The sequence below is a fragment of the Zophobas morio genome, unplaced genomic scaffold (assembly GCF_036711695.1).
Source record: "Zophobas morio isolate AGI-343-1 ecotype UQ-CSIRO unplaced genomic scaffold, CSIRO_AGI_Zmor_V1 ptg000004l, whole genome shotgun sequence".
Taxonomy (NCBI): Eukaryota; Metazoa; Arthropoda; class Insecta; order Coleoptera; family Tenebrionidae; genus Zophobas; species Zophobas morio.
Genome location: NW_026972109.1, coordinates 14,413,114 through 14,696,022, shown reverse-complemented (window position 1 = coordinate 14,696,022; position 282,909 = coordinate 14,413,114). Strand labels below are relative to the sequence as shown.

The 282,909-nt window shown below is 33.6% G+C and overlaps 20 protein-coding genes across 43 annotated transcripts; 6 read left to right on the top strand and 14 right to left on the bottom strand.

Moving 5' to 3' along the window:
* The first annotated feature begins 1,026 nt into the window (after positions 1 to 1,026).
* On the top strand, positions 1,027 to 13,208 carry LOC135136107 (uncharacterized). Its single transcript, XM_064065239.1, has 24 exons — positions 1,027 to 1,122; positions 1,328 to 1,410; positions 1,826 to 1,906; positions 1,955 to 2,079; positions 2,129 to 2,672; positions 2,719 to 2,891; positions 2,976 to 3,152; positions 3,200 to 3,576; positions 3,624 to 3,829; positions 3,883 to 4,051; positions 8,379 to 8,609; positions 8,660 to 8,983; positions 9,031 to 9,273; positions 9,326 to 9,541; positions 9,593 to 9,733; positions 9,781 to 9,926; positions 9,968 to 10,396; positions 10,445 to 10,516; positions 10,573 to 10,753; positions 10,802 to 10,945; positions 10,996 to 11,204; positions 11,252 to 11,595; positions 11,643 to 11,869; positions 11,916 to 13,208. The coding sequence occupies exons 1-24, from the start codon at positions 1,027 to 1,029 to the stop codon at positions 13,206 to 13,208; spliced, it is 6,231 nt and encodes a 2,076-aa protein (XP_063921309.1).
* LOC135136097 (uncharacterized) lies at positions 13,208 to 20,470 on the top strand. The gene is made up of 21 exons (XM_064065227.1): positions 13,208 to 13,234; positions 13,290 to 13,468; positions 13,518 to 13,791; positions 13,840 to 14,677; positions 14,723 to 15,126; positions 15,170 to 15,375; positions 15,424 to 15,592; positions 15,638 to 15,868; positions 15,914 to 16,240; positions 16,289 to 16,540; positions 16,585 to 16,797; positions 16,858 to 16,998; positions 17,046 to 17,191; positions 17,243 to 17,659; positions 17,705 to 17,776; positions 17,823 to 18,003; positions 18,056 to 18,199; positions 18,248 to 18,456; positions 18,506 to 18,849; positions 18,903 to 19,129; positions 19,175 to 20,470. The coding sequence occupies exons 1-21, from the start codon at positions 13,208 to 13,210 to the stop codon at positions 20,468 to 20,470; spliced, it is 6,297 nt and encodes a 2,098-aa protein (XP_063921297.1).
* Positions 20,471 to 26,691: 6,221 nt separating this feature from the next.
* LOC135136076 (uncharacterized) lies at positions 26,692 to 34,087 on the top strand. Its single transcript, XM_064065206.1, has 23 exons — positions 26,692 to 26,788; positions 26,840 to 26,881; positions 26,930 to 26,966; positions 27,016 to 27,137; positions 27,188 to 27,746; positions 27,795 to 28,228; positions 28,276 to 28,682; positions 28,731 to 28,936; positions 28,989 to 29,157; positions 29,206 to 29,436; positions 29,482 to 29,808; positions 29,859 to 30,104; positions 30,162 to 30,377; positions 30,427 to 30,567; positions 30,619 to 30,764; positions 30,813 to 31,280; positions 31,330 to 31,401; positions 31,451 to 31,631; positions 31,677 to 31,820; positions 31,868 to 32,076; positions 32,128 to 32,471; positions 32,520 to 32,746; positions 32,792 to 34,087. Exons 1-23 carry the CDS (start codon positions 26,692 to 26,694, stop codon positions 34,085 to 34,087), a joined length of 6,321 nt encoding a protein of 2,106 aa, XP_063921276.1.
* Positions 34,088 to 45,606: 11,519 nt separating this feature from the next.
* Positions 45,607 to 71,582, bottom strand: LOC135142477 (ras-related protein Rab-37-like). 4 transcript variants are annotated; one of them, XM_064074199.1, is made up of 8 exons: positions 71,350 to 71,582; positions 71,117 to 71,306; positions 52,177 to 52,287; positions 46,832 to 46,942; positions 46,659 to 46,767; positions 46,503 to 46,613; positions 46,213 to 46,354; positions 45,607 to 46,168 (listed from the first exon to the last, which is right to left on the bottom strand). In XM_064074199.1, exons 2-8 carry the CDS (start codon positions 71,294 to 71,296, stop codon positions 46,057 to 46,059), a joined length of 876 nt encoding a protein of 291 aa, XP_063930269.1. In that variant the 5' UTR covers positions 71,297 to 71,306; positions 71,350 to 71,582; the 3' UTR covers positions 45,607 to 46,056. The 4 variants fall into 4 exon arrangements, with proteins under 4 accessions (XP_063930269.1, XP_063930274.1, XP_063930284.1 ...); XM_064074204.1 differs by having other exon boundaries at positions 71,117 to 71,297; XM_064074214.1 differs by lacking the exon at positions 46,832 to 46,942 and having other exon boundaries at positions 71,350 to 71,578.
* Positions 71,583 to 82,288: 10,706 nt separating this feature from the next.
* LOC135142467 (4-hydroxyphenylpyruvate dioxygenase) lies at positions 82,289 to 83,992 on the top strand. Its single transcript, XM_064074187.1, has 8 exons — positions 82,289 to 82,369; positions 82,423 to 82,449; positions 82,501 to 82,668; positions 82,717 to 82,842; positions 82,910 to 82,999; positions 83,049 to 83,149; positions 83,201 to 83,753; positions 83,841 to 83,992. The coding sequence occupies exons 1-8, from the start codon at positions 82,367 to 82,369 to the stop codon at positions 83,913 to 83,915; spliced, it is 1,143 nt and encodes a 380-aa protein (XP_063930257.1). The 5' UTR covers positions 82,289 to 82,366; the 3' UTR covers positions 83,916 to 83,992.
* Positions 83,907 to 85,482, bottom strand: LOC135142461 (DNA endonuclease RBBP8-like). The gene is made up of 6 exons (XM_064074174.1): positions 85,232 to 85,482; positions 85,089 to 85,182; positions 84,984 to 85,033; positions 84,497 to 84,935; positions 84,297 to 84,449; positions 83,907 to 84,245 (listed from the first exon to the last, which is right to left on the bottom strand). Exons 1-6 carry the CDS (start codon positions 85,359 to 85,361, stop codon positions 83,960 to 83,962), a joined length of 1,152 nt encoding a protein of 383 aa, XP_063930244.1. The 5' UTR covers positions 85,362 to 85,482; the 3' UTR covers positions 83,907 to 83,959.
* An 8,659-nt stretch (positions 85,483 to 94,141) lies between these two features.
* LOC135142444 (protein rogdi) lies at positions 94,142 to 96,650 on the bottom strand. Its single transcript, XM_064074150.1, has 7 exons — positions 95,587 to 96,650; positions 95,460 to 95,531; positions 95,281 to 95,415; positions 95,072 to 95,232; positions 94,900 to 95,020; positions 94,644 to 94,853; positions 94,142 to 94,586 (listed from the first exon to the last, which is right to left on the bottom strand). Exons 1-7 carry the CDS (start codon positions 95,620 to 95,622, stop codon positions 94,518 to 94,520), a joined length of 804 nt encoding a protein of 267 aa, XP_063930220.1. The 5' UTR covers positions 95,623 to 96,650; the 3' UTR covers positions 94,142 to 94,517.
* A 91-nt stretch (positions 96,651 to 96,741) lies between these two features.
* On the top strand, positions 96,742 to 98,524 carry LOC135142456 (troponin C-like). The gene is made up of 5 exons (XM_064074161.1): positions 96,742 to 96,825; positions 96,984 to 97,011; positions 97,859 to 98,002; positions 98,049 to 98,300; positions 98,355 to 98,524. The coding sequence occupies exons 1-5, from the start codon at positions 96,823 to 96,825 to the stop codon at positions 98,384 to 98,386; spliced, it is 459 nt and encodes a 152-aa protein (XP_063930231.1). The 5' UTR covers positions 96,742 to 96,822; the 3' UTR covers positions 98,387 to 98,524.
* A 207-nt stretch (positions 98,525 to 98,731) lies between these two features.
* LOC135142397 (NCK-interacting protein with SH3 domain) lies at positions 98,732 to 106,154 on the bottom strand. Its single transcript, XM_064074114.1, has 7 exons — positions 105,892 to 106,154; positions 104,886 to 105,823; positions 104,630 to 104,832; positions 99,522 to 99,625; positions 99,237 to 99,458; positions 99,016 to 99,188; positions 98,732 to 98,966 (listed from the first exon to the last, which is right to left on the bottom strand). Exons 1-7 carry the CDS (start codon positions 105,914 to 105,916, stop codon positions 98,778 to 98,780), a joined length of 1,854 nt encoding a protein of 617 aa, XP_063930184.1. The 5' UTR covers positions 105,917 to 106,154; the 3' UTR covers positions 98,732 to 98,777.
* An 87-nt stretch (positions 106,155 to 106,241) lies between these two features.
* LOC135142408 (origin recognition complex subunit 5-like) lies at positions 106,242 to 281,159 on the top strand. 2 transcript variants are annotated; one of them, XM_064074128.1, is made up of 3 exons: positions 106,242 to 106,322; positions 181,154 to 181,208; positions 279,839 to 281,159. In XM_064074128.1, exon 3 carries the CDS (start codon positions 279,852 to 279,854, stop codon positions 281,133 to 281,135), a length of 1,284 nt encoding a protein of 427 aa, XP_063930198.1. In that variant the 5' UTR covers positions 106,242 to 106,322; positions 181,154 to 181,208; positions 279,839 to 279,851; the 3' UTR covers positions 281,136 to 281,159. The 2 variants fall into 2 exon arrangements, with proteins under 2 accessions (XP_063930198.1, XP_063930191.1); XM_064074121.1 differs by lacking the exon at positions 106,242 to 106,322 and adding an exon at positions 158,581 to 158,751.
* On the bottom strand, positions 112,968 to 115,156 carry LOC135142386 (annexin B11-like). Its single transcript, XM_064074090.1, has 5 exons — positions 115,062 to 115,156; positions 114,276 to 114,314; positions 113,817 to 114,213; positions 113,267 to 113,766; positions 112,968 to 113,212 (listed from the first exon to the last, which is right to left on the bottom strand). The coding sequence occupies exons 2-5, from the start codon at positions 114,306 to 114,308 to the stop codon at positions 113,150 to 113,152; spliced, it is 993 nt and encodes a 330-aa protein (XP_063930160.1). The 5' UTR covers positions 114,309 to 114,314; positions 115,062 to 115,156; the 3' UTR covers positions 112,968 to 113,149.
* LOC135135204 (annexin B9-like) lies at positions 124,091 to 125,892 on the bottom strand. Its single transcript, XM_064064224.1, has 5 exons — positions 125,806 to 125,892; positions 125,443 to 125,466; positions 124,992 to 125,388; positions 124,441 to 124,940; positions 124,091 to 124,389 (listed from the first exon to the last, which is right to left on the bottom strand). Exons 2-5 carry the CDS (start codon positions 125,458 to 125,460, stop codon positions 124,327 to 124,329), a joined length of 978 nt encoding a protein of 325 aa, XP_063920294.1. The 5' UTR covers positions 125,461 to 125,466; positions 125,806 to 125,892; the 3' UTR covers positions 124,091 to 124,326.
* On the bottom strand, positions 134,688 to 136,215 carry LOC135142377 (annexin B9-like). The gene is made up of 4 exons (XM_064074076.1): positions 135,961 to 136,215; positions 135,510 to 135,909; positions 134,953 to 135,461; positions 134,688 to 134,900 (listed from the first exon to the last, which is right to left on the bottom strand). Exons 1-4 carry the CDS (start codon positions 135,991 to 135,993, stop codon positions 134,847 to 134,849), a joined length of 996 nt encoding a protein of 331 aa, XP_063930146.1. The 5' UTR covers positions 135,994 to 136,215; the 3' UTR covers positions 134,688 to 134,846.
* Positions 136,313 to 138,815, bottom strand: LOC135142352 (annexin B9-like). Of its 4 annotated transcripts, none has more exons than XM_064074049.1 (6): positions 138,637 to 138,815; positions 138,183 to 138,218; positions 137,499 to 137,984; positions 137,066 to 137,447; positions 136,511 to 137,019; positions 136,313 to 136,463 (listed from the first exon to the last, which is right to left on the bottom strand). In XM_064074049.1, the coding sequence occupies exons 2-6, from the start codon at positions 138,210 to 138,212 to the stop codon at positions 136,407 to 136,409; spliced, it is 1,464 nt and encodes a 487-aa protein (XP_063930119.1). In that variant the 5' UTR covers positions 138,213 to 138,218; positions 138,637 to 138,815; the 3' UTR covers positions 136,313 to 136,406. The 4 variants fall into 4 exon arrangements, with proteins under 4 accessions (XP_063930119.1, XP_063930113.1, XP_063930133.1 ...); XM_064074043.1 differs by lacking the exon at positions 138,637 to 138,815 and adding an exon at positions 138,407 to 138,630; XM_064074063.1 differs by lacking the exon at positions 137,499 to 137,984 and having other exon boundaries at positions 138,637 to 138,808.
* LOC135142231 (annexin B9-like) lies at positions 139,471 to 142,057 on the bottom strand. The gene is made up of 7 exons (XM_064073910.1): positions 141,918 to 142,057; positions 141,751 to 141,786; positions 141,295 to 141,696; positions 141,057 to 141,245; positions 140,617 to 140,998; positions 140,052 to 140,560; positions 139,471 to 140,004 (listed from the first exon to the last, which is right to left on the bottom strand). The coding sequence occupies exons 2-7, from the start codon at positions 141,778 to 141,780 to the stop codon at positions 139,951 to 139,953; spliced, it is 1,566 nt and encodes a 521-aa protein (XP_063929980.1). The 5' UTR covers positions 141,781 to 141,786; positions 141,918 to 142,057; the 3' UTR covers positions 139,471 to 139,950.
* Positions 143,870 to 152,733, bottom strand: LOC135142239 (annexin B9-like). 17 transcript variants are annotated; one of them, XM_064073929.1, is made up of 7 exons: positions 146,751 to 146,869; positions 146,295 to 146,557; positions 146,097 to 146,135; positions 145,251 to 145,745; positions 144,821 to 145,202; positions 144,263 to 144,771; positions 143,870 to 144,213 (listed from the first exon to the last, which is right to left on the bottom strand). In XM_064073929.1, exons 3-7 carry the CDS (start codon positions 146,127 to 146,129, stop codon positions 144,157 to 144,159), a joined length of 1,476 nt encoding a protein of 491 aa, XP_063929999.1. In that variant the 5' UTR covers positions 146,130 to 146,135; positions 146,295 to 146,557; positions 146,751 to 146,869; the 3' UTR covers positions 143,870 to 144,156. The 17 variants fall into 17 exon arrangements, with proteins under 17 accessions (XP_063929999.1, XP_063930013.1, XP_063930021.1 ...); XM_064073943.1 differs by having other exon boundaries at positions 146,295 to 146,485; XM_064073972.1 differs by lacking the exons at positions 143,870 to 144,213; positions 144,263 to 144,771; positions 144,821 to 145,202; ... (2 more) ...; positions 146,295 to 146,557; positions 146,751 to 146,869 and adding exons at positions 149,903 to 150,223; positions 150,278 to 150,786; positions 150,837 to 151,218; ... (2 more) ...; positions 152,163 to 152,425; positions 152,648 to 152,733.
* On the bottom strand, positions 153,120 to 157,273 carry LOC135142222 (uncharacterized). The gene is made up of 5 exons (XM_064073900.1): positions 157,044 to 157,273; positions 156,642 to 156,952; positions 156,414 to 156,593; positions 154,144 to 156,363; positions 153,120 to 154,095 (listed from the first exon to the last, which is right to left on the bottom strand). Exons 2-5 carry the CDS (start codon positions 156,852 to 156,854, stop codon positions 153,220 to 153,222), a joined length of 3,489 nt encoding a protein of 1,162 aa, XP_063929970.1. The 5' UTR covers positions 156,855 to 156,952; positions 157,044 to 157,273; the 3' UTR covers positions 153,120 to 153,219.
* On the bottom strand, positions 157,376 to 159,441 carry LOC135142421 (KRAB-A domain-containing protein 2-like). Its single transcript, XM_064074140.1, has 4 exons — positions 159,342 to 159,441; positions 158,749 to 159,288; positions 158,657 to 158,698; positions 157,376 to 158,586 (listed from the first exon to the last, which is right to left on the bottom strand). The coding sequence occupies exons 2-4, from the start codon at positions 158,758 to 158,760 to the stop codon at positions 157,435 to 157,437; spliced, it is 1,206 nt and encodes a 401-aa protein (XP_063930210.1). The 5' UTR covers positions 158,761 to 159,288; positions 159,342 to 159,441; the 3' UTR covers positions 157,376 to 157,434.
* LOC135142432 (annexin B9-like) lies at positions 159,638 to 161,051 on the bottom strand. The gene is made up of 5 exons (XM_064074148.1): positions 160,951 to 161,051; positions 160,729 to 160,899; positions 160,475 to 160,679; positions 160,298 to 160,377; positions 159,638 to 160,246 (listed from the first exon to the last, which is right to left on the bottom strand). Exons 1-5 carry the CDS (start codon positions 160,960 to 160,962, stop codon positions 159,764 to 159,766), a joined length of 951 nt encoding a protein of 316 aa, XP_063930218.1. The 5' UTR covers positions 160,963 to 161,051; the 3' UTR covers positions 159,638 to 159,763.
* On the bottom strand, positions 161,578 to 266,703 carry LOC135142390 (uncharacterized). Its single transcript, XM_064074103.1, has 11 exons — positions 266,523 to 266,703; positions 196,405 to 196,593; positions 180,087 to 180,223; positions 177,853 to 178,132; positions 171,740 to 172,269; positions 171,303 to 171,691; positions 170,960 to 171,202; positions 164,931 to 165,104; positions 164,445 to 164,871; positions 163,789 to 164,192; positions 161,578 to 163,739 (listed from the first exon to the last, which is right to left on the bottom strand). The coding sequence occupies exons 1-11, from the start codon at positions 266,530 to 266,532 to the stop codon at positions 163,394 to 163,396; spliced, it is 3,129 nt and encodes a 1,042-aa protein (XP_063930173.1). The 5' UTR covers positions 266,533 to 266,703; the 3' UTR covers positions 161,578 to 163,393.
* Positions 281,160 to 282,909: the final 1,750 nt, after the last annotated feature.

Below are 282,909 nucleotides of genomic sequence, written 5' to 3'. Positions count from 1 at the left end.
TTTATATCAACCATTGTCAAAAAATTGATCGAACGTTGTTTCGACAGAACTTGCTTCGCACCAAAAGTATAATAAAACCTATTCAGCATTTTCGAGTTGAGTCTGTTCTTCACACAATTTTGTGATGACCTAATCAACATTTACTATCAACACGTATACCACCTTGGATTGGTGCAGTGTAATACTGAAAATAACTGTATTGTATTCCCAAAATTATCTGCGAAAATCGAGTGAGCCATTCCATCAATTTTTTGGGGGGAATAAATAAATGTTCTTAACAATTTACCATGCTTATAATAACTTTAAAACGTCTGCAAGATCTCAAAGTATTTATTTTTGCAACTCTTGAGTTATTCACTAAAATAAATTGACTGATCCATATATTTTTTTGAGTCACTGTAAAAGCAAATCTAAAAAATATGAATGCAATGATAAATTACGAAAATATACTGATGATGTTTTCCACATTTTAGATAGGATTTATTCGGCAAAATCTTGAGATGACGTCTTCAAGTTTTTGGGCTTGATAAACAGATATATTTTGATTGAAAATCTACCATGTCAAACAGTAACTTCAAAACGTCTGCAATATTTCAAAATTCAGTTTTGCAATTCTTGATTCAATCAATAAAATAAATTGACTCAGTGATTAATTTTTTTGAGACACCCCCTATAAGCAAAACTAAAAAATATGAATGGAATGATAAATCACAAGTATAGTCTCATCCTATTTTGGACATTTTAGATAGGATTCATTTGGCAAAATTTTAGGCTGACGTCATCAATTTTTTGGAGGGGATAAGTAAATATATTTTGAATAAAAATTTATTATGCTCATCATACGTTTAAAACATCTGCAAGATTTCAAAGCATTCGATTTTGCAGATTCAAAATTAAATTGTAGGTGAAACGAAGTTCACGGGGTCAGCTAGTCTCAAATAAGAATGTTGTTTATTGCTCCTTTTGAAACTTTAACACTTGTTCAATTGTCGTTTAATATCAAAGTCATAGAAAGTGAACATTCAAATGGAATTGAGGTTAAATAACATAGAAACACGTAGTGGAAGCCGAGAGCACGGTTCCTTGTCGAGCTGGCCGCCGCGCCATCTGCACAAAGATGCAGTCTTGAATAAGAGTTAGGGACGGTCGGGATGACGTGACGCTGTCAGCTTATTTATAGCCGTTTCTTCGTTAGATAGAGGGGTGCCGGGCGGTAGTGTTTGTCGAGAATAGAATCACCGTCGTGGTGGAAGAACAGCCACGACCGGGAGCCCCAAACTCCGCCCGCGCTACAACGCCCCCTATGGGTTTTTTTGTTGCGCTCTAGACTGAAATCGACATAGTTCGATCGCCACACTCTTATAGCGCTCTGGAGCCGCTGCCGCTGCATAATTTCTTTATTAAAATTTTGTGCTCTTGTTGACTGCCATAATTTAAATTTGCCGCCACACGTACGTAATAACTTGTGTATTTGCATGCAATTACTTTAAATCAGGTTTTGCTTTCTTTTTTTTTTGGAATATTTTCAGAGATATTCACATTGAGCATAGTTTTTCGTTTTTTTTTTCTCAGTGCTAGAGGCAAAAGATTGTTGCGTAACAAAAACTTAAATACAAAGTTCTGAGTTTCGAAGATTTTCAATAATTCCTATCACAAAATTCCTTGTTCACCTATTTTCTTTTTGTTTCTATAGTTTTGCTACTGTTTATTTAAAAATGAAGTGCTGTCAATTTAAACAAAAAAGATAAATACAAAAAGGCTCTACTTTGTCATGAAACTAGTTTTTAATGAACTATTTTTATTTCTCATCATTATAAACGGTAAGTATATTAAATCTAAACTACATAAAATATGGCATTTTCGTATTAGGGTTCTTTGGACAAGACCTTGTAGAGTTAACAAACTGGTAAACTTTTCCATTCTTGTTTACCCAAAACTCATTTAAGCTTTTTAGTCCAGGAAACCGTATATTACCTTTTACTCCGTCCGAATCTGTAATCATAAAGCCTATATGGCAGGAACCAAATCGAAGCTTATTAAACAACTATATCTGGACTTACGACCTTAGTTACAAAAATCGTAAGTCCATTCATCGTTCTTAACTAGTATTTACATGTACTTTTTGTAGATAGAAATACGGTTAACCCTCCTAAATATGATACTAAAAGCTGGTATAGCAGTGAAGATCACCAATTCGTGATACCCAAGTACACCCTCATACCCAATATATATAACCTAACCGTCACTAGTACCCGTTCACCATCTGCCACAACAGGACCACCATCCCCTTTTACAAACGGACACAAAACATGCTACTTCTTAACGAAATCTTATAAGCCATATCCGATAATAGCAGGTGGTTACGAGAGAGTAGTACCAGTTGGGACGGATTTCGTTATGGATGGAGAAGAGTCCTTCGATCGAAATTTTGGCTCTTTCAGCCGTGACAATTTAAAATTTCGCTGGTCTTGTACTCAAAAACTTAGCCCAGGATCCGTATGTAAAGGAGATACTGACGTTAAAAAATTTACGGTTAAAGGAGCGTCTTTTCGCGTTGGTGAAATTGTACACTATACTCTAGAAGTTTCATTGAGCTACCTAGACGATAAAATATCGGCATCAGTAACTCAAACGATCTTCATTCGAGCTAATGCGGCCCTTTTAGATATCCAGTAATTACTAACCTGCGTGTTTTACCCTTGAACTTGTTTTCCACAGTTGTAGAAAAAATTGTGTTCCTTGGACTCCGTTTGCGAATTACGAAATGGAAACCATAATTGGGGTGTCGTGTGTAAGTAACTGCACCGGAATAAAAGATGACGATTATGTGTGGAATGTGGAACATCCAAATGAGAAATATTATGTTTTTAATTTCAAAAGTTCGCGTTATGGTAAAACGGGAAAAATATTTTTTCTAGAAAAAAATGCATTTAGCGCTCGTTGGTATATAATAAAAGTGAGCACGAACTCTACAGCTGGTGTTGACGGATATGCATCACTTAAAATTTCGTTTCAACGTGCTCCGGGTATCCGAGACTGTAAGATAAACCCACCCGAAGGAGTATCTCAAACGACTCGTTTCACGTTTTCTTGTACTCAGGAACCACCAAACGAGCCTTACCATTATCAGTTGATCAGAAGGAACGTTAATGGTACTTTAGTTATTTACACAAGTGTGTTTGTATCACTAATTTTGTAGATTTTACACTGAAAAATGTGATAACGGCTGGACCCTACCCCGACGTTTTTAATTTAGCGTTCACGTTACCTCCATCTGAAGGAAATGAATTTATTTTAAAAATCGAACGAGTGGAATCAGAGCCATATCCGGCTAAAGAGATAAAACTTGTAGTAAACGTGAAGTCTTTTCTGGACACAGTTTTAGCAAATGATACTACAGACATTCTCAAAACTTTCTCTGAATTGGTTAGTAGCCCCGATCAGCTTGAGAGAAGTACGGCCCGACAAATTTTCGAAAATTTGATTGAAGAGCTCATAGTTAGTAAAATTGAAAATGAAGAAATTGCTAGTTTCGTTGAAAACCTCAAATTTTCTGCAGCTGAGGACATGTTAAAAGTATTTTACACAATTTTGTTAATTTTTTGTTTAAAACATGAGTTTAGGCACCTCTCGAAAGTCTAGACGAAATAGAACAGCTTAGTAGTACGTTGACCCAGCTGCAGGAAATTAATGCAGCACCAGAGTCAGATCCACTACTGGCAAAGTTTACTACAACAGTTTGTAAGAAAATGGCAGATAGATCTTTAGATTTAGTCAAGGAAGAACAATACCCATTGTATATGGAAGATTCAGTGCACAACTTATCCAAGTGATTATGATTTTTTTATCAATTGTGGATCAATAATGGAAATGTGTTTCTAGAACTTTAATTAGTTGTTTTGAAGTAAATTTAAATCCTAATCTCGACGTGATAAGACCTATTGTTCTAAATGTTACCACAGAAGCAGCTATTTTTGAAGGACCAATGTTAACTGAGAGTTATCCAAACTATGTTGACTTCGATGAAGAGTATTACAAAACTCAGGAAAATGTGAGTATATTTTTGACTCTCCAAAATTAAATAGTCATGTGTTTTCTATTTTGGAAAAAGCAGCAGTAATTAATTAATTTAACAATGTTTAAACAAACTGAATTGTTTTTAATAACGTCATCGTACGTCACGATGAGACTGCAAAAATTATTTTTGATGTTTTCGCCGGGAAATTGCACATTTTCGGAGTTAATTTAACAATGTTTAAACAAATTGAATTGATTATAATAACGTCATGTTTGTAGGAAAACGGATTTCGGTTTAATTATGACATATTGATACTTATCATATTTAAACAGTATGAATAATGTTAATTATGTACTTGAATGCTTTAAACAATGTACTAATATTTAAACAATTATGTTTAAATATTATTTATTCTTCGGAAAAGCTATCTGCTTTGACTGGCCAACTTAAATCGTCTTCCAAAATTTCCCAAAAATTTAGAGATTTGTCAAAATACGAATTACAGACTCCGATAAATTAAAACTCAAATTGTACTCATCCGTTTTCAAGCCTTTTTGGAAAAATATCCACTTTACTTCGTGTTCACAGCACTAACGCAGAAATTTTCACTAATATTTATTAACAAAAAATTAAAAATTCTCAAACACATACTACTTTTAAGTTGAAACGGAGCTGCGGATGCTCGGATGTTGTTGCCACCAGACCCAAATTAAAACTGAACATAAAGGGCCGAAAAATATGACCTTTGCTCAAGTAGTTCTCGTGACAGTGACGTCATCGTACATCATGATGTGATTGCAAAAATTATTTTTCATATTTTGACCGGAAAATTGCAAATTTTTGAGGCTAATTTAACAATATTTAAACAAATAGAATAGTTTATAATAACGTCACGTTGTAGGAAAACGGTTTTCTGTTTAATTATGACATATTAATACTTGTCATTTTTAAACATTATAAATAATGTTAATTATGTTTAAATATTATTTATTCTTCGGAAAAGCTATCTGCTTTGACTGGCCAACTTAAATCGTCTTCCAAAATTTCCCAAAAATTTAGAGATTTATCAAAATACGAATTACAGACTCCGATAAATTAAAACTCAAATTGTACTTACCCGTTTTCGAGCCTCTTTGGCAAAAATATCCACTTTACTTCGTGTTCACAGCACTAATGCAAAACATTTTCACTAATATTTATTAACAATAAATTAAAAATTCTCAGACACATACTACTTTTAAGTTGAAACGGAGCTGTGAATGCTCGGTTGTTGCTCCCACCAGACCGAAATCAAAACTGAATATAAAGGACCGAAAAATATGACCTTTGCTCAAGTAGCTCTCGTGACAGTGACGTAATCGAACGTCATGATGTGATTGCAAAAATTATTTTTCATATTTTGGCCGGAAAATTGCAAATTTTTGGGGCTAATTTAACAATATTTAAACAAATTGAATCGTTTATAATAACGTCACGTCTGTAGGAAAACGGTTTTCTGTTTAATTATGACATATTAATATTTATCATATTTAAACAGTATAAATAATATTAATTATGTTTAAATATTATTTAATCTTGCAAAATTTCACAAAAATTTAGAGATTTGTCAAAATACGAATCACGGACTCCCATAAATTAAAACTAAAATCACTTACCACGTTTTCGGTTCTTTTTGGAAAAATATCCACATTCTGTCTAATTCAGAAGACTAATACAGTACATTTTCAATAATATTTATTAGCAATTCGCGAAAACGCGTTATTTTTACGCCAAAACGACACGCCGAAGTTGTTGCCATCAAATCTAAATTAAAACTGAACACAAAGGACCGAAATAGTGACGTTTGCTCAGGTAGCTCACGTGACAGTGACGTCATCGTACATCACTCTGAGATTGCAGAAATTATTTTTTCGCCTCCTGACATGTAAACAAAACATTCATACACCTTTGACATGCCGCGTAACAATGACTTTACGCACCAAATATCAATTTACCGTTGCTTTACCGCCTTTGGGTGCCAAAGTAATTCAACATGCATTAGCCTCTAGAAGCTCTAATAAAAAAAGTTCTGTATAAATAATAAAAGAAAACATACTAGAATACTACTTTACATCATGTTTTGTTGGATCAAACCTTTTGAATGAGAAAAAATGAATTATTAAAAAAAAAATCACATGGCGCCATCTCGTGGCTGCCGGTATTATAGATTCCTTCAGTAAACGTCAAGTCTATAAGCTGTCACTTCATTATTTCCATTTCGAAAAATATTTTTAAAAACAAATATTTTTTAAAATAAAATCAATGTCGGCGTAAAAATTTAATACAATTTTCGTGCGTTAGGCATTTTGCAGGTTTCGGTTCCATGCCACCCTCCGCTTCGCGTCGGGTGGCAAATTAGGACCTCAACCTGCAAAATGTTACCTACCGCACTCATAATGTAAATAACTATTTCATATTTTGGCCGGGGAATTGCACATCTTCAGGGTTAATTTAACAATGTTTAAACAAATTGAATTGTTTTTAATAACTTCATGTTTGTAGGAGAACAGTTTCCGGCTTAATTATGACATATCAATACTTATTATATTTAAACAGTATAAACAATATTAATTATGTTTAAATATTATTCATTCCTCTGAAAAGCTATTCGCTTTGACTGGCCAACTTAAATCGTCTTCCCAAATTTCCCAAGAATTTAGAAATTTGTCAAAATACGAATTACAGACTTATCCCGGTTTCGAACCTTTTTGGAAAAATATCCACTATTCCTTCGTGTTCACAGCACTAACGCAAAATATTTTTACTAATAACTATTTATTAACAGTAAATTAAAAATTCGCGAACACGTACTATTTTTAAGCCGAAACGGAGCTCCGAATGCTCCGATGTTGCTACCATCAGATCGAAATCAAAACCATTAGGCATCCTGATCGTGATCTAGTGGTTACGAGTCAGGAATGCGGACCAGACGTTTATGATGCCAAAACTAATTTTTTATTGATGATGTTTTCCCACTTTCTCAGGGGCGTCAAATGTCTTTTCTTGTGAAATCTTCTCATCCCCCAACTGTATTTTTTAAAAATGTAAAACCTTCCCGGGGATAGCAACTTTTTTTTTCATGTGAAATATTCTCGCGGGTCCCAACTGTCTTTTTTAAAAATGTAAAACCTTCCCGGGGGCACCAAATGCCCTTTTTTTTAATGTGAAACCTTCTCGGGGTTCCAACTGTCTTTTTTAAAAATGTAAAACCTTCTCGAGGGTCATAACTGTCTTTTTAAAAAATGTAAAACCTTCTCGGGGGCCTCAAATGTAATTTATAAGAACGTTAAACTTTCTCGGGGGTCCCAATTGTCTTTTTTAAGAATGTATAATCTTTTCGGGGGAACCAAATGTTTTTTTTAGAATCTGAAACCTTTTAGGAGGTCCCAATCGCGTTTTTTAAAAATGTAAAACCTTTTCGGGAGCCCCGAGTGTATTTTTTTACGGTGAAACCGTCTCGGGGGTCCCAAATGTATTTTTAAGAACGTTAAACCTTCTCGGGGACCCCAATTATCTTTTTTAAAAATGTAAAACCTTCTCGGAGGTCCCAACCGTGTTTTTTAAGAATGTAAAACCTTCTCGGGAGCCCCAAGTCTCTTTTTTTAATGTGTAACTTTCTCGGGGGTCCCAACTTTTAAAATGTAAAACCTTCTCGGGAGCCTCACGTGTCTTTTAATGGGAAACTTTCTCGGAGTCCCAAATGTCTTTTTAAAAAATGTAAAACCTTCTCGGGGGTCCCAACTGTCCTTTTTAAAAATGTAAAACCTTCTCGGGAGCCCCAAATGTCGTTTTTTTAATGTGAAACCTTCTCGGGGATCCCAACTGTCGTTTTTAAAAATGTAAAAGATTCTCGGGAACCCCAAGGGTATTTTTTAAGAAGGTTAAACCTTCTCGGGGGTGCCAATTGTCTTTTTTAAACATGTAAAACCTTCTCGGGGGTCCCAACTCTCTCTTTCAAAAATCTAAAACCTTCTCGGGGCCCCGAAGTGTCTTAAACCTTCTCGGGGGTGCCAATTGTCTTTTTTTCTATTACACTGTGACTTGTACCTTCTATATTGTTTTTACTCCATAGAGGTTATCACGAAAAAGTAAAATTTCGCAAAATCAAATTTTATAATTTTCCAAAAAAGCAGTATTTGTTGGACTGTACTTCAGAAACAGGGAAGTTCTGTCGAAATAACTTTGGACCAATTTTTTGGGAATAAAATTGTTAAGATGACAATTTTAAAAAATTTTATAGGTGTAAAGTATCCAAAATCTATGTATTGACTTTGAACGTTTTCTTGATTCCATTTTTCTTAACTGCCTTCCTTTCGCTTAGTTGAAAGAAGCCAGCGACAATATCATCCAAGGAAGTTCCACCACAGGAAAAACAATAGCGCTGACTACAGCCATTGGCGAAGGTGTTATCAGAGTTCCAGGAAAATCGAGCGAAACACTGGTTCTAAAAGACCTTGGTTTGGAATTTGCCAAAACTACAATTAACCCAGAAGGAATCCTATTAATTCCTTCAAAGGATTTCGAAAACGACCGTCACTCATATGATTTGCTTGTACTTCCTCCACAACTGAAATGTTTGTAAGTTTAATTTTAACATCGTAGATGACAATTTGGAAAAAAGATATATTTTGGTGGAATCCGGCCGGTGTGAAAGTGGACACAAACATAATTAACGTTAATTTTTGGCATTCGACGTGCAAGAAACGCATAGAAAATTTTTTAAAACCAGTCAATATATTTTTTGACTTGAAAAGACAAAATTTTGTGTTCGAAGCGCTCAGAGATTCAATTAATATTCCACAAGGATACGGTTCAATGTCTGATAGCGATTTGAATTATGAGATTAAAGTTTACCGGATTACGTTAGCAAAGGGACGAACGTTACATGTAAACTTCGTTAACTTAACGTCGAGCGACATCTTCGATGTGAGTGTTTATTTCGTGGTAATATTTTCTTTAAATTTGTATTTAAGGTTGTTTTAACTGAGAACAAATTTCCAACAGTTGAAGACTTTGAACATAAAACGACAATGAAACTTGGAATGAATGGTAGTTTGACATTAATAAATAACCTAGATATACAAATCCATGCTTATGTTGGAATACTAGCGAACAAAGAAGTGGAATCAAAAATTTTGTCTTACGCTATTGCCACGTATGAAAAATTTTGTGTTAAATGGGTAACACTCAGCAATGAATGGGTTCCAGCATGTAGGGTAACTACATTGTAAAACTGAGAGATTAATATTTGACAACGCTTTATAACAGCCGGGTCAAGAAAGCAACGACAGTGTTATTCAGTGTCAATGTACTCAGTTTTCAGTGTTGGCGGGTTATGTACAAAATGTGGAACCTCACCCCCAAGAAGTACTACGAGAAGAATTAGAGTTACGACTCACCAGTTGTCCGATTATTTTTATAACAACAGCCACAACCATCGGAATTATTTCATTACTAATGATTTTCAGCTTAATTAAAAAAAAAGTACCTTATTATCACTTAGTTTCATCGAATTTACCAATCAATAATTTCCAGGATCAGCTATACTATTTGGCTGATAACAACATCTCCCATCGATTTGTTTATTTAATTGTAGTCAAAACTGGTTTACTTTTGAATTCAGGTACTTCCTCTAACATAGTCGTTAAACTCATCGGCGAGAAAAACACCAGCGAGGTTGGCAGAAATTTTGACACGACTTTTGTTAATTAGCTGAGTTATAGCCACACGTTCTGAACTACCCCGATCCGCAGTCCCGCATTCTTCAACAGTTTGGCAAAGATTTGTTCATTTTGACTACAGAACATCATTTAGGAAACATAAGAAAGATGGAGCTTTGGTTTGATTGTACTGGACAGAACCCTTCTTGGTAGTCAACCCCAAAACTAAGTCCACTGACACTTGCTTAAGGTTTTGTAGAGATATAACTGTTCTCGACTTGCAAAAGTACACGGAATGGTACTTCCACGTGAGAAAAAAGGTATCGCTTATCAGGGGTAGTACCCATCTAGAGTTAACACCAACTCATGGTAACAAACAAGAGTCAAAAGTTTTCAATGCTGCAAAGTGTAGGTTTATATTGTCGCCGAAACACCATAATTGGTACCTCTGGGAACACGAGCCGACGTTTTCATACTTAAAAAAACTGACAGTTATTCTATCGAATGTCTTAACCAATTATGCTTTGGTACTAATTTTTATTGGACTGCCCAGATTCGAAATGAGGGATAGTTTGGATGAACGTCGACACCACAGAGTAAACGTATTTGATATTTACGTAGCTCTTTTAAGCTCATTTGTTACTTTTATGGTGCATATTGCGATCGCTTGGATTTTTCGGTATGTAAATTTTACACTTGTGCGATGTATTTCTCACAATAATTACAGATTTTCTCCGATTCAGTTTTCACATTACGAACAAAATGTTAAACTGACATTTCGATACACTCAGGCTTGTTGGTAAAAACTGTTTTTAGTTTTTAATTATGTAATCAATTTTATATTTCTTTCTTCAGGTATATTCTTATCAGTATGATAACCGTTTCAACAGCGTTTCTAACAATGTCTGGTTTTTGGGTACCACAAATCAAGAGCTTGGTTTGGCTAACAATCTGTGCTATAGGTGTGACTTTTGGGGTTATAGTCTACGAAAGTATTTTCGTTTGCATTGCAAAGTATTTCTACCGATTTCATATTGTTGTAGGTAAATTCACCTTTGATTTGTATTAACGGATATAATTTTAGGAATATAACGTGCGACAAAAATTTGCTGATATTCGTACCGTCATCGAGGGTCAACGCAGATACTTATTTTCACGTTTCGGCGAACAACTTCTAAGGCCATACTTCGAAAATTTTTATCGCCCTTTGAGAAAAAGACAAATTAAAGTTTGTAATTTCTTGTAATAAAACAAATTCGGTGACTTGTTTTGTTGTAGAGTAAAACCATGAAGATTCTGCATCGAAATTTTGTCATAGCAGAACTTCACGATTTGGTGATGTTTGCCGTCTACATCATACTTTTATACGTAGTCATTTTAGCAGGAAAGGATAGTTTAATCGTTCGAAGTAAGACTGCAATGACAGAAGTGGCCGAAGGTGTTTTTACAAGAACCACAAACTTTCATCGCATCGAAACCAGTTATGAGTAAAGATTTGTTTATTTTTAAACTTAGGATATCCAGTGTTTTTTAGTATCTATACATACATTAATGAAACTTTAATCCCTTCGATTCATCCACTCAGATGGTACGGAAACTTTGTAGTATCCGAACCTGGATTAATGGTTGATGTTGTGGATAAATGCATTGGTGTGGTCCGATTTCGACAACAAAGAATGAAGAAAAAACTGTGTGAGGTACCCCCACTTATGCAATTCTTGAATATGACATGCTTGCCAGAATTTGCTATCCCTTACACCGAAACTGGCACGTTTGGTTATAAATGGGGGAATTTTTCCTCGTATATGATCTATGACAGACTGGTCAATATTTGGAGGTACTACCACGAAAAAGACACAAAAACGTTTCCCTCTGTGGGTAAGTTAATAGCAAATTAGTGGTACCAAAATTCATATTAATACTAGGTCAGTTTGCGGCTTACTCCGGTGGTGGCTACGTTGCTTATTTGGGTCGTACTTTGTATAATTCGTACGCCAATTTCCGACAAATTCTGTACAAACTTTGGATCGACCATGCAACCAGAGTAATATTCATAGAATTTTTCACCTACAATGTTGACAACAATGTCTTCAATTCAGTACGACTTATCTTCGAACAGAGTGCTACAGGACTGATCAGTGCGGCGGTCATTGTAAGTACTATTTACACATATATTTGTACATATTCCTTTTCTTCAGGTCTACACTGTTAGAATGATCTTCGTGAACAACGAAGTAGAAATGATCAGTGTAGTCTTCTTCAACCTGTTCGTAATCTGGGTACTCCTGCTTTTCCTCAAATACTCTCTAGGAGTAATCAAAAACCTGCGGACGTTTTACAAAGATGTTTGGGTAATGATTGACCTCGTTATTCTTGTTACGAGCGTTATGTGCATAGTACTTTACTCGCTAAGATTGAAGTTCATCGGAGAGTACCTCAAAAAGATGGAAACTGCACGGAATAATGAATTCCTGAGTTACTTTTATCTTTTCTACATTGAGGATTTTATGACCCTTGTGGCAGCTTTTTTGGTGTGCATTGCAACTGCCCGATTGTGGAAGTTTCTACGATTTGCAAAAATGTTTCGCATTATGGAACGTACTCTATCTATAGCAGCTTCTTCCTTTTTCACTTTCTTTTTCGCCTTTCTGATTATGATGACAGGATTTTCACTTACCCTTTTGTTGCTGCTAGGAAATGACTTTCATAGAGTCCATTCCGTGGTGAAAACGTTAAGACTGATGTTGACTATGGCTTTAAAACCCACAGAAATGAATCTTTACGAGTACATTGGATATAAAATCGCAACATTGTACATGTTAACATATATGATAGCTATACTGATAAGTTTGTTTACTTTTATTATGATTATAGTGGGAGCTTATACTCAAGCCCAGTTGGAATTCTCCGCAGAAGTGGATATCTACAATATCACAGACTACATAGTAGAACGTGCGAAGTATCTACTTAAGTTTTGTAAATATAAAACGAAGCGTCTAAAAGGCGGTTTAAGGAAAAACATAAAAGTAGTACCTAAATCATACAAATTTCTACATTTCAACAGTTATTCGGTTTCCTCTCCTAGAATGCACATCATGGAAAATTTAACACAGTGTACTTTAAGACAACAGGATAGGAAGAAATCGGTTCTCTCTGAGCGTGATCTTAAAATGATGACTTCAATTAGTCGCTTGTTTTTTCTAAAAGATACAGGAACCAGTCGGGAGATATTTTTTAGAGGGAAGATACGTGGAAAAAAAATTCAGCTAGTTGATATGAAAAACATTGAAAAAATGGCAAATATTGTCAATTTGTTGTTACAAGAAGAATTAATATTGTCTTCTGTGGAAAAGAAAAAGAATTTGATACTTTTGAAGTACATTCAGGCGATTAAGAAAAAGCAGAATAGTCTACGAAGATGTGAGTGGATTTTAAAAATGACTCTTCATCAAATGACAGCTGCAGAATTAAATCTCTCAAAACTTTCATAATGCCGTTAAGTTTAAAATGGATATATGTAAATAAAACTATAAATATAACGTTTGCGTTAAATTGTATGATTGTCCTTATAGAATAAGAAAATGCAGATCTTCCCACACGGTACTACAAAAAATTTAGTAGGCAGTTTTCACTGTCAAAATATTTTCAAGATGACCCATACATACATTAAACTTGTTTTAATCTCTAGTATAGTACTACTTTCAGTACTAAACATAGAAGCAGCTGACGAACGTATAGAAATCGGAAACTGGTAAGATTTCGCAAAAATAGTTTATAATCGTACTTCACCTCACCTTTAGTGGCGCTGAAGATGACGCTAAAAATTTAAATTTGGCCCCCAAACAAGGCTTTATATTGTTTGCACGATCCACTAAACAGTATTTGCACGCCAAGGATACCTGGGTCCCTGACAATTATGATGTTTCTTATAAAATGTACCAGGTTGACGGTGTAAATCTGACTATCAAAGTTACGCAGTGGTTATCCAGAGGTAACACTTTCCTTTCTATACCCCCATATGGACTCTTACCTGGTCATTACCACATCCATCCAGAAGTCAAGCCTAAAGCACCAGTATGTATCAATTACAAACTAATTCAACTATACGATTTTAAATATTAGGGTTTACCAAAATTTAATGCCGCCTATCATCTCTGCCATCTGTTTTACGAAGCTAAGAAACCTATAGTGATAATTTCAGGCGGAAGTTACAAAATGGTACCGAGTCATACTGAAATTGTTTTAAGCGGTGAAGAGTCCGTTGATGTGAATTTAGCAACTACCAGAAACCAAGGTTTCCAGTACTACTGGATCTGTAAACAAAGTAAATCTAATTTCTGTGACAAAACCCCTGTGTCTACCGAGATGAAATTTTCCATTCCACGAAAGTATGTAGAAGCGGGTGACAAATTTGAAATAACTTTGAAAGTTACAACACACAAACATAACAAGGGTAGTTATGTTAACTCCGCTAGTACTACTCAAACCATTGAGGTTGTAAACAACGCAGCACAGTTAGAAATCGTTTGTAGAAGAAATTGTCCTCCAGTGAGTGAAGCTGCTATTCCTACTTCTCCAACGTATTTAGCGGTATCTTGTTCACAAAGGTGTGAAACCTTGAAAGATGAAGACTACGAATGGACTGTTACGTCAAAAAATGACCCGGATTTTAAATTTGACTACAAAAAGAATACACAGTTTGGACAGAATACCAACAAATTTATAATTTTGAAAGATGTATTGGTACCAGAAGAGTATTTATTTGAAGTTCGGTTGAGAGATACGGTACCACTGAAAGGTCGTGCCGTAATGAACCTCAGATTTCCAGCACCTCCAAAAGTGACCACGTGCAGAGTTACTCCAAATCAAGGTACCGTGGCGACACGGTTTACTCTTCTGTGTGGTCCAGAAAATGCAACTTCTCTAAATATATACGAAATCTATAGCAGAGACAAGAAAGGTGACGGTACATTTTCGTTGACTAACTACTAATCATACATTTCAGACCATTCCAAAACCGATCTTAACGCTTTTGGCGTCGTTCCCTCTATTTTCCAGCAACATTTTTTGTTACCTAACTCAGACCAGAATATTTTTTTTGTAAAAGTGATAACTGAACAAGGTACTTGGACAGAAGTACCAATCTCTGCAACGGTAGAATCAACGATTAGTAATCAGTCCACTCATGGCTTCATAGATTCGGCAAAGAAATTTTACGGTGATCCTTCCAATCCCAATTCGGTTACTCAAGTAATTGGCAGTGATAATGCCGATACAAGATCCAAGGCGCTTCAAAAATTTAAAGCGGTGGTTAACGAAGTTGTGAAAAAGAAATTCAAAGACGAAGACGAAGAACTGAAAGATTTTGTCCAAGATTTGAAATTTAGGGTAGTCGAGGACATGTTGCATGTAAGTAAAAACCGAACGCATTTTTGTTTAATGACGATTCAAGGCACCTGTTGACACAATTAACGAAGTGGTACAAATGAGCGAATCGATTGCCAAACTGCTAAATCACAACGACTTGTCTCCATCTGATCCCTTACTGGGTAAATTCACCACGACCATTTGTAAGAAGATGATGAACAAGCACGTGGAGCTTGTAAGAAAGGAAAAATATCCATTGAATCTAGGAGAAAAGACGAATCGTGTGTCGAGGTACATCATCAACATCTTCAGCAAACTATATGTTAATTAATTCTGTAGTTCTTTGGAAAGTTGTCTAGAAACTAACACCAATCCCAACTACTACGTCGTTAAACCGATAGACCACAACGTCACCACACCGGTACCAATTTTCAATGAGCCAATTGTCACCGAAAATTACCCCGACTACGCCGATTTCAGTGACGAATATTATCAAAATCTGGAGTATGTAAGTGTTAAATGCCACAAATACCTTGTTTTGAACTTTCTCCAGTTAAAAGAGTCAACCTACAACATCATCAATGCCACTAGTCTTTCCGCCAAAGTCATAGCAATGACAACTGCTGTTGGCGAACAGTTTGTCGAAACGTTTGGCAACAAAAGTGGTACGATTGTGGCAAAAGACACCGGGAGGCTTTTAGCCAAAAGTAGAGTACGTTCTCAAGGGGTGGTTCTAATACCATCACGAGATTTCGTCGACGATGAACATCCGTACGACATTTTGGTAAAAGGTACTAATTTTTAAAAACTGTGTAATTAATTGGTGTAGTTGTCGACTTGGAGCAAAGACATCATGTGGTGGAATCCGAAATATACGAAAATTGCTACTGATATTGCTCATATTGAATTTTGGCATTCGACGTGTAAGGAGAAGGTAACGACTTTCAAGAATTCGGTTGGATTGTTCTTCACTGTCAACAAGGATAAAGGATTGAATATAAGTCTCATTCGAGACACGTTTGTCGTACCAGAAGCATACACAAGTCTCTCCAATGACGACTTAAATAAGGTTATTAAAGTCCGACGCATGGATTTTCCAGCTGGAAAGCTTATCAGTATAGACTTTTCTAATATTGAAGACTCAGCTATTTTAGATGTGAGACATTCAACAAAACATGTTTCTCTTTAAACACAACTTTTACAGATCGTGGTCACACAATTCAAGTTTCCAGCTATCGAAGACTTTGACAATAAAACAACATCTAAAAATGTTACCGTAGGATTTACTTTAGTTAACGAAAATGACTACGACATTTGGTGTTACGTTGGAGTTTTGGCAAACCGAGAAATTCAAACAAACAACTCGTTGCAGTCGATAACGTACGATATCAGTTTTGTGGTTTCTCTCTGTGTTCGATGGGTGGAATTGAACCATTCGTGGACACCCACGTGCAAGGTACTTTATTTTGGTAGAATTTTCCCTAAACGAAATTTAGTTAGATAGGTGATAAAGGCAACGTGAGTACCATCCACTGTGAATGTAACACGTTTTCGGTAATCGCTGGTTATGTACAAAACATGCGGTCTCTCCTTCAAGAAGTTGCTACCCTAGAACTAGAATTAGAACTACAATCTAACTACGTAATAATCATAACAGTAGCAGTAATGTTGGCATTGTACTCTATTCTACTTATCGTCATACTGAAAAGAAGAGTAAGTTCGTAGCTGCTTTGGTGGCCCTTTTAATTTTAAACTTGATTTAAATTTGTCCAGAGCGAGGTTTATTTCTTAGGAGACAACGTCAGTACTGATCAATTTGCGTACGTTGTTGTCGTTAAAACCGGATTCGGACGGTACACTTCTACGACTTCAAATGTGATCATCAGACTTATTGGAAGCAACGATTCTAGCACTGTTGGTACTTTTGCAGAGTGCGCTTTTGGTAAAATAATTATTTCTAGCCGCACGTTTTGAACTTCCCTGACCCACAGTTACGCATATTACAAAAATTCGGAAACGACCTTTTTATTTTGACGACGGAAAACCATTTAGGAGAGATAACAGAGATCGAGTTGTGGTTTGACTCAGTGGGTGCCAATCCAGACTGGTACTACCACAATCGAGACAACGTTTGGTTGTTTCATTAAACTCTTTACAGGTACTGTAGAGATATTTTAGTGTACGATATGCAAGAGCACGTCGAGTGGTACTTTGTCGTAAAGAAGCGTTTAACGGTGGTCAGAGGTAAAACTCACATTTCGTTAAAGCCGACAAAAACGGAAGTAAAAGGGAAGAAAACGTTATTCAGGAAGATACGATTTCGGAATTTGTACCACACTTGGTACTTATGGCAGGATGAAGAAAATTTTTCTTACGTTAAGAAACTAACAGTGATTTTGTCCTGTTTACTAACTACATATGCACTAGTACTTCTCTTTTCTGGCGTTCCTACATTCCAGTTACTAGATGGTTTTGATAATAATACATATAAACTGGACGAAGTCACAGTTTTGATCGCTTTTATTAGCTCTCTTTTGGGGTTTATCATTCACACTGCGATAGCTTGGTGTTTCAGGTACCACTTTCTATGTGTAGATGTTGTTTAAAATTTATTTTGTAGATTATCAAAATTGCAGTACTCTAGCTATAATGACGAAGAAAAATGGTCTTTTAACGTGACTCAGACATGTTGGTAAGAAATTCATCCAAAATTAAAACAACTGTAACAACCCTTCCAGGTTGGTTTTGGTACTTTTAATAATCAGTTCAAGTTCACTTTTGATAATTAGTGGATTTTGGGTACCATTTTACCAGAGTTTAATCTGGTTGACAACGTGTCTGATGGGTACGATTTTACAAATTCTTGTCTATGAGAATATCTTCGCCGTAATTGCAACCCTCTTGTGCAAAGTGGAGCTCGTAAGAGACTATCACCCAACTTGATATTTTTTATTAAATACAAGCATCATAGGCGTACAACATTAAGCGACGATTTACGAATTTGTTGGTATCAACAGAAGAACAACGACGGTACCTTTATCAACAATTTGGCGAAGGTCTCTTGCGTCCTTATTTCGAACACTTATACAATCCATTAAAAAAAACTGAAGTTAAAGTGAGTACTGCTTGCAAACGGAACGTATTACTATTTTTATGTTTTAAGGAAAAACAGACTGAGGTAAGACGCCGTCGCGACGTTATCTCTGAATTTGAAGATTTGATCATGTTTGGTATCTACGTCTTTATTTTGTACGCGGTAGTACTCGTAAACAAAGGCGGTCTTTTAATACGCAGCAAACTTGTGATGGAAGAAATGATGCAAGGCAAACTCGTACGAAATTTCGCGTTTGATGAGATGCAGACCATACAAGAGTAGCTATAATTTGATAAATCGAACGAAACGCTTAGTAGTTTTTTTCAGAGTTTATAACTTTATCAACACCACTTTCATCCCTTCAACGCATCCGGTGAGGTGGTACGGGAATTTCGTCGTGTCAGAACCCGCACTGATGATTGACATGACCAACAAATACATTGGAGTGGCCAGAATTCGTCAACAAAGAATAAAAGCTAATGTATGCAAAATGCCAAAACAGATGGAATTTTTGAATACTTCTTGCGAGCCTGAGCTGGCGTTGCATTATGGTGACACCAAACCGTTTGGATATGCCTGGGGGAAATATTCATTCTACTTAGAGTTTGATAGATTGAAAGACATTTGGAAGTACGACCCTGAGTATAAAACTGGTACTTTTGGATACATCGGTATGAATTTCGTAATTTTTACCCAAATATCATAAAAATCGTTTTTTTCAAAGGAGAATTTGCTACGTATTCGGGAGGTGGTTACGTCAGCTACCTTGGTCGCACTCTTTACAACTCGTACGCAAATTTTCGAAAATTTCTCCAAAAAATTTGGATTGATAACAGAACCAGAAGCATTTTTATCGAAATTTTGACATACAATGCTAACTATAACGTTTTTAATTCGATCAGGTTGTTGTTTGAACAAAGTGCAACAGGATCGGTGTTCCAAAGCATTAACGTAGGTAAAGTTTTAGTACTCAAGTTGCTACAAATCGTTTTTCAGGTATTCGCTGTGAGGATGCTTTTCGTGCAAAACGAAGCAGAACACATAACTAAGATCTGCTTTGTTCTTTTCGTAGTATGGGTGACGATGCTCTTTTTCAAGCATTCTCTAGGTGCCATTAAAAGAATTAGAACTTTCTACAAGGATATTTGGTTTATCATTGATTTGATCATCATACTAATGAGTCTGGTTTGTATCGGTTTGTTCATTCTTAGGATCAATTTGATTGGTCAATACCTGTCAACGTTAGAACATGTCAAACATAACGAATTCTTAAACTACTTTTATCTTTTCTACTTGGAAGAATTTCTGAAGATTTTTGCTTCTGTTTTGGTTTGTCTTGCCACAGTCCGTCTTTGGAAGTTTCTCAGGTTTGGGTTGATGTTTCGGGTTTTAGAAAGAACTTTAGCTATTTCTGCGGAACCACTCCTGACATTTACTGTCGCTTATGGTGTTCTCGCGGTAGCATATGCAACCACCATCGTTATTTTATATGGAAATTATTTCAAAGAGATTAATACCGTTGTGAGGTTGCTGAGGCTTTTGGTAACCATGGCTCTAAAGTCTAGTGAACTTGAATTATCAAAATACGTACATTTAGTAAGCGCAACTTTCTATTTCACAACTTACGGAATTTTAGTTAAAGTAGTTTTCTTAATTTATATAATGCTCATCCTAATGGCTTATTCTGAAGCTCAAATGGAATTTTCGACTCACAGAGCAGAGTACAACATCAAACATTACATTCTAGAACGAATCAAATACATCCCTAAGTTTCTCAAGTATAAGTACGCCAGGCTGAAAGCTGGTCAAACGAAAAAACCGAAAATTGAACCGAAAGCTGACAAGTTTGTTTACTCAAACAGCTTTTTAGTCGAGACGCGTAAAATGCTAACAATGAAATGTATGACACAGTGTTGCATAAGAAACATGTTGCAACCAGTTTCAAAGTCGAAGCATCTTAGTGACAATGATGTAAGGTTGATGCTGAGAATTGCGCAGCTGTTATTGGAAAAGACTCACAATGTAGAAGTAGAAGTATTTTTTAAAGGAAAAATCAAAGGGAAGAGGATTGCGTTGGTTGATGAGAGGAGAGTTACAAAAATTGCAGAAGTGACAAATATGCTGCTGGAGACTCAAAAACATGAGACTGTGGCCGAAAAGGGAGTCGTTTTGGACAAATACGTTCAAATGATCAGAAAAAAGCAGAAGACACTCAAAAACTGTAGCTTAACTTTGAAACTGATGATACATAAAATGAACACTTTTGACTTGGAGTTATCAAAATTTAAGTAAAATTTTATCTGTGGTTAAATAAGTTCTTGTCGTATACTAAATACGTATGGTATTTCTGAATCTGTTGATGTTCTTTTGTTGTCATAGTTGTTGTATAAATAAAAATCAAAAAGGGCAGTGAGTTGAGTTTTAATTTTAACGTCAAATGTTTGAAGTTTTTTGAAAATTTAAAATTGTGTGTGTAAGACTCGGAAATCAAGTATATTATAAACATAAGTAAAACTAATATTATCCATTTACGATATTTATATATCTTTTGATATTTTTTCTTAAAGTTAGATAAACTGATTTGATGATTTAGTTTTTTGTCTGTCAGTAGTCTGATTGGCATTTGCTTTGAGCTGGATTGCCACTTTTCTACTTCATTTATTAGATCAGAATTATTACACGCAATTTTTCAATCAAGCAAACATAATTATATAATATACTTAAACAATGATACAAATAAAGATGCTTATACAGCCGTCGTTTTTGTCAGATGTGAAACAGATACAAATATATCTGTTCAAATTGTACAAGCCAAATCGCGAGTGTCACTTACTAAAATGATTTCAGTCCCAAGATTAGTAGATCTTTTAGCTGCTGCAATTCCTGTCAGATTTTGCTGCTGTAAAAAAAGCATTCAACTGTCAATAATAATAATAATAATAATAATAATGTTTATTTCCAACGGGTAAGCACCCAATTACAGGAAACAAAAACAGAAAAACAATGTAGGCATAATGGTACAAACTGTAGCACTAAGAATAAGGAAAAAAAGAAAATACAATGCTGAATTTATAATAAAAGGTCAGAATATAAATCAAGCAATACTCCCTAATTCTCTAAATAAGAAATTAAAGCGTTAGATATGTAATTAAAAGGATCATTATTAATGTCACATAAATCACTAATTAAGTTAAAATTACTACACATTATAACAAGTGGTGATCTAGTCATAACATTTGTTCTGCTAGTACTATAATAGAACGTACGGCAACTTCGAGCATTTAACCGAGGAACTAAGAATACAATTTTATTGAACAGATAAGTACAGTCAGTTATATTACTAATTAAGCTGTGGAGAAGTTTTACACTTGAAATTACCCGTCTAGTACTAAGTAAATTGCAGTTAAATCTGCTTAGTAAAACGCCATGATTATATCCGCGAGGAGGGTAAATCCCATCAACTAAAAATACTACAAATTTGAGAAACTTGCGTTGAACTGACTCCAGTAATTGAATGTAAGTAGAATATATAGGAAACCAGATAACAGCGGCATACTCAAGTCTAGAACGTATAAATGAGTAATACAACGTAAGCAACGATTGAACGTTCGAGAACTCAGAACAGTTTCTATAAATAAACCCAAACATATTATACGCTCTAGTCGTACACTCCACAATATGATTTTTGAAGAAGAATTTACTGTCAAAGACAACGCCTAAGTCCTTATACGTATCCAGTCTAACCAAATTAAATTCTTCAATAGAGTATTCATAAACTATATTGGTTAGTTTTCTGGAATAAGTAATAATAAAACACTTGTCTTTGTTTAAGAATAACCGGTTTTTTATGGTCCACGAAGTTAACTGATCCAAATTGTGCTGCAAGATTTCACAATCTCGAAGGGTACTAATAGATAAGAAAACTTTGAGATCATCGGCGTATAGTAGCTTTTGACAAGTCAAAGAGTTTACGACATCATTGACGAATAGTAAAAAAAGCAAGGGACCAAGATTGGACCCTTGCGGGACACCCGACGTAGGACAAAATGCCTCGGAAACAAAATTACGGTATTTAGCTGAAAGCTTTCTATTAAGTAAGTATGATTCAAGCAACAGGAGTAGAGAATCCGAAAATCCGAAATGATTTAGTTTACGAAGTAGTACATAATGATCAATCTGATCAAAGGCTTTACGAAAATCTGTGTAGATAACATCTACTTGGTTATTTTGATCAATAGCCTCTGAAACATACTGAGTAAAACAAGACAGATTCGTAACCGTAGATCTTTTCTCCACAAAACCATGCTGGAAGGGCGAGATTAAACTTTTAACCGAAAAATACAAACGTTTATAAATAACAGATTCAAAAATTTTTGAAAAGTTGCAGAGAACACATATTGGTCGGTAATTTTCAATCATAGACGGATCGCCTTTTTTAAATACTGGAGTAACTGTCGCTTCTTTCCAGATGTCAGGAAAATACGAAGTCTTAATAATAAGATTAAACAGAGAATGGAGAGGTTTTACAAAGATCGATGCACAGTCTTTTACGATAAAGCTGGGAATGTTATCTACACCTGCGATTAGAGAATCTTTGGATCGTTTTAACACTTCAAGTATTTCATCTTCTGTTATGTTCTCAATTTGTATTATAGAGTTGCTCAAATCACTTTGGTTTAAAACACAAGAGTAAGAAGAGTCAGAAATAACGTATACGCTTTTAAAGAAAGAAGCAAAAGCATTAACAATTTCAGGTGGTGTCTGAAGTTCTTGATCAGAAAATTTCATGATTGCTGGAATTCTGGACTTTCCTTTTTTAGTCTGAACATAGGACCAAAACCTCTTAGGGTTGGACGTGAGTGACGACTGAACTTCGTTTAAGTATCTGAGATAGTTGGATTGAATCAAGGACTTGCATTTAGATCTGTGGTATTTAAAAGCATCATAAAAATACTGGCTTTTGTATTGTCTAAATTTATTATGAAAAAGCGTTTTCAAACGTAGCATTTTGATAACCTCTGAGTCAAACCACGGGGGATATCGATGACCTTCCTTTTTGAAATTAAACTTAGGGACAGATACCTCAAAGATTTTGTTTAAAACTTGATAAAATTCAAAACATGCCGTATTAACGTTAGTTATGTTTTCCAAAAAAGACCAGTCAGTAGAAAGAAGTAAATCGTATAATAATTTGAAGTTAGCTTTACGAAAATTAAAACAGCTTGAATCTGGATTCATAAGAAAATGACCAGAAGATTTTATTATAAAGTGAAATGAAATATTTAATGCAGGATGGTAGTCATCTTCTGGTACAAGGGGAAGATCCGACTGTTTTACAGAGCAATGAAGATTAGAGAATAGCAGATCTAAAAAGCGATTGAATTTGTTATAGATATTATTGTACTGAGAAAAATTATGAAAATTCGCAAAATTTTTGAGCAAAATTGTGGCTCTATTATCTAAATTGGCTGAAAAATCTGGTACGTTAAAGTCACCAAGAACAACAACATTATCCATATGAGATTCTTCAACAGCACTGAATAAATTCAAAAAGAGCTCATAATCATTGAGGTTAATTGAAGGAGGAACATAGACAACGAAGACATATAGAGAGAGTCCACATGAAGATTTAATTTTTAGTCCAAGTATGTCTATTATTGGTAAAGTTGACGTGATATGCGATAAATCAATCTCGGAACAAACAAATGTATTAAGAACTGCAATAAGAACTCCACCTCCTTTTGTGACATTAGTTGCAGCAAAATTTCTATCTTTTCTATACACTAAATAATTATCTGGAAATAATTCGCTATTCAATATATCTTCAGAAAGCCAGGTTTCCGATAGTGCGATAAATTCAAAAGAAGAAGAACAAATATTATTATACAAAGTAGGAACTTTTGAACGCAGGCCACGTACATTCTGGTAAAAAAAATGAGTATTGGAATCATAATCAGGTGCAGTATTTAGTTTAAATGACGAATTATGCGAGGAACACCATTGAAATGCCGAATCTTCAGTCCCGTTTCACCATTGTTGATTCTTTCCAGCATTTGAGATTTTAGTAGTTTCAAGTTTCCGAGTTGTTTAGGTGTTTTATCGAAAGACAACCGAACGTTTTTATAAATATCTCTAGTGCTGAGATTTTTAGCGCCTCTAACTATGTTTAATACCTCCACTTCAGACTGAAGGAAGACCTTAATTGGGCGACAGCGACCAGGAATAAATTTACCTAACCTCTGTAAACGAATATTAGCGATATTTACATCATTACTAGCTACTTGCAAGATGTTAGAGATGTCAGTCGTCTCAGACATTAAACGCTCATCACGAGACATTGTTTCAGGCTGCTCGGGAACATTGTAAATCATGACGTTTTTACTTCGTTTTTGTCTCTCTACAACCTCTTGTACCACGTCTTCAAAATTGGGCTGAGCAGGATTAGGTTGGTGGTGATTATTTATCATCGATTTTAAATCGTTTATTTGTTGCTGGAAGGTGGTTTTCAGATCGTCAAGTGAAGAGGTAAATTCAGCACGGATGTTAGAAATGAGAGATTTTAAATCGCTGAGCGCATTTAAATTTTTTTCGCAAGAATTACATATAAGCTTGATAGATTTTGACTTAGACCTGGTCATTTTCACATCGTTTTCAGATAATCCTATGCATTTAGCGTGTAAATGTTTCTGACAGGCATCACATTGGAAGCTAGTTTCATTAGTTTTAACGGAGTTGTCACAATTCGGGCAGATCATTATGGAAATCTATGTTAGGAACACACTGGGACACTTTGCACCTAGGGACCTTTCAAGGTGGCTTACTTTGACAAACAAGAGGGTCACGGGTAGGTAAAAATGAATAAACAAAGGTTAAACACCGAAAAATATGCTGCTGATAAAAAGAATACCGATTCACAAAAAACGCGATAAGGTGCGTGGCTGGATAAAAGGTTAACGTTGATTGAAGTTTAGTAAAACAATACTTCAACCACGGTGACAGATAAGGGTCAAAAAAAATAGACCAATAATGTAACTCAGAAAAAGCTACAAATCCGTATAACTCACGTCAAAATAAAGCACAGAAGATCAAGCAAAATAACTGAAAATCAGCGGAGCAATTTGCACTGTACACCCACACTAATCGCACGTTTTTTAATGATCAAGATATTCCTACATATTTTTGGACTGATTCTACAACCGTTCTTTCTTGGATTAAGTTGACTGAAAACTGGAAACCATTTGTTTGGAATCGGATAGAAGAAATTCAGAAGCTGACCAACGCTGCCGACTGGTACTTTGTACCTGGTACAATAGATCCAGCCGATTTACCATCCTGAGGTTGCATAGCACCACGCTTGTTAAATTGTTGTTGGTGAGAGGGTCCGAATTGGTTAAAAAAGAGAGACAAGAAGATCAAGCAAAATAACTGAAAATCAGCGGAGCAATTTGCACTGTACACCCACACTAATCGCACGTTTTTTAATGATCAAGATATTCCTACATATTTTTGGACTGATTCTACAACCGTTCTTTCTTGGATTAAGTTGACTGAAAACTGGAAACCATTTGTTTGGAATCGGATAGAAGAAATTCAGAAGCTGACCAACGCTGCCGACTGGTACTTTGTACCTGGTACAATAGATCCAGCCGATTTACCATCCTGAGGTTGCATAGCACCACGCTTGTTAAATTGTTGTTGGTGAGAGGGTCCGAATTGGTTAAAAAAGAGAGACAATTTTGGCCACAACAGAATTACGAAACTGACGAAGACAAAGTTATGGAAAAGAGAAAGAAAACTGTCATAACAATGTTGGCACCAAACAAAATTGACGTTTCTTGGGCTTACAGAAAATTTTCTAAATTCTAGCAGATAGTCAAATTGTTTGGTTAGGTCAGAAGATTTTGTCACAATGCCAAAAATCTCAGCAGTAAAAGAAAAGATCCTACGTTAGAATTTTGGAGAAATGCAAGAAGCACAACTAAATTTGTTAAAGTGTGTACAGAAAGAAAGGTTAAAAATTGATCTCTGGGGAATTTTGTCGTGGTTGGTGATGGGTTGGTCTGACACTAACCACGAAATATTTGAGATTCGAATTTAAATTGGTTAAAATGTCTTGTGAAGAGGTCACTGAAGTCCTTACGCCTCCGGAAATACGGGAAATTTTAATTTTACATTTGCCACTGACATTGACCTGACATTTTTAGTCATGATTACCAATCTTACCGATCTAAATTACACCAGATCTATGAAAAAACGCCTTTCCGCTATTCACGAACTGCTGTGAGGTCATTTGCGTGCTTTAATAGCTCCATTAGAAAACCAAAAAACGTGCGCGGTAGAAAAAAGGTTTTCCTATGATCCGGAGCTTGTCTTCACTATCACAAGGCTCTGCTAGTGGAATACTATAATAATAGGTCGTCATTAAGTATTCATATCACTATTATTTTTCTGTTCACATTTTTCTCGTTTTTTGTAGAAGCCCTTGAAATTTATTTTAAAAGTATTAAAAAAAAATGTATTTATACAATAATAACAAGCAGGCTTGCATCTCAATTTTAATAAAATTTGTGACTGATGTTTACAACTCGATGAGAACAAAAATGTTATCAAGTGAGTAAAAAGAAGATAAGTTTGCAAATTAATGTTTATTCTTGTTTTTAGAACACGATCTAATTATCGTTGTCTCATTACTAACCATAAGTGGTAAGTTTAAAAGCTTTTTTATTCCTACTTTATGTCATGTGATTGTAGGTGTTTATGCTAAAGATTATGTGACAATATCAAACTGGTAAATATACAACAAGTGGAGAATTAAAATAGTAAATTGTTAATTTCAGTGGAGATGATACAATGACTTATACCCCTGCTGAGAGAGTAGAAATAGGTCCAGAATGGGATGGTGACGACAAAGAATTGCTGCGCAACTATGACTTTACGTATGCGATTTCACACCATGCACGTATGTGTTTCTAGGTAGTACCCAATTTTTTATTTATTTGTTTATTTAAGACGGAGCAAAGGGATCTGTGTCAAATATACCAGTTACAAATTTACTGCAACAAACGTTGGATAATATACAGAAACTTGTGATACCTCCAAATACTTTTGTGCCAAACGCATACAATGTGACAGTGCACTCTAAACGTAAAAGTTCTGTAAAAACAGGACCTGCGAATGCTTTAGAAAAAGGATCTAAAACCTGTCGAGTTCTAATATTGACCTTTTTTCCGTTTGCAGTAATATCAGGAGGATTTAGAAGGGTGGTGCCGGCTAACCTTGATATTGTTGTTGATGGAGAAGGTTCCTTCGATTCAAATTTTAACAATGGAACTTCTAGCACTTTAAATTTCACGTGGTCATGTAATCAAACCCAGACACCTCCAACTTTTTGCAAAAAAGATCCCATTTCCACCGCCTCTGGGTTTACTATTCCAGCTCGACACGTCAAGGATGGTGACACTTTTACCATAAAGTTACAAGTCAAGTTAAAGTACTTAGACGAGGATATCAACAAAAATGAAACTCAGACAGTTATTGTAGTAGCTAACGCTCCAGCTTTGGAAATGATGTAACGTTTTTCTTCACTATAACCGTTCTTCTTTAACGTATAATTCAGTTGTAGAAAGAACTGTCTGTCGTGGACTGATTACGCCAACTACGAATTAATAACATTGTTTGGCGCTTCTTGCGTTACGAACTGTGAAGGGTTACAAGATGATGACTACATGTGGTCTGTCAAAGTTCTCAACGACTCGTCTTACAAGTTTGATTATTCAAACTCGCGTTATGGTAAAAGCGGCACCAAATTCTTGATTGAGAAAAACACATTAGAGAAAGCAGCTTGGTACATCGTGGAAGTAGAAGCAAAGACTACTCAAGGGCGTGGTTATGCAGCGCTTAAAATGTCGTACCATCGTCCAGCTAAAGTTAGCAACTGTAAGCTCGACCCACCAGAAGGAAAATCTCTGGAAACTTATTATAAGTTTTCGTGTACACAAACCCCACCAAACCAACCAAATTTTTATGAATTTCTTGTTAGAGACGCTACTGGTATTCATTAATTTTTTAACGAACCTATACTCGAACGACTTTTGTAGATATTTCAATCGAACAGACGATTGTTAGTGGCTTTCATCCAGACGTTTTTAAAAGACAGTTCAAGTTACCCCCTTCTGAGGGAAAAATTTTTATTGCGAAAGCCACGAAAATTTCGAAGGAAAGTTATCCAGCTAAAGAAGTAAGAGTAGAAGGTCGTGTAGAATCTGCTCTTAGCGACAAACCATCTAAAGAAGTGGTCCAAATTTTGGACGACATTTACAACGGCAATGGGACTAATCAATCTATAATTAATCTAGTTAGCAGTAACAATCCGGAAGACAGGAGCAAAGCGATTGAAGTTTTTCAAAGCATAGTAGATGAACTTGTGGTTAGTAAGATAGAAGATCAACAACTGAAAGATTTTCTCGAAACTCTCAAGTACACAGCTTCAGAAGACATGTTGAAGGTTATTTATTCAAACTGATTTAAAATTTAAATAATGGTAAATATGTAGGCACCTCTTAAATCTTTAGAGGAAGTGATTAAAATAAGTCAGTCTTTGACCAAACTCCAACAGCAACACATACCTGCAGAGTCTGATCCACTTCTATCCAAATTTACCTCAACAGTTTGTAAAAAGATGGCAGACAGGGCTTTAGAGACACTGAGGGGTCAGGAATTTCCATACAAACTAGGAGACAGAATGAAAAAGTTTTCCTCGTAATACTATCCTCATTTAATTTTAGTCTGCAGTTAACTGTTCCTTTATTAGAACCGTAGCTAAGTGCTTTGAAACTACCACGAATCCAAATTACAAGATAATCAAGCCCATTGAGCTAAACGTTTCTACAGAAACACCAATTTTTGACGTGCCAGTAATTACAGAAGACTACCCAGATTACGTTGACCACGACGAAAGCTACTACAAAAATTTGGAATACGTATGTTAGTTTCTCACTTTTTTTCACCACTAACACAACTTTACCTAGCTGAAAGAAGCTTCGTTCAACATAGTAAATGGAAGCGCTACATCTGCAAAAGTGATAGCAATGGCCACAGCAACCGGTGAAGGGTTGGTCCGAGCTTTCGGCAACCAAAGCGAAACTGTCGTTTTCAAAGACACCGGCTCGGAACTTACAAGAAGCCCTGTACGAGCAACAGGAGTAATAGTGACTGTTTCGAGCGATTTCGTAAACGACGAACATTCGTACGACTTTCTCGTAAGTTAAATCGTACATTAACACTCGTACATAATAAAATTTAAGATGACGACTTGGAATAATGACATTCTGTGGTGGAATCCTGGCTTTGTAAAAGTGTACACAAATATTATTAATCTAGAATTCTGGCATTCAACGTGCGTGAAGCGCATAGACAGTTTTAAGAATCCAGTGGGCATTTATTTCGCTATGAAGAACAAGAGCGGATTTGTTCCAAGAATGAGAGAATATTTTGTCAATGTTGCAGAAGGTTATGCCACAATGACTGACGATGAACTGAATTATCAAATCAACGTTTATCGAATAGCATTACCAACAAAACGAACGTTGCACGTAAACTTTCGTGGTTCCAATACTAGTAACGTCTTTAACGTAAACGACTTTTTTATGATAAAATACACTGAAGAATAAACTTCTTTCAGGTTGTTCTTTTAGAAAACAAATTCCCTACTGTGGAAGATTTTGTTAACAACGATGTAACATTTGAAACTGACACTTCTCTACGACTGGCAAACGACTATGATTATGACATTCTTGCCTATATTGGAATCTTGGTTAAAAAAGAGGCAGCTGCTGAAAAAACAACCTTGACATATGGAATTAGTACACTTGTTACATGTTGCATTGAATTTATAACACTAGACAGCAAATGGATACCCACGTGTAAGGTAATACAAAAAAAAAACTACACAACAGATAGTAAACGAGGTTGTTTATTTGGACAGCCTGGAAATGAAAGCAATCAAACTGCTCTCTATTGCATCTGCAATCATTTCTCGGTCATTGCTGGTCACATACAAAATATACAATATATTCCCCAGCGCGTTTTTAAGCCAGATTTGGAATTGAAACTCTGGTACTCTTTAGTGATTTTCTCAACTCTGGCACTCACTTTATTGATTTTCTTGTTGCTGCTGACGTTGTCGTTACTTCAGAAAAAGGTATTTTCGCACTATTTGAAAAACCAATAACGGATATTGATGATTTTAGGAGCAAGTTTACTTTGTAGGAGATAACGATGCCAGCCATCGATTTGCCTACTTGGTGATGATTAGAACCGGTGAAGGTTACAATGCGGGTACTTCATCCAATATCATGATCAAACTCGTGGGTGACAAGAGCTTCAGCGAGGTTGATAAATCCTATTAATGAATTAATTGTTTTAATTGTTTGTTTTCATAGCCACATGCCCTCAATTACCCTGATCCTCAGTTAAGAATACTACAACAATTCAATCACGACATGTTCGTTTTGGCGACAGAAAATCATTTGGGAAAACTAACATCTCTGGAAATTTGGTTTGACAGTATTGGCCAAAACCCAGATTGGTACGTCGTATTCTTCCCATTTAACAACAACCAAAAACTCTGATTCAGGTACTGCAAAGATATACTAGTTTACGACTTACAAGAACACACCCAGTGGCACTTTAAAATAGAAGAGTGGATATCGATTGTTAAAGGTACGACGTACCTTGTGGCCAAACCGACTCAACGTAAAACACCTCTTGAAGAACCACCGTTTACGAAAACTCTGTCATTTACTAAAAAATTTCCATTTATTAGATTCAAGATTGATTTAAGTCTGCTTCGAAGGTACCACACTTGGTACTTATGGATAAATGAAGAAAATTTGTCTTATATTAAAAAACTGACAATTATGCTCTCGACCATGCTAACGACGTATAGTTTAGCTCTTGTAATGCTGGGTCAACCAAGTCTAAAACTGATTGATGGTTTCGAGCGATATCACTACTACACAATTCCTCTGTACTCTATTTTGGTAGGTTTTGTGTGCTCGTTTCCCACGTTTCTGCTGCACATTGCCATCGCTTGGTGTTTTCGGTAATGACTTTACTCCACTCTAGTGTTACATTTACTAACGACACTCTAGGTTTTCTAAGATTCAAGTCTCAAAGTACGAACAAGACCGCAAGTTATCTTTCCGTTACACTGTGGCTTGTTGGTAAGTGTTTACCAACTCTTAAATCAGTACTCATGTCATGCATCTCTAGGAGCGCACTTCTAACCCTAATTGCTCTTTCTACTGCATATTTGATAATTATTGGGTTCTGGGTACCAAAGTACGCAAGTCTAATATGGTTAACCACCAGTGCTATTAGTATCATAATCGGAGTACTTCTCTACGAACCCATTTTCTTTCTCGGTGTTAACTTTTTCTACAACCGTGAAATCGTAAGGAGTAACCTTCTTGTATTCCACGTAACTAAAAAATTTTAGGTCTACGAAATCAAAAAAAAATTCGAAGATATTTTTGCGGCTGTCGAAGCACAACGAGATTACTTGTTTGCAACGTTTGGACCACAACTTCTGCGACCGTATTTTGAACACTTGTATATTCCTTTAAAGAGAAGACGAATTAAAGTTTGATTCGAAATAGTACTAACAAATTTATTCAACTACTGTTTCAGGAATTGACAATCTTAATTAAACATCGTCGCTTCGTTATATCCGAACTTCAAGATTTACTCATGTTTGTTGTATATGTCATTATTTTATACATGGTAATTTTAGCTGATAAGGATAGGTTGGTGGTACTCGGCAAAATGTTAATGGAGGACATAATCGAGGGAAAACATACAAGAACCGTGGACTTCAACGACATCGAAACCGCTCACGAGTAAATTTATAACTTACATTATAATAATAAGTTACCGTTTCATGCATTTAGTATCTATGGGTACATCAACGCAACGTTAATAACATCAATCCAACCCTTGAGGTGGTACGGAAACTTCGTGGTGTCGGAACCTGGGTTGATGCTCGATGTTGCCAACAAATATATGGGAGTTACTAGACTGAGACAACAGCGAACAAAAAGCGGTCTCTGCGCAGTACCAGAACCCTTGGAGTTCTTAAACTTGTCGTGCTGGCCAGAATTTGCACGAAAGCACACAGAAACCAGAACTTTCGGCTACAGATGGGGAAATTTTTCTACTTATATCAATTACGACAGACTGAAGACTATTTGGAAATACGCTACTCAAGGCCAAACGGCAACTTTTCCCACTTTTGGTAATGTTTCATTTTTTAGATCGAAATGTGAAAAGTCGTGGTTTTTAGGCGAAATTGCGGCCTACTCTGGTGGTGGCTATGTTGCTTATTTGGGTCGCACCCTATACAACTCCTACGTTAATTTCAGGCAACTTTTAAACAAGTTGTGGATTGACCAAGCAACGAGAGTGGTTTTCATTGAATTTTTAACCTACAATGCCAACTGTAACATTTTTAGCTCAATTAGACTTACATTCGAACAAAGTGCAACAGGTTTCGTTACAAAGCGTGTTATTGTAAGTGTATTAATCAGTGTCGTTTTTTGTTAAGAGGTTTTCTAGGTTTACACGGTTCGAATGCTCTTTGTCAACAACGAAGTGGCTTACATCTCGACGGTGTTTTTCACTCTGTTCATAATTTGGGTTGGGCTGCTAATGTTCAAACAGTCGCTAGGAATCGTCAAATCCTTTCACCATTTCTACAAAGACCCTTGGCTAATGATTGATTTTATAATAATCGTTTTGAGCCTTTTGTGCATATTTTTCTTTGCCTTGAGGATACATTTTGTGGGAGCGTATCTCGAAGAATTGGAAACAGCTAAACACAACGCATTCTTGAGCTACTTCTATTTGTTCTACATAGAAGATTTTCTTACTTTTGCGGCAGCTTTCTTGGTGTGCATAGCAACCATCAGACTGTGGAAGTTTCTCAGGTTTGCAAAAATGTTCCGAATGATGGAAAGAACGTTGGCAGTAGCACTGTTACCCCTTCTGTGTTTCCTAATTATTTTCGGCACTGTTGTTATGGGAGCCGGAATGGCATTTTTGTTATTAGTAGGAAAGGAATTTAAAAGAGTTCGATCGTTGGTAAAAATGATAAGATTAATGTTGACTATGAGTTTAAAAGCTAGCGAAATGAAGTCTACAGAATTCCTTGATTATAAGGTTGCGTTATTCTACATGGTCTTGTACATTATAACTCTAGAACTAAGTTTATTTACTTTTATAACCATAATCGTCTTTGCTTACGCTAAAGCCCAGTGGGAATTTTCTTCGGATTTGGGAAATTACACAGTGAGAGACTACGTACTAGAACGATCTGCTTATTTGAGGACTTTTTTCACATATAAATCTAAACGACTACGAGCTGGACTAATGGAAATAGTCGATAGTAAAGTAGCACCTAAATCCGATAAGTTTTTGTATCGCAACAGCTGCTCCGTTTCCGTTCCTAAAATGAGACTGATGAAATACATAACGCGAGGACTTATTAGAAAACAAACCCGAAAATCATCTGTTCTTACCAGTTACGACGTAAAACTAATGGAGACTATCTGCCGTCAAATTTTTTTAAAAAGTGGAAAGGATGAAGTTGATGTATTTTTCATGGGCCATGTCCGAGGAACAAATGTTAAATTAGTTGATGAAAAACGTGTTGAGAAAATTGCCAATATTACTAATTTGCTATTGCAAGAAAATCGGTTGGATTCATTTATACAAGAAGAAAAGAATCCTACACTGGAAAAGTATGTGAAAGCGATTAAAAGACGAGGTTCTACTCTACGACAGTGCACTCTGAATTTGAAACTAATCCTCAAGAAAATGAAAACAGCTGAACTCAAATTTTCACGTGTTTAGTTAGTTTCTTATACTAAGTGTAATTTTAATACCAGTTCTTTACTTGAATAAAACTTAATACACTTAACTATCAAGTGATAAAGAATTCTGGCTTCTAGATTTCTAATTTTATGGAGCTGACCGTAACCAGCCGGCAGTTAGGCCTCGCCTTTGACCCCATTGTACCTTCCCAAGTCCATATCAGGGTGTTTTTCCGCTCCTCTACTCGTCAAGCTACCCAACTGCTTAAATGTGCTTGAGTAATGCAGAGGGTGGGAACTCCCTGATTTTTGGAATACTAGGCCAGATGTCCCCTAGTATGGATTTCCTGTAGGAGGCTAGCGCTGGACACTCACGAAGAATGTGCTCAGCTGTTTCCTTTTCTTTATTGCATCCACATGAGATTGGGTCTGTTACCAAACCTATCGTATGTAGATGTTTGTCAAACTGATAATGTTCCGTAAAGAATCCTAGCAGTTTGTCCCTTGAAAGTGAGAGATAAAATTTTGTTAACTTACGGTCTGGTGCGACAATGCTGCAGGTTAATCTGAATGAAATTTATCTGCTGCAACGCCATCTTTGCAACCAAACACGTCATACCTGTCTTAGGAGACACGAGGATTATATCTCAGGCGAGCCCGCCCCCACTGGTGGAGGCTTCATCTCCTGGGATTTCTGACTCTTCCATAGGAATCTGCCTTTCCTGAGTCGACGCCTCGTTCCCCTTAAGTTTCAGGTTGAAAAAAGACAACATATACATAGTTGATCCTGCCCTCTCTCTCCCTGATTGTTTTGGCCTCATCCATCCCAAGACCAAACAGAAAGAAGTTGCCTGGAAAGACAGCCTCGGGTTTGGCCTCGTGATGGAAAAGAAGCCATTTTTAACTCGAGCCTATTCGTTCTGACCTTCCAGGCGGCGAAGTACGACCTCTGCATCCACAGGATCGTCCTCATCAACCTTGGTAGCTCAGCCAAGGGGACCACGTTAAGTTGTGTGCCTTCCCACAAGAGTATTAGAGAGCGCACTGTTTGTTTTAGCCATTCCAGAGACATCTCGGCTATATAGCTTATCCTAGGATTTCTCTTTGTACTTGATGCCCCTGAAAGTGGCTGCTTGTCTTCCCGATGCCAGGCACTGTTCAAGTTTTCTGTCCAGTTCTCCCATCAGGACATTTTGTACCATCCCCACCTGGTCAGCAGCCAGCTTACCAAGTGGATGCTGTACATCAATCACAGCTACACGGAGATGACTTGCAGTTACCTCCCTGTAGATATGTTCTTTAGAGGTGATGTGGAGGTTGAAGACCGCACTCTCTTTTTTGACCCTGCGGTCTTTTTCCCTCTGGGTTGTTTAGGGTTGGCTAATAGCTTGCCCTTTGCCCTTGGGATTTATCCCGAAGACCTGGTTTCGGCGGGTCGACATTCGCCGCCTCTGCTTGTAAGCGAGCCTTCCTCCGCCTTTTTACCTCAGCCATTCAGATTCGTTTGTTCCTAGGAGGCTGCAACCCCACAGTGGCTGGGTTTTTAATTTGAGTGCACCCGAAGGCACTTCCTCAGTGAGTTTTGTTATTTTATTATTCATAACTTGGATTTTGATTTCATCCTTCTGCGTCCCCACCTACACGGAGCCCAACAAGGGGACGTCGAACTTCGACGCCAGGGCTAGCAGAAGGATATAGCCCCCAGGGAAACTCATCCTGCAGGTACACAGGCTACACTTCTCCTAGAAGTCACCTTGTCGGTGGTCTAACTTGACGACGCAGCCGATTGATCTGAGATGGGTTAGCCTCGATCTCCCATTTTGGTGGCTGTTTTGACGACCCAACGCCAGGGGTTTATTCCTGGAGAAGGAAAAAAGCCAAATCGGACTTCCACCACCCCCAGGAGTGTTTAGTGCCAGAGGGCCATGTCCACCCTCCCCAGACAATACCGGTACGGTCCCCTTGACGGGACACTCCCTCTATCCGCAACCTGGGGACGCGCCTGATAGGTAGCTCAACCTACAGGGTGATAAAAACTTATAGTGCATTTGTTCTTTGATAGGTCATGAAATTTATTTTTAAAATACTGATGTTCGGACTACACTATGCTTGACACTTATCAGAATTGCCATAACTGTCAAACTGAATAAAAAGCGCGCTGGTGTTGCCAACAGTATTTTTTTAACATTAAATTTCAAAGCGAAAACTAAATTTAAATTTCATTTCCGTGGTTTCAGTCTTTTTTTGTTTCTATAGTTTGCCTACTGTTTATTTAGAAACAAAGTCATACTGGTTATGTCCAATTTTTACTATCACTACATGCAATTAAGCTCCGCCTCCTTGCTCACAACGAATAAAGCAAAATCGTCACAACTGAGACAGGGTGGGTGGGCGGGGCATATAATTTGACTTTTTTTTCTTTTTAATGTACATACTCTTCATAACAAAAGACTGAAAACTTGTTTAAGATGGCAAATTTTATCTCGCACACTTCTCTAGGAATTTACCAATTTAAACAAGTTTTCAGTTTCTTATCGTGAATAGAAAACTGCGCACACATAAGAAAAAAAAAGACAAAATGCTAACCCCGCCCACCCACCCTCATCTCAATTGTGATGAATTTTCTTATTCGTTGTGAACTGAGGGCCGGAGATTAATTTTGGCTTGCTTTCTTTCCAACTTAAATCTTTTCTTTGAACAACACGTTTACTTAAGAACATCTTTCACATGGTAATTTCTCGTCGAAAAATAAGGATTTTACAATTAGGCTCCGCCTCCTCGCTAACACCGAATAAAGAAACGTGGTCACAATTGAGGCAGGGTGGGTGGGCGGGGCCTACGATTTGACTTTTTTTTTCTTCTTAATATACAAACCCTTCACAAGAAAAGACTGAAAACATGTTTAAAATGGTAAATTTTATCTCCCACACATCTCTACAAATTCACCATTAATTTAAACAAGTTTTCAGTTTCTTGTCGTGGATAGAAAACCACACAGATATAAAAAGAAAAAAAAACAAAATACCTGCTACTATAAGACTGAATTTGGCAAATGATATACCTTCTAGGAAGACACAGAGGGCGGGCAGGTGGGTGGAGCTAGCAGTTTTAACTTTGTTTTAAATTTTAGATTCTTCCGCTTGTCAAAATAAAATTCAATTTCCATTTCACAATAAATAAAATAAGTTAGTCAAATGAGGCAGGAGGTGGGCGGAGCTACGTTCCACTTTTTCGATAGACTTATGAGCAAGCACTAGCCCTGCCCACCCACCCACCTTCATTTCAGTGATTCATTTATCTGCTCTGAATGAAAGGTGTATCTAATACTAAACAGAAATAAAATTAATTGTTAGAATGGGAAGAAATCGGGTGGGTGGGGTTAGTGCTTGGTATGATAAAGCTGATTTTGGCACATGACATACCCTCTAAGAAAACGGAGGGTGGGTGGGTGTTGTTAATACCTGTTACTATAAGACTGAATTTGGCAAATGATATACCTTCTAAAAAGACACAGAGCGCGGGCAGGTGGGTGGAGCTAGCACTTTTGATTTTGTTTTGAACCCTAGATTCTTCTGCTTGTCAAAATAAAATTAAATTCCCATTTCACAATAAATAAAACAAGTTAGTCAAATGAGGAACGAATTGGGTGGGACTATGTTCAATTTTTTCGATAAACTTATAAGCCCCGCCCACCCACCCATCTTCATTTCAGTGATTCATTTGACTGCTCTGAATGAAAGGTGGATCTAATACTAAACAGAAATAAAATCAGTAGTTAGTATGAGAAAATCCCGGGTGGGCGGGGTTAATACTTGCTATGATAAAATTGATTTTGGCACATGATATACCCTCTAAAAAAATATGGGCGGTTGGGTGGGGCTAGTATCTGCTACGGTAAGACTGAATTTGGCAAATGATATACTTTCTAGGAAGACAGAGGACGGGCGTGTGGGTTGGGCTAGCATTTTTGACTTTGTTTTAAATCTTAGATTATTCCGCTTGCCAAAATAGAATTCAACTCCCATTTCACAATAAATAAAATAAGTAAGTCAAATGAGGAAGGAAGTGGGCAGGGCTATGTTCAACTTTTTCAATAGACTATGAACAAGCACTAGCTTCGCCCACCCACCCACCCCTTCATTTCAGTGATTCATTTATCTGCTTTGAATGAAAGGTGTATCTAATACTAAACAGAAATAAAATTAGTTGTTAGAATGTGAAGAAATCGGGTGGGTGGGGTTAGTACTTGCTATGATAAAACTGATTTTTGCAAATGACATACCCTCTAAGAAAACAGAGGGCGGGTGGGTGGGGCTAATACTTTGAACGACGACCATGGTGCAGAATTTGACAAAACTAGAATCGACTCGGATGGAATTTTGTTAATTCCGTCGAAGGATTTCGAAAACGACGAGCACGTTAAAGATTTCCTTGTAATAATTAAATGAAGAGTTAAATGTATAGGTATACATATCAAAACGTTTTTAGATGACGGTTTGGAAGAATTACCTATTTTGGTGGAATCTAGCTGGTGTAAAAGCACTTACCAATATAATTGGTGTCCAGTTTTGGCATTCCATGTGCCAGAAATGCATAGAACGTTTTTTAAAGATAGTTAATATATTTTTTGAATTGAAAGAACAAACTGAGTTTACGTTCACAGTGCTGAGAGATTCTATTAATATTTCAAATGCATACGCTGCACTGTCTGCTAGAGACTTAAATTGTGAGTTAGGTTAACAAAGGCAGGGATGTTCCATATAAACTTCCTTAATTTAACTCCGAGTGATATCCTCGATGTAAACGTTTAATTCGTGGTAATTTTTATTTAAATTTGCTTTTAAGGTTCTTTTAACCAAAAACAAATTTCCGATAGTTGAAGACATAAAACGATAATAAGACTTGAAATTAATGACAGTCTGACATTAATAAATGACCTAAAGCAAAAAATTCACGCTTATATAGGAATACTTGCAAACAAACCAAAAATTTTGTGATATGCCATTAAAGTGTATAAAAGTTTGTATTCCTAAATGGATGATACTCAGAAATGACTGGGTTCCAACATGTATGGTAACTATGTCATAAAATTTGAAGATCAGTTATTTGATCGCACTTTCTAGCAGCCGGGACAAGAAACCAACCAAAGTGTTGTTCATTGTCAATGTACTCAGTTTTCCGTTATATCTGGTTACGTACAAAGTGCTAAATATCTTCGTCAAGAAGTTCCACTAGAAGAATTGGAATTAAAACTTACCACTTGTAAGATCATCTTTATGACCACAGCGACTACCATTGGAATAATTTCATTATTAATGTTATTCACCCTAATTAAAAAAAAAAGGTACTGTACTAATCGAGTACGTGAATTTAACTTATGAATAATTTCCAGGAGCAACTATATTTTCTTACGCCTCCTATCGATTTGTTTACCTAGTTATAATTAAAACTGGCTTAGGTTTCAATTCCGGTACTTCTTCCAACATAGTGATGAAACTCATCGGCGAAGACAACATAAGCCAGGTTGGCAAAAGATCTTTGTTAACTAATCAAATTGTAGCCACACGTTTTGAACTATCCCGATCCTCAATCCCGCATTTTGCAACGGTTTGGCAAAGATTTGTTCATTTTAAAAACACAACATCATTTAAGGAACATAACAAACAATGAGCTTTGGTTTGATTGTGTTGGACAGAACCCTTCTTGGTAGTCAACCCCAAAACTAAGTCCACTGACCCTTGCTTAAGGTTTTGTAGAGATATAACTGTTCTCGACTTGCAAAAGCACACCGAATGGTACTTCCACGTGAGAAAAAAGGTATCGCTTATCAGGGGTAGTACCGATCTAGAGTTAAAACCAACTCATGGCAACAAACAAGAGTCAAAAGTTTTCAGTGCTTCGAAGTGTAGATTTATATTGTCGCCGAAACACCATAATTGGTACCTGTGGGAACACGAGCCGACATTTTCATACTTAAAAAAACTGACAGTTATTCTATCGAATCTTTTAACCAATTATGCTTTAGTACTAATTTTTATTGGACTGCCCAGATTCGAAATGAGGGATGGTTTGGATGAACGTCGACACTACAGAGTAAACGTATTTGATATTTACGTAGCTCTTTTAAGCTCATTTGTTACTTTTATGGTGCATATTGCGATCGCTTGGATTTTTCGGTATGTAAATTTTACACTTGTGCGATGTATTTCTCACAATAATTACAGATTTTCTCCGATTCAGTTTTCACATTACGAACAAAATGTTAAACTGACATTTCGATACACTCAGGCTTGTTGGTAAAAACTGTTTTTAGTTTTTAATTATGTAATCAATTTTATATTTCTTTCTTCAGGTATATTCTTATCAGTATGATAACCGTTCCAACAGCGTTTCTAACAATGTCTCGTTTTTGGGTACCACATATCAAGAGCTTGGTTTGGCTAACAATCTGTGCTATAAGTGTGACTTTTGGGGTTATAGTCTACGAAAGTATTTTCGTTTGCATTGCAAAGTTTTTTTACCGATTTCATATTGTTGTAGGTAAATTCACCTTTGATTTGTATTAACGGATATAATTTTAGGAATATAACGTTCGACAAAAATTTGCTGATATTCGTACCGTCATCGAGGGTCAACGCAGATACTTATTTTCACGTTTCGGCGAACAACTTCTAAGACCATATTTCGAAAATTTTTATCGCCCTTTGAGAAAAAGACAAATTAAAGTTTGCAATTTCTTATTATAAAACAAATTCGGTGACTTGTTTCGTTGTAGAGTAAAACCATGACGATTCTGCATTGAAATTTTGTCATAGCAGAATTTCACGATTTGGTGATGTTTGCCGTCTACATCATACTTTCAAACGTAGTCATTTTAGCAGGAAAGGATAGTTTAATCGTTCGAAGTAAGACTACAATGACAGAAGTGGCCGAAAATGTTTTTACAAGAACCACAAACTTTCATCGCATCGATTCCAGTTTTGAGTAAAGATTTGTTTATTTTTAAACTTAGGATAACCAGTGTTTTTTTGTATCTATACATACATTAATGAAACTTTAATCCCTTCGATTCATCCACTCAGATGGTACGGAAACTTTGTAGTATCCGAACCTGGATTAATGGTTGATGTTGTGGATAAATGCATTGGTGTGGTCCGATTTCGACAACAAAGAATGAAGAAGAGACTGTGTGAGGTACCCTCACTTATGCAATTCTTGAATATGACATGTTTGCCAGAATTTGCTATCCCTTACACTGAAACTGGCACGTTTGGTTATAAATGGCGGAATTTTTCTCGTGTATGGCCTATGACAGACTGGTCAATGTCTGGAGGTACTACTACGAAAAAGACACAAAAACGTTTCCCGCTGTGGGTAAGTTACTAGCAAATTAGTACAGAATTCTGATTGGTATTTTTCCAAAACATTAAATTTGTAAGACCTGTCAACACTTATTCCAAGGTACTGTCGAGATATAATTGTGTGAGACTTGCAAAAGCACTGTCAGTGGTACTTCAACGGTAGACGACGGGTGTCATTTCTCAGGGAGATCTCCCATTTAGACTTAACACCAACTTATAAAGAAAAGCAAAAGTCAGAGGTGGACGTAGGACAACCACACAAAGCAAAGTGTAAATTTTTTTGCTCGCCGAGATATAGGTGGTACTTATTGGAACACGAGCCAACGTTTTCATACATCAAAAAATTAACAGTTAATCCTTTCAAATTTTTTAACGAATTATGCTTTAGTATTAATTTTGATTGGACCACCGAGATTAGAAATGAGGGACTGTTTAATCGAACATGACCACTATACGTTACCATGACCACTGAAAATGGTATGGAAACTTTGTAACATCCGAACCTGGGTTAATGCTCGATCTTGTCAACAAGTACATAGGTATTGTACGATTTCGACAACAAAGAATGATTAATCATGTGTGTGAAGTTCCTGAACTTATGCACTTCTTGAACATGACATGCCTGCCAGAATTTTCCATCCCGTACACCGAAACTCGCACTTTTGGTTATAATGGAGGAGTTTTACCCCGTACATGATCTTCGACAGACTTATTAACATCTGGAAGTACTCTTACGAAAAAGAGACAGAAACGTTTTTTGTTGTCGGTACGTTAAAAACAAGTTACAAACACAAAAACTCATTATTACGTAGGTCAATTTGCTACTTATTCTGGTGGTGTTGTTGAAAATAGGTATACTTTAAGACAAAGAAAGCAAAAATTAAGCCCCACCCACCCACCCTTGTCTCAGTTGTGGTCAATTTTTCATTCATTGTCAGATAGAAGGGCGGAGTTTAATTGCAAAGTTTATATTGCTGTACAAGAAACTACCAAGACAAACGTGTGTGGTATTATGGTATTTTTGAAAACGCACTATTTTCCGAAAAAGTAGCGAAAAAATATTCTTATTTCCTCAAAAGTAAAATTTACAAATAAGTTCCGCCCTCTGGTCTCACAACGAATAAAAAACGTACTGCAACTAAATTGGGGCGGGTGGGTGGAGCACATTCTTCAGTTTCTTTTTCTAAATATATATAGTTTTCTTTCAACGACACGATACTTAAAACATGTTTCACGTTGTAATTTCTCATAGAGAAATATAAACTTTTGAATTAAGCTCCGCCTCTCGTCAGACGACGAATAAAAAAATTAATCACAATTGAGATGAGGGTGGGTGGGTGGGGCTTAACCTTTGATTTTCTTACTACATATACATAGTCTTCTTTCGACAATAAGATACTTAAAATATCAAATGCAAATTTGAGGTTAAAATTATGTTTTAAATATGGTGTTGTTGAAAGTAGGTCTACTTTAAGAAAAAGACGCCAAACGTTAAGCCCCACCATCTCAGTTGTGTTTATTTTTTTATTCGTTGTGTAATAGAAGGGCGGAGTTTAATTGCAAAGTTTATATTGATGTACAAGAAATTAAAAAGAGAAACATTTTCGTGGTACTACGGTATTGTACAAAACGGACTACTTTCCGAAAAAGTAGAGAAAGAATATTCTTATTCTCTCTAAAGTAAAATTTGCAATTAAGTTTCGCCCTCTGGCCTCACAACGAATAAAAAAATTAGTCACAATTGAGATGGGGTGGGTGGGTGGGGCTTAACCTTTGATTTTCTTAGTACATATGCATAGTCTTCTTTCAACAATCAGATGCTTAAATTATCAAATGGTAAATTTGAGGTAAGAATTATGTTTTAAATGTCGTGTGGTTGAAAATAGGTACACTTTAAGACAAAGAAGCCAATAAATAAGCCCCACCCACCCACCCTTGTCTCAGTTGTGATCAATTTTTTATTCATTGTCAGATAGAAGGGCGAAGTTTAATTGCAATGTTTATATTGCCGTACAAGGAATTACCAAAAAAAAACATATTTGTGGTATTATGGCACTGGTGAAAACGACCTATTTTCCGAAAAAGTAGAGAAAGAATATTCTTATTCTCTCAAAAGTAAAATTTGCAATTAAGTTTCGCCCTCTGGCCTCACAACGAATAAAAAAATTAGTCACAATTGAGATGGGGTGGGTGGGTGGGGCTTAACCTTTGATTTTCTTAGTACATATGCATAGTCTTCTTTCAACAATCAGATGCTTAAATTATCAAATGGTAAATTTGAGGTAAGAATTATGTTTTAAATGTCGTGTGGTTGAAAATAGGTACACTTTAAGACAAAGAAGCCAATAAATAAGCCCCACCCACCCACCCTTGTCTCAGTTGTGATCAATTTTTTATTCGTTGTCAGATAGAAGGGCGAAGTTTAATTGCAATGTTTATATTGCCGTACAAGGAATTACCAAAAAAAAACATATTTGTGGTATTATGGCACTGGTGAAAACGACCTATTTTCCGAAAAAGTAGAGAAAGAATATTCTTATTCTCTCAAAAGTAAAATTTGCAATTAAGTTTCGCCCTCTGGCCTCACAACGAATAAAAAAATTAGTCACAATTGAGATGGGGTGGGTGGGTGGGGCTTAACCTTTGATTTTCTTAGTACATATGCATAGTCTTCTTTCAACAATCAGATGCTTAAATTATCAAATGGTAAATTTGAGGTAAGAATTATGTTTTAATGTCGTGTGGTTGAAAATAGGTACACTTTAAGACAAAGAAGCCAATAAATAAGCCCCACCCACCCACCCTTGTCTCAGTTGTGATCAATTTTTTATTCGTTGTCAGATAGAAGGGCGAAGTTTAATTGCAATGTTTATATTGCCGTACAAGGAATTACCAAAAAAAAAACATATTTGTGGTATTATGGCACTGGTGAAAACGACCTATTTTCCGAAAAAGTAGCGAAAGAATATTCTCTCAAAAGTAAAATTTGCAATTAAGTTCCGCCCTCCGGTCTCACTACGAATAAAAAATTTATTGCAATTCTAATCGGGGCGGGTGGGTGTGTCATATTCTTCAGCTTCTTTTTCGAGATATATGTAGTTTTCTTTCAATAACACGATACATATTATATAAAACATGTTTCACGTGGTAATTTCTTATAAAGAAATATAAACTTTTGAATTAAGCTCCGCCTCTCGTCAGACAACGAATAAAAAAATGTATTGCAACTGGAATCAGGGTGGGTAGGTGGGGCTTATCCATCGACTTTCTTTTCGTAAGATGCATATTTCTCTATTAACAACAAAATAGTTAAAATGTTGTTGGTAAAGTTATTTTTAACACAATTAATATTTGAGATTACAAATACTTGAAGAAACTTAAAGCTCATTTGGGGATCCAAGCCTTCCGGGAAGCTTTACCGGATTGTCCATTGCCTCCAGAATCTCTTCTGATAAGATGGGGTTCATGATTGAACTGAAATATATTATTGCGATCATTTTGACGATATAAAAAGTTCGTTTATTGCTATTCATAATTTTGTTGTGTAATTTTAAATTAAATGAAATATTTTAGGTTATTATGAAATTTGACTCCACAGTGTCGAAGTGCATCGCCGATGGTCAATACTGTTGCCAACCAAAACATCTCAAACGTAATTTGATTTATATAAAAACCAACTTTACCATCTTAAAAACAAGAATAACTAGATTAGAGACCATTGGGCTGACCTTAAGTCGGTTTCTGGATGTAGTAGATCATCCTCCTCTAGGCATAAAAATGTATGTCCTAACCCACAAAAAAAAAAAAAAAATAGAAAAATATCTAATTTGTTACTTTGGTTTTATTTAGCCTAAAATCCGCTGTTTAATAATAATTCTGAAATTTTCCATTTGATGGTACCTCTGGCAACAGGACAAATTTCGGTGTCTTCTACTAGAATGCAAGTTATGGAAATTGAGAAAATCGAAAATGTTGTTAATCTGTTGTTGCAAGAGGAACTAACGTTTTCTTATGAAGATCATGAGAAAGATCATATTCCTTTAGACTGTATTAAGGCGATTAAGAAAAATCAACGTACATTTTCAAAACTATTATAATTTCTGTACGTCAAAAGTCAATGGAAAAAAAATAGGTAAAATGTGTGGGACTTTATGTTGTTCTTGTAAAAGTTTAATGCTAAAAGAAAACTGTCGTCGAGTACCCATAGAAATAGTTTATTTAAAGTTTCCGATATTTCACACCAAGTAACAGAATATATATACTTTAATCGTCTAACAACTATACAAACTATATAATCATAGAGGTCCATCAGAGTGTATAATCCAAAAATTATTGTTCTAACAATGTCATCAATAATATCAGTTGTCCACTAATAATTCGATTGGTACTCCTCTACCAGCTTAGCAGATTCTCCTAATATAGATCAGTACGAGTGATATGATAATAAGGGCACACCTACCAACGACCAAGAGTGTACAAGAATAGATAGGTACTTAGTAAAAACGCTATGCACACTAAGACATTGCAGATTAAGCACCTGTACAGCCCACTACTCAGTCTGCTTTTATCACAGACTGTCGTAGTCAAAAACGTCCTCATCTTGGTGTTGTTTGTATTGTTCAGTTCGCTAAGTGGGTCCCGATAACCCCTATGTGATACACGGAGGACAAGGCGGTTTTTGCGTTTGCTCCCTGACGTAATCCTGAACTGAAAACCTGTTGTTGTCAGGTCGATTGCCACTTTGCCGATACTTCAACTCCCTGCAAACAATCAAGTAATAAAGTTCCCAAGTTGTAATAATTACCTCGCCACAGCCAAGAAAGCCAGCTCGACGTTTTGCCCGCTTTTTGCTGAAGTTTCCATGAAAGCGACGTTGTATTCTCTTGCTAATCTTTCTCCGTCTTCTCTGCGCACTTCTCGGTCGCCGCCACAATCTGCTTTATTGCCTGAAGCGGAAACCCGTTTTTTGATAGAAGCGAAAGCAGAACCTTTAGGGGCTTTTTTGGATCAGGTAGGCAAGTGATGTTAATTTGTTCGTTTACTACTTTTTCTATAATCACTGCCCCCTGTTCCGTGCCGCCAATGGAAACTTACCCAATAACATTATCACAACGTCGTCTTGAGCGTATTCCCGGATTTCGCTCAGCCAAGCGCGTATATTATCGAAGCTAGTCTTGTTGGTCACATCGTATAAAAGTAAAAGTGCTGAAACATATTCTTAAGGGGCGAATTCACGTTTGGACTTCTTACCGTGTGCGTCTCTATAGTAAGCGTGGGTTACACTTCGGAAGCGCTCTTGGCCGGCGGTGTCCCATATTTGCAGTTTCACTTTGGCGTCATCTACGGTTACTACTTTGTTCTGGAAAATTATGTTTGCATCGTTTGGCTGGAAAATGGGGAAAGAGAGAGCAATGCATTCTCACCCGAAAATCTATACCAACTGTTGAAATAAAGTTGCCGCCGAGGAAAAGACCGTCCCGGAATTGCATCAAAATACACGTTTTGCCAACGCCGGAGTCGCCGAGCAGCATCACCTGGGGGTTTGGGTTAATTGCAGTGGCGTAGGCGGAAGGTAGCGTTTTTAAGTAATTTCAAGTTTTATTTAAATAAAAAATAAAAATGATTGTATTCATCTTATAGCTCGTTTGCTTTCACAATGTAACATTCGCCATTTTTAAATACACAAGACGAAAATTCATTTTTCCATACAGTTTAGAGCACACTGTGATTGAATTTGAGGCAGTTTTAAATTGTATGAAATTTAGTACTTGATACACTAATGATACGTCAACACAATGAATTATTAAAATAAAAGCATATGAGGAAGAACAGTATTTTGCAAAAGTTGTGACATTTCAAGTTATCATAGCATTCGGAGCCTGTAGAGTACAAGGATGTACGTTTCCCGTTTGCGTTTCTCTGTTGGAAATCTATATATAATCTTTGAAAATAGATGTCAAACTCGCTACTGTAAAATTTTAAATATACCTGAAAATCATCGTATAGACAGTAAATAGGTAACCAACATTGATGACGTTATAAAATACATATTTTAAATGGAATCGTTCTTTAATAACATATTCTAAAAAAATTCTGCATAACACATTTTTTGAAATTTTAGAAAGATTATAGCATAAGCTAAAAAATTATAGTAACCATTAATTTCTGAAATGAGGTACTTCGTGATTCGAACAAATATTTTTACCTTTTAGAATTAACTATACAGAGTGTCTACAAAGTAGATTAGATATTACGTCAAAGTTATACTCCTATTCAAACAGCATTTGCTAAAATTATTTTCAACTATACACGGTATTCTGTTTTTAAAGCGTAATATCCAACTTTTTTTAAACAGAACACCCTGTATATATATTTACGTGCCCCGACTCTTCTTAGACTTTAGAAAGAGATGATATATCGATAATTCTGATGCGACGTTACCAAATTATTCCAATTTAGTAAAAGGATTCATCTGACGAATAGCTGCTTTCATATTTTCTCGACGTTTCACGACCTCTAGACTAAGAAAAAAATGCTTTCCCGTTCCCATCTGTCTGTCTGTCATCTGCCTGTGTCGATTTTTATTAGACAGATAATCTCCGAAACTACTAAATCGATTGTTGTCAAATTTTATAAGTAATTTAAAAGTATCGTGTAAACGTCAAAACGCTAAACAAAATTTATCTACTCATCCCCACCAACAATTAAATGATGTAAACTCATTTTTTTTTCATGATTACATTTTATAAATTTATTTATATATATAATATCCTGTACTTGTGGTTTATGAATTCACCTTGACTTTATTACTTTTACAAAAATTTGTGTGCCATATTTCGCCACGAATGTCACATAACTGATATTTGGGTTACGCAGATAACGAACACCCGATCAACTGCAAAAAAGTGGCAGTTGAGTGATACAAAGTGATCCAAAAAAGGCTCTGAAGAACTCGAAAAAAAATTGTTAAAAAAATCCCTGCACCAAACTTTTGAAAATCGTAAACTCTATAATTCTGATTTGTTTTAATAGACCACATTTTTAATAAATAGATAAATAATAATTATTTATTTAATAATAATAATTTGCTAAAACGCGATCCACAATGTCATTTTTTACTGTTGACAGATGCCTTTTTTGACAATTTGGTTCAGGGATTTTTAATCATTTTTTCTTCAGAATCATCGAGTTTTTCCGTCATTTTTGGACCACCTGATATTGTGCAACAATATAAAGGGTGATTACAACATTAAAAAAATCTAATTGTCATGTTATCTGTTTTTTTTTTTAGAGAATTGGAATTTATGAAAACATCTTTATCTGTTTTTAAATGCTCTTCTGCTGATATTTTGATGTGTCCGTAAATAAATTAAAAAATGTTAGAAATTATCAATCTTGGCTATAGAAAAGAAAATAAAAATAAAGTAAGATGCATCAATAAAATACAGGGTGTTTTATATGAAAAATTTGAAATACTGTAAGAAAACACATAGTTATTTGTGTATCGAGGCTATTAAGAAGAACTTTTCCAGTTGATCGGACGTCGAGGCGTAGTCCAGACCTACAAATCAGATGAGGCCGAAAAAGTTCTTTTTAGCCAAGGTACACGCAACGTTTTATAAGTGACCACACATAAAAATAATTGGGTAATAGTTTTGAGAAGCCCTGGATATTTGGTAAAAACTAAGAAGTGCTTCTTTGCTCTTTTACTCAGAAAAAAATTTCCAACGGCGCTTTTGGCTTATTTATTTAAAAAAATGTCGAACAAAAACACAAGGCCAAGGACGCAATAATAAGTTTGAATACAAAAAAAGTGGCATTTCAGTACGAAAAAGTGACACTTCATGGACATCGTGGGAACATAAAAGGACTAGACACATTGTGAACTTTTGCATTTTTAACAAAATTTGTAAAAATTAGAATATATTGACAACATAACACAAAAAAATTGGTCTAAAGAGTTTAGACAGTACTTCCCTCGCTGTCGGGAACGTGACGACTGCAAGCCTATTATGTCTTTTTTGTATTACATTTTTGTAATTCTTGATTTAATCAATAAAACTAATCAACGAATCATTAACTTTTTTCAGACACCCTGTATAAGCAAATCTAAAAATATTAAATAAATCACAAGTGTAGACTCATCATTCTTTACACATTTAAGTATTTTTTTCAGCAAAATTTTGCGGTGGGGTCATCAAATTTTAGGGGGGAGGAGCAAATACATTTAGATCAAAATTTGACTATGCTTATGATAAATTTAAAACATCTCCAAGATTTCAAAGCATTCGGTTTTGTAGTTCCTGATTAAATCAATAAAATAAATTCACACTTTCATTAATTTTTTTGAGTCACCGTGTATATGCAAATCCAAAAAATATGAATGGAATGATAAATCACAAGTACAGATTTATTATATTTTGCACATTTAAGGTGGGATTTATTCGGCAAACTTTTGAGGTGACGTCATCAATTTTTTAGGGGGGATTAGCAAATACATTTTGACTAAAAATTTACCTTGCCTATGATAACTTTAAAACATGTCCAAGATTTCAAAGCATTCGGTTTTGTAGTTGCTGATTAAATCAATAAAATAAATTCACACATTCATTAATTTTTTTGAGTCACCCTGTATACGCAAATCCAAAAAATATGAATGGAATGATAAATCACAACTACAGATTTATTATATTATGCACATTTAAGGTAGGATTTATTCAGCAAAATTTGGAGGTGACGTCATCAATTTTTTAGGGGGGATTAGCAAATACATTTTGACTAAAAATTTGCCTCGTCTATGATAACTTTAAAACATGTCCAAGATTTCAAAGCATTCGGTTTTGTAGTTCGTTTAGTAAATCAATAAAATAAATTCACACATTCATTTTTTTTTTGAGTCACCCTGTATACGCAAATCCAAAAAATATGAATGGAATGATAAATCACAACTACAGACTCATAATAATTTGCACATTTAAGGTAGGATTTATTCAGCAAAATTTTGAGGTGACGTCATCAATTTTTTAGGGGGGATTAGCAAATACATTTTGACTAAAAATTTACCTTGTCTATGATAACTTTAAAACATGTCAAAGATTTCAAAGCAATCGGTTTTGTAGTTCCTGATTAAATCAATAAAATAAATTCTCACTTTCATTAATTTTTTTCAGTCACCCTGTATATGCAAATCCAAAAACTATGAATGGAATGATAAATTACAAGTACAGACTCACCCTGTATATTAAATTTTCGATCGTTTTATTACACTGAAATGAAAAATGAAGCTCACTGTGCACTCTCAAATAATCGTATATGTAGATATCAAATTTAATATATTCCCGCCGGAAAGCTATTGACAGCATGGTAAGAAATATTAAATAAATGTTTATCTATAAATGTTCTGAATAATATATACACATATTGCATATGTAATGAATAACCGCAAACGTCACGTAATTTTACCAGGAATTATGTAGCTGATTTATCTAGTCTATTTATTAGCAAAATTTAACAGATTATTTTTTTATTTTCTTTTAATAACAAAATATGTGCGTTTTAATAAAATTTATTCTATTTTAGAATCATATAATCTTGTTTATAGGCACCCAAATACGGACATAAATTGGTCTTTATGGCACAAATCAGTCAAAAATTGCCAAGCAACGATTGATTATTCATTTACATTAATTGATTATTCAAACAAGCTTCGATATTCAATATAATTTTTTTAAGTTGGGAAAATAATATTTCATCAAATCATTCCCTGGCCGACTTCAAATTCTTCTAAAATTTCTTTTGAATAAACGTTTTCCGCTTCTTCAGTTTGCATTTTGAAAATCGAATTATTTAACAAATGAACAACGTGGTATTCATAACAACATCAAAATAATAGCCATTATATCGGCACAATTCACACAATCTTGCCGCAAATACTCAATATTTCGTTAAAAATATTTTATGCTTTAAACATAATCTCCCTAAGTATGCCCTTAATACATAAATAACTATTACTTAAATAAAGTTAGTACGGTAGTCACACAGACGATGATAATTCTCTTATCAAATACTTATACGAGACTTGTAAAAACACTCTTAAAACACATTTGCGACCAACTATACGAAATGTTTAAAATTTTTCTAAAAAAAGCAAGGCTAAACGTTAAATTCTGATAAGTGCCTGTCCCCTTCCTCCTGCCGCCACTGCTGAAACCGTAAACCGCAGTCCCTTATCAATTACCTTGACAAAAATATCATAAGTCTCGTCATTTTTGATCGATTCCCGGCGGCTGTAAAACCCGTGCTCCTCTTCAGCAGGCACCGATCCCTTGCCCGTCCTCCCGGTCTCTTCGTCGCAGCACAGCTTCTTCGTCGGCCGAACGCGCACCACTCTCCGATAGTAAGTCGCTTCTTCCCCGTTCATCGCGCGCTTTCGAGCCCGACTGATAACCGGATTTCACCAAAGCAATAAACCTCGCATGACATATGGTAAGTCTAATACGTTCCCAGCGATAAAAACACTTCCTTTGTACGTCGATAATAAAAAATCGTCATTTATTGGGGGACACTGCTGAAAGCTCGTTGTTTGCGGAGCTTAATGAAAGCTCTCGATATTGCGCCGGGCGCTTACTAACCCAGTCATTTGATGTTTCTATGGATACTGCTCACCTGCTGGCGCTTTCCTCTATCGCGAATTTGTATCGTCCCCGACGAAAGTGAATAATTGGGGGAAGTGACGTCACCGGTGAATGCATTGCTCGCGAGGACTTACCGTGAAGCCGATGCCTACTGTGGCGGAAAAATTCCCAGACTGGAATTTACCGGTGTCGAATTTGACCAGAAGGGAGGTTTTGCCCACGCCGCTGTCCCCCAGTAGGATTGTCTGGAAGGAATACACAATTATTATTTATATAATAATTCGGAAGCTAAACAGATGAAACAAAAGAGGTGTTTTAGATTTATTATAGGGGAAACTTGCCTATGATGGCATAAGCACTTTTTTTTGGACCATTTAAAAGAAATTAAGACTCGGTCACTTTTGTAGCAAGTTTTGCGTATTAAGAAAGTTGAAACCATGTTAATATGCTAAACCCAGGGGCATCCCTTTAATTCATGTTTTCTATACATATGCTACATTTAATACAGATGCCAGTTTAGGATTATCCTGTAATTGAAAACATACAGAGACAGATTTCAGTAAAACCTCTAATTTCCTTATGACAGTGTACGTAAGTTGTTCCTTTAATGGCATCATATGTATGGGACCATAGGCAATATTAAAAACTATAGAGTCTTGTTTTTACTATAGAGAAATGTCATTTGTAGCCTCAAGTACAATGAGAGGCAAGAATGGTAGTACAAAAACATGAAACATTGTTTTTGAAAAAAAATGCAAAAAATGTCAAGCCTTTCATTTTACTCTTCATCTTTTGACATGTGTTAAAAAAATTGGTCGAAAGTTGTTTCGACAGAACTTCCCTCGCTCCTGAAATACAATGATAATTTTTTTCAATCACCCTGTATACGCAAATCCAAAAAATTTTAATGGAATGATAAATCACAAGTACAGACTCATCAAATTTTGTACATTTTAGGTATGATTTCGTCGGTAAACTTTTGAGTTGACGTCATCAATTTTTTAGGGGGGATGAGCAAATACATTTTGATCAAAAATTTACCATGTTATGATAACTGTAAAACATCTTCAAGATTTCCAAGCATTCGGTTTTGCAGTTCCTGATTAAATCAATAAAAATTTACGCATTCATTAATTTTTTTGAGTCACCCTGTATATGCAAATCCAAAAACTATGAATGAAATGATAAAATACAAGTACGGACTCATCATATTTTGTACATTTTAGATAGGATTTATGCGGTAAACTTTTGAGTTGACGTCATCAATTTTTTAGGGGGGATGAGCAAATACATTTTGATCAAAAATTTACCATGTTATGATAACTGTAAAACATCTCCAAGATTTCCAAGCATTCGGTTTTGCAGTTCCTGATTAAATCAATTAAAAATTTACGCATTCATTAATTTTTTTGAGTCACCCTGTATATGCAAATCCAAAAACTATGAATGAAATGATAAAATACAAGTACAGACTCATCATATTTTGTACATTTTAGATAGGGTTTATTCGGTAAACATTTGAGCTGACGTCATCAATTTTTTGGAGGGGATAAGCAAATATATTTTGAATAAAAATTTATATGCTCTTTATAACCTTAAAATATCTGCAAGATTTCAAAGCATTCAGTTTTGTAGATTCCAAATTAAATGTCAAAATGTTGTTTTATAGTTTTAATTTTGTTTCCAAAAATCTGGACGTTTCGGGTAAAAACTCTATTCGGAGTCATAAACTACATGTTTAAGACTATGTTATTTTATACAATTTAAAACCCATTTGCTATGGACAATTTTGAAGTGACGTTGTCGGATTAGTAGTGGGGATGATTAGAGAAATTTTGGTTAGCGTTTTACCATCTACATGATAATAATAATAATAACTTTATTCAGCCGTTATAAATAAATGCAAAATTTGACAATAATCCGCCCAATATTTTCGGAGATTATCTGTCTAATAAAAATCCGTGACGGTAAACAGACGCACAGACGGACAAACAGATAATCAGACGGAAACGGGAGACCTATTTTTTCGTCCTGTAGGGGTCATGAAAGGTCGAGAAAACGTAAAAGTAGAGAGCCGGCCGACGAACTCGCTTCCAATACTTCCTTCGCTTACGCTCGGGGAGTAAAAATTGTACGTCAGATTTGTAAACGTTATGAGGTTATTAATAAATGTTTTAAATGAGTACTATAATTTTGATCGGATTATTTGATAAAGCTTGTTTTTCTACATATAAAAATGTAGCTTGATGTAGAGGTTGCATAACAAAAAAAAAAAAGGAGAAAATTAATAACAAACGAAATAAACATGATATGAACATGAAACAAAATCAGACCCAAATAACTAAAAATTAAAACAAAAATATGTTAAAGAGAATCGCTTTCGTCAGTTACATAAGTTGGTTTAATAAAATAAAGAATACTTTTGGGTTGTATGTAATCCGGTAGTTCGTGACTTGTAAACAAATACTCTTATATTTTCTGTTTGTCTATACTTCTGTCAAAGTCGCATAATAATGGCTTGTTTAACCGAAAAAAAAAACGTATAGAAACCCTAATGATGGTAGTCTATGGCGATTGGCTTCGAAGCAGCGTCGGCCTGGCACATTTTAGGTCCCCGGCGAAAAATATTTTGGGGCCCCCTTCAGATAATATTCTTTTTAAAAAATCAAATAAATTTTTAGAGAAAACTGGACAAGATGAATGAAAAGCACTGAGAATAACACGTTCACGCCACTGTCATTTGTCCGGTTTTTTTTTTTATAAAATAATACTAGATTTCTCAGAAATTAAAAAAAGAATTTTAAATTTACTCTCTTGTTCACCACTTACTATTTTTTACTTTCTGAGCGTAAGCTAAGGTAGTATAATAATCGAGTCCATCGGACGAATGGCTACGTTTATGTTTTCTCTAGAATATGAAAAAGCAGTTTCCCGTTTCCGCCTGTCTGTCTATCTGGCGTCTGTGTCGATTTCTATTAGACACATAATATCCGAAATTACAAATTACTGGACCGATTGTTGTCACATGTTGTACGTACATTAGGAAATCATGTAGTTGATAAAACGCTAACCAAAATTTTGTTAATCATCCCCATCAACAATTTATGATGTCATTTAAAAAAATTTTATTTTTAATTTTTTTAATGTTATACGGTAATATACTCCTGTATGTGGTGTACGAATCCGCTTTGAGTTTTTTCCCTAAACGTCCAACAATATTAACAGTTTACCATTAGCATAGGATATCCCGACCATGGCTCAGTGTGTTGGCTTATACTATATGTTTATGACGTCATTACTAGAGAGCGGATTTCTAGGTTTAATGCTTTTTGTGAAAAATGTAAGCACTTCAAAATTTTTTTATATCTGTAACTATGATACAATTTGGAGTCATTTGACACATTTTTTTTTATGCTTATTTGTTTTTTTTTTCAATTTTATGCATATTAACACTTATATGCTAATTTAATGCTTTTCTCGACGAATATGAGTTTTAATGCATATTTTGTTCAAATGCCGGCCTTGTCGGGATGACAAATAGGTACTTGTTATTTATCGGCATCGTATCGTATGCATTTTACCTGGACTTGACCATTGAAGTACACTTACTCAAGACCCTTTCTGTGAATAGGTTCCGGTCGTTTGGGTAATAAAATTTTATTTTGGGATTGGAAAAATACTCCATAGATTTTATGACTTTAAATCCTTACTTCCGTTGATAATTAATTAAAGCTTTTAACCAGATGTTCTTTTTCGGCATTTTGCGGCAAGACCGTTGAAGATTTTCTAGAAAAAAGGATTATTGTACCCAACTACCTACCTTAAATTTTTCTAATGGAAACTTTTAAGTAAATGAACCGTTTATTTCACAACCATCAGTCTATCGCATCTGTCGTAGTACAGTGTTACTTATACCTACGTGGTTCTCCCTTGTTACATGTTGAGTACTTTTTGGTAATATTACTAATATTTTAAAAGAATGCCGAAAGTAAAATCGACGCCGGATGGGTGGATAAGGGATTTTCCAGAATTAAAATTAGAAAACAACAAAATATTCTGCAGAGCTTGTGTGAAAACCGTAAGTCCACTAATTTTTTTTTATCTATTTTCCTTTGTTAATCCTGTATATGTACGTTGATTTAGATTCAAAGTGATAAAAAATATAACGTGACGTAACATGTCAGAACGACTCTTCATGTAGAAAGGAAGAAAATGTTTGGAGTTTCTAAAATTAAACAGCAGACCATACATGAATCTGTTGCATCTACTTCCACAAAAGATGAGCAGTTTCAGTTTAATTTCGATTTATGTAAAATGATGATCCAGTGCAATATAACTTTAAAAAAATTGGAGAAAGGCCCTCTTCAAGAATTCCTTGAAAAACACTGCAATCGACATATTCCGGTTGAAAGTACTCTCCGAAAAAATTATGTATGCCCAAGTTTACAACGAAATTAAACATCGCATTGGAGATAATTATTTATGGTTCGCTGTCGATGAAACAACCGATAGTTGTGGAAGGTACGTGGCAAGTTTAATTGTTGGAATCTTAAATGAAAATTTCCCTAGTGGAGGGTATGTAGTAAGTTTGAAAATGTTAGATAAAACAAATAGCAATACGATTACCAGATTTGTAAATGACAGTCTTACGTCATTATTTTTGCCAAATGCCGTACCGGCGAATAAAATTTTATTGATAATCTCGGATGCAGCTCGTTATAGGTTGAAACCAGGGAATAATCTAAAAATATTGTACCCCAATTTAATTCGCTCTACTTGCATTGCCCACGGTTTAGACAGAGTGGCTGAAGGAATACGTTTGCAGTTTCCTACTGTTAATAAATTAGTGGCAAATGCTAAAAAGATTTTTGTTAAAGCCCCACTAAGAGTGCAACATTTTAAGGAAAAATTTCCAAACATACCATTGCCCCCAGAGCCGATTATATCGAGGTGGGGAACATGGTTACAGGCCACATTTTATTATGACAAATATATCAAAGAATTTGAGGAAGTAGTTACGGAGTTTAGCGAAGATTCTTCTCAATCGATTAAAGATTGCATAAATATTTTGGAAAACAAAGATTTGCGACAAGATCTAGCTTTTCTAAGGCTTGCAATTATCAATTCGTATGTGAGGTAATAGAAAAGTTAGAAAAACCCAACATGTTGTTGGTAGATGCCATAAACTTAGTGAAAGAATTTAAACAACAAGCAAACGCAGTAAGGGGTGATATTGGTACTAGAGTATCTCAAAAACTTGACGAAGTGTTAAATAAAAATGCAGGTTTCGGTATTCTTTCCGACGTTGCTCGTGTTTTACAAGGCCAGAACGTGGAAAATTTTGACTTAGATTCAACATTAGTTGCAAAATTCAAATTTGCGCCAACGAGTGTGGATGTTGAACGCACATTCTCCAATTTTAAACACATTTTAAATGATCGGCGAAAAAATTTTACAGTGGACAACTTGGAACATATTACAATCATAAATTGTTTTAAAGAAAACTGAAATACGTGTGTAAAATATAAAGTCTAGGATTATTGTAATAATATTTTATCCAAAGTTCTAAGAAGTGTTCTTTGATTTGTAATATGATTATGTTTTTAATGCTTTTTTGCTTAAAATAAAACTTTTATTGAAAATGTTGTGCCTATAAATCCGCTCTCTAGTCATTACAAATCTTTTATTGGCACGATAGTGAGAATATGCATGTTTTTATTTAATAAGACTTATAATAATAATAATAATATTCAGAACATTCTGTTCGACTGTGGCTTGATTAATAATTTTAGTCTCCTGTTTTGAGGCGATAAAATCACTAAAATGAAACAAATTCCTACGTGACATTCTTCTGATGTATAAACAAGCACTTGAAATTAAAGCTTGTTATTACTGCTGAGAGGCCATTTTTCCCATTGGTTATCTGCTTTAAACATATTTTACATTGTCCGCACTTGTACAATTTGCACAATCCCTTGCAATTTGGGCTTGTTGTTTATCCCGTTGATTTTTATTTTAAGATATTATGAACAAAACAAACATCGCAAAATCTAATGTTATAATTTTTCAAAAAGCGGGAGTTGTTGAACTTGTACTTCAGAAGCCAGAGAAGTTCTGTGGGTCCGTATCCACAATAAACATATCAGAGAGACTCGACAAAGAAATGCCGAACTTACGCATTTCCTTTAATTCTTACACAGCAGCAACTCTATCTAACAGCGTAAACACTTGGAATTCAAATTATTATTATCACAATGCACGTATCTACAACAAATACTCCTATATTCGCAATGGATATTTTTTTAAATAATAAAGTTATTTTTTATAGTGACTGACGCTGCTTTGAAACCATGAAGAAGTGTTTGCTTTGTTCAACGAAGCACATTTGGAACGACCTCCAATCGCTAGAATTAGTTAGAATCTAGTTAGTGGAATTGTTGCAAAATTCAATCAACCAGGAAACTTGAGAGATGTTCCAAGATGTGGTAGACCACAAATAAACGTAACACCAAGTTGAATCTCTTGTTATTATTGGAAGACAACTCCGACGGAAATGGCTTTACCAGGAAATGTTAGCCAGTCGTTTGTGGTAAAGTTTCTTAAAAAAGAGAAACTGCATGCATGATCCTAACGATTGGAATTGTGTGAAAGTTTCATGAGACATTATTATTGTGACGTCAATCCCAATTTTTTAAATAGTGTCGCATTTTCGGATGAAGCAACATTTTGCTTAAATGATACCGTAAATCGACACAATTGTCGTTACACTCAATGGCCCAAAAAATTAATGTTTTTGTGGGAATAATAAACAGAAGATTCATTGGCCCCTACTTCTTTCACGGAAATTTAACAGCAAATCGATGTTTAGATTATCTCAGAACCACAGTGCTTCCGGATCTAATTGCTACGTTTTCTGATCCAGATAATCCACAAAATGTAGATCGCAGGATCTGGTTCCAACAGGATGGGGTACCACCACATTATGGCGTAAATGTGAGGGTTTTTTTGGATAATCAATTTGATGGAAGGTCGATTGGAAGGCGTGGACCAATAGAATGGCCACCTAGGTCTGACACCCCTCATTTTTTTTTATGACATTTAAAAAGTCGTATTTAAATGAACAAATCCGATAATTTAGATGACATGAAATCACAAATTCGTCATGAAATGACTCGTATATGTCCCTAGAGTATTGAAAAACTACATTTTCATATGTGTAAAAAAATAAGCCTTATCAAATAATGCAATCAAAATTAAACATACCTTCTTATTTAAAAAAAAATCATTGATGACGTTAAAACTTTTCCAAATTTGACGCAACATTTTTTTGACGTATATCAAAAGATGGAGATTAAAATAATAAGCTTGAAATATTTTTGCATTTTTTTCATGTCATGTTTTTATGAATTTTGTGCATTACTTTATCATAAGGTTGCATTTAATTACGTTCATATTAACCCGTCAATACTGAATAAAAATAAAAATTACTCCAAAAAAAGTTCAGGGTGTGCCATCATCAGAAGAGTACCGTTTATGACGGCAGACTTCATGGTTTTTGATTACAATTTTTTTTCAAAAAAAAGTATTGAATGTTTTAAAAATTTGGTGAATTACCTAGCAGAATCAGTGCAGGTGATTTCCAAATGTGTGTAATGCAAAAAATGGGGAATAACTTACAACAAGATTTATTCCACTATGTAAAGTTCACGTTCCTGAGTGGTAGCAATGTCTAGAAAACTCTAATTACAAAAAAAAGGAAATTATTAAGTAACTTAACTTATAACTAAAGAAAACTTTTTAAAAATGTATACAAAATTAAAAAATTGGTGAAAGTTATTTCGACAGGACTTCCCTCGCCCCCGGAGTGCAGTCCCACAAATCCCGCTTTTTTGATAAACTAAAAAATGAAATTTTGCGAATTTGTATTCAATAAAACAAATATAAGAGTATGCTATTTTATAAAATTTGGGATTATAAAAATTTTTAGTTGATAGGGAGATTGGGCAAATTTTGGTTAGCGTTTTACCACTACACAATATTTCTAACATACATATCAAATACAATCGTTCCGGTAGTTTTGGAGGTTATCTGTCTAATAAAAATTTGAACAGACGGCACACACACTGAACCAGGAACCTAATTTTTCATACTCTATGGGTCATGAAATGTCGAGAAAACATAAAAGTAGCTAGTCGCTGAGATTTGAAAGAAAATTCAGAGTCAAATATTACCCCTAAATCTTTAATTTATATGGTAAAGTAAGCTTTGATATGTTTTCTTTAAGTTGGATAAATTGATTTGATGATTTAGTTTTTTGTCTGTCAGTAGTCTGATTGACATTTGCTTTGAGCTGGATTGCCACTTTTCTACTTCATTTATTCGATCAGAATTATTAGACGCAATTTTTTAATCAAGCAAAGAAATGTTTTAATTTTCTCAGCATAGATAATTTGTCATTGTGACAGATTCACAGATCATTGCTACATTATTTAAAAAGAAAATGCCTAAAATAGTTTTACTGCAACAAAAAATTGCAATAAAAAGATGTTTTTTCCAGTTTCGAAAAGACAGGCCCGATCTTTCTTTCGAAGCAGTAACTATGAGGGTCTCGAACATATTTTCTGTAATGTAAAAATACGCTGTAAAATGTTTTTTAATTTTTTTTCTCATAGGTGGGAACATCAACTGTGGCGAAAATTTTATCAACAGGGGACCAAAATTTAAAAACATCACTATCTGGCAAGCGAAAACCCACGGATTTATTTACAAATTATATGTCTCGGAAAGACCTCCAACGACAAATTTGGCAACTTAATGAAAAAAACGAATATTTCACTGTAGATACTCTTTTGGCATATTCTAGGGAACAGTTGGAATTTAAAGGGGGGGCGAACCAAATTATACAAAATTCTTAAGTCAATGGGTTATAAACACGGGGAAGTAAATGGTTGCAAAATTCTATGTGAACAAAAACATATCGTTGCAGCCAAAATTACTTTTTTGAGAACATATTTACAGTTTCTAAATTCTTGTGAAAATGTGACTTTCGTGTATTTGGATGAAACATGTATCTATCAAAATGGTTCGTCCATTCGTCGCTGGGTGCACGATACTGATCTAAAAAGCAATCCCAACAAAATTAAAAGTGAAGGATCAGGGTTTACTACTTTCCACGCGGGTTGTTCAACGGGGTTCTTGGATGGTTGTAACAATTTTTTAAATTCAAAAAATAACGATAGAGACTATCATAAAACGATGGACGGGACAATTTTTCAAAATTGGGTGGTTAATCAGCTCATTCCTGCTTTGGCAAAGTTGAACAAAAAATGTGTGGTGGTTTTAGACAATGCACCGTATCATTCGGTTCAGTTGGATAAACCACCCACTTTTTCTAGTAAAAAATGTGAAATGCAGGAATGGCTCTTTAAACATAGTGTTGAATTTGACAAAAAAATTTCGAAGAAACAGTTGTGGGATTTAATTAAACCCTTCAGAAACAATAGAAAAAAAAAAGATATTTGGTAGACGAGAGACTAAAAGAAAGTGGCCATGAAGTTCTTAGATTACCTCCGTACCATTGTCAATATAATCCAATTGAAATGGCGTGGGGATTTTGTAAGAACTATTACAACAAGCATATAAATTCTCAACCTTCATTAAAAAATAGGGTGGAGAATGTATGGCTTGAGGCGCTTTCTAAATGTACTCCAAGCATGTGGCAACATTTTTGTAAACATTGTGAAAAACTTATTTTGGCAGATTGAGAAAAAAATATGGGAAATCTTTCGTACGAATCTATACCTTCTTTCATTATTTCGCTAGGTGAATCTGATTCAGAATCTGAATTTGAAAATGGCGGTGATGATACAGATTTTCATAGCGAAATAATGGAAATGGAGTGAATTGTAGCTTGTCGGGGGGTGATATTTTTACGCATCTTTCGATCTAAATTTACCAAGGTAGTATGTGAAAAACTACCTGACGTACAACAAAATAAGTATAATTTTAGTTAGATCATCCACGTTGTTACTTTGCACCAAATTTTAAGCATTTTCATTTTTTTTTTTGTAACTCTTCATGGACCTGGAGAAGGCGTATAGTAACGTTCTTATTAATAAGCGTTTGGAAGTACTTAGTAAAAGCAAATAAAGAGCAGTTACGTAAGCATTAGTAATAGCTATATAGATAAATCATTCAATTTAAGGCCGGAAAAATGTTTCAGAAGAGCTAAACCCATCAAAGCACTAGAGCAAGGTTGTTGTCTTTTACCAACCCTTTTAGTTATCTTAGAAAAGTGAAAAAAGAAGTTGGAAGATATGGAAATAGGCTGTTCACAAAGGTCGAAATTTCCATCTCTAAGAAGAGTGGGCGAGCAGAACGAACTGATGATTGAGAATTAAAGATGAGATGCTAAATGTGGCATGCGACAATAGTCGTATGTAGAACCCTCCCTCATATAAAAACAATGTTTAAGTGAAATTTTAGTGTTTGTTCCGTACATATGAAATAAACACTTACAAAAAGCCGAATAACTGTTTTAAATAGCGTAAAGTTTTATGCTTTCTAAGAAATGGATACCGTTAACTTGGTCATTGCTACTGAAAACTGAAAGTATCGGCAACAATCTTTATATTTCTGGCATATTTTTTAACCTTTAATTTAATAAAACATAACCTAATGAAAAATGTTCAGGGAATTTTTATACTTCTGTATCGAATACCAACAAACTCACTAGATTTTCATGGCCAACCCTACTATATAAAACCTTAATGTCACAGATGAAATTACAGTAAAGTGTCAAAGTTAAGTATGCCATCATAGGCAGGTTTCCCCCACCGAGACAGTAATAAAAATATAATCAAAGACATCCCGGAAACGGGAGACCTACTTTTTCATACTCTAGGAGTAATAAAACGTCGACAAAACATGAAATATCCTAATTTACATTCAGGAAGTAATGCTGTTTAATTTTTAGTAAAACCGAAATAGGTGTCATAAATCTGATTTGTTTACTTTTTTAACATTTTAGTAACAACACAATTCATTTTATTTATCGTTGCAATAAATTAACACCAAAATATTGTACCCTGCTTTGTATGTATAAATCTGACGCCGACATGTCTGATACGATAAGCTAAAGTTTGTTCATTTCGAGTTTCTCGTTATTTTGAATTCACAATAGTTCTCTAATTAATTACAACTATGCAGCAGCTGTTACCGAAGTCTCTGAATTAATCATGACATTTTCACTCTTATCTTTTCGATGTTCAAAGTGGCTCAAAGCTCTTCTTTAATAATGCAAGTTTCAATTCGACCAAATAATTTCTGCGCCGTACAGGGATTATTTAGCTTGTACCATCTAAGAGTTAATTGATTCCGCCTCAAATTGAAAAATCGTATTTTACTCCAGGAACGTGCCTGAAAAGCGTTTTTTGTTATAAAATAAAACGATTTTAAGCAGTTAATGAGAAAATTTGCAGGCGCTGTGACATGACTCAATGAAATTATTTATTTGAATAGAACTAGATAATTAGATAATTTGGAAACTTGACGTTGGACCTCTGGCAACGATAATAAACACAATATAGATCCTGAATTCTTAAAAGCTTTTACTAACTTAGAGGAGCTTTAGTCTATTTGACTCTGTTATTACGACATGCTCGATTCGAATAACCTTCTTCCTCCGTCACAATTATAAACTCAGTGACATGAATAACTTCATTAATTTCAATTATCAGCCTTTCAATCTAATTTACTCGATCCGAATGGTGTTCTCTCTCACCTGCAGCGCTCGAATTTCATTTGATTTACTTCATTATTATTACAATAAACCTTTCTGACATTTCTCTCTTTTCAGCCTCATGAATATTTTAAATAGAAATATCTGTTACGAAACCTGAAGCCAGCCAATTTAGAAGAGTTCGCATAATAACTGGTTATTACGTGAAACTTCACATTTCATTAAAAGTTAACACAATTTTTAAAAGCGTTGGAAATTAATTTCAAAAAAATGAACCCGTCAAACGCAAAAATGTATTTTTAATTATAACATGTTCCCGGCGCAAGAGTGATTTTATCGTTCATTTTTTTGTTTGAAACGATTAAAACCCTTTCATCATATAAAATGCATTGCGAAAAAGGAAAATCGATAGAAAGTGATTGTTTTTTTGATATTTTTTATCACTGTATTGCTGCCGTAGTTTGACTTAAATTTGGGAGATTTTTATAAAACTAAGCACAACATTGTTGGAAGCATGCTCTCTAAGTAAAAAATTCAGGCAGGGCCGGTTTCATGTTGATGTATGCCCTGCGGCTAAACATAAAACAACATCCCTATCAGAGAAGAAAATCCGAAATACGTTTGAACGATTGTTTGATCATATTTCCCTCACAAATTTACGACCTCTAAGAACTGTTTTTGAGGCTCCCTTATATCTGCTCCCGAGGTAGTGCTTAATTTGCTTTGCCTTTGAAGCTGAATCTCCATACAGGATGTTCCCTCTTGTTTAACTTAAAAAAAAAAACAAAGATAAACTGTTCAGAGCTATCTAAAATTAAAAATACAGAGCCTTTTTTTCATATTATTTAAACAACCTACAAATTTTTTCAGACTTTTCAATTAAACTGCTTTCTTAATTTACATTAATGAAGTAAAAATGTTTTACTTCAATTTGTCGACTTCATAAATAAAACAAACTCTTATAAGTGCTTCAAGATTCCAATTTAAGACTTTTATTGATTCTGTTCTATGTCAGTGACCTGCAGTCTTTGCCAATAACAAGAATCAATTAAGTATCCATGACACAACCGTAGGTCTAAATTTGAAAATCGTAAACACCGGTAATAATAATAATAAAATGAGACCGCTAATAAAAAACAAATTAATAAATATTCTATTATTTATTATTTATTTCAAGGGTTTGATAACCTATGTTTTTTTTTGTGTTTGTCTACGACATCCAACTTTTTTATATCACCATATATTTTTTAGAATTCTCGGAGAGGTGATTTTTTTGAATTCATTAACGTATCATACTTTAATCACCCATACTCCGCCACTGTCTAAGGTTCGAACGCATTATGTTGCGAAACCACAGTTGTTTCTTCATAAAAACGATAATGTTCCACATTTATATTAAAAATGCATTCATAAAGGACGCGTATGTCAATTCCAACATGTGCAGTCCAAAGTCAAGGCGGACTCATAAAGCACAGTTACAAGAGTATATTATTTTATAAAACTGAAATTGTGTTGTTAAGCAAAATTTTAAGGTGACGTCTGTACAGTGTGGCTGGAGATGATCACACAAATTTTGGTTAAAGTTTTACTATTTAGACGACATTTCTGACATATATAAAATAATAAAAAATAAAAAAAGTTCAAAATTTATTTCGACAGAACTTCCTTCATCCTCGAAGTGCAGCCCCACACATCTGGTTTTTTTGAAAATTTAGAACAAATTTTTGCGAAAAACTCAAAAATGGTAATGTCGAGAAATCGGGCTCTCCAGAAATAAAATAATTTTCAAAATTGAAAAATTTAAAAATCGGAAAATTGAAAAACCGAAAAATCGAAATCTGAAAAAACGAAAAGTCGAAAGATCCAGTGATCCAAACATCAAAAAATGAGAAAATCTAGAATTTCAAATATCGAAAAACTGAAAAGTTCCCAAAATTGAAACGTTGAACTAGAAATCGAAAACTTGAAAAATCTAGAAACTGAAAAACCAAAACTCGAAAAATTTTAAAAATCGAAAAACCCAGAAATCGAGAAATCCAAACATTGAAAGTTTGCAAAATCATAAAACAGAAATGTCGAAAAATTGAGAAATCGAAAGATCTGACATTAAATAAATGAAAAAATGAAAATAACGTAAAACTGAAAAATTCAGGAATTGAAAATTTCCCAAAATTGAATGGAATGTTAAAAAAGTGAGAAATCGAACACTTAAAACATCGAGAAATCAAAAAAACGAAAAGTCGGAAAACTTTAAAAGTCGAAAAATCGAAATGTCGAGAAATCGCAAAAACCAAGTCGAAAAATTTTAAAAATCGAAAAACCGAGAAATCAAGAAATTTAAATATTGAAAATTTGAAAAATCCTAAAACAAATGTCGAAAAATTGAAAAATCGAAAAATCGAAAAACCGGAAAATCGAAAATTTGGAAATCAAAAAATGGAAATAAAGAAAAATTTAAAAATCCAGGAATTCAAAATTTCTCAAAATTGAATGAAATGTTGAAAAACTCAGAAATCGAAAAAACGAAAAGTCGGAAGACTAAAAATCAAAAAACCGAAATGTCGAGAAATCGAAAAATTGAAAAATCAAAAAACTGTAAAATAAAAAAAATATAAAGCGGAAGATTGAAAAATCGAAAAATCAAAAATTTTAAAAATCGACAAACCGAGATATCGAGACCCTGAAAAGTTGAAACACCGAAACATCGAAATCTCAACAAAAATCGAAAAATCGAAAATTTAAAAAACCGAAAAATCTAAACGCAAAAGGCGAAAAATCGAAAAATCAAAAATTTAAAAAAATTAAAAATGAAAACTGAAAAATTGAGAAATACTGAAATTGAAAAATTCCCGAAATTGAATGAAATGTTGGAAAATTGACAAATTGGAAAAAGGAAGTCGAAGAATTTTAAAAATCGAAAACCGAGATGTCGAGAAATCGAAATATTGAAAAACAAAAAAATAAAAACCGGAAAATTGAAAAATCAAAAAACAAAAATTTTAGAAATCGAAAAATTGAAAAATCAAAAAACTGTAAAATAAAAAAAATATAAAGCGGAAGATTGAAAAATCGAAAAATCAAAAATTTTAAAAATCGACAAACCGAGATATCGAGACCCTGAAAAGTTGAAACACCGAAACATCGAAATCTCAACAAAAATCGAAAAATCGAAAATTTAAAAAACCGAAAAATCTAAACGCAAAAGGCGAAAAATCGAAAAATCAAAAATTTAAAAAAATTAAAAATGAAAACTGAAAAATTGAGAAATACTGAAATTGAAAAATTCCCGAAATTGAATGAAATGTTGGAAAATTGACAAATTGGAAAAAGGAAGTCGAAGAATTTTAAAAATCGAAAACCGAGATGTCGAGAAATCGAAATATTGAAAAACAAAAAAATAAAAACCGGAAAATTGAAAAATCAAAAAACAAAAATTTTAGAAATCGAAAAATTGAAAAACCGAAAAATCTAAAAGCGAGAAGGTGAAAAATCGAAAGATGGAGAAATCGAGAAATTGAAACATTGAAAAGTAGAGAGATCGAGAAATGTGAAAATCAAAATTCGAAAAACTGAAAACTTGAGAAATTGAAAAATCCCAAGACTGAATTACTAAAAAATGAAACATTGCGAAATCGAAACATCAAAAGAGATTTGCGATGTTTGTTTTGTGATAACCTCTATAAAGTAAAAACCAGCACAAGTACGCACAATGTAAAATATATATATATTTAAATGTTTATGTTTATACATAGGAAGAATGTCACGCAGAAATTTGTTTGATTTGAATGAGTTTGTCGCTTGAAAACAGAGGACGAAAATTATGAATTACCCACTATCGAACAAAATGTTCTGAATATTGTTATTATAATTCTTATTTTATCATTATTCAATAAACAATCCATTGGGTGACTTGAAACTTTTGTTTTCTCGCCGTTTCATGACCACTTGGGTACGAAAAAAGTGGACCCTCATTTACGTCTGTCTATCTATCTGTCGTCTCCGTCAATTTTTATTAAACAGATGATCTCCGAAACTACAGCACCGATTGTTGTCAAATTTTGTACGTATATTAGGAAAATGATGTTCGTTTGGATGCGTTTAATCAATTTAAGGAGGCGACACAAGAAAATATGTAAACAGTTTGAGAAACCGACAAAATTTTATAATTCAAATTATATACACCGTGATTAACAAGTACTGTTTGAGTTGGCAATAGAACCCTCCTCTCTACATTTACTTTAACATTTCATACAGATCTTTATTTTAACCTCTAGGGTTTTCATAAAAAAATTACATTCGCAAAATCAAATTTTATAATTTTTCAAAAAAGATCGATATACTTTATTGTACTTCACGAGAGAGAGAAATTATGTCAAAATAACGTTTCACCAATTTTTTTAATGAACTTTTTTTGAAATCAACTTTTGGCTGAAAGTAAATATTATATTATATTAATTCCAGTATATAACACGAATCATAAAATAACTGTGTCCACAAATTTCGGAAAATTTAAATCAACAGTTTTTGGTAGAATCGATTAAACAAATCGCTTCATGCATAATTTTTTACATATACTGTCTAATCAACCATAAAAATAAACGTATATTACTGAAATTGAACTAAAATTACTGTTCAGCGCGTATTTTCAACAAACATTTAATAACTGGTTAAAATGACGTGAACGACTTTCCGGAAGGTGAACAAACAAACTTTAATCAGTATTTTGTAATCAATATTAGCCTCCTCTGAAACTTTGTAATTCCTGAGAGAACTTGTGTAAGTAAGTTAAAGTAAAGGTGGACTATTAAATCAGAGGTAAAAGCATGTTATACTGTACATTTCAAGCGAGATTTATTTAACACTGCATCAAAGTGACGTCACTAGCTCCTCGACTTTGATTTTTGTAAGTATTCTTTTTGGTATAAATAATTTCATAATTAGCAGTGTTGGGCAGTATCTAGATACTTGTATCTAAATAAAGTATCTAGATACATTTTTGGGTATCTAGTATCTGTATCTAGATAAAATCGAATTTAAGCACAAATTATCTGTATCTAGATACAAAATTAATGGCGCAGATACAGATACATTTTTTATTTCACTTTTTTTTCAGTAGTTTATTAGTTGAGTTATACTAGTAGTAATTTTTGATACTTCATGTTGGTGATTTTGGTCACATAAACAAAAATAGAGGTAAGAGGTAATAGTGTTCTGTCACGGAAATTTTCATATTTTAGATACCATCATTTACTACATTGTAGCCTTCAGTACTTATACATCTTTAAATATAATCCTGAGGGATAATAAATCTAAGCCATGGTAGGATGGTATTTTAAAAACCATAAACCACAATTCACTATTCACTGCGTTTTACGCTTATCGGGGCAATGCATTTTACCTGTGTACCTGAGCAACCCGGGTCCGGTAGGCCCGCTGGTTGTATTTGTGTTATTAAATAAGAGTAATTTTAATAGTAAAAATATTTGTTTAAGGTATGTTATTATTTTTAGAAAATAATAATTGCCGGTTACATAATGATTAATTTTTTCAATTAGCACAAATTAGTTCTGTAATCAACTACTCGAATGTTCAATACATATATTTCTCTCGCTTAAATCGCATATTTGTTACTGTTTTGTACCTTTATTTTTCAGACAAATGTAGCAACTTTTCCTGTTGCCACATGTGTCATTTCTTCACTTTTTCATTGTTGGACTTAACACGAGGCGAGCTTGGCAGGTCTGTTTTGCCCTAGAATGTGTCGATTATGTTTAAGTGTAAATCTTGAACAATAAAATTAATATTTTTACAACTCTCGGTAGAATAATTTATCGTGATATATTCTCAGAAATCGTGAAACGAGATTAAAATAAAATGAGTTTCAACAAAAATCTGAAAATTTAAGTTGTACTCTGGTGATTCCGGCCTGCCAGGCAGCCTTTGATCCTATAAGGGGTTTCAATACCTTTCTAAGAAATTGTACTTATTTTGCCTTAAACGGAACAAGCAATTCTTCCTAAAATGTATATACCTGCCGCACCGGGATAGACGATTACCGGACATGGTCGTAAAAACATCGTAAGCCGATATTGAAGAATAATAATTTATGACAGGTTGCCGACAACAGACCTTCAGCACAGAATAATCATTTCCCGTATTCCTTTGAAATATTAATTTTAATGTTGGAGATACTTATTAGATATACCCAAACACAATTTGGGCCCTGTAGTATGGGAATAAAAAAAAATATTCTTTTTAAGCGTACGTAATAAATATTGCACAATTTGCGATACATTAAACAGCGAAGCGATGGCCTATTTGCAGGAAAAAAGAAAAGATTTTTCAGTCTTGAATAACTATGCTACAGTGAAATGTTTATTTTGTAAATTTAATACCACAATCCCTTCTTCTGCACCTGTGGAACGGGTGTTTAGTAGTGGAAACCAAATTCTGACACCAAGAAGAAATAATTTAGATGACAATACGTTCGAAATGTTGTTAATTTTAAAAAATTCATTAAACAATACATAAAAAAATACATAAACATGTTTTCAGTTATTTTATTCGCCAAAGCTTCAAAAAGTATCTGTTTTCTTCTATCTGTATCTAGATACATACTTTTAAAAGTATCTGTCCCCAATGCTGATAACTAGTAACCAATTAAGAACCTCCCTTTTATAAATTTAACAGTTTTCATGAGTAATCTATTTATTTCTATAAATACATACTTCACAATGATGAAAGAGTAGGTTACTTTCAACAAGACAGGGCGACAGCGCATTCGGTTAGAGCCACAACAACCTGACCTCACCTGACCTGACATTTTTTGTGCTCTGTATCGAACCAAAGTTAAATGCAAGTATTATTTCAAAAAATATACATAAATATAAAACTATGTTTCAGAATTACATAATTTTTGACGTAACCAAACTTCCTGCAATACAGTCATTATTTTTCCGAACGTTTAAAAAATTTAACTAAAAATATTATCTAATATATTTATATCACACAACACTTCTGTTGATATGGAAACATAATTATGTCTTGATAAGACGTTATGAAAAACAATAATTTTCAACATTCAATGCGTCCTGTGGAATTATTAAATAATAATTTCATTAATAATAATATTCATCGAACACACAAGTCTCTAAACAAGTCATAAACATAAAGACCTGTTGAAATCCCCATGTCGAAAATTTAACCTAGTTCGACTAGTTTAAACTAAAGACAAAAGCAAGCCAGCATATGTTGGGGTCAAATTCCCGATTTCCACGAAAAAATCGTTCTCCGTCCCTATAAAAGAACCACATAACCACATTACCCAGCCTTACCTTATGCACAATCTGCTCCTTGTCCTCGATAACATCGCTCTGGCACAGTTTGAGAACTTCAGCTGGGGGCTTGTAATCCCTGTAGCCCGTCGGAGAGGGGGTGTTGCCTTTCTTCCCCGAAACTCTCAAACTATCGATATCCTCGAACACGTCGTCGTCCATGCTATCGTCGGCTGCCATCCTGCCGACACTAGGATCAATCGAATAGAAGAATGACGCTTTGAGCGACATACCGAGCTGGTTCCTGCTGCGCTCCACCATATGGTACGATGGGCCGATGACGTGGACACCCGGTGCACGGAGGCGATCACAAACCGCTTTTCCCGTCGGGAACTGGGCGATTCGGACACTTGAGGAATTCAGGTAGCAGCCATGTTGATCCCCGTCGAGCCGCTGTGATAAGGACTCACAGGATCAATGAACGCCCACGGACACACACACGCCCAAAGCTCATTGAGAATTGCAAGCGAGTACGACGCCTTTTTCAAAAGGAAAGGCGGAAAGCGCTTTCCTGGGTTTTGTTGACGGGCGTGAATAATGAGGGTAGTGTGTTAGTGGGAATGTTTTGATCTGAGGTCTTACAGGAATTGAAGAGGAAATTGAAAAAAATGAAAAGGACGTGTGGAGGAAAGAAAAAAGTTTCGGGAGAAATTCGGTTTTATTTCAGGAACTAACTGAAATATTGTAGAAGGGGCTGGTTTTTATGTGCAATTGGAAATTCGTAGAACAAGAAATTGCAGGTTTTCGCGTCTGTATCGTCTTTTGACAACTTACTGACAGATCGCCGAAATTAAGAAATCGTAATATAGGTAATATCAGACAACAGTGACAAAGCACCAATCTAAATGATAAAATATAGCAGATATATTTTTAATTATAATACAAAAATCCATTAATTTGGACAAGTTTATTGCAGAGTGTATGTATTATTCGTAGAGTTAATTAAGCTCAAGTGTTATCTCTGATTGACACTTATGAAAAAATAAAATGGGTAAATAATAAAATATGTTATTTTGTAAGCGCGTGCACAGGGTAGTGACTTCTCGAAAACTGTAATTATAATCAGAACTAATTAAATTAGAACAAGTCGAATTTAGTTTTTCCTATTTCTATTGCTAGAATATTGTTAATTTTTGGTATATATGTATGTATTTTTAGATATATAAAAAAAAAGAAATATTTTTCGTTGATTGAAGTCTCAAATTACTCTTTCTATAACTAATTTTGAATCAATTTATCGACCATGTTAATGGTCGTTAATGGGAACTTTGCTGTTTACTAAAGAAATCGTTCATTATATATAATCATTTTTCAAGTAAATTACTACTGCTAATAGTTAATCAATGACTAATAAATGGACTTTTTATCGCACACTCCACGTTCCCTGATACTAGTACGCAGTGACGATAATGAGATTCCAAAAATTCAAACGTCAGAATTGTGCTAAAGTTCAATCATTATTTAGAAAATGTTATCATATCAAAAATATTTCGTACCTATGAAAACAGCGATTTATTGGTAATTTTGTTTTTCATATTATACCTTTTAGGGTGTAGAAGTAGATACTCAAAAATGGAGAAAATTGGCAAGTCATAAGATATAGGGATATGATACTAGTGACCTTTATTATAACTAGGCTTCGGATTTTAGGTCGTTAAAACATGAATAAAAGGAGACATTTTTAGGTCCCAAAATTGACGAATTAGGTTATAAAAGTCTTAGTTTAGGTTAAAAACCTGGAGGAAAAAATATTTGCTCAACGAAAAAGCATACATCAAAAAAATATATATTAAAAAAAACATTAAACAAAACATTATAGAAACAAATATTTTGTGTAACAAACAAAAAAATGCTTAAATAAATAAACGATCTATAGTTATGTCCACTACTTCTAAGTTATCGCAAAAAAATAGTGATCAAATTAAAGCAAGTCGTATTTAATAAAAATAAAATATTAATTCAGGTATTTAAAATGAGTTACAAAAGCAAACTATATATTTCTTTAAATTTTCGTTTGTAAATTTACACCTTTGATCGCTTAAAACACTTTTAAGTTTTGAAAACGTGCGTTGCACATCACAAGAAGTGATGGGTGCAAAATTAAATATTGAACAACCTACGTTTTCATTTATGTTGGTAGCATTTCAGTTACCGCAAATTACGTTATTTACTGAACATATAAAATCGTATCCTGGATTGTTTTTTAATAGAGAACATAATTTTTGGAACGCCATTTCCCCCACCTTTCCTGGTGTGTTTTTTAAAGATGTATACACTTTTTCCACAATTTCCATACTTTGGTTTAATTTTAAACCTATAGTTTCTAATTGTTCTATTGCATCAGCAATAATTTTAAAGTGAGTTTTAATGTACAAGAGTTCATTTTTAACGGTTGCTTTATTCAGGAATTCTTGAGCTTTTTTAATGGTTTGTGCATCTTGAAATGACATTACAACCTAAAAATAGTCAATATAAGAATGATAGTAAAAAAACCATTATAAATTTACTGACTTGTTTTAAAACATCAAAGTGTACTGCATAAAACAATGCTGCTTGAATCCAACTGCCTCACCTGGTTAATACAGGTTCAGGTGGAAGAGGTGTATTTGGTAAACTTTTTTTATAAAACTCTACTCTTATTGGTGCTTTTAAAAAGATTTTCTTAACATTCCTAATTATCCCATTGACATCTGGTTAATTTAGTCTAATTGTTTCAGACACTAAATGTAACCCATGTGCCATACATGTTAAATGTGTTATATTTTCATAAAACACCTTCAAATTAGTATCAGTTTTGATCATGTATGAAGCACCATCTGATACAAACCATTTAACTTTTTTGTGTTCAGTTCCTTTTGGCCACAATAAAGCTACAAATTAACAATTAAATAAATTATAATAATTTCAATGCTTAAAATTATCATCACAACCAAGGATTCGTTTATAAATCTCGAGATTATGTTGCTATTAGTTTTATCAAGCTGCTTCAAAGCTAGTAGAAATGGACGGCCAACTTCTTCAGAAGATAACATTCCAATTACTAAATGGGCTATGTATATTCCTAATCTTTCCGTCGTCTCATCGACGCTAATCCATATATCATTATTACTTTATTACCAATAGATTTCTAATTTGTTTAATTACCTGTAAATTATAAAATTTATGTTAAAAAGTTTTGAAATAAAAATTTTAGTGCTCACCATATCATAATCTTTTGGTAAATAATTTTTTCTCAGAGTGCTTTCTGAGGGTAAATGCCTTTCTGTATATTTATGCATAAAATTTTTAAACTCAGGACAACTAACTTTATTCCATGGAATATTTGCTGCGGTAAATGCCGTACATAAATCGGTGCAAAATTGCGTAAAATCATTGTCGGAACTAATGTTTAATAAAGTCTGTTTACTGGATTTATTCTTGTTCTTTTTATGTGCATCGCCACTGCAGTGTTGTTCAAAGTGTGATTTTTTTTCGCACTTAAACTAGGAAACAAAAATGTGAACATAATTCAAGCTTCAATATTTTAAATGTTTACTTACACCTTTTCCACACACTTTGCAGAATAACTCATTGTCTTTGGTTGAAGAAGGAAATTAAAAATTAGTGTCCAAATTATTCCCTAACCATAATTTGATTTTATCTTTCATGGATGATTTTACCTTAGGCATTTTGATTCTTTACTGTATGCACAAAAATCAAAACCGGCCCCAGCACACTCACTAACACGCAAAGTCACTCAGTATCACTAACAATAAACTTCTAAAGTAAAATGCTTCTTCAGAGATTCACCTCCTTCTGCCTATAATCTAAATGAAATGAAGGCCAGCGTTGTCAGTTGGCGACACCAACCCGTACCATTCAAGGGCGTTGTTTACAACCCATTTTTAAACAATCTGCCAGCCAAAGTAATGAATTCACGGAAAATCCAATATTAATAAGCCTTTTAAAATTTACAATTAGGTCGTTTAATTAACACTTTAGGTCTCTAACGGTAAATTAGGCATTTTAGGTAGTAATAAATGGGCGTTAAATAAACAGAATTTTTTAAATTCAGATAAATATATAAATTTCGCTGCAATACCTGAAGTAGATATAAAAAGGCAAAAAAACCTAAGATCCGAAGCCTAATTATAACGTAGACAGGACGACTATTTTTTCTCAAACCCGCTGAAAGTAATGAGTTTTGAATCAAACTAGATAAAAATATCTATATCTATTCTATTACAGTAGATATACTAAGAAGTATCTACTGAAAATTTTAAAAATAATAGAATGTTTTTTTTCCGTTTCTAATATACAGGATGAGTCATTAAGCGCGCGAAATAGAAAAAGCGGACTAAAGTATTACGGTTTATTGGGTAGCATACATTAAAATTATTTTCCACTGTATCTTCGTAGTGGTTTGTTTTGAAGGCATAGCAAACTTATTTGTTTTTAATAGGACACCCTGTATATTTTTACATACATTACAAGTTTCCAATATCAATACATACATATTTCAGTTTTTTCAAATAGAACACCAGTAGTATTATACGAGTATATCTTAGTTCTCGGTCTTTCAACACGTCGGTGTATCTCTTAAAAAATGTATATAAAAGAAAGAGAACAAAAAATAGAATAAGATGCAGTAACAAAATACAGGATTTTCTATTTATATACAGGGTGCTGAAAAAATGGCGTACCAACTCTATGACACGTCATTGGGGGTTGTTTGTAGAACAGAGAAAAAATAATTTAAAAAATTCTTGGGCCCAAATGTAGAAAATATAGCCCTTCAAAATTTAACTTCTATTTTCAATATTTCACCACATTCTACTTAGTGTTCGATGCATGAAATCAATTAGACTTCCATTATTCAAAATAATTTTTGGAGGTATCTTGTTTTCATCTACAGTTTTCTTCATTTTATAATATAACAAAAAACTTAAAAATTATTTAGGATGAATTGGACAAATGTGGCTATTTTTTAGAGTTTTTTGATTTATCAGTTTATATCGATATTTTGTTTCTGTAAGTGAACGTAAAGAATTTTTTAATGATATTTCCAGAACTTATACTTGGTGCGCCATTTTTTCAGCACCCTGTATAATTTCATTTTCTATGAACACTCTGCATATTAAAACTCAGTTGTACATATTTGTAACACGGCAAAGCGCGTATCTTTAATTATCTTTGCACAAAACAGATTTATTATTCAAAAAGAATCCCAGTACGATTCCTATTTTCATTGTCAAAAAAATTCAAGAAAATTGGAATAACGTGGCAACAACTCATAGGAATTTTAAAAATAAACTGTGGTTACAAGGCCTAAAAAGTGGTCAATTAGAGTATGTATGTAATGTAATATACAGGATGAGTCACTAAGTGCGTCGTTCTCGATATCTTATTAGTCATTATTAGAGACAGAAAAAAATCAGAAAGCAAAGTTTTACCGTTCTTTTAGGGCTATACTCTAAAATTATTTTTAATTAAATAATAATATAAAATTTTAATACTTTTAATGCCTAACACAATGAAGCACCATATATGTTTTGACATATTCTTATTAGTCTTCCTGAACTTTATAACCACAATTGGAATTCTGATCTGAGGTTGCCACGCTATCCCAATTTCCTTGAATTTTTTGGTAAGAAAAACGTAATATGTTTTTTTTTTTTTAATATGCATTACAATATTTTGTGGAGGTATAGACAAAGGTGCGCTCTTTGTTTCAGTACCGATTAAAACAGATTTTAATATATAGGGCGTTTATAAAAAATTCTAAAACTTTACAATTTTCAAATATCGATGTTTCAGTTTATTCAAACAGAACGTCCGTACATATTTTCAACCTTACTACTATTACTTACTTTATTTTTTATCCTAATTCTGAAGATGTCGATCTGTTTCTTAAAAAAGTAAAAAATCGCAGTAAACATCAACTTAATTATACTTCTGCGACTTTTGTGAATATTTCCTTGTTAAAAATGTTAGGAGACATAGATGGAGTGCGTGTTCGGCGGTAATCTACGCGACTGCGCCAGCGATGACGTAGCTATGACGAAGACGAACGTCACACTAATGGCTGGTCGGTGGTCCGCGCGCGTGTGTCTAAGTTCACTGTAATGTATATTTACTTGTGTTTGTATAATAAATGTTTTAACTGTTGTTCGTGTTTTCGTTCCACGTGCCTAATATAACTAACAAAAAAATTCAAAGAAAATTGGAATAATGTGGCAATGTCGCATCGAAATTTCAAAAATTAACTGGGGGGTGCTTCTAAAATGGCGGATTAACTCTCCGCTACGCTCTTAACAATCAACTGGTGAGTCAAGAAAAATATTAAAAAAATTCCTTCTCACATTTTGGTAAAGTTATAATACCGCAGTGTACTATTTTGGGAGCCCATGGAGATTTTTTTTGTAAATTATTTAAAACAATTTTGGGGTTCAATTTTTGGAAAATTCTGACCTGACCTATTTTTGAGTTAATTTTGGGACCCAGTTTTTTCTTTTTTTTTTTTCTTGAAAAATTTGAAACACTTTTGAGATTCTAAGTATTCCTATTTGGAAAGAATTTGAAAGTGCTTTAGAGCCTCTAGTCTCTTTTCTTAAAGAGTATATCATTTGCCAAAATCAGTCTTAACAGGTTCTAGCCGCACCCACCCACCCTCTATTTCCTGAGAGGGTATCTCATTTGCCAAAATCAGTCTCATCTTAGCAGCTACTAACCCCGCCCACCCACCCTCTCTTTTCTTAGAGGGTATATCATTTGCTAAAATCAGTTTAATCTTCGCAAGTACTAATGACTAACTTTTACAAAAAATGATAAAAAATTTGGAAACATTACGAGCTCACTTTATATGCACAAAACAGGAATTTTGAACATCTCTAGTGTTTAGTTAGGTATTATAACTACAAGGGCTTACGTTTTGCTCTTTTTTCTTAATATGTGTAGTCTTCTTTTACAACAAGAAAGGTAAAACATGTTTAAAATGGTAAATTTTTGTAAAAAAAGTATCGATTTTGCAATACAAATGAAAAATTCGTCGCAATTGAGCTTGGGATGGTTATGGGTGAAGCTTAATTTTTGACTTGTTTTTTTCTTAATACTTATACATAGTATTCTTTGAAGAACACGATACTCCAAAACATGTTTTGTATTTCTTGCAGAGAAATAAGAATTTTACAATTAAGCTCCGCCCCTTTGGCTCACAACGAATAAAAAAATCGTCGCAACTGAGATAGGGCGGGTGGACGAGTCTTATATTTTGCGATTTTTTCTTAATATTATTTTCTTTCACAACAAGAAACTTAAAACATGTTTAAAATGGTAAATTTGTATAGAAGAATATCGATTTTGCAATTACACTCCGCCTCTCGGTCTAACAACGAATTGAAAATTCATCACGATTGAGATCGAGACGGATGGGTAGAGCTTCAATTTTGGTTTTCTTTTTTAATTAACACATTTAATTTTCTTTGTATAACATGATTACTTAACCTTAAGAACATATTTCACATGGTAATTTCTCGTACAAAAATAAGGATTTTACAATTAAGCTCCGCCCCACAGCTTACGACAAATAAAAAAAAACATCAGAATTGAGATAGAGCGGGTGGGCGGGGCTTTCTTTTTCTTAACATACATAGCCATCTTTTCACAACAAGAAACTTAAAACAATGTTAAAATGGTACATTTTTGCAACGAAATATGGATTTTGCAATTATGGGGCGGAGTCGAATTGCAAAATCGATATTTCCTTATCCATATTTTCCATTTTACACATGTTTCAAGTTGGGAAAAAAAGTCTACACTTGTTAAAACAAAAACGCAAAATGTAAGCCCGCTCACCCACCCTATCTCAATTGTGATGATTTTTTTTATTCGCCCGAACCAAGGGAGCAGAACTTAACTGCATGTTTTTGCGTACCGTGTTGTTCAAAGAATACTATATATATTATGAAAAAAGGGCAAAATATAAACCCCGCCCACCCAACCCATCTCCTTTGTGATGATTTTTTTTATTCTTAGAAACTAGAAACGCGTTTAAAATGGTAAATTTTTGTAAGGAAATATGTATTTTGCAATTAGACTCCGCCCCTAAATCTGCCAATTAATGAAAACTACATTACTACCTAGATTAGGACAGGTATAGGTGGGGCTTAATCTTTGGCTTTAATTTTTTCTTAATATAGATACATAGATAGTATTCTTTAAATAACACAGTACTAAAAAACATGTCTTACATGGTAATTTCTTGGAGAGAAATCTAAGGAGTTTGCAATTAAATTCCACCCCTTTGCCTCTCGACGATTAAAAAAAATCATCACAATTGAGTTAAAGCGGGTGGGCGGAGGTTATATTTTGTCTTTTTTCTTAATATACGTAGTCGTACTATCAGAAGAAGAAACTTAAAACCTGTTTAAGACGGTAAAATTTTGTAGACAAATATGGATCTTGTAATTAAGCCCGGCCCCTGGATCTGAAAACGAATGAAAAATTCATGACAATTGAGAATTGAGATCAGGCCGGGTATGGGTGGGGCTTAATCTTTGGCTTTATTTTTTTCTTAATATATGTAGTGTTCTTTGAACAACACGATGCTCAAAAACATGTTTTTAATTCCTTGTAGAGAAATAAGAATTTTGCAGCTAAGCTCCCCCCCTTGGCTCACGACAAATAAAAAAAATCACCACAAGAACATACTGAAGAGTTAATCCTCCATTTTCCATACACCCGGTATAATGTTTCAATAAAAAAAAAGTTTTCTGTTACACCTCAAAAACAAAACACTCTCTATAGTTAAAAATAATTTCATAGTATACTCTCCAAAGAACCGTATAACTTTGGTCATTGACTTTTTTTTGTTTTTAATACATATTAACGAGATATCGAGGAACGCACGTTTAGTGACTCACCGTGTGTAGATTTCCAATATAATCAATAAAATTAATTAATTCATTTATGAAATTTCTAAACATCCTGTATAAACAATACCAAAAATATATAAATATTTTTAAAATATTTTTTAACAAAAATTTAATTACTAAATTTTTGAAATCAAGTTGTTAACTTTCTCTAGGGGAAAATAAATAAATTTTAACCTTCAAACAAAACCCCTTTTCTAGATTCAACGACAAACTATATAATTTGCTTTAATTCATTTTTACGATAATCATAATACTCGTATATCGCAAAAAAGTATGGAGACAATATTCAACCAAAAACTTAGAATATGCTATACATTTGAAGTAAAAAAAAGAAAACTTTGATATGACGTCATCAAGTTTTTTGAAGGAAAGAACAATGAACAATTAGCGATTTAGTATGTTCAAGATAACCACAAAAAGTAAAATTTCAAAGCAATCGGTCTTATATATAGTTTCTGCATTAAATTGTAAAATCTTGTGCCATTTTGAAATGTTTTTCAAAAATCTGTATGCATAAGGTTAAAAATAAAAATGGATTAATAAATCACAAGTATATTTTGCGAAAGATCAGATAAATTTTGGGTAGCATCAGTATGCATTCAGAATGTCATATGTATGACAGTAAAATTACTAACAATTATCGGAGATTTACGCGCACATGACCGACAGACAGACGAAAACGGAGGACCTACTTTTTCATATTCTGAGAGTTATTTAAAACGGATCCTATTGCAGTGTTTCCCTAGCTTACACTCAGGTTTTATGATAAGCATGTAGTTGGATACGAGTAGTACTCATATAAAGAATTAGAGGTGTTTTTTTTAAATTATACATATTTTCTACAACCTTTCCAAAAAATTTAGATCAAACGAATTAAAACTGAATAATTAAAAACAACACAAAATGCACTCCAACAGAATATCAAACTAATGAAGGTCTTACTTTTCGTGTCAAAATCATAACGTAAAATTATCACTGATCCGAAATTATATAACTTTTGTGGATATTTCAACATTTGTATTTCTTTAACGCTAACTCAAAATCATTGATTATTCAAATAAAAATTTCCTTAGTGGCTGGCCATGAAATTAAGAAAAGTTAAATCGATGTGACTGAGCAATAATTTATTAGCAACGATTTAGTCAATATGTGATCTGAAGCAAGCGGCACACAATTATATTTTTGCTATGTAAAAGGTCACATACCCAGACTCATTGTAGCAGAAATAAAGATATTTTTAGTGTGCCAAAAATAAACAATAAATAAATAATAAACCCACCTTTACACTCACATTCTACGTTTCGTCGCCCTACTAACTTGAATAAAGCATAAACTAACAATAAGAATTATTGTGATGTGATGACATATAACTTTGTGTGTGTTGCTCGCATGAATTTACTATTTGGATGAAAATTGTTGTTAGAACATCACTTTCAAGCTCAAATCCGCAAACAGTAATAATTGACCTATGAGAATTTTAAGTAAATTTGTCTTGGTTAAAAATGCTCAATCCATAACAACGCTACCTACAGCCAAAAACAACGATCTAGAAAAAACAAAATCTAAATATTATTTCAACCCCTAATTTAAACATCCCCGAAAACACCCACATTCGCCCGTAATTTTTTTCTATTAAACCATTTCCAGTTGCCATGCAAATAATAAAAAATCGATGAATATTTAAACGACAAAACTGATAGTGACAAGCAAGATTGAAACGCTTGGGGCGAATCATGTTGCTCTCACACTATCAGTCAGTGATTGGTTTAAATAAGGACACACCTAATGACACACCACCTTTGAAGAGAAACAGAGATACGTTTACTACCCATTTGAATAATTCGCAAATAAGCTGATAATAATTTATTAGAAGCTTAATTTGCAAGTCATCGAAAAATATTCCGAGAACCGAAGAAATCGCACGTTGAGTAAACAGTGCGTTTCTGAAATTAATTTATGTTGACAATGCTCAGGGTGTGTTTAAAGAGTGTATAATAAGTAAACACAACGTTAAATGAACGGAAAAATAACACAACACGAGGGAATCTCTGGCTATATTTGGAACAAAGTATGATATATGAAATGTAGACAACGCATCCAAGGGGGTCTCGAATTAAAAAAATGGGAGTTTCACGACAATGATAAGCCAATTAACTGCTTAAGGAATGCCTTTAAAATACGCAAATGCTGATCGCCTTGCTGCTGCAAATCTATAAACATATTAGCATTTTCCAAATTAATTAGAATAAAACGGATAAACAATGTTGTTTGCGTGAACTTATATAAAACCCGCTGGACTCTTATTCAGCATATTTCAGTCAATTTTCAAAGAGTGATAATGGTAAGTTTCCGCTCCATTCCAACTGTGTTATTTTATTTTTCGATTTATTTTAGACCACTTACACAGACAAAGGTCCCAAAGTAAGTGCAACTAAAACTAATTTTTTTGTAAATTAATATACATAATTATAGCCCACGACCGGAAAATTTCTGAGTTTTGACCACCTCACTTTCTACGTTGGGAATGCCAAACAAGCTGCTAGTTACTATGTGACACGATTAGGTTTCGAGCCCTTAGCCTACAAAGGGCTCGAAAATAAAAGTCGCAGATTTGCATCCCATGTAGTGCGCCAAAATCAAGTAAGTTTTTTCGAAACAAAAAAAACTAAGTTAAAAATCAATTTATAGATTATTTTTGTTTTTGTATCGCCGTATGAACCTGGTGACGATGAAGTAGGACCTCACTTAGTCAAACATGGAGATGGTGTCAAAGACATTGCGATGGCGGTGGAAGACTTGGACAAAATCGTTTTGGTAAGTACACAACTAATTTTTTAAATTTTGCTACATATACTTATATTTAAAATTTTTAAATGATTAGAGAGCCAAACAAAAAGGTGCCAAAATTATTAAAGATATATGGGAAGAGAGTGACTTTCACGGTATTGTCAGATTTGCCACAATCCAAACTGTAAGCACGTTATAAATACACACACAGTTGTGTTACACGAATTTTCTAGTATGGAGACACCACACACACTTTCATTGACCGCAGCTTATACAGAGGTCCTTTCCTCCCTGGTTACACCATGTGTAACGAAGACAAATTATCCAAAACTTTGTAAGATAGAAAAAATTCTAACAAAAATCGTCTGATTATCATGATTTCTAGACCTCCTGCTAAATTAGACTTCATCGACCACGTCGTGGGTAACCAACCAGACGGAGAAATGGAATCTGTGGCCAAATGGTACGAAACCATTCTTCAGTTCCATAGATTTTGGTCAGTAGACGACAAACAAGTCCACACTGAATATTCCGCCTTGCGGTCAATTGTGATGAGCAACTGGGAAGAAAATATCAAACTTCCTATTAACGAGCCCGCCCCTGGTAAAAAGAAGAGTCAAATTGAAGAATACGTGGAGTACTACGGAGGAGCAGGAGTCCAACACATAGCCCTAAACACTCAAGACATTATCAAATCAGTTCAAAACCTCCAATCCAGAGGAGTAGAATTTCTTCAGGTGCCTGACAGCTACTACGACATTCTTCGGCAGCAACTCAAGCTCAGTAAAGTTAAAGTTTCAGAAGACTTAGATATTTTGCAAAAACTGAAAATTTTGATCGATTATGACGAAAACGGGTATTTGCTGCAGATATTCACGAAGAATATGCAAGATCGACCGACCTTGTTTTTGGAGGTTATACAAAGAAGGAATCATAACGTAAGTGGGTTGCGGTAGGCTACGCGTTGCGTTTAAAATTGTGTAAATAGCACCTTATTACCAATTTAATTCTAATTTCGTTTTCAGGGATTTGGTGCCGGGAACTTTAAGGCATTGTTTGAGGCCATTGAAATAGAACAAGCGAAGCGCGGCAACTTATAAAAATAACCAATATAATATAATTTTTGTATAATAAAGTTTTAACATCACGATTTTTTATAATTAAATACTAAAGATTCTTCGTCTTGTTGTGTTTTGGGCGTGGGCCCAAAAGTTAAGTCCCAGAACCCTGTATACGTTTCTTCTCTAGGCTTGAATCTGTGTCTGTGTTTAGAACACTGATTTTTCTTCTTTTGTAGCTCTTCAGGTGGTAAATTTAAATCCTCGTAATATTCCTGGCATTCGCGACACGCCCATCCTGCCAGTTTTTTCCGCGCTTTACCCCTCACTACTTCCTCATACACAAACTTGGCTTTCTTTTTTTCAGGACTTCTAAAAACAATTTTATTTTCTTATAAGAAGTTTCACTTATTTTATACAAACCTTGATGGAGGTTCTAGGTTTGTTTCAGATTGTGAAGGCACTTCAAGATCAACAGTTGCATCTGATTCAGCATCAGTTTCAGTGTGGTCACTGTCATTTATAAGATTGATCATTTCTGTAATCGTCATGGACGGCAAATTTGAGTCCATTTCTCTGCAAAAAAAATTAACATTGCTATAAAATAAGTAAAATGGATTTACCTTTTGCATGTTTTGGGCCTTAGAAACGACTGCGTTAATGTATTTGTTTGTTTACTTGTATTAAGATTAGGTTTTTTTTTCTTTGACCTGAAACGTGGTCGCTTCATTTTTCTTTCTGTAGTTACTTCAGGAGTGTTGTTGATAATTGAGCATTCCAGTATATTCGAGTCATCCATTTTTGAAGTTGTACTATCTTCATTAAATATCTCCATTTTAGGTGTCGTTTTGTCACTACATGGACTCACTGACTTTTTTTTCTTAAAATTGAAGCTATTTTTATGTAGCACCGGACTTGTGGCAGTCACATTTTTGCTACATTGTGGCACTGGAGAACTCTCTTTTAAAAAAGCGGCAGTGTTTGCAGATTCAATAAAAAACTCTTCACTTGCTTTATTTAAATCATATTGTTCCAATGGCACGATTTCAGGACTCTTATTTTCTGTAACAAAAAAAATTGTCCAACCTGTAATTCTAACCTAGTTTTTACCTTTATCGACATTTTCAATGGCATCAAGCTCGAATTTTTCAGACTGCACCCTACAAATACAAACACTAAGTATCCATATCGAGCATAAATGTTAACGTGTCTTACAACCCACTAAATTTTCTTCGTTTCTCTAAATATTCCCTTTTCTTAAACTCAGACTTTATAGATGACAACTCGTTCTCCAAGACATTCTTCAGTCCTAAAACAATTTTTTTAAAAGTGTTCAGTCACAAATGACAAAAAAATACTGCTCAATTCCTTCTCAAACGCATAATATATCATGGACACTTTTCGAAGTTCTGTGTTTTCCTCTCTCCATATTGTTTGGATATTGTCGTTGTATAGAGACATCCAATCACTATACGCTTCTGACTGCATTTTTGAGCAACTATATTATCACAAAAAACGTGAACTGTTTAAAAATTAAACAAAAAACTTATGGCAACATTTGTATATTTGAGGTTATGTACCTAACCTGTCAACAATGAATAAATAAGACGATGTGGCTCGAATCTCGACGCCGGTAAAATAAGGATACATTAATTTCGGCACGGGACCCGACCAATCACAACAAAACACATTCACACTGACGCCAAATTCAAATATTATTCATCGTGTGTATTCAAGTGTTCATTTCCAATATCATAGATCTAGGGAAATCCATACGATTGTTTTTATATTTATTATTGTGTGGGAACATTTTTTTTAATCGACACTGATTTGTTAATTTTACAGATTCTCCAGTTTTCGATTTCACGATTTTTCAATTATTCCATTTCTTGCTTTGTTAGATCTCCGATTTTACAATTTTTTGAGTTTTAAACTTTCAGTTTTTTAATTTTTCAATTTCGTGTTTTTTTATTTCTCAACAAAAGAACAAATTTATCCAAACTGAAATATTGAACAATGAAGAATACAAATATTTTAAAATGAAAAATCCAAAAATTTCAAAATAAAAATCAAAAAACTAAAAAATCGAGACCGAAAAATTGAAAAATTGTAAAAACATGGAAAAATTAAAAATAAAACTGCAAAATCGTATAATTGAGAAATTGTAAAAACGAAAAAATAAAAATCCCGAAATTGAAACATGAAAAAATCGAAAAACGATACAAGTTTTCAAGTTCTTGATTTTCAATTTTAATCAAAATGAAATTTTACAAAATCGAATAACTGTAACATCAAAACATTAAAAAATGCAATTTTTAATTATTTATTTGCTCGATTTTTCATTTTTTTATTGTTCAACAAAAGGACAAATTTATTCAAACTGAAATTTTGAAAAATTAAAAAATTAATATTGAAACGTCTAAAAACTATAAAATTGAAAAATCAAAAAATTTAAAAATTGAGAAGTTGAAGAATTGAAAAAATAAAGGAAAACTGAAAAAACCGAAAAAATGAGAATCGTAAATTGAAAAATGAAACTTGATATATCGAAAAATTTTAAAATTGAAAAATCGAAAAAAGAAAAAAATGAGAAATTAAACAAGTGGATAATTGAAAAAACAATTGAAAAATCGAAAAATTGTAATGTAGAAACCTGAAAACCCCGATTAATTAAAAATCGAGAAATTGAAAAATTGAAAAAACAAAAACTTCTATAAATTAAATAATCAAACATACAAAAAAATTAATTTCAAAATCCAAAAATTTTACAATGAAAACCGGAAAACTGAAAATTTAGAAATTGTAAAAACGAAACATGGAAAAATTTTAAAATTGTAACACCGTAAAAACGAAACACTGAAAAACCCAAAAATTTAACAGTTGAGAAATCGAAGAATTGAAAAAATACAGAAACTGAAAAATCGAATAACTGAAAAATTGGAAAAACGAAAAAATAAAAAATACCGAAATTGAAACATCAAAAATCGAAAAACGATACCAGTTTTAAAGTTCTTGATGTTCAGTTTTAATCAAAATGAAATTTTACAAAATCCAACCATTAAAAAATGCAACAATTAAAAATCGAAAAATTGAAAAATCGACAAAACGAAAGAATTCTGCAATTTTTGATATAAAATTTTTAAAATTCTCAATTTTTCATTTTTTTTTTTTTTGTTCAACAAAAGGACAAATTTATTCAAACTGAACTTTTGAGAAATCGAAAAATTGTAACACTGAAACATCAAAAAACAAAATAATTAAAAATTGAGAAATTGAGAAAATCACCAAAAAGAAACAATTTTGCAGTTTTTCGATTTAAAATTTTTCAAATTCTCAATTTTTAATTCTTTGTTTTCTCGATTTTTCATTTTTTAATTGTTCAACAAAAGGACAAATTTATTCAAACCAAAATTTTGAAAAATTAAAAAATTAACATTGAAACGTTTAAAAATTATAAAATTGAAAAATCAAAAAATTTAAAAATTGAAAAGTTGAAGAATTGAAAAAATAAAGAAAAACTGAAAAACCGAAAAAATGAGAATCAAAAATTGAAAAATGAAACTTGATATATCGAAAAATTAAAAAATTGAAAAATCGAATAATGAAAAAAATGGGAAATTAAACAAGTAGATAATTGAAAAAACAATTGAAAAATCGAAAAATTGTAATATGTATAGAAATCTGAAAACCTTCGAGAAAGTGAAAAATAACAAACAAAAACTTCTATAAATTAAATAATCAAATATACAAAAAAAAAATAATTTCAAAATCCAAAAATTTTAAAATGAAAACCGGAAAACTAAAAATTAAGAAATTGTAAAAACGAAACATGGAAAAATTAAAAAGTTGTAACTTCGAAAAACCGAAAAATTTAAAAGTCGAGAAATCGAAGAATTGAAAAAATACAGAAATTGAAAAATCGGATAATGGAAAAGCCACGAATTGTACAATTGAATAAAAACCCTAATAATTATTTGAAAAATTGTAAATTTGAAAAACAAATTAAAAATGGAAAAACTGAAGAAATGAAAAATCGAAAATCCTAAATTGAAAAACCAAACTTGAAATATCGGAAAATTTAAAAAATTGGCAAACTGAAAATTGGGTAACGAAAAAAGCAATTAAAAAATCGAACAACTGAGAAAAAGATAGCAACTGTAAAATCGAAAATTTGTAACATTGAAACCTGAAAATGTTATAAATTAAAAATCCAGGAATCGAAAAATCGAAAAAAACGAAACACGGAAAAATCGAAAAATTATCATTTAAAAAAACGAAAAATATAACAATCTCGAATTTAAAAATCAAAAATCGAAAAAAAAAATTGAAATTACCTACTTGGAAGTATTTTTAATTTTTCATTTTCTCAATTTTTCGTTTTTTAATTTTTCAACAAAAGGACAAATTTATTAAAACCGAAATTTTAAAAAATCAAAAAATCGGAAAACTGTAACACTGAAAAATTGGAAAACCGAACAATTTAAAAATTGAGAAATCGAATAATTAGAGGTCAACAATTGGAAAAGAGAAAATTATAACCTTAAGAATGAAAAAACTGAAAATTGAAAAAACAAAAAATCGAACAACTGCAAAATTGAAAGTCAAAAATAGAAAAAACGAAACTTGAAACACCGAGAAATTTAAAAATTGTAATCTTAAAACTTGAGAAACTGAAAACTTCGATAATTGAAAAAACAACTGAAAATTTGACAAATCGAAAAAAAAGAAAATGTAAAATCGAAAAACTGATTAATTAAAAATCCAGAAATAGAAAAATACGGAAAATAAAATTTTGTAGAAATAGAAAAATCGACAAATTAAAATATCTAGATACTAAAGAATCGAAAAATACAAAAAATTTAAATTGAAAAATCCAAAAATGTCAAAATAAACATCGAAAAACTGTAAAATTGAAAAAAAAAACCGAAACATTGAACAATAGAAAAATTGAACCGAAATGTCGAAAAAATAGCGAAATCAAAAAATCGAAAAACGAAAAAATCAACAATTGAAAAATTAAAAAATAAAAATACCTATCTTAAAATGGAAAAATCGAAAAACTGTCAAAACTAAAAACTATAACACTGGAACCTGAAAAAACTGACGAAATAAAAATCGACAACAAAAAATTAAAAAATGCAAGAACTCCAAAATAAAAATCGAAAAATTGAGAAACCGAGAAACCCTAAAATCGAAAAGCTTCAAAAATCGATGCGAATTAAAAAAAATGCTCAGACCACACAGATGAAAGCAATGATATTCGTACACACACATATAAATAATAAAGAAAAAAATTTCGGAATCGTCGAAATCGCCTAATGGAGTAAAAATTAATAAAATAAACCAAAAAATGTAAGTATTTATCGACCTTTTGAAATAATGACACGTTATAAACCCATCATTTAGTATAACTATGTTACTTACCTGATTACGTGAAATGCAAAGACGAAAGAAGATAATTTATTATCGAACATTGGTAATAACGATGAGATCAATATCTAACCAACGAGTTAGTTTAATCCTTTAAATGAAAATACGCACCAGATGGCAACGACTAATTCGGTTTTACTTTCTCCAAAAAGTAAGTACTTAGCTACTTAATTCCATAAATTAAACCTGTGATCTTGCAGACGATCCCCTGTGGTTGTTAAAACGAATTTTCGTAGATTTCATGTTCCATAGTTTTCTGAAAAAATTTAATTTATTTGTGATTTTCTTCAACTCAGTACTCTTTCTGTTCCAAATTAATTACGTTTTACAGAGTGCGAATAAAAAGAATATCCTTTCAAATTATGGACCCACCATGTGTATTGTCTTTTTCGTAATTATTAATATTCACTCAAACTGTGAAAACACGCACTATTTTTTTGTTTTTTAGATGCTTTTTGAAATGTGGACATCAATCACATACGAAAAACGAATTAAAGAATATGTGATTAAATTGCATCAATTATCTTGGTCACTGCAAGACAATGAAAATATCATTTTAGAAAAATTAAGACCGTTATTTATTTTTACGGTTGTCGTAGTTGTTAATTATCTTCTAGCAGTATTTTTTGTTTCACCGGTGTTTAGGTATCAGCAAGATATTTTCTTAATTAAAGAACTATTTGGAGAGTTTTGCCCACAATGTGGTACTATTACAGAAATAATTTTTTGGATTACGGCACCATCTTTAGTTTATTCTGGCATGGTGAATATTGGTGTTATGTTCTATCTAATAGTGAATTTCAAAGTTCAAATGTCTCTACTTATTTGTTACGTCGACAATATGTCTAAAGATGTTGATCAAGTTGACGATCATTTGTGGCACACTTCTAGAACCTACCAACAAAAAATTTCCAGCAGTCTACAATTTATTGTTGAACGTCATTCGACACTAATTATGTAAAATACCCTTTTTACACTAACGTTCATTAATGATGTGTTTTAGATATTTAAAAAAAATAATCGCCTCATTTACGAGCACAATACAACTTCACTTGGTAATTTTTTTCTTAATTAACATCGCCACAATCTTCTTTGTGATTAACGTAAGTGCGCATGCGAAGCTTATTTCAACGCATGCGTTATAGTAACAACCATTTAACATTTTAGCTGTTTTCAGATAACGACTGGAGAATAAATTTGCGTTCATTTCATGTTACTTTGACTTGTTTTCTAGCGACTTACTTTTTAGCAACGATATGTCAACTTATTCCGGATATGGTGAGAATACAAGAAAGAGTGTGAATGTTGAAAGTGACGACTAAGTTTTCAGACCACTGAATTTTTTGACATCACCACAAAACTACCCTGGTATAGATGGAACAGTGTCAATAGAAAAATGTTGCTTATTTTAAGAATTAACTCGATCCAACCAGTCTCTATAAACTTACCACAATTAGGATCCGTGGGATATTCATGCATTTTCAAGGTAATTTTTTTGAAAAATGTTTGAAAAATTACAAATTTAGTGTTTCAGTTTGGGCAAACTATTTATTCGACGACAACGGTTTTGTATAGTTTAAGAGAATAAAGATCTTTTAATTTATTGTAATTATAGCTATGGGCACCATTGCAGCCTTTTAACATAAAAAAAAACATGTAACTATAAAAATAAACTTTATTGCTTAACTGTAATAACAATTGTATTTCCGATTTTTTTTATATTGTACCCTGTGGTGTCCAGAAGACTGAAATTTGGTTGCGCTTTCCCAATGGCAACTTTTTGGTTAATTCTGAATTTTGATCTACGGCGGGTGGGCGGGATTAGTACCTGCTAAGAAAATGAAGGGCGAGTAAGGCTGGTAAGGTAGAGGTTATCTCATTTGATAAAATCAGTGTTATCTTGGCAACTATTGGCCCCGCCCACCCACCCTTTATTTTCTTCGAGGGTATGCCATTATTGCCATTTATTTGGCAATATCAGTTTTATCTTAGCAAGTACTAGCCCCGCCTACCTGCTCTTTATTTGCTTAGAGAGTAAGTACTAACCCCACCCGCCTGCCCTAAGAAAAAAGAGGACGGGTGGGCGGGGTTAGTAGCTGCTACAATAAGGCCGATTTTGGCAAATGAGAGATACCAATTCGATAAAAAAATTGAAAAGTAAAAAAAATTGGAAAGTTGAAAAACTGGAGAATGGAAAAGTTGAAAATTCAAGAAATCGAAAAGAAAAAAAGACTGAAGCCTAAAAATTGAAGAATGTCACTGTGAAAATCGAAAAGTAGAAGAGTTGAAAAGCCAAAGAACTGAAGAATGGAAAATTGAAAAATCTGGACATCGAAACGGAAATTAATTGTAAATTCGAATATCGAAAACTCGATGAATCAAATATTGGAAAAGCGAAAATCGAAAAATCGAGATTTCGAATATGTAGGAATTAAAAATTATAAAATCGAAAAGTAAAAAAGTTGAAAAATCGAAATACTAACTGAAAAATAGAGGAATTGAAAAATCGGCAAATTGGAAAGAATTCATTTGAAAATTCGAATATCGAAAAATCGAAAAGTCGAAATCTCGAAAATTAAAAATAACAAAAATCGAAAATTCAAAATATCAAAAAATCAAAAATTCGGGTTAGTACCTGTAATAAGAACGATTTTGGTAAATGAGAGATATCGATTCGATGAATCGAGCACTCGAGAAATCAAAAAAATCGCAAAGTAAAAAAAATTGGAAAGTTGAAAAACGAGAATGGAAAACTTGAAAATTGAAGAAAAAGAAAAGAAAAAAAGACTGAAGTCTAAAAATTGAAGAATGTCACTGTAAAATCTAAAAATCACAAATCGAAAAGTACAAAGATTGAAAATTCGAGTAACGAAAATCGAAAACTCGAGAAATCAAAAATTCGAAAAGTAAAACAATTGAAAAATCGAAAAACTGAAGAATGAAAAAATTGAAAAGTCTAAAAACTGAAGAATGGAAAATTGAAAAAGCGGGATATCGAAAAGGAAACGAATTGAAAATTTGATTTTCGAAAACTTGATAAATAAAATATTCGAAAAATGAAAATCGGAAAACCGAAAATTTGAAAATCTAAAAACCCAAAATGTAAAATTCGAAAACAGAGATTTCGAATATGTAATCGAGAAGTTGAAAAATGAAAAAACTGAAAAATCGGAATTTCTAAAACTAAAAATTTGAAAAATCGAAAATTGGAAATGTTAAAATCGAAAAATGAACATTGAAAATTCGAGTAACGAAACTAGAAAACTCAAGAAATCAAAAAATCGAAAAGAAAAAAAGTTGAAAAACCGAAAAACTGAAGAATGGAAAAATTGAAATATCGAAGAATTGAAAAATGAAAAATCAGGAAATCGAAAAAAAACGAATTGAAAATTCGATGAATAAAATATTTGATGAGCGAAAACCTGAAAATCTAAAAACCGAAAATTCATAGTTTGCAATTGAGATTTCGAATAATCGAAAACTCGAAATTTCGAACACTGAAAATTCGAGTAACGAAAATCGAAAACTCGGGAAATCAAAAAATCGAAAAGTAGAAAAGTTGAAAAATCGAAAAACTGAAGAATAGAAGAATTCAAGAATTGAAAAATCGGCAAATCGGAAAGGACAGATTTCAGATTTGAATTTCGAATATCGAAAAATCGGAAAAATGAAAATTCGAAAATGTAAAAATCGGGAATCGAAAAACCGAAAAATCAAAAATTCTAAAATCGAAAAGTCGAAAAACGGAAAAATGAGAAAAATCGAAAATTCGAAATATCGGAAAGCCAAAAATTCGGATTAGTACCTGCTAAAATAAGCTTTTTTACTATTTTTCCCAAACTCACCAGTGATTGTTAAGAGCGTCTTTTATAGATCTTCAAAAGATCTACAACGAGGTCGTAAAAAACAAAAAATATTAGTCAAATTCTGAGAAATACCAAAGTAGTGGCATTTATCTTTGCATAAACATAAATTCTTATGTCATTTTACACCGGTCATGACAGAAACATACAAATGTTTAATTTGTTACAAATAAACGCCCATTTATATGTATTAGGTAAATATACTCAGGAAACATTAACGATCCCATAAATACCAGTTTCGAAGGTTGATGGAAAAAATAGCCAAACAGAGCAGTTGCTTTATTAAAATAAGTACATCTTAACATAAATGCATATATAAGTATCTATTAGACTATAGATATATGCATAAATGTATACTAATATGGTTTTGGTTGTGCGTCAGAGACGAGGAAAGTTGGCTATAACCACTTCTTAATCCATGTGTTACTCTAAACGCTATTTTTGTAGCATAAATTTAAATTTAACGTTTTTTTAAATCGCGGGAGATAAATACTTACTAATTTGCTAAAGGACTTGTGGCGACATGTTGATCCATATCACAAAACACTCAGATGAATGCTGAATCATCGATTTCAGGTTCAAGGATGATTGAACTCTGATTATCTTGTCGCTTGTCGGCACCTTTGTTGTATAACTCAAGCCATGACTGTCTTCAGAATAATTCTGCAATTTTTGAAATGGATTTTTCTCGTCCTTAAATAACTGTAACATAAATCAGTATATTACAGATACAAAAAATACAAATATTTAATGACCTTGAATGACATTTAAACTTTATTAGTCTAGCAAACAGTTTTAAATACACATAATCCGTATTATTTCTTGCGATAAAAATTTATGACTATTTTTGATCTCGAAAATCTTTTGCAATAATATTAGCACTGATAACTTTTGGGTCCACATCTTTTGATCCGCTTTTATCATATGACACCTCTAAGTTTCACATATGACCGAAAAATCGGACAAAAACTAACGTAACATTAAACAAGACTTTATTGCTTTAACAATTACAAACATCATACAAGTGTAAATTTTTAAAGTGCAAATTTCAATTATTGTCTTATAAAACTAGCAACTACTTTCACAACTATCACAATTAAACATTGTACAAGCAAACTTATCATTCAAACGTTGTCACATTTCTCCATCTTTGTCATGTGGAGCAAAAATAATACTTTCGAATCCCCCTACAGTAGTGAATAAAAGAAACAAAATAAATAAATACATATATTATGTTTCAGTATGCCTAGAAGATAATTAGATCTATAACACGTCCTTAGGACTCCTATATACAAATTGACAATATCAATATGTACAATTTTGCTTGGAAATTTTTCTACCAATCATGAGATTATACTTGGTGGGGACTAGATGGACGTGATCCTACTGTAAAATCTTTATACTGGGAAAAAACACAGATCTGCAAAAATAGAAACAATTAAAACAATGAATTACACGCATTGTTAAAATAGCACACCTTATCTTTAAGTTGTTGACACAATTGTAATCCAACTGTAAAAAAGACTAATACTTCATTCAGCCAAGGCACCGAGCTTTCGGCATGAGTTGAATCATACTTCATAGTACCGTGATTATTTGTCAGCTGATAGATCGCAAATATCAATTTGTGGCTTTGAATGTAGAAACTAATAGCCAGATCTTCACTAAGATTTGGGTTTAGAGATTTCTAAAAATAAAGCGTTATCATTGTCATACTAATTTTAGAAAAATACCATATTTAAACTTCTAATAAGGTCATCTATAGGTCGCTTCCTAGGTACTATCAAACTCGTGCGCCCCCTTTGTAAACTCCCCAAAATATTCCCCAGCACGTGCAAAACCTCATCTGATGATCTACAAATTGCCACTTAAGTTACACAATCACTCAATTGAATTATCACTCACTTAAACTTATAGTTTTTCCCCACATCATCTATGTGATTGATCGCTTGCTGGAGGTGATTGGCAGCATCCTGTACTTGTTGCAGCTTCCAGGGACAATCATTCTGGATACTAGTACGCACAATAGTTGTATTTGTTTGCCTAGTCACTTTAAAAGTAATATCCTTGAAAAGGAAACAATCAAGGCGAGTTGACCCACTTTTCTAACTTACAGCATGTGTAATACTGTCTCCGGTTAACGTGACCACACACTTCACCTGATCTGAGGGCACGGAAAGAACGAATTTGTCCTGTTTACTAGAGTTGTCATGACCATAGAGCCGAACTGGAAACCGCCCAGCGCACTCCTACAACCACCCTTAAAACAACCCCTACAAAAAATCACCCTTACCGCGAGTATCTGGTGAATCTGTTCTAACCCCTTGTGGACTTCCTGGTGGAGCACCCATTCAAATTCCTTTTGCTACAAAATCAGTTCACATAACCTCACTTTCGAGTTTCAATTTACACACGCTTACCAAATTGAGGGCTTCTTCTTTTTCGCAATCTACCATCGTTCGGAGGGGTAGTGGACGAATTTCAGTTGTTTACAACGTGAATGCTAGTTTTCACTGCTAAAAATTAAACAATTCAGACTGCAACTTTGACATTTAAGTGACGCGAATGACGCGGTGCGCATGCGTACGGTAATTTGAACCGCTTCAAGCGCGGGGTTCGAATTTGAAAAATTTGGGTGTCGCGATTTGGCGCTAGTTCTAGCAAACAAACACGTTCATTTTGATGTAAAAAATAGGTTGCACCTGTTGTTTCCTCGATTCTTGTGAAATATGAATTTTGTTTGAAAAATCGTTCGTTGCACTACGCCCAACTCCGCATTTTTCTTTGCGGATAGTGCCAAATTTCACTTTTAGTTGCTTGGAGCCCCTAAGGGTGTGTCCGCACTGGATCATCAGCACAAATGTTGGATTAATTGCAGCTTCGCTGCCAAGCGCATGTCCCACAAATAAATAAAATTGTTAATTACTTCAATAATTTGTTTTTTCGCTGGGTCGAGATGGACGGACGTCGGCGCCAATTGTTGTGACCTCATCGATTGATGGAAAGAACCGACGTCAAGGAATCAATTAGATTAATATGTTTTACACACTTCAAAGAAATATGGCACACCAGATGTGTGAAGACGAAAGTATATTTTAGAACAGATATAGAAAAGTGAACGACACGGAGCGTGGGAGGGACACGTTCTGAATATTTCACAAATGTTATAAATATATAGATCTGTATTAGATCGGCGGATTGTTTATCGAAATCAGAGCGAAAGCGGCCACACTTCAATCCCCGCTATTTTCATTTTCGGTTACCACGAAAGCGTAATTAAGAATCTTGAGATTTCTCGTTTTTGATTTGAATCCACCGAGAGTTGGACGCAGATGCCCTCTGGAGAACATAATACGGGCGGACTTCAAGCAACTGCTGCATTTGTTTTAACTGAAATATCTAAAAATACGAGCATGGGTTGATTTTGCTGCCGTTTTCTCAACGGCTGTGATTGGTAGAAGGATGCTCGAGTGTGGGCTGAAATATACTCTGCAAAAGACTTGAAAAACCCAAGGGGGACGGGGAAACGCTAGAAATCCACTATAACTCTAAAATAATAACCAGATTAACAGTCAGGGAACCATCTAGTTCTTCTCAGACTCTTGCCACAGACACAAGGTTCAGATTTCCCTTTACACCGACACATCGAAATCGAAATGGTACATATCAAATACAACGTGTACTTCAGTGATAGTGAAATTTGGCAAAAGCACAATCGATCGTGATTTATTGCCGCTTTCTCACGGAATTGCCATTTTGCCAGATTGCTAATTCATACGATTTGCGAAGTCGATTAATCTCTTTTTCTTAATTTTAGGATGAGCTTCCGCCAGAACAAATCGCCGGTAAGTAAAGCAATCGATAGTAGGTGTTTGTTTTCGTCGACACACTTCGGCTAGTCAATATTTGATTTTTCGCAACGGTGACGCACTCCACCTATAAAATACCATAACAAAGCGAATTTCCAAAAACAAGACAAGTTAGTAAACTCGGTCCTATTTTTCCCGTAGTTACAAATTTATTATCCGCTGTTGTCGCCTTGATCGGCCTATTCCAACACCTTAAATCTGTCAAACCCCGCTTAATCCACCCAATAAATAAACTTTATTTTACAAGCGCGGTCCAAAATTGGAGCGTCCGTCCGTCGCGACGCCACCACCTGTGCCCAGTTAAGCAAATTCGGCCCGAATAAACTGCATTTTTTTGACAGGTGTAGCCTATTTAAAATCTTCGCCGCAAAATAGCCACCCACAAACGCCAAAAAACTGCAATCTCTAAATAAATCCACGGACGATTGATAACTGGAACTTTCCGAGCTTCGGGATCCCACAACAATAACACCGTTGACAGTCTGTTTGGCGGTTTATTTTCAGACAGCGGCTTTTTTCCATGGTGTTAAGTGACTTGGATGGAACCCAAACAATAAATAATGGATTTGTCGGTGTCTGGGTATGGCGATTTTCCGCCTTTCTTCCGGTTCGGGTGCGTTGGAGAAATGCTTGGCACGGATTTCTTGACGTTTGTGGGTGTGAAACGCGTTCTTCGGGTGCAGCTGCTCGATTTGATTCTATTCTTACTCGACGTTTCGTATAAACACAGGGGATCGTGTACACGAGCTATATACGTCCGTCTTGGAATTTACTGAGGAAAAGAGACGGAAGTTTCCGTTTTCTCATTAACGATTTGTTCCAGTCCTCCGCAAGGCTTTCGAGGCTTTCGATAACCAAAAGTCCGGAAGCATCCCTTGCGACATGGTGTCGGACATTCTGCGTCTCATGGGGCAACCTTTCGATAAGAAAATCTTGGAAGAACTCATCGAGGAAGTAGATGCTGATAGTAAGTCGGGTGTTTGTCGTTGTTTTTTCTAAGTTGAGGTCTCCAGAGTCTGGGCGTTTGGAGTTCGAGGAGTTCGTGACGTTGGCGGCTAAGTTCATCGTTGAGGAGGACGATGAGGCAATGCAGAAGGAGTTGAAGGAAGCGTTCAGGCTTTATGATAAAGAGGGTAACGGGTATATTCCGACTACGTGCCTTCGCGAGATCCTGAGGGAACTCGATGACCAACTTACGGATAAAGAGTTGGATATGATGATTGAAGAAATCGATACCGACGGTTCTGGAACCGTGGATTTCGATGGTGAGGGTCTAATTTTGGACGTGTTGACGTCAATCTCAATTGCTGATGTTTCAGAATTCATGGAGATGATGACTGGTGAAGTTTAAACGCGCAACATCTACTTTCTACAGTGCATTTTATTTGTTAAGGAAAAAAAAACTATGTTGTGAACGAAGTGTTACATAAGATTTTATTTTAATTACAATATATTTGTATTTATTTCATAAATAAATTTATTGACTTTATCGTCGTTTACAATTTGTACCGTCAAACAAGTCACTTAAGCTATTTTCGTTCGATCTATAAACTTTGGTACAAATCACATCAACTCTTAACTCACAGCTGCACACACCAATAAGCGATTCATTGACCCCTACTCAGCCAAACGAACAATACTACGTGAGGTAGGATATCACATACAATTTTTCAACACGGGAATGGAAATCAACCACTATACATCAATAAAATTTAATAATAAAAAAATAAAAATATCACAAATTATTTGAAAAACTGGGGGAACTCGTGCGAGATCTCCCGCACTAATTTTTGGTCATATTTACTTAAATCACTTTCTTCACAGAAGATCCGAGTGAAACATTTAAGAATATCGTCGATTCTGTGTCGGTGCTCGTCGTAGTTCGTGTTGCGCATCACCCTCCGACACAATTCAATATACTGCTGCCTTCTCTGTAAAAACAAAATTGAACCAACCCTACGCCAAACGCACCGACGCTACCTTGTCCCCCGGCGACAAATCCGAGATGTTTCGCACCACGATATCAATCAAAACTTTAATATCGTTCGTGTAGAAAAGATCCGCCGTGGTTTTTCTGCTCAACAAGTCCACGAACAACTTGAGCAGGGAATGTGGAGGTGCGGGTTCGTGTTCGAAAATCCGCACAGGATCATCTGGAACCTAATAATAACTCCCTGGATTTGGCTATGTCTTGTACTCACGTTCGCGATTAAGCAATAGAAGAATCTTCTCGGTGAACGTTTTCGCAACGTCTCGTTCTTCCAAAGCGTTCAGAACCGGATTTTCCGAACTTTCGCTAAATTGCAAATTAAAAGAAATTATACAGTTGAGGAATAAATCCGGGATTTGTTCGTCGATGTCCGTATCAGGAGGATACTCGATGTTGTTCAATAAAAAAGACAGAAAGTTCCCTCCTAGCAACTCTACAAAGGATTTTATTAATAGTCGCTTTTATCGGTTAAATCGTTCGCATGGAAATTAATTACCGTGATGCGTAATCGGCATCGGTTCTCCCATCGAAAATATCATCGTTAACAGTATTGACGAGTAGTTTAATTTGGGAATGTTGCGAGCGTTCGCCATCATGTCCCTGAAATAAAACACCCCACGTTGCCACATTACCAATGGTACAATTACCACAAGCAACAATATAAGTTCTATTTTAACAAAACAATAAAACACAACGCCAACGATAAAAAATTGAGTTATTTCAAGTTCCTGGCGTCTAACCCCGACAGGTTGATCCGATTTATTATATTAAGTGCAATGCGACTGCAGCCGCCATTAAAATATTCATGACCTAAATGATTGGCGCTTTTAAAAAGCGCGTTGTTTGTTTTGGAAATGTTTCGACTTTTTTGCTGGCTTTTGCAATAGACTGAAACTTGGCATAGGCGGTAAATGCAGAAATAATTGTCGCTGGAACAACGACTATCAAAAATTGCGTAAATCGCGAGATGCGCTAATCAAAACATGTTTATGGCGCTCTGGCGCACCCACGCGCCGCGATTTTCCCCGAAGAAATATTGTTTTGTCCGATTTCGAAATTGGAGGAGATCGAGAGGCAGATAAAACAAATGCCAAAGAAAATTTAGTGCTAGTTATTTTAGAAACGGTGGATTTTTTCACACGGGCTGTTAAGATTAACATGTGTTTTAATATTTTACGTGCGTTTGGAGTGAGTGGTGTTTTGGCGCGCTCACCAATGAATGGCCCTTCAGTTTAATGGGGATCATATGTCGAGATAATGCTATTGTTTTGAAAGGACGAAAAACATTGTGGAATGATCATTAGTTACGAGCTGCCCAAAAGCCAAAACATGTTCCACATCTATTCGGGAATTATTTATTTTCCTTATAATTAAATTTATTGTCTGTAATTTTCAGCAAGCAAGCACTTAAAATATAAAATATCTCGGTTTATTTTCGACATTCTAAGTACAGTTGCTGTTTTCCGCTCGACATGCATTCAAAGCATTTTTTCATTTTGACATTGAAAAAGCGGTTCTGTTTTTTTTCCATCGTTATTATGTCGGTGATAAGAATCATACATTTGTTAGTGTGTTGAAATTTTTTTATAGAACAATAACCTTGGTCCCTTTACGTAAGGTCAAACATATGATCAGAGTATATTCTTGCACATATTCGAGCAATTTAGTTTTATATTTGAAGTGTAGGTATTCATTCTTTTATAATTTAGACGATTTTACAATTTCTTTTAAATCTAGTTTTACAAATATTTTTAAATTAATAAACCAATCTTTCCACTAAGAGTATTTAGAGTCAGATAACTGTGCCAACAATCAAAGAGTAATTTTTGATTCCATTAAAAAAAGCATGTGACGAAATAGTTCAAAAGATTCAAAATGTTTATAAATTTTTATTTCAAAATTTTTCGAAAAACTCTCCAAATACGTTTGTAATAATACGTACCATTTACGATATCAAAAAAAATTGGTCGAAGTTATGTCGACAGAACTTCGCTTGCCCCCGAAACGCAGTCCTATAAAATCCGCTTCTTTGAAAAATTATATTTTGATTTGAATTTTTCAATTCTTCAATTTTTATTTTTTTTTGTTTCTTCAGTTTTTCGATTTGCAATTTTTAGACTTTTCGAGTTTAAATTTTTCAGTTTTTTAATTTTCCAACTTTTGAATTTTTTATTTTTAGATTTTGCAAGTTTTAATTTTTCAATTATTCGATTTTTTAATCTTTTGATTTTCCAATTTTTAGATTTTCTAATTATTCATTTCTTCAAATCTTCGTTTCGCAATTTTTCGGTTTGGTATTTCATTTTCTTTATTTTTACAAATCTTCGATTTACACTTTTTTGATTCATAATTTTTCAATTTTCTGTTTTCAGTTTTTCGATTTGCAATTTTCGTTTCGGTTTTTTATGTCCTTTGTTTTTTCAATTTTTCGGTTTTTTGTTGTTTTTATTTTATAATGTTTCTTTTTCCCAATGTGACGTTTTTCAATTTTTAGATTTTTCAACTTTTATATTTTTTAATTTTTAATTTTTTCAATTCTGGATTTTCCAGTATTTCGATTTTTCAAAATTTCAATTTCTTCAACTTTTGATTTGTAATTGTTCTAGTTTTCACTTTAAATATGTAATAATAATCATAATTTTTAAAAATTTTCACTTTTTCAATATCATGATTTTACAATTTTTCCATTTTTCAATTTTTCGATTTTTAACTTTTCAAATTTTGTTATTTATTTTTCGATTTGACAATTTTTGGGTTTTCCAATTTTTCTCTTTCTCGATTTTTTCTTATGTCCAATTTTTAGATTCATTAAATTTTTTCGATTTTTAAGTTTCTCGATTTTTGGTTTTAATATATGTATCAATTTTTCGTTTGTTCAATTCTTCGACTTGCAATTTTTCTTTTTTTCAGTTTTTCCATTTTTTCCATGTTTCAACTTTTCGAATAAAAAAAAATTGATAAATTGTACAATTGAAAAATCAAAAATCAAAAAACGGAAAAGTATAAAATGAAAACTTTGAAAAATCTAAAAACTGGAAATCAAGAACTAGAAAAATTGAAGACACGAAAATTTTAAAAATCCAAAAAGGACAAAATCAAAAAATGAAACATTGTAAAATCGAAATATTGAAAATTTAAGAAACCGGAAAATCGGATAATTAAGAATTCCAAAAACTGCAAAATTGAAAAACTTTAAAATTGGAAAATTGAATTTTTGGTTTTTAATTCTGTGATTTGCAATTTTTCGGTTTTTCAAATTCTAGATCTTTTAATATTTCGTTTTTTCAAATTTCAGATTTTTCAGTTTCTGAATTTTAAAATTTTCCTTTTCTCAATTTTTGATTTGCCATTTTTGCAGTTTTTACAGATAATACTTATAATTTAAAAAAATTTCACTTTTTCAATTTTATGATTTTTGATTTTTCTATTTCTCGCTATTTAATTTTTCAATTTTTCGATCTTTCGATAATACAACTTTTGGGTTTTCCAATTTTTCCATTACATTTTTTTGCTCTTTTCCAGTTTTTCGATTAATTAGTTTTTTTAATTTTTCAATGTATCAATTTTTCGTTTTTTCATTTCTTCGTTTTGCAATTTTTCGATTTCTCAATTTTTCCACTTTTCGAATAAAAAAATCGAAAAATTGTACAATTGAAAAATCGAAAAATTGGAAATCAAGAATTTGAAAAATTGAAGAAACGAAAAATTCAAAAATCGAAAGATTAAAAATTGAGAAACTTGCAAATCGAAAAATCGGATAATCGGAAATCCAAAAACTGCAAAATTGAAAAATTAAAAAATTGGAAAATCGAGGAATTGAACAAAGATTGAAAATTTGAAAAATTGAATAAATAAAAAATATAAAATCGAAACAAACATTGAAAGAACGAAAAATTGTGGTATAAAATTGGAAAAATGAAAATTAAAAAAATCGGGAAAATGAAAATTGAGAAACTGAAAAATCGAAAAATGAAAAATTGTAAAATCGGATCATGACTTAAAATTTTTCAATTTCACGATTTTTTAATTTTTCCATTTACAATTGGATTTTTTAAGTTCTTGACTTATTCGATTTTTCAATTACTCGATTTTTACTTCTTCAAAATCTCGATATTTAACTTTTCAAATTTAATTATATCTTATATTTAATTTTACAATTTTGACGATTATACCGTTTTTCGATTTTACAATTTTTGGGTTTTCCAATTTTTCTCTTTCTCGTTTTTCGTTCTTTCCAATTTCTAGATTCATTTGATTTTTTCGATTTTTAAGTTTCCCGATTTTTCAATTTTTCATTTCTTCAGTTCTGCGATTTGCAATTTTTCCTTTTTTCAGTTTTTCGATTTTTAATTTTTTCAGATATTTTAGTTTTCCGATTTTTCAATTTTTCCATGTTTCAACTTTTCGAATCAAAACAGAAAAATTGAAAAATCAAAAATGAAAAAATCAAAAAATTAAACATTGCAAAACCGAAATATTGAAAATTAAAGAAAGCGCCAAAAAAAAACGGATAATTGAGAAATCCAAAATGTACAAAATCGAAAAATTTAAAAAGTCAAAAATCGAAAATTTTTGGAGTTTTTAATTCTGCGATTTGCAATTTTTCGGTTTTTCAACTTAACTAAGCTTCTAAATTTTTTGACTTTCCCTTTTTTTAATTTGAGATTTTTCAGTTTCTTAATTTTTAAATTTCTTGTTTTTTCAATTTTTGTAGTTTTCATTTTAAACAGGTTTTAGTCATAATTTACAAAATTTTTTAGATTTTCAGTTTTATGATTTTTGATTTTTCAATTCCACTTTTCGAATCAAAAAATCGAGAAACTGCAAAATTGTACAATTCAAAAAATCAAAAATGAAAAAACGAAAAAATATAAAATGACAACTTTGAAAAATCTAAAAATTGGAAATCAAGATTTTGAAAAATTGAAGAAACGAAAAATTCAAAAATCTAAAGATTGAGAAACTTAAAGATTGGAAAATCGGGTAATCAGAAATCCAAAAATTGCAAATTTGAAATTGGAAATCAAAGATTGAAAATTTGGAAAATTGTGATATAAAATTGAAAAAATGAAAACAAAAAATTGGGAAAATGAAAAATGGAAAATCAGGAACTTGAAAAATTGACAAAACGAAAAATGAAAAATTGTAATATCGAAAAATTGAAGAAACGAAAAATTGTGATATCAAAAACCCGTAAAATCGAAGAAAAAAGAAAAATTCCAATTTGGATAGAAGCAGTGTGATACTAATAATAACAACAGTACTGCTTGCCCAATTTTCTGGATTGGTGAATCGTGGAAATATCAAGTTTGCTCCGCCCCCTTGCAAAAATTAGCGACTTTAATTACCCGCAATCAACGAATAGCAGCTGCAGCTGTTTCAAATACGCGCTCTGATTGGTGAAAATTCTAACGCCAATTTTGTTCCGCCACTTGGCCCATAAAATATGAAAAAAAGGCGGAGCTTAAGTCCACCGCATTAACGAATTAATCGTCCAAATAATTATGTTCCATGTTAAATGATTAATTGGAATTTCCATTAAATCAAAACAAGAAAGTTTTGCTGAGTCATAACATTTGGCACCTATTTTATGAAGCAAATAACCTGGCAAGTTCTCCTGGTAGAATCGAATTCAGCATGATGCTGACGACTGTTTTGTCTAAGCTGCACAAAACCCCAAAAGTTTGTAACAATAGCTGGCGAATCGACCAGCGAATTTCCATCTGATAAAATTGTATCAGAGTAACAATGCAGTGGTACTGGTCTGAGGAAATCACATGTCTGGAAATACTAGCATCTGCGTTTGACTAAAAAACAAAAACACAATTAAACAACATTAAAACTACAAAAATCAACAAACCAGAATAGAAATCAGTTCTAGCAGATACTCTTTGATCACATCTTCGTCTTCGTGGAGCATCCAACTGCGTTGTTGCGAATCCTCCTTACAAGACGTTAACTCCGTAAAAATAATTTTCAAACGACTAGCATCATGTGTTTGATCGATTTGAACATCATCAACAACAAGGGAAGTTTGTACTTGAGACAATATAGTGCTGAGATATGGAAACACAGACGCCGGTAGAAGCTCGTGTAAGCCCTGGACTACCGTAACCACAGCCACTCGAGACATTTCATGAGACAACTGAGTATTAATTCTCACACTTTCGACTAGTTCATACACAGACTGATGGGTAATGGCTGGAGACGACGTGTCTGACTTTTTCCGGTCATTGTAAACCTCAGAACTGACCTCATCATGTATATTCTCAATGGACTTTCTCACTCTCTCTTTACTTGTCTTTTGAATTGGAGTAATCAACTCCTCCTTAACCTCATTCTTCAGTTCGGTTATCAACGACGAATGTGAACTAGGAGAAGATCTCAGACTTTGACCGTGCGTCTCTCTATCCGAGTTTTTGTAAGGTAATGTTTTATTATCATCGCCGTCACTGCCAATTCTACTAATTTCCGGTAACAGTTCGATTTGTCGTTTCACGTCTTTCAGTCTTGCGATCACCTCTTGCCGCTCACCATTACCCTCACCAGAAGCGCGTTTGTTCAGGTTATCAAGGCAATTGTCGAGGAATTGTAAGTAAAAAGAAGGGTTTACGGTAACAGTTTCTACATAGTTTGAAGGTATAAAACCCATTTCTCCATCTTCGTTGATCACTTCCCACCAGTTCTTATGCTTGGTATTCGTCTGGTGCAAAATAAAGTATTCATTTGTACGGAAACTAAGGGTCTTCGCGTACGTCGCTTTGAAATCATACAAACTGTGCAGCATATCTAGGGTTTCTGAATTGAAAAAAACGATATAATTAGGTCGTAGGTACGGAAAAAAACGGGATTTTGCTGGAACTCACCTGACAAAACTATGTTCTGTGTCATTTTGGAATTACGTAAAATCGGTGAGAGTGAAAGTAATAAACTTTATATAATTATTTGACAAATATAAATGTCACGCCTCTTTTTTGTTTATGTTGTTGATCACGTTCTGGGTGCGAGTTATGCACAGGTCGCAATCTGTCAAACCGAAGAAATTAATTTTCAATTATCGCTAAAATTAACAAACAGCTTTCCTGGGGTATTGTAAACTTAATCAAATTGATTGTTAGTCACAAATTTTGAGTTTATTTCATCAGTTCGTACTGCTTTGACAAAATATCAACTGTTTGGTGACATGATCTTGCGCAAAATGTGGTTGGCTACACTGCTGAGTGCAATTTTTCTGAAATTTGATTGTTGTGTTTTAGTGTGGTTTTAAAACGTAAATTTGGGTTTGTCATCGGATTGGGTGAGTGAAATTTGGTTTATATTGTTGATTTATTATACAAAGCGTTTATTTCATTACGGTGCGGCGTTTAAAAAAATGTGTAGCGGAGGTCAGTGTGGCGGTAATAATTTGAGGTTATGTGCACACTTTGTAATTTAAAAAAATGTTTTATTTGAAAAGAGTCGATGATAATTTTTCAAAACTATTAAAAACGTGATTTTTGTGGAATTAGAGTGATGTGTTTATAATGACGTTTTTAAAATTATGATTTGTTGCGTATATACAGGGTGTCTCAGAAATAAGTACATTAATTTTAATCAGTTATAGAGCTCATTGAACTCAACAACTTTTTTTAGTAGAGTTTTGTCAAGAACTTTTTAATTATCAAGTTAAAAATTGTTAAAGTTATATCCCAATTAAGGTTACCCGCCCATGGATCCTTAGTCACCCATGGACACTAATAATTATTATAATTAATAATGTATGGTCAAAAACAGTTACTAGGATACGTATTTTCCTAATCGTGTCAATGTGACAAACATTTAGAGAGAAATTGAAAATCCTGATCCCTAATGGCATACGGAATTTCATTGGCCCAAATGTGGGTGTTGAACACCTTCCCTCGTGTAACCGACTTCATCACTTGATGGTATAAGAGATACAAAATTTGCTTGTTCGTTTATTTTTCTATTAACCCACTTACAAAAGTTTTGCCTACGTGGTAAGTCTGTTAGTTTCAATAACTGAACTTTCTGGTCCTGAAAGGGGTACATTTGTTCTCTGAGTATCCTCCAAATACTATTCTCCGATACATCACACTAGACAGTGATACGTGCTAGTGCCCGGTCGAGCTTCGACACTCTTCAAAACAGCCTCTTCAGTATTAGCAATTCTATTACTACGTAACTTACCCCGATCCTGAGGTACAGGTTTAAAAGATCAGTACTCTCGAAAATGCTACAACGTTCTTAAAACTGCGTACATTTGGCAGACGACGATTTGGGAGGTTTTCTGAAAAAATTCGTTGGCCGCGAGTGCCGTTTCTCCGAGCTTCACCGTACGTTAAAACGATATCGGTGCATTCCAGATTTGAAAACAAAGCCATTTCAACACATTTCGTCTATAAATTAGAAATCTGTGCCACACAAACTTTAAAGAGACAACGTTTAATAAAAACATTGACATAAAAGTGATTGTCAGTGTCAAAACGGTTGCTACGGTACCTTCTTCATTGTTGTAGTGCTGCTATTATTTAAGTTATTATTTAAGGTGAACATAGACGGCTCGTGAATATATGGGTGGGAAAATTCGAAATTCAACTTGAGTTTTCGAAAAAATGCTAGATAAAAAAGTTGTTCCGTTTCACGAGTTCTGTTACTGGTTAAAATTAATGTACTTATTTCTGAGACACCCTGTATGTGTAATCGTGGAGGTAGGTCGAATATACACAGTGTCCCATTTATTTGATTCCTGCAGACATATAAATTAAAACTGTTTAGATTGGCGTCACAATTTTGTGATTGTAATCGAGTCTAGTTTTATGTTTTCTCGACCTTTCATGACCCCTACAGTACGAAGTCTGCCTGTCTGTACGTCTGTCCGTCTGTCCTTCTGGCTGTCTGTCAAATTTTGTATTTATGTTAGGAATATCATGTAGATGGTAAAACGCTAACCACTAATACGATAACGTCACTTCAAAATTGTACATATATCCCTTAAGAAACTAAAGGGCGGGTAGGTGGGGCCAGCACTTGCTAAGGTAAAACTGATTTTGGCAAATGACATCCTCTAAGAAAATAAAGGGCGGGTGGGTGTTTGGGGTTGGTACCTATCAAGATGAGACTGATTTTGGCAAATGAACAATAACAAGGCAAACATTTGCATTCGCGGTTCGTTGGGTCAATTATAAATATTGATCTCACTCAGAGTGTAGAGAGTACATGGAGATTTTCTTTGAATGGGAGTGAAATAAACTTCTATAAAATTCGGTCAAAGCAGACAGAGTCAAATACAACCACTGGGAACTGCAATAATAATGATATATTGTTTTTATAATAATTTGATAAAATTCCAAAAAATGAGAGAACGGGTGGGTGGGCGGGGCTTAGTTTAACTTTTCCCCACAAAATCTTTTATAAGCAAGCAATAGCCCCGCCCACCCACGCCTCTTCATTCGTTGTTATTTGCTATAACATATAACACCCGCCCTCTATTTACTTAGGAGGTATGTAATTTGCCACAATCAGTCTTATATTAGTACGTTTTAGCCCGCCGACCCACCCTTTTTTCTTCTTAGAAGATATGTGATTTACCAAAATCAATTTTATCTTAACAAATACTAGCCCCGCCCACCCGCCCTCTATTTTCTTAGGGGATATGTAATTTACCACAAACAATCCAATCTTAGCAAATTTTAGCACTTGCTAAGATAAGACTGATTTTGGCAAATGACATCATCTAAGAAAGTAAAGGGCGGGTGGGCGGAGCTACTATTTGCTAAGATAAGGCGGATTCTGGCAGATGTCATATACTCTAATAAAATAAAGGGTGGGTGGGCGGGGCTAGTACTTGCTTAGGTAGACTGATTTTGGCAAATAATATATCCCCTAAGAAACTAAAGGGTGGGTGGGCGGGGGCAGCACTTGTTAAGATAAAACTGATTTTGGCAATGGGTTTTAAAATGTATAAAATAACATCGCAATACACCTGTAGTTTATGACGCCATGTTGAGTTTTTACCCGAAACGTCCAGATTTTCGGAAAAAAAATCAAAATTATAGAACATTTTGCAATTTAATTTTGAATCTGCAAAACCGAATGATTTGAAATCTAGCAGATGTTTTAAAGTTATGATAAGCATGATAAATTTTTAATCAAAATACTGGGTGTCTCGAAAATGGCAGATTAACTCCCCACTACGCTCTTAACAATCAACTGGCGAGTCTGGGAAAAATAATAAAAACTTTTCGCCTCACATTTTGGTGGAGTTATAATGATTTTAAAATTGGTTCTTTTGCTGCGTTTAACAAGTAAACAACACATTTATTATCACAATAACTAGTAATAAAACTTTTAGTTAATATTTCCCTGGCCCATGACCATGTTGAATTACCATTTCAGTTAGAATGTACAAAGATATGGTTGTGGTGTTTTTGTAATAATTTGATAAAATTCCATTTGACATTTGACAATAATGTTTGCTTGATATAAAGCGAAGGTACAAATCAGCAAAAATCGAGTAAGCAGTTAAAAATGTTTGACGTATCTACAATTGTCAAAGTTTTCAAAATCCTACGTTCAAACTGTTCGCAGTAAATTTTAGGTTCCCTGGTGTTTTATTTTCGGAGAAACTTAAAGGAATCTGGTGTTTTGTTGCTGAATGAACCCCAAAAATCATTTGACCTTTTAGTGTTTTATTTTTTATTACGAATTTGAAAAAATCAGCGTTATCTGAGCAAGTTTTAGCTCCGCCCACCCGCCCTCTCTTTTCTTAGAGGGTATCTTATTGGCCAAAATCAGTCTTATCTTAGCAGCTACTAGCCCCGCCCACCCACCCTCTCTTTTCTTGGAAGATATGTCATTTGCCAAAATCAGTTTTATCTTAGCTAGTACTTGTTAAGACAAGACTGATTGTGGCAAATTACTTAACCTCTAAGAAAATAGAGGGCGGGAGGGGCTAGTACTCGTTAACGTAAGACTAATTTTGGTAAATAACATACCCCCTAAGAAAATAAAGGGTGGTTGGGCAGTGGTAAAATTGCTAAGATGGGACTGAAAAATATTAAGAGTCGTCACTGGAATGAAGAAGGGGTGGACGGGTGGGGCTACTGCTTGCTCATAAAACTAGAAAAAAATTAAACTTGCCCTCACCCGCCGACCCATTTTCCCATTTTCTTTCTTCTGAAATAAAAAATAAATCTCATAGCACATAGTGTAAGACAAAAATTGCGATTAGCACTTTTTTCTTTTTTCAACAGCCTACGTTCTGTTAGTTCCTATTTCTACTCTACAGAAGAACATATAATGAACTCCGCCCACCCACCCGCCTCCATTTCAGTGATTCATTTTATCTAGTCCGAATGAAAGGTGGATTTTAAGTCAACAGAGATAAAATCGTTTGATTGAGAGCAGCGTGTGTGGGCGGGGCTAGTACCGCTAAGATAAGACTGATTTTGGTAAATGACACTCTTCAAAAATTAAAGAGTATGTGGCGCTAGTATTCGTTAAGATAAGACTGATTGTGCCAAATGATATACCTTCTAAGAAAACAGAGGGTGGGTGGGCGGGGCTAGAACTTGCTAAGATAGAACTAAACAATATTAAGGGCCGGTTGCATAAACGCAAATCAAATTTAATCTCTGATTAAGAACAATTGTAACTATGATAATAACAATCGTTACTATGGAGTTAATCAGAGATTAAATTTGATTTGCGTTTATGCAACCGGCCCTAAGAGTAGTGGAAAGATGAAACGGTGGGTGGGCGCGGTAACGGTTTAGTTGGTTATGCTTTAATGGATTTTTCTTTTATTGGTTTTGTTTTTGTTTATAATTTATAAATGTCTTATTACATGTTTTTTAATGACTACTGGTTGTTACGGTTATTGTCCTAAAAAAAAAAATAAAAGGTGGATTTCAGTCACCATCATGTCACCATCGTTACTAAGAAATCAGAAAGTAAGCTGGAGGTATTCATGCATTAGTGCGTGGAGTGTTGCCAATTTTACTTTATAAAATTACGTTTTTTTGTTATCTACATCATAAAGAATTTTAAAAAATTTTTTTTTGGAACTCCCGAAATCCCTGTATATGACGTATTGAAGAGTTAATTCGCCATTTTCCAGACACCCGATATACATATTTGCCTATCCCCTCCAAGAAAGTGATGACGTCAGCTGAAAATTTTGCCGAATCTATCTAAAATGTCCGAAATATGATGAGTCTATACTTGTGATTTATAATTCCATTCATATTTTTTGGATTTGGTTAAACAGGGTGACTCGAAAAAAAATTAATGAATGCGTAAATTTATTTTATAGACTGAATTAGGAACTGCAAAACAGTGCTTTGAAATCTTGGAGATGTTTTAAAGTTATCACAAGCATGGTAAATTTTTGATCAAAATATTTTTCTCACCTCACCTAAAAAGTTGATGACGTCACCTCAAAATATTGCCGAATAAATCCTATCTAAAATGTGCAAAATATGACTAGTCTATACTTGTAATTTATCATTGCATTATATTTTTTGGATTTGCTTATACAGGGTGATTAAAAAAAATAATGAATCAGTCAATTTATTTTATTGAATAAATTAAGAATTACAAAACTGAATATTTTCAAGTTTTAAAGTTATTGTAGGCATGGTAAATTGTTAATCAAAATGGATCTGTTTATTCGCCCCAAAAATTGATGACGTCATCTCAAAATTTTGCCGAATAAATTGTACCTAAAATATGCAAAATATGATGAGTTTTTACTTATGACTTATCATTGCACTCATATTCTTTAGATTTGCTTAAACAGGTGGCTCAAAAAATTTAATGAATGAGCCAATTTATTTTACTGATTAGATCAGAAACGGCTCACTCCATTTTCCCAGCAAATTTTTGAAATACAATGCTGTTATTTTTAGTATTACATTGCACCAATCCAAGTTGATATACGTGTCCTTGCAAAAATGTTGATGACGTCATCACAAAATTGTGTAAAGAAAAAACTCACTTCAGAAATGTCATTGTACTTCAAGAGCGACGGAAGTTCTGTCGAAACAACTTTTGATCATTTTTTTCTATTTTGTTTACCTGATTTGATTGACTGATAAAAGCTGAATCCATACAGTTTACACTGAAATTTTTTTGAAACAGTTAAAAGTAAGTTAATGACCTGTTAAGATGTCAGTATGAGAGGTTACCTTTGTCAATCTTTGAATTTAAAGTGGGTTTTATAAACTTGTTGTTGACGTTAAAGTTCTCGTTGCAGTTGCTGTTCCCACCCATACTCAACAACATGTTCTTAATTTCTTGTAAAGAAGTAAGTATTTTGCAGTTAAACTTCGCCCCCTTGGTTCACGGCGAAAAAAAATCATCACAATTGAGATAGGGCGGGTGGGCGGGCTTACATTTTGCCTTTTTGTTTTAATATGTGTAGACTTCTTTAACATGAAACTTAAAACATGTTAAAGCCCCACCCATCCGTTTCGATCTCAATCGTGATGAATTTTTCATTCGTTGTCAGACTGAAGGGCGGAGCGTAATTGCAAAATCGATATTCCCCTATATTAAACGTCGAGAACTATCTTCAACAATGCATAAGTACTGGCAGAAAGCTACAGTGTAGAAAATGATGACATCTTTTTAAAATATGAGGGTTTCGGTGAAATGGCTTAATATTAGTGGACCTCATTATCTCTATCAAAATTTGATTTTCGTGGAATTAGTGCTGCCAACCAGAAAAATGCCCCCCGTACTTTTGGGGAGTTTCCCTCAAGCTGGCAGAATTACTCACTACCGTAATTTCATTTCATCTCGAACGTGAACGGATGATGTAAACGACGCATACCTTCGCTGCGTATTTATCTTACAATGGCAACATCAACGCCGAACAGCAACTTCAGCGGCAAGTTTATAAATCGACCTTAAGTCTTCCCCCCAAAATAATTATCTATCATATTTTTGTTTCTTTTATTGGTTACAATTGTGAGTACATTTTGTTACAAAGTAACTTTATATTATACGTTTGAGACAATGATGAGTTGTATATAAATTAAAAGGCACTAAATTTTACTACTAAATAATAATACAGACAATAAAGTATAACTGAGTTATAGATATATTATAGCACCTCATTATTTATTGTGGCTCCTCTCCAATTAAAACCAAAAGACATTTTTGATAATCACCAGACGTATCCTCCTGCAACATATAAGTATTACGAAAACAAAACCACCTTGCGATTTAATAACTTACAACAATATCGGTAGCCAAAGTCGCTGTATATAGTGTTTCATATTCCTTTTTAATATCAGCCATATCAATTTCGCTCCTTGTCACAACAAGTCTCATCAAATCTCTATCGCTTGTTCCAAGTCCTGCCATAGTTGCATGAAGCTGCTCAGCGAAAAATTTAGCCGGATTTTTCACATCACCCACAATAGCCAAAAGTCCAGTTTTAACATCTCCAGAGAAAAAGTCATCAATGGCATCTTCGATACTCTTTCCGGCCACATTTTGATACTCATTGAAAATCAACTGCAACTGAGCGTAGCTTCTGTGGCAGAACACATCGTGGTAGACATTCCAGCGAGTGTCACTCGTAGCGTTGTACATAGAGTTAGCATCAGTAAGAGCTGCTTCTTGATCAGGATGCTGATATTCGTCTCTTTCAGTACGACAAAGAGAGAGCAAGAGATCTCTGTATTCACCGCTAGTATCGTCAATTACAGCATCTTCAAGCTTCACGGCATATTCTATAAAATAAAATTAAGAATATGTACGTGGTTCACTACCTACGACTTACGTTGATGATACGAACGACGGACCGCCAAAATTTCGGCATTGCTTAAAGTGCACAGTATTTCAGTCAAGTCATTCTCGTCAGTACCAGCACCAACCATAGCATAATTCAGCTCTGAAGCGTAGTACTGATCGAGAGGTGTCATCATCGCCACGATCAAACTTTCGAAATCTCCACTAAGCTTGCTCATCAGATCTTCAATAAGATCCGCATCGTGTAGGGTTCGGTATTCGTTGACGATCTCCAAACGTTGGGCCAGAGAGCGCTTGGCCAAAATGTTGATGATCGTTGCTACGTCGGTTGTATCAGCATGAAGGGCTTGGTACAAATCTTCGGCGTCTTCACGTACAAGGAAGAACCTTGAAGGGAAGACAGTTGGGGCGTTGCCTGGGTGGAAAGTCTACAAAATTGTATGAGTTATTAGAGGAAATTAAGCGGACGGTTTATTTATTTAGTACACACCTTTTTACAACGGCAAGTTCCGTACATACTCATCTTGGTCTGCAAATAGGAAAAATTGATTAGTTGGTTTATCGTTTCTTGGTCGATTCTGTTGTGAGAACAACTCGTTTCGGCGCTTTTTATATAGGTGCGATACAAAAAAAAAATAGTGTCAAAGACCCGCCGGTGAATTTATTTGTATTAAAAATACATTTCCTACTTAATTTATTTTTATCAGTTGATTTATTGTTTTTTTGTTAGTTTAATAATGTGCATTAAAATCTTATCGGGTAAAGATTTACACTAAATCTGTTTACTGACCAAATTTGACTTGAGTCATGTGTTTTTCTTTGTTATGAAAAGTTTTTGTCACGAGTTTGAGTAATTATTGTGACTCATGTGTAAATCTGGAGAAATGGAGTTTTTGAAAATTTTTAGGTACTGCATACAACAGTTAGACTTTTTTGAAATAATCATTATAACAAATAACAAAAAGAATTGAAAAAGTGTTTATAAAATTCCCAGGCTTTGAGACTAACTTTGGATATTTTTTTTTTCAAAATATTAGAACAAAAGTATTTATTAAATTTTCCATTACTTTAGCGGTGAAGATGACAATAAATCATGTTGATAAGCTGTTCCTTACCTTTTTTTTTAAGAAAATAGCCCTTACCTGAGAAATTTACATTATTTAAATTTTTGTGTTAATTTTTACTAGGGCAGTTTTTTTATCGTCATTATCAAATTGGTTATTAAGCATTTGCCACTTATTAGAAGTGACAGTTTAAGATAAATTGAAGTACTTACCGCGATAACACGTCACACAATTATAGTTTTTCTTTAAGTTACACTGCTCTGCTATCGTTGAACTGACTTAATACGGATAGTTTGGCGTCTTTTAAACAAAACTTTATCTTTAGGTAATACCGTCATTCTCCTAAGGGTGTGCGTGATTTTGAAAACACTTAACAAATTCTAGAAAGGATGATTTATTGGGAACATCGACTTGTTGAAATAAGGTGATCTAATTTATTTATAAATAGGAAGGTTAACAAACGTTATTCAAGTGAAATATAAATACATCCCGGAAATATGTAAATCACATTGTTTTTACCTGACCTGATGCATGCTGGGGAGTACCCTCCTTAAAACGAAAATTAGGCTTTCTTTGTGAGTGAAAGACTTCAATAGGGGGTATTCTAGTGGAATGTGAGGACGAGAGAACGTGGGAGTGGCTAGGACTAAGGATTGTCGTTATGGACCTATTGTTAGAGTTTTTCACCGGTCACGGAGCCTCAAGTGGCACACCTAATTTAAAAAGAAAAACGCCCTAAGATTTCCATAAGACTATTAATTTCTGTTAAATAATGTTTATTATCTATTTATTCCGGAACAAACATCCGACCTGACAATGAGTCAAAGGAAGTGACATTGCAAGAGGTGTCAGGTAGAAAATACTGACGCGTTTTCGCAGTATTATTTTATTATTTATCTACGTATAAATAACAAACCGAATATCACGTAAATTATGAGAACAGTGATATTGATGATGAATAAGGCTCGGATAATACCCATTCACGATCTTTATATAGTAAAGTAGGCTTTGATATTTTTTCTTAAAGTTGGATAAACTGATTTGATGATCTAGTTTTTTGTCTGTCAGTAGTCTGATTGACATTTGCTTTGAGCTGGATAGCCACTTTTCTACTTCATTTATTAGATCAGAATTTATTAGACGCAATTTTTTAACCAAGCAAACAAATGTTTTATTTTTGTCAGCATAGATAATTTGTCATTGTGACAGATTCACAGATCATTGCGACATTATTTAAAAAGAAAGTGCCTAAAATAGTTTTGCTGCAACAAAAAATTGCAATAAAAAGATGTTTTTTGCGGTTTCGAAAAGACAAGCCCGATCTTTCTTTTGAAGAGGTAACTATGAGGGTCTCGAATATATTTACTGTAATGTAAAAATACGCTGCAAAATATTTTTTAATTTTTTTTCTCATACGTGGGAACATCAACTACGGCGAAAATTTTATCAACAGGGGCCAAAATTTAAAAACATCAGTATCTGGCAAGCGAAAACCAACGGATTTATTTGCAAATTATATGTTTCGGAAAGACCTGCAACGACAAATTTGGCAACTTAATGAAAAAAACGAATATTTCACTGTAGATACACTTTTGGCATTTTATAGGGAACAGTTGTAATTTAAAGAGGGGCGAACCACATTATACAAAATTCTTAAGTCAATGGGCTATAAACACAGGGAAGTAAATGGTCGCAAAATTATATGTGAACAAAAACATGTCGTTGCAGCCAAAATTACTTTTTTGAGAATATATTTACAGTTTCTAAGTTCTTGTGAAAATTTGACTTTCGTGTATTTGGATGAAACATGGATCTATCAAAATGGTTCGTCCATTCGTCGCTGGGTGCACGATACTGATCTAAAAAGCAATCCCACCAAAATTAAAAGTGAAGGATAAAGGTTTACTATTCTCCACGCGAGTGGTTCAACGGGGTTCTTGGATGGTTGTGACAATTTTTTAAATTCAAAAAATTACGATAGAGACTATTATAAAACGATGGACGGGACAATTTTTCGAAATTGGGTGGTTAATCAGCTCATTCCTGCCTTGGCAAAGTTGAACCAAAAATGTGTTTTAGACAGTGCACCGTATTATTCGGTTCAGTTGGATAAACCACCCACTTTTTCTAGTAAAAAATGTGAAATGCAAGAATGGCTCTTTAAACATAGTGTTGAATTTGACAAAAAAATTTCGAAGAAACAGTTGTGGGATTTAATTAAACCCTTCAGAAACAATAGAAAAAAAAAAAGATATTTACTAGACAAGACATTAAGAGAAAGTGGCCATGAAGTTCTTAGATTACCTCCGTACCATTGTCAATATAAACCAATTAAAATGGCGTGGGCATTTTGTAAGAACTACAGGGTCATTATAAAATATTGTAGTCGAAGAAGGCCATGATTTTGGTGACATTTTGTGCCGCCTTTTTCAGTTTTGTGGAAAGGATTACACTAATATTGGAATTTTTATTTTTTACGCCACATTAGTTGACATTAGCGGCTGCACTGTTTCAACGCTTCATCAAATTCTGTCAGATGTCAATAATTTTTTCGTTTGTACTGGTACGTTTTCCCTCACTTTGTGCGTGAATTGACTTGTCTTGTTTTCATTTTTGCTGTCTTCCCCTTTGTTAGAACTTTAATAAGTGTCTCAAAAAACAGTTTTTATCAAAACTACAGATCATTGTGGAATAATCTCAGGTAATGAACACAGAGGAATAACTATGGTCAGTGTTACAAATGATTTTTTTAGTTCTTTGGCGCAATCATCATGCCTATTACCGTAATGGGGTGTTAAATGAGGATGGGGATGGAGTGTACTCTGTGGAGGCGTCTAAAAACGAGTATCTAGTGAAATGTTCTGTTGTCATTGATGAAGAATCTTTGAAGACGCTATACGGCGAATTATGGCCAGATTTAACGACACTGGTAGCATTTCTAAGTGAAAACCGACGGGGAGACCTCAAGTTAGTGAAGACGTTGTTGAAGATTTAAGGATGAGAATGGAACAAAGTCCGAATAAAGCTTTGTCAAAAATCTTTACTGTCCGGAGTACCATACAGCCCATGTCAGAAAATCGTAAAAGAGAAGTTACATATGCATCCATACAAGATTTTGTTGGTTCAGGAGCTGCAACCAGCTGATTTTCCTTGCCGCGTTGGGTATTGTAGTTGGTTTCAAGCTGACATGGACGATAACGGGATTCTCGATTTATCGTTCTTTTCTGATGAAGCCTGGTTTCATCTGTTAGGCTATTATGTCAACTGACAGAACTTCAGAATTTGGTGTATAGAAAATACACACGCTTTTGAAGAAACACCATCACACGCAATGAAGGTTGGTGTGTGGTTAGCTGTTTCCAGACGACGATTCATAGGCCTGATACTTTTTCAAGTAAATGAATGTGATCAATAAACAAAATTAGATGTAGAAAGTGTATGTAGGTACTGCAATAAAGTTTTTTATTTTCAGTAACTTTCATTTTTCTTTCGGTGTTAGTTGCATTCTCTTAATTTAAAACTTACTTCAACTTACTGTTTAGTAATAATTGTAATTTTACTATTAGGAAAGTTAAAAGTCTTTATTAAACATTCTGTTGTTTCAAGAGATCTCATAATCATCTACAGAACTCTTAACACTATGCTCCTGAAATTTTATTAGTTTTTTCATCTTTTTTGTTATAGAAATTTTGAAAAATCTTGATATTAGGATGGCCATGTGGGCGTGTTTTGGGTAGAACCTCTTTGACATTCCTGTTATGCAGATCTGGCATGTTTCAGATATCTAGAAACTGTAAAGCTGAAGGTAATGTTTGGACATAGCAGTTTTCACCTATTGTAGGGATGAAGATCAAGGCTTTGAGTTGTGTTTTTTCAAGAGAAAAGCACCGGTCACAAACCATGTCTGCACCAATATTTTGACGATTCCTTACAATTTACAAACAGAACTTTCGCGGGATCACAACTTTGGCAAAATTATTTACTGCAAAAACTCATTAGGTACTCATAGTGTTCGTTAACTGTGATAAGACTTGCTCTGCCATTGTCCATTACGTGATTTTTCACAATTTTTACCTTCAGGGTACCTATAAAAATGTAATTTTTTAAATAATTACCGTGTTCATTGGTTTCGACAAACTTAACCTCACTTTTTGGATTTCATTATTTGAAAAATTATTGCTTCTTTGCAAAACAGACCAGATGATTTATTCTGTTCAACTCCAATCGACTTTCCAAGGTGTAATTCATGACAAAGCCCTTAAACGTTTTTCTGACAATTTACAATTTTTGAAACTGAAATGTATTGCAGTGGCGTTCACAAATGCTCGATAACACTGCAACCCTTAATGCTCTGGCCTGGCGTCTTTTCGTGTCTATTTAAAATGAAATTAAACCGCGAACCGGGCATTTCAATTTTTGACACATCTGACAGATTTGTTTGGACGTTCGTGACATTTCAAAACAGTTCAAATCATTTTGGTGATTAGCGGCACGAGAAAAATTTCATTTGTTTTTCATAGGTGAGTTGACTACAATATTTTATAATGACCCTGTATATTACAACAAGCATATAAATTCTCAATCTTCATTAAAAAATAGTGTGGAGAATTTATGGCTTGAGGCGCTTTCTAAATGTACTCCAAACATGTGGCAAAATTTTTGTAAACATTGTGAAAAGCTTATTTTGGCAGATTGGAAAAAAATATGGGAAATCTTTCGTACGAATCTATACCTCCTTTAATTATTTCGCTAGGTGAATCTGATTCAGAATCTGTATTTGAAAATGACGGTGATGATACAGATTTTCATAGCGAAATAATGGAAGTGGAGTGAATTGTAGCTTGTCGGGGGGTGATATTTTTACGCATTTTTCGTTCTAAATTTACCAAGGTAGTATGTGAAAAACTACCTGACGTACAACAAAATAAGTATAGTTTTAGTTAAATCATCCACGTTGTTACTTTGCACCAAATTTTAAGCATTTTCATTTTTTTTTTGTAACTCTTCATGGACCTGGAGAAGGCGTATAGTAACGTTCTTATTAATAAGCGCGTGGAAGTACTTAGTAAAAGCAAATAAAGAGCACTTACGTAAGCATTAGTAATAGCTATATAGATAAATCATTCAATTTAAGGCCGGAAAAATGTTTCAGAAGAGCTAAACCCATCAAAGCACTAGAGTAAGGTTGTCTTTTACCAACCCTTTTAGTAATCTTAGAAAAGTGACAAAAGTAGTTGGAAGATATGTAAATAGGCTGTTCACAAAGGTCGAAATTTCCATTTCTAAGAAGAGTGGGCGAGCAGAACGAACTGATGATTGAAAATTAAAGATGAGATGCTAAATGTGGCATGCGACAATAGTCGTATGTAGAACCCCCATTCATATAAAAACAATGTTTAAGTGAAATTTTAGTGTTTGTTCCTTACATATGAAATAAACACTTACAAAAAGCCGAATAACTGTTTTAAATAGCGTAAAGTTTTATGCTTTCTAAGAAATGGATACCGTTAACTTGGTCATTGTCACTTGAAAACTGAAAGTATCGCCAACAATGTTTATATATCTGGCATATTTTTTAACCTTTAATTTAATAATACATAACCTAACGAAAAAAGTTCAGGGAAATTTTATTCTTCTGCATTGAATACCAGCAAACTCACTAGATTTTCATGGCCAACCCTACTATATAAAGATCGTGAACGGATAATATGCAAAATGCATATTTTTGCATATTCTTCATATTCAACTATTTTTTTTTGCATTTATTGCAATCTTAAGTACATTTTTATGCATATTTGAAAATTTTTGCTCTATTTTTCGTGGTAATTGGTCAAAGTCTCAATTTTAATACAATGTTAATACAGTTGCTTATTGGAAGTATGCAGGTAAATAAATACCGACCTTTTCTAGTAATGCGGACGGGTTTTTCCAAGACTTCATTTATGAGCACCCCCAATTAGGCGTATTACCGGAATTCTTTATTTAAGGGCCTCTAAGCCGGATGTTGTAAATTATACATGTTTTAAGTTTCTAGTTGCGAAAAGAAGCCTATGTATATTAAGAAAAAACAGGCAAAATATAAGCCCCACCCACCCGCCCTGTCTTAATTCTGATGATTTTTTTATTCGTCGTAAGCCGAGGGGTGGAGCTTAATTGTAAAATCCTTATTGTTCTAGGAGAAATTATCAAATGAAATAATTTCTCAAGTAATCGTGTTATAGAAAGAAAAGTAAATGTATTAATTAAAAAAAAAAACAAAAAAAAAAAAAGAGAAGATGAATGTTTCATTCATTGTCAGAGCGAGGGGCGGAGCATAATTGGAAAATCGATATTTCCTTACAAAAATTTCCCATTTTAAAACGTTTTTTAAGTTTCTAAGAAAAAAAAAATCATTACAATGGAGATGGGGTGGGTGGGCGGGGTTTATATTTTGATTTTTTGTCGTAACATACATAGTATTTTTTGAACAACACGATGTTTTTATTTTCTTGTAAAGAAATAAGTATTTTGCAGTTAAGTTACGCCCCCTTGCTTCACGGCGAATAAAAAAAATCATCACAATTGAGATAGGGCGGGTGGGCGGGCTTACATTTTGCCTTCATGTTTTAATATGTGTAGGCTTCTTTTCGCAACATGAAACTTAAAACATGTTTAAAATCGAAAATTGGTATAAGGAAATATCGATTTTGCAATTAGGCTCCGCCCTAGCATGCAAAATACATATTTCCTTTCAAAAATGTACCATATTAATCATGTTTTACGTTTCTTGTTGTGAAAAGATGGCTCTGTATATTAATAAAAAAAGGGAAATATATGCCCCACCCACCCTCCCTGTCTCAATTCTGATGATTTTTTTATTCGTCGTAAGCCGAGGACAGGAGCTTAATTCCAAAATCCTTATTTTTCTACAAGAAATTACCATGTGAAAGATGTTCTTTAGTAATCGTGTTATACAAACAAAACTAAATGTTTTAATTAAAACAGAAAACCAAAAGAGAAGTCGCGGCCATGCGTGTCGATCTCAATCGTGATGAATTTTTCATTCGTTGTCAGACCGAGGGGCGGCGCGTAATTGCAAACTCGACATTTCCCTATACAAATTTACCATTTTAAACATGTTTTAAGTCTCTTGTTATGAAAACATGACTACACATATTAAGAAAAAAGGCGAAATGAGTTTGAAATCTTAGATTCCACCACTTGTCAAAATAGAATTCAATTCCCATTTTACAGTAAATAAAATAGATCAATGAAATAGAGAAAAAAGATGGCGGAGCTGAGTTTAGCTTTTTTCTAAAGAGTCTTATAAGCAAGCAGCACTCCCATCCACCTACCCCCTCTTCATTTCAATGACTACTCTTAATATTGTTCAGTTTAATCTTAGCAAGTACTAGCCCCGCCCACCCACCCTCTATTTTCTTAGGAGGTATGTCATTTGCCAAAATTAGTCTTAACTTAGCAAGTACTAAGTACATGTGTCAACAGTAAAAAATATGTTGTGCACCATATTCGCAAATTATTATTAAATTATTAATAACTAATTATTATTTAACTATTTATTAAACATCAGTTCAATAAAACAAATCAAAATTACGAAATTTAATATTTTCAAAAGTTTGGTGTAGGGACTAAATGTCAAAAGCTGGGGATAATCGATGTCATAATGTAACAGTCTTTTGGAAAATATAGAGGCTCTGATACGTCTAGTCCATAAGTCGTTATAAATTTAAATAAAAGATCGGTTTGGGGGAGGCCTCTAGAAGGATAAATAGCACCAATTTTAAGTGCTAAAAATATGAGAAAACGTCTCTGGACTTTTTCCATAGACTGAATGTAGATACAACTGAGCTGAAGGAGCCTATACAATACTAGCGTGTTTAAGTTTTGATCTTATGAAAGCACAATATAAAGTATTAAAAGTAGTGATATTATTGGAAGAACTAGACGATTTGATGATAAACCCAAGAGATTTAAGACGTAATGTAGCATTTATCAAAATTAATAAATAGCATGTTATATTTACTCCAGTTTTCAAAAGAGTGAATGTCTTTTTGAAGAATGACAGCCTTCAACATTAATAATAACAGATTTTCGGTGGCCTGCGTATATTAATACCTGAGAAATAATGTTTTTAACGACATAATTGATGTAGATAATAAAAAGCACTAATAAAACAGTCCAAAGTGTTTATACGAGGTAAGCGCCAAATATTCTCGGCCTGATATATTTGCGATTGCTCGTCGGGAAATTTGTACAACTCATAAAAGACTAGAAGGTCCCCGCAGTATGTGTGTAAAATTTCAAGCCCCACTGCCCATTAGTTTTGATACATTTGAGGAGTAACATTTGAAAAATTATGGACTCATCATGCCTGTTTAAAATTGAAAATCGAACGGCAATAAAATTCTTATCAAAAGATGGAATTGCTCTAAAGGGTATTAAGGACAGGATGGTTTTTGTGTTTGCTGAAGCTTGTCCTTCACATTTTACTAAAAAAAATGATCACAGTTATTTCGCATGGGGTAAGAAACCCTTGAAGACGAACCAATCTTCCAAAAAAATCATGGCCACAATTTTTTGGGACTGTAAAGGCATGTTGTTGATTAATTTTAAAGGATGAAATACCACTGTCAACGCTACATATAATGCTTACTTACTGCATAAATTAAGAGACCGTATTTGGGAAAAAAGGCCGAGAAAATTAACAAGAGGCGTTCGATTGCTTCATGAAAATGCGCTCGTTCATACCGCATGTCTTTCTCAAGCTGCTATAGGGGCCTGTGACTTCGAGTAACTTGATCATCCACCCTACAGTACTGATTTAGCTTCGAACGATTATTAACTGTTCTCTAAGATAAAAAACGACTTGCAGGGAAAACGTTTTGGACGGATAAAGAGGTGCAAACGGCAGTACTACATCATTTTAGTGATAAAGATTCAAATAATTTTTTTAAACGCATAGAGCTGTTAGTTGAACGTAGTTTTGAATGTATTGAAGTTAACAGAGATTATGTTGAAATATAAATATTTAATTTTTTTCCATCAGGTCTCTTTCTTTGTTAGGCCGAGAATATTTGGCGCTTACCTCGTACATTGATATTGAAGGTACTTCACGCATTGATATCTACTAGTTAGGTAAGATTCCATTAATTTAAGTAAACAATCGAGCAGCTTTTATGGGGGAAATCCCCTAAGTACTTGTAGTTTCATATTCTTTGGGTATGCAAGAATCGAAACGAGATTTCTTTGTATCAACAAACTTTATTAGTTAAAATAGTAAGTACATTTTGTTACAAAATAGCTTATTAAAACTCATTTGACATAATTATAAATTGCACATAAAATAAAAAAAACAGCAAAATGCTCTTTATCATAATTACATTATTGCCAAATAATTGTAAATAAGTGTAAAAATAACCTTACATCCGATAAAAAATAGGTTAGATATTATAGATAGATATGGTGGCAACAGATATCTTATAGTGGTTCCTCTGCGATTAAAATCAAAAGACAGTTTCGATAATCACCAGACGTATCATCCTACAACAAACAATTATTACGAGAACAAAAATTACTTTAAGTTCAACTTACAACAATATCGGCAGCCAAAGTGACGGAATATTGTGCTTGATATTCCCTTTTAATATCAGCCAGATCGATTTCGCACCTTGTCACAATGAGTCTCATCAGATCTCTGTCGCTCGTGCCAACTCCTGCTATAGTCGCATGTAGCTGTTGAGCGAAAAATCCAATTGGATTTTTTGCAACACCTACAATATCCAAAAGTCCCGTTTTAACATCGCCAGAGAAAAACTCCTGAATGGAATCTTCGATACTCTTCCCGGCCACTTTCTCATACTCTTCAAAAATCAGCTTCAACTGAGCATAGCTTCTGTGGCAGAACAAGTCATGGTAGACACTCCAGCGGGTCTCAGTCGTAGTATTAAACAAGGACTGAGCATCAGTAACAGCTGCTTCTTGATCAAGATCTTCATCTTCAACCCTCTCAGTACGGCACAAAGAGACCAAGAAATCTTTGTATTTATCGCTAGTATCATCAGTTATATCGTCTCCTAAGTTCACGCTGTATTCTGTAAAGTTTGAAATTAAAAATACGTTGTAGTTCAATAACCACGACTTACGTTGATGATAAGAACGGCGAACTGCCAAAATTTCGGCATTGCTTAAAGTACACAGTATTTGAGTTAAGTCATTCTCGTCGGTACCCAACCCAGCCATAGCATGGTGCAGCTCTGAAGCGTAGTACTGATCCAGAGGTGTCATCAACGCCACGATCAAAGTTTCGATATCACCAAAAAGTTTGCTCTTTAGATCTTCAACAAGATCGGCATCGTATTGAGTTCGGTATTTATTGATGATGTCGAAACGTTGGGCGAGAGAGCGTTTGGCCAAAATTTTGATGATTGCTGATACGTTTGTTGTGTCAGCTTGGAGAGCGTTATATAAGTTGTCGGCATCCTCACTTGCGACGAAGGAGCTCGAAGGGACGACGGTTGGAGTATTGCCTGTCGGGAAAAGCTACAAAATCGTATGAGTTAGCGGAAAACAAGTAATGGTTGTTGATTTACACACCTTTCCGGATTTATTCATGTTGGGCTGCAAATAGGAAAGAATTTATTAGTTGTTTTATCGTTTCCTGGTTGATTTTGTTGTGGGAAGAGCTTGGTTCGGCTGTTTTAAAATTTAATAACCAAGTTATACAATTATGTGCAAATTTGGTGCAGTGAAATGTAATTTTAATTACCCGGGATCATTTAAGAAGGCTACTCATTTGAGAGTTTATTTTGGAAGTACTAATTAACTTTTACATACTTGAACATTGGTGGATACAATTTTTAGTGCTTGTGATATTACACAAAATAAAATTATTACTTGTGTATTTATTTTAAAGTATGTAATAAGATAAGATAATATAGGATAAATTGATGCTCTTACCTTGATGTCAGAACGTAGTGATACCTTTTTTATTAAGTTTTGGTGCTCTGCTATCGAAGAACTGATCTCATGCGGATAGCTTAACGTCTTTTAAACATGACTTTATCTTTAGATAATATTATACTTTCGAGGGAGTGTGCAATTTAGAAAACACTTAACAGTTCTAGAAAGAGATTATTTATTGGAAACATCGACTTACTGATATAAGGTGATATGATTTATTTATAAAATGAAGGTTAACAAACATTATTCAAGTCAAATATAAATGCAACCTGGAAAATATTTGCACTTGAGATAAATATTACATTGATTTTACGTGATTTTTCCTTCTCGAGTAAGCTAAAGAAATCAATAAATGCTTTCATGTTTTGTCGGCTTGTCATGACCCCTAGAATATGAAAAAATAAATCTCCTGTTTCCGTATGTTTGTCTTTCGCCTGTGTCGATTTTTATTAGATAATTTTATCTGTATTTTAGAAACATTGTATAATAGAAAATTTGTCCAATTATCGTCACCAACAATTTGACGACGCCACCTCAAAATTTTGCGTGGTAATTGCTATTTAAATTTTATAATATTTCACATACTTCTATATGTATTTGTGGTTTGCGAATCCGCTTAGGCATCCAGATTTACGCGAAAAAATTAAAATTGTATAATAACGTTTTATCGTGATATGCGAACATTTTTAATTGAGAATGTTACGCGCTTGCTAATGCGACTCAGTTTTCACTTCTCTAGGTAAGCTAAGGAAATATTCTAATCGGGCTACCGATTACTTTATGTTTTCTCTACGTTTCATGTTCCCCTGATATGAACAATCTGATCTGCCGTTTCCGTCTTGTCTGTCTGCCTGCCGTCTGTCCGGTTTTCTATTAGACAGATAATCTCCGAAACTACCGGATCAATTGTTGTCAAATTTTGTATGTATGTTAGGAATAGGTACTTTGTAAATGATAAAACGCAAACTAAAATTTGTCTACTCATCTTCTATGGTACAATGGTAAAGATTATTTAAATTCTATAAAACAACGTACTCCTCCATTTAGTTTATGAATCTGTTGAGTTTTTACCTTAGGCATACAGATTTTTGCAAAAAAAAAAATATGTAAGTATAACAATTTTTCAATTTCTCGATTTTTCAACTGTCGATTTCCAGTTTTTCGATATTTCAGTTTTGGGATTTTCAGTTTTTTACTTCCCAAGCGTAAGCAAAGGAAGTATTGTAATCGAGTCCGTCGGCCGACTCTCTACTTTTACGTTTTCTCGATCTTTCATGACCCCTAGAAGACGAAGAAATAGGTCTCCCATTTCCGTCTGTCTGTCCGTCTGTCCGTCCGTCTGTCCGTCCGTCTGTCCGTCCGTCTGTCCGTCTGCCGTCCCGGATTTTTATTAGACAGATAATCTCCGAAAGTACTCGACCGATTGTTGTGAAATTTGGTACTTATATTAAGAATATCATATAGATGGTAAAACGCTAACCAAAATTTGTCTAGTCATCCCCACCACTAATGCGATGACGTCACTTCAAAATTGTACATAGTAAATGGGTTTTCAATTGTATAAAATAACATAGTCCTACACATGTAGTTTACAACTCTGAATCGACTTTTCACCCGAAACGTCCAGATTTTTGGAAAAAAAATTAAAATTATAAAACAACATGAAATTTGAAATTTAATTTTTAATCTGCTAACCAGAATGCTTTGAAATGTTGCAGATGTTTTAAGGCTATAAAGAGCATTATAAATCTTTAGTCAAAAAATATTTGCTTATCCCCTCCAAAAACTTGATGACGTCAGCTCAAAAGTTTGTGGAATAAATCATTTCTAAAATGTACAAAATATGATGAGTCTGTACTTGTGATCTATCACTCCATTCATATTTTTTGGATTTGCATATACAGGGTGACTCAAAAAAATTAATGAATGCGTAAATATATTTTATTGATTTAATCAGGAACTCCAAAACCGAATGCTCTGAAATCTTGCAGATGTTTTAAGGTCATAAAGAGCATAATAAATGTTTAGTCAAAATATATTTGCTTATCCCCTCCAAAAACTTGATGACGTCAGCTCGAAAGTTTGCCGAATAAATCATATCTAAAATGTACAAAATATGATGAGCCTGTACTTGTCATTTATCACTCCATTCATATTTTTTGGATTTGCATATACAGAGTGACTCAAAAAAATTAATGAATGCGTAAATATATTTTATTGATTTAATCAGGAACTACAAAACGGAATGCTCTGACATCTTGCAGATGTTTTAAGGTTATAAAGAGCATAATAAATGTTTAGTCAAAATATATTTGCTTATCCCCTCCAAAAACTTGATGACGTCAGCTCGAAAATTTGCTGAATAAATCATATCTAAAATGTACAAAATATGATCAGTCTGTACTTGTGATCTATCACTCCATTCATATTTTTTGGATTTGCGTATACAGGGTGATTCAAGAAAATAAATGAAAGCGTAAATTTATTTTACTGATTTACTCAGGAACTACAGAACCGAATGCTTCGAAATCTTGAAGATATTTTAAAATTATTATAAGCATGGTAAATTTTTGATCAAAATGTATTTGGCCGTCCCCCCTAAAAAATTTATGACGTCACCACAAAATTTTGCTGAATAAATCCTATCTAAAATGTACAAAGTATGGTGAGTCTCTTCTTGTGATTTATCATTCCATTCAAATTTTTTCGATTTGCATATACAGGGTGACTCAAAAAAATTAATGAATGCGTAAATTTATTTTATTGATTTAATCAGGAACTACAAAACCGAATGCTTTGAAATCTTGCAGATGTTTTAAGGTTATAAAGAGCATAATAAATTTTTAGTCAAAATATATTTGGTTATCTTCTACAAAAAACTGATGACGTCAGCTCAAAAGTTTGCCGAATAAATCGTATCTAAAATGTACAAAATATGATGAGTCTGTACTTGTGATTTATCATTCCATTCATATTTTTGGATTTGCATATGCAGGGTGACTCAAAAAAATTAATGAAGGCGTGAATTTATTTTATCGATTTAATCAGGAATTACAAAACCGAATGCTTTTAAATCTTGGGAATATTTTAAAGTTATTATAAGCATGGTAAACTTTTGTTCAAAATGTATTTGTTCATCCCTCCTAAAAAAATTGATGACGTCACCCTTAAATTTTGCTGAATAAATCCTATCTAAAATGCAAAAAATATGATGAGTTTGTACTTGTGATTTATCATTCCATTCATATTTTTTAGATTTTCTTAAGAGGTGGTTCAAAAAAATTAATGAAGTCAATTTATTTTATTGATTAAATTAAAGGCAACACTTATTATTAGTATTACACCCCAACCAACCCAATTTGGTAGACACAAAATTTGTTAAAGGAAAAACTCGGTTGAAACATAAGGGTAGCACGCTTATTTACATCGACTTTAACATTACATACCTGCATTTGTTTTATGCGCTCACTTGGTTCCGCGAATGTGAAATAGACATGTGTATAATCAACCAATTGTGAATTTCACCGTCAAGAGTTAAAATAAAACCCAATGTTTTATATAATAAGCGGAAGTCGAAGCAATAAAACCGATGGTCGTTTTGTTTACAGTTTCTCTGTTTGACTCTCACGTATGCTGTTACGCTTGTCATCTTAAATTAAGAATGTTTATACATAAACGATTTTCAGTTGCCTTTCATATTACTAGACAGCGGATTTTTGTCGGGCTACGTCACGATTATAGGTGGGGACGCGCCAAGGAGGGTGGAATAAGAACGGAGGGAGCATGTCGTATGCTTTCAATGGTACGGTTTTGGCCCAAAATCAACTACCGCAAACACCTCGAGAAAAGCCCATCATACTCCATGGGCGTACATCTCAGTTATTTTGTTCCATTACGTGCTGTATATCTTTATACTTTAAGCCGTTTTGTTTTTAATAAATTCAACATGGTGAATTGCAAACTTTGTAAGTCGTGGAATGGAAGTAAACAATCTGTGAATGACAGACTTAGTTTTCATAAGTAAGTAATAAATGTATAACTTGAGTAACTTTGCCCGCCACTGTTTAGCGATTCTCTCGGAACTGGGGGCGTGGTTTAGCCGAGCGCGTATTCCAAACACCGTCATAAACGGTGTCTAGATTTCGGACGGTCGGTGCCACATTTTTCGACCGTACTATCCCTCCGTTCTTATTCTACCCTCCTCGGGACGCGCTGGATCGCCGGGGCTCAGTAGCGGGTGATAGATAATCACTGAATTTAATCAGTACTAATTCCATAAATATAATTAACGATTTATTAATCAAACGGCTAAGTAAATGAGAACGGGAATTAACAGCAGAGTGCAACGAAACAGCGTTATTCTAATCTCAAATAAACGAAGTGCAGTCCGCAACCGCAATGAATTCGCATCCCGTACGAGCCGTACCGAGTTTGGCCTTGCCTAGCCCGACAGAAATCCGCTCTCTAGACATTACACACCGGCGCCGTATACGTGAGTAAATTGTTTCGTTATTTTATTGATTATAAGAAATCAATATTCAAAACGACCCAATTCATTTTCCCGAAAATTTGGGAATACATACAATAATTTTATTCTTAGTATTACACTACATCTATCCCAACTGATATACGTGTCCTTGCAAAAATGTTGATGACGTCATCACAATTTTTTTTTAAATTCCCACTACAAAAATGTAATGAGAAAAAAATACACAATAGGCATGCAGTCGTCAAGTTTCCGACAGCGAAGGAAGTACTGTCTAAACTCTTTAGACCAATTTTTTATTCTTCATTTCTCGATTATTCAGTTTTTCAATTTTTCGATTCTTCAATTGCTGAGTTTTTTCACTTTTCGGTTTAGCAATTTTATCAATGTTTCAGTTTTACGATTTTTCAATTTTTCAGTTTTTCGATTCATCGATTTTTTGATTTTTCAACTTTTCGATTTCTAGATTTTTCGACTTTTTAATGTTTCGATTTTTCAGTTTTTCAATTAAATTTTTCGATTTTTCAATTTTTCCGATTTTTCAAGTTTTTGATTTGTCATTTAAATTTTCGATTTTTTGACTTCGGTATGTAGTCTGCAATTTCTCGATTTTTTTTGTTTTTTTGATTTTTAAATTTTATATTTTTCGGTTCATTTTTATGTTTCCATTTTCCGATTTTTAAAATTTCATTAGTACATACGTTTCAGTAGCATTTCTTGGGCTTACCCCAGAAGTTCAGATCACCAAAATTTTTCCCTTGTTCAATTTTTCGATATTTTAGTTTTGGGTTTTTTAAATTTTTCGATTCTTCAATTTTTGTTCGACTTTACATTTCTTGATATTTCAGTTTTGAAGTTTTTCAACATTTCGATTTTTTACTTTTTCGTTTTTTGATTTTTCAACTTTTCGATTTCTCAATTTTTTGACTTTTTAATGTTTCGATTTCTAGACTTCTCGATTTCTCAATTTTTCGATTTTTCGGTTTTTGCGTTTTTCAATTAAATTTTTCGATTTTGCAATTTTTCCGATTTTTCAAGTTTTTGATTTGTCATTTCTTCGACTTTTTAAATTTTCGATTTTTTGACTTCGATATTTAGACTGCACTTTCTCGATTTTTCGAGTTTCAGTTTTAGGTTTTTTAAATTTTTTGATTCTTCAGTTTTTGTTCTACTTTTCAATTTCTTGTTGTTTCAGTTTTGAGGTTTTTCGAGATCTCGAGTTTTTTGCTTATTCGATTTTAAAATTTTATATTTTTCAGTTGTTCGATTTTTTGATGCTTCCATTTCTCGATTTTTAAAATTTTTCCCTTGTTCAATTTTTCGATATTTTAGTTTTTCGATTTTTAAAATTTTTGATCTTTCGATTTCTCGATTTTTCAGTTTTTCGATATTATTGTTTTTCAATTTTTCAACTTTTTGATTTCCCGATTTTTCGAATTTTTAATGTTTCGATTTCTGGATTTTTGATTTTCCAGTTTTTCAATTAAATTTTTCAATTTTTCCGATTTTTCAAGTTTTTGATTTTTCATTTTTTCGACTTTTTAAATTTTCGACATGCGACTTCGATATTTAGACTGCAATTTCTCGATTTTTCAATTTTTCGAGTTTCAGTTTTAGGCTTTTTAAATTTTTCGATTCTTCAGTTTTTGATCTACTTTTCAATTTCTTGATATTTCAGTTTTGAGGTTTTCCAACATTTCGATTCTCCAATTTTTCGGTGTTTCGAGATCTCGATTTTTTTTGATTTTTCGATTTTAAAATTTATATTTTTCAGTTGTTAAATTTTTTGATGCTTTCATTTCTCGATTTTTTTATTTTTCTCTTTTTCAATTCTTCGAATTTTTAATTTTTAGATTTTTCCGTCTTCTAAGTTTTTTCAATTTTTCGGGTTCTCAATTTTTCGATTCCTCGATCTTTTATTGTTTCGATTAATCGATGTTTCATTTTTTCAAATTTTCGATGTTTCTATTCGATTTTTCAACTTTTCGATTTTGGAATGTTTCATATTCTCGATTTTGCATTTTTCGGTTTTAGAGATCTGGATTTTTTTGTTTTTTCTATTTTTAAATTTTATATTTTTCAGTTGTTCAATTTTTTGATACTTCCATTTCTCGATTTTTCAATTTTTTCCTTGTTCAATGCTTCGATATTTTAGTATTTCGATTTTTTAAATTTTAGATTTTTCGATTTCTGGATTTTTCAGTTTTTCGATATTATTGTTTTTCAATTTTTCCAATTTTTCAAGTTTTTGATTTGTCATTTCTTCGACTTTTTAAATTTCCGATTTTTTGACTTCGATATTTAGACTGCAATTTCTCGATTTTTCGAGTTTCAGTTTTAGGTTTTTTAAATCTTTCGACTCCTCAGTTTTTGATCTAGTTTTCAATTTCTTGATATTTCAGTTTTGAGGTTTTCGAACATTTCGATTCTCCAATTTTTCGGTTTTTCGAGATCTCGATTTTTTTGCTTTTTCGATTTTAAAATTTTATATTTTTCAGTTGTTCAATTTTTTGTTTCAATTTTTCGATTTTTCAACTTTTCAACTTTTCGATTTTGGAATGTTTCATATTCTCGATTTTTCAGTTTTTCGGTTTTTCGAGATCGATTTTTTTGTTTTTTCGGTTTTATATTTTTCGGTTGTTCATTTTTTCTATGCTTCCATTTCCCGATTTTTAAAACTTTTCCCTTGTTCAATGTTTCGATATTTTAGTTTCTCGATTTTTAAAATTTTCGATTTTTCGATTTCTAGATTTTTCAGTTTTTCGATATTATTGTTTTTCAATTTTCCCAAATTTTTAATTTTAAGATTTTTCCGTCTTCTAAGTTTTTTCAATTTTTAGATTTTTCGGCTTCTCAAATTTTCGATATCTCCATTTTTCGATTTTTCAACTTTTCGATTTTGGAATGTTTCAAATTCTCGATTTTTTAGTTTTTCGGTTTTTTAAGTTTTGGATTTTTCGATTTAATAAATAATAAATAAAAAATAGATTTATTGTCCGACTTCTCGGTTTTTTGATTTTTCGGCATTTCGATTTTTCAGTTTTTCGATTTTTAAATTTTAGATTTTTTAATTTTTCGATTTTTTGATGTTTCGATTTCCTGATCTTTCAATTTTTCGATATTTTATTTTTTCAATTTTTTATATTGTTCGATTTTTCAGTTTTTTGGTTTTTCAATTTTTCGACTTTACGATTTTTTGATTCGACTTCTTGACATCTGTACTCCGCTTTTAAAAATGTTTCGACTTTTGATTTTTAAATTTCCAGATTTTCCAACTTTTAGATTTCAAAATTTTTCAACAATTCGATTTTGTGGATTTTTCAATTTTTCGATATTTTAATTCGATTTTTTGATCTTTCGATTGCGCGATTTTTCGATTTCTCGGTTTTTCAATTTTTCGATTTTTAAAACTTTTTGAATTCATAATATCACAGTTTATAGATATTCCGATGTTTCAGTTTTTCGATTATTCGATTCTTTTGACATTTCGGGAGTATTATTTACGCCACTGGTTTTGCGGAATTTGTTGGGCTGTACTTCAGGAGCGAGGGAAGTTTGTCGAAATAACCTTTGACCAATTTTTTTTCGTACACTGTGACTGGTACTTATTATCTTTTTTTTGCAAAAAGTGAAATCAAAATCATTAATTATAGGTATGTAAAATAAAAGGGGTCTAAAAATTATTTCATTAAATTTTTATGTTTTAAACTAAATGTTATATTTGATAGGAATAATTACGAACTCATAGTTAGATATTTCGGGCTTAGTTTATTAATAAGTCGTCGCCATTACTTTGATTTGTGCTTTGTTTTTAATGTGTTAAATAACCGTGTAAATTGTTCCGACATTCTTAATCTGTTTTCTTTACATGTACCTAATCGCGCCACAAGAGGTTCTCATTTGCTCCAAGTCCCTTTCCATCGCACACTATATGCTCAAAAATCTCCGTTATTATGCCGCATGGCTAAACTGGCGATGGAGTATAATGATCTGAACTTTTGTGGTGTGTCAATTAATGTTTTTAAGAGGGAGCTGAAGAATGCTTTAAATATGTAAAGTGTAACTATTGTTATGATTTGTAATGGTATATTCCGTAAATAAACTATTATTATTATTATTAAGTACCGTTACATATTTTTTATTTATTTTTCCTACAGTATGCAAACAAAGTTGACATGATTTTAATGAATTTAATGAATTCTTCGTTGCTTTGTAATAAAAAATCATTCTTTGTGTTTCGGGTCAATATGCATATAGCATACATTTTTTGGTTAGCTTGTCCTAGTTGATTTATAATTTTCCAATCCCTAATTCCGATAACCGAAATTTCTGCTAATACTCATATCGTTCGGATTACCCGATCTGAATGTCAACACTATTAACTAATACAATCTTACAACACACGTTTATTGCATTTTCCTGTTATCGACATTAAACACTAAAATACATACTTCAATTTTGTGTTCTAAAGCTCGTTCTGATTACACAACTTTAATATCACAACACAATTAATACAATCAATATTAAAATACTTCATTTTCGTGTTCTAAGGCTATTCTCCTATCAACGTCAACATACATTTTTTATAGTCCCCGGAACTGTCGCCCTGCAACAATAAAACTAAATTTGACGAAAACACTTCAAATGCTCTTCCAAACCTTAATTGCGTCAGCGAGAGATTCCGAATATTTAGCCTGATACTCCTTTTTGATATCTCCCATATCGATTTCGCACCTCGTCACAATCAGTCGTCTCAAATCCCGATCATTCGTTCCTAGTCCTTTTACAGATTTGTGTAACTGTTTAGCTAAGAAAGCTGGTGTGTTTCTAACACATTGTATAATACTCAAAAGGCAATCTTTAGTACTACCAGAAAACTCGTTTTCGATCGCCTTTTCGATACTGTGTCCAGATATAATATCATAGTGCTCAAAAACCAGTTGAAGTTGGGCGAAGCTCTGAAAACACAGAATTCTGTTGAAGGTGGATTCGTCAGTACCCCAGCGTTTTTCGCCAGCTTTGTATAGACTCATAGCGTCAGCTTTTGCTTGCTCGAGATTGGTCGTTGTAGACTCGTCGCGTTTTGCATTTATTAGAGACACCAAGAGACTTTTGAAATCGCCACTAGTGTCAGCACGGACGTCAGAGTCAAGCGTTTTTTTATACTCTATAAATAAACAGTGAGTCATTTTTTTTAAGTGTTGAATGTACTTACTGTGGTGATAAGCATGTTGAATTGCAGCGATTTGTGAATGTTTGACGGTGCATAAAATTTCTATTAGAATATGTTCGTTGGTACCTAAACCTTTGGTAGCGTAGTGTAGTTCCTTGGCGTAAAACTGAGGAAGAGGTGTCATCAGGGCCTGTATTAATTTCCGAAAGTTACCACTCAGCTCGCTTTTGAATTCTTTTAATAGGTTCGTTTTGTAGAGATTGTTGTACTGGTTGATAATTTCTAGACGTTGTGCCAATGAACGTTTTGTTAGAACATTAATAATGGATTTTTCGTTGGTTCCAAAACCCCTCATGGCTTTTTTCAAAATTGCTGCATCTTCGTTTGCTAGGAAAAATTCTTGTGGGTGTACAGTGGGTGACGGTGCCGGTGAAGGTCCGTTCTGTTAAATGTTAGCAATTAAAAAAGTTAAGAGCTTGTTGGATCAACGCACCTTTTGTAAAATCGGAAGTGATTGATGACTCATGTCGCAATCTACGTAGAATTGACGGATTGATTATGATAAGGCGTCAGTCTTGGAATTATGTGATTAGTGAACGACTTACCACTAACTGAAAAAGCGACAGCGCTACGTTCAGTGCCAAGCGAAGTATCGGTGCATTTATCTGATAAAAGCTTATCAGTTTGAGAAACTGTGAAAATGAAGGCCGATGAAAAGCATTAAACAATTAATATTTACCGAGAAAAGATCACTGCAGTGATAATTTTACGATACCATCAAAATTTTGGACAATTTTTTTATCAGTTCGAGAACTTGGAAGACGAAGTTCGATGAAAAGCCGGTATTAAACAATTAACATTTATTGAGAAAAAGTACAGTGCGATGATGATTTTAATTCATTAGAAAAATATACGTTGAAGATTTGTTCCCAGCACCACCTACGATTCTCCAATTAAAGCCAAGAGGCACCTTTTGTAATCTCCAGATGTGTCACCCTACAACCAGAAAATTATTCTGAGTGTATAATTATTTGCCTACGTACCTTAATAGCATCAGCTAGAGATTCCTTGTGATTAATAAGATATTCTCTTTTAATATCACCCATATCAATCTCACATCGTGTCACCACCAGTCTGACAAGATCCCTATCATTAGTTCCCAACCCTTTCATACTCTTATTCAAACACTTCGCAAAGAACGCTGGTTGATTCTTAATGGAACGTATAACAGCCAAAAGACCGTTTTGAATATCCCCGGAGAATTCACTCTTGATGGCCTTCTCAATATCATGTCCCGTAATCTTTTGATACTCTTGAAATATCAGCCGGAGTTGTTCATGGTTCCGTTGACACAAAACCATATTAAAAGTAGATTCGTCTGTACCCCATATTTTCTCCCCTGCGTTATACAGGGCTTGAGCATCAGCAGCTGCCGCTACCGGGTTTGTCACCATGCTTTCGTCACGTCCTCCGTTACATAAAGACACCATTAACCGTCGGAAATGCCCACTGGTATCACCTTTTAAGTCCCTCTCAAGGTTACTGCGGTAAGCTAAAAATCCCACATTAAAAAGGTTAAATGCTAGTCATGCTCGTACTTCTTTGGTATGCTTCTCTGATTGTCCATATTTCCGCGTTGGTTAAAGTGCATAAAACTTCAATTAGCACAGTTTCGTCAGTTCCTAGGCCGCTAATGGCATCGTGGAGTTCTTTGGCGTAGAACTGTGGCAAAGGAGTCATCAGAGCGACGATCGCCCTTTCGAAATTCCCGCTGAGCTCGCTTTTCAGGTCACCGATCAAGTCTTTGCCAAAGAGGGTTTTAAATTGGATTGCGATTTCTAAACGTTGGGCATTGGAACGTCGCGTTAGGACATTGATGATGGCTTTTTCGTCGGTTCCGAAACCTTTCATGGCTTTTCTTAGCACGTGAGCGTCTTCGCGTGGGTCGAACGGATGCGCCGGGACCACAGTTGGAGAGTGCTGGAATTAGGACATTCGTTGAGTTTATCCCAAAGGAGTGTGGGGGGCTACCTTTAACACTTGAGGTGAATGTCCGCTATGTCCACCGGGATAATTCGAATGGGAGTACCGTTGTTCTTGAACAGGGGGATAGCGTGACGATTGATGATAAGCATGTCCTTGGTTAGTGGAATTAGAATAAGCGGTGTGTGGATTAGGGTAGGTTGGTCCGCTGGGATAAGTCGATGGACGTTGATTAGTTTGTGGGTAAGTCGACGCAGGTTGAGGTGGATAAGATGACTGTGGGTACGACGCTGTGACAGGGCTAGGATTCCCTGGGTAGTGTGATGGTTGTGGGTAAGGGGTGCTGTATGATCCACCAGTGGTGGATGATGGGTATCCGCTACCACCGTAAGGTTGAGGCATGTACATTGGTGAACCCACATTGAAGCCTAGGCTAGGAGCAAAGACGCCACCTTGCGTAGGGTAAGGGGTGGCCTGTGAAGGGTAAGGAGGTCGAGGTTGATGTGGGTATGACGAAGAGTATGAATTTGACCCCTGAGAAAATAACATGTTTTATGACATTGTGAGTAAAAAAAGACCGCCAAACGTGTTTGTTTTTTTATGTTTATCTAAAGTATCAACGTTATCTTTATGACCGTTTCGATATTTAAATTATTGATTCTTATCGAATTGAAGGTACTTCTAATGTTTGTTAAAGATTAAATTAATGGGTACATGTGGGTATTAACATACCTGTTGATAAGGGTAGCCAGAGTGACTCATTTTGACCTAGAAAAAAAGATAACACCTAATATTTAGTATTTTTAAGTACATCTTTATAAATTCGTGGTAAATCCTTATGTATACGGTAATTGGTAACGATTTTTAAGTTATCAGATAGATTTAAAAATTGACTAATAAAAAAGTACAAATATGAAGAAGTATTTACACTTGAAAAAAAGTAACAACACACTTACTTGTATATGTATTTTATTTTATCCAAACAACGCACACAAAGATGTTCTCGCTTGGCCGTTGCGTTTAGTTTAAAGATAAGATAGCTACTGATCAACCTTGTTTAAAACCCTACTTACAAATGTTAATACCGCGGTCGCAATCGATGACTAATTCGAGGACGTCACTGGTCACCAATATTTTTATCTTTTGTTGCACATTTTAACACAATACTGTTTTCTTCCGTACTTACCTTGTACCAGACGTTTCTTACATACAAATCAAAAATTCTATAATTGTGTTATGATATTGTCATTTTTGAGCGATTTAAACGATGAGGTTAATGAATGAAAAGTAAATATCTGTTGTCTATTTTAATTAAGACTAGAGACGTGGTCACGCCTTGATTGTTTACAAAACTAGTATCACGTGGTGCGATATAAATAGGACACGATCTCTCAGTTGCATTTAATAAAACATGTTTCATTGATTTTTCCATCGTTTGGAAATAATTCAGTTGAACTAGAAGTTCCGTTTTTTTTGGGAGGAAATGTTGTAATAATTGAGTCATTAAATAGTAATAATGTTCGTACAAAACACGTCGGGTTTGCGACATGGTACAATAAACGTGGGAGGGGATTTGAAGGTGTTTCTACTAAGCGCTAATTTTAAATGTTCGTTCATTGTTCTGATTTATCGAACCCTATATTTATTACAGACTAACAAAAGTATCTAAAATACGAGGGACGTGTGGTTGATTTAGCACTTTTTGGGTTATGTTGGCCATGTGGAATGTAGATGAAGTTGGCCATGATCTGTGACATTAATTTACATGATCAAGTGGATCGAAACAGATTAGATTCATTCGAGTGGTTAATTTTGTTAATTAGGAATCAAGGTAATTTTGTCATTGTTGATAATGATTAAATTATTTTTTCTTTCATAGAATAGGGCTGATAAAAACTTGAAAAATCGTTGATATCTTTAATCATGCTTTATTATTCGTTGTCAAGTTAAATTGAGTCTGGCTAAGATATGGTTTACTTTGAACTGTTGTTGTTATGTTTACCTAGTAACAACTAGTGCATATCTTGCGTATTTTTTTATTAATAAAGATTATTTAGTAAATACAGATTGTAACATACAATGCAATGCATGCGTGGATATGTCAGTCAATGTATTGTTTTATTGTCTAGAAAAGTCAGGTTGTGGAAGAACTGGATTTAAATGGATGGATTAAGTTAACATAATTTTTTCAATATTTTACGCAACAACTACAGAATAGTTGAAAATTTAATAAAGTACGAAAAAGCGAATTGGTTCTTAATTGTGCTTTTTTGACGTTAGTTGTGTGCTTTTGATAAATCGGCACAAATTTGTACATATATATTTAAATTCTTCAAAAATTTAGTGTCTTAACACGAACAAGCAATTGAGATATACACTGTCATATAGCTTAGTAGTCTATGTACTTGCGTAGACGTTATTATAAAACTATGTTAAGTTTTAAATGATTGAAATTGATTTGAAAATTTGGTAAATATTGTCAGTTAACAATGTGAAAACTCTATTCTCCTACTAGTGCCAGAAGACACCTTTTGTAGTTCCCGGAAGTGTTAGCCTACAAGAACACAGATTTAGGTTTTGAAACTCCATCTCCTCTCATACCTTTATTGCATCCCCCAAAGACTGCTTGTAATTAGCAGCAAACTCCCTTTTAATATCACCCATATCACTCTCGCACCTCGTCACCACCAACCTTATCAAATCTCTGTCATAGGCCTCCAAACCCTTGATACTCTTATACAACCGTCTAGCAAAAAAAGCCTGCTGATTCTTAATCGATCGTATAACAGCCAAGAAACCTTCTTGAATGTCGCCCGAAAATTCACTATTAATCGTGTTTTCAATGTCGTGTCCAGTGAGGCGTCGATACTCTTGGAATATCAACCGAAGTTGTGCATGATTGCGTTCACAAAGAATCATATTAAAAATGGATCCGTCTGTACCCCAACGTTTCTCTTTTGCGTTGTAAAGAGCTTGGGCATCTTCAGCAGCGCTCGCGGAATTGGTCACCATGCTTTCGTCGCGGCCTGCGCTGCATAAGGACACCATGAAGCGACGAAAGTCTCCACTAGTGTCGCCTTTGATGTCACTTTCAAGGTTTTTATTGTAAACTGAAAATTGATAGGAGTATTTGAAAAAGAAGAATGTGGGGCCGAAATTGGCTTACTTTTGTGATAGATTGTGCTAATAGCACGAATTTCGGTATTGGGTAAAGTACACAAGACTTCTATCAATACTGCTTCGTCAGTTCCTAGCCCAACAATAGCGTTGTGGAGCTCCTTGGCGTAGTACTGTCGTAGTGGTGTCATTAAAGCCACGACGGTTTTCTCAAGACTACCACTGAGTTCACTTTTCAATTCTTTGGTTAAGTTTTTGCCGTAGAGGGTTTTATATTTAAGCGCGATTTCTACGCGCTGAGCGTTTGAGCGTTTTGTTAGTAACTTGATGATGGTGTTTTCGTGAGCACCGAAACCTTTCATTGCTTTTTTGAGCACTTCGGCATCTCGGCGTGGATTAAAATGGTCTGCTGCAATAACAGTGGGAGATTGCTGCTTAAACGACATGTTTTAGTAAAGTGACTATAAATACAGACAGAGTTTTGAATACCTTTGGCACAGTAATTGTCGGATTCGGGTTTCCTATGTCTTTGAGGTCTGAAGTTTGATTGTGTTCGTCTTTGGAAAGAAGTGGCAGTGATTGTAAAGAGGTTCTTCCCGGACTACCGGGACAAGAAATTGGAAGTTTGGGGTATATTGGTGAGGGACAAATGTTAGAAGATGACGAGCGACGTTGTGGCTAAAAAAAATAATTAGTGAGGTGACTCTAAAAATAGGGTTTTCAATACCTTTGCCACAGTAATTGACGAATTTTGGTTTCCTGAATCTTTGCGGTGTGAAGTTTGGTTTTGTTCTTGTTTGGAACGAAGTGGTAGTGATTGTAAAGACGCTCTTCTTGGACTGCTGGGACAAAAAATTGGGTGGTTGGGGTATCCTGGTGAGGGACAAGATGGTAAGCGACGTTTCGGTTTTGTGTCATTATTGGCGTAAAACTGATTCTGTTCCGGGACGTCGAATCCTAAGTATGGAGCACGTGTTGGGGTACCCGAATAAGGTTGCGGCAGAGGTCCAACATTAAAACCTGGGCTAGGTGGTTTAAACCCCAGTGTCGCCGGAAGTGGGGTTGTGTGAATGAGGGTTGGAGCATTTGGCACCACCCAGTTTGAAGAAGGGTGGTGGGTTGGCGAATCCTATTGAAATAAGGATTTTAAGGTTGCTACAGGCAGATGATTGGTACGCCATACCTGACAACAGGGAAATAATGTGTGGTCCATTTTGTTCTAAAAAAAATCATAGTAGCGTTAAATCTTGAAGAATGTACATATTTTTGAGATACGGACGAGTGAAAAACAAGTCGGAAATTTTTATAGTCGAGTGTGTACATAATACAGTAAACACAGGGGTCCCTTACCGCTTATTTGGTGGAAGACTTCAAGGTTGTCATAATATTTATGAAAACTGTAACTTCGTGTAAAATGAACACAAAACAATTTTTAGAAAAACCCTCGCACTACTCAGTTTATATATACATTTATCAAAAATAGATTGCAGCAATTGAGATTGTTAGATGGCACCACCAAGAGGTTTTTCACCAGTGGCGTAGCAGGAGTTTTCACTTTAGTTTGGCTAGCACCCTGATAGTAGTAATAAGAATACAAATCGTTGGGGCTGATTTTTCTGTTCTCACTATAAATTCAGATTAATACTTAGTGTCGTGTTGTTTTCAATATCATTTGTAGTGAAAATAACGTATACATTATTTATTATTTATCGCGGCACTTCGCGTTTCGTCAGAAGTGATAAAAAAGTAAAGTTATGCACATAGTCCTTTCCTCGCCTCTAGAGCAAAATAAATAATGTATGCCTGGCACGGAGTATTTTTCAGTCAAGATTTATTTAAGAATTTTATCAAACTTTTCGCTAATATAACGATAATGCATATAATGTAACGCTAATTATAAAGTAACGGTGTGTCCAGAGTGTTGGAGAACTTAAATGAAGCAAATTCAAATATTAATCTTTAGGACCTCTTGTTGAGGTAACGCCACTGTTCGAAGGAGGCTGTATTGATTCGACGTGAAGGTCAATTGTGTGGCATTTTTAAAATTAAAACGTTTAAATTTGTTCGTTAATAATTCCGTCTTTCGTGATAATCGTAAAGGTTTAATAACAAAATTTGGTCGAAAGTTATTCCAACAGAACTTCCCTCGTCCGTAAAGAACAGTCCAACAAATCCTACTTGTTGTAGTTAACTGTCAGAAAATTTAACCATCACTTTTCTTTGCACAAGATGTTAGACAAATGTTTGATTTTTTTCTCGAATTGACATTCCGTAAATCTTAGAAAACCTGGCAAAACCTTAACCATAAATTATCTGACAGTTACCACCCAAAATTTGGTGACGTCATCTCATTTTTCGACCACGTTCGAACATTAGCTGAAGAATTTCTTCGAAAGTTCGCACTATTTCTGCAGAAATATTACAAAAATCTTGTTTTAGAACAATAAAACCTGCGTATTTTTCTAATTAGCAAGTTGAAATTTACGTCTCAAAATTGTTTGTGGATTTTTTTAACTTTTCCAAAACTCTCGAAAATTACTAGCTAAAGATATTTATTGTAGACTGTATTATTTGTAGATTTCGACCCCCAGAAGTTATTTTCAACCCCATTTCTTTGAACATTATTATCATTTTTCCAAAATCGCCAATTAAATTATGGCAACTTTTATGATTTTTAAAAAATTTGACTTTTAAACCGATTATAAAATTTAATTTTGCGATTTTTTTTGTGATACCTCTATACGAGTAAAGTAATGAATGCCTTGATAAACTACATATAACAATGGGCTCAAAATATTTTGCATATTTTAGATGGGATGTATCGGAGAAACTTTGGCGATGGCCCCATCAATTTGAGGGAAGGAAGGAGATAAAGTTTCATTATTATTTACCACCCTTTCGATAACTTTAAAACGTTTCCAAGATTTCAAAACATTCGGCTCTGCAATTTAAGAGTTAAATAGTAAATATTGTTACATAATTTTGATTTTTTCCAAACATCGGCGTGTCTTACGAGTAAAAACTTAACACACATTCATAAACCACAAGAGCACGGTAGGTATCTTTTTTTTATAAAATTTAAGCTACATTTACTGTGTATTTTCAACTTTGGAAACGAGGTTATCCCATCGGTAGATAGCGCAACGAAATTCATAATACAAGTATAAAATTTGACAAAAATTATCTATTATCTGTCTAATAAAAATCTGGACAGACGGCAGACAGACAGACGGAAACGAAATATCTTTTTTCGTATTATAGGGGCTTCTTTACCTTACGTGCGGGACGTAAACACAATAAAATTGCAATGGTTGTATGTTTTTATTTAATATAATTACAGAGCATTTAACGTTTGTACTGGAAATGGTCGTGTAAATACATATTCATTTGACATTACATAAGGCTTCGTCGTTAACTTGGCCACATTTGTTCAAGTTATAAAAAATACATTTATATGTAAAGAGTAAACACTTCTAAAGGCAAATATTATAATCGTAAAAAGACATATAAAAAGAGCAGAGAATACAACATGTAGCACATACTGTTAAAATTCTAATAATGAAAATAATCAGTTCCTACATAAACCCCATTATGATTCACCAATCAACGCTAACAGACACTTCTTGTAGTCTCCCGAACAGTCGCCCTGAAAAATCAACCACATAAATCTGAGAACCCACACAAAACCTATTTACCTTAATTGCATCGGCTAACGATTCCCCATATTTTGCAGCATACTCCCTCTTGATCTCACCCATATCAATCTCAGATCTTGTCACAACCAACCTAATCAAATCGCGATCATTGGTCCCCAAACCTTTCATGCTCTTGTTCAAAGCTTTCGCGAAGTATGCTGCTTGATTCTTAATGGAACGCACCACCGCCAGAAAACCATCTTCAATATCACCAGAAAACTCATTTTTGATCGCCTTCTCAATATCATGCCCCGTTAGGCGTTGGTACTCGCTGAACACCAACCGCAGCTGTGCATGATTCCTCTGACAAAGAATCATATTGAAGGTGGATTCGTCCGTTCCGAAACGTAGTTCACCAGCACGAAGAAGTGCTTGCGCGTCAGCAGCTGCCGTTTGCGGATTGGTCATCATGGATTCGTCACGTCCAGCGCTGCAGAGGGACACCATCAGGCGTTTGAAGTGGCCTCCGGTGTCGCCTTTCAGATCGCTTTCCAGGTTTTGGTAGTAGGCTGCAATTTGACGGGTTAGTTTTGGTGTGAACATGTAATGAAGTGGTACTTTTGTGGTACGCTGCGGTGATGCACCGAATTTCGGCATTGCTGAGAGTGCATAGAACGTCAATGAGAACGGTTTCGTCAGTGCCTAAGCCACTGATGGCATCGTGGAGTTCTTTGGCGTAGAATTGGGGCAGAGGTGTCATCATGGCAACAACCAAATTTTCGAAGTTTCCGGTTAGTTCGCTCTTTAGGTCGCTAATAAGGTCCTTGCCGTAGAGAGTTTTGAATTGTACCGCGATTTCCAGGCGTTGCATGTTGGTACGTCTGGCGAGCACATTGATGATGGCCTTCTCGTCGGTTCCGAAACCTTTCATGGCTTTTCTGAGTACTTCCGCGTCTTCACGGGGATTGAAGGGATTTGCGGATACCACAGTTGGTGATGTCTGCAACCCCAAAATCAGTTCATGGTATTAATAAAAGGGATATAGTACCTTCCGTGTGTGTTGGCCATGACTAGGGGATTGTGAATAGTTGGGGGTTACATGCCCGGCGCTGTGCGGTCCTTGATTACCGGGATAAGCGGTACTTCCGTGACTGGGATAGGGAGATCTGCCTTGGCTGGGATAAGGAGAGCTTCCTTGGGTGGGGTAAGGAGAGCTTCCTTGGGTGGGGTAAGGAGAGCTTCCTTGGCTGGGGTACGGGGAGCTTCCGTGAGAAGGATACTGTTGTGTTTGGGGGTAGGCAGAAGCCCCGGAGGGGTAAGGTGCTCCACTTGATGGAGGAGCTCCGGAAGGGTAAGGTGTCCCACCGGAGGGAGCGGGATATCCCGCTCCACCGGACGGGGGAGGATACCCCGCACCTCCGTATGGCTGAGGCATGTACATTGGGGATCCGTAGTTGTAGCCCACACTGGGGGGAAAAACACCCCCCTGTGGGGGGTAGGGAGCGCCCGTGTTTGGTTGTTGCGGATATGGAGCATTCGAACCCTGATAAAAATCGATAGTTAGGGAGGGCTTTGGCGCCAGAGTGGCGGCATGTCGAGAGGGCAGGTCAAAATTGAAATCGGAACAAGCAAAAATCGGAGTCATGGAGCGATGACATCATTTCAAGTTCAGCGCGTTAGGGTCAGACACAAGAGTCAAAAGCCTTAACCAATTGTTAGTCTTGCGAGGAGTTTCATCACAAAATAATCCCTATCATGGCTTGAAGGTGCAGTGAGGAAGTTGTTATCGTGTTATCGTTATCAAATAATTCCGTTTTAATGATCTTGTTCTTGTTATCAAAGTTTGACCGCTAAACCCACGTCAAGCTGGTATTTACCTAGATTATACACTTACCTGCTGATATGGTGGATAACCCGGGTAACTCATGGTGATCTGTAACACCAGACGATTACTATTATTAAAACGTTTAACTACCAACTGTTGAATGTTAAGATACCGGCATTGCTCTTGTTCTATTTAAAGTTGTCTATTTAACCTAATTAACTCGTGTCGCGTTTTTTATTAAATGAGTACGAAATCAACACTACTCACCTTTTATAATCAGTTGTAGTGGTTTGTTTGGCTTCGTAATGTGAATAACGCGAAATTCCTGTACGTATTTCTATGACTCACTGAGTTACCTCTTCGCGCACTGCCGACGTCAAACTGAAACGTCGACAACGCAGACAAAACAAGGTCGTTAAATCACGTGATGGGCCTTTAGTGAAAGTTTCTCATTTTTCCTGTTACGAGAAATCAACTTCTATTACTGCATTGTAGTACCTCTGCTACTTGGTGATATAGGTTGAAGGTCACTGGGGATTTGAAAACAGAAAGGAGCAAACGATATGCAACTTTTATTACACCAGTAGACACATAACTGAACTATTTCGGAGAAGATAAAATTTTTATTATATTGATCAGGAAGCTATTCCCTTTTCATTTCTAGTGAATAGGGGCGACTATAAAGGAAATAAAAGAGGATATTATATTAAAACAAATACTTACCAGGGTGCCTTTTAATGGGTTTTTAAAAACTATTAATGAGGGTTGTGGGAAATCATTTTAACACTCCTTGTTACACGCAACATATACCTATTGTCAATATTTTATTTATAACTGTGGTTGCGCGATCGTGATAGTATTATCAATAAAAACAAATAGACTGAATGATCTAAGCAATTTTACAGTTTTAAAGATGATTTTATCAGTGAGGATTAGTGTATTTTTATTGGAATCTTTCACAAAAATCCTAGAAATGTATTGGCTGTTAGAGATAGTGAAATCCGGTCGTGTCTAGAAATGGACAAAAAATATTGGCTTATGGGCATAACTAACTCAAACTTGTGAAGATATGCTTTATTATTGTTTCTTTTTTAAATTTAAACAAGTAATTTTTATTTTGTATATACCCGTATATAATGGCATATTGCCTATGCTACTCCATGTTTCTGGTTTCTGGTGCATATAAGTGCATATTTTTACAAAATTTCGAAAGTTTACGTTTTATTTTTGTTCCTGAAAGATTTTCCGTTTGTAAGTATAATATATGTAGGTATCTGTGGCACTGTACAAATATGGATCGGAGTGGTCTTTCAATCGTTTTAGGCCAAGTGTTTTGGTACATACATGTTCTTAGAACGGTTGCTTTTTGTTTGAAAATTTAGTTTGTTAATCCTTTACCGTTTGAAATTTCGGTCATAAGAATTTAAGGTAAAGACTGGCAATTAGTGAACATTGATTTTCTCTTTTCAAAAGTGCTTGTCGGCACAGCTCAATAAGTAGACTGGGATTAGAATTATAATAACCCTGGGCAGTTTATTAAGGGATTCCAGTAATATTTTTGGATACAGAAAGTCAATATTCATTTATTCGTGGTCTCTACTATATTAGTGGAAATTGTTTTTTTAAGAAAACTATAATTAAATAATAGGTAGCAATTTTAAGACGGACCACCAATTTTATTATTATTACGATTGAAATGTGAAATAGGCTAAATTTCCCCACTTTCTGGAAGTTATATGATATGAATGGATTAATTTGTTCCCTGCAGCTTGTATGATCAAAACAGGACAAAATTTAAAAAGTTTTTTTCCAAATGTAATTCATTTTAGTTTACGTGTTTAGCTCATGCGATGAATGTAGTTGCTGAAATAGTAAGGGGACAATTTCCTTCAATAGTGCCCTGTGATGTTTTGTCGATGTGAAGCGGGCTTTCGTTATCTATAAAAACATATTAAACAATTTAAAATTTTCTTGTTGATAATTTACAAAAACATATTTATTTATTATAACAAAAATAAATGATAACAAACATTATATCAGTCTCTTTTTCTTCAGTCTTATTTTAATAACCTTTCAGTAATGAGGATGACTAATGCCTTATTTATGCACTTATGATTCACTAAATTTTGCATGTTTTTACTTATCAAGCATAAGCTAAGGAATTATAGTAATCGAGTCCATTAGGCGACTTGCTAGTTGCATGTTTTTTCGAAGTTTCATGTTCGCTAGAGTATGAAAAAAATGGTTTTCCGTTTTCGTCTGTCTGTCTATCTGTGACGATTTTTATTATGCAGATAATCTCCGAAATTACTGGCCCGATTGTTATTAAATTTTGTATGTATAGGTATTAGGAATGTAGATGATAAAACGCTAATAAAAATTTGGTTAATCATCCCTACTAACACTTTGATGACGTTCGCTCGTTATATTGCATAATTAACCTTACCAAAATCGTATGAAATAATATACTCCTGTATTTGTGGTTTACGAATCAACCTTGATTTTGTTTATAGTCATCCCTTTTTCTCGAAAATGTGAAAATTCGCACGTCTTTATTTAATAATGATAAAATATTTAGAACATTTTGTTGGATTATGGCTTAATTAATAATTTTAATCCACTGTTTTAAAGAGACAAACTCATCAAACAAATTTCTACATAACATTTTTTCGATGTATAAGCATAAACACTTGAAGTTAAGCATGTTATTAGCGGTAAGAAAAGAACACATTTTTTTCCTCTGTTTATCTGCTTTAAATAGCGCAGGAGCTCCAAGGGTATTATTTATGACGCTGGCTTTTTCTTATAGAGATTTACACAAAATAAAAATAGTAAAATCAAATTTTATCATTTTTCAAAGAAGCCGGATTTGTTGGACTTGTACTTTAGACGCGCGGGAAGTTCTGTTGAAATAAATTTCGGCATTTTTTAAGGCATATTAGTGCAATGGTGCATATAAGCTTTATCTTTAGTGCATATGTGTCCGTCTCTACTCATGTCTATTGTAGAATCTAGTTATTAAATTCTAGTGTTGCGGAACGTCGTAATAACGGACTCTAATGTATAAAAGTTATTACGTAAATGTCACAATAGAAGCATATTTTTTAAAAACTGAAAGCGTGAAAAATTGCTCAACTTAATATTCGTCACAGTATTAATGTATTTTTTGTATAGTTTAATTTTTTTAAGGCACCTGCCGCATTTACAAAAATAAAATTGTTCGGACGGCCGTGAAACTGATGTATTTTAATCGTAATGACTTTTTAATTTTATCACAGAATACTACCTCTGAATACTTGGAAATAGTTTTATTAAATTTATTAATTTCATAGCATATAAACACTCATTCTCAAATTAATTTCAAATTTTTTTCACGCTCTTTTGAATATTTGTAATGCACAACAGTTGAATAGTGGGTAGGATTTTACTCTATTTCTTTTCTCTTTTTTTTTGCAAGATTGACATTTATACACTAGACAAAATTTTGATTATTATTGATGTTGACACTTCGAGTTTCATTTGAATTGATAAAAGAAATCTGTGTAGTTATGTATGTAGACGTTTCTTCGCCTCTAGAGAACAAAAAAAAAATTGTATACATATGTGTGTTTTTAGTAAATATTTATGTTATAATTTTATCAATTTAAAATATTAGATAGATTAGATGAAACAGCGAACCTTTGGGATATCCTATTGAGGTCACGTCACCGTGCTAAGGAGCTTGTATTGATTCGATGTGAAGGTCAATTGTATGGCATTTTTTAAATTAAAAATACTTATTTTGTGGTTGACAATTCCTGCTTTTATGGGATGGCAAACGTTTAATAACAAAATTTGTAAATTTCGAGATTAATGTAAAAAAAAAACACAAAATATTAACAGTTGTAAATTTTTATTTGGTATAATTAATAATTACACAGCATTTGAAATTTGTACTGGAAATGGTCGTGTAAATACACACTCATTCGACATTACATAATACTTCCTTTACTTCACCACACGCGAAATCTAACTTATAAAAATACATGTATGAGTAAAGATTTTGTAAAAAGAGTTGCCTATTAACACAGCAGAGAATACAATTAGCAAATACTGTTAAAATTCTAACAATTGAAATTATCACTTCCATCATAAACCCATTATGATTCACCAATTAACGCTAATAGACACTTCTTATAATCCCCTGAACAGTCGCCCTAAAAAATCAACAACTGTTATATTATGTGACAACCACAAAACAACCTAATTACCTCAATCGCATCGGCCAACGATTCCCCATATTTTGCAGCATACTCCCCCTTGATCTCACCCATATCAATCTCAGACCTCGTCACAACCAACCTAATCAAATCGCGATCATTGGTTCCCAAATTTTCCACACTCTTGTGCAAACATTTCGCAAAGTATGCTGCTTGATTCTTAATGGAACGCACCACAGCCAGCAACCCATCCTCGATGTCACCGGAAAACTCACTTTTGATCGCATCCTCAATATCATTCCCCGCCAGGCGTTCATACTCGTCGAAAATCAACCGCAGTTGTGCTTGATTCCTCTGACAAAGAATCATATTGAAGGTGGATTCGTCCGTTCCGAAACGGTCTTCACCAGCAGAGAAAAGCGCCTCTGCGTCAGCAGCTGCCTCGTGCGGATTGGTCATCATGGATTCGTCACGTCCAGCGGTGCAGAGGGACACCATCAGACGCTTGAAATGACCTCCAGTGTCGCCTTTAAGATCACTTTCCAGGTTTTGGTAGTAGACTGAAATTTGAGGAGTTAGTTTTGATGTGGAGACTGTAACGAAGTGGTACTATTGTGGTAGGCTTCAGTGATGCTCCGAATTTCGGCGTTGCTGAGAGTGCACAGAACGTCGATGAGAACGGTTTCGTCGGTCCCTAAGCCACTGATGGCGTCGTGGAGTTCTTGGGCGTAGAATTGAGGAAGAGGTGTCATCATGGCAACAACCAAATTTTCGAAGTTTCCGGTCAGTTCGCTCTTTAGGTCGCTAATGAGGTCCTTGCCGTAGAGAGTTTTGAATTGGACTGCGATTTCGAGGCGTTGTTCGTTAGTGCGTCTGGCGAGCACGTTGATGATGGCCTTTTCGTCGGTGCCGAAACCTTTCATGGCTTTTCTGAGTATTTCCGCATCTTCGCAGGGATTGAAGGGGTCTGCCGGTACCACGGTTGGTGATGTCTGCAATCCTAAAATGAGTTAGTGGCATAAATAAAGGGTCATAAGTACCTTTCGTGTTTGTTGGCCATAACTAGGGGATTGTGAATAGTTGGGGGCTACATGCCCAGCGTTGTACGGTCCTTGATTACCGTAACTGGGATAAGGAGAATTCCCTTGACTCGGGTATGGTGAGTTCGTCGCTTGACCTGGGTAAGGACAGTTCCCTTGATTGGGATACGGGGAGCCTCCGGGAGGATATTGTTGCGCTTGGGGGTAAGCGGGGCCCCCGGAAGGGTAGGGTGTCCCATCGGCCAGGGCGGGATATCCCGGGCCGCCGGCTTGGGGAGGATACCACGGACCGCCGGATTGGGGAGGAAGCCCCGGGCCTCCGGGTGGCTGAGGCATGTACATGGGGGGGCCGTAATTGTAGCCCCCTTGTGGGGGATAAGGGGCGCCTGTGTTTGGTTGTTGCGGGAATGGAGCATTCGAACCCTAATAAAAATCGATAGTTAGGGAGGGTTTTGGCGCCAGAGTGGCGGCACGTTGAGAGGGCGGGCCAAAATTGAAATTGGAACAAGCAAAAATCGGAGTCATGGAGCAAAGAATTATTTCAAGTTTAGCGCGTTTAATAATGTAGGGTCATACGTCAGAAACATGTTACACTTATTTTTAGTCGTGTGAGGAGAAGTTGCTACTGTTATCAAATAGGTACTTTAATTTTAATGATCTTGTTCCTGTTATCAAAAGTTTGACCATCGAACTCACGTCAAGCTAGTATATACTCATATTTTAGATTTACACTTACCTGCTGATACGGTGGATAACCCGGGTAACTCATCCTGATCTGTAACAACTGTTGAATATTAAGATACTGATATTGCTCTTGTTTTATATAAAATTGTCGATTTAACCTAATTTCTTGTGTCGCGTTTTTGCCAAATAATGACAAAGTCAATATTGCTCACCTTTTATAATTAGTTGTAGTTGTTTGTTTGGCTTCCTAATGTGAGTAACGAGAATTTTCCGTACGTTTTTTTATGATTCACCAGTTACTTCTTGGCGCACTGCTAACATCAAACTGAAACGGTGACCACGCAGACAAAACAAGGTCGGTAAATCACGTGACGGGTCCCTAGTGTAAGTCGCTAATTTTTCCAGTTGTGGTGTTACACGGAAAATCGAGTTTTATTGTTTTGTGGTACCTCTAGGTGATATTGCTTGAAGGCCACTGGGGATTTTGAAATAGAAAAAGCAAACTATTATGCAACTTTTATTACACCAGTAGACATAATTGGACTATTCCGGAGAAGATAAAATTTTTATTATATCGATCAGAGGCTATCCGCGTGTCTTTTCCCGTGGAATAGGAGCGACCATAAGGTCAAGGATCGGAAATAGGGAAGGAAATAAATAAAGCGGTAGATTATATAAATTAAAAAGGTATACGTACCTTTGTTCTATACTAACAACCCTGAATTACTGGAACTTTAATAACAAAACTGTTAACGAGGGTTGTGGGAAATTACTTTGACATTCCTTGTTACACGCAACATATGTTGTGAATATTTTATTTATTACTTGGTGTTGTGTTATCATGGTTATAACATCTATGAAAACAAATAGACTGAGATAACTTACAAGATTTTGAAGTTTTGAAGCGGATCTTCTGAGTGTGTTCTCAAATTTTTTAAAGAATTGTAGACTTTAAATTTAGGATTTAGTACAGACATATGAGTTTAATAAATAATCTGGAGAATCATTACGGTGTTATGGAGCTAATAATGTAATATGGGTCCGTACAATTACAATTTTTTTGAGTGGATTGCCGCATTTACAAAAATAAAATTGTTCGGACGACCGTCCAGCTGATGTATTTTTATCGTAACGAGTTTTTAATTTTATCACAGAATAATACCTCTAAATCCTCGGAAATAGTTTTATTTTGTGAATATCATTCACCAGGAAACATAACTAAACATAATTTTAGAAAAATTCGACTTCTTAGCAAAAACACTGCCGTACTCAAATTAATTGAAAAGTGTCTTCATATGGTGTCCTTCCCCTACTTTGTTGAATACTTTTATTCCACGCCAACTGAACAGAAGGTAAAATTTTACTCCATTCCGACGAATCATGAACCACTATCCAACTTTTTATTTCATCGCCTATATCATCGACAGCGCAGGTGCCAATTCCTCCATACTTGGCACTAAAATCAACCCAAACGTTTTGTATCAGCCTGATCATTTTTTGCACAAACTCGGCTCCTTCTCGAGATTGTATGACCTTACAAGTACCCATCAACGTTAAAACATCGACTACATTATCAGCAACTTCTTCAGGAGTTCTCGTTTTCATCGGTTTAAACACACAAAACCTCGTGAGGTTGTTTTGATAGACCATAATGTATTTGAACTCGTTGTCGGGACAAAAATAGAAGTTGATTATATCAATTGAACATTTGGAACTCATCAAACTGCAAGCCATATGATCTGATTTTAGTTTGTGCCTAACTCTTTTCATACAGACGGGACACAGTTGGCAGTAGGTCCAAATGTCACCCGGAGATATATTGACGAAACGACTTTTAAGATATTCGTTCATTTTTTTAGTTCCCATGTGCTGCAATCCCGTGTGAACATAGTGAAGAATGGTGAATAGGTCGTCATCGTGGACGTATAACATCATTTCTCCTTGAGCTGAAGGCAAGATCAAACGTTCAGCACCTTCGAAGAAAATTGCCCCATATTTTTTGAGTATGTCGGTTTGCTTGGTCACTTTGGCCGCTGTCACTTGATACAATAGCTCGTAGTAGTTTTGCTTAGATAAGTAGTTAGTCGAGGAAGAACTTCTATTTTCTTTAAGTTTCGACAAGAACAGTTCTTCTAACACGTTATCCTGGAATGATATGTAATTTTGATGTGCTTGTGTATAGTTAATACTCACCTTTAATGGAGGAAATTTTTTGTGTAGTGACGGGAAGAGTTCTGTTAGTAGTTGAAGAGTACTATTCTTAGTATCCATGTACTCCTCGCTTTCACAGTCATCATCAGGGGTGTTCGTTACACCAAAAAGTGCATCATAAGGTGCTCCTTCGATATCAGAATGATATTCCTGGTTTCTGGCCAACTGAACGAACCGGAGTCCTTTAGTCCATCGCACTGTCTTATTTTCTTCCAACCAAGTTCTGATGTCTTCATCTATGACACGAGTGCCTTCATACGCGTCATTTTTCAAGTGTTCAACTTCTAAGTCTTCCCATACAAATTTTAGCTGTCTGATAATGTCCTCGATTAGTGTCCAATCTTCCTTTGATCCGATGGTAGTAGGAACTCCAACGAAAGTAAATATGTCGATCAAATTATACGCTACTTCTGCCGGTTTCAAAGAGAAGAGAGCTTTCAACATGTAGAATTTCGTCAGATGGTTTTGATAGACTAGGACGTATTTGTAACCACCGTCTGAACGTAAGTGGTAATCTATAAAATTAATAGAACAATGTGCACTAATATTACTATATATAAGCGGTTCACGGTCAGATTTATTGTAGAGACGTTTTCGTTGACATTGCGTACATGCATTTAGATACGTCATGATATCTCTTGTAACAATATTGGCGAATCGCTTTTTTAATTCAGAAGCCATTCTTTCACGCCAGGCGTGTTTTAAATTAATGTGGGTGTAGTGGAAGACATAGAATAACTCATCATCGTGAACGTAATGTTTAACGGTGTGTTCTCTCATTTCTGTTTTTACTAATCTTTTTATTCCCTCCCGTTCTATCACTTGATAGTTTAGCAAAATATGATAGTTTTTACCTTCTTCTACAGCTATAACTAGTTCGTCGTACTCCTGTTTCGTCAGTGTTCGACTACTGTGGTAAGTTTGCCTACTTAAATTTAGTTTCGTCGTAAAGTACTCTTCTAAGTTGTTGACATCCTTCCAATTGGTATAACATTGCGGTAGAAGATTTTTCACGATTCTTTTTTTCAAACAGTTACGACATTCTTTTGACTCAAGGGAAGTTGTACCACATCCCATACAGATTCCGCTCGGGTTTGTATCGTCTTCCACAACCTCGATTTTGATTGCATTTTGTTCAGGTACAGGTTCACCGGGGTTAAATGTCAGTTGTTCATCTTGAGCAAGTGGATCTTTAGCGTCTTCAACTTTCTGTTCAAACTCTTCTACAATTTGATCTTCTTCGATTTTAATAGTATCTTCCACTGTAGATTCAGACACGAAAATGATATCAGGACGATTTTCTTCATTTTCGCCATCTTGACTCTGTGGTTCACTTAACCCATAAATGGCATCATAGGGGGTTGTTTCAATATCATCATTAAGTTCTCGATTTAGTTGAAGCTGAATTATGTGCAAATTTTCAACCCATTTTGTTGAATTATTTTCCATCCACTCATTGATTGTCCTGTGAACATCGCCAATAATTGCAGGTTCTGTTTTCATGAAATGCCTAAGTTTAAAATCTGTCCATATATTTTTCAGTTCAGTGGCCACGTCCCGCCAAAACTGACTCCCAATACTTGATTCGATTTCCTCCGAAACTCCCACAATTGTAAAAGCATCTACCAAATTTTGCGCCACTTCTTCAGGCGTATCACTTTGTAAACAGCTAAGTAAACAGAATTTAGTCTCTTTATTTTGGTATATCATCACGGACGTGCCGTCATAATTTAAGATATTTACAGAGCATCTTCGACTTAAGTCACTATAGACTATCGTCTCTCTTTCAGGTTTCTTTTTTCTAGAAGGTCTTGGTATCCATTGAGATTTTCGCTTGCAAATGGGACACGACTTTCTAAAAATAGCTACGTCCCTACGGACAATATTTGTGTAGGTTTTTTTCAGCTCTGTCATCATTGTGCAAGTAGTGGCGTGTTCGAGTTTGATATGCGTGTTGTACAGAACTTTAAAGAGCTCGTCGTCGTGGATATAAAAAAGGATTCTATCCGCTGTTACTAGTTTTTGGACGCCGTTGACGATTTTCACATTGTAGTTTTTTGGTGGGGAGCAGGTTTTGGGGTTTGCTGTTGTTACCGAGCGAATTAAATGGTTGTATTTTTCCTGGGTTAGATTCCGGGGGTCTTTGTGGAGAAGGCGCAGGTTTTGGAGTTTCCATTTGAAGGCTTGTTCTGGGGTCATCCCCTGCAAAGAAGTTGTATAAAAACGTAACTTTTTGTGTCTAATTTTCTTACTCGTTTTGGTTTCGCATTGACAGCTGGCTTTTTGTTCGCTTTTGTTGACACTGCGTCTGGTTGTTTTTCTTTTTTACTGATACATTTACCTTGAGAACGGGGTCGCAGTTGGTAGTTGGATAAGATAGGGAATTTGCACGGAATGGCATTTGGCGCTAATTTCGGTACTTGAAGTTGGTACTACAATGTAAGATACAATTTTTTTTTACTTTTTAGTGTTTCATTTACCGTAAATACGTCTGTTTTCACCTCTCTGATGATATCTGATTCCCGAAAATGTTTCATGCAAACGCAGTCTCGGTACGTCAATTGTCGTCCCTTCGTCGGTAGCGCCTTTTGCCATATTTCCAGTTTATTTTTTGGAATTGAAAACAAACTCACTTTTTCTAAGCACGATTTTAAGCCACTTTTGCATTTTGGGACTACACATTTTCGGCCCATTTTGCTCGAACGCGATTAAAAAAAGCAACGGGATCAATGAGATAGACAAAGCAAGCGGATCAATTTGTTTTCATCCTTGTTTTGCTCACGCAGGAAATCTGGCGACAAATGACATTTGAGGTTATGTTCTTGGAAATAAATGTTCTTTTTTAGGAATAGAGAACAAGTGTGCGGCACATTACGACTTACCTTTCGTTTTGTCCATCAAATTCAAATTTAAAGTAAACACAAAAATATTTATTGTTGGTGGTTGATTTGGAATGATCACTGGTGTGTTTGTTTTGGAATGTACTACAATAGACGTACACATAGGAAGAAATAGGTTATGTTGAGCTACTCGCACTGTTTAGAAAATTAATGTACACTTAAATTCAAAGACATTGCGGGTTACTAACAGCGAACAGCTGATTGTTTTGTGGTTTACACTACGCATGCGCAAAAGCGAAAGTTTTGGATAGCAACCACGTTGTTACTAACAAGTTTTTTTTAAATACGAAATGTTCAAAATTAAAGTCTTCAAGGACATCAAACTTTTATTTATTTATTTTTTTCAATAGTTATAAATGCAACAATAGGGCAATCATGTCAATTCTTTACTTTTACAATGGTTACACTCAACGTCTTCATCACTTAATTCCGTCCCACAGTCTCCGCAGATCGTTTTCGGTTCCGTTTTACTTATTTCCATAATTTCGTTCATTTCTACATTTTCTCCATCATCGATGTCATTGTTTTCGTTATCATCATCATTTATGGTCTCCTCTTTACACACAACTGCCATTTCTTCGTTCTCCTCGTCACCGTCATCCTTCGCTCTACTAGAACCCACTTTGACCTTATGCTTAAATAGCGCCTCATACGGTGTCATGTTAATTTCTTCATTAAAAATAGTGTTACATTTCAGCTGCACAAACCGGATTCCCTCACTCCATTTCGACTTTTTGTTACATCGCATCCAACTCGTTACCAAACTCTCAATGTCTTGCACAAAAGAATCCGTGACTTCCGTCTTCATGTTGCCAATTTCCAAACTAGGCCACAATATTTTCAAAATATCGATAAGTTTTTCAACGAATTTGGTTCCACAACTGGACTGGAGAAACGCGGGCGGGCCTAAAATCCCAAAAATGTTAATCAAATTGGTAGCGACTTCTTCCGGCCGGGTTGAATTTAGCGGTTTTAATATGGAAAACTTCGTATACATTTCTCTGTAAACCAAAATATATTTAAAACTGCCATCAGGCGAAAATTCATAGTCAATGAAGTCAACATAACACTGATTATTGAATTGAGCAGATCTTTTGTCTATTTCAGTTGGTTGTTCTTGTTTTTTCGTGATACATTCCTGGCACACACTTAGAAAAATTGTGATGTCTTTGTATGTCACGTTCTTAAATTGTTTTTTGAGGAGTTTCATCATCTTGTCGCGATTTCCGTGATCAGTGGACAGGTGTGCACTTAAAAAAACCTGGAAAAGTTCGTCGTCGTGTACGTAAAATACCGGTTTTGTGGGGTTCGTTGAGGGAACAATGAGTCTTTTAGGTTCGCTGTTGGTCACGTCGTATTTTTCTAATAGTAGAAGATCCTGTGCTGATCTGTGTGATTTGTTTAATTTTGTTACTAGTACTTTAGACATAAGAACGTTGTATTGACGTTGAGAAAGCGCAGTTCTGAGACGATTCACGGAAGATCTGTCGTCTTTGAGTTTGGCTCTGAAGGCTTCCCCCATTGTCTACGATAAAAGAGTGTTAATGATTGTGAACATAACCTTACTTTCGGGAAGTTGTTTTTGAGGTTTTTACCGCCAATTTGTCTGCGTCTGGCGTCGGATCGGCAGCTTGAGGCTTAAATAAAGAGAAATTATAGGCGGAAAGTGAAAGTGAAGTGTAATTACCTGGTAAGTCATGTTTTGTATGTTAATTTACATAGGGATTACAAAGAAATAGATCCCGCTTGCGGCGTCGCTTATTTTACTGTACTTTCTAAAATCGATATGGGGTGTAGGCAACCAACAATACATTGTTAACGCTGTTTGTAGCGGTTGCTTTTTAAATTCATGTTTCTTGAACTTTTTTTTCCCTCAAAGATTCCGTTTAGTCGTTTACACATTCGTTCGATATTATGTATTACAAGACTACACCTTGCGGAACCCCCAGATTTAACGACAAATTAACAAATATGGCTTCACCATTTATCAGGCGGACGTTGAGAATTTGAGTAGATAATACCACCATGACACTATTTTTATTATACTTACTTTGTACAAAATTGTTAGGTCTCCTGATATTGACAAGAATTCTCTGTTCAGAAGTGATGTTTTTATTAAACATCTCGTGTTTTATTGCAACTTCACGACCTCTATCACGATTTTGTTTTATGGTGAATAAGAAGAAAGAGACAGAAAACGTTATTTCTGTAACGACCCATTGTTTTACTAAATTTTACGTTAAAAACGTCGGTGTGCATAAATAATTATAAAGTACTTACGTTTGCAATTTATTGTTTTTATCTATGTTTACTTTAACCTGTTTACATGCTTTTGCTAATAGTTTCAACCTCTTTCCATCTCAACGACTCAATTAAAGTGAGTAACGTCAAGTCATTGTCGTCTGTTTGTTTTACAGCTCAAAAGATAAATTCCTGTTACAAAAGTGCAATTAAATTGCTCAGATATGTAATTCGCACTTGTGGTTGTCTTATCTATCAGCTGTCCTTGATTTTTTCGTTGCCGACAGGACGTTGAGTAATAGCTTTCATTGGAGAACATTTAATAACGACAAGCGTTTGTTACAATTATAATTTAATAACTGCAAAAATACTGGATAGTTAACAGATTCATTTGAGTACAAATATAAAGCCAGATTTTCGAATCCCCAAACAATTCAATCGCTCTACTTTCTACAAATTTTCTAACTATCGACTACAGACAATAGACACTTCTTGTAGTCGCCGGAACAATCGTCTTGGATGAACTCGGCCAAAGTTTTTCCATATTTATTCTGGAAAACTTCTTTAATATCCGCCAAGTCGATTTCCGATCTGGCGACCACTATCCTGATGAGGGTGTGATCGTCGGTCCCCATTCCTGCCATGCTGTCATGTAAACGTGTCGCCAAATAATCCGTCCTGTCTCTTATTGCATGCACCAAAGCCAGAAGAGATTCTTTAGACGTGAGCGAGAACTCATTCTCTATCGCTGTTTCGAAGGGATGTCCGGTGATTTTTTCGTATTCTTCAAAAATCACCCTCAATTGAGACCGGTTTCTTTGGCACAGGACTTGATTAAACGCCGATTCGTCGGTACCTTCGATGAGCTCCCCGGCCCTCAACAGCGTCTGGGCATCGTGAAAGGCTTTCTCCTGATCGATCGTCTCGGATTCGTCGCGATGACCCTGAAAAGAAACGCGTGGGAAAAACTGTATTGACCCAAATGCCCATCCTACCGTCGAAAGGGAGACAAGCAGTCTTTTGACCGTCCCAGACGTGTCGCCTTTGATGTCTTTCTCCAGAGACTGCTGGTAGACTGAAAAAAGAGCGCGTCAGAGAGTTGGAACTATGTATTATTCAAGAGGTCGTAATTGACGTCAAATGAGAGTAATTAAATGCGGAAGGCAACTCACGTCCTTCGTACTCCTGAGAGATCTTGACGACGTCGTCGTTATTGTGGATGCTGAGGATCTCCACGATCGTACCCTCGTCGGTACCCAGCCCGCTGATGGCCTTGTGGAGCTGCTTGGCTTGGAATTCGATCGGTTCAGTCATTAGGGCGACGATAACGTCTTCAAAGTTCCCCCTAAGTTCACTCTTCAACTCTTTAATCAAGTCCTAGAAACAATTAAGGGTTCTAACGGTTTTACGTGTTCGTGAAACTCACTTTTCCGTACATCGTTTTGAACCTGGCAGCGATTTGCTGGCGTTGCTCGTTACTTCTGTTCGTGATGATCTGGATAATTGCATCTTCGTCTGACCCGAATCCTTTAAATGCCTGTTTTAGGGCTGCAGCGTCTTCTTCGTCGTTGAAATTGGGGTCAGGATGAACTGTCGGCTGCAGGAATTTAGATTTGTTTGATTAAAGATGAAAAGGTGAAGTACTTACAGTGCCGGTCATCTTGAGAACACTCGGATCTTTCAGTGGCAGCCGAACAACCTCGGAGCGATTACTGTTGTGGAATAGAAATAGTTAAAGAGAGAGCGAGCGCTTGCGCGATAGCGGGACCTATTTTTAGTGCTGATGATGATTCAAAACCAGTTCCTGCTATTTGACGTGCGCTATGGTTATTTGCACTCTGAGTTGGTCAGTTTGTGGAAAAAAGACGAGAATTTATGGTGCTTCAGATAAGTGTTGCGCTTTTAGAATGCGGGCTTTCTTTGTCTCATTTTTCCTCATTTTAATTAGGTTGCGAGGACGTCGTTCAACGTCAGGGGAAATGAAAGAACTGCGATAGGTTTCAATTTGGCGCTTCTAAATTGACTTTCTGCCACGACAATAAATATTAACTTACAGGGTGAACGATTTAGAAGACGTCAGATTATAGCATAAAATATTAACGAAATTTATTTCCAATTTTTTTCTGCCCTTAATAACAGTAAAAGCACTTATCACAAATGAACAAAAACGTTCTGCAACGAAAACCTGATACATTTTTTTAATGGCGGTTAAACTAGATAAAAGACAGTGAGATGAAATGGTTGGTGAAGAAATAAGTCGACAGTGGTCCTTTTTTTAAAATAGTTTATTTCTCTATAATGTAGATTTTTAACAGTCACAACACACTCTCATATAACATTCTCTTCTTACTTTGTAACAAAATTTCGTTCTAGGTTTATTGTTACTTAAAATCAGCTACGTTATTGTCAGTTCACCTGACCAACTTGTGCTACCACTTAAAATAGCTCCATATACGTATTCAAAAGTTCCTCTTATTATGGGATTTATGTACAATGAAAAACGATGTCACTAGGATCCTTCTCGTCTATTTCAACTCTCAACAACGCTACAGGATAAAATTTTTAGTATTTTTTTTATTTTAGTAAATGTTTCAAGAGACAACAAAATCGGTAGAAAGGGCCTCAATGATAAACGAACTGACATCATTGGTGTAAAAATTTTGATATGGATTTTGTTAGCTTGTGCGATCTACTCTAGTCTCTCGAATCGACCAAACCAACAAAATATTCGCGCCACAGTTATGGCAGTGTAACTTTAAGCATTGTCAGCATATTTGATATGCATTTTCGTAATTATTTTCAGCTGAAAATATTTCTGCGCCGCCGGAGTTACATCGAAGTTTCCACCCGGCTCCTTTCAAGTTTCACCGGAAGGGTTGCAATCTCGAGATTCCTCCTTTTAATATTTATGCGACGACAAATCGAACTCTCACAATGTGATTCAATGGCAGGTTTTTGTGTGAATTCCGTGAAAATTTAATGCGTTCGTAATGAAACTCGGCACTCACGCAACGCAACGCGAGATAAAAAATTAAAGGATTTCGTCACGGTGTAACTTCAGCGCGCTTTTATTACCTAACAAATCGTGAAATTCGCTAATTTTTGATTCTTCTAAGTATGTACAAAACGTGTCATCAGTCATTGTACTCGTCGTACAGTGCCACGCGAGAAAAAAGTCCCCCAGATCGATTTTCTCGCCACTATGTACACTTGTTCCTGTAACTTTTATCAAAATAAGTTTGAAAACGTGTGTCTTTAACGAATGCTCTTAAAAAATTATTCACTGCTCGAATTTAAATCGAAAGTCGTTTCGTCCGCGAAAGCGCGTTAAAGTCGCAGAATTTTCACTCCCAAATCCATAAATCGATAGAATGTTCAGCGTCAAACCGTTGCTTCTTTAAAGTGTCCATGAATGAAAACTTTTATCGACAAAAACGTGCACATAAAGAAGGGGTAAATAACAAACTCCTATAAAAATAGAACTCTTTCCAAGCAACCGAAACACCAACAAACCGTTCAATTACAAACCACCCTGAAACAACTCATTCGAAAGGAAAATATGCAAAAACGAACCGGTGAAATATCGGCTAATCCAGCTATAAACGCGTTCGATTGGCTAACCGGTTGGCGATATTATTTTTAAAGTTATTGCATATTGAGACATTTGTTGGAATATGTGTTTCCGAAGATGTGACGACTCTTTGTGAGCGGGTTTGGAAGTGCACGAGTTTGCTTTATTACAATCCATTACTTTGCGAGTTTGTTGGAACCCTTTTTACGACACACTTTAATCGGTGGCCAGTTTACGATATTAAAGTTCGCCGTTTTGAACGATTCGGATTTGAACATTCTGTGTCTAACTTTCTTGACGAAACCGAATGAAAAATTGAAAGCTCCTGATCCCCTAACAGGTACGCCTATCAAAATCACAACGCTAAAAATTCGCTTATTTGCTTGGTCCGTTTCTAAATTACGAAATGTATAAAAGTCTGTTTACTACCAATTCTGCACGTTACGTCGCTTCCGAAGTGTGACCGTCACACCGTCGTCACCCTGTCGACCTCGACGTAACGCACAGAATTGTCGCTGTGTCAGCAAATCACTCCCTTTTCGTCGATAATGGCAGTGTCTGAGGAAAGACTCTTCAAGCGCGTCTGCAATATCGACCGCGGCCTCCTCCTGCAAGTCTTCCAAACGGCCAAACAAGTGGCGAAGCTCGAAACGAGGATCCCGCAGGCCCCCAGGAAGAGGTAGAGCGGGGGCAGCTGCAGGATCATGGAACAGTGAGTGAGAGCCTCGTCGATCCCCGAGGGACAGTCCTCGGTGCCGTCACACCACACCGTGGCATTGATGCACGCGTCCAGCTCCGGGCAGCGGTATTGACAGTCGTCGGGCTTGAGCAGGAACAGTCCCATCCCGTTGGGAGGAACGTCCCGTCTGGAAGAATAATGGTCGGGATAGGGTCAGAACAATCGGATGCGGTTACCTTCTCCCTAGTTCGAGCCACATGACCGAGTAGGACGCTTCTTCCTTCCCGATGAACTCGACGACGATGGATCGCGGCAGCTCTTTGCCTAGACGGTCGATTTCGATCTTGTCGAGCGCTAGATTCCCGATGGAGTGACCGTCGACTTTGCCGACGTTCCAGCCCTCGGAGAAAACCTCGACGAGGTTGTTCCGGGACGAAGAGCTGTACGGACATATGAGGGCTGAATAGAGGGCCGTGTGCACCTTAATCCGATTAGAAGTTCCGCATCTCACGGGGGTGACGCTCCGGGAGCTGCCGTCTCCGAGGCGGCTCGAGTGTTTCATTATCACCCCGCTGATCTTCACGTAGAGATACTTGTTTGGCGATGGAATTATCACACGAGGGCTGTTCTCGCAGTTGGTCTGGAAATTCAGGAAATGATGTTCAGGAGCGAATCGGTTGGTTAAATGGAACAGATTAAATCCGAATGCAAAAACGACGAACGCTCGCCCCATTCGAGAGGTGGCGAGGTTCGCCGATAAAAACTTTCGCGATTTTAATGGAACCGAAGGGTTAATTGAGAGTTCGGACGATTTTTATCGTTTTGCGTGAACGAGAGCGTCAAACGCGGACCGTTAACGACGGATCGTTTGGCCGGAATGGTTTCTACTTACTTCCTTTGGTGATTTGTTCGGGTAGTTCAAGAGCACTTCTCCGCTGGGCCCGTGCATCCGCAAATTACTCGGGCAGATCGGAGTCTGTATCAGCTTCCACGTGCCTTCGAACGACAAAGTAGTAAAATCGTCCGAAGCGTTCATGCCGGTCACGTCGAAACGCAATTCGACTACGTTAGACGTAGAGACGTAAGTGAACGGCATGAGTTTATCCTTGTCGAGCGAGCAGAGGCAGTCCCTCGGAACTCCGGGTACGTCGGCCCAAGGAATTTCGTACAGACGCACCGCTGCCGTCGCGTTTCCGACGCACTCCAGTCGATCCGTGTCCTTGCTCACTTTCGTCCTGCAGTCGCGGTTCTTAATCGTCATCTGGGTTATCGTTATCTTGATGCGCTCGTCTTTTTGGGCTTCGAAGCGGTACACGCAACTGAAAACATCCGGCGGTCCGGTTGAGGTGATTTATGGCGGAAAAACATCGCGTTTTACCTTATGTTCTTCGCTCCACCCCTTCCGTAGAGAAATATATCTCTCGGAGACCTGAATTTCTGGGATGACTCCTGAGTGGCGCTGGTGAAGCGTCTCGAACAAACATCGGGGCCGAAAGGTTCGCCGTCGAGATGTAAATCCACGAACTCGTACAGTGCACGGAACTGCACGGGTCTGAAAAAACAATAACAATACCAGCTGAACAAACTTTTCTTGCTTTTACGTAATGTTTTATAAGCCGAGTTAAGGGCGAACTTTGAGAGGCGAGCGGCGATAATAATTAGATCAGAGAGATAAAAGGGGAACGTTATTCTTAAAATGCGGCCCCGGGTTTTTCCTGCGTTGAGTTCAGTGGTTCACAAACTTTTTTCAAAGGGGACCGTCCCTTCTGGCAAGAACTTTATTGGCAACCTCCTGTCATGCTTAACTCCATATTAAAACAGCAACTCGCAAGCCGATGAAAACTTGGAATGAGTAAATACGACAGAGTGGAGAAAAACGAGGACAAAAGAGGACCGAAACGAAAGACATCAAGGGACTGGAAAAAATCGAAGAGAAGAATTAAGAGCTAAAAGATACTACTCCAACATCAATTCAAGGGTATAAGGAGATATCGGAAAAGGATTATATGATTTTGTTAAATATGAACAATTTTTAAAAAGATCATCTACATCTGGAAGCGACAAAGTTAAAAAGGAAACATATAGTTGAAGGTCATTTCGACAGAACTTTCCTCGCCCCTGAAGTGCAGTCAAATAAATCCCGCTTTTTTGAAAAATTATAAAACATTTTTTGCGATTTTTGTTTTCTGATCACCTATACAAAGTCAAAACCAGTGAATAATACTCTCGCAGCTTGTTTGACTTGAATTTTTCAATTTTTCATTTGATTTTGTTTCTTCAGTTTGTCACTTTTTCAATTTTCCAACTTTGGAATTTTTCAGTTTTTAGATTTTGCAATTTTTTAATGTAAAATTTCACGAGTTTCTATTTAATTTTTAATTTTTTAATTTTTCGTTTCGTCAATTTTTCAATTTGCAATTTTTCAACTGTTAATTTTCTTTTGTTTCTTCAATTTTACAATATGTAGCCCATCAAGTTTTCATTTTTAAATATTTCAGTTTTTTGATTTAGCAACTTTTGAATGTTTTAATTTTTAGATCTGGCAATTTTTCAATGTGCAATTTCACGAGTTTTCAATTTTTCGATTTTTCCATTTTTCATTTGTTCAATTATTCCAGTTGAAATTTTTCGTATCGGTTTTTATTTTCTTTATTGTTTCAATTATTCGGTTTTCCTGATTTAATATATTTTTTTTAATTTGAAATTTTTCAATTTTTGGGTTTTTCAATTTTTCAGTTGTCAATTTCTCAGTTGTCAATTTCTCGATTTTTCAACTTTTCGTTTCTTCAATATTTGAATTGTAATTTTTCTAGTTTTCGTTTTAAATATATAATAATAATTATGATTTTTAAAATGATTCACTTTTTCAATTTTACGATTTAAGAATTTTTCCATTTTTTTAATTAAATTTTAAAACTTTTTCATTTATTTGATTTTTCAATTTTCCGATATTTAATTGTTCACTTTTTCGATCTTTCAATGTTACAGTTTTTGGACTTTACGATTTTGACGATTCTTTAATTTTCCGATTTTCCAATTTTTGGATTTTTTACAAATGTACAATTTATCGAGACGCTTCGTTTTTTCTTCTTTCCAATACTTTGATTAATTAATTTTTTCGATTTTTAAATTTCTCGATTTTTACTTTTTCATTGTTCCACTTTTCAAATCAAAAATGAAATTACGAAAAAGCATAAAATGAAAATTTTTAAAAAATCTAAAAATTGGAAATTAAGAACTTGAAAAATTGAAGAAACGAAAAATTTAAAAATCCAAAATTTAAAAACTGAGGAACTTTAAAATCGAGTGTTCAAGTATAAATTTTTCGGTTTTTCAATTTAACAAATCTTGAATTTTTACAATTTTTAAATTTTGCAATTTTTCGATTTTTAATGTTTCAATTTTTGAATTTGCAATTTTCGGTTTTTTTTCTTTATTTATTCGATTTTTTGATGTTTCGATTTTATAATTTTTTGCTTTTTCGATTTTAATTTGTTTAATTTTTCCTTTCTTTAATTTTTCGATTTGCAGTTTTTCAAATTTTCGATTTAAAGTTTCTGGAGTTTTCAATTTTTTATTTTTCGGTCTTCGATTATTTAACTTTTCATTTCTTCAAATTTCCGATTTGCAACTTTCGGTTTCGGTTTTTATTTCTTTTATTTATACAATTTTTCCATATCTCAGTGTTCCGATTTTATAATTTTTTGTTTTTCCAATTTAAGTTTTTTTAAAGTTTCGATTCTTTAATTTTTTCGGTTTGCAATTTTTTATTTTTCCATTCTTTTGTTCCTTAAATTTTACGATATGCAACTCTTTCTAATTTTCATTTAAAAATTCAATTTTTTGATTTGCAATTTCACGAGTTTTCAGTTCTTTACTTTCCAGTTTTTCGATTTTTCGGTTGTTCATTCGTTCAATTTTTCGATTTCCAATTGATCGTTTCGGTGTTTTATTTATAGATTCTTTTTTTTCATTGTAAAATTTTTCACTTTTTGGATTGGATTAAAACTTTTCGTTTACTCGATTTTTCAATTTTTAAATTATTAATTTTTCATTTTCTTGAGACTTAAATTTTCAATTTTAACGATTCTATAATTTTTCGATTTTACAATTTTTGGGTCTTTACAATTGTACAATTTTTCGATACGATTAGTTTTTTGTTCTTTCCAATTCTTTGATTAATTCATGTTTTCGCTTTTTAAGTTTCTCGATTTTTAGTTTTTCAATGTTCCAATTTTTCGTGTCTTCAATTCTTTAATTTGCAATTTTTCGATTCTCTACTTTTTCGATTTTGCAAATTCTCATTTTTTTCAACTTCTCGAATCAAAGAAATGGAAAAATTGCACAATCTAATACTAAAAAATTAAAAATGAAATTACGAAACAGTATAAAATGAAAATTTTGAAAAATCTAAAAATGGAAATTAAAAACTTGAAAAACTGAAGAAACCAAAAAACAACAAATCCAAAAATTAAAAATTGAGAAACTTCAAAATCGAGTTTTCAAGTTTAAGTTTTTCAGATTTTCAATTTTACAAATTTTGAATTTTTCAATTTTTAGTTTCTGCAATTTTTCGATTGGAGTTTCTGGAATTTTGAATTTTGAATTTTTCAATTTTTGGATTTGTAGTTTTTCGTTTCGGTTTGTTCTTTATTTTTTAAAATGATTCGATTTTTTAATGTTTTAATGTTTTAATTTTATAATTTGTGGTTTTTCAATTTGATTTTTTTTTTAATTTTTCGTTTCTGTAATTTTTCAATTTGCAGTTTTCAATTTTTCGACGTTTCATTCTTCGATTATTTAATTTTTCATTTCTTCAAATTTTTGATTTGCAACTTTCGGTTTCGATTTTAATTTTTTTATTTATAATTTTTTTAATTTTACTATTCTATTTTTCGATTTGCAATTTTTAAATTTTTCATTTTTTTCTGTTTCTTAAATTTTATGATATGCAATTCCTCTAGTTTTCATTTTAAAATTTTTCAGTTTTTCGATTTTTCAACTTTTGGAAGTTTAAGCTTTTATATTTTGCAATTTTTCGAATTGTAATTTCACGAGTTTTCAGTTCTTCATTTTCTAATTTTTCGATTTTTCACTTCTTCAATTTTTCGATTCGCAGTTTTTCTAGTTTTAATTTGAAGTATAGTGAACCAAGACCTATAAGGTTATATGGCCATCATAAAAGTAGTTGACCGCAAATAAATACCCCCTTTGTGTGGTTCGCACTAAGCTTACCGGTTGGCAATAAATCATCTTCTAAACATTTCTTGCTCATATTTAACAGGGCCGGCTTTCAAAGCGAGTGGTTATTTCGGAACCCTCAGCGGCTGCAGGTAGTAAAGAAATAGTGGAGTGGTGGATTTTCATATTTAGTGAAAGCCGCCCCTGAACGAAACCACAAGAGCCGGTCGAGCTGCAGTGGACACGGTATTTACGACCCTAAAACCTTTTCTATTGTAAACAGCTTAACTTCGACACAATGGGATGATTTTATGATGGCCATATAACCTTATAACTCTTGGTTCACTATATCTGATATTTATTATAATTTTCAAAATTTTTCAATTATTAATTTTTCAATTTCTTGAGACTTAAATTTTCAATTTTCCTATCTTTCAATGTTACAGTTTTTGACTTTCCAATTTTTCGATTCGATTCGTTCTTTCTTGTTTCCAGTTTTTAGATGAATTAATTTCTCGATTTTTCACTTTTTCAATTTTACAATTTTTCCGTTTTTCAGTTTTTCGATTTTTCAATTTTTTTCTATAATTTAATTTTTTAATTTTTCAACTTTTCGAATCACAAAATGGAAAAATTGCAAAATTGTAAAATTAAAAAATTTATCATGAAAAACGAAAATTGGAAATCAAGGATAATTGAGAAATCCATGAAACATTTTAAAATTGGAAAATCGAGAAACTGAAAAATCAGAGGTCGAAAATTTGAAGAATTGAATAAACGAAAAATGAAAAATTCCAAAATTTGGAAGTCGACAAATTGAAACATTAAATGAATTATGTTGAAAAAACGAAAAATAGTGATATCCAAAAATTGGTCGATGGTAAAATAAATCCAGATTTTTTGGAACATTATAAGATTTGATTTTGCGTTGTTTTTTTTTGTGATAATCCTTATAAGGCAAAATAAAGATATGTACCTATGTAATATTAAAGTAAACGTAAAGAAGCATGGTACGCCTTTGTTATTCATTTTTTGAGTCACCCTGCATAAGTAATTCTGAAATTTATAAGAGGATTTATTCGGCAAAATTTTGAGATAACGTCATCAATTGTTTGGAAGGCGATAAACGAATAAGTTTTGATGAACGATTTACGGTGATTACGATAACCTTCAAAAGTTCGTAAAATTTCAGAGCATTCGGAATTGCAGTTTTAAAGGTTTAAAATGTTGTTATACATTTTTGATTATTTTTTCCAAAAATCTGGATGAGTAGGCTGGTAAAAATTGAACATGCATTCATAAACCACATGTGAAGGACTATCTTATTTTGTAAAATTGAAATAACATTTTTATTAATGTAAATTTTGGAGATGACGTCATGCTATTGGTGGTGGGGATGTTTATCCAAATTTTGGTTAGCGTTTACCATCTACACAATATTCCTAATGCACATATAAAATGCGACAACAATCGGTGTAGGTACTAGTTTCGGAGATAATCTGCGTAATAAAAATTCAGACAGACTACAGACAGACAGGCAGACAACATGAACATGGTTTCGCCGTTTTTACCAAGAAGCCTCAGAGTGTTGCTTCTCGAGAAATTTTGTCAAAAGAAAGTATGAACCCAACAAAGCTACTTAAACATTTATATAGCAAACATCCAAGAAAAAAAACTTGTGGTATTTTTTGAAATACCACAAGTTCAAAGAACAAGCCAGTTTTCCAGTTAGATCAAAATTTTTGATGTATTAAGAAGAATATGAGAACCCATTATCCAGTTCTATTTGAGTTCTCATGCTGTCTGTCTTTGTTGATGTTTTCAGACACTTGAATATTTTGTACACTAGTATGCAAGGCTAAGGTCTTAATATAATAATAACCACGGATAAAATTATGATGATCAACTTCAAAATTTGATTCATTTCAATACCTTCAAAAACTCATGGCAAGCCAAGTATAGGATGATCAATCTTGACCCTGTTTTTGCAGATATTCAAACCCGTTTCTACAATTTAAAACAATAGATCTGCAATTATCCCTCGCCTCCCTTCCTTTCTCTTAACCGACCCGTGCTTCAGAGCCGCTGGTTTAGATAAATGTACCCCGGATGCGTTTCGAGATGAAAATAAAGCCGAACGAGTTATCCGAACACCGCTATCTGTTTAAAGAGCCAGGACGCGAAATCCCGTGTTTGAGTTAGCTTCAATTTATTCAAAGTAATAACCTGAGCGCCGTCGAGTCAGCCAGTCGCAGCTCCAACGTGAGGCTGTCTCCGGAGGTCAGAAAGCTCTCGGCCAGAGTGCACGGCCTGGGAAATCTGGTCCCGTTGGCCAAGAGGGAATGGTCACAGCTCCGAGGCACGTGCTCCCTGCAGTAGCGCGCCAACAAAGTCACGTTCTTTTTCTTGCCGCCCGTCGTGCCGCTAGATAAACTCGTTCGGGGAATGCCCTTCGATTTATCTCTGCCACTGAAACATATCTGATTTAGGAAGGGACGTAAATACGGCCGATGCAGCCTACGTTGTGTACGCGACCGATTTGAAGAGTACTCTCAGACGAAACACTCACCAGAAGAGGTCGTTGCAGTTGGACGGGGCCCACAGTTGACCGTCCCATACGTTGAGATAGCTACGACACAGCTCTTGGTCGGGCTTTTGGGGGTCCCTTGAGCCAGAGGCGTGGAATTTGACGATACTGAGCCAAACCCGGTAGCGAGGAGGCGGGAGGATCATGCCGGCATGTCTCCAGTCTGGGAAGCGGGAGGAGAGCGGCCGGAACGGAATGGGGGATGGGGAAATCGACGTGTCGATGCCTTGGAGGTGGTAGAGGCAGGTGGTGTTGGCTGGCAAGGAATGTAGAGGACTCTCGAGAACCCCTTTGTTAGTTCCCCTCAGGGAGAACTCGCATTGACGTTTTGTTTTCACGTACGTCGGCGATTGTTGGTCCACAAACTTTACCTGAACGGAGTTGTTCCATTACCTCGTTTCGTAATTTTTACTACTTACTTCTACTTCCAGTTGGAACCCGTGGAGCGCCTGCGACGGTGTAGGATACAGGAAAGTACCATACGGCGACGTGGAGAACTCCACCAGGAGCTCGTGTCCGCTCGATATGGCTTCAGGAACGGATTCGCCGCCTCCGCAGAACTTGAGGATGATCGGATCTCGGGTGGTGTAGCCATCGTAGACGGTGACATAGTCTTGGACGTCGTCGCAGTCGTCCCAGACTTTGAGTTCGCGAGTACTGGCGGTACCGTAAAGAGCGGATTGACTTCTAATGGAAACTAGTTGGCCTTTGAGTTGTCGTACGATGATGAGGGCATGTTTACCCGGTGGAATTTCGTGCTGGCGCACTGCGTAATAACAGGTTAAATTGCGCGGGTAAACCCCCGGGAAATTGGGGGACTGGAGACGGCAGTGCTTCCTATCACAGTCGCTGAAAATTCGGGAACAATATGTACCCGTTATTAAATCTCCCAAGTAGTATTCGGGCTCGGGCTCCGCAGTGGGTGCTGTTGTGTTCAGGAATGGCCGACCTATAACGAGCACGAATTACACGCATAAATCACAAGCGAGATACCGCAAAAAGTGTATTGTTTCAGGGGCTTATTGTAACTGGCGCTTTATTGCTGCAAAATTCGCCGATCTGGACAAAGTTATTGTGTTACGGCGAAGACTTCATTATGCGACAAGGGAAAAAGAAACGATCGGAAGAGATAATCGTTTGGGATACGTGAATGGAGGAACGGCCGTGCAGAAAGGCAAGGGCAGGGGTTGGAGAAATACGCTGATTTTAAAACCTGAGAAGGTTTCTTTCAATAGCTGTTCTCGCAAATATTAATCATCGTTTTTGACTACTTAAATAACCCTGGATAAATCAAATTGATATTTTTAAGCAAAATTGCATATTTTTACGTTTTATAAAAAAAATACTCAAGATTTATAGGACAAATTGATATATCATTGAAAAGGGGAAGGAGAAATGAATAATATTTTTATTTCTTGAGCGCAAGCTAGGGAAGTATAGTAATCGACCCCATCGGCCGACTTGTTACTTTCATATTTTCGCAACGTTTCATGACCTCAAAAGTACGATCCGATTGTTGTCAAGTTTTGTATGTCTATGAAAAAATATCATGCAGAAGGCATAACGCTAACCAAAATTGGGCTAATCATCCCCACCACCAATGGGATGACGTAATTTCCAAAATTTACTATAATTAATTTTTGTGTGAAGTTTTCAACCTAGACAACCAAATTTTTGAAAATTTTGGAATTTCTTATACAAGATGACTCAAAAAAATTAATGAATGAGACAGTTTATTGTATTCATTAAATCAAGAACGACTTATTTTATTTCCCGAAAATTTGACAATACAGTATTCTTATGATTAGTGCTACACTGTACCTATCCAAATTGATATTTGCAAAAATGTGATGTCATCACAAAATTTTGCAATGAGAAAACTTACTTGAAACAAACGCATAGTATGCTTCTTTACATATTTACTTTAATATCGCATACATGTTTTAATTTTAACTTCAATTATAATTATATAATTATCATTATAATTTTTTGAAAAACCTGAATTTATTTACTTTCAACCATTTTTTTTGACATCATAATTTTTTGTTTTTTTAGCGTTAATTTCTTCAATTGTTCAATTTCTCGACTTCCAAATTTTTCAGTTTTTGTTTCCTCAATTTGTCGATTTACAGCTTCATGTTTCGATCTTTCAGTTTCTCAATTTTTAAATTTTCGATTTTTCAATTTTTCGTTGCCTCAATTTTTCAAGTCTTATCTTAGCAAGTACTAGCCCGCCCACCCGCCCTCTATTTTCTCAGAAGATATGTGATTTGCCAAAATCAGTCTTTTCTTACCAAGTACTAGCCCCGCCCACCCGCCCTCTATTTTCCCAGAGTATATGTGATTTGCCAAAATCAGTCTTATCTTACCAAGTACTACTCCCCCCATCCGCCCCCATTTTCTCAAAGGATATGTCATTTGCCAAAATAAGACTTATCTTACCAAAAGTACTAGCAAGTATTACCCTCTGAGAAAATAAAGGGCGGGTGGGCGGAGCAAGAACTTGGTAAGACAAGACTGATTTTGGCAAATCACATATCCTCTGAGAAAATAGGGGCGGGTGGGCGGGGCCTAGTACTTGGTAAGATAAGACTGATTTCGGCAAATGACATATCCTCTGAGAAAATAGGGGTGGGTGGGGCCACGTTTTACTTAGTTTTAAATCTTAGATTCTACCACTTGTCAAAATAGAATTCAACTCCCATTTTACAGTAAATAAAATAAGTTAGCGAAATACGGAAAAGAGGTGGGCGGGGCTGAGTTTAACTTTTATCTAAAGAACCTTATTAGCAAGCAGTAGCACCGCCCACCTATCCCCTATTCATTCTAGTGACCGTCCATATTGTTCAGTCTTATCTTAGCAAGTAGTAGCCCCGCCCACCCACCCCTTATTTTCCCAGAAGATGTAATTTGTTTTTTATTTTTCACTTTCCCAGTTTTTTTAATTTTCATTTTTTCGATTATATTTCACAATTTTTCGATTTTGTAATTTTTCGTTTATTCAATTCTTCAAATTTTCACTCTTTGTTTTTCAATTCTTCGATTTTCCAGTTTTTAATTTTTTAAATTTTGCAATTTTTGGATTTCTCAATTATCAGATTTTCTGGTTTCTTTCATTTTCAATATTTTGAATTTACAATATTTCATTTTTTCGATATTGCTCTTTTTCGATTTTTAAATTTTTCACTTTTTAATCTTTCGATTTTTCAATTTTTCGTTTCATTTTTTTCAAGTTCTTGACTTCCAATTTTTAGATTTTTCAAACTTTTCGTATTATACTTTTTGGTTTTTTCATTTTTGATTTTTCACTTTTACAATTTTACAAGTTTTTAATTTTTTTATTCAAAAAGTTGAAACATGGAAAAAGTGGAAAACGAAAAATTGCAAACATTGGAAAACCCAAAAATTATAAAATCGAAAACCATCCAAATTTCGAAAATTTGAAAAGTTAAATATCGAGTAATTGAAAAATTGGATAAATTAAGAAGTCAAAAAATCCAATTGAAAAATGAAAAAATCTAAAATCGTAAATTTGGAAGATTGAAAAATTTTTTAAATTATGATTATTATTACATTTTTAAAGAAACCTGGCAAATCAAACATTGAAGAAACGAAAATTTGAAAAATCCAGAAATTGAAGAAATCCAAAAATTGAAAAAAGTCATTGAAAAAAAGAAAAATTAGAAGATCAGAACATTGAAAAACGAAAAAATTAAGAAAGTAACCGAAACGAAAAATCGACAAATTGGAAAATTAAAAACTAAAAACTCGTGAAACTGCAAATCGAAAAATTGCAAAATATAAAAATTGAAACATCCAGATGTTGGAAAACCAAGGAACTGAAAAATTTAAACATGAAAACTCGAAAGTTGCATGTCGTAAAATTGAAGAAACGAAAAATTGAAAACAATGATTTTGAAAAATTTCGGAACATCAAAAAATCGAAAAAATATTTAAATAAAGAAAATAAAACTGATACCTAAACTTGCAATCGAAAATTTGAATAAATGAAAAATTAAAGAATCGAAAAATTGGAAAATTAAGAACTGAAAGTAGGGAAATTTTAAATCGAAAAATGAGAAAATCTAAAAATTGAAGAAACAGAAAAAAATTAAAATTGAAAAAATCGCAAATCGAAAAATTGAAGAAACAAAAAATTGAATAAATTAAAATTGAAAAACCAAAAAGTTATAAAATCGAAACATTGAAAAATCGAGTAACTAAAAAAATAAAGAAAATAAAGAACGTAAACGAAAAATTGCAAATCGAAAAGTTGAAAAATTAAAAATTGAAAACTAGAGAACTCAAATCGAAAAAATGCAAAATGAAAAAAATTAAGTAACGAAAATTTTAAAAAACGAGAAACTGAAAAATCTAAAATTGAAAAACAAAAAATTTCAAAATATAAAAGTAGCAAACTCAAGAAATTGAAAACCGAAGAATAGCAAATCGAAAATTGGAGAAATCCAAAAATTGATAAATTTCATATATAAAAAAAAATAGAAAATCAGAACATTGAAACACCGAAAATTTGAAAGAATTAACAAAGTAATCGAAATGAAAAATTGCAAATCGAAAAACTGAAGAAATGTAAAATTGTAAAATCGATAAATTAGAAAATTAAAAATTGAAAACTGATGAAATTGCAAAATCGAAAAATTTAAACCTCTAAAACTTGGAAGATCAAGAAACTGAAAAATTTTAAAATGAAAACTCGAAGAATTGCATGTCGTAAAATTGAAGAAACAAAAAAAACTGAAAAATTACAAATTGGTAAATTGAAGAAACGAAAAATTGGAAAAATTGAAATTGAAAAATTTCGGAACATTGCAAAATCGAAAATTTGAAGAAAAGAAAAATTAAAGAATCTAAAAATTGAAAAATTAAGAATTGAATGCTCGAGAAATTTTAAATCGAAAAATGGCAAAATCTAAAAATTGAAGAAATAAAAAAATTAAAAATTGAAAACATCACAAATTGAAAAATCGAAGAATCGGGAAATTGGATAAATTAAAATTGGAAAAACAAAAAATTATAAAATCGAAACATTGAACAGTAAAAAAATAGAGAAATTAAAAAACGGAAACGAAAAATTGCAAATCGCAAAGTTAAAAAATTAAAAATTGAAAACTCGAGAAACTCAAATCGAAAAAATGCAAAATCTGAAATTGAAAAAACAAAAAATTTAAAAATATAAAATTTGCAAACTCGATAAATTGAAAACCGAAGAACTGCAAATCGAAAATTGGAGAAATCCAAGTATTGAAAAATTTCTTATTGAAAAAAAGAAAAATTAGAAAATCAGAACATTGAAAAACCGAAAATTTGAAAGAATTAAGAAAATAACCGAAACGAAAAATTGCAAATAGAAAATTGAAGAAATGTAAAATTGTAAAATCTATAATTTGGAAAATTAAAAATTGAAAACTCGTGAAATTGCAAATCGAAAAATCGTAAAATCTAAAAATTGAGACATTCAAAAGCTGGAAGCTGAAATTGAAGAAATGAAAAATTGAAAAAACTGAAATTGAAAAAATTCGCAACATTGAAAAATCGAAAAATTATAAAAATAAAGGAAATAAAGACCCATATCAAAAAGTCGCAAATCGAAAATTTGAAGAAATGAAAAATTAAAGAATCGAAAAAATGAAAAATGAAAAATTGAAAACTCGGAAAATTTTAAATCGAAAAATGGTAAAATATAAAGATTGAAGAACCTAAAAAAATTAAAATCGAAAAAATCGCAACTCGGAAAGTTGAAAAATTAAAAAAATGACAATTGAAAAATTTAAATCATTGTTATTATCGCTACTGGTTTTTACCTTATAGAGGTTATCAGAAAACAAAAATCGCAACATTTTTTTTATAATTTTTCAATGAAGCGGTATTTGTTGAGGTGTGCTTGAGGGGCGATTGAAATAACCTTCGACAATTTTTCATTTAGTTTTTTGTTTAAAATTGTCTGTGTATAATTGATGTTTTAGGGCATTTTTAAAATGTCCCTAATGTCGCCTTCCGCTCTGAGCTGATTTCAGCAGTTTTCAAATAATAGATAAAAGCGGAAGGATTTTTATTCAAATACCAATTTGTCCTATATTGGGCTATTCGAGTAAGTAGTTTTTGAGAGTTCACGTCGCAAAGTTGTTTGCTTCAAGAACTCGTTTTAAAGCGATAGAACGGGATTAACAATCGAAAAGAATTATTAGTCCTCTAGTCGTGTACACACGAGAAGAGCGTCAACGAAGTCGAGACGTTGGCAGCCGTTCCGAAAAGGGATTTGATTCAAATAGGTGTACTTTGGAATGTTTATCTTCGGCGCCAATGTCCACATCGTCTGTGAATACCGAATCAAGACAGTTGGAGCTTGCGAAGGATTATTCCCGACCAGCTTCATGCCTCCGCATGAGCTCGCCTTCCAATTTTTGCATAATCAATAAGATAGTCTCAACTTGTAGCTGACCCTTCCCGGGACTTTATTACTCTAAAGCATCCAAATAATCTCGTCGAGTCTCGTTATTCGAAATAAACGCACCTCCTCCGTATCGAACAGTGGCCAGTTTTCTCCGGAGGAACTTGTACTCCAAACGAAAATCGAAATTGTAACCATTTTGATCTTTGGCAAGGCGGATAAGATTAACATAAATTGTGACGCTTTTCGTTTCGCTGTAGTAGATTGCGGGGACCCACGACGTCCCGCACCAGGATCCTCCCACTTGGGGCCTGCTGGATTCCGTGATTTGTAAGGCACCGTCTGGACAACCGTCGGAAGTGAAAGACACAAAGCGACCCAACGTAAAACTGTCGAACGTCAGCTGAAAAAGAATTCGCTCACTTAAGGATCTGTTTAAGGGTGAAACACATGATAAATGACAGCAGTGATATTACGGAGACGAGTGGTTGTAAAGTGGCTATTTTAGCTTTCGCGTCACCGATTTTCGTATTAAGATGGCTCAAATGTTCGGTTTGAATTTCCGCGGCAAGTGAGCCGGAACCGCTCGTTTTATAACTTTTCGTAATTTTGTCTGTGTTTGGTGTCGGAGTGGAGTTCGGTGACGCTCCGTGGAAGACAAGCAGCGTCGGCACATACCTCGAAGCCTTAATATTTCATCAAACGTTCAAACGCTGCTACAAAGGAAACCTATTCATATCTGGAGGAAGATACCGGCGCGTTGCTTTTTATTATTTTTTAACTTCTAGTTCTCGAGGGTGTTTTTTTGTCAATCTTTCGCTAACCGCTTTCAATGGAGCTTTCAACGTCTCGGTGACAGCTCGAGGTGATGTCAACGCCGCGCCGGTATAGAACCTTTTGATTTGTTCTATTTAGGTCGTCTCTGAGTCGAAAAAGGAAATAAATCAAACCCGGGGCTTAATTTTTCGAGCAAGGATGCAAGTTGACACAAACAGGATTCGCGTGCCTGCGGTCGACCGGTGCAGGATGTATGTAATGCGGTGCTTCCGGAGAATTTTAATCTCGGCTGCCGCAGTCGAAAACACGCCGTCGTGCATTTAAATCGTCGTCTGCGATGTCCTGCCGGCGTAAATTTCAACCCTCTTCAAAAAATCTCAGGATAAATACGCGTCTGTCCGATGGAATTTCAACGTGGCCGTCGCCGCTTTTTTACAAATGGATAGCGCGTCCCGAAGGATGCCTCTGTTGTGAAGATATCCCGTATCTCGATGCAAATGAAAAGCGGGAGTTGGGAGTTGTCCGTGAAACTTTTCATTTTATTAATGGATCTCTTCCGAAACGGTTAATTTTTGAGCGAGCAGCGCAATAAAGACTCATTACTCAAATTTCACCTAAGCGGGAAGGGGTGCCCGTAATGCCATATAATAGCGAAAGTTTAGCCGGATTCATGCATATTAATGAATGACAATTCCAGAGATATCAATGAGATAACGAGCAGAATTTGAAGAACAAGATTAACGCGAACTATTTGCTCCAATTTGCTAACTTGAGTTGAACAGCCGAGCTGATGAGATCGCATTTGCCCATAAACAAAAGCCATTTCCGTACTTGCGAGCTCTTCAAAATTGGCGTTTGATTAGAGAGCACGGAGCAGAGTCTGCTGAATGGCGCAGTCGAACGGATGGCGAAGTACAATTCACGTTAAACGTATTTTCTCAAATTGTTGAAAATTTTCAACAGATTTATAGACATTGTCCGTTTCGTGACGTCAGCCACCGCTTCGCCCGGTATCTGTCTTTTGAATGCTCCATTTACATATCATTTTACCCTTCACTTCGCTACTAAATTCTGCGTTGCCCCAGGCGAGTGTAACTCCATACACCAATTCGCTTTTTCGAGAGCGCCTATTTGCATCACGATTTGAACACTAGAAATTAATATGCATCGTAGCTTTAGATTTACATTGCAATAAGTTTCTAAACTAAACACGACTGCTAGTGTAACACGAGTGTGTAATTACGCAGCCTTGAATTATGAACCACCCGTGCATGGTACGTTCGCAGCGAATATTATTCCGTTATTCTGAACAAGGCGAATTAAAAGCCATCAAATTTATGGGTACTACACTGTAAAATGATTCGATTAAAAAGCTCCACCTAATCTAATCCAAGCTTTCAGACACCTGCGCATCCATATACGTATTATTTAATTAAATCTCACTCGAGCTTTAATATGAGCACTTGACTTCCGTAACTTTGTTGCGGAATTTAAGAACCGTCAAGCTAGAAAAATTAATTAGACTCCTGCGACTCCGGCGCGGCTTTAGGGATTTTAATCAGGTCTAGTTTGGTACATACCTGGACGAGGTCGCCGAATTCACCCCCTCCGGCCGTGAACGTCAGATGACAGATGAAGGGTATCTTGTCTTCCTTGGGACGATGTAGTTCCAAGTCGTACGTTTTTCCGGCTTCACCGAAATAGGTGCGATTACAACCTGAAAAAACATTTTGCTTCATCGATCGAATAGATGGGGTTTTCCTGAGTGTTCGAGGAAAGTCGCAACTTGAAGAAGTGGCCGCGAGCGCTTAAAAGCCATAAATCATGCTCTGAGAGGCTCTGCTCCTGACCCGGGTAATAAATTCGATACTTCACCTCTTTTAGCCATTCATATAATGTTTGCCTCCGGTGTCCCGCGAGACTTTAATAATGAGACGAGAAAAGTTTGCAGGGTAATGGATAATCGTTTAATTGATGTGGCGCTTGTTCAGGTGGATGCACACACCTATAGTCCGTTTACCGAACAAATGGAGTGATCACGTGGCGTGAGCGTCAAAATAAGAACAATCATTGATCAGCGTTTTTAGCAGTAACGAAAAACTTCTCTTCCAAGATAAACGTAATGTTCCAATTATTTTTATTTCCCCTCGCTGCGAGCAGGATCCAAGACGGGACTAACGTCATTTTTTAATCTTAAAAACCGTAATATGATGCCAGTTTAGAGCTTTATCAACCGTCAGAAATGTTAAACGGGCGTAACTAACACTCGTTTACATTCTATTTATTTTTTATAAAAACGTTTACACTCGCGTGCTTGTTATCTCTTAATTTTGTTTAATTTACGAGGTCCGCATCTGCTTGTTCTTTTTTGAACAGATTTTGCTGCGCTTTTAGAGTTAACTAGTCGGAATTTCGTTTTTGTTTTTCGGAATTTCCTTCAACTTGAGTGGATTAATAAAGACTTGGCATTTTCGTCTTCAATAGAAAATTTAATCAACTATTCAGATTCGTTTTTGTAAAAGCCCGATTGATCTTAAGTTCGCTTGTATTGCAGACGAAGACGGTGCAAATAAACAATCTGATTAATGAATGAATTTTTAAAGCTTGTGCTGCGAATGAGTTTTAATTAATCTCGTTCTTGTTGCAGATTTTTTACTGAGCTGTGTTTGACACGATCTGTTGAGGAGGCTTATTTGAGCCGGGTAAGTGTAATTGCATTTTTTCTTTTTTACATTGTGTTTTGTTTTGTCGAGACTAAATTGACACAAAAAGCAGTTTGTTATTTTTCATTTAAATTAGAAAGCTTACAAATGTAGGGCGATTTGTTCTCTACGTAACTTCACTGTTTCTGCTTCGTTAAGTAACGTGAATTTATATTGGCAAACATACGCTCTGTTTTACCTAACATTCTAGTACAGTATAACCTCGATAATCCGAAATAATTGGGGAAAGGTGTGTTCGGAATAGCAATTTGTTCGGATCTGCGAATTTCCCAAAAAACTGAAAGGGAATTGAATAACAACTTCATACACTGCTGAAAACAAATTTCAAGAAATAAACCTTAATTTTATTAAACAGAAATAAAGTATTCTTAACCAACCTTGGAGAATAGATACATTCGAAAAAAATATTACTCAGTGACTATAACACGTCGGGATCTATATCTCTGAATTTAATCAAAATTTTTAGATGAATTTTTCAAAAATGAAATTTCCCATAATGTATTCATATTACCCCCCTTGTGCAAATTTCGACCCATTCTCGACAATTTTCGAAATTTAACTAAATACTTTCATGTAGATTTTGGGCCGCAGAAGTCACTTCTGACTTCATTTCTTCGTTAACTCAAACCGTTTTTCCAGAATCGTCCATTGAAATATCGCAATTTTAAAAATTTCAAAAAAATTAAATTTCACACCGAATTTTCCGGAAATATTGCTCCGTTACCATAAACATGCTATATAGCACGTCGGGATATATATACATCTCTGAATTTTTTTAGAATTTTTAGACAACTTTTTCAAGAATGAAATTTTTCACCATGGTAGTACCTACTTGCCAAATAACCTACCCCCTAAGAAAATAAAAGGCGGGTGGGCCAGGCTAGTATTTTCCAAAATAAGAGTCATTTTGACAAATGACTCTCTTCTAAGAAAAGGTACTATTCCCGCCCACCCACCCTTTATTTTCTTAGAAGAGTAGGTCATCTTCCAAAATCAATCTTATCTTGGCAAGTATGACACTTATTTTTGCGAATGACATATTCTTTAAAAAATAAGGGTGGGTGGGCGGGGCAAGTACTTGTCAAGATAAGACTGATTTTGGCAGATGACCCACTCTTCTAAGAAAATAAGGGGTGGGTGGGCGGGGCTAGTACTTGTAAAGAGTGATATTGGCAAATGACATACTCTCTAAGAAAATAAGGCAGGGTGGGCGGGGGGCTAGTACTTGCCAAGATAAGACTGATTTTGGCAGATGACTTATTCTTCTGAGAAAATAAAGGCTGGGTGGGTGGGGTTAGCACTTGCTAAAAATAAAAAAAAATAAAAATCAAAAATTGACATTGAAAAATCGGATAAATGAGAAATCGGAAAATTGTACAACTGTATAATCGAAAAATCAAAAACTGAAATATCGAAAAATTAAAAAAAAACAAATTTCATAAAATCGAATTCGAAATTCCAGTTTTCATTTTTTTTAGTTTTTAGATTTTTCAACTTTTGCATGTTTCATTTGATAATTTGTTTGACAATTTTCCACTTTTTAATTCCAATCTTTTGATTTTTCAAGTTTTAACTTTACAAGTTTTTAATTTTTTGATTTTTAATTTTTCAAGTTCTCAAGTTAAAATTTTTCCTTTTCACGATTTGTCATTTTTCGATTTTTTAACTAAGAAGAACAAATTTATTCGAACCGAAATTTTGAAAAATCGAAAATTATAAAACAAAATTTTCAAATGTTTTAAAGTTACGGTAAACATGGTAAATCTCTGATCAAAATTATTTTTACTCCCTCTCAAGAACTCGGTAACAAAAAATCAAAAATCGAAAATTAAAAAAAATAAACATCTATTTTCTCGATATTTTTAAAAATCAAATAATTGAGAAATCGGAAAACTGCCAAAATTGTAAAATTAAAAAATCGAAAGTTTTTTTCAGTTGCCCAGAGAAATCAAAAATCGAAAGACAGATCAAAAAATTGAAAATTTAAAAAGCGAGAAATTGAAAAATTCGAAAGTCGAAAAATCAAAAAACTGAAAAATCAAGTAGTTCTCACAACGATAAGACTGATTTTGGCAAATGATCTATTCTCTTAAGAAAACAAAGGACGGGTGGGCGGGGCTAGCACTTACCAAATAACCTACCCTCTAAGAAAATAAAAGGCGGGTGGGCCAGGCTCGTATTTCCCTAAATAAGAGTCATTTTGGCCAATGACCTACTCTTCTAAGAAAAGCTACTATTCTTTAAAAAATAAGGGTAGGTGGGCGGGGCAAGTACTTGTCAAGATAAGACTGATTTTGGCAGATGACCCACTCTTCTAAGAAAATAAATGGTGGGTGGGCGGGGCTAGTACTTGTCTAGATGAGACTTATTTTGGCAAATGACATACTCTCTAAGAAAATAAGGGAGGGTGGGCGGGGAGCTAGTACTTGCCAAGATAAAAAATTGAAAATTTAAAAAGCGAGAAATTGAAAAATTCGAAAGTTGAAAAATCAAAAAACTGAAAAATCTAGTAGTACTCACTACGATAAGATTGATTTTGGCAAATGATCTACTCTCTTAAGAAAACAAAGCAAATCTTATGAAATCGAAATCGAAATTCCAGTTTTTATTTTTTTTTAGTTTTTAGATTTTTCAACTTTTGAATATTTCATTTGTGATAATTTGTTTGACAATTTTCCACTTTTTAATTCCAATCTTTTGATTTTTCAAGTTTTAACTTTACAATTTTTTAATTTTTGGATTTTTAATTTTTCAAGTTCTCAAGATAAAATTTTTTCTTTACACGATTTGTCATTATTCGATTTTTTAACTGAAAAGAACAAATTATTCGAACCGAAATTTTCAAAAATCGAAAAATCCAAAAACTGAAAATTACAAAACAAAATTTTCAGAAGTTTTAAAGTTACGGTAAACATGGCAAATCGCGGATAAAAATTACTTTTTACTCCCTTCCAAGAACTCGGTGACAAAAAATCAAAAATCGAAAATTAAAAAAAATACACATCTACATATTTTCTCGATATTTTTAAAAATCAAATAATTGAGAAATCGGAAAACTGCCAAAATTGTAAAATAAAAAAATCGAAAGTTATTTTCAGTTGCCCAGAGAAATCAAAAATAGAAAGACAGATCAAAAAATTGAAAATTTAAAAAGCGAGAAATTGAAAAATCGAAAAACTGAAAAATCTAGTAGTACTCACTACGATAAGACTGATTTTGGCAAATGATCTACTTTCTTAAGAAAATAAAAGGCGGGTGGGCGGGGCTAGCACTTGCCAAATAACCTACCCTCTAAGAAAATAAAAGGCGGGTGGGCCAGGCTCGTATTTCCCAAAATAAGAGTCATTTTGGCCAATGACCTACTCTTCTAAGATAAGGTACTAGCCGCGCCCACCAACCCTTTCTTTTCTTAGAAGAGTAGGTCATCTGGCAAAATCAATCGTATCTTGGCAAGTATGACACTGATTTTTGCAAATGACATATTCTTCAAAAAATAAGGGTGGGTGGGCGGGGCAAGTACTTGTCCAGATAAGACTGATTTTGGCAGATGACCCACTCTTCTAAGAAAATAAAGGGTGGGTGGGCGGGGCTAGTACTTGTCAAGATGAGACTGATATTGGCAAATGACATACTCTCTAAGAAAATAAGGGAGGGTGGGCGGGGGCTAGTACTTGCCAAGATAAGACTGATTTTGGCAGATGACTTATTCTTCTAAGAAAATAAAGGCTTGGTGGGTGGGTGCTAAAAATAGAAAAAATTGAAAATCAAAAAATGACATTGAAAAATCGAATAAATGAGAAATCGGAAAATTGTACAACTGTATAATCGGAAAATCAAAAACTGAAATATCGAAAAGATCTTATAAAATCGAATTCGATATTCCAGTTTTCATTTTTTTTAGTTTTTAGATTTTTCAACTTTTGCATGTTTCATTTGATAATTTGTTTGACAATTTTCCACTTTTTAATTCCAATCATTTGATTTTTCAAGTTTTAACTTTACAATTTTTTAATTTTTTGATTTTTAATTTTTCAAGTTCTCAAGATAAAATTTTTTCTTTTCACGATTTGTCATTATTCGATTTTTTAACTAAAAAGAACAAATTATTCGAACCGAAATTTTGAAAAATCGAAAAATCCAAAAATTTAAAATTAGAAACAATTTAAATTTAAAAATCAAATAATTGAGAAATCGGAAAACTGCCAAAATTGTAAAATAAAAAAATCGAAAGTTTTTTTCAGTTGCCCAGAGAAATCAAAATTCGAAAGTTGAAAAATCGAAAAATTGAAAAATCTAGTAGTACTCACTACGATAAGACTGATTTTGGCCAATGACCTACTCTTCTAAGAAAATAAAGAAAAGGTCATCTGCCAAAATCAGTCTTATCTTCGCAAGTATGAGACTGATTTTTGCAAATGACATCCTCTAAGAAAGCAAGGGTGGGTGGGCGGGGTTAATGCTTGTTAAAATAAGACTGATTTTGGCAGATGACCCGCTCTTCAAAGAAAATAAAGGGTGGGTGGGCGGTGTTAGTACGTAGGTCATTTTCCAAAATGGCAAATACTAGTCTGGCCCACCCGCCTTTTATTTTCTTAGAGGGTAGGTTATTTAGCAAGTACTAGCAAATTTCGACCCATTTTCGACGATTTTCCAAATTTAAAAAATAATTCTTGTAGATTTCGGGGCGCAGAAGTCACTTCCGGCTTCATTTCTTCGATATAATTAACAGTGACATTGGAAGTCAAAGTAAATATGCATTTGCATAATAATAACTTTAACCTTTTTTCCAGAACTAGATAATTAATTCAGTGCATTGAAATATCACAATTTTTAAAAATTTCAAAAAAGTAGGTGCATGTTTTCAAGTTCAGTTGCAGAGTTTTTGTTTGGATTAGAGAGATATCTACTTCAACTAGCCTTTGTTCGGATTACTGGATGTTCGGATAATCGTGGGTTCGGATTGTGGAGGTTATACTATATATACTTACAAAACATGGTTAAGCAGACCAATTACGTTTTACGTCCCGAGCAGAAACTAAAACAAGCGAAGATTGTCGTTTTTTTTTTTATTTTGACGTATGTCTAATTATTATACTATTATATGGCATCATCACTGAAAGTATCGAACCGAATACTTGGAGATTTTAAGGCCATCTTAAGATTTTCATACTTTAGCTATCTTTTTATGTTCCTGTACAAAATTACGATTTCATTTGTATCCCTTCAATATTATTTTTGAGACATTGTAGCATTTAAGTAAATTTACTCATGACGTCATAAAATTTTGGAATGGTATATTTTCGTTGGCACTGAAATTGTAAATTTGATCTCTAGAACTGATGCCGTAATTAAAGCTATTTTTAATTAAAGATCCACCACCTGTTGAATCAGGTTGTTAGCTTGTGGCTAACTATCGGAATGCTCAATCAGTAAACCGATACAAGCGTATGAAAAAAGTTAGACTGCATACAACCTCGCGAAAACAAAGGAAGCTTTTTTTATTGGAACATTTGGAACTTTCACACAAACTTTTTATTTTTTGCGGGATCTGCGACAAAAGGAGGGAGTTCACCCAACTTTCTGTTTTAAATTCTTAGGATGTTGCTGTCACTTATATTATCGTGATAAATTGCGATATTGATAGATCTCAAAAACCAATGCCTATATCAAAAGTCCGAAATTTAACTAACTCTATTTTTTTTGCACAATATTTTTTCTGGTCGCCCGGCGCCTCCACCAATCTGCGTACACTCGGTGTTTCTTCGCGACCCACCCAACAGCCCACTCGCTGTGTTCTCGAATTGATTCTAAACGTTTTATTCGCGGTGGCATGCACTTAAATTCCTGCTGAATATAAACGAGGCATAAAGCGGCTGTTCCGTAACTTTTTTCATTACACGCCGCAGGACTGCCATTTAAATTCCGATATGGTTCCGGACGTACATAACAGGGCAGAAGTGCACTTTCTCATAAAAAGCCGGAGGAAAGAGTAACGGCAACATTTGACGCTATTGTGTGTCCAAGGAACACGTGTGCTGGAAGAAAAACAAGACGTGTAGGGGTTTTTCGGCTTGTTTTCAGTACGAGAGAATGTCGTGTTCGTTGCTGGAATTTTCAAGTAGAGGTTGTGTTTTTGTGAGAATTTATTCGGTGTTTAATTATATAGGGGACTATATTGCCGACTGGGGTCAGATGTTATCAGTTAGATCAATTAGTGGAGAATACCAGAGTTGTGGTAATATTATTGGGTTATTGAGTTTCATAGATTGATTGGGAGAACCGTGCATAGTTGTGTTGTGAGGAATTTTCGAAATATATTAATATTATTAGGTGTTTTTGTGCATCAAAATATGGAATTTGTGTTGTCTGATAATTATCAAGTTAGTGGAATTTCGCTAACATACTTTAGTCTTGTTAGGTTGGCAATTAACAAAGTTTGTGACGAATAATAGGGCTAAGTTTTGAAGGACTCAATTATTATTTGTCTATACCGATAGATTTTGTTACATTTAAAGTCATTAATAAACAAGTGAAATAGGAGGCTTCTAATTCAACCCTGCTGGCACTCCAGAGATCACTCTACGACATTGAAAATAAAATTATCAGTGGCCTGCGCATGTTTGGCACGTTTTTTATTATCGTGAAAATAGTAAAACGTTAACCCGAATTTATAGCAGCTGTATTATTTTAAATGGGCGACCAACATACGCCTTTACCATTGATACGCTTTAATTAATTCACCCCTAATTTTAACTTACTTAACAAAAGAGTAAAAATAACTTTGGCCACAAATTTTACGGTTTATCTCAGAAATTACGCAGCGTCGAAATTGTGACTACATTAACAAAATTTTTGCATTTATCCTTGCGAAAAGTTAATGACGTCATTTTAATAAAATCACGTTGATTTATAGTCGATTTTTTGATAATATTCGTTTTGATTGTTTATGGACGGACAGGTGACGTTTATGACGTTTACGTGACGACAGTGAGCGATGGGGTAGTTGTCACATAGGCGTGGTTAAAAGTTGGATTCAACTGGTGCACACCGCGGGCTCGTTTAATTGGTTTATGTATTTATGTGCTTGCTTTCGCAATTACTTGTGTTAGCTTTTTTGTTATGTGGAGCATCGGTAATGTGGCACTGGTTTTGAAACGATTCTGGTATTCTCAAAATGAGAACATAAATGCAAACAACATTTTAATGGGCTTGATGTTAAGGGCTGCTGTTAATTAATTTGCAATCACTGACGTAACTAGAGGAGGGTTTTTGGGCATTCGAATGTACAAATAATTAATTTTGTAAGTAATCTTATTGATTTGTTTTTTTAATGAATGATTAATTAACTGTAGCATGAAGTCTGGTATTAGGTAGACAAAAAGAAACGACAGTCGGGAGTAGTTTATGACACTGCAATATCACTAGTAAATAGGAGCAAAAATGTAAGACCAAGATAGAATCCCTGCAGGCGCCTGAATTGAAATAATTGTCTCCGAGCTATAATTTCATTATTAGAATGTTTTTGGCAGTTGGGATTCCATTACATCCTAAGTTATAATATTGATTTTTTTTTTTACATGATCCCATACTGGAATCTTTGCTTTCAACTTTTAATAAAGTGTGCTTAATTAAAACCTTTTTCAAAAATCTTGGCAAAGGTGCAGAAACGAAATTTTAATTTCCCTGTTTTATGAAAACAGGATACGCCTAAGCTTGCTTTTAAATATCCGGAAATTTAGCTGATTTTATAATACGATTAAAGATCGTAAGACAGGAACAAACAGCAGCGCGGAGTCCTTTAGCATAAAATTAAGAAATCCATCAACACGTGCTGTAAATGGATTTTTCGATTATTTACGCTCTATTAATTTCTTATAGATTGTTCCTAAGTGTATTTAATTTTAATAATTCGTTGTCTTAAATGGTAAAAACTACAATCCAATTTTACGATCTACAATGAATTTGAAGAACAGAACATTAGTTAAAAAAGGCTGACAAAAAATTGTTTATTAAATTTTATTTCAAACATTTGTCTTCAAGGACAGTAGCGGCTCATTTATAAAAATTAAATTTGTCAGTTGTGTTTTCGAATGTATTGTACCATGACTTGAACAAAAAATTCAACATCAAGACAATAATTCTCATTCGCGGTTCCTTGGGTCAATTTAAAAATTAACCCCACGCAGAATATTACGCGTAGACATTTCCTTTCAGTTGGAGTGAAATAAATTTATAACAAAATTCCCATAGAGCTTTAGTTAAAGAAGGCTAACAACAATTTTTTTATTAAATTTTATTTCAAACGTTTGTTCTTAAGTGCACTGGCGGCTCGCCTATGAGGTCAATTCGTCAATGATCCCCCAAAAAATAACCCCTCAAAAAATAAAAACTGTAAAGTATTTTTTTGTAAAAATTAAATTTGTCAATTGTGTATTCGTATGTATTGTATCATGACATGCAGAAAAGATTCAACATCAAGACAATAATTCTCATTGGCGGTTGCTTGGGTCAATTTAAATATTGACCCCACGCAGTGTATTATACGTAGACATTTTCTTTGAGTTGTAGTGAAATAAATTTATAGCAAAATTCGCTTAAAACAGACAGTCAAATTTAACCCCATAAGAAGCAACGTGGTCAATGACCACGTTCTAACTAAGGTAAACGAATTGCGTGCGGTAACACGACAACTCGGGAGTTCATCATTAATTCAAGAAATATTACGTCGCAAAGCTGAAAATAAGTTAAATTTTTAGAAACGATTAGAACTTATACACAGTGGCTGGTTTTTGCCGAAAGTGAAAATCGGGATTTATAAATCACTAAAAAAAATGTTAAGTGGTATTTCCGCGTAGGCATGTATAAATTATGTGGATGTAGTGAGAAAAATGCGTTCTTTTGTTTGCATTTTATATATTTTGTGATTTTCCGGTTTACGGAAATTTTGTCGAAGTGTGTTAAACTATTAAATATTTTGTTTACATTACAACAACTGTGGAAAACAAACGGTTTTTTTTCAAATTTGAACAGAATGAAGACATTTTTGCGGAATACCATATGACCAAGAAGACTTATAGCTTCAGCAATGTTAAGTGTTGAAAAGTCTATTGTGAAAAACTTTGTGGGTTGAATTTTAAGGTGAAATTTTCACAGAGGTTTCCGTTATGAAATACACAAGGAATAAGACCGGATTTTTGGAAATTCCTCATTTAAAATAGGGGATGAAATTCTTAATATTCCCTCTGTTATTCGTTTTCAAAGTAAAAGCTTGAAATTTAATATTTAGGCTTCTAGTTAGAAATTAAATACGTACCTGTTCCAACGTTTTTGGAAATTCTACACCTGAAGGGGTCAAATAGAGGATGAAAATTTGTAATTCGCATAATTTTCGAAACAATAAACATGAAATTGAACATGTAGGCTTATGATTCGAAATTAATATTTATTTGTTTCTGCGTTCTTTTGGTATTTTTTTGCACCCCTAAGGAGGTAAAATAGGGAATGAAAGATTGTATGGAAGTCGCATTTGCTTAAAAAAGTACTTAGTACTTCTCTAAGATAGTTTGTTTCACAAATGACGAATAGTAGATCAAAGTTGTACGGTTCTATGAGGACTATGCTTTGAAATTATTATTAACTATTTAGAGTGTTCTGTTTTAAGGCATAACGGCGCTTAGTGACACCCTGTATAGTGTTCATATATTTATCATCACACCGATTTCCCTACGGGGTAGGCCGTGACGAGAGAGTGCCATTGACCCTACCCTTTAACACTTCTTTGACTTCCTCGACTGTCATAACCCTCATATTTTAAATAGCTGCCGTCATTTTATACACTGTAGCTTTCTGTTAGTATTTATGCATTGTTAACGATAGTTCTCGACGTTTAAATCAACAAGATTGATTGCTATTCGTCTCAAAAACAGATTACGTATTATAACTAAAAGGGCTTGCATTTTGCCCTTTTTTATTAATAAACTTATTTAAAATGGTAAATTTTTGTAGGAAAGTATCGATTTTGCAATTAGGCCCCGCCCCTCGGTCTGACAACGAATGAAACATTGATCACAATTGAGCTTGGAATGGATATGGGTGGGACTTAATTTTTGGCTTGTTTTTTTCTTAATATACATAGTATTCTTTGAACAACACGATACTCAAAAATATGTTTTTATTCCTTGTAGAGAAATAAGGATTTTGCAATCAAGTTCCGCCCCTTTGGCTCACGAAATAAAAAATGACCACAATTGAGACAGAGCGGATGGGCAAGGATTACATTTTGCTGTTTTTTCTTAATATGTGTAGTCATCTTTTCACAACAAGAAACTTAAAACATGTTTAAAACGGTAAGTTTGTATAGGGAAATATCGATTTTGGAATTACGCTCCGCCCCTCGGTCTAACAACGAATGAAAAATTCATCACGATTGAGATCGAAATGGATGGGTCGGGCTTCTATTTTGGTTTTCTTTTTTAATTAATACATTTAGTTTTCTTTGTATAATACGATTACTTAAGAACATATTTCACATGGTAATTCCTCGTAGAAAAATAACGATTTTACAATTAAGCTCCGTCCCTCGGTTTACGAAGAATAAAAAAAAATCATCAGAATTAAGATAGGGCGGGTGGGCGGGGCTTATATTTGACCTTTTTTTTTCTTAATATACATAGCCATCTTTTCACAACAAGAGACCTAGAACATGGTTAAAATGGTACATTTTTGCAAGGAAATATTTTATTTTATTTAATTTATTAATAAACAGGAAAACCCTTTTACAAAATAGAACATGTCAATATACTAACACAGTGGAAAAACTTAAACATTATAACAAAGATACCTAACACCAATTTCGAAAACAAACAAAAGTAAATTAATTATCACTTAACTATACCTGAATAGGGAATATTACTAATATTTAAATAATGATTATAATTAAATAAAAAAATACAAAATAAAGAAATAAATCATTCTTCTAGCATCAAGACATTAATATGGCCTTCAGTTTGCTTTTGAATCTGCACTTGTTGTTACCAAATAAATTTAAATTGTAAGTGTCGACAAGAAAATTTGATAAAGCCATCATACGTAAAATAGGATGATTCTGTGCCAACAGCGTCGAAGAAGTTGAAATTCTAAACGTTGTCCTACTCCGTGTTATACGTATATTCTTAGGGTATACTAAAAATGTCATTTTTACTAGCAACTTTGCGTTATTAATGTCACCATTCACAAGACCATGAAGGAAACAAATGTCTGAAAATTTTCGATAACATTCCAGAGATTGCAAATTAAATTGATTTCTTATCCAGGAATAATCACCTCTGACATGAGGACGGTTGAGTTTGAATTCAAGCAATCTTAGAAATTTTTCCTGTACTGATTCCAAAAATGCAATGTCAATTTTAAAATATGGATGCCATGCAGGTGAACAGTACGTTAGCTGAGAGCACCAAAGAAGTAAACAGAATTTTAAGAGTTCCCACAGAAAAACGTTGACAGTGTCTCCAGATTAGACCTAACATGCTGTTAGCTTTATTACATACGCGGTTATAATGGCTTTTAAAAGTAAGTTTTGAATCGAAGATAACACTCAAATCCTTGATTTCACTAACAGGAACAAACACAGATTTACCCAGATGATAATTAAAGTTAACTTTCGATGAAATATTAAGAAAAGAAATAACATAGCATTTATCAATATTTAGAGGTAATAAATTATTGATGGTCCAGTCAAATAAAATATTCAGATCATATTGCAACTCCAACGCATCAATTAAGGAACTAATAGTTTTAAACAATTTCAAGTCATCGGCAAATAACAAAGATTCTAAAAAACGAAAACGAGAAATTAAATCATTAATAAACAAATAAACAAAATAGGTCCACAATGCGACCCTTGAGGGACACCAGATGATACAAAATAAGTAAGAACCAATCCTTACTTGTTGCGATCTGTCCACTAAAAATGACGCCGACCAATTAATAGTGCTAGGAGCAAATCCCATGTTATTTAATTTATATGTTAAGATTCTATGACTCACTTTGTCAAATGCCTTTGAAAAATCCATATATACTGCGTCAACTTGTAATTTTTGAGCAAAGGCTTCGTTAAGGTAGCAGGAATATTCTATTAAATTCGTTAAAGTAGATCTGCTTTTAATAAATCCATGTTGTTTATTTGAAATAATGCTAGAAGAGACCCATTGTAATTGTTTGGATACAATACAACCTAAAATTTTTGGTATCGAAGATTGAATGCTCAACCCCCTATAAGTTTCAACAAAACTACTTTTCCAAAAAGAGGGAAAAGCTCCTTCTTCTAAAGATGTTTTAAATAATAAAAATAACGGTTGTGTTATTGTAAAAATACACTGTTTCAAAACATTATTTGGAACACCATCTGGACCAAAAGAATTCGAAGGTTTAAGATGAGAAATACATTCAAAAATATCAGAGACACTAACTTTTAGACCTGAGTCATTAACCATTACTGAATGATCTATAGTATCATAAAAAAGAGGGTTATTGTCATCATCCACAAAAACTGACGAAAAGAAACTGGCAAATAATTCAAAAATTTCAGAACCACCTTGAGCAATATCTTGATTAAAAGTCATTTCATTCGATACCCCACCGACTTTTCTTTTATTATTAATGTATTTCCAGAAATATTTCGGATTATCTGATAAACTATTGTTGACATTATTAATATAAGAAGTATACAGTTTATTACTGACATCTTTGCACTGAGATCTTAAATATTTAAAAGATAGGTGCCTAGTCTTCAAAATTACTTGACTTTTTAAAACGACAATGATAAACTTTTTTCTTTTTACACAATTCAATTAAATCTTTATTAAACCATTGAGGGTAAGACGAACAATTATGGTTAACAGTTTTTTTGGGAATGAATTCATCCATCCCTACATAGAGGAAATTATAAAATGTTGTAACCTTTTCATTCAAATCGACACCAGAGAACGCAAAATCCCAATCAATCGACGCAAGATATAATAATTACCATTCTGAAAATCAAATATTTGACTCTCTGATTTAACAGTTTCAGATATAGGAAAACAACTAACGAACCAAGAATATGGAATGTGAGGAAAACTTTCGCCAAAAATCTGATCAACGGCAGTTGTAACTTGCAGATTAAATATATTAGTAAAAACAAGATCTAGAAAAACATTTCTGTTGTTAGGAATAGTATTGACCTGTTTAAGATTCAAAAAAGAGTAAGTATCATTAATAATTTGATACTGGTCATGAGGATAATTCATTGATACGAATTCTACCATGTTATCTTCCCAAGTTATATGTGGAAGATTGAAATCACCAGCAATTAAATAATCAAAATCCGGAAACAATTGAAAATTTTTTTCTAAATCAGAGCAATGATTATTTTGATAGGTACTAACATCTGATGATGGAGGAATATAAACTCCACCCACAATTAAATTATAATTATTGAAATTTATCTTTACAAAAACACTTTCTACCTTTTGAGTAAGATAAGCACTGACACATTTAAACTTTTTATTGAATGCAATTAATACTCCACCTGCACGAAGCTTCTCACTAGAATATTCCGATATGGCTGTTGATATTATGGGGCGGAGCCTAATTGCCAAATCGAATTTCCTTACACAAATTTTCCGTTTTAGACATGTTTTAAGTTTCATGTTGTGAAAAGAAGACAAAATGTAAACCCACCCATCCGCCCTATCTCAATTGTGATGATTTTTTTCTATTCGCCGTTAATCAAGGGGGCAGAACTTAACTGCAAAATACTTGTTTCTTTACAAAAAATTAGAAACATGTTTTTGAGTATCGTGTTGTACTATGTACATTAAGAAAAAAAGGCGAAGTATTGACCCCACCCACCCACCAAATGGTAAATTTTTGTAAGGAAATATGGATTTTGCAATTAGGCTCCGCCCCTAGGTCTGCCAACGAATGAAATCTTCATTACTATTTGGATCAGGGCAGGAATGGGTGGGGCTTAATCTTTGGCTTTAATTTTTTCTTAATACAGGGTGTTATTGAAAGGTACGTACAACAAAATGGACAGTTATTCGCCAAGTCTAAGAAGTCGGGAAAACTTATTTTGTCTTATCAAAATTTTAAGGGGAAAATTAACCCTTATCCAATCTTTTTAGACGCTACTGAAGGATAAATAGGTAAAATTAATTTTTTTTTAGTAAATCCTAGCAACTGTAACAATAAAACTTTTGTCAAGATTAAATGTTGCTATAGAAACGAAAGATGATCTTTTTATCAGAGGCGTACAACGAATTTCGACATAAATTTTAATAATTTTTATCTCTAAAAGGAGAACACTTTTAACTTTTAGCACCCATGCTTGGAGACGAATTGCCGATTTTATTTTGTACGTACCTTTCAATAAGAGGCTGTATACATTGTATTCTTTGAATAACACAATACTCAAAAACATCTCTTACGTGATAATTTCTTGTTGAGAAATACTAAGGATTTTGCAATTAAATTCCGCCCCTGTGGCTCTCGACGATTAAAAAAAAAGTCATCACAATTGAGATAGGGCGGGTGGGCGGGGCTTATATTTTGACTGTAAACATGTCTAAAGTGGTAAATTTTTGTAGTAATCAACTTAAATCCTTCACTTTTCTTCTACAACCCCTTTAAAAGGCTAAGGTTGAACATCAAAGTTAATATCAACGACAACGGAGTTTATAAATGACAATTTTCAGCTATAGAAGCAATGTTATCGGGAACAGCAACTGCAACTGATCTTCAACGTCAACAGCAAGTTGATAAATCCCACTTTAATGATGTCATCTTAAAGAATCATGAAAGGTATTATTGCTGGGTTTCACAGGCGAAAAAAATTGAGGGCCCACAATTTTACAGACTGTTTTAATTTTGACGTCAGACTTTTGTTTGTGATGTAATTAGAGGCCATTTGTACGCGCTGCAATTTCAAGATTATTCAACCCACAATATAGTAAAATAAGAAATATTGCAAGAAAGTATCAAGGATAGTGATTAATTTGTGTTTTTTATCATCTGTAACAAACGAGTTATGTGCATAAAATGATTTTTGTAAAGATCGTGCATTAATTTCTTTGATTGATGTATAAGTAGCGTGTTAGGTGACCGGTGGTCACCCCGCTAGTTTTATAATACTCACGTGTGCAGTATCTCGGTTCGTCAGACGAGTCTCCACAATCGTCAACGATGTTACAGAACCTATTAAGGGGGATGCATCGGCCGTTGTTGCATGCGAATTCCCACAGTTTGCATTTGGGGGCGCCGGCCTCGGCCAGAGCCAGCAGAAGGAGCAGTGACGTAGCGTAGCTCGTCATTTGCCAGCGCAGCCCTGGAACAATGGCCGTGATTAATCCAGAGAAACATTAAAGCCGAAACACAACTGCCTCGTTCCTATCGAACCCCACGGCCGTGATGATGGTGCGATATTACAACGTACCAGAGATTACCAACTCGTGCACTCGAAACTTGTCGCTATTGTGGATTTAAGACGAGGTGTTTTGCATATCAAGCGACTACCGCACGGTTTCTGGAGCGTGATTGATGAGGCGGCTTATGCAAATACGGGTTTTTGAGGTGGCGGCGATCGGTTGTTTGCAGGCGTGCGAATGGCCAAGTGCTGCTTGATTTTGCGATAAGGGCGGGGGTTACGTGTGTGGACGGTTTGGTCTTTTTGTCTTTTTAATTGGATTGCTTTTTTATTAGTGAGATTACGGGGAGGGTTTATGGAAGTGAAGAAATGGGAAGATTTGTTTCAAATTAGAGCGCGTTTTGGTAGATGAGTCGTTACTTTAATCCATTAGGAGCGGGCTTTAAAAGTAGAAAGGTCAATTGGAGTACGGTAGCGGAGGACCTACGTTTGTTAAGCTGGGCTAATTTTACAAATTGATCTTATATAATTTGTGGAAGAACTATATATTAGGTTAAAATGGAAACTTGGAACGTGTCAAACAAGACTAATTAGACTTAAAAAGATACGTCGAAATTTAAATCATGAGGAAGCTGTAGCATTCGGAACACTGAAAGAAATATATATATCAAAAGAAGCAACCAGAAACTTTGTATTTCGTAACTAGAACAGTTTATACCGTGTAAAATGATATATGAACATATCTTTAGACACATTTTTTTAACAATGATTAGATATAATTTAATCACCTTGTATAAATTTTAAATCTTGCTCAATTTTTCATACGTATATTAAAGCAAGTTAACTAAAGTTTTAAAAATTGCAATCTTCGATCGTTAAAAATGGCGAATCTAAGCTACATGAACTCATCGTTATGAAATTTTATATTTATTTTAGCAACTCGTGTAGATGATAAAACGTAACCAATTTGATGACATCATCCCAAAATTTTGGTTAGTAAAAGTTAGTTAAATTTTATAAACTGACATACTTTTATATTTGTGGTTTATGAATCCGCCTTCATTTTTTTATCCTAGACATCTAGATCTTTGGACAAACATCGAAATTGTGTAACAACATTTTGCTATTTAACTTTGAAACCGTAAAATGGAAATTTTACAAACGGTTTAAGGTTGTTGTAAGCATGGTAAATCGTTAATCAAACTGCATCTGTTTATCCTTTCCAAAAACGTGATGTCATCTCAAAATTTTGCTGCAAAATATTATGAGTCTATGTTTGTGGTTTATCGCTGCATTATTTTTTTTTTCATGTACAGGATAACTAAAAAAATGAATGTATAAAACAATTACCCCATTTTCCCAAAACTTTGGGAATACAGTACTTTCCTCACCCTAAACCCCAATAAATCCCGCTTATTTGAAAAATTATAAAATTTGATTTTGCGATTTTTGTTTTGTGATCACCTCTATAAAGTAAAAAAAAACAACTCCGAAAAGTCGAAACTCGAAAAATGGATAAACTGAAAATCGAATAAATTAAAAATCGAAGAAATAGAAAAATCTTCCGGAAAAGCGAAAAATGAAAAAACCGAAAATAAAAATATGGAAAGTTCGAAAATCGAAAAAATGGAAACATCTTCTGAAAAGTCAAAAAATCGTAAATTGAAAATTCAAAAAGTAAAAATATTGAAAATTCTTATATCAAAATATGGAAAATTGGAAAAATGGGAAACTCGAGAAATCAAAAAATTGAAAAGTAAAAAAAAATTGTAATCGAAAAACTGTGGATTGCAAGAATTGAAAATTCGACAAATCAAAAAGTAAAAAAAATTGAAAAGTGTAAAAACTGAAAAATGTAAAGATTGCAAAAGCTAAAAACTGAAGAATGGAAAAATCAAAGATTGAAACGTAAAAAAGTGGAAGTCTAAAAACTGACGAATGGAAAAATTAAAAAATCGAAGATTCGGAAAGTCATAAATCAAAAATTTTAAAAATCGAAGAATTAAGAAATTGTAAAATCGAGAAATCGAAAAGGAAACAAATTGAAAATTCGAATATCGAAAAACCAAAATCTCGATGAATCAATTCGAAAAGACGTAAATTCGAAAATCTAAAAATCGAAAAACGAAGATCAATAAACGGAAAAATTGAAAAATCCAAGAATCGAAATATATAAAAATCAAAATCTAAAATTAGGTGATTCAATTATTCGAAAAATTAAAAATCGGAAAAACTGAAAATTGGAAAATTGGAAATATAGAAAAATCGAAAATTCCATGAATAAAATATTCGAAAACTGGAAGAAACTAAAATTTTAAAATCGAAAAACCGAAAATACTCAAAAGCAACGATTCAAATTGAAAAATCGAAAAGCCGAAGAATGGATAATTCGAAAGTTGAGATTTCGAAAAATCGGAAAGACGAAAAATGGAAAAATTGACAATTCTATTAATCGAAATTAAACAAATTGAAAATTCGAATATTGAAAAATCAAGAACTCGATGAATCAATTCGAAAAGACGTAAATTCGAAGATTTAAAAACGAAAAACGAAGATCAATAAACGGAAAAACTGAAAATTGGAAAATTTGAAGTGTGGAAAAATCGAAAATTCCATGAATAAAATATTCGAAAACTGGAAAAAACTATAATTTTAAAATCGAAAAACCGAAAATACTCAAAAGCAACGATTCAAATTGAAAAATCTAAAATCGAAAAGCCAAAAATTCGAAATAATGAAAAATCGAAAAACCCAAGAATGGATAATTCGAAAATCGAGATTTCGAAAAATCGGAAAGTTGAAAAATGGAAAAATTGACAAATCTATAAATCGAAATTAAACAAATTGAAAATTCGAATATTGAAAAATCAAGAACTCCATGAATCAATTCGAAAAGACGTAAATTCGAAGACCTAAAAATCGAAAAACGAAGATCAATAAACGGAAAAATTGAAAAATCCAAGAATCGAAATATAGAAAAATCAAAATCTAAAATTAGGTGATTCAATTATTCGAAAAATTAAAAATCGGAAAAACTGAAAATTGGAAAATTGGAAATATGAAAAAGTCGAAAATTCCATGAATAAAATATTCGAAAACTGGAAAAAACTAAAATTTTAAAATCGAAAAACCGAAAATACTCAAAAGCAACGATTCAAATTGAAAAATCTAAAATCGAAAAACCAAAAATTCGAAATAATGAAAAATCGAAAAACCGAAGAATGGATAATTCGAAAATCGAGATTTCGAAAAATCGGAAAGTTGAAAAATGGAAAAATTGACAATTCTATAAATCGAAATGAAACAAATTGAAAATTCGAATATTCGAATTTCGAAAAATGAAAAACTCGATGGATCAATTTGAAAATATGTAAATTCGGAGATCTAAAAGTCGTAGATCAAAAAGCGGAAAAATTGAAAAATCCAAGAATTGAAATATAGAAAAATCAAAATCTAAAATTCGGTGATTCAAATATTCGAAAAATCACAAATCAGCAAAAACTGAAAATCGGAAAATTTGACATAGAAAAATGGAAATATGGAAAAATCGAAAATTCCATGAATAAAATATTCGATAACTGGAAAAAACTAAAATTTTAAAATCGAAAAACCGAAAATACTCAAAAGCAATGATTCAAATTAAAAAATCTAAAATCGAAATTAAAAAAATTGAAAATTCGAAATATTGGCAAATCAAAAATTCATGAATAGAATATTCAAAAAATTGCAAAATTAAAAAAATTAAAAAAACGAAAAATTGAGGAGTAAAAAATTTGGAAATTCGAATATCGGGAAATGGACAAATCAAAAATTGGAAATTCAAAAATCAAGGAATTAGATATTCGAAAAATCGTAATTCGACAAATCTAAACTCAAAAAAATAAGTACATACCTGAAGACCTATTTTTCATACTCTAGGGGTCTTGAAACGTCCATAAAACATATAAGAAAACCTATGGACTCGATTACAATACTTCCTTAGCATACGCTTGAGAAGCGAAAAAATTCGAAAAATCTAATTTTATAGTTTATTTAAAGAACTGATGTACTGCAGCGGTGAGGGAAATTCTATCTAAATGACGTTAACTACTGTTTTCATATAGAAACTAATTCATAAAATATATAGTCCTTCCATTTAAAAAATTCTACTTTCGTGTGTAACCTTTATCATATAACAATGTATAAATTTGAAAATAATTTAAAATTGGAGTTCTAAATGAGTTTTACTAGATAGAGTGAAACAATTTCCGTCACAGAACCGCTGGGAAATCCTGTATAGTTTTACAACAATTTGAAATAAAAATCAAAAGAAAATGAAACTTGAAGAAAATATGTATTAGTTTGCCTTCATATTTTTGGACTAACTCTATTGATGAAATAGAAGAATGCTTTTCGTAGAATTTGGTGATGACAGGGTACATAATATGATTTGTTAAGGAACGGGAAGTACTAGTATAAGGAAATATTTAGTTCTGTGGTTACCCACAACCACTTATCGAAAAATTTGTGAACACATTAGCAACGAACGAAAACGACTTCTGAAGTTGACGAAGCCTAGACCAAAATCTAGAAGAAACTGAAAACCAAGTTTTTAGTGAAACAAAAGTACAAGTAATTTAAAGTTCTTAAATAAATATAGTGCGAATATTAGAAATTACATGAAGAAAATTAGCAGGATCGTGACTTTATTTTAAGAACGTCGCCCCATAACTATATTATTTATTACTATTTGATTCGATCCATTTAAAGACAAAATTGATAAGTTTTACAGTATTTTGGTAGTCACTTTTAGAAATACGCACAATGCTACGTTTGGTATTTAAAATTTAAAAATGCTTTGATTAATTGTCCATCTTTGTTGTATTTGTTACCGCTCCACGTTCCGGAACGTTGGGTAAGGTGTTCCTTTTACTGAATAATTTCTTTCCATCGCACATTCACGAGCAAAACTCCACCCCTCGTAAAATTTGTATACCCACCTTCACATTGAATACTCTTAATTTCGTGTGAATCTCTTATTGCCGTTCAGAGTCAAATAAAGAGATGCAGGTTTACCCACTTTTCTGTATTTTTTTTTTAAATACACATATACCCACATGGTTTTTCTTAAATCGTTCAACCAACGACACACATAGGGGAATTAACCTTCCTAAATTTTTTATTTGTGAACATACACATTTTTCAAGCGATATTTACATTCTCCATCCATATAAAACCCTCCTGCTGTAAAAAATTCGTCGAAAGATATTTTATTCAAATTTGAAATGGGAAAACCGTATTCAGGGATTCGCGTATCTCAGCTTTAAGTCAGCTAATTCCGTAGTTTTAGCCTGGTGGTGATTTTTGTTGCGTGGGGCTAGGAAATGATTCATTCCGGCTTAAAAGAAAAGTGTGAATATTCCGAACCTTAGTAAATATGAGTAATTTACAGTCTAATATGTAACTGCGTTTTATTATTCTAGGAAATTTGAAGAAGTTGAAAATTGTAACTTAATTTGTGGAATACAAACTTCATTAATTTTTTTATTCTTGAAAATACAATAAGATAATAAAATTAAGACAAACATAAAAACGACAATAACGAAAATTAATTTATTTCTTGCGAGGAGATAAAGTTGCAAAAGAATTTTTATATATATAGTTTCTGCAGTCGAAAACTACAACTATTAAGTATGCGGATTATGACTAGTTAGAGCGATATTGTAACAAACATTCGCAGCAAATTACACGACGTGGAAAATCAGCGGGCTACAAGCTTGCGCGTTTTGAACGAGGTATGGATCTAGGGCTTGTCCTTAATGTTTGATGCACTACAAACTGTAAAACTCCAGCTGCAAGTCGGCGAGTGCTGATGTCGGACTCTTCCCGGACGCGTTCCAAAATTTGTTCTTCAGCTTACAGTATTCTTTCGGTCCTACCACGGCCACGATCGTGAGTTTGAATCTACAACGAGGAACAGCGTTTTACGTTTTTTTCTGACATAGTTTGGATAGGTTAGGTTTTGCCTTAACCACTCCAGGAAATTTCTATCAATACAAGTTCGACTCCGGCGATTCGCCGCCTCGCTTCCCTCGCATTACAACGTGCAAACTTCTGCATACTTGAAGGTAGCGAATCTGTAATTCAAATCCCGTTCGTGCGGTCGGTTATTATTCGGACGAGCACTCGAATGAAATGCGATCTGCAATTACGCGAGATTGTTTGACAAGGGTTTAGCCGCAGCGGCCGTTAGTTAACAGCGTTGGATTCGTGACGTTTTCCATTACGGGATTCGGATCCGGCATGACGCTAAGTGAACGCTCAAAGAGGCGGTGAGGTGAGGCTTCCGGAAACTGATGCGACTTGGTCGAGAATTTTATTTCGTTTACTTAGCCCGATACATCACCGGAACCTTTGAGGTCGGCCATTGCCGCAATTCGGACCCTCTTGCCAACATTCCGGAGTGATAAATACCTACCTGAAAGGTACAGAAAATTCAATTTGGACCGTAGCTGGATGAAATTTTCACGAGATGGGGGATTTGGAAGGGAATGGTTGCCGCGATAATGGTTAATTAGTATTGGAAATGGGGTAAAATAAAACTCGAGGGTGATTTTTATTTTTTCAAGGTGAGTTTTTTTTTTAAATTGATGCACATAAATAAGGTGGATAGGCGGTCTGGTTTCTCGAGGGGGAATGTGATGCCGGTTAAAAATACACCGCGGTTCGAAGATTTGAAATAAATTCAATAAAAAAATCAGGCAGTTTGGCAAATGCGATCAACAACAAATCAAATTGAGTTGATTTGTTCTTTAATTTTGAAGATTTTTAGCAGGGTGGAAAACATGTAAATAGCGTTCGGCAAACCGGAAAACTACTGTCAGATTTTAGTTTTAGATTCCATTTGAGATAAATAGACTACAAAAATTGACATTAAAACATGTAAAAAGTTATTTTCTGTAGCCTTTGGACGGACTTAAAAATATTATGTTCGATTACATTTACTGCTGAACAGATACATAGTTTACAACAAATTAAAGCAGATTCTTCAACGCAGATGCTAGTATACCATGTATGACTCCTTCGTTTTCTCTTTCGAATCAAGTGGAAGGGAGGCTAAACAACGATAGGGTGGAAGTTACCTGGTAATTTTTGGTTTAATTTGGTGTTTTTTCTTTTAAATAACGTACTCCTCTATCTGTGCTTTATGAATCCGTGTTGAATTTTTAACTTAGATTTTTGGAGAAAAAATAAAAATTGTGTAACAACATTTCTACAATTAACTTAAAAATGCAAAATCGAACACTGAAATCTTAACAAATGTTTTAAGGTTATCGGAGGCATAGTAAACTTTATGCGTTCATGCCTCCCCAATAATTGTTGATTTCGTCTTACAATTTTTGTGGAATAATGTTTTTAAATGTTAAAAAGCAGCATAGTCCTGAACTTGTGGTTTATGAATCCGTGTTAAATTTTTATCTTAGACATCGAGATTTTTGAAAAAAAATCAATATTGTTGATACAAGAATTTTTCGATTTCTAAATTTTTGGAATTTTCGATTTTTTGGCTTTTCCATTTTTCGATTTTTCAACTTTAAATTTCTGAATTTTTCGACATTTCAGTTTTGGGATTTCCAGTTTTATATTCTTCAGGTTTTCGATTTTTCAAGTTCTCAGTTTTTGAGTTTCCAATTTCTCGATTTTCAGTTTTTCGATAACTAAATTTTTCGATATTTCAGTGTTAGGATTTTTCATTTTTTCGTTTCTTCACCTTTTCGATTCTTCAACTTTCCGATTTCTTAATTTTCCGATGTTTCAGTTTTCCGATTTTTCAATTGTTCGACTGTTGAATATTCCGATTTTTCAACTTTTGTTTTTTTGCCGTTCCAATATTCAATTTTTCGATTTCTGAAATTTCAATTTTTCGATTTCTGAATTTCTCGATTAATCGATTTAATCGGTTTTTTATTTACCCACTTCTCGATTTCTCGGTTTTTTAATTGTTCGATTTTTATTTTTATATTCTTCAATTCTCCGATTTTTTAATGTTTTCGAATTCTGTTTTTCAATTTTTCGATATTTTAATTTTTTAATTTTTAAAAATTGCATTTTTCAATTTCCCGATTTCAATTTCGAGTTTCCAGTTGTTCGAACTTTCTATTTTTCAATTTCTCGAATTTTTAAATTTTTAATTTTGCAGCTTTTTGATGTTTCGATTTCCCGACCTTTCGATTATTCGACTTCTCGGTGTTAGATTTTTTAGTTTTTCAATTAATCTATTTTTCAGTTTTTCTATTTAAGATTTTTCAATATCTTGATTAATACAGATTTTTCGATTATTCAATTTCTGGAGTTTTTGCTTTTCAATTTTTCAATTTTTTTTAATTAAATGTTTCAGTTTTTCAGTTTTGGACTTTTAGATTTTTCAATCTTCAGATGTTTCAATTTTTGGCTGTCTAATTTTTGGAATTTTTCGATGTTTCGATTTTTTGGGGCCTAGATTTTTCGATTTTTTTACTTTTCGACTTTCGATTTTTACGATTTTCCAGTTTTTCTGGTTTCGATTTCTTGATCTTTCGCTTTTTGTTCTTGGTTTTACAATGTTTGGTTTTTTAATTTTTCAATTTAAAAAAATATATTATTTGATTTTTTGGTTTTTAAATTTTTCGATTTTGCCGTTTTACGATTTTTCAATTTCTCGATTTCACGAGATTTCGATGTTTCGATTTTTTGACTTTTCAATTTTTTGATTTTTCGATTTATAGATTTTTTTACATTTTATATATTAAATTTTTTAACTTTTCGATTCTGGCTTATTTCGATTTCTCAATTTTTCGACTTCTCGCCTTTTCGATTTCTCGATTTCACGATCTTTTGAAGTTTTAAATACTCGATGTTTGAGTTGTAGGTTTTTACGATTTTTCGGTTTCCCAGTTTTTTGACTTCGACTTTTCCAGTTTTTCGATTTCCCAATTTTTCGTTACTTCAGTTTTTTTTAAGTTTTTCCGATTATTCAGTTTTTCTTTGATCCTTTAGTTTTCCGATTTTTCGACTTTTAAAATTTTGAATTTTAAATATTTCAATTTTTGCACTTCTCCTCTTTTCGATTTCTCGATTTCAAGATCTTTTGAAGTTTCAATTACTCGATCTTTCAGTTTTTGGCTTTTAGGATTTTTCGATTTCTCGCTTTTTTTACTTTTCGGCTTTTCCAGTTTTTCGATTCTTCAATTTTCCGAGTTTTAAGAATTTTTAATTTTCGACTATCTCGGTTTTTTGAATTTTTGGACTTCACGATTGTTCAATTTTTGGATTTTCAAATTTGAAATTTTTAAATATTTCAATTTTTTGATTTTTTAATGTTTCGAATTCTCATTTTTCAATTTTAGGATTTTTTAATTTAAAATTTTGTTTTCCGATTTTTCAATTTTTAGATTTTACGATTTTTTGATGTTTCAATTTCTTGACATCAGGACCTTTCGATTTAAAAAATTTTTCAACTTTTCGATCTTTAGATTTCTCGATTTCTCGCGATTTCGATGATTTTTTTAAATTAAATGTTTCAGTTTTTCACTTTTGGACCTTTCAATTTTTCAATCTTCAGATGTTTCAATTTTCCGACGTTTAATTTTTCGAATTTTTCGAAGTTTCGATTTTTCGAGTCGTAGGTTTTTGGGTTTTGTGACTTTTCGGCTTTTTTATTTTTGGCGATATTCCAATTTTTGATGTTTCGATTTCTTGATTTTTCGATTTTTAGATTTCTTGGTTTTACAATTTTTGGGTTTTTTAATTTTTCAATTGTAAAAATTTTTTATTTCCCGATTTTTCGATTTCTCGAGATTTCGATATCTCAATTTTTTGATTTTTCGATTTATATTTTTTTTATTTTAAATGTTACAATTTTTCAGTTTTTAACTTTTCGATTTTAGCTTATTTCGATTTTTCAATTTTTCAATTTCCCAATTTTTCAACTTCTTATCATTTCGATTTCCCGATTTCACGATTTCTCGGTTTTTTGACTTTTCGACTTTTCCAGTTTTCCGATTTCTCAATTTTTCGTCATTTCCGTTTTTTATTTTTTTAGTTTTACCGAATTTCCACTTCTTCGATTCTTCAGTTTTTGGATTTTTCGATTTTTAAAACTTTTGATTTTCGGTTTCTCGGTTTTTCGATTTTTCAAGTTTTGCATTTCTCAGTTTTTCAACATTTCAATTTTGGGAACTTCTCAATTTCTGGATTTTTCAATTTGTTGTTATATTAATTTTTCGGTTTTTGAATGTTTCGATTTATCAATTTTTCGCCTTCTTGACGTTTCGATTTCTCGATTTCACGATCTTTTGAAATTTCAATTACTCAATGTTTCAGTTTTTGGTTTTTACGATTTTTGGATATCTCTGTTTTTTGACTTTCCCAACTTTTCCAGTTTTTCAATTTCCCAATTTTTCGTCATTTGGGTTTTGTTTTTTTTTTAAGTTTTTCCGATTTTTCAGTTTTTCGATTCTTCAGTTTTCCGATTTTTCGATTTTTAAAATTTTTAATTTCGATTTCTCGGTTTTTGATTTTTTAATTTCTGGAATTTTAAATTTTTAATTTTTGAATATTTCAATTTTTTGATTTTGTGATGTTTCGATTTCTCAGTTTTCAATTTTTCGTGTTTTCAATATTTCAGTTTTTTGAATTTAAATCTTTTTGATTTTTAAAATTAAAATACAATTTTTCAATTTTTCGATTTTTTTATCTTTAGATTTCTCGATTTTTCAAGTTTTGCATTTCTCAGTTTTTGGATTTTTCAATTTGTCGATAGGTATTTTAATTTTTCGATTTTTGAATCTTTCCATTTATCGATTTTTCGCCTTCTTGACCTTTCGATTTCTCGATCTTTTCACATTTCAATTTCTCAATGTTTCAGTTTATGGTCTTTACGATGTTTGGAATTCTCGGTTTTTCGATTTTTTGAATTTCCAACTTTTCCAGTTTATCGATTTCCCAATTTTTCGTCATTCCAGTTTTGGTTTTTTCAGTTTTTCGATTTTTCGATATTTTAAATTTTGGATTTTTGATTTCTTGGTTTTTCGATTGTTCGATTTCTCGATTTCTCAGTTTTAAATTTCATGACATCTCGCTCTTTCAGTTTTTATTCTTTCGACTATTCGATCTTTAGATTTCTTTATTTTTCAAGCTTTGCATTTCTCAGCTTTTCAATACATATTTCAATTTTGAGAACTTTTCAATTTCTACATTTTTCAATTTTTCGATGTTTTACTTTTCCGATTTTTAGATGTTTCGTTTGCTCGATATTTAGACTTTTCGGATTTCGATTTTTTAACATTTTTTATTTTTCAATTTAAAATTTTTTAGGGTCTTCGGTTTCTCAATTTTTAATTTTTGAACTTTTTTGATTTTTCCATTGCTCGATATTACAATGTTTCGATATTTTGATTTTTCGAAAAGCAGTTTTTCTCTTATCTATTTTAAATATATTTCATACGGTCCACACTTGTACGGACCGCTTCCCCTTGGAATTTGCTTGGGCTTTAGGAATATTATTACACCAATGGTTTTGCGAGATTTGTTGGGTTGCACTTCAGAGGCGAGGGAATTTCTGGCGAAATAATAATAATAATAACAATAGTAATAATAATTCACAAATATTTGTGCAAATGCGTTCCCGATGCTCACAGCCATTGTGAAAGCCAATAAAAAAATCACTCAAAATCTTCTCGGATCGTTTGCTTAAACTTCGCATTCAACTGCCGCCACAAATACCTCCAACTAGTTCAGAAAAATACGCCCGGACTTAATTCCCAAGTTGCAAACCGCCCGGAAGCTCCTCTCACGTCTTAATTGCCACTTCCCGTCCTCAGGAGTTATTGTTATTAAAATTCTTGTTGTATTTAGCGGAGACAAGCAGAGCAGAGAGCGCTTCGCGGTTAAACAACGCAAATTATCCAATTCCGCATGACAACAATTCTTGGGCTCCGGGGAAGGATTAATTCAGCCTGAACCTTATGTGCCATTTTCGAGCATTCACTTCAAGTACCTATTAGTTCTGGCTAAAATTCCGGGCTCCCGGAGAGAATTTGGCTTAATTTATAGCCCACGGAGATTTTCCTTCAGTTTTGGATGTCATTCATCTCTCTCAATCACAGCTGTGGGCTCCGGACACGCCACGCCTTTTCCTGCTGACTTCCCGCTTGTCATCGATGTTGGATTTTAGTATTATTGGGTCGAAAAATTGGATTATTGGCTCCGGGGGATTTCTCGGCTAGAGAACTTCCTCAAACGTCTAGAATTTTATTGTTAATGTAGTGGTAATGTAGTAGTTTACACTTCGCTGATTCATTCAGCTGCTACTGGTATGACAAATATTTACCCTAGATGATCATAAATTAGTCCTCTAAACTATAAAAACTCCACTAGCTAGTGGAAAGATTCAAAAACAATGAATCATATATGTGTGACCCGAGAAGGCTTCAGTGTTTATTTACCTTACTAACGTACCTCTGCATTGCATAATTCTGTTTGAAAAGGGTTTCCGACTTTTCAGTGCTTTCAAACCAGTCAAAAGCACGGATTCGTAACATTCCGTCCAATGTTATTAATTTTCCCCTTTCTTTTATAGAGGAAAAAACAGATCGTTATGCTGCGTTGTGTCAATAACCCTTGGCCTGCGTCGAATTATGAACACTTGATCCTACACCCGAATTCGTAACTAACTGCAAATGTTTACAAACGTTTGCTCCTTTGCCTCGCTTTTGATATGGCTGATTGTTTAATGACACATGTTTTCAAGCCGTTTGAGCTGATTTATTTGAACATACATTAGGCAAAATGTGATCAAGCGAACTCTTAGGCATCTACAAATATTCCGTTTACAAATTTGTCCTTGCTGTATTTTTGCTTCTGGAACGCCAAATGGTATAATTTTCCTTGGAATAAATAATCTGGTGTTGGTAACGTCATTGACAAATCAAAGAAATAAAAGCTGTCGTAGGTTGGGGCCCTAGGCAACACCGCAAGTCGCAACTGATTAATGTAAATAATGCTTAAAATATCAAAGAATTCAGCAACTTTAAAAAACTTTTACCTTTTTTATTGGTTTGAAAAGCTGAGGCGCTTTTCAGTATCGCCAGTTTCCAATATATGATTTCCCCGTATCGGTAGTAACATGACCCTGTTACAATACTTCCGTTTTCTGTCGTCCGGGAAGTAAAAAAGCACTCGACTAACGAAATCCACAAATAAAATTTTAAACGGGCGAGTTGCCGCGAGAGGAAGAGCAAATAAAAACGTACGTTTGTTATTTTTCTGCGGCGCTTTCTTTGCATTGAAGAAAGCTCGAAATGATGTGCCGCAAGTATGGTGTAGTGCTGTTTAAAATTTAAAGTGAGGGTCGGCGTCAGAGCAGGAGAATACTAAAGGATCTGTTTTATATCCTCTCGCCCTTGCCCCTTCGAACCATTAAATAAGCCCGACTCATGTCGATAGTATAAATATTTAAAAGTTGCTCTTTGTCCGAGCCCAGCAAGCTCTATGAAATAAAACATGCAAGAGCCCGAAATAGACAGCGACACAGTTTACCAACTAGTTATGAGCGAGTTAACCACTCGTCAGGTAAATTAATCCCTTTGAAAATTTCATATTCAATTTAAAAAAAGTTTTAACGTGGCGAGTTTAATCCGAAACACAGCATCAATCGCGCGATTTCACTCGAAACTATATTAACGAGGTTATTTATTTATGAAAAACGACATGCCGAGGAAATATGAATCTGGCTAAGTATAAACACTACTAATTAATGTTTTCGTTAAAATGAGAAGATAACTCAATATTCGTATAAACACGATTTGAGTTTGCATGCTCCCGGGGGTGGAGTTGTCAGGCAATTATTTACCATAAGAGGAGTGATTCACCATTTTGCTACATAATAAACACAGTTTCTGGATTCTAACTAATTGAAGTTTAAATTAAATCAACATTTGCGGGATTTTATTTTGTTTGTTAATAATGGTGGATGCGCCGGGAAATAAGGAAATGCATAATGAAATGAAGTCGTTCGTTCTTTGTAACAGTGTGTTTTCTAATAAGAGAAATTGGACGAGGGCAGCACAGGAATTTCTCTCACCTTTGATAAATTTATTTTTCATCACGTTAAAATTTCCAAGAAACGTAGAAACTCTTTCATTTTATTTGTTATTTCTTTTTCCGTCATGTAATGTTAATTACCACTAGCGTTCTAGAACAACTATAAAGAATTATTAATATCGTTATCAGCGTGTTGTTGTCATCGGGTTTTCAAAGTTACAGGAATCTTTTTAGTAATTTCAGAAATTATTCTGCGGATAACAGACAGACGGAAACGGGACGGAGGCATTTTATTTAGTATTTGGACGTCGTGAAACGTCAAGAAATCGTTAAATTAAACATTCCTCGATTGAACCAATTGTAATTCAGAAGTAAAAATAATTCATATCGATTACGCTTGAATTTAGGTGAGGCTTTTTTAATGTTGTTGTCAAATCTCAGAATCCAGATTAAAAAAAAAAAAAATGAAAATTGTTCAACAACATTTTGCTTTTTAACTTTGAAACTGCAAAATCGAATGCTCTGAAGTCTTGCAAACGTTCTAAGGTTGTCGTTATCATGGTAACTCGTTAATCAAAATTTATTCGTTTCGAATTTTTAAAATCTCTTCGATTGTTCAATTTTTCGTTTCTTCAGTTTTTCAAGTTCTTGGCTTTTATTTATCCCGATTTTTTAATTTTCAAAACATTGCAAAATATAAGATTATAATTTTGCAATTTTTGGATCTCCAATTATCCGATTTTTAAATTTCTTTAATTCTCAATATTTCGATTTTTAATTTTTCGATTTTTCATTTGTTCGTTTCTTCAATTTTTCTTTAAATTCTTGATTTTTATTATTCATTTTCCCAATTTTTTAATTTTCATTTTCTCGATTTATATTAGCATTTTTTTCTTTTTCATTTCCTTTAATTTGATTTTTTTTGAAATTGAATAAATGAAAAATTATAAAGTCAAAACGTTGAGATTTTATAATTTTTCGTTTATTCAATTTTTCAATTTTATATTTTTCAGTTTCTCCAGTTTTCAAATTTTTCAATTTTGCAATTTTTTCATTTCCAGTTATGATTTTCCGATTTATTTTCAACATTTCAATTTTACAGTACATAAGTTGGTTTTTCGATTATGCACTTTTTGATTTTTAAATTTCTAAATTTTAATCTTTGGATTTTTCAATTTTTCTTTTCTTTAATTTTTCAAATTCTTGACTTCCAATTTTAGATTTTTCAAAGTTTCCATTTAATACATTTTCATTTTTTCACTTATGACTTTTCAATTGTACAATTTTTCCAGTTTTCGATTTGAAGAGTCGAAAAACCGAAAGCTGAAAAACGAAAAATTGCAAAATCGAACACTGCAAAATCGAAAAATTGCAAATGGAAGAGCCGAAGGAACGAAAAATTGAAATATTAAAAAGCTAAAAATGGAGAATGAAAAAATTGGAAAAAAAACGAATCGAATCGTAAAATCGAAAAATTATAGAAACGTCAAAATTCTAAAATCGCAAAGCACATCTGAATTTTTTTAAATTTTTTGTTTCCTCATTTTTCGATTTTTTTGTTTTTCAATTTTTAGGTTTTCGATTTTTAATTTTTTTTTCCCGAATTTTTTAAGTTCATTGTTTTTATTTTTAATTTTCCCGATTTTTTAATTTTCATTTTCTCGATACATATGTTCACAATTTGCTGTTTTTTCATTTCCTTTATTTTTTCAATGTTTCTTTGGATTTTAAAATTTTTCGTTTCGATCTTTGTTTTTTCAATTCCTCGATTTTCCAGTTTTAAAATTTTTCAAAATTAGCATTTTTGGGATTTCTAAATTATTGTTATCCGATGTTCTGATTTCTTTAATTTTCAATATTTCGGTTTTATAATATTTAATTTTTTCGATTTTTCGGTTTCCTAGTTTTTCATTTTTCGATGTTTTAAGTTTTCACTGCCTCAGTTTTTCAAATTTGATATTTTCCCGATTTTTTAATTTGATGTTGTCGATTTTATATCACAATTTTTCGCTTTTTTCATTTCCTTTATTTTTTCAATATCTTTCGATTTTATAATTTTTCATTTATTCAATTCTTCAAATTTTCAATCTTCGATTTTTCAATTGCTAATCCTATTTTTAATTTTTTCAATTTTTGGATTTCTCAATTATTCGATTTTGCAGCTTTTCGATTTTTAATCTTTCGACTTTTTAAAGTTTTCATTTTATACTTTTCAGTTTTTAATTTTTGATTTTACAAACTTGCAATGTGTCCATTTTTGCAATTATTGGGTTTTCTCAATTATTCGATTTTCCGATTCATTTAATTGTCAATATTTCGATTTTACGTTATTTTGTTTTTTCGATTTTTAAGTTCTTGATTTTTATTTTTCATTTTCCCGATTTTTTAAATTTTCATTTCCTTTATTTTTTCAACGTTTCTTTCTATTTTAAAATTTTTCGTTAATTCAATTCTTCAAAGTTTCGATCTTTGATTTTTCAATTCCTCGATTTTCTGATCTCTTTAATTTTCAATACTTCGGTTTTATAATATTTAGTTTTTTAGTTTTAACTTTTCGATTTTTTAATTTTTCGTTTTCTCAGTTTTTCAAGATCATAATTCTAATTGTTAATTTTCCCAATTTTTTAATTTCATGTTTTCGATTTTATCACATCTGTTTTTTCATTTCCTTTATTTTTTTAATGTCTTTCTATTTTATAATTTTTCGTTTATTCAATTCTTCAGATTTTCAATCTTTAATACAATTTTGCTCCATTATCCCATTTTTAATTTTTTCAATTTTTTTAATTTTCAAAATGTATTTCAATGTTACAATATTTCATTTTTTCGATTTTTAATCTTTCGAATTTTTGAATTTTTCGTTTCTTCAGTTTTTCTAGTTCTTGATTTCCACTTTTTAAATTTTTCAATTGGATTTCTCAATTATTCGATTTTTCGATTTTTAAATTCTTGATTTTTATTTTTTGTTTTCCAGATTTTTTAAATTTCATTTTCTCGAATTTATTAATATCACAATTTTTCGTTTTTTTTTAACTTCCTTTATACAACGTTTCTTTGGATTTTAAAATTTTTTCTTTATTCAGTTTTCCAAATTTTCAATCTTCGATTTTTCAATTCCTAGATTTTGCAATTTTTCGATTTCTCTATTATCCGATTTTCCGATTTCTTTAATTTTCAAAGTTTTCTAGATTTTTTAATTTTCATTTTCTCGAATTTATTAATATCACAATTTTTCGGTTTTTTTAACTTCCTTTATACAACGTTTCTTTGGATTTTAAAATTTTTTCTTTATTCAGTTTTCCAAATTTTCAATCTTCGATTTTTCAATTCCCCGATTTTGCAATTTTTGGATTTCTCTATTATCCGATTTTCCGATTTCTTTAATTTTCAAAGTTTCAATATTATTATTTATTATATCATTGTATGTATATTATTTCGTTTTTTCAGTTTCTCAATTTTTAATCTTTCGATTTTTCAAATTCCTGATTTCCACTGTTTAGATTTTTCGAAGTTTTCATTTTATTTATACCTTTTCGTTTTTTCACTTTTGAAATATATATTTTTTAATTTAACAATTTTGCAGTTTTTCCGTTTTTTTATTGAAAAAGTTGAAAAATCGAAAAATTTAAGATCAAAAAACTTAAAGATCGAGAAAATTTGAAAAGGAAAAACTGAAAAAACGAAAATTTTCAAAATGGAAAATGTGGAAAATCGAAGAATTGAAAAAACAAAAGGTCGGCACATTTAAAAAATGAAGATCGAGAAACTTAAAATTCGAACACATTTAATTAATCGAAAAATTGTAAAATCCAAAAACTAGAATTTTCAACATTGTAAAGTCGAAAAACGAACATTTTAAGATACCTATTTAAAATGAAAACTAGAAAAATTGTAAATCAAAATTGAAGAAACGAAAAGTTGAAAAATCGAGAAACTCAAAAAACGAAAAATTGCAAAATCGAAAAAATGTAATCGAAGAATTGAAGAAACGAAAAATCGTAACGTTAAAAAAAGTAAAATCGAGATACTTAAAATTCGAACACATTTATTTAATTAATCGAAAAATTGCAGAGCATTGTACAGTCGAAAAACTAACTTTATTAGATACCTATTTAAAATGAAAACTAGAAAAATTGTAAAGCAAAAATTGACGAAACGAAAAATTGAAAAATTGAGAAACTCAAAAAACCAAAAATTAAAAAATCTAAAAGTCAAAAAATCTAAAAAATTTGAAACCAAAAAACTACAAATCGAAAAATTGAAAAATTTCACATAGATAAAAAGAAAAATCAGCGCATTGAAAAAACGAAGAACTGAAAAATTTAAGCAAAATGAAAAACCGAAACGAAAAATTACGAATCCAAAAATTGAAGAAATGAAAAATCGTGAATTGGAAAATTAAAAATTGAAACTCACGAAATTTTAAGTCGAAAAATTGCAAAATCTAAAAACTGAAACATCCAAAAGTTGGAAAATCGGAAACAAGAAATTTGAAAAAGCGAAAAACTGCAAAACGAAAAATTACGAAATCGAAAAAGTGGAAAATCGAAGACAGTTTGTAACAACTGCAGCTCAGATTGATATTTTCTATAATAATGTTAGTAAAGTACCTTTAAAAAAAATTACTAGCACGATATACACAGTAAATTACGTTCTGAATTTTAGATTTTTAAGTTTAATTTAATATATACATGACCATATCCAGCATAGACTGACGTCTGTTGGAATAAAGTTTATTGTTATTTTTGTTATTAAAAAAAAGAAAAATTGAAAAAATGAAAAAATAAAAAATTATAAAATCGAAACATTGTTAAATGGAAAAATTGCAAAATTACGGAAATAAAAACCAAAAGTTGCAAATTAAAAAATTAAGGAAACAAAAGAAAAATGAAAAATTGAAAATTGCAAATCGAAAATTGAAAAAAATTTAAATTGAAAAAACCAAAAATTATAAAATCGAAACATTGAGAGATCGAAAAATAAGCAAAATAAAAAACCCAAACGAAAAATTGCAAATCGAAAAATTAAAAAATCAAAATTCAAATCGAAAAATTGTAAAATCTTAAAATTGAAAAATTCCAAAGTTAAAAAATTGAAATACTGAAAAATTTAAACTTGGAAGGTCGAGAAATTGCAAATCGAAAAACCGAAGAAACAAAAAATTCACTTCAGGGGCGAGGGAAGTTCTGTCGGAATAACCTTCGACCAATTTTTTATAACTAAAACCATATATGTATATTTCTAAAACCGTAACAATTTAAGATAAATTGTTAGAATTTGTCCTTTAACTGGCAGACTATTCTGTAGGACAATTAAATATTTCTTTGTTATTATTTATTATTTATAAATATCTACGCCCTTTGTTGTTATTTAATTACGGCATTGCGCTGAAACTTTCCGCGGTGAATAATTTAATAAACTTTACCCTTATTAATGTCCAAAAATGTATGGTATTATTATGTGTGGTATTTAATGTAATTTTGTGTTTTCAACTTTCAAATAGTCGTGTAAGCATTTAGCTAAATTGCCAGTTTAAAATCATCATTGTCAACAACTTTGGCAATTTGCTAATTGTTAAGAAAAAGTTTTAAACAGCCTTATTTAGCACAGAAAACTTTGTGTTTTGGAGTTTGGAAGTATTCGAAGCGTCTTGGAATAATATGCAGTGTCACGACGTAAGTACGAGAATATTCTCTCTAAAATCGTCGATCTTGTGTACGAAGAAACCGGATGCGGCTTAATATATTCACCCAATGTACAGTTGTAATAATGCAACTTGTATTACGTACTTTTTCTTTTCACATTCTGTATCATCATCCCCGATCCCACGCCCGACTCATAAAATCTGCAAATCGAATTATCCTCCCAGTACAAACTTCCCGAAATTCATCCAGAAAAATCCACTTTACGATGTAAACGTCAAACTCCACCAGCCCTAGAGCTTCCCCGTAATCACAAAACTGAAAACTTTTCAAAACCTTTTTAATTTGAAGCATTACTGAATTTCATTAAGTTCTTTTAAAACCCCATTCTTGAAATTCCTCCTTTTTTCCGATAATCAATTAAAAGAAAAAACCCGATTTTCCGTTTGTGCGAGCGTGAACTTTTTTGTGACAACCCCTCGAATAACAACTTAATTTCAGAAACACGTGACAGTTACAAATACGCCGGCAATAAATCGCGCCACGAAATTCCGCTTTTTCTTTAAACAAAAAGTGAAATAGCCGAAATTGGCGTGATTGTAATTTATTGCGGAGAATTTTGCGAAAGTAGTTCCGAAGATACCATCACTCTAAAGATTGTTCTTGTCGTGAAAATTGTCGATGTTAGCTCTATGAATTCGCACGCAATCAATCGTCGACTGAAATAGAATCGTCGGGAAACATGCACGCATCAGGATGGCAATTTAATGGAAAAGTGGCATCTTTGAGGAAAGTATAAACGGGAATAAGCAGGAAATAAGCTGACTAATTTTAAACGTGGTACAAAGATGGAAAGTTGCAGGTAGCGACTTAGCAACTTCTTTACAAATTCTGAGAAGATAATAGTCTTATCTGAACGATACGCGGCGAATTTTGTTTTCACTACTTGTTGGACGATTTATGGAGAGAGTCAAGGCGACAATAAAAGAAAGAACGCCGTTTTATTGCCCATGTCAAGGCTATTGTAGTGTGGTTACGTCACACATCCCTCTATTGAAAAAGAAGCTGCGAAAATCCTTCCAAGCTTGCGCTTATTTATATAAAACAACACTGTAATTAAGCTTAATCTTGTTAAAATTCAAATTAAATCTCAATAAGTAAGTAAACAAGACAGCCGCTCTGATACTATATGCAAACTGGTAACCAAATTTACAACTACACCAAACAGCTTACAAGGTTTTGTTGTAATTGTGTGTAGAACTTGCGACGCGGCTGAAACTAGTATTTGTTCGTTTTGTATTGGCTACAAAAACTCTTTGATGGTTATAGTGTAATATAACGAACAAGCAGTCTTGATCCAATATAATTAGTTTGATGGTAATGGGAAATAACAGCGCAGCTGGGTCCTAACACCGGAATCTGTACTAATAATGAATGATACCTATCACCTAAATTCTGCCTGAACACCTAACAACTCAGAACGTCATGTTTTATTACACAAACCAGTAAACTGCGTTATTGCATTAATCCACTAATCGAATCTATCAATTACAATTTCATATTTGATGCCAAACTAATTCCTGTTAAAACGAGGAGAACGGAGAATCAATTCATTGGTATGTCGACGTACATAAATTCGATTACAACGGTAATGAAATTTTCTGCCTGAATTCGACTGTGATTTTTATAGGTATTTTTAAAATTGCGGGAAGTTTCAAACGTTTTGCTCTATTATCTCAGAAGGGTCAACCACTCTGGAATTTCGTTGTACGTTTAGGGCGAATTATTCTGGAAATATTTGTAAATGGAATTTTAAGAATTTGTGGAACTGGTGGAAGTTTTAAAAAGTTGTGAGATTTCGTCGGTGAACATTTATTGTTTACACAAGGTAAATAAAATTTCAAGAAGCAACAATAACGTGTTTCCTCTACCGTGTTAATGAACCGTCTTACCAAGCGAACCACTTGTGTTTATTTTTTTTTTTTAATACATATGTGATTTTTCTCTCACTTATGTATTTATCAATTTTATCAACGCAACGTAAATGGTTTAAAGCACTATAAAAATATAACTACAGGTGTTAATCCTAAAAATCAAACATTAAAAACGTGATGTTCAGTTTTAACAACTCCCACGCTAGCAAATTTGAACATCAATTGATATTACGTAGATAAAATAATGCAGTTGTTTCACTGTTAATTAGTAAATCGTGCCTGAAAATAGCGAACGACTGGCTCATTTTCGTGTCGTTTGGCCTAAATTTAACATTGTTTAAAATCGAGTGCTTACCTTTAGGGCAAAATTTCGTTAAAATATTTTCCATGGTCGAAACAAAGCGAGCTATAAATTTCAATACAGTTTTTTCTGCCCACACATTTACGTAGACTAAACAGCCTACATCCATTACCTAACTAAAATATATTTGCTCCTCCTGGTTAGAAAATTGATGACGTCATCTCCAAAGTCTTCGCCGCCTGCTGTTATAATTTTGTTCGTAGTTATTTTGTTTATATTCTGTATCAAAAATTTAGCAGAGTTTCTACATTCCGCTGAGAAATAGCACCTGTCACGACGACTGATAGCTACAATAATCCTAGCACGAGCTTAATTATCGCAGTGCAGACTCTTCCCCGTGTTTATTACTCAACGCCACCGATATTCCATTTCAAATAAAACTTTTATGATTGATATTAATACACCGCCTCAGAAGGAAAATAAGAAATCCACTCAATAAATAAATAATTGACAAAGTTCGGTCTTACTTTTAAACTTGTTTGTATCGGCGTGATTAAATTCGGAAGTTTCTCGCGTGGTGATGTATTTTTTTCCCTTTTCTCGTTACACTCATACCAACAGCAACGCGCGAAAACGCTCCCGATATTAGAGATATTAAAAAATATATTCTCGCCTCGTTAATTTTAACGGTTCATGCTATAAATCTCGTCGTAGTTGGGGGGTTAATGGGGTGATTTAAAACCTAATCATATGTTGATGCTCGGAATTTTTGCAGTTATTGATTTACTACAGATCGGTGGTGTATATTTTTCATGATCAACGAAAATGGAACGAATCTAGTTATAATATAAATTTAAAATTTGGAGCATGACAATTATTTATAGGCCTTCGGTTTTTTGAATGATGGAGGCGACTATTTGGGCCGGTAAACCGTGCAGAAAACGAGCAAAGCTAGATTATAATGGTATAACAGATAAGGATTATGTGAGTAGAATTACGCAGAGGAAGCGCTCGAGGAGACTAATGATAGCGAACATTGTCGGTAGGGAAAAAGAGGAATTGATTATTATAATAGCATGATGCGAAACTAATGAAGATGAAAGTTTTATAAAGAGATTCAAAGAGATTTGCCGTAATGGAGATGAGTAATTGTTGCCTGAAAGAAGCTGAAATATAATCGATACAATTTTCATAAAAGCGGAAGTTTAGAAATAAAAGAAACGGCACATTATGGATCGACACGAAATTACATAATTGTGACAGGGAGAAGAAAAATGGTGATGGCTGTGAGGGTGAGAAGTTGGAATTGGAAGTGATCGATATGTGTTAGTGGTGGGATAAAAACAACAAGGAAAAAATGAGAATAAATCGTCGAGTGGAGCAAAAAATATGGGGGTGTCCATTAGGGGGAGATACAAGTCGTTTGTAATCATATGTGATGTCCCCACTCAAGACGATTTTTTCGCTTTAATATACAAATGTAAAATGTTTTTTGCGCAATTTAATCGCCAAAATTCGAATTATGTTGAAAGCACGTCACGTACTGCGACAACAAGCAGACACAATATTGTATTACTGTCGTCATCTCTCCGTTATTTTGCGACAAAATTGGATAAAATCCATATTCTACAGCAATTAACCAGAACTCTGTTTTCTTCTAACTAAATTGTTAAATATGAAAGCTGAGAAGGCAGTTTTATGTCTTTTAATGGGCACGTTTTCCGGCAGTAGGCTATAATAGACACTTTATCTTTGACACGTATAAAAGTTGTAATATATCTTTCGTTCCAACACTATTACTGGCTAAGAGTAATATATAGGATACTTTTGTAGCACTACTCAATAATCGACAACAACAATTTGGGTGATTGTTATTTCTATTCATAGTATTTTTGTGGGTCGTGTCATTTATAACGATTATCGTACTATATAATCACATTGAGCATGTTTCTGCTATTAGCCATAACGATAATAAAAGTGACATTTATGGCTAATTTTTCCTGGAAAATGTACGTGTTGTGTGTTGTACTTGTAACCTAAACGACAAATGAGAATAGTCATCCTTAATGAATAGTAAATGACTCGGCTATGTGTGAAATTGTCCAACAATACGCTGTGTGAAATTTTTAAAATATGTTGGCACTTTATGTATTTTATGTCGTTTCTTTTGCACTAGCTTTTATCTAGTTTTCTGCGCTTATAGCGGTTGTTTCTTACGACTGGATGATACTTGACTTGTCACGTTAAAACAAACATTCATCCTTCAAGAAAAAAATATCTGTAACACTGCCACCACAAGGGAATTTTTTACGTGTCCTAGAATCTGATACGAGTGGTATATGGAAGCGAACTGCGATCTATTTCATTTCAAAACTGAAAAAAATGGCCGAAGATTATTTCGACAGCGCTTCCTGACGTGCAGCCCCATAAATCCCGCTTATTTAAAAAATTATAACATATTTTTTGTGATTTTTGTATTCTGGTAACCTTAGTAAAGTAAAAACTGGCCTAAATAACACTCCGACGCCTTTTTTTCGGTTTACAATTTTTCGATTTTTCAAAGTTAAAATTTTTCAGTTTTTCAATTTTCCAACTTTTTAAATTTTCAATTTTAGATTTTGCAAATTTTCACTTTGAGTTTTTAGAGTTTTCGATTTTCTTCATTTTTTCAATAACTGGATTTTTCGATGTTTTTATTTTATAATTTTTAGTTTTTTCAATTGTTTGTTTCTTGAATTTTTCCATTTGCGATTTTTCAATTTTTCATTTTTTTTTTGTTTCTTCAATTTTTAGATTTTCGGTTTGGCAATTTTCCAATTTAAAATTTTTCGGTTTTCAATTTTTAATTTCTCAATTTTTCGAATCTTTAATTTTTCAAATTTTCGATTTGCAATTTTTCAAGGCTCCTATTTTATAATTTTTTGTTTTCTCAATTTCAGTTTTTTCAATTTTTCATTTCTTCAATTTTAGACATTCAACTCTTCGAGGTTTCATTTAAAATTTTTCAGTTTTTTCGTTTTCCTACCTGTTTCTATTTCAGGGGCGCTTCATGAGTTGAGAAGTTTATGAGGCAAGGCACTAGATGCCCCAATATCTAAATGTCGAAAAAATTATATTGTCCTGTTTGCGTTTTCAATTAACATTGAATTTTTTTTAGGTAAAAATTTTTATGTGCCAAGAAATCTATCAAGATTCCCTGAGATTTCCTCAAAATTTTTTCAGATCCTTATAAATCGTTTCAGATCCTATCAAATTTTTCCAGATCGCTTTAGGTCCTTTCATATCCCTGCAGATGGTTCCATATTCTTTAATTTAATTTTTTTTTTAGATTCTTGAATATTCTTAGATTCCCTCAGATTCCTTCGAATTCTTTCCGAATCTTCCAATTTCTCTCAGATTCCCTCAAATTCCTCCAAATTCTTTCATTTTCTTTCAGATTCTTTCGATTTTTTTTATTCTTTGGGATCATTCCGGATGCTTTTCGATACTTCCAGATTGTTTCAAATTCTTTCAAAGTCACCGTCAGGAATCTTAAAGATTCCTTCAAATTTTTCCGTTCTATTCAGATCCTTTCAAATCCCTGCAGATTCTTCAAAATTCTTCCAAATTCGTCCAGTTTTTTAGATTCTCTTAGATTTTTCTTAATTCTTCGAAATTCCTCGAAATTCGCTCAGATTCTCACAAGTTCCCTCAAATTCCTTCAAATTCTTTGCGAATGTTCCAATTTCTTTCACACATTTTTTTAATTTCCTCTTTTCTCTCGATTTTCTCACATTCTCTTCTATTCTCTCAGTCGTTCAGATTCCTTCAGATTTTTTCCAATTTTCTTAGTTTCTCAAGAATTTTTCCCCTTTCAAATTGTTTCAGACCCTTTCAGATTCCTGCAACCTCATTCAGATTCTTCCAGATTCCCTCAAATTCCTCCAGATTCTTTAAAATTCTCCCATTTTCTTAATGGACTCTTCCTTTTGGATAGAAATTTTCAAGATTCTTTAAAATTTTTCAGTTTTGTTCAAATTCTTTCAGATTCTTCCCAGACCTTTTTCTGAATTTCTCAGATTCTCTCGGATTCTCTCTCAAATTTTTTTTGATATTCTCAGATTCGTTCAAATTTTTCCAGATCATTTCAGATCCCTGCAAACCTCGTTCAGATTTCTCCAGTTTCTTCTAGATTCTTCTAGATTCTTCGAAATAACTCATATCCACCTACCAAGATAAGAATAACAATAATTTTTCACATTTATTTTTAAATAAGTATTAGAAAAAAAAATGTCTGAAATGTATCGGTGAGAAATCTATTTTTAGATATAGCAATTTTTTATTTGCAATTTGACGACTTTTCAATTTTTAATTTTTCAATTTTTCGATTTCTCAATGTCCTGATTCTATAATTATTCTTTTTTTCAATGTACAATTTTTTGAGTGTTTAATTTTTTGATATGCAATTTTTTGGTTTTCAATTTTTCGATTTTTCAACTTCTAGATTTTTAGTTTTTCATTTTTTCAATTTTACATTTTTTAGTTTCTCGATTTTTTAATTTTTCATTTCTCCAGTTTTTTTATTCTTTACTTTTTCACTTGCAATTTTTGTAGTTTTGCTTTTAAATGTAATAATAATCCTAATTTGTAAAAATTTTTACTTTTTCAATTTTACGATTTTAGAATTTTTCCATTTTTGAATTATTGGATTTTAAAATTTTTTGGTTTATTGAATTTTTCAATTTCTCGATTTTCATTTTTCAATTTCTCAATATTTAATTTTTCGTTTTTACAATTTGTGTTTTCCAATTTTTCGATTCATTATTTTTTTTAATTTTTTAATTTCACGATATTTAGTTTTTAATGTTTCAATTTTTAGTTTCTTGAATTCTTTGATTCGGAATTTTTATGATTTTCCACTTTTTCGATTATGCATGTTTTCTTTTTTTTTAGTTTTCCGATTTTTTTTTCTGATTCTGTCATTTTTCTTTTTTCCATCTCCAATTTTTAAATTTTTGGGGTGTTCCATTTTTCGATATGCAATTTTTTGGTTTTCAATTTTTCGATTTTTCAACGTCCTAGATTTTTAATTTTTCATTTTTTCAATTTTACATTTTTTAGTTTCTCGATTTTTTTAAATTTTTCATTTCTTCAGTTTTTTTATTCTTCACTTTTTCACTTGCAAATTTTCTAGTTTTTCTTTTAAATATGTAATAATAATCATAATTTGTAAAAATTTTTACTTTTTCTATTTTACAATTTTAGAATTTTTCCATTTTTCAATTATTGGATTGCAAAAGTTTTTGGTTTATTCAATTTGTCGATTTTTGTTTTTCAATTTCTCGATATTTAATTTTTCAACTTTCCATCTTTCGATGATACAGTTTTCGATTTTACAATTTTGACAATTCTATAATTTTTCGTTTTTACACTTCATGTGTTTTCCAATTTTTCGATTCCATTCGCTTTTTCTTCTTTCTACTTTTTCGATTCATTATTTTTTTTTTTTAATTTTTTAGTTTCGCGATATTTAGTTTTTAATGTTTCAATTCTTCGTTTCTTCAATTCTTTGATTCGGAATTTTTATGATTTTCCACTTTTTCGATTATGCATGTTTTCTTTTTATTAGATTTTCGATTTTTTTTTCTGATTCTGTCATTTTTCTTTTTTCAATTTCCAATTTTTAAATTTTTGGGGTGTTCCATTTTTCGATATGCAATTTTTTGGTTTTCAATTTTTCGATTTTTCAACGTCCTAGATTTTTAGTTTTTCATTGTTTCAATTTTACATTTTTTAATTCTAGATTTTTTAATTTTTCATTTCTTCAGTTTTTTTATTCCTCACTTGCAATTTTTCTAGTTTTCCAATACGTAATAATAATCATAATTTGTAAAAAATTTTACTTTTTCAATTTTACAATTTTAGAATTTTTCCATTTTTCAATTATTGGACTTTAAACGTTCTTGGTTTATTCAATTTTTCATTTTTTGATTTTTAATTACTCGATATTAGGGATGTACCGACTAGTGGCCGACCGGTCGGATAAGCCGACTATTCGGCCATTTTTCATCGTCGGCTACAGTCGGCGGCTGGTCGGCTAAACAGCCGATCGGTCGGCTTTTTTTATTAAAATTAAAATAGTATATAAAACAATTAAACCCGGTTTACAGAACCTCAATTGAATATTTAATTGCGATTTAATTTTTAACCCCGCCTTAAAGTACCATGTGACCGACTCTACGCCAATCAGACGTCGCTAATGGCCTTGTTAAATGCGCGGTCAACTTAATCTCAGTTAAAATATTGTATGAACTGGCCCTAAATTGTGTTATACTTTATTTTTGTACTGAGTTACTAAAAAAAATTAAATGTTAAAATTATCCAAACAAATTTAATACATTTTTTGGAAAACAAAGGAACTTTAGTTATTCCTTTTATTAAAATAAAACAAATTTTTAAGGTAGTCAGAGAAATAGAAAACAAAACACATTGTCTGTCGCATTTATAAACCGGTTTTAGCAAAGCCGAACAGTCGGCCGACTAGTCGGTTTTTACTGGCCGAACAATCGGCTAGTCGGTTAGTCGGCCAGACCTACAGTCGGTACATCTCTACTCGATATTTAATTTTTCGACTTTCGATCTTTCGATGATACAGTTTTCGATTTTACAATTTTGACGATTCTATAATTTTTCGTTTTTACACTTTGTGTTTTCCAATTTTTCGATTTCATTCGCTTTTTCTTCTTTCCCATTTTTCGATTCATTATTGTTTTTATTTTTTAGTTTCACGATATTTAGTTTTTAATGTTTCAACTTTTCGTTTCTGCAATTCTTTGATTCGGAATTTTTATGATTTTCCAGTTTTTCGATTATGCATGTTTTCTTTTTTTTTTTAGTTTTTCGATTTTTCAATGTTCTGATTCTATCATTTTTCTTTTTTCAATCTCCAATTTAAAAATTTTTGGGGTGTTCAATTTTTCGATATGCAGTTTTTCGGTTTTCAATTTTTCGATTTTTCAACGTCTAGATTTTTAATTTTTCATATTTTTTTTTAGATTTATCAGTTTCTCGATTTTGTAATTTTCATTTCTTCAGTTTTTCTATTTTTCAATTTTTCTAGTTTTCATTTTAAATATGTAATAATAACCATGATTTGTAAAAATATTCACTTTTCAATTTTACGAGTTTAGGATCTTTCCATTTTTCAATTATTGAATTTTAAAACTTTTTAATTTATTCAGTTTTTCAATTTTTCGGTTTTTAATTTTTCAATTTCTCGATATTTAATTTTCCAACTTTCGGTCTTTCGATGATACAGTTCGATATTACAATTTTGACGATTTCATAATTTTTCGTTTTTACAATTTATATGTTTTTCAATTTTTTTATTCGTTTCATTTTTTCTTCTTTCCAATTTTTCGATTCATTAATTTTTTTCGATTTTTAAGTTTAACGGTATTTAGTTTTTCATGTTTTATTTTTTCGTTTCTTGAGTTCTTCGATTTGCAATTTTCCGATTTTCCACTTTTTGTTTTTTTTTTTTCGATTTTGCAATTCTTTCCGAGTTTTTAGTTTTCCAGTTCGAATTTTTCGATTTTCGTATTTTCCGATTTTTCCACTTTTCGTATCAAAAAAAAATAAAAAAAATCAAGATTGTAAAACTGAAATATCAAAAAAAGAAAAAAAAATAAAATGAAAACTTTGAAGAAACGAACGAAATATTAAAAATTGAGAAACTTAAAAATCAAAGAAGTGCAAATTTGAAGAAACGAAATATGAATTTAAATTTCGAAATATTGAAAATTAAAGAAATCGAAAAACCGGATAACTGGAATCCAAAAATTGCAAAATTGGAATTTTAAATTTGAAAGGATTTGAAGAATCAAAGATTGAAAATTTGAAAAATTGATAACGAAAAATTGATATAAAATCGACAAAATAAAAATTAAAAAATCAGGAATATGATAAACAAAAATCAAGAACTTGTAAAACCGAAAAACGAAAAATTGAAAAATTTGGAAGTCGAGAAACGGAAAAATTGAAAATTGAAGAAAACGAAAAAAAGAGAAATTATGATACCAATAGAAATGGTTGAAGGTATCCTGGATTTAGTTTTTCGAAAAATAAGATTTGATTTTGCGAATTTTATTATTTTTATATATAACGCTTATAAGTTAAAATAAAGAGATGTTGAGTCACCAGGTGTAAGTAATTCTAAAAATTCGGTTCTGTAGTTTCAAAGTTAAATTGCAAAATGTTATTCAATTTTGATTTTTTTTTGCAGAAGTATGAATATTATTTTATAAAATTAAAAAAAATATATTAAAACTTTTATTTACAAAGATAATGATGGTAGTTTTTATTTAATATTGACTCCCTTCGATTATAACATTGTATATTCTATCAGACAATGGGAGATTCGAATAAAGCTCTAAAGCTCCAGTCAATAGACTTGTCTTCCAAAAGAATTCATTTTGGCAGCGACTCACTTATCTTGATTATAACTGATACACATAAAGTACGATTGTAAGTCAATGTAATTTATTGTGTGGAACGGACATTTCCTGTTCATATCGTGGGATTTAAAGCAGGGTAATATATTTTCTAGCGTTTCTGTACTATTGCAGAGCCAATACATTTTCCACAACTCGTAATGTCTTGCCAAATTTTTAACAGTTGAAATGTGATTGCAGCAATTAATATATATATTCATAAGTATATTTTCTAATTAGATTGATGATTATCGCGAAAAAATTAAAAGTGCGTGCATTGCGTGTGAAATAAGGCGTAAATCAAAAGCGAGTTTATGTAATATTTACAGTAATACTCTTATTTACGATGCAGTTGTTATATTCTGGCTGACCTTTCTAATATATTTTTCCTTTTGATTTGCTACTGTTTGCCTGCCAACGCAATAATTAATTTCGTACGTATAAAATTTTACATAATTAGACTTAAAAACTGGCAAAACGCGAAAGGTTCGAATTAATATTTGACTCATTTCTTCGTGCATTTGCTATAACGGAAGCGAGATTTTTATCGTCCTCATTTTTTACAACCACTAGTTATAATTAATCCGGCTGCAATAAACTGAATTTACAACACAGTCGTATGGGTAATTTGCGTACGTAATCATTTCCTGAAGATTTAACATTCACTGCCTTTGCTGATAAGCCGTATTATCCTGAAACAGGACATCTTGCGTGACTCTCTCTCGCTTTCAGCCAAAATCATTACTCCAGATCGACGGGGTAAGTTTTACTTGTTCAGAACTTGCGCTTAATTAAGCGAATGTCAATCAACCCCTCGTTACATGTCACCGATTTCGATCAGGGACCAGCTAACAGTAATTTCATCAAACAATAAGTAACTAACCCTTAATCAACACGTTTTATCCTAATGAATGCGCCCAAGTCGGTTCACCTAAAAGTGCTGTGTTTAAATTATTCGTCGGTCCTTTGCGTTGTAGTGCGTGTTTTTGAGTTCTCGGGGTGTGTGTTCCGGGAACTGGGGAAAAATTGCCTTGTCTCACTTCATTCATAAAAGTTTCTTTTCATTGTAAGTAATTATTTTTTATGTTGGTGATGTTTTATTTTTATAGTCTAAGGCAAATATTTTTCCTACTTCGGCGTTTAAGAGAGGGCTTTTCGACGTGTTCACGTACTTCAGAGTCAACCATTTACCTCGAGTTTATTTGTAGACGCGTCAGAAGTGCGTATACTTTATACGAAAAAATATTAGGTTTTCGTACGAATTTTTTCATTCGCTCATTATTATTTAAGCTCAGCACCACTAAAGTGACTACTTTTTAGCACTGCATTTTTAACGCGACAATAGTGGCTGCGATTTCTACTAATTTGTAGGGAATCGAATTAAACACATCTTCGAAACAGTTGTAATTAGTCACTGATTACATTTGCTTGTTAATTACATTACTCAAAAAATTACTTATGACTCTTGTTTTTAATTTATTGTTTGTAATATCGTCCTGAATATTTTTAATTTCCGTGTTAAAAAGATTACCATTTTCCCACGGGCCATAAACGATGAGACATCCTGTATAACATGTCTCATGTGACCTGTAATAACCTGAAAATTAAGTTGCAAGATTATAAAATGGACATAAAATTTTCCCTCAGCAAGCTACTCGAAGTTTGCGTGCAACCTTTATTGGTTTTCTCTCGGTATTGGAATCCTGTAGCGTAGTATGTTGTTATCGTAAACAGAGGCTTGCAAAACTCACAGTTAAAAAAAAATAAGCAAACAGTTTGCCCAGTTAAATCGAACCCTGAAAAAAAAATTACGGGTAAGACAAACGCAAATCCGACTCTCTGGAACCATCACGACTTTCTATATAAGTGAAAAAATGGCAGAACGATAAAACGGTAATCGTAATGTCTGTTTACTGCGTCGCCTGAGAACTTGTTCGATCTACAGACCAGAGCGCACTCAGGCCAATGTGGACTCTCAGCGTTCAGAAACGATTTGTTCTATAAGAGCCGTTTGACACGGGACTAATTTTCGTACTAAATTGTATGCGAGAAATTAGAACCTGTTCTAAATTCTTGTATACAAGCAAGCAAGTGCATTCTATCGCATACAATTTAGTGCGAAAATTAGTCCCGTGTCGAACGGCTCTACGCCATGTTGTTCCGTGATCCGGTTCGACCATAATTTCTACGGGAAAGAATTGCTTGGTCGGACAATGAATAACTGAACATTTTGCTGGGTACATGATATTCGTTCATTTGTTGATTTCTTTTTGTTTTAATAATATTCAGCAAAATAAACAGGGTCGAACCATAAATCTTATTTTTTCTTATTTCGTGCTACAATTAATTTTAAAAATAAGAGCAAAAAGAAGTCCCACTAAAGATTCTGCAACGTGGAATTCTTTAAAAAAGTACATGAACATCTTAACGATTTAGTACATAATATTCCCGAATGAAAAAATTTACATTTCAGAGCTCTTGACAGCTAGCTGGTTTACCTGAATAGTGAGTACTACAATCATACAAATAATTACATCGCATTTGTTGAACATACAGATAAAGAAGAGTAGCATGATAGTAGAAAACAAATTATTCATTTATGTACAGTACATGCATCTTGTAATAAAATAAAATAACTTGTAATAAAATAAAATAACTTGACAACTACATAAAAAGTGAAAAAATAACTTGTCTTGAACTTGAATTCTCAGCTTTTCGAAATTTTACTTTTTACGATTTTTCAGTTTATTTATTATTCAATTTTGGGCTTTTTAAATGTTTCCAGTCTTCAATTTTTCAATTTTTCGATTCTCACTTTTTCGATTTCTCAATTTTCCGATGTTTCAGTTCTACGTTTTTTCAGTGTTCCTCCTCTTCAGTTTTACGATTTTATAAATATTTCGATTTTTCAATTAATCGATGTGTTGATTTTTCCATTTCTTGACTTTCGATTATTTCGATTTTCTTGTTCTTCAATTTTTCGATTTTTCAGGCTTTTGATTTTACAATTTCACTATTTTTTAAGGTTTCGATTTTTGACTTCACTTTTTTGATTTTTCGACTTCTCAATTTTTCAATGATTGGATTTCTCATTTTTTGGATGTTTCAGTTTTGGGATTTCTCAGTTATTTATTCTTCAATTTTTCGATTTTACATTTATTTCTCAATTTTTCAATTTCACGGTTTTCAAGTTATCGATTTCTCAATTTTCCCATGTTTCAATTTTACGTTTTTTCAATTTTTCTCCTTTTCAATTTTACCATTAGTAAATATTTGGTTTGTGCAATTTTTCAAATTTCACTTTTATAAACTCTCAGTTTTTCGACTTTTCATTTCCTCAATTCTTCAATTTTAAACTTTTGAGGTTTTTGCTTTTTCAGTTTTTCAATTTTTTAAGGTTTTGATTTTTCGATTTCACTTTTTTAACTTTTTGATTTCTCAGTTTTTCAGTTTCTGGATGTTTCAGTTTTTCTATTCTTCAGTTTTTGTTTTATTTTTCAATTTGTGAAATTTTAGCTTTGGAATTTTTCAGATTATTGATTATTCAACTTTTCGATTTTACTATTTCTCAATTTTACGATTTTTCAATTAATCGATGTTTTGATTTTCCCTTTTCTTGACTTTTAACTGATTTCATTTTTCAATTCTTCAATTTTTTGATTTTACAGGTTTTTGATTTTTCAGTTTTTCTATTTTTTAAGGTTTCGAGTTTTCGACTTCGCTTTTTTGATTTTTCGATTTCTCAATTTTTTAATTTCTCAGTTTTGGGATTTTTCAGTTTAACTTTCACTTTTCAATTTTTCGAAAAATTTCAGCTTTGGGATTTTTTAGATTATGTATTTATTATTCAGTTTTTCGATTTCTCAATTTTCCGATGTTCCCGTTTTGTTTTTTCAATTTTTCTCCTCTTCAATTTTAAGATTTTTAAATATTTCGATGTTTCAATTTTTGACTTTTATAAACCTCTCAATTTTTCGATTTTTTAATTAATCGATGTTTTGATTTTCCCATTTCTTGACTTTCGAGTGTTTCGATTTTCCGGTTCTTCAATTCTTCAATTTTTTAAGTTTTTGTTTTTACTATTTTCCAATTTTTTAATTTTCAAGTTCTCGAAATTTCAGTTTTGGGATTTTCCAGACTATTATTCCATTTTTCAGGTTTACAATTTCTCAATTTTGAATTTTTCGATTTCTCAATTTTCCGATGTTTCAGTTTTATGTTTTTTCAATTTTTCTGCTCTTCAATTTTACTATTTTTAAATATTTAAATTTTTCAATTTTTGACTTTTATAAACCTCTCAATTTTTCGATTTTTTAATTAATCGATGTTTTGATTTTTCCATTTCTTGACTTTCCAGTGTTTCGATTTTCCAGTTTTTCAATTCTTCCATTTTTTAAGTTTTTGTTTTTACTATTTTTCAATTTTTGAAGGTTTTGATTTTTCGACTTCACTTTTTTGACCTTTTGATGTCTCAATTTTACAATTTTTTAATTTTCAATTTTTCGAAATTTCAGTTTTGGGATTTTCCAGATTATTATTCCATTTTTCGATTTTACAATTTCTCAATTTTTCAATTTCTCAAGTTTGAATTTTTCAATTTCTTAATTTTCCGATGTGTCAGTTTTACGTTTTATCAATTTTTCTCTTCCATTTTACGATTTTTAAATATTTCTATTTTTCAGTTTTCCATTTTTTGATTTCCGACTTCACTTTTTTGGCTTTTTGAATTCCCAATTTTTCAACTTTGAATTTTCAATTTTTCGAAATTTTTTTGGGATTTTCCAGATATTAAACCATTTTTCGATTTCTCCATTGTCGGATGATTCAGTTTTACGTTTCCTCAATGTTTCGATTTTTCAATTAATCGATGTTTTGATTATCCTATTTCTTGACTTTCGACTGTTTCGATTTTCCAGTTCTTCAATTCTTCAATTTTTTAAGTTTTTGATTTTACAATTTTTCAATTTTTTGACATTTTGATTTCTCAATTTTTCAATTTTTTAATTTTTAATTTTTCCAAATTTCAGTTTTGGGATATTCCAGATTACTATTCCATTTTTCGATTTCTCAATTGTCCGATGTTTCAGTTTTACGTTTTCTCAATTTTTGACTTTTCTAAATTCTCAATATTTCGATTTTTCAATTAATCGATGTTTGGATTTTCCCATTTCTTGACTTTCGACTGTTTCGATTTTCCAGTTCTTCAATTCTTCAATTTTTTAAGGTTTTGATTTTTCGACTTCACTTTTTTGACTTTTTGATTTCTCAATTTTTCAATTTTTTAATTTTTAATTTTTCCAAATTTCAGGTTTGGGATTTTCCAGATTATTATTCCATTTTTTGATTTCCCAATTTTTCGATGTTTCACTTTTACGTTTTCTCAATTTTTGACTTTTCTAAATTCTCAATTTTTCGATTTTTCAATGAATCCATGTTTTGATTTTCCCACATCTTGACTTTCGATTGGTTCGATTTTCCAGTTCTTCAATTCTTCAATTTTTTAAGTTTTTGTTTTTACAATTTTTCAGTTTTTTAAGGTTTCCATTTTTCGACTTCACTTTTTTGCCTTTTTGATTTCTCAATTTTTCAATTTTTCGAAATTTCAGTTTTGGGATTTTCCAGATTATTATTCCATTTTTCGATTTCTCAATTGTCCGATGTTTGAGTTTTACGTTTTCTCAATTTTTGACTTTTCTAAATTTTCCAATTAATCAATGTTTTGATTTTTCTATTTCTTGACTTTCGACTGTTTCGATTTTCCAGATCTTCAATTCTTCAATTTTTTAAGATTTTGATTTTTCGACTTCACTTTTTTGACTTTTTGATTTCTCAATTTTTCAATTTTTTATTTTTTAATTTTTCCAAATTTCAGTTTTTTTATTTTCCATATTATTATTCCATTTTCGATTTCTCAATTGTCCGATGTTTCAGTTTTACGTTTTCTCAATTTTTGACTTTTCTATATTCTCAATATTTCGATTTTTCAATTAATCGATGTTTTGAGTTTCCTATTTTTTGAGTTTCGGCTGTTTTGATTTTCCTAATTTTCATTTTTTCAATTTTTCGATTTTTTAAGGTTTCGTTTTTTCGTCTTCACTTTTTGGATTTTTCGATTTCTCAATTTTTCAGTTTTTCGATATTTCAGTTTTGGGATTATTAAACTTATTTCGATTCTTCGACTTTTCGATTTTTGACTTCTGGATTTTTCGATGTATCCATTTTTCAATTTTTCGATTTTTAGAATTTTCGATTTCTCTATTTTTTGGATTTTCTGTTTTTCAATGATTCGTCTTTTCAAATTTTCGATTTTTTTATTTTTTTTTTTAATTTTTCAATTTTTCAATGTTTTGATTTCCCGATTTATCGAGATTTGGATGTTTCGATATTTTAATTGTAATTCAGTTTTGGGATTTTCCTGATTATATTCAATTTTTCGATTTTACAATTTCTCAATTTTTGAATTTCTCCATTTTCAATTTTTCGATTTCCTAATTTTCCGATATTTCAGTTTTACGTTTTATCAATTTTTGGTTTTTCTATATTCTCAATATTTCGATTTTTCAATTAATCGATGTTTTGATATTCCCATTTTTTGAGTTTCGACTGTTTCGATTTTCCTGATCTTCAATTTTTCAATTTTTCGATTTTTCAATTAATCGATGTTTTGATTTTCCCATTTCCTGACTTTCGACTGTTTCGATTTTCCAGTTCTTCAATTCTTCAATTTTTAAGTTTTTGTTTTTACAATTTTTCAATTTTTGAAGGTTTTGATTTTTCTACTTCACTTTTTTGACTTTTTGATTTCTCAATTTTTCAATTTTTTAATTTTTCCAAATTTCAGTTTTTTTATTTTCCATTCCATTTTCGATTTCTCAATTGTCTGATGTTTCAGTTTTACGTTTTCTCAATTTTTGACTTTTCTAAATTCTCAATTTTTCGATTTTTCAATTATGTAATCGATGTTTTTATTTTCCCATTTCTTGACTTTTGACTGTTTCGATTTTCCAGTTCTTCAATTCTTCAATTTTTTAAGTTTTTGTTTTTACAATTTTTCAATTTTTTAAGGTTTCGATTTTTCGACTTCACTTTTTTGACTTTTTGATTTCTCAATTTTTTAATTTTTAATTTTTCCAAATTTCAGTTTTTTGATTTTCCAGATTATTATACCATTTTTCGATTTCTCAATTGTCGGATGTTTCAGTTTTACGTTTTCTCAATTTTTGATTTTTCTAAATTTTAAATTAATCGATGTTTTGATTTTCCAATTTCTCGACTTTCGACTATTTCGATTTTCCAGTTCTTCATTTCCTCAATTTTTTGAGTTTTTGTTTTTACAGTTTTTCAATTTTTTAAGGTTTTGATTTTTCGACGTCAGTTTTTTGACTTTTTGATTTCTCTATTTTTCAATTTTTTAATTTTTAATTTTTCCAAATTTCAGTTTCGGGATTTTCCAGATTATTATTCCATTTTTCGATTTTACAATTTCTCAATTGTTCAATTTCTTCATTTTCAATTTTTGATTTCCCAATTTTCTGATGTTTCAATTTTACGTTTTCTCAATTTTGGACTTTCTAAATTCTCAATATTTCGGTTTTTCAATTAATCGATGTTTTGATTTTTAAAATTTCTTGGTTTTTCAATGTTTTGTTATTTTCCAGATTACTATTCCATTTTTCGATTTTAACCTATTTCGGTTTCTCAATTTTTCGACTTCTCGATTTCTCGATCTTTTGATTTTTCGATTTCTTGTTTTTTTAAATTTAGGACTTTTGATTTTTGAATTTTTCGTTTTCCGGTTTTAGATTTTTGCATTTTTCAGTTCTTCGATATTTCTATTTTGAAATTTTTCGATATTTCAAAGTTTCGATTTATTTTTCTGTGTTAATATATATACACTATCGAAAATTAACACAAAAATTATCACTAAAACATTTAAAAATTTATACAAAGTAGAACACTATGTTTCCAAAACATAAAAATAACTACATTTTCCCGAAAAAAATCCACTGAATTATTACGATTTCAGCAATATTGATAAATAATTTAACACGGTTTGCTAATATAAAACACAATTAAAGAATTAATTCTTAGTTACACAAAAAATAGTTGAATGTCAATATCGAGTGAAAAAGTTTCCAAACCAACCAAATCGCTTCTGAACGCATAGAGTCGACACTGGCCTGAGCGCGCTCTAGTCTGTAGATCAAACCAGTTCTCAGGCGACGGCTGGCCGTTGACGTCATGCCCCTCAGATGTCTAGAAAAGTCCTGATGAGTCGGGAGCGGCCGAAACCGGTCGATACGAATCTTGATAGCGGACATAATCGAACAATGAGCGGTGAAACTGTTTTAAAAGCAGTATGCTGATAAGAGAGTAGACCAGGAATAAATTACAGAGCTCGTGTTGAATTCGGTTTCCTGCGAAAAGAGCCTTATCCAATTGTGCGGCCTCTTAAAATTCCCTAATAGCCGTCAGAGTGTGTCGAAAAGGGATTTGTTCGCACCGGTTTCAAATAAATTTCATTATCATCTCGATTAATTCAAATTAGTTTTCGTCGCTGAATGGTGTCGACGAAAATTATTAATGCCTCTGTCTGCTAGTTGCGAATTGTATAAACGTCAATCAAACGCCCATTTAATAATGGCGCCGCCGCCGTTCCGAACATAAACTCGACGAACTTAATAAATATGAAGGGGAGGAAAAATCGGGAAAAAGGGGTATCGATCACTCGCCTTTTTATGGCACATGTTACGGTGATGTTTTCGACACGGCAGATGTAAACAGCTCCCGGAGACAGGATGTCTCGAAATTCAACGGAATAATTTCTTGATTTAGTCAAGGCGGAAAAATCGGGCCCAAGGGAGGGTAAAGCGCACCCGGGGGACCACGAAACATGCCGGCATGCCGTACCTGGCTTTTCAATGATTTCCCGATTATTGTACATCACGCGACGAAGAAAACGTCATCGCAGGCTCTTGGTTTCAGTAATTTGAAGGCTTTCAACATTTTTACTCTGGAGAGTTCTCGAAACTTTCAGAATTTTTTCGATTGTCGATATTAAACGGTTCTTAGAGGTTTTAAAATGAAGTTTAATCAAGTAGTGCACACAAGTCGTAAATCATTAATGTATCTACCAACAATCAAAAGGCCAATACCCATATATCGTGAAGTAACTTCATTTAAAATTAATTTGATTGATCCTATCTGTTGCTGTAGCGATATTATGGTACAAGTGTGTTATATTATGCAATAAGTCACGCAAGGAAAGTATTAGCTTACTTTTCTTAAGCGATTCAAGTAACACACGGGTGACGTATAAAACTTTATCCAACGCCTTAAAATGTATTCAAAATTTTTCTAATTTGACTCTCCACAGTGATAAATTTAAATTATAGGAAACTCGTGCAGGAAACTAATGAATAACATTAAGAATTTAATCAGTTTGGAGAAGGGAGAAAACAGAGACCTGTGTAACTACTTTGAAAAACTATAAAAATTGTTTGCGATTTTTGTTTTATTCTGATAACCTCTACACCAATGACGTCAATAAGGCCCCCGAAGCTTTTTTGACTTGCATTTTCAGTCTTCAATTCTTTTTTTCTCAGTTTCTCGATATGCAATTTTTTTTTTTCATTTTAAAACCTCTTGAAATTTTCAATTTTTAGATTTTGCAATTTTTCGTTTCTTCGGACTTGGACTAATTTTTGATTTTGATTTTTTATTTTCTCCATTTTTACAATTTTTCCATTTTCAGTGTTCCCATTTTATAATTTTTTGTTTTTTCTATTTTTTCAATTTTTCGACTTGCAATTTTCTAATTTTTCGTTTCTTTGTTTCTTGAATTTTACATGTAATTCTTCCTAGTTTTCATTTAAAAATTTTTCGGTTTTTCGATTTTCCAACTTGTGGATGTTTTAATTTTTAGATTTTGCAATTTTTAGATTTGCAATTTCTCGTTTCGGTTTTTCGTTATTTTTTCAATTTGTTGGTTTTTCAGTATTTTGATTTTATAATTCTTCTTTATTCAATGTGATATTTTTCAGTTTTTCAATTTTAGATTTCTCAGTTTCTCGATTTTTCAATTTTTCGTTTCTTCAATTTTTGATTTGCAATTTCTCTAGTTTTCACTACAAATATGTAGTAATAATTATGATTTTTAAAATGTTTCATTTGTTCAATTTTACGATTTTAGAATTTTTTCAGTTTTCAATTAATGGCTTTTAGAATTTTTTCATTTACTTGATTTTTCAATTTTGCCAACATTTATAATTTTCCGATTTATTTTTCGATTTCATGATATTTAAGTTTTGAATTTTTCGATGTTTCAATGTTACAGCTTTTCGACTTTACAATATTGACGATTCTATAATTTTTCTACTTTACAATTCGATTTGTTTTTTCTTCTTTCCATTCGTTAATTTTTTCAATTTTTAAGTTTCTCGATTTTTAGTTTTTTAATACTTCAATTTTTCATTCCTTCATTTCTTCCATTTGCAATTTTTCGTTTTTTCAGCTTTCGATTTTTCGACTTTTCGAATCTAAAAATGGAAAGAAATTTAAAAAGCCAAAAAGTGCAAAATCTAAAAAACGAAATGTGAATTGTAAAATTAAAAATTAAATAAATGGGAAAATCCTATAACTGGAAATCAAAAAAATTGCTAAATTGAAAAATTTTAAAATTTTAAAACCGAGAATGAAAGAATCGGGAAAATGAAAATCAAGAACTTGAAAAATTTAAGTAGAAAAAATGAAAAATCGAAAAATTAAAGATTGGGAAACTGAAAAATCTAAAAATGAAAAAATTTTCAATTGGATTTTTTAACTTCTTGACTTATTCGATTTTACAATTTTTAAGTTTTCAATTTCCCGATATTTAACTTTTCAAATTTTATTATATATTATATTTAACTTTACAATTTTGATGACTCTACATTTTGACGATTCTATAATTTTTCTATTTTACAATTTGATTTATTTTTTCTTCTTTTGATTTGTTGATTTTTTCGATTTTTAAGTTTCTCGATTTTTAGTTTTTCAATACTTCATTTCTTTGATTTGCCATTTTAAATTGACGAATAAAAAGTGATAAAACGAAAATGCATAAAACTGAAAACTTTGGAAAACCTAAAAATTGGAAATTAAGATCTTGAAAATGTGGGGAAATGAAAATTTAAAAGTTGAAAGATTAAAATTGAGAAATGTAATAATAAATAGTGCAAAATCATAAAAACGAAATATGAACTGTAAAATCGAAATATTGAAAATTAAATATATGGAAATTTCGTATAACTGGAAATCAAAAAAATTGCAAAATTGGAAAATCTAAAAATCGGAAAACCGAGGATCTGAAAAATTTTAAATTGAGAAATTGAATAAGGGAAAAACTATAAAATCGAAAGAAACATTGAAAAAATAAAGGAAATGACTTTGTGAAAATTGTGGTATAAAATAGAGAAAATGAAAAAAAAACATTTTAAATTAAAGAATTGAAAAACCAAAAAATGTGCAAGCGAGAAGTCGAAACTTCGAAAAATTGAAGAATTGAAAAATTAGAAAAGCGAAAAACCGAGAAATCAAAAAATTGCGATAGCGAGAAGTAAAATGTTTAAAAATCGAAAAACTGAGCAACTGAGTTGTCCAAAATCGAAGAATTCAAAATTGAAACTTTAAACTTAAAAAACCGACAAATTGACAAATCGAAAAATTAATAACCGAAAAATCGAAAAAATTTAAAAAATCGAACAATTGAATGGAAAAACTGAAAAACCGAAAAATCGAGAAATCGAAACATCAAAAGATCAAGAAAGCGAGAAGTTGAAAATTTGTAAAATCGAGTAGCCCGAAATCAAAAATTGAATAACTGTAAAAACGAAAAATTTAAAAACCAAAATATCTAAAGGTGAGAAATTAAGAAAACGAAACATGAAAAAATGGAAAATGGAAAAATCGAAAAATTAAAAAATAAAAAAAAACAAATAGAGAAATCCCAAAAAACTAAAATTTAAAAAATCAGAGAATCGAAGAATCAAAAACTTAAAAATGGAGAAATTAAAAAATCTCAAAACTGAACAATAGAAAAATCGAAACATATAAAAATCACGAAAGCGTGAGGTCGAGAAGTTGAAACATTTAAAAATTGGGAAATTGGATAGCTCGAAGTGAAAAAATTTAAACTCAGAAAAACGGATAAATCGAGAAACTGAAAATGAAAAATCTAAAAATTTTAAAATCAAAGAATTGAAAAACCAAAAAATGTAAAAACGAGAAGTCGAAACTTAGAAATATCGAGAAATCGAAACATCAAAAAAGTGAAAAACTTAAAATATCAAAATACAAAAAATTGAAAAATCTAAAATTTTGAAAAATCGAAAAATCCAAAAATCATTCGAGAAATTGAGGAATCGAAAAAAAAGAGGTCGAGAAATACATATTGAAAAAATTAAAATCAAACAATGGGAAGTTTAAAAAATCGAAAAACTAAAAAAGAAACATATCGAGAAATCAAAAAATCTAAAATTTGAAAAATCGAAAAGTTGAAGAATCGAAAGACTGAAAAATCAAGAAATTGTGAAATGTCAAAAAATTGAAAAGTCGAAACATCAAAAGATCGAGAAGTCGAAAAGTTAAAAAATGAAAAATTGGAAAATCGGATATTTCAAAAGCGAAAAATTGAAAAATCGAAAAATTAAAAAATCAAAAAATTTAAATATTAAAAAATCCGAAAATCGAAAAGTCGAAAAATCAAAAAATCGAATAACCGAGAAATTGAGTAATCGAAAAATTGAAAAATCGTGTAACTCAAATATTGGAAAACTGAGAAATCGAAAAAAAAAAAGATTGAGAAATACATATTAAAAAATTTAAAATAGAACAATGGAAAATTTAAAAAATCAAAAAACCAAAAAATCAGAAATCGAGAAATTCGAAAGATTTTAAAATCAAAAAAATGGAAATCAAAAAATGTAAACGCGAAAAGTCGAAATCTCAAATGATCGAGAAATCGAAACATGAAAAAAATTAAAAAACCTAAAATACAAAAATTCAAAAAATTAAAATATTGAAAAATCCGAAAATCGAGAAATCGAAAAGACGAAAAATCAAACAATTGAAAAATCGAATAACTGAAATATTGAAAAATTGAGAAATTGAACGAAAGATCGAGAAATTAAAGAATGGAGAAATCGAAAAATCTAAAATTAAAAAGTTGAAAAATTGAACAGAATATGTAATTGGAAAGTCGAAAAATTAGAAAATCGAAAAACTGGGAAATCGAAACATCAAGAGAAAATGAAAATTAAAAAATCGGGAAAATGAGAAATAAAAATCAAAAATTGAAAAATAAAAATTTGGGTAAATGAAGAATTTTTCAAATGGATTTTTTAACTTCTTGACTTATTCCATTTTTCAATTTTTCGATTTTTAATTCTTCAGTTCCACGATTTTTAATTTTTCAGTTCCACGATTTTTAATTTTTCAATTTCTCGATATTTAACTTTTCGAATTTTATTGTATATGTATTATATTTAACTTTACAATTTTTGACGATTCTACAATTTTTCGATTTTCCAATTTTTCTTCCTTGTTTTTTTCCTTCCTCTTTTTTTTCCTTTTTTTTTTTAATTTTTATATTCTTAAATTTTGGTTTTAATATTTCAATTTTTCGTTTCTTCAGTTTTTTCATTTAGATTTATCACTTTTTATTTATTTATTTATTTATTTATTTATTTATTTCAATACAGTGTTCAACGGACTTTAAGCCCAATACCAGGACAAGGTTATAATATAATATTACAAAACAAAATTTTAAATTTTGAAATTTTTCGTTTTTTCACCTTTTCAGTTTTTCAATTTTTTCCTGTTTCAACCTTTGGAATCTAAAAAATGGAAACATTGTAAAATTGAAAAATCAAAAATGAAAAAACGAAAAAGTATAAAATGAAAACTTTGAAAAATCCAAAAATTGGAAATCAAGAATTAGAGAAATTGAAGAAACGAACTAGGAAATCCAAAAATTAAAAATTGAGAAATTTAAAAACCGAAAAAGGGCAAAATCAAAAAGCGAAACGTTGTAAAATCGAAATATTGACAATCAAAGAAACCGCAAAATCGGTTAGTTGGGAAATAAAAAAATTTCGAAATTGAAAAATTTTAAAACCGAAAAGCCGGGGAAGTGAAACATTTAGGATTGAAAAATTGAAAAAATAAAGGAAATAAAAAAAATAAGAATTGTGGTATAAAATCGGGAAACTGAAAATTAAAAAAATCTGGAAAATGAAATATCGGAAAATGAAGAATTACAATAAAAAATTGCTAATCGAAAAATTGAAAAAATTGTAAGTCGGAAAATTGAAACATTGAAAAATGGAATATTGGAAAATGAATGTAAATGAAAAATGAAAAACTGATAACAAAAAATTTATAGAAGGTAAACAAATAATAATAGGATTTGATTTTGCGATTTTTTTATATGAGTTAAAGAAAAGATTTTCCAGAAAATGGAGTGACTCGTTATTGATTTAATTAATAAAACAAATTGCCTCATTCACTAATTTTTTTGAGTTAGTCTACATAAGTAATTCTAAAAACTATGATTGCATTGTGGCGGGACTACAGACAAATAAACAGACAGACAGACAAACGGACGGACGTAAACGGTGACCACTGGTCATGAAACGCCAAGAAAACATGAAAGTGGCAAGTCGCTCGATGGACTCGATTACCATACTTCCTTAGCTGACGCTCAGGAAGTAATCAAGATCCAATTCTCAACATGAAAAAAACGGAAGATTTCTCAGGAAGTATGTGTTTCTGAGATAAAAAAATATTTTAGATTTTTCATGAACTGAACACTGTTTGAGACTTTCTTCAGCAAGTCTACTAATAATTAAATCCAGGATGGGTGAAAATCGAGCAGATTCAATTTCCTACGACATTGAGATAGCCAAGATGATAAGGATCTGGTCAAGTAAACATCACTTTATTTTTTGGCCTCAACTTCTGCTGAAAATGGGCGAATCCGTTTCTGTTCGTAATATTTTCTTTCAGTCTCAATATAAATCTGAATCCTAATTTGGTTGTCATAGGAACTAATAAAATAAAGATTATATCACTAGTGACTTATAAACTAATTTGTATAGGTATATACTACTTCAAATTAAAGCGGATCTCTTTAAATATTACTAATACATTAAGATAAAACTTGGAAGATATCGGATTTTTAGATTTTTACTTTTTTAACAAAAATGTAACATTTTTGCATTTTTCTCCTCTGCTTATTATACACACAAGTACCTGCTCTTTGGAAATATTAAAAGACCAGCTTAAACCCGAGAAGTTAATGCAAATCGACAAAACGGGTTAAAGGTTTTAGAAAATCGGTGTCAGTGTGAATTATTCTTTTTTCCGGGCTGTTGATTTTTTCGAGACTAATTTGATCACGGTTGATTCAAGTTCACTTGAAATCTGTAATGACGTTTCACGTTTTATTAATTTTTAATTCGTATCCAAAGACACGGAAGCGCCTTTGGGAGCGCCTGCGGCAAACGGCCCGATTTTTCAGGACGCCGTAGCTATTTTTTCAATAATTCGCTATTCGCAGGACAAAAGCGGCGACGTTTCCGGGGCATTAAAGTGAGGAGAAGGATGAAATGTGCGGTTGAAAAATCAAAGATTTATGGAAGAGCCGAGCTTTTCGTAATAGACATTGATGAATGGAAGGTTCTTTGGCTCTCTTCGGCCCCCTCCGGTATAAGCCCGATTTCGGATCTTAGTTGTTTTATTAATTTTATTGCGCTACGCCTGCCGACCCATTTTGAATAAATGAAGCAATGCTCATACCACGGTGAAATTTATGCCGGAGATAAAACGAAATTAATTAAAGGGTCTCCAAGAATACGTCGAATTAAAAACTTCATTGTCCCGAGTTGGAGATAATTTACTGTACCAAGTCGAGCAATCTCGGGACGGGTACACGGTGCGTTTAATGAGTTAACTAGTTCGTTAGCTTTCGTAATAAGAGGCCGTCATGTGGCTCGATCAATTCTTTCACTCATTCGGTTCTTTAACGCCTTCATTTGGGCGGACGGGAAATTTAAACTCGCCGCTTTTGTACTGTTCACAAGTTTTTTGTGGTTAATTTAATTAAATACTTCAACGGTTTTCTGTAAGCGGTTCAGCAAAATTGTTCATCGTATTGTGGAAAAAACCGAAAATGTCGCCCTGTTTATAAATAAGGGATAATGGCGATGATGTAATATGATGGTGGCGTGACAGTAGTAAACATCGTGTGTTATCTTAGGCATATCGAACCAGTTCTTGAAGTCACTTCCCGTACAATTACGACGCGACGTACGAGATATCACGTAATTAGTTTAATCCCCGAGTAGACTTCATTGCGGAGATTTATCTCTGAGTGGTTTATTTCTCAAAACGATTTCTAGTCCTCTAGTAATTTTGGCCAATCAGTTCAGATCCAATACTCGGGGTCACGAACGTCCGTTTTTGAAAGATTACCTTTATAATAAAAACATTCTCTTAAAAATTAAGTTGGGTGGAAAAACATCAGAAGGGTTGTTCTATACCAAATCGCGGATGAAAAGGGTAGCTGAATTAGGATCGCGTGATATATTAGATCAACTGTAAACAACAATGAACCTGAATTCAGAATTTGAACAAAATTATTTTCATGTCAAAAGCACTTTAACCACACTTAAGAACAACATGTCTTGTATGTCGTAGTGTTATTGTTAGTAAAAATGTCACATAATGTAAACTGTAAAAAAATGTTATTAAGAACAATGTTTACCGAGTAAACAACACAATTTTATATATTGATAGTGATTGTGTTGTCTTTAAATTACATAGTTCCACTTTTGCTTTATAAAATTCAAGTTATGAAAACATTACAAACCTCAACGTGGATAAATTGCGATACTCAAAAAAAAAATCTTCCTCAAAGCTTTTCTCGTTGTTCTTATTTGAAAATTGCTTATATTATAGATACATATCATCAGCTAAACGCTGAGACATTGAATGCCCGGTTAACAGCTGTATAGTCTGTTAGATACTACAAGGTTATATGGCTGTTGTAAAATTTGGGTATTGTGACGACGACAATGGAGTTAATAAGGCAAACCCACTGTTATAAATTGTGTCTGTGTTGGTTTAATGTACCAAAAATGTTTAAGTGGATTACCCAGCAGAGACAAATCCTTGATTTATGACGTTAGGATTGAGCCGGTAACCAGCCCTACAAAAGGAATTATAAGATATAGTGGGGCCAACCTTGTGGTATCTGACAGACTATACATTTGAAAAAATTATTTTTTGATGAAATTAATGTAAATAAATGCAAATCTAGTTTTTTTGACAAAAGTGATTTTTCTATAAGGCATGTTACAAATATTGTTCATATATTTTTTAACTCTTTCATTTAAATAAACAAATATTGTAATCGTTGTAATAACTTTTAAAACCCAACAAGGTAGAAAGTCAAATTTGAAACGGGTTTATGTTAGTAACTATTTCAATTTTATAAAATATGGGAATCCTTCACATGTGGTTTATGAATCCGTATTTAGTTTTTACCGTAGACATTAAGATTTTTGAAAAAAAAATTGTGTAACAACATTTTACACTTTAACTCGGAAACTGCAAAACTGAATACTTTGAAGTCTTGCAAACGTTTAAAAATTATCATAATCATGTAAATCGTTAATCAAAATTAGCCGAATAAATCCTCTCTGAAATATGCAAATGACTCTATAATTGTGGTTATCAATGGACGCATTGATTCTAGAATTACTTATACAGGGTGAAAAATTGATTAATGTGACAATGAATTGTATTGATTAAATTTAAAAACGACTCATTCCATTTTCCCGAAAATTTGGGAATGCAGTACTGTTATTATTAGTATTGTACACTGCTTCTATCCAAATTGATATATGTACTTGTCTTTAGAAAAATGTTGTTGATGTCATTAGATACCTACATATCGGGGGTAGAGAAAAACGCATGTGTTTTATTAATTCATACTGCTCTATATAATTGACATTTCCGCATTGTCAGCTGTCATCCATTAAATTTGAGGTTAAATGCAGACGCATTACACAATGTTTACAATTAATCAAAGCCAACTTGATGACTTTTTTAACTGAACGCCCGTTATATTGATTGTAACTTATTATAAGAAAATAAAATTCGCAAAATCAAACCTTATAATTTATCAAAAAATCTGGATTTATTTACCTTCGACCAATTTTTTGATGTCACAATTTGCCGTTTTTCCTTTTTCTTCGGTTTCACAATATTTTGGTGTCACAATTTTTTGTTTTTACATTTTCTTTGATTTTTCAATTCTCCATTTTTCAATTTTTAGGTTTCATAATTCTTCTTTTTTACAAGTTTAGTTTTTTCAGTTTTTCAGTTTCCCGACTTCCAAATTTTTCAACTTTTCGTTTCTTCAATTTTTTCATTTGCAAATTTTCAAGGTTTGAAATTTTTCATGTGTCGAATTTTCAATTTTTCGTTTCCTCAATTCTTCGTTTTTCTATTTCCTTTATTTGGCCAATTTTCTTTCGATTCTATAATATTAAAATTTTTCAGTTTTTGCAATTTTTGGGTTTCTCAATTATCTGATTTTTCGATTTTTCGGTTTCTCTTTCGATTTTTCAATTTTTCGTTTCGTCAGTTTTTCAGGTCCTTGATTTCCAATTTTTAGATTTTTTAGTTTTAATTTTACACGTTTTCGTTTGTTTTTTTTTTCATTTTCGATTTTTCAGTTTTTCCATTTTTTCTTTGAAAAGTTGAAAAATCGAAGTACAAAAAAATCATAAGAAATGAGAAAATCAAGAAACTGAAAAAAGAACAGATTTCAAAATCGAAAGGGTGGTGTTCATTTCCTTTAATTTTAATTTTGTTTGAAACTGAATAAACGAAAAATTATAAAATCCATACATTGAGATTTTAAAATTCTTCGTTTATTCAATTCTTCTGTCTTTAATTTTTCAGTTTCTCGGTTTTCCAAACTTCAAAGTTTTCAATTTTGCAATTTTTTGATTTCCAGTTATACGATTTTCCGATTTATTTTCAACATTTCGATTTTACAGAACATATGTTGGTTTTTTCGATGTTTTGATTTTTAAATTTGTAAATTTTAATCTTTGGATTTTTCAATTATTCAAGTTCTTGACTTCCAATTTTAAGATTTGTCAAAGTTTTCAATTTCATTTTCGTCTTTTCAGTTCTGATTTTTCAGTTGTACAATTTTTCCAGTTTTCGATTCGAAAACTCAAAAAATCGAAAGCTGAAAAACGAAAAATTGCAAAATCGAACAGTGGAAAATAGAAAAATTGCAAATGTAAGAACTGAATAAACGAAAAATTGGAACATTGAACAACTAAAATCGAGAAACTTGAAAATAGGAGTAAAAAAATAATGAACCGAAAAATCGAAAATTGATTATTATTTTTCGTGTAATTTTAATTCTCTTGTATAGCTCAAAACCCATATTTTGTATTTAAACATAAATTTTGCTCGATGTATGACTGTGGTTGTTACATCGGTAAAGATACTATTTTTGTTATTATTATTAGAAAACTAGAAAAATCAAATCGAATCGTAAAATTGGGAAAACCCAAAAATTGCAAAATGTACAATTATGGAATCGTCAAAATTGTCAGGTCGAAAGACCAACATTAGAAGATCGAAAAATTGGGAAGTCGAACAAATGAAAGTTTTTTAAATTATAATTATTACATGTTTAACATGAAAACTAGAAAAATAGCAAATCTAAAGTTGAAAAATCGAAAAATTGAAAGATACAAATATTTAAAAATTTTACATTAAAAAAAAAGAAAAATTATAAAATCGGAACACTGAATAAGAAACCGAAACGAAAAATTGCAAATCAAAAAATTGAAGAAATGAAAAATCGGAAAATTGGAAAAACTGAAAATTAAAATTTCGAAAAATGGCGAGTCGAAAAACTGAAGAAACAAAAAAATTACAAATTGAATAATTGAAAAATTCAAGTCGAAAAATCTCCGGGGGTGTAATTTACGACATTGGTTTCATTTTCTTTATTTTTTTAATGTTTCTTTCGATTTTATAAGTTTTCAATTTTTCAATTTTTGGATTTCTCAATGATCCGATTTTTCAATGTCTATTTTACAGTATTTCGTTTTTGGATTTTGCAGTTTCGATTTTTTATTTTTTCAATTTTGATATTTTCGATTTTTCAGTGTTTCGTTTCATCAATTTTTCAGGTTCTTGATTACCAATTTTTAGATTTTTCAAAGTTTTCATTTTATGCTTTTTCGTTTTTTTCATTTTTTATTTTTCAATTTTGAAATTTTCCCATTTTTTCATTCGAAAAGTTGAAAAATCGAAGAATAAAAAAATCGTAAGAAATTAGAAAATCAAAAAACTGTAAAAACAACAAATTTCAAAATCGAAAATGTGGAAAATCGAAAAACTGCAAATCAAGGAACTGAAGAAACGAAAAATTAGAACACTGAAAAACTAAAATCGAGAAACTTAAAAATAAAAAAAATATGAATCGAAAAATCGAAAATTGTTTATTTTTCGTATAATTTTAATTCTGTTATATATCTAACTCTAAGTTGACATTATTTAAACTTAAATTTTGACTTATGTATAATTGCAACTGTCACGTCAATAAAAGCATTATTATTATTATTAGAAATGAAGAAAAAAAAGCAAAATTGTACAATTATGGAATCATCAAAATTGCAAGGCCGAAAAACTGTAACATTGGAATAAATGAAAAAGTTTTTAAATCCGTTAATTGAAAAATGAAAAATTCTAAAATGGTAAAATTGAAAAAAATGAAAATGTTTAAAATTATAATTGATACATATTTAAAATGAAAACTAGAAAAATTGCAAATCTAAAATTGAAAAATCGAAAAATTGAAAAATCCGAACACTGAAAGGCCGACAAATTGAAAAAATAAAACATAAAAAATCGAAAAATCGGAAAATTGCAGATTCTAAGAACTGAAAACTTCAAAAGTTGGAAAATTAAAAAACTGAAAAAAAAAATCAGACTTGAAAATTCTAAAAATTGCAGGGCTAAAAACTCAAGAAATAAATAAAATTATGGTTATCAGAAAACAAAAATCACCAAAAAATGTTATAATTTTTCAAAGGGAGCCGGATTTGCTGAGCTGTACTTCCGGGACGAGAGAAGTTCTGTCGAAATAACCTTCAACCATTTTTTAAATTTTACCCTCGGTGTTCTCTTTTCTCTCCTGAACTCCCCGTTCTTCTTATCCTTCAAGGTACCCCTTCAGAAAATGGGTGAAACGTCAACCCTTTTCAAATTTGAAACGGTTCAAACCCGGAAAACGCGTTTCTGTTATTGACTGGTCGTGAAAGTCTTCGATTTCATTTCAAAATGATGAATTGAAAACTATAATCGTGAAATCATATTTTTACATAATTCTACTAGAATTCGTTAACAAATTTTCACTTAACGATTATACACTCCATGTGTGAAAACCCCACACATCCATTTTAAACTTTTTACAACTTTCACACTTTATCGTACGCCCAACTTTCCACAATTAAAATAAAATTCCGCAGATCCCGAGCCCTCCGCGTGCCGTAATTAAATATTTTTCTTGTAAATATGCTTAACAACCGAAAGATTCTTTCTAATTTCGGTGAACTGATTTGTAAAAATAGCCCCGTCGCGCCCTCTCGCCCGCTCTTTGATCTCGCACCGCAAAAAAAGATGAAAGCTTTTCTCCCGAAATCAATTCAACAAAATTCTAAATGCATTACATCAAGACTTATTGTATCGAAGATCGTAAATTTTTCACTTCACTTTAGATTTTTTTAACAGATTAAGCGAAGATAATCCCGTTTCCATAAAAATTCTGATATAGAAAGACATTTTTCATCGTTTCGGCAGCGACGAAATCTTGCGTTAAGTAAATATTTTTTCTTTTACACCCTGATCCATAAGCTGCGAAACGATAAAACAGAACAGAGTGTTATGCTGCGATTTCGGAACGCATAATTCACGGTCGCTTTAAATTTACCGACTTTGTAAATTTTTTATATTTTGACAATTGAGTGAAGCGAACGGTGTTTCCATTGTAAGGTACGAAAGCGACCCGGCGCCTCCACCATTATTCTACATCAAATTCAAAAATATCGACTAGCGAACGTTAATAAACGTACAATGCTGCCTCTTCTACAGCTCAACACTCCAGATACCCTTGTTTACGAGTCGGTTAAGGCTGGGAAAAATTTATCGGTTTGTGGATGAAAAAGAAATGCCGGGGAATAACTCACTGGCCTGAAATCCCCAGATAAGAAGAAGAAAGGTCCATTCTACACAACAATTTACTTTAGCTTGCAATTGCACTTTGTGTCTTTCGGCCATGACCAAGATAAGTGAGTTGTTGCCAAAATGAGCTTTTAGAGTAGTGTTCAGTCGGAGAAATGGGTTTAGGTTTTGTTGAAACTAGTGTTAGAAACGAGATTATATCGAAATAAATGGAATGACCTAGTGGGTGAATAATGCCGAGTCAGTTGTTACTGTTCTATTAATAAAAACAGCACGTTTTGACTGGCAGATGCGTTTAACCAAATCGATCGTCTCTATAGAGACAACGGGATGCAATTCAACAATGAAAAATGGACGAATAAAAAAGGGTTTTAACGTCACAATGGCGAGGGAAATGTATTAATATCTCAGTTGATAGCAGTTATGAAATAAAGACTGTGTGTGTACTTTTATCTAATAATGGCATGACATTATTTAGAATCTAATTGTTCCTGTCGCTTTAAAACAATTTGTACGCTACATGGTACACTTCTGTTTACTTTCGAAATGCAATAAATTTTCCTTAAATGTTCTTACTTAAATTGTCTTTCTTTACGAAGTGTGATATATTGCCTCAGAAGTAAATTATTTCAATGACTAGAAAACTTTGGGGAAATTCCAAGTCGTAAAGCGTTCGCTTCGTGGTAAAAAACGACGACTTGCCAAGACATGACAGATTCAAAATACCAATGACATGATGCTTTCGAATCCATAATCAACTGATTAATGAATAAGAACGCAAAGAAAAAGCAAATGTTAAATTCATCGCTTATGTATTCTTTCATTATTCATCCCTTTCTCTTCCCCAAACAGCTCCTGTTTGCTCAAGTGCTCTCAATCTCAATCAATAATTCTTATTTGTCTTTGGATCATCCCCCACCTTTTTAACTTTCTGCTAGGGAGGATATAATGAGGCAAAATCAGCAGGATGTTTTACATTTTCATTCCTGGACCGTTTTATATTGTTTGTAAGGGAATACGATTTTTAACCTAGCGGTATTCTGTTTCAAACCATCAACAATGTTAAGAAGTCTTAGAACTATTAAGTTTCTTACTAGTTCGCCTCCTTGATACGACATGTCATTACTACGTAGCACCAAAAGTCTTGCTTAACTGAAATCCGCAAGAAAATACAGCTCGGGCACCAGTTTTTTTAAGTTTTTCGTTTCACTCCAGCGGTCACTCGAACAACTCGGACAAACTCCAAGAATCTATTGTAAAACACAAAATTCATGTATATAATTTAAATATAGTGAAGTAAACATAAATGTTGGCCGAAAGTGATAAGCACAACGTCGATTACGCCGACGATAGTAATAACAAGAGTACTTACACTTTCTTTCTTGAGTTCGCGTCCCTAATCCCGTACTAGCTACCCAAACTCAGTATTACAGTACCTTTTTCAATACAAGCACGAGACGATGTGATCAAGCACGCGATCAAGAGTGCCTTTTATAAGGAGTCGATGTGCACTTGTTTGTACGGCGCAGCTGAAACTGTCACCAGAGAGTGGGGGTACGCAGTGTCGCGTGTCATGACGATTATGAATTCCTTTATAATGCTTTGGGATGACGTCATTGATTTTCGATGGGGATGAGTAGTGAAATTTTAATCAACGTATAAATTATTCACAAACTTGATGTTGGGATAAACAATTAAGCGATCGAGATATGTAAAAACACTATATAGTACAAAATGACGAACGATTGACTATAGCTATACATTAAAACGAAATTTGCCCATTTGTAATCACCTACAACATTATTTGAACACGTATCCGTCGTTGTATATTTATGTATGTAAATACCCCATCGTTTGCAATTTAAAACGAATTTCAGTAGTAATTAGTTAGTTTTGATCTAAAATTCTAAATTTGACGGCTTGTCGTTGCTAAATTTGTCATTTGTGGCTAAATTACAAACTTTAATGAGTGTAGTTCTATTCTGAAAAGATGTAGTTTTTGTAAATTCAAACTTTGTAGAGGTAGTAAAGGTTGAGGGTTGAATAAATGCGCCCTACTGTACGAATTTTTGAAGGTGTGTGTTTCACATTAGTGCCATACTCTACATCCCAGCGTCTAACCGCGCCTAATCCCGACCCCATCTGTTCCAACAAGAAGTAAATGTATTTTTTCAATTTTATTTCGCGCGCAATTTACGAGAAACTTGTTCTGTGCCAATTTTCAATAAAAATAATTGGATCCGCTTCAACCTCAGCACAAAGGCGTCGTTTGACCGAACGCTACTTCCGTAATTAGCAACAATTTGTAACACGTTGTATAATCAGGGGATCAAGGGAGTCTGACGTTCGTTACGCCCATACCCGGGAAAATTAAAATTTAATTTTTCGTGTAGGCACCTCTTGTAATCATCTGACACTCTTAAATCCCCCTCTTTGTCACATCCACGTACTGATTGCGACGCGGAATCTCCCAAACTTTGGAAAGGTTTGTAATTAATAACCGAGATAGACTGATACCAGGTGCTTACAACGCCGGCGAAGTTTAATCGACTCTTTTTTCGTTTAAGTGTTTTTGCCGGTCTAAATTAAGCTTTAAAAGGTGGAAGTTCGGTATCTTTGCCGGGACGACATTCTCATTTTTGTGGGTAGATTAAATGTATAGATCTGGTGCTGTCACGAGGACGATTTTACGGAACTCTACCTCTGAACAGACTAACGTGTTTATAATAAGCAAATTTATTTTTTTTTTTACAGTCACAAATATTGTCGTGAATTGTCTCAGAATGCGCAAATCCGTCCCAACGGATGAAGAAATTTAAAAACACTCCGCTGATTGTAACCGATCGAGAACTATCTAATTCCTCAAAGGTCGAAGTTCGAAACCATTAGAAGCACCCTCATTTTTCGTCATTAGTGCGACACGTGTCGATTTCGTGTGCGTAAAGTAATTGTTTTATAGGACCTTCTCGGTATTCCCCTGGCACGTGGATATCGAAACCCCCGCAAGGAAATGTATCCTGATTTAAAGGTGGAGATTCACACTTCATTACCTTTTTTGTTATGGCTTCATTTCTTCGTGGATCTGGAACATGTCAGCTTTGATTTTGACAGAAGACGATGTAATTCGAGTAGAAATAGCGGACCAGTGCGTCAGATGTAATCTTCGTCAATATAATGGAGACGCTTGGCTTTGTGGGGGTAATTGAAGCTGTAATTATGTGACGGCTAAAATAATCGAGGCATTTTGATGACAACAACCTGGTACCGCTCGGTATTGATTACGTCACTTCTTACGTGGAGATGTTACGAGATCCTTGGCTCGGCTACGTTCGATTTAAATTTTAACGTCGGGTGTAGTGTTCCAGGGAACGTCGAGGCTATAAAGAAACGTACATGACACAATTTTTAAACGTTGTTGTCGTCCGTGGGCCAAATTTGTTACTGCTGAATTTGTTTACCTAATTTGAAACTATTCATAACATAACATAAAGTTTATATGTTCTAGTAAACAAGTTAGGTCGTTGATATAAATCACGAATAACCGAGGACGTACACCGATCCTTGGAGTATTCAGGAACTGACAGGGCTTATGATAAATATAACTGTTTGTTACAATAGTTGTAGGAACGTTATTTTTAGAACCATACATGAAACACTTCAACAAGTATGAGAATAATTGAGATGGGACGGTAATGTTTACATCGCCTTTATCACCTTTCGAGATCGTCACTGGACACACGACTAAATTAGTCGAAGTTTTAACGACTGCAGAAATAACGTTACCAACTGTAGCAAAATATGCAAAATTGTCTCGGTTAAGAAGTTATCGTTAGCATACACTTTGTATAATTCGCCAAAATCAGGAATCCTCTCACGGCGACATTTTCCGAGGATACGTGAATGCTCCAGATGATTTTAAATCGTGCATTCCGTCAACGATCCTCACCGGCAGACACCGCCACTGAAATTTTATTTTATTATATCAAATACCCTTACAAAAGCGTTTCCGGATATGAATTCGTGCCTAAAACTATGAAATCGAAGGATGTCCCATCGCCAATCTCCCGTCGCACTTTTCTACGGTCCTCGAGCCGGTTGTAATCCCGGGCGGAACAAAGAAAAAGTGTACCGGAAAGGCCCGGACTCAGCTGGAAGGTGAATAATAACGAGCTCTGACTCTTGTTCCGGCGCCTTCGGTAGCTCCGTTCGCACTTTTTTTCCAAATTGCGTATAAATGCGCTTATTTATGTTAACTAACGCCCTCGTGCAGGAGCTGGCGTTCTTCCAAACCCAGCCCAGGTCACCGGATTCATCCTTTTTTTTCCGGCACAACCCGACCTTGAGCCATGTTTACTGTAAACTGCAAAAGGGGTTGGCTCGGCGCCAGAACAGGGCCTCGCCACTGGCCATTTTGTTGTGCAGCGGAGATATCTCTTATTTGTTGTCTGCGGCGAATTTCGACACTTGGGATGAAGAACGAAGGAATTGTTTGCAAGGTACAAGCTAATCTAGGATTACGATCTACATTGGAAATTGTTTAGGGCGTGAACTATACAGAGTGTTACATCAACTGTTTCATCAAAATCGATTAAGACTTGACCAATGTTTAAATACTGGTGATTCTGAACGTCGTGGTCATCTTTCTACATCATCGTTCAAAATTCAGCCCCCTCCAAATATTTATTTGCGAAGAATTATTTGTATCAGTATGCGTAAATGGAGTAAACATTATTTCTGAGGCTCAGTTAATCGTTTGATTAAACATTGAAATCTCGGAAAATGTTCTGGTTTAAATTTTCATATTAGTCATTGTTCTTTCATTGATTTTGTCTCATAAGGATCGTTCTGTTACGCAAAAATTTGGTCATGAAACAATAAATAAGGATAAATACTTCCCTGAAATTTTTATAGAATTTAATAGAGAGAGAAGTTCAAATGATATCTGAGTCGTGGTATTGTTGAAAAACCTCTTTTAAAAGTTGGTGGCTCAAACCGGCTGAATGCAGATGCGCGCGCACCCCAGAACTAAACAATGGCCCTCAGCAGCGGGTGTATTGTGTGTTGCGGCAACCCGAGGCGCTACAAAAATTGTCGCGGCAACGTATCCGTTATCTATTTGTCGCGCTTATAGCCCCAGGAACGTGCCACCAGGGACATTCTAATTAAGCATCCATTAGCCGTAATCACCCGCTGCATGATTTATTTAGTAATTGCGGCGGCCGACTGAAAATCGCTGTTGTTTAACCTGTTCACGACCTGGCATTGCTCTAATCGAATTGGATTAAAAGAGAGCACAGACCCGCGGGCCTTTTAGATAGAGGCCGGTTTTAATTGCGAGGGAACACGAAAGCTGGAAATTGAAGATTACCACATTCGCACCACTTTTTTTTTTCGTTTACCAGGTTTATATCGTCCATATAATGCGACTAATCTCGGTATGGATTAATGGATGTTGAAACGAGATTTGAAAATGTTTAGTCTATGTGTATGATTTATCTGGCGGCGTTTCCTTTTAACCGCCATGAAATTGAAAGTTGCCACATTCACGCTGTGTAAGCTCGTATGTTATTGTTGTATGGGAATTATTGGGGAAATTATTGCAATGCCGCGTTTAAAATGGGATTCAGGCTTTTGTGGAACTGACCTAGAGTTTGTGCTTCCATTCGCTGCAAAATGGTCGTTTCGTGCTTTCATTTGTTAAGCTCGCTTGAGATATGGCTAAAGTCGGGAAGTGGTGAAAGCACAAAAGGTGCAGTTGATGAAGTTGCATTTATAACTTTCTTCAACGAGAGTCACTTTGTTGGAACATATTGGAGTAAGGATATTCTAGATGAGTTTTTGAAATTTCTATTTTTGGACTTGAAGCCGTGTCAAAAATATTCATGCTTCTCATTCAGGCTATGCATCCTGTATTTCCCGTTCTTCCTTTGCCTTGAGAAATTTATGATCAGATTCCATTCGCTCATAAACCTACAGAACTCGTAACAGTACTCTAATATTTCATCAACCCTGTTTTATGTTTGTTTATTACCCACCTATACGTACCTCACGAATTTATAATACATAATCTTTGTTCCATTTGTCCACACTGTATCACGTCGAAATATAATATGTTACCTTAGTTCTTTTGCACGTTTGCCTAATTGCTAAAGAACTTAATAGCCATTTCCACTTGCTACACCTGCATAAGCCTGCAATTTTCCCCAATAACGTTCATCCAACTATAATTAATGCTTTAAATGCTTCTATTTAGCTTCTGTTAATGAATGCTGCTAATAAAGGCTTTAATAATTTACATTTGTGACGTTTGTTCATTAATTCCCGACCTGAAATTACTGCTGTTTTAAGTACATGTCAATAAATAACTCGTTCATTTTCACTTACACTGTAATTGTTAACAGTTCATTTGAATTCTGCAACAATTTCACTGTACATGCAGTCGCTCGCCGTTTGTTGTCCGTCAAAACGTGAAAGGTATTTGTAAACGAACTAAAGAAATGTCAACCGTTGAAAATCTATCAGTCTTCCCAAGACAATAATTGTAAACAGCAGCGTCGGCGAAATTTACCACCGCTGCGTAAGCGAAATTTGCCGCAGCAGTGTCAGTCAAGTTGACGTCGTTCGCGTACCGTAATTCTCCGATGATGATTCCTTGTAGTTTGAAACAGATGTCGGAGCGCAGTTTCCTGTTGCTCCGGTGGCAATCCCATCGGAAACGCACATTTCAGGTAATGTAAGTGCTGTGACAAATGAGAATACTTTAAAAGCATTCCGGAAAATGTGACATCTCTTGTTATTTGTTCTTTTCCGTAATAAATTCTGGCGCGAGAATGATGAACAACGCCGTAGGAGCTAAGGGCCTGTATGCGAAATTGTTGAATTTTTAAATCAACATGCGAGGGGCCCCAGTCGTGCGATAAAACTGTTGTTATTTCAGCGCGCGAATAAATTTTTGAAAAAAACTTTTTATTGCATGTCCATTTCTAATGTGAAGTGGAGGTAACGAAAATTACAAATCGGCCGACGTTTTAATAAAACATGGCGGGACAGATCAGCATAACCTTGTCTAAATAATGCAAAAGTGGGGTAAAAACGGGGATTTGGACGAGGCAAGGCAGCAATAAATGGCAACGCATTGATCAGTTTTTTTGGGGGAAATTAAGGAATAAAAGGGAGGGCGCGTTTCTTGCCTTTTTTATCATTCCATTCAATTTTTTTCCAAGTGCTGGAGATCAGCCATTTGCTGTGTTTTATGTTAACGATCTCTGTCATACCGGGTGTTTTCCACTAAAAAAATATATATAAATGAACGGTGTTTCCTCAAGTACGCTAGCGAGATGGAACGACGTGAATATGTAAAATGAATTCCAACAGCTTTTTTCGCAGCGTTCTGACTGGGAAATAGATGGTAATATGCCACTCATGTCCATCATTGTAAAGCTATTTTGATGGGTAGCATGTACATGTAAACGAGGGAGAAATTTTAATACGTCTTTTTTATTATTTTCATGGTTGCGTCGTAAACTTGTTATACAAGTTTATTTAAGGCTGCACCGTTTTTATTATCTTAGAAAAAATAAGAGAGCAATAAACCAGCAATCAAGATTACTTAAAATTTATGAAAATGCAAAAGCATGTAGCGAGGAGGAAGGTCGTTTTTATCCTTCTTTAAGGTTATTTCTTTCGTCCACGATAGTGGAACTGAATTGATGGGAGCAAAAATAGCATACGAGCTATTTTTGTGCAAGTCGGACGAGTCACTCACGAAAATGCTAATTTGTTCGTAGCAAGGGGTTGAAAAGCAATCAACGAGGGGTGCCTGAAGTGAACAAAATATATTCATAATCTACAACCGTTGCGTAAAGTGAACTTAATTCAGTAAGGTAATAACACCCATTACCATACGAGACGCCCTATTATCCCACTAGTGTGGCAATAAATGTCGCTCTTTCGTTGCGTTTTATATTTAGTCTGGCCAAATGTTTCCGTTACCGGTTTACATCTGATATGTCCATTTTTCACACGACGATCAATACTTCAGACACAAATAGTTATCTAGGTTGCTATGATATCTATTTACTATAAACATATCGATCCAAGACTGACCAAATCCGTTCAAATTACAGCCTAAATGTCTTTTTTTTGTTATAGGTTTTAGTAGACTGAAGGAAAAACACGACAGCCAGCAGGTTAATGTGTTTGTTCCGAACTGCGTTAATGGTCACGGAAAATCTCTTAATAAATCAGGTGTTAAAAAATTAACGCCTGTAGATAAAGTTGTTTATACAACACGTGGGTTAACGATTATAGCTTTAGTATCTAACGGCCTGCAAACTTCGCACACGTACGCTAATAATTGTGTCCCAAACGGAATAGCATTATTTTAATTAACTTACGTTGTATTAGCAAAAATTTCATCATGTTATTTGCAACGAAGCAAAAAAAGAGATTTTAAAATAAATTTAAACCTCAAGCTGAACCAGAATTAAATTTTACAATAAAATTTAATACGGGTATAATGTCGTTCCTTTAAAAAAGACTCTCGTTTCTCGGATCCCTGGAAGTTTATTTTACTTAGGCTCCCACCAGATGTTTATCCTCGTATTTTTTATACAACAAACAAGTTTATTTTAGGGCGATTAAAGCGTAAGACGAGTCGTTCCACCCTTCCAAGTAATTGAGTACGGACCGAATTAATTCCAATTAGTTATTTTATACACTTTAAAGTCTGCGCTGTAAATTCGAAATAAATCTACGTTACGCCGTTTTAATTAACGTAAAATCTACCAATAATAGAGCACCATTCACATCCGAATTTAATCACTGGCAGGTACAAGAAACAACTAGGTCAGAGCGATTTCCACGAACTTAGATTTTATTCGAGCTTTTTGCCAACTTATAAGCATAAAAACATGCGAGAGGGTAAGCCGAGTAATTCTGTAAAACAGACAATCCTCGGATGCCCTAAATAGAGCAGATAACAGAAATTGGATGTATTCGGCTTTATTTTTTAAGAGATGGACGTTTTCGAAAACTCCCTGCTACTTTTAGCGTGAATTTTGCAGCCATTGTTTAATTAGGGATGAGTGGATGGGTTAAGTACACATACGGTGATATATTTAGGTCTCTAGTGGCCTACAAAGTGGTATCAATGGATCTCTGACTAGACGATTTTTTATAGCCCCATAAACCCAGCTTCCCTTAAGTCTATAATTCTTTATTATGTCAAAGACGGGACCGTGTATCTAGTTCTGAAGAATTGAAACGCAGCGGGAGCAGCAGTGACGTTTATTTTTTTGTGCTAAGCGAATAAATTGACGAATTTTTGGTGGTCGATCTTTAACTTGAAAAACGACGCAATTCCGATGAAATAAAAACATATTTGGGGGAAAGTTAAAAAATGTTTCTCTCACAGCAACACACATCTTTGCACGAATGAAACCGTAGGAAAATTCCTTAAGTTGATTTCTACCGAAAGATTAACGTCATTTAACTTTGTAAAAAAAATTTAAAAAGTAATTGAGAAGGCGACAATACAGTTACAAAAATGAAACAAGATATTGAATGAATTCAAAGGCACTTCAAAGCAAATAACAAAATAAACTTTCCGAGAAGTTTGACAAAAGATCAGAGAAAATAACGAGTAAAAATGAGTTTTAACAAAAGTCGCGGCCACCGAAACGGTTTCTCTCTCCCTATTGTGCTGCATATTTCACATTATAAGTTTCCCGGTGGTAATTATTATCACAGTTAATTAAAAAACAACCCTTAATAGTGTCTTTATTTTTGTAATTCGTTTGATATACAGTGTACCTACGAGTACTTAATGAGTAAATTTAAAAAATGTATCGTCAGGAAAAGTCTGCTTAGAAACATCAAAGCGCTTGAAGTTTCACCAGAAGTGAAGCAACTTTGATTCTCAGATTCGTTTTTCCCAATTTTCCATTTTATAAATTGTTTCCTGTTCAGGTGACAATTCTAAAGTGATTTGTATCTATCTTTGTAAAGTTAAATTTCATTAAAGTGTATATTTAGAGAGCTTTTCAAGGTACAACTTTAAAAAAAATAAATTTCTAAAATACAAAGGAACACAGTATTTATTTAAGCATTACCGTTTTAAACGTTGAATAAGTTATTTAAAGTCGTAGTTAAAATTAAAATTGCGGTTGACGTGCCAGCACAACTATACATAAATGATGAAATATGAAACCAATTGCCACGACATCGACGTCTAGAATTTTCCATTCATTTTTAAAAATGTCAGTGACAGTTTAAAATTAAGCTACATGAGAAACGTGACATTTAAAGCTATTTATATCGTCAGCACTCGTACCCTGTCAAGTTTCAAACATGCACCACCAAACTTAAACACCGATTATTAATGTGGTTTTTAAATAAGGAAATAAAAGCCCCCAACACAAATATTTAATATCTGTCCAACAGATCCAACAACTTCAAATCTTCCGTTTCCAAAGTCGCTGCCAATGAACCCTGTACATTTAATGATGAAAAAGCCCTTCGCCCTTTCCCTCATCGCTCAATCACGTCTTTAAGGTCATTTCATTTGTTCCCTTATAACCCCGATTTCAAACAAATCGCAGAAATTTCGTCATGTGTCACTTAGTGGATTTCAGGGGTGGTTTCGAACACAAGTCGCGACGATGGCGACAGAGTACGAATCTCGGGTTTTTTGTCTGTGTATCTTCTGGGATTAATGAAAACGTTTGAAAGAAAATGTCTCTCAGTTAACTGTAGGTATCTACTGAAAGTTTGTGAACGATAGTTGTGTTTAATTAATTATTTTTTTTAATTCTAAGAGGATACATAGCTGAAAATATGCTTCTATACCCACAAAACTATAGTGAATTGAGTGACAAAAACCGCAATATCCTCCCTTTCTCCGTTCAAAAATTATGAAGCGTCAGTCACAATTTGGTTTTTTGACTTTTGGTTAAAGGATTTCGTTTAAAATGGTGAAAATTTTCAACGACCAATGCCAAAAACGCACTCAGCTGGGCACAATTAGTCACTAAACTTAATTTCAGGCAGATCGCTACATGTTTATTACTTATTTGGGCAATTTTCCGGTCAAAATTTTCGAATCAAGCTATTTCGGTTGAACGTACCCCAATTTATGTGAAAATTATCCCTTTCCTTAATTCGAACCTCCCGAAAAACAATCTAGGACCAAAAAATTTGTAGAATACCTTTTGATTTTTTTTTTTTTTTTAATTTTTCAATATTCGAGTCATCCGAACATGACACCGTCCCATAAATGTGTACGTAGATACTAAACGGACATAGATAGCTCTATGAAAATACACTGCTATACCCAAAACACTATAGGAAATCGAATAGTAAAAGCCGCAATACGCTCTCTTTGTCCGTTCAGAAGTTATGGACCGTCAAACTCACAATTTGGTTATTTGACTTTTGGTTAAAGAAGAATTTCGTTTAAAATCGTGAAAATGTTCAACAATAGATGGCAAGAACGCACTCAATTGGGTAAAATTGGTCACTAAACTGAATTTCAAGCAGATTGACACATGTTTATTTTTTAGGTAATTTTCCGGAGATAGTCCGGTCAAAATTTTCGAAATTTAGGTCAAGCTATCTCGGTTAAACGTACCTCAATTTGTGTGAAAATTACTCCTTTCCTTAATTCGAACCTCCCGAATTAGAATCTAGGACCAAAAAATTGTAGAAAAGTTTTTGATTTGTTTTTAATTTTTTAATATTCGAGTCTTCCGGAAATGACACCGTCGGAGAAATGTGCACGTAGATTCTAGACGGACATAGATATTTAGATGAAAATGTTCTTGTAGACCCAGAAAACTATAGACAATCGAATTGTAAAAGCCAGAATACGCTATTTTGGTCCGTTCAAAACTTATGGACCGTCAAACTCACGATTTGGTTTTTTGAGTTTTGGTTAAAGACGGATTTCGTTTAAAATAGTGAAGATTTTCAACAACCGATGGCAAGAACGCACTCAGTTGGGTAAAATTGGTCACTAAACTTAATTTCAAGCAGATTGCCGCATGTTTATTTTTGGGCAATTTTCCGGAGATATTCCGGTAAAAATTTTCGAATTTAGGTCAAATCAAGGTATCTCGGTTAAACGTTCCTCGATTTGTGTGAAAATTACTCCTTTCCTTAATTTCAACCTCCCGAATAGGAATCTAGGATCAAAAAATTGGAGAAGAGCTTTAGATTTTTTTTTTATTATTTTTTAATATCGAGTCATCCGAAAATGACACCGTCTGATAAATGTGTACGTAGATAGTAAACGAACATAGATACCTGGATAACAATACAGCTGTATACCCAGAAAACTATAGGAAATCGAATGGTACTAGCCGGAATACGCTCTCTTTGTCCGTTCAAAAGTTATGGACCGTCAAACTCACAATTTGGTTTTTTGAGTTTTGGTTAAAGAAGGATTTCGTTTAAAATAGTGAAAATTTTTCACAAAAACGCATTCAGCTGGGCAAATTTAGTCACTAAACTCAATTTCAGGTAGATCGATAGATATGTTTATTTTTTGGACAATTTTCCGGAGATTTTCGAATTTAAGCCAATTAAAGCTCTGGGTTAAACGTACCTCGATTTATCTCAAAATTACTCCTTTCCTTAAATCTAAACTCCCGAATAAGAATTTAGAACCAAAAAAATTATAGAACAGCTTCTGATTTTTTTAATTTTTTTAATATTCGAGTTTCCTGAAAATGACACGGTCCGATACATGTGCACGTAGAGATTCTAAACGGACATAGATATTTAGATGAAAATATACTTATAGACCCAGAAAGCTATAAGAAATCGAATGGTAAAAGCCGGAATACGCTCTCTTTGTCCATTCAAAAGTTATAGAGCGTCAAACTCACAATTTCGTTTTTTGAGTTTTGGTTAAAGAAAAATTTCGTTTAAAATAGCGAAAATTTTCAACAACCGATGCCAAAAACGCACTCAGTTGGCTAAAATTAGTCACTAAAATTAATTTCAAGCAGATTGACACATGTTTAGTTTTTAGATAATTTTCCGGAGATATTCCGGTCAATATTTTCGAATTTAGGCCAAATAAAGCTATCTCAGTTAAACGTACCTCGATTTGTCTGAAAATTACCCCTTTCCTTAATTCGAACCTCCCGAATAAGAATCTGGGACCAAAAAAAAAATGTAAAACAGCTTCGGTTTTTTTTTGTGTGTTTTTAATATTCGAGTTTCCCGAAAATGAGACCCCGTCCAATAAATGTGTACGTAGATTCTAAACGGACATACACATCTAGATGAAAATATACTAGTAGACCCAGAAAACTATAGGAAATCGAATGGTAAAAGCCAAAATACGCTTTCTTTGTCGGTTCAAAAGTTATCGAGCGTCAAACTTACAATTTTATTTTTTGAGTTTTGATTAAAGGAGGATTTCGTTTAAAATAGTGAAAATTTTCAACAAAAGCGCACTCAGCTGGGCAAAATTAGTCACCAAACTCAATTTCAGATAGATTAACACTTGTTTATTTTTTGGGCAATGTTCCGGAGATATTCCGGTCAAAATTTTCGAATTTAGGCCAAATCAAGCTGTCTCAGTTACACGTACCTCAATTTGTCTGAAAGTTACTCCTTTTCTTAAAGCGTACCTCCCGAATAAGAATTTAGAACCATAAAAATTGTAAAAAAGTTCCTGATTTTTTTTTTTTTAATTTTTTAATATTCGAGTCTCCCGAAAATGACACCATGCGATACATGATACATGTGCACGTAGATTCTTAGATATTTAAATGAAAATATACTAGTAGACCCAGAAAACTATAGGAAATCGAATGGTAAAAGCCAGAATACGCTCTCTTTGTCCGTTCAAAAGTTATCGAGGGTCAAACTCACAATTTGTTTTTTTGAGGTTTGGTTAAAGAAGGATTTCGTCTAAAATAGTGAAAATTTACAACAAAAACGTACTCAGCTGAGAAAAATTAGTCAGGATATTCAATGTCAGGTAGATTAACACGTGTTTATTTTTTGGGCAATTTTCCGGAGATATTCCGGTCAATATTTTCGAATTTAGACCAAATAAAGCTGTCTCGGTTAATCGTACCTCGATTTGTCTCAAAATTACTCCTTTCCTTAAATTTAAACTCGCGAATAAGAATTCAAAACCAAAAAAATTGTAAAACAGCTTCAGATTTTTAAAAAAATTTTAATATTCGAGTTTCCCGAAAATGACACCGTCTAATACATGTGCACGTAGATTCTAAACGGACCTAGATATTTAGTTGAAAATGTACTTATAGACTCAGAAAACTATAAGAAATCAAGTGGTAAAAGCCGGAATACGCTTTCTTTGTCCATTCAAAAGTTATAGAGCGGCAAACTCACAATTTCGTTTTTTGAGTTTTGGTTAAAGAAAAATTTCGTTTTAAATAGCGAAAATTTTCAACAACCAATGCCAAAAACGCACTCAGTTGACTAAAATTAGTCACTAAAGTTAATTTCAAGCAGATTGACACATGTTTAGTTTTTAGACAATTTTCCGGACATATTCCGGTCGATATTTTCGAATTTAGGCCAAATAAAGCTATCTCGGTTAAACGCACCTATATTTGTCTGAGAATTACCCCTTTCCTTATTTCGAACCTCCCGAATAAGAATCTGGGACGAAAAAACTTGTAGAAGAGCTTTAAATTTTTTATTATTTTTTTAGTTTTTTAAGATTCGAGTCTCCCAAAAATGGCACGCATAAATATGTACGTAGATTCTAAACGGACATAGATGAAAATATACTTATATACCCAGGAAACTATAGGAAATTGAATGGTAAAAGCCGGAATACGCTCTCTTAGTTCATTCAAAAGTTGCGGACCGTCAAAATCACAATTCGGTTTTTTGAGTTTTGGTTGAAGAAGGATTTCGTTTAAAATAGTGAGAATTTTCAACAGCCGATTCCAAAAGCGCACTCAACCGGGCAAAGTTAGGGTTGAAACTTAATTTTAGGTAGATTGAAACATTTCAGGAGTTATTTCAGTCAAAATTTTAGAATATTAGGCTGAAAATTACTCCTTTCTCTAATTTGAATTCCTGAATAAAAATTTGACGTAGATGATAAACGAACATAGATACTTAGCTGAACATATACTTCTGTCCCAAAAAACTATGTATAGGAATTCGAATCGACTTAGACACTGAGTCTACGTTGTTGGTTTAAAATTTTCATATTTCGGTAAATAGGGAGTTTTAGATCGATAGACCAGAGAAGCAGCCAAAAAAATACATTTAATTAAAAACAAATGGTTAGCAGGGCAAAAAAATATTGATATTTGTTTTTTAATTTTCTCTAATATTTTTTTTGAGAATCGCCAAAATTTACGTAACATCAGGAAACCATGTGGCGACTTTTACTTTTGTTTTGAAACGCCAATTTTAAAGTCAAATCCCTGCACCAAAGTTAGAAGTAAACTCCTGAAATTTATCTGATATCATTAAATATTTTGTCGCCATAAACCCGGAAACCACTGCGTCAATGGGAGCAATTGTAATTTTTTCATATTTATGGCAAAGTAGAAACTTTTGTAGTTAAACGGTTTTTCTCCTTTGATATGAATATGTATGGAAATGAGATATTTTATCGGAATGAATATGAAGTACCATAAACGTTTTAACAATATGGTTGCTACAATTTGACAACATAATACCGACAGACGGCTATCAAGAACTCCTGGAGCAATGGTCAGTATATTCCTCCAAAAGAGCATGTTTCTGAATTTTTGAGGAACCGACAAAACAATTAAAAACTAAATTTATCAAACAACGATAATAATAAAATATTATACTTTAAAAATGTTATTTCGAAACTATTCATTATCGTACGCGACATTCCCATCTTTTACGGTGCTGCTATCACCATACTGGGAAAAAATCAAGAAACGCCAGGGGGAAAACAGGCTAATTGTCAAATACATTCTCACAATTTAAACGTTTTTGTAATATTATAACGTGAAGAAAATGTAAAAAAAAGATATGATATACTTCCAAAATTATTTTGAATAAGTGAATTGAATAAGTCCCATCAATTTGATGTACAGTACACTAAGTAGTGAATTAAAATATCCCCAAATCTAAAAGAAAAAATAATCTTTGATTACTTAAATACTATTAATACTACATATAGGCCCAAAGATTTCTTAAACTATATTTTCTTTACTGAAAATACTCCTGAACAATGTGTCATAGAGTTAGTGCGCCATTTTTGAATCAGCCGGTGTATGAATACGAGACTAGAATAAAAAACTTAGTAAAACATAGAATGGAGGATAAAGAATAACAGAAATTAAACAGGTGGGAAAAAATTTTAAAACTTAAATTTCTGGCAATTACAAAAATTATCATTTTACATTACGAAACCTTCAGTTAGAAGGCAACCAAAGAATTATGAAAGAGAAGGAATAAAACCCAAATTTTATACAAAATCGAACAACAAAAATTAAATTTTTATATAAACCGATAATGTTGGTGATATATACAGTGTTACTTGTGTGTGTAATTGCAAAAAGCAAGAAATGTTAAAATAAATATATCACTTTTTAATTAATTAACAGTAATTAATTATTAGCCCGACTAAATCTACATAAATATGTGTAGTCAATAGAACACCAATATTAATTAATAATACAAATTCTATACACAAATAGAATCCTGATTTGTCGTGTCCGAAACATGAATAATAACCTAAATAACAAATTTATTTCAACGGACACTTATTTTAGACGTTAAATTAATTAATCATTAAAGAACTCTATTTACAGCTGTAACGTGCCGCCAAGACCAAACCGTAAATAAATTATAAAACATGAAACCAATTGCTAAAACATCGACATCTAGACCAGTTTAATTAATTTTTCACATCCATTATAGTGTAAAAATAAAGTTGCCCCAAAGACGCAACGTTGAACACACTCCAGCCGCCAGCTACTACTTTCCCACAGTTTAAAACACGAGCCGCCAAACTCGAACACCTAATGTTAACGTGCTCTTTAAACAGCGAAATAACATTCATCGCTTCAACCCCCCAAGCGTAAATCTGAAACTCGTGCATCCAATCCAACATCCCCCGTCTTCGAAGTCGCCGCCAACCAACCCTATACATTTAATGAAGAAAATAAACGCTCACCCCTTTCCATCGTCACTCAATCGCGCCTTAAACTCATTTCTTCCGTTTTAACCCCAATCTCCAAGCAGTCACATCGCGCGTTCATCTGATCCCCGTACGAATATTTCCACTTGGTCGATGGCGGTGGACGTGAAGGCAGTGGTGCTTTCGAACACAAGTCGCGCGGCGGCGGCGGCGGCGGCAGAGCACGAATCTCGACTGCAGGAGGCTCGAGGTCACAACCGCCTCCACCGGCAGGAGTCTGCAAGCGGGGCGCAAATCGATAGGGCGCAGTACGCAAGCCCCAGCAGACTGTCACTGCCGTCCCTATTTTTTGCATCGGCTTGCAATCGCCGCCAATTAGCGATTTTCGACGGGATCGGATTGGGGTGTGCGAAGAAAAGGTGGCCGGAGCCGAGTGCCGAGGGTTGGAGGGCTTTCGGTTTTGAACAAGTTACACAAAACTCGGATGGGAATGCACCGGCAGAGCCCGAGTGGGGTGGAGGAGTTCGAAAGTATTTAAATGCGATGTGCTAGACACGTACCGGCGATTGAATTGTTTTAGTTGAGGAACCGAATGCTTCGGGATAACTTTCGGGATGCTAATTTTAGTTTAGGAGGAAAAGTTCGTGTATCGAGTTTTATTGCTGGAGATTGGGAGCATTGCGATGTGCTTTCGTTGTTTTTGGTTTATTTTTGCGAGGATTTATTTGGGAGAAAAGTGTGACTGAATTTTTGTTTGACGAGGAATACGAGAATTATCACTTTTCCGACTCGGGTGTTTTCATGTAAAATTCAGATTTGAGGAGGTTTCAATTGTTATAGTGCCATAAAAAAGTATGAATTCGTCCGAGTTCTGCTATTGTAAAAACTCAGACCATTTTTTGCTCGTCGAATCAATGTTTATTAAATTCGACTGGTCTGGAACGGACTGAAAGAAGAAATGGTGGATGCGCCGGGCTACTTCGACAATTATTAACTGGTGACATTGAGTCTGGTCATGATATTTTTTTGTTGTTTTTTCCGTTGTGTGCTTTATGACTGACGTTTCTTCCAGTCTATTGGGAAAGTGTCGTCACAAATACGTGGTATTTTTATTTATCAAGATCAACTTCTGAAAACTTGGACACCTTTATATTATTAGATATAACGGATGTTAAAAAAACCTTGGTAAAATGTGTATTGGCAGAACTCTTAGAATAAGCGATACCTTCCATCATCTTTAATTAAATATTTGTACTTTCGTTTGGGAGCAAAACTATAATCTACTATTTCTTTTCCTATGCATAACTTACGAAAGTATTGTAATAGAGTCGATTGAGCATATGACTGATTTCATGTTTTTCGATGTTTCATAGCTCTTAAAAATATTAAAAATAGGTCCCCGTTTCCGTGTGCCTGCCGATATCATTGGCAATTTTATTAGACAAATAACTTCCGAAACTACTCTGAACTGATCGTTGTGAATTTATAGAAGCATTTTAGGAATATCGTATAGGTCTTAAAACGATAACCAAAACAGTTTGATGACGTTATCTCAAAATTTTGCTAGGCAATTTCTATTTAAAATAATATGCTTCTGTATTTGTGGTTGTAAACATGGTGAAGCACTAATCAAAACTGGTCTCTTTTTCTCCTTAACTCTCTCATTCGTGGTGACATTTTATTGGATATCATAATCATCATAAAAATTAAATTCAAATTTTGTACTTTATCTTATAAACTGGATTTGTTTGATTGTGCTTCAGGTACAAGGGAAGTTCATTCTGTATAACTTTCGACCAATTTGGAGTCATGTTTTTGACGCTTTCTTTTTTTATTAATCACTTTTTAAAAATCTGTTAAAAATTATCTGTATATTTTTAGTTATATTCTCAGTTTGTTGAAATTGACCTATTTTCGAATTTCTGCATAACAAGAATGTTCACAGATTTTATACATACCGATCTATACGGTGAATGTTTTTTCGACGTTTCATGACCCCTATAGTATGAAAAAGTAGGTTCCCCGTTTCCATCTCTCTGTCGGGTGTCTGTGTCGTCGATTTATATCAGGCAAATAAGCTCCGAAACTACTGGACCGAGTCTTGTCAAATTGTATAGATGGTAAACCACCAATTAAAATTTAGCTAGTCATTCCCACCCAGTAAATACTATTTAAACTTTATAAAATACATATTATTGTACTTGCGGTTTATGAATCCGTCTTGATTTATATTTAACTTAATGCACGGAATACGAGTGTCGTGGCTGAATGGTCGACTGGTCAGGACGTAACTCTACTCGCGTGGATTCGAATCCCATACTCGTCAACATTTTTTACTCCATGAGCTAATAGAAAAGAATTCGACGAATGGCGTCTACTTTCATATTTTCTCGACTTTTCCTGAATTCTACAGCAGGATCGGAAAATAATCAGATTTAAACAAAAAATCAAAAAATCGATTATTTGGTATTAAATTACTAAATAGTAATAATGTTATTTATATGTACAAAGTTTACTTGAATATTTTTAACTAATGTTTTGTTGTATGTACTTGGTCTTTGGTTTAGGGCAGTAGACATTAAGGTTCTTCGAAAAATGATAATATTTTATTTTGCGAATTTAATTTTTTTCATTATAACCCCTATTATAAGTATATATAAGTAAAATAAATCGAGGCGGATTCATAAACCGCAAGTATAAGATTGAGTTATTCTATAAAAAATAAATAGCATTCTCTCCGCACAATTTTTAGATGACAAATAAAACTTCATAACAATCAGTCCAATAATTTCGGAGATTGTCCATCCAATAAAATCGATACAGACGAGAGACGATAGACAAACAGAGAGAAACGAGATATATATTTTTTCGTACTCTTTAATAAATGTCGAGCAAACAAAAGCTTACCCTCGGGAAGTAAAAAAATAAAAAACAGTCTCATTTTGGATATATTTCATTCTAGTTAGTGTTGAATTTATTTTGGATTTAAACTACATTTAACAATATTTTTGGTTATTTGTAAAGAAAATAAAAAACAAGAACAACAAATCAATGATTTAAACTGGCGAACTCTGCCCTCGAGTACGAAAAAGTAAGTCCGTCGTCTGTGACGATCGTTGCCAAATATATGTTAGGAATATCGTGTAGATGCTAAAACGCTAACCAACAATTCATTGACGTCATCTAAAAATGTTGCTTAGTTCTGCCTTATAAATTTGATAAAATAACACACTCCTGTACTTGTGCTTCATGAATTTGCCTTGATTATCTTTGCTATTTTTATAATTTTTATTATTTGCTATTACTAGTAATGATGCTAGTCTTTAATTACATAATACCAACCATACGAAACATCGACTATGCTTTACATTTGGAGGGTACGGAGCTTGATCTCTCATATATCCATTTTTTTTGCTTACATTGTAACTGGTTTACATACACTTTGGCAGTCCATACATATATCTACTCTAAATTATTACGGATTATTTTAATTTTATGATCTTTTCAAAAAGTTGAGTTTGTTAGACTATATTTAGGGGATGTAAATAACAATGAACCTTTTTTTTATTAAGAAAATCTCGTTTTTTCTTTAATTACAAAAAGCAAATATTAGATTTCTTTTGCATTCGAAAATTTAGGCAAGTTTTCAAACAAGCAGAGGCAATCGCTGTTCTGAGTTTATGGTTTCTTGGAAAAATGCGTTCGTATCAATACAAAATCTACTTTTCGATAGGAGATCAGCCGGCTAAAAATCCACTGTTTTCTTTGATATTTCGATGTGTATGGTTGTTATGAGTGACACCCTATTTAGAACTGAAAAAAAATACGAATGAAACAGTTGATTTTAATGATTCAGTACAGAATGGCTCACCCATTTTTCCAGAAGATTTAAAAATACAGTACTGTTCTGGTGACACATAAAATGCAAAATGCAAACACGTATTGCATAATGAACTCACCAAACAAGCCAACAAAACAAGAGTTTTCAATGGTTATGCAGTTCACAGTATTTAAAAATCTGTGCGGTGAATGGAAATTCTATGTATAATTTTATCCACCCCATCCCAGAACAACATCCGCAATAACTCCGTATTTTCTTTATAAAGAGAACCAAAGTTTTCCAAATACAGGTTTTTGTAAATCCTCACGCTTTGATACCTTTTACTAGTTTGTCTTTCTGTTGGTATTTGTGAACGACAACTTAAATGTAGATCGATGCTTTTGAAGTAATGATGAGTATAATCAACGCTGGGTATTGGATTTCGAGGGTTCTTTGCGTCCAGTATTACATATCACGTTAAGTCCACTGATACAGAAACAAACACAACTAGAGTTTTTTTTTTCGAACAATGTAAGTCTCAAAAGTTAATTCTAGTAAAAGCATGCTGTATTTTTTACTTCCTGAACGTAAGCGAAGGAAGTATAGTAATTGAGTCCATCGGACGAATGTCCACTTTTATGTTTTCTCGACGTTTAGTGACCCTTAGAGGACGAAAAATGTATTCTCCCGTTTCCGTCTGTCGTGTAAATTAGGATTATCATGTAGATGATAAACCGCTAACCAAAAATTTGTTAATCATTCCCACCAATAATTTGATGACGTCATTTCAAAGAATTCTATTTTACAATGATTTAAAGGTTGTACAATAATATACTCCTATACTTGTGGTGTGTGAATCCGGTTTGAGTTTTTTCCCTAAACGGCCAAATGTTCATAAAAAAATTAACACAGTATAATAACATTTTACCACATACTCAGAATATAAGTAATTGTTTTTTTTCTCTCACCCTGTGTATTATCGATATTTATCACGTTATCACAAGAATTATAATAATAATAATAATCAGAACATTATGTTGGACTGTGGCATAATTAGTCGGTTTTCAGACGACAGACTGATTCAAGTTAAATACATTTCTACGTGACATTCTTCCGATGTATAAACAAACACTTGAAGTTAAAGCTTGTTATTATTTCGCAAAATATTATTTCATAATTTTTCAAAGAAGCGAAATTTGTTGGACTTGTATTTGAGAAGCCATTGAAGTTCAGTCGAAATAAACTTCGACCAATTTTTTGTATATTAAGCCTTCTTATGTAATAAACAAGTAAACAATAAAATTTAATAACGCCGCAGTGAGTCTAGTGCCGCACGACCACACACCGCCGCTTCGTATTCTTTTTGCATGGTCTCCGTTTTTCTTTCGCGCAGTGTAAATCAAGAGATAATCGAAGAAAGTCGATATAAAGTGTACGGTATTCGCGGCACGCTCCCCATCGTCCCGAATTGATGGCGACGTGAGCCTTTGTTGGTTGGTCCGGCCGCGATACACTTTTTCCTCGGTCAGATTAGTAATTTGATGCGGATATTGCATTCGTGTGTTTAGTATCGATCCGGCGCCCCCGTCGCGGGGGATACTTGGCTTTAATCGCCCCAAATGGGATTTGTTTTGTGGGTCGGATATCGACACAGATTTATAAAATCTAACGCCAACGTCGATCCACCTCCAGCTTCGCGAAATTAATTATCGTATTTTTGGGCGACGGCGATGTCGCGCTCCGCAACCCCAATTCTCCGTTTTTTTTTCCTCCGCTTTCCCTGCGGATTTGACCGCGTTTCGTTCTTTTTCTTCCAACCCGGAAATTATATTTCATCATATTGTCTTTTTGATAGCTTCGCCATTCTTTTCGTTTATTCGCAGGGCTTGTTCTGCTCGTTTCAGGTTAATTGCGGTGATGACGACGACTTTATAATCTGTTTGATGAAAGGGGGTTTTACAGATGAATGGCTTACTGCAGTGTACAGATCGGGTGTAGTGATTTAAATCGACTAGAATTGTGGAGATCAAATCCACTGAGAGTTATATTTCTCCATGAATTAATTACACTTACTTTTATTGCTAGTTTATCACTCGATAATCTTTCTTTACACCAAAAAATGTGTAGAGAAAATTATGAAAAATTGTTGTTGGTAGGAACTCGTGAATGGAATTTATAAAAACGCCTCACCATCCAAGAACCTGAATTTATGAAAGTGAGGAAAAATATCAGTGTTAAAATGTCATATTCTTGAAAAATTAAAAGCTATTTTAATTCTTGACGAAGCAACTCGAAGTGGAGAGGCTAAAACGAAAAATTAGGGGGAAATCCTGAAACTTTTGACAGCCAAAAATTAGATAACAGAAGATTATTTCCAGAAACACACAAGAAACTTTGTCGTGGTGCAAGGGAACTTCATTCTTAATTAAAAAAGTCTGGCAAATTGGAGCTTATTTCTATCATATATTTTTAAAATGTTGTATTTTTTATCTGATACAAAAGTTTGAATGCTTGGAATTTTGTTTAAAACAGAGTTTTGCTTGTAGGTAGGGTACGTAAAGCTGAAAATAGAGATACGTTATTTATGTTTAATTACGAAAATTTTGACTATAATCACCAACAAACAACGGACAAATGATACTGATAAACGTAACGGGAAATCTAAAACCCAATTACCAAACTTTGGGTAGCTATCGCTCAAAATTTAATAGCGCCACAAACAACACTGAAAAAGGAACGAAAGTTAGAAAACTAATTAGTGTCGAGTTTTAGAATGGTGAATAGCATAAATAGTTTACATGATTTTTAACATTGTTTCTAAAAATTTCTATATGCATAGATACATTCTTAAAGTTTAACTGTCGACAACTAACGTTTATTGTGTGTACATTTATTATAGCAGTTTTTAAACAGTTATTGAATAATATACACCACTTAAATTCAGACAAATAATACCTTTCTTGGAAGTTGTGCTACTAATAATTAGTAACTGATTGGTTGTCAAACTCCGAACAGAGTCGTACTTATTGCACTCCTCTAATAAACTTACCAAAGTTCTTCGTTGCATACAGTAATAGTAATTGCCTTGGTTTTTGGGTTAGCGGCCCACTCTCTACTTTTACGTTTTCTCGACCTTTCATGACACCTAGAGTACGAAGAAATAGGTTTCCGTCTGTCTGTCTGTCCGTCTGCCGTCCCGATTTTTATCAGACCAATAATCTCCGAAAGTACTGGGCCGACTGTTGTCAAATTTTCTATGTATAATAATAATAATAATAATAATAATAATAATAATTTATTAACTTTCAGAAAATCTACACAACAATTATAATAGATTTAAGAAAGAATTGTCAAAGGAAAACAATTAACATAAAGGTACAGTACATTAGAAACTTATACATTTAATAAAATATAGCGGATATGCTATGTTAGAAATTCGCTAATTGCGTAATAATTTTTTTTTAATAGAAATTTTTTTATTTCAGATTTAAAGACAAGAAAATTAGACGCATTTTTAATGTCGCAGTCAAGACTGTTAAAAAATTTGCAGCAATTAAAATGCAAACTTCTCTGATAGTGAGCTGTCTTGTGCTGTCTTGGTAACAACAAATCCTTGTGTCTTGTATTGTGTTCGTGTTCTGTTCTATTACTTTTGAAGTTGTTTATGTTTTTGTATGTGTATGATAAAATTTCACATATAGATAAGCTTGGCAGCGTCAGGATTCCGTGTTGGTGAAAAGTTGATCTACAAGAGTGTCGGTTTTTTAGGCCCCCTAAAATTCTTACTGCCCTTTTTTGTAATATGAATACACGGTTAAAATCAGGAGAAAGGCCCCAGTGCGTAATACCGTACTTTAGAAGACTCTGAAAATTGGCAAAATAAAGTTGCTTTGCCGTGGAGAAGTTACATTGTCTCATTATGTTTTTGAGAGCATAGCAGACAGACGCTAATTTAGAACATAGATGGTCTATATATGAACACCATTTTAGGTGGTTATCGAAGGAGATACCCAATAGTTTGATAGACGGCGAACACGCAATGGTTATATTATTTAAATTGAGTGTGAATTCAGCACAATTTACGGTATTGGAGAAAAAAGTAAATGCCGTTTTCTCGTGGTTAATACAAAGTTTATTTTTTGTGACCCATTTTTGTGCCAAAGTGTAAATATTTGTCGCCTTATTAATGACTTCAGTGGTATCGCCACCTGTGATTATAAAATTAGTGTCGTCAGCATATGACATTACTGAGCAGTTTAAAGACTTTTTCATGAGCATTAATAGGTCATTAATGAAAATTATAAACAGAATAGGACCAAGAATAGATCCTTGTGGCACTCCTACAGTGATGCCTACTTCTGCCGAAAGGGTGTTATTTACCAATACTTTTTGTGTTCTGCCGGATAGATAGGACCTAAACAGCTGTAAGGCCACACCTCTTACACCGTATCGTTCTAATTTTTTGAGTAATAGGAAATGACTTACACAATCAAAGGCCTTCGTGAAGTCGATGAATAATCCCAGACAGGGAATGTTTTTGTCTATACAAGTAGAGATTATAGAAAGATAAGCTGCCAATGCTGTGTCTAAATTTTTTCCCTTTGTGAAACCATGCTGCGAAGGATCTATTAACTGATGTGTTGTCAGAAAAGATGTAATACCATTGTTAATGTGATTAGTTGGTGGTCACCTTTTTTATGCAATGGAACTACTATAGCCTTTTTTAGGGAGTTGGGAAAATGACCATTTAATAACGACAAATTGATAATGTGTGCTATAGGTTCGCAAATAGTTTTTCCCACTTTTTTAAAGACGCTATTAGGTATTTCGTCATGTCCAGCAGATTTAGAATTCTTCAGTTTGTGTATGATCTGAAGAATGTCAGAACCTGTGACTGGTAAAAAATTTAAACTATAGGGCGATAAATCAATGTTATTAAGTAGAAAATCGGAGTTATTTACTGTGTTATCGTCAATTATATTTAGAGCCAATTCTGAGAAATTTTTATTGAAAAGATTAGCACAAGCTAGATCAGTTAAGACATGTCCATTTTCAGAGATTCGTATTTCACCCCTTGTTTTTACTTTATTTGAAGATTCTCTAATAATCTCCCACATTGTTTTGTTTTTGTTAGAAGATGTGAGTAACCTGTGTTCGTTGTAATTTTGCTTTGATTTTATTAACACCTCTTGATATTCTTTATTTATTTTTTTGAATTGATCTTTAAAAATGGGAAAGTGTTTACTAAGATCTGCATATAGGGAAACAGTCTTTTTTAAGTTACGAACTTCCGGTGTAATCCACTTTTTTTTTGTTCTTTAGATGTGCACTTAATTTGTTTTATTGAGAATGACAAGTCGAAAAGTCTGTTAAAGATTGACATATTAGGAATATCATGTAGATGGTAAAACGCTAACCAAAATTTAGCATAAACATAGACCTACGCATGTAGTTTATGACTGCATGTTGAGTTTTTCCTGGAAACGTCTAGATTTTTGAAAAAAAAAATGAAAATTATGAAACAACATTTTGCAATTTAATTTTGAATCTGCAAAACCGAATGTTTTGAAATCTTTCAGATGTTTTAAAGTTACGATGGGCATAATAAATTTTTAATCAAAATATATTTGCTTAGGGGGAGATTCTGGAAATTCCGATAATTTGCAAATCGCTATCGAAACTGCAAATACAATGCAACAACAATACATGTTGCTATGGTTTTGGATTTGCAGATGCTTGCAAGGCCTTATCGAGTTTCGAGAATCTTATTCTCTCCAGAAAATGTATGCCGTCAGCTCAAAACTTTGCCGAATAAATTGTATCCAAAATATTCAAAATATGATGAGTCTATACTTGTGATTGGAATTTCTAAGATAACACTGATTTTGGCAAAGAAAATAGGGGGTGGGTGGGCGGGGCTAGTACTTACTAAGATAAGACTGAACAATATTAAGAATAGTTACTAGAATGAAGAGGACGCGGATGGACTCACCCGTTTCCTATTTTTCCTTCTAAAATAAGAAATAGCTCTTACAGTAAATATGATACCAAAAAAATACTGTTAGCCCTTGTTTTCTTTTTTAACAGCCCCACTTCGATTCTACAGAACATATATTTAATCCCGACCACCCACCCCGTCTCCATTTCAGTAAATTATATCTGCTCTGAATAAAAGTGGATCCTGTACTGAGCAGAAATAAAACTAGTCCATAGAAGAAGAAGTAGTAATTACTTGCTAAGTAAGAAGCGGATGGGCGGGTCTATTACTTGCTTATAAAAGACTTTGCAGAAAAAAATTAAACTTGGTCTCGTCCACCCACCCGTTCTCATTTTTTCTTCTAAAATAAGAAATAAATCTTAAAATAAATGATATAACAAAAAAAAACGGTTAACCTTTTTTTCTTTTTTAACAGCCCCACTCCTATTCCAGAGAAGAACATAAAACTAAAACCGCCCACCCACCCCGCCTCCATTTCAGTGATACATTTTATCTGCCCTGAATGAAAGTACATCCCATACTGAACAGAAATAAAATCCTGTTTAGAATAAGAAGAGCATGGGCGGGTGGGCGGGGCTAGTACTTGCTATGATAAGACTAAACAATATTAAAAGTAGTTACTAGAAAAAGTTAAACTTATTCATTCGATTCATATTTTTTTGATTTCTTTATACAGGGTGACTTAAAAAAATTAATGAATACGAGAATTTATTTTAATGATTAATCAGGAACTGCAAAATCGCATGCTTTGAACTCTTCGACATGTTTTAAAGTTATCATAATATATTTTCTTATCCCCCCTAAAAAATTGATGACGTCGCCTCAAAATATTGCTGAATAAATCCTATCTTAAATGAGCAAAATATGATGAGTCTGTACTTGTGATTTATCACTGCATTAACATTTTTTAAATTTACTAATACAGGGTGTCTCAAAAATAATTAATGACTGAGTCAATTTATTTTATTGATTATTCAAAAAGTGCAAAACTGAATACTTTGAAGCCTTGTAGACGTTTTGAAGTTATTGTAAGCATAGACAAGAAAAAGTGTTAATCAAAATATATCTGTTTATTTCCCCCAAAAAATTGATGAAGTCATCTTAAAATTTTGTTGGATAAATTCTACCAAAAATGTGCAAAATATGGGTCTGTACTTATGATTTATCATTGCATTCATATTTTTAATAATAAGAAAAAATCGGTCAAAAAAATTGTACAGTACTTCCCTCACACTCAGAACGGTGACCTGATGCTTGTCAGGTTCGGTCAGGTCAGATTTCTTTGGTGATAATTTGTATCAAAAATTAATCAACAAGGTTAAGTTATTCGTGAATTTTTTAAATACCTTGACCTTATATAAAAAAATTCCGTGCTGGAGAGATTCTAAGTATGTATTAAGTGTGCTCGCTGCGCTCGTATTCTAAGGGTGTATTTTTTTAAGTCTAATAAACATTAAAGGCCTTGAGAAGGTAAACTTTGTTATTTAAAAATATGAATTTAAAGATTGTGATAACTAATATCTGTAGACCTGAATACCTTGAATATTCTCGCTACGCTCGCACTTTAGGGGTTTCCAAGTAGATTCACAGAAAGTAAAAAACCTGTCGAGTTGCATTAATTTTTTACTTCTTGAAAAAAATATTCAAAAGAATTTGACTTTAGGAATTTCGGGAAAAACCATTAAATTTTTTGCGAACAAAACAGATTTCTTCTGTCAATTATTCGTCCATAATGGTAAAAATTTGAAAGCAAAAATTGTACAAAAACGACAGCTATCGTAATATGTCAAAAATTTTGAAACACGTTTTTAAAATAAGGCTGAAACGTATTCTTTAGTCTGGATTCTAATATCACAACTTTTGTAGTTCTATTTTTACGTAAAATTTATACAAATATCTCAAAGCATAGGTAAATGTGATTTACTTCCTTGACACCTCTACGATTTATTGCTTTAAACAAACAAAGGTGCTATGAATCAGACGTGTATGATTAGATTTCAGGCTATAATAATCAACGATATCCGATTTTCAAGACCGTTGATCCGGACAAGTAACTCAAAAGCTGTATGTGTCAATCTTCTGATAACATAATAAAAATAAAATTCAATATCTTCGGTTAACGGTTATTTTAGGGCATTCTGTATTCATTTTTGTAGTAAGCAGATTTAGTTTTGAAATAAGTTACCCAAAATGGAGTAACTTTTGCCGAAAGATACTTAAAATAATATTTTGTTGTAAAAGTATTTTGTAATTATTAAATATTGTATTTGTATTCATTTTCGGAAGACAAACGGCAGACAGACAAACAGACAGACAGAAACGGATGTTTTGTCCTCTCGGGAGCATGAAACGTCGAGAAAACATGAAAATCGCCATTCGTCCACTAAACCCTATTGCAATATACTTAACTTCCGCTCGAGAAGTGAAAATAGTGTGCTTACAATACAAAAAAATTTAAATTGTATTGTGTAGTTGTATTCAAGTCGCCACACAAAATTCTTCAAAAAAATCTTGGAAAATTCACAATTTTCTGGAATCTGTAAAACATAAATTTTAAATTTAATTGCAGATTCTCGCCTTTTTTTCTTCTAAAACCTAATTCTTGCATCAAGTACCATTAAATTAATTCCATTTTTGGGGAGGGGTAGTGTTTTGTGCATCCATGAAGAACAGTGTATTTACTAAATAAGAAAATAAATTTTTAGATAGCTTAATAGATTTTGTCGGAATCTATTAAGCCAGTCTGAAATTATGTCGGACAGTATAAAACACTTCCATTGTTTGCACACGAAATCATATTAAATTCATTCCAGATTCTGCGAAACAAATAAACTTTTGCCGTAATCCTACTATTAGTGATTCCAGAAACTATGATACAAATCCTGTTGGTCCTTCCAGATAGTTTATGAAATGTCATAAATGGAAATTATTTGTTTGAGTTACGTAATACATTACTCCCGTAATTATTTGCAAGTCTGAACAGTTGCAACCCTGAACTACGGGTAATCGTGAAATTGTTTTCAAAGAATTCAGAAGTTTGAATTTCTGATACTTTAAATTACGAGTCCAATATCATTATGAGTGTTGGGAAATAGTGTATTGTAACTGGATGAAGAGAAATATTCTTGAATCTTTGATCACTCATATAATAAACACGTCAACAGTTCTTTTTTGAATTTTTTTTATTATTTGTTGACGACCTAGTAACAGGATTTTAGAACATGGATTCTTTTCTACAAAACAAGAAAACATTGGAATCTTGTAAAAGGAATGTTACAACTGCGACTGATTTATGACCTGTCTAGCGGTTGTGTGCGATCGGTGTAATTCGAACTTTACCCAGATCGCAAACACCGAGAAATCCAAATAAATTTAGAAGTCTTAAAAATCGCCATCCTTCCTGAAGCTTGTAAAAGTCCGCCCCGACCGTCCTCCGCTAACAGAAAAACCGACCTCCTGGCCTTTTAACTCCTTTGAAGTTCCGTTCCCGAAAATGTAAAAACGCAAGTTCACGTATGGTTCTCCTCGTTTCAGGCTAATTGCACTCATGACGACCTTATCTAAGCTGGAGGCCAGCCTGCCGTGTCGCTCCGCCCAGATCGGCCAACTTTATAATCTGTATGGACACAAAGGGGAGCCTTTTCCCGATAGCGTTTACATTAGCGGAGGTCCGAGTGTGGGTAAATCCATTGTGGTCCGGACGGTTCTGCATGAACTGGGCGTGAAATACGCCGTTATCAACTTGATCGAATGCTACACCACGAAAATCCTCTTTGAAACCATCTTGAATAAACTGGTCGGGCTTGGCGATTCCAGATGCGACAACATGATGGATTTCGTCGATAATTTACGAAGGAACCGAGCCGCACTAGTTGAATCGGTGCTAATTATCGACAAAGCGGAGAAGCTGCGAACTATGGATTTCAACTTATTCCCGGGCTTCCTCAAGCTGAAGGAGCTCACCGGGGGGATTCCCGTAAGCGTCGTCTTCCTCTCGCAAATCATCCTCCAGAAGTTCTACTCGCGGAGCAGCGTCGTGGAGCCGATCCAGATCCACTTCCCGCAGTACAGCAAGGACGAGCTGCTGGAGATCCTTTCGTCAGACATCGATTATGCTCGCACCGCCGTGACGAACGCCTTCCACTTCGATTCAAACTTTTATCAAAATTACCTGAACGCGTTCCTTTCAGTTTTTTATCGCCACTGCAGAGACTTATCGGAGCTGCGGTACGTCGCTCGAACGAACTTCCTCAACTACTGCCAGCCGATCCTCAGGAACGAAAACACCGTCGAGGACTCCATGGCGCTGTGGCGGAAAGTCGCCCCATTTCTCAAACAAGCCCTTCAGAATCTCTACTTGCGGGTTTCCTCGCCCCAGCTCCCGGATAATCTCGCGCAGAATCTCGAGTTGCCTTTCTATGCCAAGTATCTACTCATTGCCGCCTATTTGGCCAGTTATAATCCGGCGAAAGACGATAAGAGACTTTTCATGAAATATCACGGCCGGAAGACGAAAACTATGAGGGACGTCAAGAGGAAGAATAAAGTCACGGAACAATTGAATACGTTGCTCGGGCCCAAACCTTTCAGTTTTGATAGATTGTTGGCGATTTTTTATTCCATTGTCGACGACAAGGTTGGGTTCAACAATAATCTCCTCGTTCAAGTGTCGAGCTTGGTTGAATTGCAATTACTTTCGAGTTTGTCGGACGGATCGACTTTGGATGGAGCCAAATACAAATGTAACGTCAACTTCGATTTTATTCAGATGGTTGCGAAGATGGTCGGGTTTAATATTAGGAAGTATCTCAGTGATTTCAGTCACATGTAAATGAATAAAGTTTTGCACAGAGAACGGGTTACTTATTTAAATTATCCTTTGCGCTTATTAAAGCATTTTGCGTGGAATAGTGGCTTTGCGCGTATTAGTAGAATACAGTGTTGCGGTAAGTGTGTCTATGATGTCGCACAAACTTCCCACCTGGTGTTAACTGTGTGTTAGTTGTTAACTTAGCAGTAATTACATAATTACAAATGCCTGAAATAGATTTATCTTTTACCAATGTGCTTAAATGGAACGACTGTAGGGTTTAAATATTCCAAACGGTCAATAAAAGTTTGTGTATCGACAGTAGTCGCAATATATTGCAACTCTTTTAGTCGGAATTCTAAATTGAATTGCCAATGATATTTGCAGGTATTTAAATTATTTAAATCACTTTTAATTGTTAACGAATTAACGATGTATTCAATTTTGTTCTTATACTACCCAATGTACAGGCTGATTATTAAAAACTGTACATCAAGTTGGCTTTGAAATTTCCTGAAGTTTGCCGCCTCGCTATGATGATGAATGACCACTCGTCGCCTGTCACTTCATATTCTTATTTATGTTATTTTTAGATTATAATAAATTGTTTGATAAAATAAGGAAACGACAAGTAAGTTGATGTATACGTTTAATTTTTGTCCAAAAAATAGATATAACACGTTAGTCATGCCTGTAACTACAGCAGTAAAAGGTAAGTGTGAAAAACTCATTTTACAATGTTTCAAAGTTCGTTGTAACAGTAGCGGAAAGTCCCTAGTCATAGTCTGCCACCCTTTGGCGGTAATAATTTCACTCTGTAGTATAACACACTCCAGATTTCTGTGCCCAAAAAACCTGCCGCATATTATACTCTTTACCCGGTCTTCGCGAACCAGCCAGCTATTAAACCAAGCTGCGTTTCAATTTCAACATCTTTGTGGGCATTGACAAAGCCGCAGACTTTAACTACAAACCGTGTGTTCTGCTTTGGTCACGCCAACTTGTGCCCTTTCATTTCCATTAAGTTCAAATTCTATCTCACTCGAATTTATAACAGTGACTAAATTAGTGTGTTAAGATTACGTACTCAAATTAATTGCATCACACTGAACCAAGAATTTCAAACAACAAAGGAGTTACACGATGTTAAATCATGTGTTATTTCAAATCATTAATTAAAGCAAAGTCCCCACATCACATACAAATAAAAAAAAACAATTTTCAATACCATCAAAATCACAACAAGCTAATCTCGGAAACGCTTGGCTTCCTTCGGAGATAAATGTTCAAATTCAAACCGCAAGAAAATGATTAAACCAGTAAGAGAATAATTATTATCTATTCACGAAACATAAAGAACAAGCATCAGTGTAAAATTTTCAAAAGTCGGAGTACCTAAGGAGTTATAGAAATATATTTTTCACATGGAATGTATCAGCATAGCATCTCTGTCATTATTATTATCATCATAGGTTATGGCAACTGATCTTAGTTTGTGTTCAATGAGAATTCTACATAAGTAAGATAATAATGAAAAAACATTTATTCTATAAGATTAAAAGGAGGGTCAAGGATTTCTTCTGAATCAGAGACAACGTAATCAAAACCTTCTTCTAGCTCATCAACAATTAATTCCATTCATGAATTCCATTAATTGTTTCATAATCTCAAATGAATGTAAAAGTGTGTGCTTGGTAAACGTTTTGCATCCCTACCTTCACTAAAGTAAGTATATGAGAGATTGGAGAAGTAGGTACGTGGAATAGGAATGATATATATTTGGATCTTAAATACC

What these genes read in the sequence shown, in the direction of transcription:
- LOC135142377 (XM_064074076.1), bottom strand. Translation starts at nt 135,993, where the DNA reads ATGAGTCATCAATCACTTCCGATTTTACAAAAG. An exon ending in CACTTCCGATTTTACAAAAG is followed by an intron (nt 135,910 to 135,960) that starts GTGCGTTGATCC and finishes AACATTTAACAG; the next exon opens with AACGGACCTTCACCGGCACC. An exon ending in CTCTCGCTGACGCAATTAAG is followed by an intron (nt 134,901 to 134,952) that starts GTTTGGAAGAGC and finishes TTATTGTTGCAG; the next exon opens with GGCGACAGTTCCGGGGACTA.
- LOC135142408 (XM_064074128.1), top strand. Translation starts at nt 279,852, where the DNA reads ATGACGACCTTATCTAAGCTGGAGGCCAGCCTGCCGTGTCGCTCCGCC.
- LOC135142421 (XM_064074140.1), bottom strand. An exon ending in CAGACGCAGACAAATTGGCG is followed by an intron (nt 158,587 to 158,656) that starts GTAAAAACCTCA and finishes CTTTTATCGTAG; the next exon opens with ACAATGGGGGAAGCCTTCAG.
- LOC135142352 (XM_064074049.1), bottom strand. Translation starts at nt 138,212, where the DNA reads ATGAGTCACTCTGGCTACCCTTATCAACAG. An exon ending in CTGGCTACCCTTATCAACAG is followed by an intron (nt 137,985 to 138,182) that starts GTATGTTAATAC and finishes TTATTTTCTCAG; the next exon opens with GGGTCAAATTCATACTCTTC. An exon ending in CAGAGAAGCATACCAAAGAA is followed by an intron (nt 137,020 to 137,065) that starts GTACGAGCATGA and finishes TGGGATTTTTAG; the next exon opens with CTTACCGCAGTAACCTTGAG.
- LOC135142222 (XM_064073900.1), bottom strand. Translation starts at nt 156,854, where the DNA reads ATGGGCCGAAAATGTGTAGTCCCAAAATGCAAAAGTGGCTTAAAATCG. An exon ending in TGAAAACAGACGTATTTACG is followed by an intron (nt 156,594 to 156,641) that starts GTAAATGAAACA and finishes CTTACATTGTAG; the next exon opens with TACCAACTTCAAGTACCGAA. An exon ending in TCAATGCGAAACCAAAACGA is followed by an intron (nt 156,364 to 156,413) that starts GTAAGAAAATTA and finishes ACTTCTTTGCAG; the next exon opens with GGGATGACCCCAGAACAAGC.
- LOC135142239 (XM_064073922.1), bottom strand. An exon ending in GTTATCCACCATATCAGCAG is followed by an intron (nt 145,746 to 146,096) that starts GTAAGTGTATAA and finishes GATTTTTATCAG; the next exon opens with GGTTCGAATGCTCCATATCC. An exon ending in CACCGCAGCGTACCACAAAA is followed by an intron (nt 144,772 to 144,820) that starts GTACCACTTCAT and finishes GTCAAATTGCAG; the next exon opens with CCTACTACCAAAACCTGGAA.
- LOC135142477 (XM_064074199.1), bottom strand. Translation starts at nt 71,296, where the DNA reads ATGGCAGCCGACGATAGCATGGACGACGACGTGTTCGAGGATATCGAT. An exon ending in CAGTTGGTATAGATTTTCGG is followed by an intron (nt 46,768 to 46,831) that starts GTGAGAATGCAT and finishes ATAATTTTCCAG; the next exon opens with AACAAAGTAGTAACCGTAGA. An exon ending in CGTTGTGATAATGTTATTGG is followed by an intron (nt 46,355 to 46,502) that starts GTAAGTTTCCAT and finishes TTTCCGCTTCAG; the next exon opens with GCAATAAAGCAGATTGTGGC.
- LOC135136076 (XM_064065206.1), top strand. Translation starts at nt 26,692, where the DNA reads ATGTATTTATACAATAATAACAAGCAGGCTTGCATCTCAATTTTAATA. An exon ending in GCTCCAGCTTTGGAAATGAT is followed by an intron (nt 27,747 to 27,794) that starts GTAACGTTTTTC and finishes CGTATAATTCAG; the next exon opens with TTGTAGAAAGAACTGTCTGT. An exon ending in CTTCAGAAGACATGTTGAAG is followed by an intron (nt 28,683 to 28,730) that starts GTTATTTATTCA and finishes GTAAATATGTAG; the next exon opens with GCACCTCTTAAATCTTTAGA.
- LOC135142461 (XM_064074174.1), bottom strand. Translation starts at nt 85,361, where the DNA reads ATGCAGTCAGAAGCGTATAGTGATTGGATGTCTCTATACAACGACAAT. An exon ending in GTTTGAGAAGGAATTGAGCA is followed by an intron (nt 85,183 to 85,231) that starts GTATTTTTTTGT and finishes AAATTGTTTTAG; the next exon opens with GACTGAAGAATGTCTTGGAG. An exon ending in AGGCCCAAAACATGCAAAAG is followed by an intron (nt 84,450 to 84,496) that starts GTAAATCCATTT and finishes TTTTTTTTGCAG; the next exon opens with AGAAATGGACTCAAATTTGC.
- LOC135136107 (XM_064065239.1), top strand. Translation starts at nt 1,027, where the DNA reads ATGGAATTGAGGTTAAATAACATAGAAACACGTAGTGGAAGCCGAGAG. An exon ending in GCCATCTGCACAAAGATGCA is followed by an intron (nt 1,123 to 1,327) that starts GTCTTGAATAAG and finishes GTTGCGCTCTAG; the next exon opens with ACTGAAATCGACATAGTTCG. An exon ending in CGACCTTAGTTACAAAAATC is followed by an intron (nt 2,080 to 2,128) that starts GTAAGTCCATTC and finishes TACTTTTTGTAG; the next exon opens with ATAGAAATACGGTTAACCCT.
- LOC135136097 (XM_064065227.1), top strand. Translation starts at nt 13,208, where the DNA reads ATGCCGTTAAGTTTAAAATGGATATAT. An exon ending in CGTGGACACCCACGTGCAAG is followed by an intron (nt 16,541 to 16,584) that starts GTACTTTATTTT and finishes AAATTTAGTTAG; the next exon opens with ATAGGTGATAAAGGCAACGT. An exon ending in TAAAAAAAACTGAAGTTAAA is followed by an intron (nt 18,200 to 18,247) that starts GTGAGTACTGCT and finishes TTATGTTTTAAG; the next exon opens with GAAAAACAGACTGAGGTAAG.
- LOC135142397 (XM_064074114.1), bottom strand. Translation starts at nt 105,916, where the DNA reads ATGACACAGAACATAGTTTTGTCAG. An exon ending in ACAGAACATAGTTTTGTCAG is followed by an intron (nt 105,824 to 105,891) that starts GTGAGTTCCAGC and finishes TTTTCAATTCAG; the next exon opens with AAACCCTAGATATGCTGCAC. An exon ending in TCTATTGCTTAATCGCGAAC is followed by an intron (nt 99,189 to 99,236) that starts GTGAGTACAAGA and finishes ATTAGGTTCCAG; the next exon opens with ATGATCCTGTGCGGATTTTC.
- LOC135135204 (XM_064064224.1), bottom strand. An exon ending in TCGCCGTTCTTATCATCAAC is followed by an intron (nt 124,941 to 124,991) that starts GTAAGTCGTGGT and finishes CAAACTTTACAG; the next exon opens with AATACAGCGTGAACTTAGGA. An exon ending in CTTTGGCTGCCGATATTGTT is followed by an intron (nt 124,390 to 124,440) that starts GTAAGTTGAACT and finishes TGTTTGTTGTAG; the next exon opens with GATGATACGTCTGGTGATTA.
- LOC135142432 (XM_064074148.1), bottom strand. An exon ending in TCAAAACGATGTACGGAAAA is followed by an intron (nt 160,680 to 160,728) that starts GTGAGTTTCACG and finishes AATTGTTTCTAG; the next exon opens with GACTTGATTAAAGAGTTGAA. An exon ending in TGCTTGTCTCCCTTTCGACG is followed by an intron (nt 160,247 to 160,297) that starts GTAGGATGGGCA and finishes GTTTCTTTTCAG; the next exon opens with GGTCATCGCGACGAATCCGA.
- LOC135142456 (XM_064074161.1), top strand. An exon ending in TCCGCCAGAACAAATCGCCG is followed by an intron (nt 97,012 to 97,858) that starts GTAAGTAAAGCA and finishes GATTTGTTCCAG; the next exon opens with TCCTCCGCAAGGCTTTCGAG. An exon ending in CGAGGAAGTAGATGCTGATA is followed by an intron (nt 98,003 to 98,048) that starts GTAAGTCGGGTG and finishes TGAGGTCTCCAG; the next exon opens with AGTCTGGGCGTTTGGAGTTC.
- LOC135142467 (XM_064074187.1), top strand. An exon ending in ACACAGACAAAGGTCCCAAA is followed by an intron (nt 82,450 to 82,500) that starts GTAAGTGCAACT and finishes ACATAATTATAG; the next exon opens with CCCACGACCGGAAAATTTCT. An exon ending in GATTTGCCACAATCCAAACT is followed by an intron (nt 83,000 to 83,048) that starts GTAAGCACGTTA and finishes CGAATTTTCTAG; the next exon opens with TATGGAGACACCACACACAC.
- LOC135142386 (XM_064074090.1), bottom strand. Translation starts at nt 114,308, where the DNA reads ATGAGTATGTACGGAACTTGCCGTTGTAAAAAG. An exon ending in GAACTTGCCGTTGTAAAAAG is followed by an intron (nt 114,214 to 114,275) that starts GTGTGTACTAAA and finishes ACAATTTTGTAG; the next exon opens with ACTTTCCACCCAGGCAACGC. An exon ending in CTTTGGCTACCGATATTGTT is followed by an intron (nt 113,213 to 113,266) that starts GTAAGTTATTAA and finishes TATATGTTGCAG; the next exon opens with GAGGATACGTCTGGTGATTA.
- LOC135142390 (XM_064074103.1), bottom strand. An exon ending in GCTGACTCGACGGCGCTCAG is followed by an intron (nt 165,105 to 170,959) that starts GTTATTACTTTG and finishes TTGTTTTTTCAG; the next exon opens with ACCCGTGCAGTTCCGTGCAC. An exon ending in GGTGGAGCGAAGAACATAAG is followed by an intron (nt 164,872 to 164,930) that starts GTAAAACGCGAT and finishes GGATGTTTTCAG; the next exon opens with TTGCGTGTACCGCTTCGAAG.
- LOC135142231 (XM_064073910.1), bottom strand. Translation starts at nt 141,780, where the DNA reads ATGGACCACACATTATTTCCCTGTTGTCAG. An exon ending in CGACAATTACTGTGCCAAAG is followed by an intron (nt 140,999 to 141,056) that starts GTATTCAAAACT and finishes TCGTTTAAGCAG; the next exon opens with CAATCTCCCACTGTTATTGC. An exon ending in CTTTGGGGGATGCAATAAAG is followed by an intron (nt 140,005 to 140,051) that starts GTATGAGAGGAG and finishes GTGTTCTTGTAG; the next exon opens with GCTAACACTTCCGGGAACTA.
- LOC135142444 (XM_064074150.1), bottom strand. Translation starts at nt 95,622, where the DNA reads ATGGTAGATTGCGAAAAAGAAGAAGCCCTCAATTTG. An exon ending in GAGACAGTATTACACATGCT is followed by an intron (nt 95,233 to 95,280) that starts GTAAGTTAGAAA and finishes TTCCTTTTCAAG; the next exon opens with GATATTACTTTTAAAGTGAC. An exon ending in GTCAACAACTTAAAGATAAG is followed by an intron (nt 94,587 to 94,643) that starts GTGTGCTATTTT and finishes CTATTTTTGCAG; the next exon opens with ATCTGTGTTTTTTCCCAGTA.